General features: G+C 39.5%; 17 protein-coding genes, 2 long non-coding RNA genes and 1 other non-coding gene across 34 annotated transcripts; 10 read left to right on the plus strand and 10 right to left on the minus strand.

Moving 5' to 3' along the window:
* Positions 1-5,019: 5,019 nt before the first annotated feature.
* Positions 5,020-39,803, plus strand: LOC125500150. The gene is made up of 3 exons (XR_007277358.1): positions 5,020-5,229; positions 16,414-16,471; positions 39,602-39,803. It is a non-coding gene; the product is annotated as an uncharacterized LOC125500150 (long non-coding RNA).
* A 1,355-nt stretch (positions 39,804-41,158) lies between these two features.
* On the plus strand, positions 41,159-43,807 carry LOC125500207 (early endosome antigen 1-like). The gene is made up of 8 exons (XM_048652047.1): positions 41,159-41,622; positions 41,686-41,884; positions 41,944-42,293; positions 42,602-42,770; positions 42,856-42,927; positions 42,997-43,122; positions 43,199-43,351; positions 43,432-43,807. The coding sequence occupies exons 1-8, from the start codon at positions 41,561-41,563 to the stop codon at positions 43,525-43,527; spliced, it is 1,227 nt and encodes a 408-aa protein (XP_048508004.1). The 5' UTR covers positions 41,159-41,560; the 3' UTR covers positions 43,528-43,807.
* Positions 43,627-47,625, minus strand: LOC105686791. Its single transcript, XM_012401922.3, has 2 exons — positions 47,521-47,625; positions 43,627-45,488 (listed from the first exon to the last, which is right to left on the minus strand). The coding sequence occupies exon 2, from the start codon at positions 45,485-45,487 to the stop codon at positions 43,964-43,966; it is 1,524 nt and encodes a 507-aa protein (XP_012257345.2). The 5' UTR covers position 45,488; positions 47,521-47,625; the 3' UTR covers positions 43,627-43,963.
* A 6,089-nt stretch (positions 47,626-53,714) lies between these two features.
* LOC105686815 (hemocyte protein-glutamine gamma-glutamyltransferase-like) lies at positions 53,715-59,599 on the minus strand. Its single transcript, XM_012401953.3, has 8 exons — positions 58,209-59,599; positions 57,483-57,954; positions 57,173-57,399; positions 56,470-57,065; positions 56,304-56,401; positions 55,938-56,228; positions 55,680-55,840; positions 53,715-54,150 (listed from the first exon to the last, which is right to left on the minus strand). Exons 2-8 carry the CDS (start codon positions 57,952-57,954, stop codon positions 53,863-53,865), a joined length of 2,133 nt encoding a protein of 710 aa, XP_012257376.2. The 5' UTR covers positions 58,209-59,599; the 3' UTR covers positions 53,715-53,862.
* Positions 59,600-59,771: 172 nt separating this feature from the next.
* LOC105686896 (F-box/LRR-repeat protein 16) lies at positions 59,772-68,522 on the plus strand. The gene is made up of 7 exons (XM_012402132.3): positions 59,772-60,842; positions 61,594-61,946; positions 62,323-62,616; positions 62,797-63,088; positions 64,219-64,414; positions 65,869-66,017; positions 66,286-68,522. Exons 1-7 carry the CDS (start codon positions 60,746-60,748, stop codon positions 66,432-66,434), a joined length of 1,530 nt encoding a protein of 509 aa, XP_012257555.2. The 5' UTR covers positions 59,772-60,745; the 3' UTR covers positions 66,435-68,522.
* LOC105686897 (DNA-directed RNA polymerase III subunit RPC8) lies at positions 68,365-69,676 on the minus strand. Its single transcript, XM_012402134.3, has 5 exons — positions 69,379-69,676; positions 69,125-69,308; positions 68,900-69,040; positions 68,715-68,839; positions 68,365-68,637 (listed from the first exon to the last, which is right to left on the minus strand). Exons 1-5 carry the CDS (start codon positions 69,487-69,489, stop codon positions 68,584-68,586), a joined length of 615 nt encoding a protein of 204 aa, XP_012257557.1. The 5' UTR covers positions 69,490-69,676; the 3' UTR covers positions 68,365-68,583.
* Positions 69,677-69,813: 137 nt separating this feature from the next.
* LOC105686891 (G patch domain-containing protein 1 homolog) lies at positions 69,814-73,589 on the minus strand. Its single transcript, XM_012402127.3, has 4 exons — positions 73,448-73,589; positions 72,851-73,229; positions 72,526-72,759; positions 69,814-72,434 (listed from the first exon to the last, which is right to left on the minus strand). Exons 1-4 carry the CDS (start codon positions 73,512-73,514, stop codon positions 69,893-69,895), a joined length of 3,222 nt encoding a protein of 1,073 aa, XP_012257550.2. The 5' UTR covers positions 73,515-73,589; the 3' UTR covers positions 69,814-69,892.
* Positions 73,590-73,719: 130 nt separating this feature from the next.
* On the plus strand, positions 73,720-77,336 carry LOC105686894 (ubiquinone biosynthesis protein COQ9, mitochondrial). Its single transcript, XM_012402129.3, has 5 exons — positions 73,720-73,925; positions 76,244-76,438; positions 76,502-76,845; positions 76,912-77,127; positions 77,209-77,336. Exons 1-5 carry the CDS (start codon positions 73,865-73,867, stop codon positions 77,242-77,244), a joined length of 852 nt encoding a protein of 283 aa, XP_012257552.1. The 5' UTR covers positions 73,720-73,864; the 3' UTR covers positions 77,245-77,336.
* On the plus strand, positions 73,932-76,138 carry LOC105686893 (glomulin). Its single transcript, XM_012402128.3, has one exon. The coding sequence runs from the start codon at positions 74,104-74,106 to the stop codon at positions 75,931-75,933; it is 1,830 nt and encodes a 609-aa protein (XP_012257551.2). The 5' UTR covers positions 73,932-74,103; the 3' UTR covers positions 75,934-76,138.
* Positions 77,337-78,440: 1,104 nt separating the features above from the next.
* On the minus strand, positions 78,441-80,419 carry LOC105686803 (suppressor of cytokine signaling 4). Its single transcript, XM_012401936.3, has 3 exons — positions 79,877-80,419; positions 79,328-79,788; positions 78,441-78,967 (listed from the first exon to the last, which is right to left on the minus strand). Exons 1-3 carry the CDS (start codon positions 80,222-80,224, stop codon positions 78,604-78,606), a joined length of 1,173 nt encoding a protein of 390 aa, XP_012257359.1. The 5' UTR covers positions 80,225-80,419; the 3' UTR covers positions 78,441-78,603.
* A 282-nt stretch (positions 80,420-80,701) lies between these two features.
* LOC105686876 (F-actin-uncapping protein LRRC16A) lies at positions 80,702-101,484 on the plus strand. 4 transcript variants are annotated; one of them, XM_012402086.3, is made up of 24 exons: positions 80,702-80,890; positions 82,002-82,099; positions 89,346-89,396; positions 89,678-89,871; positions 90,009-90,186; positions 90,360-90,598; positions 90,718-90,812; positions 91,498-91,539; positions 92,013-92,200; positions 92,327-92,404; positions 92,515-92,848; positions 92,943-93,211; positions 93,307-93,434; positions 93,524-93,842; positions 93,917-94,030; positions 94,103-94,308; positions 95,052-95,139; positions 95,377-95,580; positions 95,732-95,752; positions 95,868-96,259; positions 96,325-97,226; positions 97,317-97,556; positions 98,154-98,221; positions 98,487-101,484. In XM_012402086.3, exons 1-24 carry the CDS (start codon positions 80,854-80,856, stop codon positions 98,598-98,600), a joined length of 4,599 nt encoding a protein of 1,532 aa, XP_012257509.2. In that variant the 5' UTR covers positions 80,702-80,853; the 3' UTR covers positions 98,601-101,484. The 4 variants fall into 4 exon arrangements, with proteins under 4 accessions (XP_012257509.2, XP_012257512.2, XP_012257510.2 ...); XM_012402089.3 differs by lacking the exon at positions 98,154-98,221; XM_012402087.4 differs by lacking the exon at positions 95,732-95,752.
* A 4,216-nt stretch (positions 101,485-105,700) lies between these two features.
* LOC105686874 (ATP-binding cassette sub-family C member 4-like) lies at positions 105,701-114,719 on the plus strand. 2 transcript variants are annotated; one of them, XM_012402083.3, is made up of 17 exons: positions 105,701-105,840; positions 108,435-108,551; positions 108,651-108,761; positions 108,846-109,224; positions 109,388-109,519; positions 109,765-109,956; positions 110,037-110,345; positions 110,443-110,895; positions 110,966-111,271; positions 111,340-111,459; positions 111,520-112,114; positions 112,193-112,423; positions 112,496-112,732; positions 112,841-113,103; positions 113,191-113,636; positions 113,725-113,854; positions 113,942-114,719. In XM_012402083.3, the coding sequence occupies exons 2-17, from the start codon at positions 108,478-108,480 to the stop codon at positions 114,098-114,100; spliced, it is 4,137 nt and encodes a 1,378-aa protein (XP_012257506.2). In that variant the 5' UTR covers positions 105,701-105,840; positions 108,435-108,477; the 3' UTR covers positions 114,101-114,719. The 2 variants fall into 2 exon arrangements, with proteins under 2 accessions (XP_012257506.2, XP_048508662.1); XM_048652705.1 differs by lacking the exon at positions 105,701-105,840 and having other exon boundaries at positions 108,476-108,599.
* LOC125500308 lies at positions 107,825-109,468 on the minus strand. Its single transcript, XR_007277627.1, has 2 exons — positions 109,334-109,468; positions 107,825-108,333 (listed from the first exon to the last, which is right to left on the minus strand). It is a non-coding gene; the product is annotated as an uncharacterized LOC125500308 (long non-coding RNA).
* Positions 114,384-133,182, minus strand: LOC105686875 (sphingomyelin phosphodiesterase). Of its 2 annotated transcripts, XM_048652706.1 has the most exons (11): positions 133,131-133,182; positions 118,984-119,112; positions 118,674-118,882; positions 117,966-118,262; positions 117,484-117,876; positions 117,213-117,385; positions 116,754-117,116; positions 116,471-116,663; positions 116,124-116,308; positions 115,853-116,038; positions 114,384-115,367 (listed from the first exon to the last, which is right to left on the minus strand). In XM_048652706.1, the coding sequence occupies exons 1-11, from the start codon at positions 133,171-133,173 to the stop codon at positions 115,298-115,300; spliced, it is 2,241 nt and encodes a 746-aa protein (XP_048508663.1). In that variant the 5' UTR covers positions 133,174-133,182; the 3' UTR covers positions 114,384-115,297. The 2 variants fall into 2 exon arrangements, with proteins under 2 accessions (XP_048508663.1, XP_048508664.1); XM_048652707.1 differs by lacking the exons at positions 114,384-115,367; positions 133,131-133,182 and adding an exon at positions 125,714-126,260 and having other exon boundaries at positions 115,530-116,038.
* LOC105686915 lies at positions 127,206-138,575 on the plus strand. Of its 4 annotated transcripts, none has more exons than XM_020852813.2 (9): positions 127,206-127,606; positions 132,035-133,213; positions 134,793-135,036; positions 135,861-136,335; positions 136,497-136,624; positions 137,285-137,404; positions 137,719-137,736; positions 137,962-138,109; positions 138,215-138,575. In XM_020852813.2, the coding sequence occupies exons 2-9, from the start codon at positions 132,035-132,037 to the stop codon at positions 138,309-138,311; spliced, it is 2,409 nt and encodes an 802-aa protein (XP_020708472.2). In that variant the 5' UTR covers positions 127,206-127,606; the 3' UTR covers positions 138,312-138,575. The 4 variants fall into 4 exon arrangements, with proteins under 4 accessions (XP_020708472.2, XP_012257604.2, XP_012257602.2 ...); XM_012402179.3 differs by lacking the exon at positions 127,206-127,606 and adding an exon at positions 131,462-131,924; XM_012402183.3 differs by lacking the exon at positions 127,206-127,606 and adding an exon at positions 131,471-131,777.
* On the plus strand, positions 128,642-128,713 carry Trnaa-ugc. Its single transcript has one exon. It is a non-coding gene; the product is annotated as a tRNA-Ala (tRNA).
* Positions 138,576-138,797: 222 nt separating the features above from the next.
* Positions 138,798-145,951, plus strand: LOC105686899 (HEAT repeat-containing protein 1). The gene is made up of 9 exons (XM_012402136.3): positions 138,798-138,930; positions 139,151-139,293; positions 139,392-139,686; positions 139,764-144,108; positions 144,182-144,499; positions 144,561-145,006; positions 145,087-145,351; positions 145,430-145,615; positions 145,694-145,951. Exons 2-9 carry the CDS (start codon positions 139,152-139,154, stop codon positions 145,862-145,864), a joined length of 6,168 nt encoding a protein of 2,055 aa, XP_012257559.2. The 5' UTR covers positions 138,798-138,930; position 139,151; the 3' UTR covers positions 145,865-145,951.
* LOC105686790 lies at positions 145,952-156,794 on the minus strand. The gene is made up of 8 exons (XM_048653075.1): positions 156,092-156,794; positions 154,529-154,632; positions 153,486-153,662; positions 153,193-153,375; positions 152,907-153,104; positions 147,813-148,007; positions 147,092-147,176; positions 145,952-146,968 (listed from the first exon to the last, which is right to left on the minus strand). The coding sequence occupies exons 1-8, from the start codon at positions 156,505-156,507 to the stop codon at positions 146,896-146,898; spliced, it is 1,431 nt and encodes a 476-aa protein (XP_048509032.1). The 5' UTR covers positions 156,508-156,794; the 3' UTR covers positions 145,952-146,895.
* A 2,905-nt stretch (positions 156,795-159,699) lies between these two features.
* Positions 159,700-188,470, minus strand: LOC105686905 (whirlin). Of its 7 annotated transcripts, none has more exons than XM_020852784.2 (16): positions 188,120-188,468; positions 180,813-181,172; positions 180,439-180,689; positions 178,600-178,611; positions 177,190-177,320; positions 175,303-175,626; positions 174,968-175,209; positions 173,903-174,200; positions 173,732-173,791; positions 171,742-171,905; positions 170,332-170,413; positions 169,975-170,088; positions 165,692-165,910; positions 163,700-164,011; positions 162,078-162,156; positions 159,700-161,998 (listed from the first exon to the last, which is right to left on the minus strand). In XM_020852784.2, the coding sequence occupies exons 2-16, from the start codon at positions 181,130-181,132 to the stop codon at positions 161,856-161,858; spliced, it is 2,751 nt and encodes a 916-aa protein (XP_020708443.2). In that variant the 5' UTR covers positions 181,133-181,172; positions 188,120-188,468; the 3' UTR covers positions 159,700-161,855. The 7 variants fall into 7 exon arrangements, with proteins under 7 accessions (XP_020708443.2, XP_020708444.2, XP_020708449.2 ...); XM_020852785.2 differs by lacking the exon at positions 188,120-188,468 and adding an exon at positions 182,491-182,707; XM_020852790.2 differs by lacking the exon at positions 165,692-165,910 and having other exon boundaries at positions 188,120-188,469.
* A 2,936-nt stretch (positions 188,471-191,406) lies between these two features.
* Positions 191,407-198,987, minus strand: LOC105686887 (ral guanine nucleotide dissociation stimulator-like 1). The gene is made up of 7 exons (XM_048653248.1): positions 197,258-198,987; positions 196,074-196,178; positions 195,200-195,632; positions 194,494-195,122; positions 194,086-194,403; positions 193,663-193,998; positions 191,407-193,416 (listed from the first exon to the last, which is right to left on the minus strand). The coding sequence occupies exons 1-7, from the start codon at positions 197,489-197,491 to the stop codon at positions 193,096-193,098; spliced, it is 2,376 nt and encodes a 791-aa protein (XP_048509205.1). The 5' UTR covers positions 197,492-198,987; the 3' UTR covers positions 191,407-193,095.
* Between the last annotated feature and the right edge of the window lie 6,117 nt (positions 198,988-205,104).

Consider the following 205,104-nt stretch of genomic DNA (forward strand, 5'->3'; position numbering starts at 1 on the left):
CTTTTTCTTTCATTCTGCCATCCTTTCCTCTCCCGGAGCGAAGCGCAGGTCCTCCAGGCGTTAAGCAATATAAGTAGATCTGCGTTATTTCTATCTTATTATACCTACTAGTGTCACGGGACATAAATCCTCTGGACTTAATCAGCACGTGGAGGTAACGTGGCGTCGAGTTACTTATACTCCTTCATTCTTCGTCTATATTTTAATGTGTGTATATAAATGTAGGTAGTTATCTATAACCAACTGCAGCTGTTGCACACCTCTTACTCTACGATCATCCATACATGCGTGCGTGAAAATATATATACGTAAAAGCATATATGTACTACGTTTACATACCTAGGAGTACATAGAGGTAATAAGGATGCAGGCTCTGCTCGGTAATTTGTAAATACGTCCAAGGAAGAGTTATTAATGAAATGTCATTCCCGCAGGACGTGCAGGAGGTGATCGAACTAATTATCGAAAAATTCCTCGCCTGGCTTCGTTGCGTTCGCTTCGTTATTGGCGTCTAATTTTTTTATCCAACCACGGTGAACTTTCGATTCCGAAAGAATTCGTTTCGCGAACGCTCGACTTTTGTTGTCGAGCAAAACGGAAGTAATCGAGGCGAAATGAAATCGTAATAGCGACGACGAGGAGAAAAAAAAAACGAATAAGAGAAAACAAGGGAACATCGGACAGGTGATATTCGCTGGCATTTGCTAATGTTAAAATTCCGAATACGCGATGCATCCTTTATCTCCGCCTCCCGCGCTTCTTTGTCGGTTTGATTTGACGCCCGGAGGGTCGCTTAAATATGAGGTGCAGGGATACGAATATGGCTATCCGCGAAGCATAAGTAGTGCTGCTCCGCAGCGCTTAGTTTAATACTGAAACACTCAAACTCTTTTTTACACCGCAAGAGTTGGCCGATGCACGCGGGCATCGCATCGCATCGCATCGCATCGCATCGCGTTGCACCGTGCCACCCACCCGCCGTTACCTTTTCCTCCGTACGTACGTACGTACGTACACTCGCGCACCACCTTTACCGCTTCGCCGCATTTCATATATACAAACCTATAACAGAAACCTGCCCCGCACCTAAGAAAAGCGATATATTACAACCTCGCACGTCGTGACATCTCACCTGCGCCACGGTTATCCTTTCCTTACCGCGTGCACGGACCACGTTATAACGCTCGTTTCCTTGTGGGTGGAATCGCCCTGGGGGACGAGGAACGAACGAGAAGTATTGTGAGGATGGTAAAATTCTGAACGATTCACCGTGAAACCTGCAGGCTACCTTTCTCCCCTCCTTCGCTAACGCGCACGGGGCGAGGCTCCGCTCTTCGTACTCAAATCCTACCTATGCACCTACCCACCTATACGAACGATTCTCATTTCCTTCTATCCTCGTTCTTCGAATCGAGATCCGGTAAAATTGGTTCCACTGACCCGTACGAAAACCACGAGGTAACTCTCCGTCGAACTCGTGGACATTTTCGCAAGTTTTTCGGGGCTACCCCTTACAGGGTGTATACCGTATAGGTATGATCCGACGGCGATTGTAGACGGTCGCATGGAAAAAGAAGCGTTCGAACTCGAACGGAAATTATATTCTTCTTCGAATAAGAAACGCCGTGGTACGTGTGCGTATATAAATGTACGTTAGAAAAGCAACGGTATAATAATTTAACCCGCGGTGATATGGATAGTCGCGGTAGAGGTATAGATATAGTCGGATAGGCTTAGTTGCCGCTGCACCTGTGACGTTTAATTACCACAACGCACTCTTTAGAATTAGCGGTGCCCGCGCTGAGAGTATAGTAAGCGGATTCATTAAGTATCCTATAGCTTTTATACTATAAGAGCGAGTATCAAAGCGCCCGAGAATTCCAACTTCATGGTACGTAATGGTGTGCGCGGCGGGCTCGGACGGTAGCGGATAGGCTTCAGTTTGTTGGGGACATTAGTTTACGTCCTGAAACATCGTGGGACACATTCACCATCCAAAGAGATTGCGAGGGAATCGCCGGCTATAACGTTCCCGTCGGCTTTTTCTTTTTCCTTCTTTTCTTTGCTTTTTTTTTTCTTTTTCTTTTCTTTTTCCTTCTCATTTCTATCCAATGATACGGAAGAAAATGTGCGGTACACAGCTAAAATAGAGTTCGCTAACCGTTGTATAATTAACATGGCGAAACGCTGAGGACGCCGATCAAAAGTAGGAAGAAGGTACTCGATATCCCAATCTCTCCGCAACGTATACGACAATCACATATCTTCCGAAGCCCCTTCTTTTTTCTCCCTCTTCATTTACGGGAAAACACGCGTAGATCGAATGAAAAAAAGGAACATGCGATTTTTCATAAACTTCACGTAACACGTGAAAGTCACAAGGATACGAGGTCATCGTCCAGTGCATCCATGAGATTATATGCGCTGATCGTGGGACGAAATTAGGGAGCTGTGTTCGTATATTTGTCTATTTAATTTTTATTTTTTTTCAATTCCATCGCTTCATGGAAGCCAGTAAAAAATATTCCAGCGATAGAGGTATAAAGTGTACCTACTAAATTACGTTCGGTTGAAATTGAAAGAAATAAAAAAAAAAAGTCGTTTGGTTTTTTTTTTTTTTGAAATTTCGTTTTTCTTCGGGGCAATGTATACAACGTTATAAATATGGAATTGTACGATATGTCCAGAGATCATTTCCTGCGTATGTAGCCCAGCAAAGCGAGTATATAATTTATGATCTGGGGGTCGATTAACGTAATTAGCTAATGAACCATTTTGAACCGCTTTCCAAACGTCACGCGACTATACCGCGTACGTACGTACCGCTACCCACCACCTCTCGCGTAACGGACCCATCTCGTACTCTGTCCGGAGAGGAAAAAAAAAAAATAATCATCACAAAAAAGAAGCAAACAAAATAACATTCCTACCCGGTCGTTTTTAGGAGTTTTTCAACTCCTGCACTTACCTTGTACATATACGTTTACGTGCGTATGCCCGTATGCAAAGATTTTATCGATCCTCGAAAGGGGAGCAAGTGGAGTTGAAAAAATTAAAAACAGAAAGAAGAATAAAAAAAAGAAGAAAAAAAAGAAAAAGGAAGTGTATCGAAACTTGGACACACTCGGGATTGCTGCACAAGGGAATAATAATTGAACCGATAAATCCTGACCGTACGATGTGAGATCGTCCGTCCGTCCGTTTGTTCATCTACAGCGAGACGTTGCGCAATGTGGTCGGATCGCCGTATGTACAGTTCTTCGGTTTCGGCGATACTTAAAAGTCGAAACCAATCGGTCAATTAGTCCAAGTTGAATGAAAAAGAAAAATGAAGCAAAGCGACGAAATAACAAAACAATGGGAGGGCCGTCGAATCAAAGTCTGACTATACGTACATATACAATAGTCGTTACGTACGCGTCGATCGTTGGAGTGAAATGAAAATTATAGCGGTCGGTATGGACGGTCGGACCGTAACGTGGTAATTTTTAGATCCGGGATTGCGCGCTGCGATGATGGAAGCGCGGACCGAAGGGTCTCTCCGCTGTATGGGATCGGGGTTATAGGGAATGGGGATAAGATAAAAAGAGGAGTACGTAAACCCGCGGAGACGACGAAGTTGGAAAACTGCAGTCTTCCGACTGCTGACTCTGGTAATTTACAACTCTGGACATCGCGTCCACCTTGGTTTATTACCCGGTTGTTTATTTTACGGTCGAACCTCACCGCACTTCACAACCTCCTGACGGCCACCAGCTCCCTGTGGAGTACAAGCTATATTCTCAACGGAACAGCACCCGACTCCGTGCACTTTGCACGAAACGGGGGCAACTATCGGACCATCCCGCGAGACGTTCCCGCAGGCACCGGGTTATAACAGCCTTTACAACCTTCGATTCGATTCCTACGGGTTGACTTTGACGGACAAGTAAATTAATTTCAACATTCTTCATTTCAATTTTTCATTCATTTATGCATTGCACATTGTCATCCGTTTTTGTTTCATTCGGCGGTTCATTCGTTCCACTCTACACGTTACACTTTAGCGTATGAAATTACACCCGAACATTCCAGAACGTTCCACGTTCTCATCAACGTTCATTAAATTGCATTCCATCCATCCGTATGTAACATAACATGGAATTACACTGACATTTGTAACAATTCATGCATCAACCAACCGCACCTTGATTCTAACAGGTTTGACATTTTCTTTTGCACCTTTTTTTTTTTTTTCCCCCGTGCTGAAACCTTTCGTCGAACAATTTCTGGACTGCAGTTTCGATGTGTCTCAATAATGTCAAAGGAAGATCGATCAACCATCACACGTAGGTAAATGCGCGGTAAGTCAGCTTTACGACCGAAGGAAGAGATGAGTCTCTGAGAGTCCAATGACGGTCGGAGTCCAACGTGGTTCACATAGTGGACGGTGAACGGAATTCCGTGTTTGACGACCGTACGAATTCGGTGGTCAAAGGCCAATCAGAGATCGATGTAATTTGATTACCGGTAGCCATTCAACAAGCGGTATCCAACTTGTGTGTATAATTTTGTGGCCAGTGGCCAAAATGCTTTCTATTCCCGATTTCGAAAATATTGCTTCTCGCGGCGGACGGTCGATGATGGCAATATAACGTTAATTGATCATCGATTTCGACGATTTTTCCAGTTGGAATCGAACGAAATTTATCGTCACTTTCGTCCGGGGAAAAGAAGGAAGAAAAAAAAGGAAACCGCCGCATTATAATAAGGCGGATATGCACTTGCCCGGTCGCTTTGCGAGGTCACTTTCGAGTCAGCTGTGCGGCTTTTTTGCAACACGAAAGATCCGAAGTCACGCGGCTAGCAGTCGGTCTTACATACCCCTATACGTACGTACGTACGTAGGTATACATTAGGTATCGCATAAGCGAACTTGCTCAACTATAGTATATTTCTCGCGTTTCTACGTACAGTTGTGGTTACGAAGTTTAAGAAGGCGCGGTGGGTGCCCATGGTAGTTCGCCGGGCCATTCGCCGCGCGTTGGTCGTTCGAGACCCGTGTGAACGATGTGACATATGCACGGTGTCGTTTTATTCAATGACTGTTACTACGACTACCACTACTACCACTACTACTAACACGACTACTACTATATCGCCGCGTTAATGTAACCCGGACTGCGGGATTACAAACGCAAGGACTCGAAGATCTGCGTGTTCTCCGTGGTGCAGGGGTCGATGACACAGGTGTGTATATATCGTAACACGGTTCTACGTACGTACGTTACATTCGTACGGTCTGTATATCCAACGACACCGACGGCAGCGGTAGCCAGGAGCCAGTGGTCCTGCAGCTAAAGGCCGGGGAGTCCGAGAGATTTTCCGCACCGTTGCGGTTGATCCGCGGGCAACGGCTAGCGGCTAGTAAAGTTCGCTAATTGGCGCAGCGTGGCTCGCGAAAATGCCAACCATTAATCCCGTCTTCCGCAAGGTAGTGGGTAGCAGAGGTATACGGTAACATAGATTGTATATTTCTGGTCCCTCTCTTTTCGAACTCTCTCAGTTTCGTGCGGTATTATATATACATATACGTGTTGTACGTATAAATAAATCTAAAACCAGACGGTGTGTATCCTTGCGAAACTCGACGACGCGTACCAACACCACGTCGAAAGGTCAAGTTTTAATACAAACAATATTCATTATAATTGCAGCGCGCGTGGAAGCACGATTTTACCTGTCTACGATATTGAAAAAAAAGAAACGCACAATTCGATGTCTACGCGATATTGCGAAACATAATTCAGATTAAAATCCCGTCCGCTCGTCACAGACGAGCGGATCTTGGTATCCTATCTAAACGATTGCAAAATGATAGGAAGTTATATTAGCCGGGGAATGCACGTGTCCCGTTTATTTTCATCGTATATTTTAAAATAACGCGAGGATAAAACGATACCGCGATCGACCACTTGATATTCCTCGCGCATCGACGTATTCCACACAGCCATAAGCGATGCACTCACTTAGCGGAGCGTATAATTTCTTAAATATATATAAGTGTGCCCGTAACCTACTCAATTAGTTTCAAAATTAAGAACAATAATCTTAATAATCCGCCATTATTATAATTCACGTGTAACCTTTTGTACGAAGTCTCGAAGGTTTCGGCAGGGAGACACGAGGGGGAAAGGGGGAGGAACCAGGATAAAACCGAGCCGTTGATTCGAAATAAAAATTATGATGATAGCGCACTAATAGATTATTATTAATTTACACGTCGGCCGATCGCATAGTCCTTTAATGTATAATAATAAGCGAATTGTAGAGCTGTTGAAAAAAAAAGGGAAGGAAGACCGTGCACAATATGTCGAGGTGATGGGACGTATACGAGCGGATGAAAAAGGCAGCGCGATCGCACCTGTCCCAAACCCCGTCTCTCTCTCTCTCTCTCTCTCTCTCGAGCTATGTACCGTTGATTATCTTATACATTATGCAAAATATGTTTTTTATCGAGCTTTTATATACGCCTAATAAACGGTTGTCGGTAACGGTTGACATAATGTGCGTTTCGGGCCCATTACGCAAAATTTAAAACTTCAAAAGCGAAAGAAAAAAAAAGAAGGAGAAAACGCCGCATGCCTCCAGCTCATCTTTCGTGTACTCGTATCTCTACGTACGTACCTTCTCTACAAACTCGGAAATTGAATCGAACCAGATTGATCGATAATAATTTTGTCAAATCAAGAATTGAGTCACAAATTTGTTCATTTTTTGTAATTTTTTCTTTCAGAGTTTATCTCCGATGTTGACAATGCGCAGCGAAATAAACTTTCCATCCGCCGATCGCATCGATCGCATACGCTTTTACAAAAAATCTCTCGCGCACGGCTCTTGCCGGTCAAACTTACAATTATGACTCGTACATGGGTAGGTGTACGCGCGGCGTACCTACAATACCCTTTTATTAGAGGCAATGAAGCCCTCGTTTATTGGAGATCACTGTATAAATACCCGTAGGTAACGAAGGTGGACGAGGACGAGTTAGAATCGGAGGAGGTACTCGAGACCTTCGGAGCGACCCCCGCGGTAAACGTGAGCCGATATTTAAATCTATATTATTTAACACGTGTATTCGTACCTATATTTTGTGAACGTTCCATCACACGTGTACGCGGGCGGTAAATGTCGACGGTTGGAATATACAGCGATACGTTCGGTCGTTACGAATTAGGCATAACTTGAACTCGCGTACGCATATTCGGAGGTTCGACGCGGAGTTAGAAAATGATTTGTACATATAATCGACCATCGTACGTACACGTGTACCGCGGCTAGACGATACCCCTCCCCGACTCCGTTGGAATCGGAATTACAGCAGCGTTGGAAGTTATCCGCAGTTATAATTCTCGAGCACCTAACGTCAGCGGCGCTTCATCAGCATGCAAATCGGCACCCGGCATCATATCACGGAGAGCGCGTATAGGGCTGCAGAGTTCAAACTTGAGATTCATATTGTCGAGTGTACGTACGGGCGTGTGTGTGTGTGTGTGTGTGTGTACGCCGCGTGTCCGTACGTAACAGGGGTCAGTTAAAATCGTACAACCACATTTCACGTGCCAACGGATCCCACTACGCATGTCGATCACGTTCGCTCGAATCATTATCATTGATCATCATCGCGTATACGTATACATATGTTGGTCGGCCGGTCCGTTGCTACGTACTGTAATATCCGACCTATACCAGACGTTTTCATACCGCTATACGATCCAATCCTCTAATTGCTCGCGCAGCACAAACAGCTCTTCGATTTCTAGGCTAAAATAATAACCCACCTTGCACACCGTAATATATATATGTATACCCGTACACCTACGTGCACTCTCGGTATATAGAGTGTATTAGGTGCTCCGGCCGTTCATTACGTACATCGTCGATATTGTGTATCCCTTAACTAATATCCGCGCGTACGGGGTACGTAGAAAAAAATGTTTGTTGCTCAATTTTTCACTGCGCAGTTGATTCCGATACGCCGAACGATGATGATCTTCGGATACTCGAGCCTTGCTAACGGGGATAAAAGTTTTGGATTTTTGAGTGGAGGGATTTTTTACGTTTCGGCCACCCTGTAGGTGAAAGAAGTGGATGCATCACATTCGCCTTTGGGTATCCATCCACCTGCCGCGGTCTTTCATTTGTTCGTTTTCCGACCGTTAGCCCTGCAGTCGTCTGGTCGTTGGTCGGACGATCGCCCACGCACGTTACGTTGCACCGTACCGGTATCAGAAATCCGCCGACGTTTATTGGGTACCACGTATATATACCTCGACGATTCTTGACGTTGAACCGAAGCCACCGCCGTAGGCGTATGAATTTATTCAAAACGACCCATGTGTTCGCCGTGCTTTTGAGAATCAAGGGATGATTGTATCGCCTATGATATCGCGGATACATTTCAATAAGGGATTTTTACGACGATTCAAAAATAAGATGTTTTTTTATTTCCCATAGACGTCTCGAGCGATGGTCATCCGGGTGTGGATCGAAAAGGAGATTGTCTCCCGTCGACGATTATAAAATTGAACGCCTGAGAGGTAAAATTTCGATCGTCTTGATATTCGATCGTCGAGTGGGTTGTTTCAATTTTTTACAGGATTCGGCACGGATGGTTTGATGAAAGCTCTCGTATATGTGTATAATAAATACAAACGATAGCGGAATGAAAGTTTTGAGGCAATAAACTATCCTTATAAAAGCAAGATGGTTGCCTCCCGGCTTCTGAGAGTCTCGAAGCGTCCGGGGAGGGTGGTGGGGTTGGTTTGCATACGAGAAACCAATTCCCCCGACGACGACCACCCTGTTTACTGCAACGGAAGAAAAATTCATTCGGTTCCGCGAAGAAATCATAAATTATTTTATTATCTCGTCTATAGATAACGTATAAAGCACGTGAGCGTCGCTTCGCCAAGGAATTCTAGGAGACGAAAGAGGTAGAGGGAGGGAAAAAAAAAAAAAAACAATACGGCGAAAAAATTAATAGGAAAAAACGTTATAATAAACGAAGACGAAAAAAGGGTAATGCGAAAATTGCACAGGGGGATCTCCCGAAGACCTATTAAAATGCATCCGGCGTTTGATGATTTTGTAATAAAACGTACATGCGTATCTCACAGTTGAGAAGAAGCACTGGCATCGCTTACCATCAGCTTTTCGAATACCTTGCGTTATCAATAAGGATTGGCAATGATTCTAATTGTGAGCTTATTACTCAATAACTCGTATAAAGTATAATACCCACCTTCGGACAGCCCTGTAAGATCATGAGGTATATGTATTATATACGATATTATGACAGGCCGCAATTACACATCATGTAATACCGAGGTTGGTATATTTATAGTTCGGTTATAGTACACATTTTAACCTATAATTGGCATGTGGTAATATTATCGTCCCTATTACGACAATCGCAAGTTTATATTGCTTTCGAAATTGCTTCTTATAATTGACTGAAATGTTAGCTCCGATTTCAGCGGACCTCTTGTACCTACATTAACCATATTGTCAATCCCGATGTCCATCCGCACCTGATACCGCTTACGCAACCGTAATCTACCAAACTCGAAACGATTTCGGTTTACAACATTGAAAATACACCGAGTGCGTAAGTTGTGCCCGTAATTGGTTCACGCCGATTCCTGGAAGCCATTTTTCAGTCAACCTTCGATAATAAGACGGATGAATTTCTCCGCATTCTGATTCCCATTCATTCCTCTATGTAACGAACGGGTCCACCGAGGGACGATCGCTGCTCCCGCTGTTGCTGCTGCTGCTGCTGCCGTTGCCCGTTTGATATAATTTATCGACACGCCTACATACGAGTAGGGATTCCATTAGTAACTTATTAATAGCGAGCGGATAGCCGCGGCAAAGAGACCGCCGCATCGATCAAACGTTATTGACGCGCCGGATGCATTCGTATACCTATACGCGTATACGTATATGGGAAGAATTTATTCCGATAGTCGAGTGCGTCGGTTCCAAAGTCGTTCCAAAAGATACTACGAGTAAAGTAGCCAATGGGTACACCACATTCGATGCTCGATTTTCAGACAGAAGGCTCAAACACTCCGGAAGTTTTTTTCTTATATTTTGACTGAGACGAACGTGCGAGACTTGGGAATAAAAAAGCCGGTCACGGCAAGTGGTCAGTCGATGACCAGATCATCCGGTAGCACTCCATTGGCCAAAAAGGATATCTTTTTTCAGCTGGTAAAAATTCGACGACTGCGATACCGACGAGAATATAATTTGACGCAGGCTGGTGACAAGCGTTGACGATAATTTTGCGGCGGTATCGCGATAGGGTGATGAGTGTGCGAGTTGTGTTGCAAAAGTGTTTTTACCGTATAAGTTTCGGAGTGGATGATCGCATGCCGAAAAGCAGCGTAAATATTAATATACGCAGAGCCCGGGGGCCACGTGCGAGAGCGCGAGCCGTTTGCCCGTGTAATGAATGACTTTTTAATGACGGAAAATACGCATGTTTCGAACATCGACGGGGGTTTTTGATCGCGAAATGATAACACGTCGCGGCGTCGTCACGCCACTTACATTCGTAAGACCTTTTAATTTTCATAATCCGGCAAACTGTATCGCCGAGGAGTCTCAACTCGCGCTTGATATTTCATCATCCGTTTCCTTTTGTTCAACAATTTTTTTCGTCGACACGTCCGTCTCATATCCGCCGTAACGATTATAGACACGCGTTAAAGGACGAGACAGTTTTACCCCTACCCGCACTAAATACTAGCCCATGCGAATCGCTGGCTAGGTCTTAAAACGGCTGCTTGCGGTTACCTTAAACGGTGGTTGTTATAAATTCTTCAGTGCAATTCGCAATTACGCTCATGACTTTGCGTGATTCTTTGAAGCGACCGCCATTTGTCTAACCGGGCTTGAAATTGGACAGTTTTTTGCTCGTTAGTAGTAACGAACTAGGTTTATCCACACGTGTGACAATACCATGACAGCATCTGGCTTTCGATTAAAATTCATCCGTTTTGTTCTATTTCACATAGAAAACTCAAACCTCGACGGTTCATACTCTACGCAGATTCGAAAAACCGTAAAGCCCATCGACGCGGCTTATCGCTTCATTCCAACCACGAGAGGACAAACTAATTCCCATGTGAAGAAGAAACATTCTTCCTAGCTTCTCCCCTCCTCCCTCGGCGCAATTCTTCACCCTACTTATATGCGCCGGTATGACGCGATGAGACTTATTTGCATACGCGCTTAATTTACGCTCGCACATCAATGATCCGTGCACGCGATTTTATCCCACGCACGTCGCGAACGCGTCGACTCCTTGGTCGTTGTCGTCGTCGTCGTCGTCGTCGTCGTCGTCGTATGCACATTCGCGACGTCGACTGTATGGCCTAAGGGCATCATTATCGTCATTGAGAGCACAGTGTACAACCAGCCCGTGTATACACTCGGTGTACACATGTAGGTATTGTAGTCGGTGGTATTCGAGTAGAGTACATCGTCGCGAATGCGGTCAGGAGAACCGGGATGAGAGTGCGAGTCGATCTGGGTCGGACTCGCGACGACGACGTTGTCCTCAGGATTGCAGAGGAGTGAAAGTGCCGTTGTCGGTGTGTAAGAACGACCGCAGACACACGCCGCTCCCACACTTCTCGGTATGCCTGTATATCTGCTACTTTATTTCAGCCGCCAACCGATCGGCCATTTCCGATTAGATAAACATTCGCGGTATTCGATTCCGTTTTTTTTTTCTTTTTTTTTTCCTTTTGCCGTGCTTTTTCAGGAGTTTCGAATTTCCAAAGCTCACGGTCGGACGGGGAGAATCGCTGTTGAGCAACGATGCGCGGTGACGCTTGTCGATGCCGAGGGAAATATTCTACCGAGAAATAAAAGCGGAAGAAGAAGAAGAAGCAGAAGTAGAAGTAGAAGTAGAAGTGGAAGTAGGAGTAGGAACGGAGGTGGAAGAGTAACGAGAAGATCCTCGGCTCGAGATTCCTCGGGAATAACAGGAGCAGACCCATGGAGAGTAAGACAAATGTGGGCGAAAGCAATGTCCGCTGTATTATGAGATTGTTTATTATTCTGGGAAAGAGGAAGTGTCATATTTGTTTATGCAAAGCGGGAATTGTTTCACTCTCCTCGTGTACGTGTAACGCATGTATATAAGTAAAACAAACGGCGCGTGACAATCCGACTGATTTATACTATCCGGACGTCTTTATTGCATTGTCTGTAAAAGGAATCGCGCTGCATAGCGAACGAAACGGTCCTAGCGATGTAAAGCAACGCGTCCGAAAGAATCGCGCCTGTGGATAATCGTTCTGGTCACCTTACGCCTGACCATCCCGAGCGCCGAGCTTTCGCGATGAAAAAAAACTTGGCCATCCGCCAGCGGAACAACGTAGAAGCGACCTTGTTTGTGGGGTACGGGCCACCGAATTGTTATTTGCAACCCGCCGCGCACCGCTGAGAGTCTTTATATCGAAGGTCTCACGACCCTGAGGTCTCAGGACGTAGCGGGGCGACACTGTACGCCGAGAAACCACGTTCTATGTAATAACAACCCGACTGCAATTTACTGTTAATAACTTGATAAACGCTTTATACCGAGAATGCGAGACACCTCGCTGACCCCGCGCCCCCGTACATACCGCATACGAAATCGTTCAGCTCGACCACCTTTTAAGTAAACGGCGAATCAAAATTAAATTAACAATTACGTTATATATATATACGAGGAGTATAAAAATTTTCGATTTGCTTTCGAGTCCGTGATGATTTTTTTGCGGCAGGTTGTATCGGTATCCGAGTGGTGCTGGTCTCTCCTGTAGGTAGTTTGCACATAATGAGACGTGATCGTTGGAAATACTACTACTACTGTACGGTTGCCACTACTTTCTAGCGAATTGCGCCGTGGTGATAACTCGAAGAATGCGGAGTAGCTCGGGTTTTTTCCAGTATAAAGTTGACGATTAAAAGTCGAGTTTATAAAGTAGAGGACATGGAAGCGCGGCGAAAGAAGTCGATTGCGTAGCCGGCCGGCCAGGACTGCATGCGATACGCGAACGTTAGAAATTAAACGCCGGTGGTCCGAGACCGCGGAAACGATCGGGCGAGCGAGTCGCGCGATTTTCTCTATAGGCGAGTTTAAGAGATGCGAAGTGGATCTGGAAAGGAGCAAATAATAAAGAGCAGTATATAGTAAAGAGCTGAAGACATCTCATTAGGGCGTCGTAAGATAGCATTACGCCTTACGGCGCTCCGTTATACCGCGCTATCCGCGATACCGACGGGGCCGCAGAGGATATTCGCGAGGTATGCCGCTGCTGCTGCTGCGGTCACGCCGCTCGCCGATCTCTGATCGCTAAATTATGCCGCTTAATTTATATATTATACTTCAATTTCCGGTATTACGCAACTGCAGATATAACCGAACGACTTTCTTATTAATCTATACAGACTGCGATTCGATTTTCCGAGGCGCTCTATCTACCGTAACAATTCAACGATCTCTTCGCGATCCGCGCGAAACTCGACTTTATTTCACCGAGGATACCGAGTCGAACTTATCCTCATCAACAATCGGTGCATGGCTCGATCGCCGAACGAAAATTCCCTGCGCATCGGAGTCTCAGAATTTGTTTCAGACTTCTCTGAAAAAAATCAAGATCGGTATCATTGCAGTCTTTGGGGGTGGGGGGGAGAAAGAAACGAATCAAAGGTGTTCCAGATCAACTCGGTCCGCCGCTGCGGGCGCCGTCTTTTGTACGTATAAATAATTCTACGAAATGGTTGATAATTTGGTGGGATTTGCATAGAACGATATCGTTAGGTACGCCCTAAAGATCGTGGACGGATGTCTGTGAGTAAAAAGCTCGTATAGAGTTTACACGCGCGGTTGTTGGCGAGCGTTGGTCGTCCGTGACAAAATTAAGTTGCGGTTGCGTGTCTCGCCTCGCGCCCCTAATTTTCTCCGATCTTAACTCGGCGATAGTCCCGCTTAAGTATATATACAGGTATAGGAAATTCTACGGTAGAAATTTAGAAAATTGTTGTTAATTGAAGAATATCGTGCGCTGCAACCACCGGACGGTCAGATCGTTGCAGTAGCATATGCGCGTTTCGTTTGACGGGAAGTGGACAATTAATCGGTTATAATTGAGGTTCATTTCACCCCAAGACGTCGTTGAAAACGGGCTCTCAATAATTGCCATAATGTACACTCGCCATTCATTACGCGCGTCAATTCGCGTAAAAGTAACGTTTTCTCTTTTTTTTTTTTTTTCTCTTCTATATTTTAACGTTACAACCACGCGCGATTATCGGGTCTCGATTGACAATGAGTCACGTTTACACCCAGCCGATTATAAATGACATTTTGACACCGAGAGGAACAAAACCGCTATTCGTACTTGATACTTGATTCGCGAACCGCGCTCTCACCACAACACGCGCGGATGACAGGAAGGAAATTAAATTCTCAACAATAACCCGGGTCCAATTAGCGGCCTCGATATCACGTTCTCGTTAGCTTCGCACCGAAGAAGAAGAAAAAAATATTTTTTAAACAAAAAATATAAATTAAATTAACATAAACTATCCTCATGAATTATTCAAAACTCCGCGCAGAATTATCCTAAAAACTTATGACTCGAATAAAGCTGGCCTGCAACTTGACGAACGGATAGACAGCGACCGTCTCATCTCGCATGTAAAAAGTATAAGATCCGTTAAATTCCCGCGGGATTAAATTATACGGTGTACGATTAAAAAGTCCGCGTTACACTTGCCCACACCTCTCGTTAGAATGGAAACGAAAAATGTCTGGCATCGAACTCGTAAACTCTCGTCAGGGATAACAAAAATGGAATTTTCATTGCCGTAGATTTGGATTTTTGAAAATTTTAGTTGTAAGTTCCACGGTTGAATTTAACGTGGATTCAACGCACAGGGAGAACTAAAGTCGATGGATTTTTGGTACGCTATTTTTTCGCTACTCGATATACTCGGATACTCAGCCCTCGTTTGATCCATGACATTGTCTCGTACGGTATATATACGAGTTAATCGCGACTCACTGGAGTTTCGCCGCCTTGTTATTAATCCCTAATTGAATGTTGCCATTCATTATACTCGGGCATTATATATTCCAACTCAACGAGTAGCTAATTGAGGGTCCATTCATATCGGAGCATCGGGATTCGAAACCCCTCGTCGGAATCGGGGAATTTTTCATCGATCGAAATTCGCGACTACTTGTAGCTCACCGAGTGGACGCGACCGTAGAACGCGGAAAATCATTCTGGTCGTTCGAATTCCATTCGAAACTTCGGGACTCCGGATTAGGGTCGATTTAAATTTCGGATGTTTCTTTCCTTTTTGTCACTCTTGGTCGTTGCAATAATTGGAGGACGTGCGGCGAATTTCGTTTCGTAAGGATTATCAGGTGTGAAGTGACCCTTAAGTATCCGGTTTATAAGAAGTTGCACCGGAGGTGTGGGTTATACAAGGTATACGCCATAAGCGATGAATATTCATGACTTTGATACCCGCGGGTAGGTAGATTATACACACATATAACGTACGTACGTACATTTTACACGTATACCTGTATACTTTGGGCTCGTAATACGCGAGCATCGCTCCCAATTTGACGCACACCATGAAATCATCCCATTTTGTTAATAAAGTGATACCATCAGCTCCGGTGAATCGCTACGCGACGGGTGATTAAATTTTTGTTTATTCTTTATTATATTTTATTAATTATTCATACTTTTTTTCTCTTTTTTCTCGAAGAAACATACAACTTCGCGACGTACGCAGATACTTTACCTGCAGCACCTCGCTGTACTTCGGTACATGCGTGCGCGGAAAAACGCGATATCGCTTCTTTCTGTGTACTTATTACGGTATACTATATACCTAAATTATATTCTACCGCTTAATACATACGTAATAATATGTAGTTGCGAATGCGGGTAACGAGACAGAATTTTATTACCATGTTCCTTGTTACCCGGCGCGGCGTACCGTCGTAAAAAGGAAAGCTCACGTCGTGTACTCGCGCGGAAGACCTGAACCTCAATTGCAGCCATCGGTTTTCACTCACAATAATCAACCTTGCATTTCAAATCGAAACGATCTCTCCATCTTCCTTCCTCTTCTCCCCGTTTTTCTTCCAGTTTGTCTATCAGGTACAGTGATAACATTTTTTTTTCCAACCGTCTCGTGGTTCATAGAATCGACCACCCCGTATGGGAAATTTTTGATTCTTTTCTTTGAGCTTTGAACAACGTTGACCTCCTTTCAACGTTCGTTGAACAAAATCTCATCATCACTGATCGAGTTTTGCATTTCCTTCTCTTTTTTTTCCAGGTCTCAATCGACATCGAGGAGCCTTCCGGCAGTGAACAGCATTTTTCTAGAATCTGAGGTGAGTCCAGGCGATTATTATCGGTACTAAAGCAATTTCTGATTTGTAAAGAAAAAAGGAAAATGCTTTTTTCCATTCCATTTATTTTCATGCGCACGTGTCACGCCACGCGATGTCTTTGAGGTAACAAAACAAAAAAAAAAAAAAAGAGAGATAGGAAAAAATTCTACGACAGCGAAGCCTGGGGGTAGAAGAAATCGCGCAGTGCTTATTATGCAGGCCCATCGTATCGCGGGCGCCGCTAGGTCAGAGTGGGTAGCGTTAAAAAATGTTAAGTCCGTGATGGTTGTGCAGTACGAGTGTCTTCCACGGTCCGCTCTCGCCTACGCCGTATCTATCTGTCCCTCAGAGCACTTTGGCGATTCAACAGAAATTATTATCATCGTCAACCGCTCCGAAAAAATGTTGATACCCACGGTCTGAAGAGATTGTTTCAAATCTCTGACACTGTCTGAAAATAATGCATGCACACATCCGTGGTACGCCGTGAGCATTCGTTCAACTCTCTCTCCCCGAGTTTTGTTCTGAATTCTTGAATAATCGTAATCATAATTTAAGCATTCTATCGCCAGTGTTGACATTGACCTTATTTCGTACCGGTAAAATCGGAATCGATTTCTATGCATGCGTACCGTTGATCGTTGAGAATATTTCGAATAGCGTCGGTCACGTGCGAAAGTGACGATTCGGCATAGCTGAGAGATATAATTCTTCTTCGTCCTTTACAAGCGAGATGGTTTTGCAGTCGTGGATCGCGACTATGTGTACCGGTTACGTGTTTCTTCTTTTTCCGATCCTTACCGTTTGAACCGCACACCGGTGGGGTACGTACACGCGTATCTTCTCCATCTACATTCATTGTAGTTTGAGCTTGTGTGCGAATTGCATCAGCTCGGTTACATCACGCGGTATCAAGAGCGACTTTTGCAGCGCGGTTTGAACGCCGACGAGTCGTTCGTCGGGGACGTCGGGAGTCTCGAGAGGGGTACGTGTGTCTGGACACGGCTTGGCCATTAGGTGCACCGGAGTTCCATCAAAGTGCGCACTGCTGTATAAAGAGAAGGAAGGAGAGAGAAAGAGAGAAAAGGGGGAAAAAAGAATTACTGTAAGAGGATAAGAAAAATCGACGTAAAAGTAACCGATCCGCAACAATATCCTCGACGATCTACCGCATACATTGCGGCATTGCAATAGTTTGAAATGCCCTGCGCGGCACCGGTCGGGGGAAGATATCCTACGCTTCCTGGATTCGTGGAATACATACACCAATATATATAATGTACCGTATAAGGATGTATAAATATCTGGGGTGTATACATGTATACGTACAAATCCTTACAGTACGTTATAAGCGTGTTAAACCGCGGACTGTATGATGAGGAAAGGTCGAACAGAATCGCATCATGATCGTAGTTCAATATCACGGATGCTGCGGGAGATTATCTTGCGCGAAGGTCAACCGTGCGGCCGAGGTCGCTATGCGCCAACTCGGGTAGGAATTGCCGCATTAGAAATCGCTTTATAACACTGATCGCTATCAAAGTAGGCGAACTTTACGCGTACGTGTATACGGCCATGTATATTATACGTGCAACGCATGAATTTCCAATGACAATCCGAGCCGGTTTTTTCTTAAACCGAAGCTTTGAAAAGCCTTCTTCTTCGATTCAGCGTAATTTCTTTGCATCGGAATGTTGAATTTTGATTCCAAATATTTTTGACTTTTTCTGAACTCCACGAATAGGATTTATACCTAGCATAAAATTGAAGAGAATATTTCGAACGAGCATCTGCGGATAGCTAAAACGTTCGATCCACGAGGAAGAGAGAAATAAAAAAATTCGTTCGTGTAGGACTTTTTGCCTCGACAAATTAAATCACAAATGAGAAGAAAGAGAAAAATTTGTCCCGTTAAAGTGCTGTGCCGTGCGCAGTCTCGTTGATACCAAAGAGAATACGAGGGTACGGTATGTTGTCACCGTCGAACAAGGTGTTGAGTAAAAAAAAGGAAGAGAAAAAAGGACGAAGTTTCCAGTAGGTAGGTAGCGCCCCGAGTTAATGTTATTAGGTACGTGTCGCGTCGCGGCGTTTGTCCTCCAAGTGCAACCAGCAGGAGCAGATCTTTGGTCGTGACCAGAACCGCTAATGCGGTTTGTCCTACCGCAAAAAGATCCAGCATCAGCTACCGACCGTCTCGATCTTTCCGTCGCTTCGCTTGCTAAGCAGTCGCACGAAACTCGAATAGTAGTTGCCGATGCTGCAGGCATAGTATAATAACCTGGCGTAAAACTCACCTGTAGCCAGGTATGCGAATATATATATCTGTACATTCGGCATGCCTTTATCCACGCAACTGCTGAAAGCAGGCGCGACGACCGGATCAGAAAATTCATTGAAAAAAGCGTGACAACACTTTATATTATACGTGATCACGGAACGTTATGCGACGACGTCCGTCGCGTTCGCTTGTCATTTTCTTGTCCTGGTCGTCGTTGCCGAGGTGGTCGTTTTATCATTTCTTTTACTTTTTCTTCATCTCATTTCACGGCGTCGCCATGATCGAGACGGGAGATGAAAACTCTACACCGTAGACTGGAAGACCAGCTGAAAACTATCTGTGCATTTGAGGAGATAAGTTCATGACTTTTGGGCCAAGCTAAGGTATTTTTGAAATCAATTGCCGGAAACTTTTTCAACTTATCTTGACACTAGGATTGCAAATCCGGCGGTTGAAATGAGCTAAGAACATTTCCCATTGGGATATGCTTAAATTCCCACTTTTTGGAACGATAACTTGGTAGTAACTCGATCAATTTTATAGATAGATTCATTTAGCTTTCAGATTTAGATTCCTGAGCTAATTATACGTGAGATTACTCTTGAAGAACCAAAAAAAAATTCGATTTTTGAGCGAAAAATTATTCATTGTTTCAATTGGGTTTAATATGCTTTTCTTACGTATTTTGACCTCAGGAATTCGAATCTGAAAGAAAAATTGATCTATCTCGAAAATTAACCGAATTATCGCCAATTTTCAGCTTTTTGGGGTCAGAAATAAAAAATTGAATTGTTGGTCTATTTTAATGTAATTTCAGCTCAGGAATCCGAATCCGGAAGAAAAATTGATCTATCTTCAAAAATGACCGAGTTATCCTCATTTTTAGGCATTTTTTTGCATAAATTTGGGGATATCTCGAAGAGAAAAAATCGTAGCTCATTTTGCTTGACGGATTCGTGTTCCTGAGGTCAAAATACATAAGAAAAGTGCCATACGATCAATTTTTAAAAATAAAAAATTTTGGTCAAAATTTGAAAAAATCGTAAGGGGTACCCCTTGGAAAAATCTCAAATTTTGACCAAAAATTTTTATTTTTTAAAATTTATCGTATGGCACTTTTCTTATGTATTTTGACCTCAGGAACACGAATCCGTCAAGCAAATTGAGCTACGAATTTTTCCCATCGAGATATCTCCATTTTTCTGCTCCAAAAAGTGAAAAATTGGCGATAACTCGATCAATTTCACAGATAGACCAATTCAACTTTCAGATTCGAATTTCTGAGCTCAAATTACATAAGAATAACACATAAAATAAAATATTTTTTTTTGGTCCAAAATCGACAAAATTTCAAGGGGTACTCCTTTGAATTTTTTCGATTTTTGGGCCAAGAATGAAGTATTTTCAAAATCGATCGACACTCTTCTTACGTATTTTGAGCCCAGAAACACGAATCCGTTGGTCAAATTGAGCTACGATTTTTTCCCATCGAGATATCTCAATTTTTCTGCTCTAAAAAGTGAAAATTTGGTAATAACTTCATCAATTTGGACCTGAAAATCGAAAAAACTTCAAGATGTGACAGAATTTTTACGTTTACATTAAGCTGAAAGTTTGATTGACAATTCAGATATATAATTCCAGTCGAAGTCGATTCTCTCAGGAGTTACTATACGTATACTGTTGGTATTGGAACACGCGAGGTTATAACCGAAGAACGCGAACTCTTGGTGGCCGCTTGTCAGCGTTATCTTGGGTCGCGACAACGACGTTCGTTTTCTCCGGTTCTTCTGGCTCTTTGCCTTTTAACCGTGCAAACTCAGCTGCGGTGCGATGTGTTTCTGTATTTTAGTTCGCACCGCACGCTGCTCTGCACGCAGCCCTACTATATGCGACTGTATCTCCCGTAGTACCTGCATCGCCATACAGTTAAAGATATATCCAGTTCTCCGGCGTTTCCTTCCTTCAGATTCTCTCTCGGAGCTTGCAGCGCAGCTCTCCTGATCTTTGCCGCTATTTTACCCGAGGTGGTCGATCGGCAGCAGCAGCTCCGGCAAACAGCAGCATGAAAACAACCAGGAGCGCCCGCCCTGTCTTTACAACGTGATGTATATCGAACGCTTGGCGACAATCATCAGTTCACGTGTTCACGGAGCCAATTACAAGGACCATAGTTCCTCTCGGGATAAGGGGAATATACCTGTATATGTATTACACGCATACATTCGCCCGTGGGTAGAGTGTACGCAGAAACCAGAAAAACCACAAGCCGTCGCGAGAGCTGCGGCAAACGTTATCTTACGAAGATATTTACACCCGTATTTACCTTCATTAGGGTCATTCGAATCTTTTCTCGCGTTATACGGTATGTAACGTACCGAAATATACCGCAGACACTCAACCTCTTGCGTGCCGAAAGTAAAGATAAAAGTAAAAAGAAACGAGGAGCAAAAATTGTACGCCCTTTTTTCTCTTCGCCGTACGCTTCGAATCTACAGGGCGGTTCACGAGTGACTGATTTCATTTTCCATGCAGAAAATTCCCGAGGATCCTTGCGACCTTGTCCCGTTTTTCGATATTCGTGACCAGTTCCAAAGATCAACGATCGTGATTTTTTTTTTTTCGTGAGGGAAGGGGGATGAAATTGTAGGTACGTTTTATTTGTCCAGTTTTTCCATTCGTTTATTCTTTTATTATTCGGGGATTCGTCCGGAATTACGGCGTGTGTCCGGGATGGGCAAATCGCACGATAGCCAACCGATGCCCGGAGGCGAGTGTTTCGTTGAGTAGAAGGAGCAGCAGCACCTCGCACTTGATCCGACCGGGAGGTATTTGATATTGACTTCTGGAGGCGCCGCTTTGAACTTCTGGAGGCTGCAGCGCGCCAGACTTTGCGAATCTCCTCATCCTGCGGGGCTTCGAGGGTATCGCGGGACCCGAACCAACCCCTACCCTCGGTTTCCTGTACAGTATGTTTAATTAAAAAGCTTCGCAAAGATATGGTATATATGTATACGTGCACACGCGTAATTATATGTACACAAACGAGTATCCTGCAGGACCTCTCGGACGAGTCGTAAATCCTAATACCCACCCCGTTGCGCGGGACGATCTTCCGGGACCGCGTGTAGGTGTGTACGAAAGGATAAATAGGGAATGGGAGAAGGAACACGTTTGCGGGATCGGTTTGCAAAAGCGTTTGCTATCCGGGATTAGCTGATCGTGAAATTGTATCGCAAAACTATACCCGAATATTTGTGTGTCTATACGGGTATATAAATGCTCCCGGTTAAACCACGAACGTGTAGAATTGTTTCTAGCTCGATATGTTCGAATGTTTATACACGTAATGCCCGTAGATAAGTTTGGTATATGGATGAGGTGGTTCGAGAGTTTCTTTGACGGGTAAAAGGCGCCGCGTCGAGGATTATAAACGCGATTATTTGGTCGTTGCTTTGATCGCGTTGTGCAGCTACTACTCCGTCTGTTGTAAATTAAAATAGTTTTGTAAGTATAACTAATATACCCACGGTTTGTACGTGTGTGTATACGTGTGTAACCGGTGGTTCGGTTGCCAAAGTGAAAAAAGAGAGAGAGAGAGAGAGAGAGATGGAAATCCCACGGTGATGATGATCAGACGAACGTTTTACTGCGTCTTTTTTCCACCCCTTTCCGTTTCACTCACCTATCCCAAAATCCAACATACTTCAAGCGCAACGGATCAAATCACACAACCGATGTACGTACGTACTTGAATATTCCGATGGAGCAAATATTTCAATCGATACACTTTTTACTCGATCTCAAATTTCTCTGTCTACGTACCGATCACTTTTTTGCTCTTTCCGAACGTATAATTTTATACAAAATTTGCCCATTAGTTTTTTACTTTTTTATAAATATTTATTTTTCATTTATTTCCATATTGTTTATACGTTCATTTTTCTCCTTGTTTTAAACAATAATGATAACGATTATAATTAACTGACAAGAGACTTCATTACCTATATTATACGCCATTCGTTTCTGTGCAGCGGCGGCTTCTATAATTCTTTATTTATGGACAAGCTCATTATTTCTGTGCAGGTAAGCATATGAAAAATCCTTCCCTCTTCCCTTCTGCCGCCGCTACTTTTTTTTCTGTATTTTTTGTTATTATTTTCTTTTATTTTACCTCTCCTTTCCGCAATTTTTCCCTCCGCCCTTTTCCCCTCTCTTCCTTTTACTTCTTTTACTCTTTTTTTTTTTACCTCCTCCCGCCGGGACATACCGTCCTGCAAACGCGCGTCTCTCGCGCGCTCACTTTTTAAATTAGCCGGAGCTTCGGGGAGCTTTGGGCACGAAGCGAACTCGCCGTGCCTTTTGCAAAGAGTTTTCTCTACATGTTTTTCTATTTTGTTTTTTTCTTGCTTTCGTTCGTTTTTCATTTTTTTTTTGTTTTGTTTTTTTGTTCTATTTATATTTCTTAATTTTCCTTTTATAATGCGTACTTTTTTCTATTTTATTTCGTGTGCTCTTCTTTCGTTCCTTCTTTTTGTCCACCTTTTTTTGCTCCTTCTGTTTTAACTACTGGATATTCACAAAGGGACGGAAGCTCATCGCTAGCAAATAAACCTGCCAGAGCAGCGAGCAGCGACTCACCTTCGTTCTTTCGTTCTTTCGTTTACCCTCGTTAATATTCACCCCACAACGCCAAGTGGAAAAACTGGCTGCATGCTTTTCTCGCCGGATGAAAAGGTCAAGCTTATAGCTGATTGTAAACCTTTTTTTTTTTTCCCCCGTATTTCTTTTTTATTATTTCATCCCATTATACCCCCATAAAACTCCCGCGTATTTATTTATCATGAGATCCAACGTCACAAAAGTAGTATACTAATCGGATTAATCAACTCACTAATTCGCATGAATTTTTTGCAACGATTTTCGGACGCAAAGAAGAAAAAAAAACCAACACACTTGTAGATTTAATTCTTTTTTGGTTGTGGAACGGTGGTAAAAAAAAAAAAACTACACAGCAAGAGCGGTGGCATAGAGTCACGAATTTCCTCTGCAGATAACGTCTAGGAGGTAGGCGTCTCTCGGAAGCTGCTGACCTGTACTTGACTTTATGAGAATTTGATGCTGATGCTCGACCGCTCTCCCCGCTGCCGCAACGACTGCAGCAGTCCAGTGACAAAGCCCGTCCGTCCTCCGCGCTTATAGTGGTAAATATAATAAGCCAAAAGGAGAGTGGACGAAAAAAAGAGTCACACGGAAAAAAAGTAAAGGGTTGCCGACAGAGCCCCCAACGAGGAGATCACGGGATAGGACGACTCTGAAGATCAGAATCTGCGGATTAAGGGTGCACCGTATAAAGCACGTTACACTAATTTAAAATTCATTTCTGTTTGCTCTTACTGTCTTTTATATTTTGAATCTGTTTTTTTTTTTTACTTTGTCAGCGCAATCCGAGTATTAAGACAGTTGTAAAAATGATAAATCTGCTCTTTTGCCTCGTTTAAAAATGAAACGAGGAACGTGGAACGGCTAACGAGCTATTGTTTCGAAAGCCTGATCAATGACACGTAAAATTGCAAGCCCGATTCGAGCCAGAGGTCAAGGGTCAGAACGAGGTCAAAGTGGTTATGAAATGCCCGAAATATTTTGTATACAACCGAAAAAGATCACCCCTGAGGAGCGCCTTGAGTTTAAGCTGCCGTGGAAGTAGCCCGGCTTCGAAAATTTCTTCCCCTCATCCCCCAGCTACACCGACCGCGCAGCATCCTCCCTTGGAAAAGTCGAGACTGTTCATAATCCGTGCAAACAAAGTAAGCCAACAGCCGGAAGGATGGGGGCGACAGGTTTAAACAAGATTATCAAACGATTAAAAGAATTCCTCCCCCTCTCAACTTTGTCCTCCTTCTTCCTTTTTTTTTTTTTTTCATCATCTCATCCTCGTTCTTCGTTTTCCTCGCTCCGCTTTTCTGCAGTGCAGGGGGAAGCGCGCCGAGAGGGAAGTAACAGATCTGAGATTAGCCCCCGGGTCGCGCTCTCCTTTGTACGCCACAATGAAAAAAGTCAAAGGAAAAATAAAAGATTAAACAGAAAAAAAACGACGGCCATCTCTCAAGGAACGCCGTGAACGCGATAATCCAGAAAAATTGCCGAAGAAATGACAGAATGATTTTTGTCCCAAAATAATAATTACATCAATGATTTTCTCTGTGTAAAATAGTTCAAATTTCTAGCACCTATTCATCTGTTTTCGGGAGCGAAATGCTACGATACAGAGCTATACCATATTCTAGCTCGTACAACGAGGGTCAAAGTAACCGCGGAAAACTAAAATATTTGTTGGTAGAGAATTGTTTCCACATCGTTGGGATTGCGAATGCTAAAATATTATGTCAAATAACTCGAGTGGTCTCTACCCCGTGCGTATTATACGTTACGGGATGAATGCTGTAAAGTAAGTTAAAATTAAGAAGAATAAAAATCATCAAAGTAAACCTCGAGCAACCAGAGTGTAGCGGTAATCTTTTCAGGAATGTCGCGCGCTTTGAAACTATTCGCTTGACAGACGCGCGCGCGCGCGCGCTACGGAAAAACGAACAAATGAAATGATGAACGAGCACATACCTCTGTACCTGTGTATAAGGTACGAGACCTGCTGCGTTCGTAAACGCGTTGAACCACCCCTTAATTATTTCCACAGCTGAACCGCAGCTCGGTAATTTTTTTTTGGACGGCGACAGGAAGAGAAAACAAAAGGGCAAATTAAAGAATGATCCGAAAACAGAAACGGACATATTGTCCATTGCATACAACGGTCTCCACTCCACACATGGAACGAAACGTAATCACTCTTTGTCACTGCGTAGTATATTAGATACCGTGTGTGTCGCATGCAACAGTCACACCCAAACTTTCTTTTTGATCGATATGGTGGTGGTGCCGCTGCTGCCGCTATCTCGTATAATATAGTCTACCCTTATTTGGAGATACGAATACCAAAGAAACAGACGTTTATTTCATCTTTTCCAAAAAGACAAAGCGACATGAATCTAAAGAAAAAAAAAAAAAACAAGTAAGAAACGGAACGGTTATACTGTTTGGAAATAGTTTCCCCCGCGCAAGGAATCCTTGTGATTTGATTTTCTCTTTAAAGACGAAAATTCCTCATCCCCATACCCCCTCTGTGGAAAAATGACATTCCACGCTTTCGTTGTACGTATAACAAGTTGCACGACGAACACTCGTATTATAAATTATTTAATCAAGAGTAAAAGCGGTAGGTAGAGAAGTAGGCAAAAAGAAAATATTTTCTCTTTCCATCGCCGACCCCCACCCGCTATTACAAACAGAGGCGCGGAGGGCAAACGTTGGGTAGCAGGGCGAGAAGGAAGAAGAAGAAGACTCTCGCTGAGGGGGTGGCCTCTGGCAGTAATAAGACGGGTGCGGCGGCATAGTTTTAACTTCTCTTTTATGTCCGCATTTTCCGCGATACTTTACGCTGCTATATGTATACGTACAGCAGCTTTGTGCGAATGAGAGTTAAAATTGCCGGTGCTTCCTCGCAGTGAACGCCTTCGGGGAGACATTGAGACACGATGAAGACGCCCGCCCGATTCACCACCCCCGCCGCTGCCGCGCCAACATCCCCAGTGAACGTAACACATTTCCTTTGACTCGGAGACTCCGATCCTCCTCTTGTACACGCCATTCTTATAACTCTCCAGTTATCCTTGTACATATAATACAAACCTCCCTCGCTCTATTGATTCCCTTCTTCCACCGCCAACGTCACCCTCTCCACCCCTTTCCCATTGCGGACGCGGGAAGTCCCTGCTGTACACACGTACACCTCATGTACAATCCAATGGTTTTCATTAAAGTTTACGTTCTGATAAGACGAACTTGTACGAAATCGAAATCATTTTCTGTATTTTTTTTTTTTCAATTTTTTATGGAGAACCTGCGGTATCGAATCAAAATTGATATCACGCGCTTGACGTTCGTAAAGAAAAATCATATTTTCTTCGTGAAGAATAAAGATAAAATGGGAAAACCTCGGGAATTTTCTACGTTTATGCGAATGTGTGCATTATTACGTAAGTCTAATAATAGTTGGTGCACAACTTCGTGCGTGCGATCCGGTAAATATGTATACAATATACGTATACATATGTAGAATCTAGTGTAGGGTACGGTTTAAGATGCGTTATCGAATGTTTTATTCATAAGCGTATAGAACAAAAGCCCGGTCTTTATCATGAGGACATCTCCAGCTCACCGTAGCTCCTACGCCGTGCAGCGGTGCGCCAGTGTACACGGAACACCGGCAGAGTCACCCAGGAATAATATGAGCCGGCTACCGCTCACCGTTTTATTTTTCTCTTCATTTTTTATTCGTTCGTTTTTGTTTTTTTTTCATTTTTTCCGACAATGAGATGTGTCGAGATATATATATATATATATATTTCTTTTTTTTTCTTTTCTTCTTCTCAAGCGCGCGTCTCGCGTGCGTTGTACGTACGTACACGTCTAAATAAAACTGACGCGAAACTATACAGGTGCGCAAAGTGGCAAGGATAATATTGGGGCGCGTTTCCGTCTAACGTGAGTTTTGTTCGGATCGAGGGTCGGAAAGGATAATACATAACGCGGGATATATCGCGCTCTATACTAACCTCGGCTCTTCACCATGCCAACCACTTGTGGGTCGTCGGAATTGCCCTAATAAAAATGTTCCACCGCTCGTACGTACGTACGAAACGTATATGGCACACGTACACCTAATATCAAGGGAGGAGGGCTACCGACGGGAGCTAGAAGAAAAAAAAAAAATTGCAGAAACAAAAAATAGAGAATAGAAAAAGAAATGTGGAAGGAGGCGCGATAGCCTCTGCAGATCTACGTGAACAGATAACTCGCGTCATCCGTTCAACGTTTCCCGCCATTTTTCTCACCGCGATATAAAAAACTCGATATGCATAGTAGAGTATAAATGGCATCGATTTTTCGCTTCGCGATAAAGTATAGATAATGAAACCCGGCGAAACTGAAATTTTCACACCGTAAACGAGGCGCCCTCGGCTTCGTTAATTGCTGTGTATATGACGTATATACGTATGTATGTACGTATACCGTATACATTGTTCTGGGAGAGGGTGAATTCTGCGGGGTGATTTACGAGAACTCTGCCCGTACTCCAGAGACGTTTTTGCGATAGCGTCTGCGAAACCACATAAGTCATCGCGACTTTTCTCCACCGGCGTCCGGAGGGTGATTTTTATATACCGAAGCGATACGCCGCGGTCTCCGGGACTTTGCTTCTTCCTCTTAACTACACACTATTCGTAATCTTCTTTTCACCCCCATTATCGAAACCCACCCCGTCCAATTATAACCGACGCGATACCGCGGGAATTATAATTGACCTGTGCGCACAGGATTCGCGAGATACAACGAAATATTGTTTCGATTTCCTTTTTTTCTTCATCGTGAAAGAAAAAAAAAAAAACGTGAAAAAAGGAGATTACGCCCGGGCAAAACAAAAATTTGGGGCGAAACGATTCAGAAAAAGTTTAAGTAAACTCCTGAGGACTCGAGGATCGCAGAATTTTGTAGGAGAAAATTGATAATACGTTGCCAAAATTGAATGAATTTTTATTCTATTTCATAAGACCCGTCTTACCCTTCCAACTTTTTTTAGTAGCCGAAAAGAGAGTGAGCTACACTTGAGAGAAAAAGTGACGAAATGCAGAATAGTTTTCATTGCGAGAAAACTGACGAACGGCACGCTCCGATTTTCTAGAGTTATTTTCCGATATCGAACGGAATTTATTTTTTTCATTGGGCCCATTTCGTTCGTCCTACTTTTTTTTTTTACAACCTGTTACACGCAGCGTTTCACGTACGGTAGGTTTGAGCCAGCTGATATCGTTATGTATTATGTATTTTCTGTCCCGCTCGTTGTTAATATCCAGCTCTCGGCGCAGCCCCATTTAGACATCTTGACAATTATCTTTCCAGTTGCTAAGAACCATGTAATATTCATGACAACCTGCAGCGCGGCACACAATACCAGAGATTTCGAGATTGCGCGTTAACCGTGACACCAATGCCGGGAAGGAAACGGTACTAATTGGGACTGAATTAATATCGAGGACCCGCAGGATTATGAAGTCATAATCTCTAAGTAATAACGCCTCTTCAGTCCTCTTCGACTTCCTGATCATCGAACGGTATGGATCGTGGCTCTAACAAATCGATGGGGAGAAATGGGTACCATACAAAAAAAAGCGCATTTAAAATCTAATTCCGTCGCTAATTATACGTTCTTCGATGTTGACGAGAAAACGTTGAAAGTGGGCCTGACCGAACCAAAAATTGTTCGCATATTTTTGTGGGGCCCCTTTTTCAAAAATTGGACATTTTTTTTTTTTTTGTTTTCAACCGATCACTTATAGATTTTCGAAAGATCTTTTCTCTGAAATTCGGAAGTATGCACATTTCAAATTTTCTCGAATCGTAAACGTAAAACTTTTTTTTCTGCTGGGTAGTTTTACCCTCGACCACAGTTTTTTCGAACATAAATCACGATCTGACGTGCGAGGGACGCTCGCCGCGGGTTTGATCTAGCGTTTTTCAGGACGCGTATTAAAGGATAGGACCAGGTATAATTATAGAAAATCGCAGGACAATCACCATTCTGATGAGAGACTCGAAAATTCTCTAGACTACGCCACCTGTGGACCCCAAAAACAGCGACGTACTCGAGAATTGAGAATCGATGGGCCCCTACGGGACCGAGGACTATTTATCCCACCGATCGGGATCGATCACGTGATATTTGGAAAAGTGTAACGATGAGGAAGAAACGGTGAGACGGCCGAGGAGTTTTTTGGGTCCGTAAATCAAGGATGAATTTTTCAAAGGATTTCCAGGCTACGGCTGCGTCCCTGGTCACGTGAACGTTGAGTTAAATGTAAATTTGACGGTTTAAGGTTTGAACCGTAGGATAGGTAAGTTAAGCAACGAATTCTAGCGTCCCGGGTTTGACAGATGGGTGAGTTATGTCCGTTTACAACGTGCGGAGGGTAAGGGGTGGAGGGGGGGGGCCTCGAGACAACCGCTAATTTTGTAAACGACGAGAACGCGACTGCATCTCTCGCCGTGTAGAGACGACGATGAGGAGACCACTGCGATAATAACACCCCGGGTCATCTCTCGCATTAAAATCCACCAATAACAATGCTTAGAAGGTAGACTCTGTGATTATACGCGGATAAATCTTGCCGCGGTAGCTATAGATGATGATGAGGACTACGCCCAAGGTTCACTTAACTCTGCTAGAGGTCCGTTCTATAGCTGTGCATATATACACCTATATATACTATATACACGTCTACTCGAGACCGGAGCAAAAGCTTCTAGAATTTCTCCTTCGAAATATTCATTTACGGTTCAAGGAACCATTTTGGCTGCTTTGCTATAACCTTCCGCTTTCAAAGCATTATGTTCCTACGAAACCGAAGACCTTACCCCTGCAGTTTCTCTTGTCAGTTTCCAAAACTCTAGATCACCTCACGTTTTCACTGTACTATAATAATTAAATCGAGGGGCAAATTAAGACGAAAAATAAAAAAAACGAGTCGAGTCTTTCGTTTTTACACAATCCACGTTGTCGTATTCCTCGAAGACGTCTCTGCGCGGTTCGAATGAAAAATCAATGCCTCCGGGCGCGCGATATTAAAATTTGACGACCGTTGAAAGTGGGTTACGTTCGCACCCTTCTTCTCCCTTTTCTCTCTCTCTCTCTCTCTCTCTCTCCCTCTCTCCCTCTTTCCCCTACTTTTATACGCTCTCCGATTTCTCACCCCCATTTTTTCAGTTGCTCCGGCGTATCGCAACCGTTTCATGTATAAGACGGTCTACGGGGGGATCCTCGCCGTAAGTCGGGGTAGATGCTAAATGGCGATAATATTTCAAACACACCGCCAACGCCCGCTCACCCGCTCTCCCGAATTTTTGAACGCGCGTTCCCATCCCCCGAAAAAAGGGAGAGGGTAAAAATAACGAAGAAATTTTCCGGAATCAAAAATCTACAAATTCAATTCAACCTCGACTCACCTGCAATAATTGGATCTATAATTTTGAATTTCCGAATTTTCCCAAAATCGAATCGTAATCGAATTCAATAAACCAAAAAATAAAAAAATATCCTCGATCCCTGAGAACGTTATCCCTCTTCCGTTTGGTTCCGGAGATAAAATGTATTTGAGTTTCTCGACTAACACGCACGTGCATCTATGATAATTAATAAATCCGGGTAAAAATTCGCTGGGAAATATATACATCGTGTGTAAAAAGTGACCATGAGGTCAGTCGGGGGTCATTCGAAGGATGTGAACCGCGGGTAAGAAGAGTCGTCGTTTGACGTGGGCACCTGGTCTGTTGCAGCGATGGATTACGAGGCCGTAAATATATGATCGTCTGATGGATGATACCACGTTTAAGTTTCCTGTGCTGGAGGGCGCGCACGATCAAAGAAAGCTTGCGCGGTTTCGTGAAAAATCGAGTGAAGAATAGGACGTACAGCCAATAGATGCGGCCAACTATAGCGAACGTGAATTAAGATGGATCTCCGATCGAACCGTTCGAAAAATTTATCGATCGGAAAGAAATGTCCTTCAAAAAGGTTTCGACTCGAAGGTATTCGTATGGGTGTACGTGTATTCGGAGGGTACGAATCGAGGGATGAGTTGGAAATCGAGTTCGTGTTTCGCGTTGAAAACATTATAAGTGAGGGGAAGGGGTGGCGCGGGTTGCGTTGCTTGGTTTATTTTTCGTTGAAACGACAAGTTTAATATCTCCATGGAGGCGGGGGGGAGGGGGGAGGCGGAGGAGGAGGAGGAGTAGTGGCAGCTACGGGGGGGTTGGTGTTTCTCGCGTATAATAACTCGCGCAATTCCGAGTGGCAAAGGTGAAACTTTAATACAATTTCATTTGCTTATACAGTACGACATAGTAGCTGACAAAAACATCCCCTTATATACCTCCGTATACTTCCCCTGCATTCTCAAACTCCTCGCTGCGTTTCGCGAAATACAATTTATAATCAGACGGGTATGACGCGTCCTACGCGGGAAATGTGTTTCATAATTTCTTAACAAGACGAAGAAAACACGGGTCTTTAATTTTTCATTTTTCTCACACCGCCGCGCGTCACTCTTCACGTTTCCCAACATTTTCGAGAAACTAATCGATCGCGCCCACGCTGTACCTACGTACCGCGTATCGAAAAAGAACGAATCATTATCGCTCTCTTGTAGATCACGACGTGAATTTTTAAAACCTCCTCAGAGGGTTCGGATTTTAAGTGCTGCGAAACACGTCAGCGGTTATTTTTAATCCCGAAGAGCCGATGATAAGATTCGAAACGAGATTTCGAATACTTTACACGCCCGAGCGAATCGTCGGCCCGAAAAGTATACCCAAAAATTGAGAGAAGGACAGTTTTCAGCATAATTCAAGGTTGATAACGAATCAGGTGATGTCGTCTATTTTCAACGAGGTAATATCTGGTACATATAGTACGCTAATATGAAATTCGGTGCATTTCTCGGGTGGTGATATATTCCTGTGTACGCGTAGGCGTTGAGTTCTCGTCGTTTCGCTGGTATCCCGGAGGAAATTAGGGAGGCTTTTCCAGTCTCGCGTCTCCCTTTCTCGTTTTCCGCCGCGAATAAGGCGTAGTCACAAATGTAATATTTAGAAAATAATAACTCGGCGTGCTACCAACTCAAGCCCGTGTTTCCCGGGTCGCTTTATATTCTTGCTTATTTGACGTTCCGATCCCGACCCTGAAAACGTTGACTTCGCTAATACATACGTTAGCGCGTACATCTACGCGAGGTTGTTACGCGTGCGTATTTATATATATGTATATAAAATTTTATACGATGCGACTGGCCTCTCTATACCCGCGGAGCTAGTTTATACGGCTACATAGGATAGAAAATTAAAATATTTTAATTAAAACCGCGAATTACTCGCGTGGTCTACGTACCGTACCGTGTCTCCCTGAAGCGCTCTGAATATTTGTTAATTATCACTCGCCTCCTCTATACGAACAAACGAACACCGCTAATTCTACCGCTGTTGCCGCTGCAAGCAGTCATACGTACGCTATCCTTACATCATTATCAACGTTTCTATAGGTAATTAATTACTGTACGGTCGCTAATTAACCAACGAAATTGGACAAACGATGCCAGCGGTATTCTTGATCCCGACAAATAATTCATCGCGGCGTCATATAACGCCATTTTTTTACAAATATCGTTCTATCTCGATTTTTCTTTTTTTCTACAGACGTCGATAAAAATTTTGAAAATTAATAAGATGCGTAACGAACAGAGTAAAGGACTCGCTGTCGGAGGGGTTCGTCCTGCGTATCTTTTGAGAGAGTTGAAATTAATATTTGAAGATCCTGAACTTAAGGTCCGATCGCATGTACGAGGTGAGGTGGTCCGACGTAACAATCTTATCTTTGTTTGAAAAAAATTGAGACGTCAACTTTTGCTTTTGTGAGCTCTTTAGACAGCCTATACAGTTACTACTGTATCAGGTTTTACGCCTTACGCGCGATGGTCGGCTGCAGATTATAGTTGAAAAGAAGAGAAAAAAAAAAAAAAAGAAACGAAAAAGAAAAAGAAAACTTCCCGCGAGGCAAACAGGGTAATCAAAACCCTGCGCGCGGCTGACGCTATACTTTTAGAAATCAAAAAAAAACAACCAAAAAGCAAACAAACAGATAAACAACGTAAGAAAAAAGTTTGTTCAAAAAATGAATGAGAAAAAAAGACGGAGGATTCTTTGGAAAACGAATGCTTGTCACTTTTGTATAGGGTATGAGGCGAGCGGGCAAGGAGGACAAATTGACTCCGAAGAGTTACACTTATCAGATTTTATCGTACGGAGGTGATTTCTCATCGCTTATGTGTACCGGGAAATACTTGACATTAAACAATCAGATCCTTCCACTCCGTACAATAGGCTGCTGGGTATACGCATTCAGCTAGGACTCACCAGATATCACGTAACATATGATACATGAGATTTCAAATATATTTTCAGTGAATATATCTATCAAATAACGAAATTCCGACGCAACTGGGTGCGGCATCGTGAATTCAAAAATCACGATACCGTATTCGAATTTTTTATTTTTGTTCGATCCCGACGATTTTGAAAAATCAACTCACCCGGTACCTTCCGAAGGTGAGAACAAAATTTTGAAAACATGAAATAATGCGGTTCATGGGACGACATGAGTAATAAGGTATTCGATCTGCATGGACTTCCGGAAGTTCGTTGGGGGTGATCGTCGAATGTCAGGATAACGCGAGGCACAATATCCTCATTGGCCAGCCGGTGCGTTTGTTAGATTCGCGGGGTCGTCATTGGTTCGAAAATTTTAATAACCTGACCACCGATAGGTCGACTAACTACGCATGTGCGCGGAGATTGTCATTCGGGGGGGTGTACGAGCGCGACACGCACTCAGTTGGTGACACTCCCGACCCTCATCTCTCCCTCCCTCACTCCCTCTCTCCGTACGGTGGCACCGAACGGGAGGGACGAAACGGACCTCCCCAGTCTTCGACGCATGCGTGTCCTCCGCGAAGAAGACGCCGAAGAAGAGGAAGAAGCTCGAGAGGAAGAAAAAGAAGAGGAGAAGAAGAGGGTCGCCAATAATTCGGGGTCGAGGACCTCCGGGGTCCTGGCGAACTGCGGGATCCGTAGTGGAGCTTGATCTTTTCCGCCCTAGACGACGCGAGAATATACAAGAGTCGAGACGAGTGCAGGCTGAGAGGGGAAAGGCGGAGGTGCACCGCTATACGTGGAACAAGAGCGAGCAGTTTTCATAGCTTAAATAAATCTTGAACAGCTCGCGGATTCAGGGAAGAGTGGGAGGAACCGAAGAGGGATCACCGGGTCACCCGGGCGCACTCTCTCCTCATAGGATCGATACCGACGGCGCGCGCTGTGTCCTCTTCCGCCATTGGTCATCCCCAGAAGCTAGACCTGCCCGGTCCAAACCATTATATCCTTGACGTTCGCTGTACTCTCCTAGAAAATCTTGCTCACTTCGAATTTCTACTTCGTAACGCCCCGAGAAGGTGTAGAAGCAACCCCCGCAGCTGGGGTGATAGAACGGGAGAACGCGATCCGGATCCGAATTTCCCTGGGCACGCCGACGCGAAAAATGTTATTTTTTCTCGCTATCTTTCGCTCGGCTTTCCTTGAGCCGGGAGAGATTTTTATCGGGATTGAGCCGTGGCATCGCGACGGTTACAACGCGCCCGCACCATACCGTGAAGTAGGTAGTGGTAACGTCGTGTCCTGGATATTTTCCTGCAAAGGTCACGTTCTGGGACAAAAGATCCCACGACGCGACTGTCAACGCACCGGTGGATCGGTCTGGGCGACGAGCGGGGTATATGTAGTTGCGGAGTAGGGAATGAGTCGTCGTCTTATGACTATGGCGTGGACGGAAATGACTTCTGAATATGGATGAGTCGAGGATCGGACACACTCTCATGCTCACGACCGCGCGGGGACATAATTGCCTTAATTAACGCTAATATGTTAAATCGCGGATATGGTTTCCTTCTTATACATCAACGCAACTATAACCCGTACGCGCGTTCTCGCTTAGGTTTTTCATATTAAGCACGTATTATACGAAGCTTAGACGCCGACGATATACAATAACGAATATATGGAACGGAAAACGAGACTGAGGCAACAGCCAAGCCTTGATTTTTTTCCATCAATTTTTTTCGCCACTTGTAACACATCAGCGAAATCTGAACTCTAAGTACCCGACTTCGCGAAAAAGCCAAAAAAAATCTATGAATAATTGATCGTTGGCAATTTTTTATCGTAAGGAATTTTTTTTGCGGGACCACTTGAAATCTTGATGCCCGAAGGAATCTTATCAGAAAGAAATCCGCAAGACGAACCGTATATTCTTTGTCCAGAATATCGTGGAGAACGGGATTACCTCAACATTATGCACTTGGTTGCATAAACATAAAAATTTTTCTTCTATATCATTACACTTGACGAACTTCATGATGCCTGAAAAAAAACAATAGAAATTGATCCAGATTGAATTAATTAATTAATCAAAGTCAATTACGAAATGTCGATGATATTTGAGATTCCGAAAATTTTACGGTTAATCGCGGTCACAATTTTGAACGCACACCTTAAAAAAAAAAGCTCCGTTTCTGTGTAAATTTTACAGTTGGTTCACGGTTGCGTTTATCATAGCGTATTATTATCCATATATATAATGCGTGTTATAGTTTTAATTTTTATATCGTATAATATACGTGAATTAAAATATATAATGAAAAGGGGTCAACGTCTCATTGCGGAGCTATGTAAGAAACGTTGTACGTATACATATCTTGGTACATAATAAATATAAAAACAATAAAGAAAAAAAAAAAAAAATTGAAAAAAAAAAAGAAAAAACTACGACGAAGACGCGACGAGGACGAGGACGTTGCAGAATGCAGATACATAAATTCATGAGCAAGTATAACAACCAGTGACGCCATGGTAGGCTTCCGTGCCGCAGGTATATAGCATACAGCTCTCGGCAATCGTATTCATGAACCGACACGGTAATTAGGGACACTAGCTCGCCTCACAACCGGAAGTCGCCTTAAGAATCCTCCCTCCGCAAGAATATTGCCGGAAATACTTATGCATTTCGTTCGTTTCGTATTGTATATATACGTATATAGATCGTACGGTATTCACGTAGGATCCATAAAGTTGAGAGTGTGTCTCGAGTCCGAAAGTCTTCCACTGATTTTATTCTTCGCTTTTTCATCTTTTGTTTCTTGTTTCGTGAAAATTAAATTCTCATACTTGAGAACGATGTAGGTATACATATATCGGAGCCGATCGAAAATCTGAGAAGTGGAAGAGTCCTTCGACGCGATTGCGTATGCGGCGGACTCGAAAACGTGGCGCCCACGGCCCGTGCACGCGTGCAGGTGTATTATATTATATGTGGTATAAGGCAAGCGCGTTTCTTTTTCTTATTATTTTACAGCTTCGGGTTGTTTGGTAGCACCGGGAGTTCACTTTCAGTTCGTAATTCTTATATACCCATGGTGTGCAGGATAATGAAGATATAACCACCTCAACTTGACTCAACTGCTGCCGCTTCGCCATAAGACATCTTTACCATTCGCGGCTTCTCTTCTCACTCTGCACCTTATTCCATCCGCAACTCGCTTTCGGGTCGCCCGAGCTTTTTAAGACTTTATGGACACGTTCGTCTCCTACATCGATCTCTCTGCACTCCGACATCCGGTACATAAACCTGATCTCGCGATTCTTACTTATCCGTAGCATGAAATTATTAGGTAATTAGGATTTTTTGATTTTCGCAGAAGACTGGTCGGATGACAATAATCGCATAAATTATGAGACACCGTTGACATTTTCTATAAATGAGAGCCCTGTTTCCGATTTTGTACTTGGTGGTTTTTTTTGCACATTTATCATGTTTTCGTGGCGGTTATACGGTACACCTACGCGTACACCGTATATGTGGGTATAATATAGAGGATGATAAAACTGGTAAGGATTGATGATGAAGGGGATGAAATATCGCCGGTGTTTATATCAAATCTAGTCTAATTAAACGGTGTTAATATTGACGTGATAAATAATTGTGTTTACCATGCGCAACTGCGAAACGAGCCTGCGGTATTTATCGTTCAATATCATCGGTGAAATGAAATACGAATACAGATTTGTACGCCAAAAACTAATTTCAGTCGAAATATTGTCCTGCGGGTGGGATCCGATCGATGCGGACGGGTAAATAATTTGCTATCTAGTTGAAATGCATATATGCCATCGAAAACTTATTCCAACCACGTGGGTTTTTCTTCTCACAAATGTCAAAGGTCAATGATCAATTCTTATATCAACGAATTTACAAAGCACCTCGTTGGAATTCTAAACTTATTTGAAATTCTAGGTGTCCTTTGAAAAAAATATTGAAGGAAAGAATAAAATGTCACTTGCAAAATACAATTTCTCAGGGATAATTCATCGGAAAAGTCAATATTCTCCTCCGTATCTTTCGTTAAATAAGTCGCGTGGGTTTGTCGGTAATAAATTAGCAGGATAAAGCAATAAATGAATTCATCCCGATCATATCCAACTTATTATGCTCCCAGCACGTGGTATAACATCCCATGCAACTAATGGCTGGTCACGGCATGTACGATCTTTCTTTTTGTATATCCTTATTTTTTACTTGTTATTTTATTTTATTTTTTTTCGTTCTACACCCGCGGGAACCGCGCTCGTTTCAATGCGCGCGCTTTCGTCCGGGAACAGCTGATCGTGGTGCAACCACCACGTCCGCTACATCCTGCGGGACTAAAGGTACCCTCCATACACACGCGCGGGGAGTGAATGATAGATCACCGATCGCTGCGGCCGGCCTTCCATCAACGTATGCTTTAAGTAGATAGATATACACACATATATAGATAATATGTATATATGTATAGTATACACGCCTCTGCATCTCCAGGACTCGCCTCCGATGGAATCCGAAAAAAATAAAAAAATTATGTACGCGTATAAAACTCGGCAGGTTTCTTTTTCACGTGTCAAACGAAATGAAAATCGACTTTTTGGTCCAACGATTTTATCCCCTTTGCACCGCCGTTTTATTACTTTGTCGTACGTTCACTCTCCTACAATTCTTCTTCTGATTATTTGTGAAACTCGATGATTAATTTCTTCCATATGAAATTTGGAGGGTAATTATCATGCGTGGTGAAGTTAAAAAATTCAGACATCACCATCCACTGCATACGAACGTTAATTTTGATTAAATCTATGCCGTTGGAAAACAAAAGGAAGAAAGAAGTAATGATAATAGTAGAAAGCGAGCTGTTGATGTTGCCGCTTTTTCTCAGGGGGTTGTAAATTACTAAGTGCGAATGTCGTTAGGAAAATACCTGCGTACAGCAGAGAAATTAATTCGGTTTTTCTTTTTTCTCCTTCATTTTTATTAGTACTCTTTGTGTCTTTTATTTATTTTTTTTTTCTTCTATTAAAATCATAGTGGTTGAACATCATCGCGTATATAGGAAGTTATATAAGGATATAGCGTCTAAAAGGCGTGCGACCTCCTTGGAAAACAGCCTCTGAGAATATCTACCACCGCAGGAACATCACATAAGCCACACCCCATCCAACGCTGGCTAAAAGGATTTGGCAATAAACAACGGTGAGTCTCAAAATTACGCGCAGGCCGTCCCAATCTGCATAAAAATTCCCCCTCGCCTCGCTAGGACTACCGAACGCGTACCCCCTACCCCCCCTAAACGTAGGGGGTGCCCAATGGATTAACGATGTACCAGCCGACCGCTACGCCGAAACCAGAGAGGAAAAAAAATCAGCGGCCAAGAGAGAAGGAGAAAGAAAGGAGGAAAAAAAGTGGAATGAAATGAGATCGTCGAATTTTTCGTGGGCGCCCAGATGTTGTCGCTTTAATTACAATGTTTTAACCTGCAGCTATACAACGACGCCAGCTTCGCTGGGGATCTTGAGATTAGCCGCTTTTAATGCGTCTTATATATCTTACGCCTTGTATAATAAAAATATTTTTACAATACATCAGCTGTGAAATAATTATACGCGTTGTGTATAGAGCGTAGCGTATATATACAGTAATACGTCACCTGCGAACTATATATACGTCAAAATTATTTTTCACGTTAATTTTTATTATTCGTATGACCCCGCAGAAAACCTCGAAGACAGGTGATCGCGGGGGTGCAGCGGATCTAAAAAATTCGCAAAACGGCGATGCTGACGCGCTGTCCGTTGATGACTTTGGCAAAACGGAGCAACATCGTCGAACTTCGGAGTCTGGTAAGTTTGGTATAACACGCGTATTCGTAATCACGCACATATTTTCCGTGTTACATCTGATTACCTATCGGAGACTCGACGTACGTTTGCGTAAGCGTTTACCTCCGCGGCGGTGATTTACGGTGAAAATTGTAGCGCACTGGCACGGCAGAGCAATCCGACGACCTTCCTTCCCCACCACCGATATTATACGAGTATAGAATCGTAAGCTGAGCACGGACCATGCAAACGGTCGTTCGTGGCTAAAAACTCTGAAATAACATTTGGTCATTTATCATGACGGGCGTCCCGTCGTGCCTCGGGGGGAAAGTTACTATAATCCGACGGACAGACGGATGGGCTAATCGCCGGTTAACTATCGTGTATTATACACAATAATTTCACGTCATAAAACCATTCCAGTCTAGATTCCTATCACCCCCTCCATTTTTTTTGTAACTTTTATTCAACGTCTCGTTTCAATCAGTCCCAAAAACGAGATGAATCAGAAATATCTCCTAGTCGCGAAATTGTTGAGGCGATGCAAAGTTTTTCGTACGACTTTTTTGGTTGCTCTGAAGCGTTTTTTGTCGGGCCGGATGACATGGAAGGGGGGAAAAGATATCGGGACTGATGGGCATTAAACTCGGGACAAACTGCAGTGTCTCGCGCTGGCGCATACATATGCCAAAGGTTATAGCACCGGAGTACCGATCTGCAGAGTCCACCTCCGTGTTAGAGGTCCGGTTTTAACGCCCCAAATTACAGAGTGGCGTTCAGAAAACGGGGTCCATCCATCACCGAGTCCGTAGGACCCGGACTTGGGACCGCCCCGCGTTTAAGTCGTTAGCAATTTCCTGCGCGGGACCATTTTTCGGTCCCAAATTCCATATGGCCCGATAATGCCCGATAGTTGGGGATGAGCACCGACGATTTTCGATGTGTTTTACCAGATAGGCTACCCTTTGGCTCGCGGTATGCGAGGTAATTCCGAAAATCGATCAATTTTTTCCCCTCTTTTCCGTTGTAATTCTCTTTGGCCATTTACAAAGGTTATTAGCGCTGCAGATGAGGAATTAATTCAATTCAAACAGCTGAAGACGTCGACGACGAAGACGGTCGCTTTGCCGCTGGTTCTCTGACGGTCGTACATAAAATTTTCAGGAAAATTATTCCGAGGGATTTTTAAAAACGCTTCTAATCCGATTATAATGAGGCGGTATTAATGGCCCTTCGAGATACTCGAGGATTCGTCTCGCTATTACGAGTGAATTACTTTGAAGTACCAGGTTGAAAAATATTAATACTATAAAACATGGTTTTTCGCGCCTCCGCCACGCGGCAGCAGCTCCCAGAAGTTGAACGAGAATTTACAGAGAATTGTCGGTATAGTTCTCATCGCGCCTCACGATTTTCATTTTATTGCAGAGATTGCTGATCCGGTTCGAATTATCACTGAAACAGTTGCGGAATTCAAATTCCCGGTTGCATCGAACAGCAATGACAAAATATCGAGTAATGCGGATGGCTTAACGGGCCATCCGATGACTGCGGAAGTTAAAATTGCGATAGCTGATGACGAACCTGCGCCTCAATGGCTGATAGAAAAGGCCCTTCGGCAAGAAAAAAAGGTTCAGAGCTTACCAAATGAAAGATGGAATGAAAGAAAAAAAAAATGGGGCCTGATTTACACGGACTGATAGTTTCAATTACTTTTCAAATACTTTCAGTCGAACCTTGTTGACCGGCAAGATCAGGTGAATCGCGTTCCCGAAGGATCCGGCAATGAAATATCTTCTCTCAAAGCTAAATATGAGGGAATTATTTCCGACCTCGAAGGACAGTTGAACGAGATGAAGATCGAGCTCGGAATAGCTCAAAAAAAGCGTAGCAGCCTCAAAGAAAAATTCAAAAGGTTCTAGACTCTTTTTTCTTTCAATTTCGAAACGCTGAAGTTAATTTCTTTTTTAATATAAAGAGCCGTTCAGAATGCAAGAATGGAGGGTGTAAAGGAGAATGAAATTCTGCAAGAAAAAATCGTAGGGATTTGCAGTTCAGTTTTGGAAAAATTTGGGCCTTACGCCTTCGGCGAAAAAAGAGAACACTGTGTTCACGGGGCGAAAAATCGTCGATACTTCAAACACCATAGGAAAACGACTAAAAAACTTCGCCGACAGGTAATCTGATCAGATGACAGATTGAAATGTACGTAAAAAATTTTCGAATAAAATTTCAGCTGAAGTCGACTCTCGTTATGTCGGGTAAATTGAGAGAGGAGTTGAGCAAAACGAAGGAGATCGTTGCCGAAAAAAGCAGAAGATACGATTCGTTGGATAAAAAATTTTCGCGACTAAAGCAGGAATTGGAAACAACGGAGCTAAATTTGAACGATTTGATAAGCGAAAATTCATCGTTGAGAAAAAAATTTCAAGACACCAGAGAGTGGATGGAACTTAAAATCGGAAAAGATCGTCACGAGAGAAATAATCTAATGCAATTAAAGGACATGCAGAAGAGCAGGGAAATCATAAACCTAAAGAAAAAGAGTGATGAAGACTTCGCTACGATTACACAACTCAGGAACAAGTAGGTTGAATTGGTTATAATGAAAGGGTGTAAAACATGAAAAAACATCCGAACGGCGTGAGTCTTCCTCGCTTTATTTAACGACTTACCTTGTGCTCGTATCGCCCGGAGGTTTTCTTCTAGTTTTTCTTTAAGTTTCTCATACGAATTTACATCTCGAACCAGAATTCTTGGAATTTTCATAGCGCGTTTAATAGAAAAAGCTACATGACGTACATCACGTTTTCCCCATCGCAAATACAAGCCCGCGGTAGGGCTCTTCTGTATTCAAGTAAAATTTCTTTCAGTCAGACATTTAATTACCGCAGGTTACTTAGATCCGAGTCCGCCAATGCCAATAAAGGATTTTTGCTGAACAGCTACAAAAGCCAGCTAGCAGATATGATGAAGGAAAGAGATCAGAGTGTGTCCAAGAACAAAGAACTTGAAAATGAATTAGCACAGTTGAGAAACGCAAACGCTCAACTGAAAGCCAAGGTATAAAAAACCTCCTCATGTGGTTTCGGAAAGAAAATTTCACATCAATCTTTCTTTCATATCAATCTCCGTTGACGAACTGCAGATCTCATTGCTGACGAACGACAAGGAAAAATTGATTGCGGGCAAAAAATCTGGGGCAGATTCCAAGGATGAGGTGATTCAATGAAGTTTCCTTCTCGAATCGTCCACAAAAAATTAATTTTGGATCAATTTTGAATCACAGCGCGAACATTCGATGCTCAATGAAATTGAGACCATGAGACTGAAGTGTGACGTGCTTTTGGAAGACATGCGCGATCGGATGACCTCAGCGGAGACCTCTAGCTCAGAATATTCCGCAGCGATTTTGGTAACTCTCTAAAGTAGATTTAACTTTGATGATTCTTTGGCTCTACGACTTCCATTTTTTTTTTTTTATGCTTCAGGAGTTTTTGAGACGATTGACCGATCGCTTTGACGAACCGGAAGACGAACCCGTTCCGATCGATGATGACGAGGCCCACAAAACTGCATGTACAATTTTGAATATGACTCCAAAGGAGCTTTCCGGATTCATGAAAGGCCCGGAAACCGACAAAGTAACCAAATTTGGTTTGACTGCTTTGATCATGGAGATCTAGATCGACATTCGCATCCTTTTTTTTCTTTTATTTTTCAGATAAGCGCCTGTATCGCAGAATTACGAAAAATCACGTCCAGGAAAAGTTTTTCTGCGAGCCTCGCGAACTTTTTGTTCGAGAAGGTCACCAGCTAATCGAACTTTTCGACAACATTTCGAAGAAGATTAGGGCGCTGGTTTATGTGAGCAGAATTTTTGAATTATTTGGGGTGTATAATGAGAAATAATGGAACAGCATTTTTTACTACTTTTAATCGAGTTTACAAATCGTGTTTTATAAATAAAATAATAAATCTATAGAATGACATCCCCCGTTCAAAATATGCGATGGCCTAATTCCATTTTTATTTATGATCAATGATATTTGCAAAATGGAAAGCGGCCAATCTTCACACAAATGAAAACGTAAAATATACCCACACCGTCATGAAAACCATATTTAACTACAACGTATCACGTCTTTAACAGCTATAATCACGATAAGACTTAGGCGCATTTTTTTACCCCTATGAATATTTTTTAAACTACAGTTCTACAGCCTTCTGAAAGAGAAAAAGAAAAGAAAATGATGCTACTGATCGCTCTTTCGCTGATCATCCGAATTTCCAGACTCCGGAGCGGTCTGAAGTTTCGCGCTTACATGGTACCTTTCGTAGTCATCGTCATTCTGTCCGAATATCCTGCGTCCCGGAATTCTTTCGTCATCTTTAACATTGACTTGAGTTCCGACCTGGACTGGCCATGGTAGCCTGGCTTCTGCCCTGTCGGACACCCTGTCGTAACTCTTGTTTTCCATAATCTCCCTTTCACTCTCCTTATCTCTTTCAGTGTCTTCCTTCAGCGCTGCACGATCAGGATAATGGTCTTCATCGGTTCTGGATTGATATAAACCGTCGTAAGGACGCCTGTAAGGGTCGCTACGGTAGGGTCTGTAAGCGTCATATGGATACTGAATCCTGTAACGATAATTATTGGGGTCCCTATTTCCAGGAGTACGACTGTAGGACGTGGAACTAGCAACAGCTACTGGAGGCGATCTGACCATTATGTCGTCGTACGGGTAACCTCGGTAATTTCTGAGGTCAACCGGCTTCCTCGCTACTTCGGGGAGATGAGCGTAGTATATAATTCTTTTTGGTTTTGATGGATTCAACGCTCTGCCGTAGGGCCTTATGTCCTCCTGGTTGTAGCGGTTGTAATAATACGGACTGTCTCCCGGTCGCCGACCGTCGAAATCTCGATCACTCCCGAAGTTGTACCTCCTGGGTATGTGGACGTCGAAATCACGCTCTCTAACTTTCTCTTGAAATAGAGGAACGTAGTCAGGATAGGCCCTGACCAGAGCGGGCATTTCCCTGGATTCTCGACTCTCCGGGAAGTCCCTGCGATGTCCGGTTACGAAGTCCGCCTTTGGCGCCTGATGACTTCCGCGTACCGCTTGATTTTCCTTATCGTAGATATTCAACTGGTCCGAGTTACTGCGGCGACGAAGTTCAATGGAAATTGGTTGCTTCGACCAAGTTTCGGGCGAATTCAAACGCGCCTCCCTCACGCTTTTAGTTCCCGATATCTTTTCCATTTTTGTCGGTTCCGCCTCTCTTCGAACTCGCGGTTTCCTGAGGTTTTCAATATGCGGTATGGTGAAGTGATGCATTGTGGGATTTTCCACCAGTTCTACGTTTCTTTTGAATCTTTCGTAGTCGATCCAGCCGTCGTCCTCAGTCTCCTCGAATTCCTCGACGTCCTTGAGTCCCCGACGGTTGCGAAGAAAGTATTGAAAATTCGGATCCTCGAAATACTCCTGAGGAGTTTCTTCGAAATCTTCGATATCACGTCGACTCCTTTGATTCAAAATTTCTCGCGGAATCGTACTCCTGGGTACCGTTAGATGGCCAACTCCGCTCACACTTCGAATTTCGAAAGCTGATCCGAATCTAGATCCTGATGAATCCTGCGGGCGAAGCCAACTCGGACGATCCGATAAATCAGAAGATGAACTGGGCGAGATGTCCCAAGCTTTACCAACCGCTCCGCAATCGATCTCTGATACCAGGAGTAACGTGCCCCAAATCAGGGGAAGCACGAAAGCTTTCATCCTGCGGAAAAAAGCGGGAGTTATTTTTAGATGACGCTTCTTCCCTTGTGTTACAGGTGGCGGTAGCTTACGGTTATCTGAATTCGGTAAGTCGATCTACTACCAGCGGTAATTACGTCAGATCTAGAACCTTACCTACCGAGCGTGAGGATTTGAAAAAGAAACGCTCGAATTTTAAATCGAAAAAAGTGATCGCCTCATACGATATACCGTTGATTATGATGTGAAATTTTTACCGAAACCTAAACAATGAACGGGATGACAAGAATGGCGCATCCGGTCTGTTCATTTTACCAGATCATATCGACCTCGAGCTCCGCTGCGCTCAGACACGCCACTAGAGAGTTTAGCTATGCTATAATATATGAAACGAAGTTGGTTCATTTTCACTAACAAATATATCATTCTTCCGCGTTTCCGCGCTATTATTTCAAATTTCCGGTCATCCAGAATTATCCGATATGCACCGTGTCCCATTGTCTGCGAGGTTGGTCGTTTTACATCAGTCGTATGGAGAACTTTCTGATCCCCTCTTTCTACTCAATGTTGTTTTTTTTTTTTTTTCACCGTTTCATTGTCTGGACAATTTTCGATTGCTTTCCATGCGCGATTTTCTGAAGATTTTTGAATCGGTAGAAATGAATTGCAGAACTTTCAATTAAAATCGATCGGCCTACTTTTCGGAAATTCTTGACAAAGCTTTGTGGCAATGAATTGCAAGTATTCATTCGCATAGCGTATCTCTTTGTTCCTTTTCACGATCGCTCCGCACATTATATAGTTCTGATAAAGGAACGCTTGACTCAATCGACCAAATTCAATTTCAATTATCTAATTCTATCTTTTATTGTCCGCTCTTCAGATTCTCATGAGGTTATTCAGTAGAGATTTCTATGGCTCGAGCTTAATCAAAAAAGATAAAGCACGATTTTGAAGAATTTAAAAAATGAACGAAAAATTTGATGTTGATATTTGTGTACTTAATTTCTTTCAACGGCAGTTGAAAATGATCGTAAAAAAAATTTCATAACCAATGTGAATTCGAATTCAAAAATTGCGAGCACCCTTGCGGATCAGGTCCGAAGATCACCAGATACAAATAGCTCGAAGATTGACACCGCGCTGTTCGGATTAACTAGCGGAACGAAATTACGCCTGTATAGTTGGGACAAACGGAGGCAGATATTCCTTGGAGATGACGTCGCGGTCTCTTGGACTATTATACCAAAGAGACGTTATGCTACTGGTTTACAGTTACCGGTGGTTCAACGTACCCTCGACATTTGCAGTTACATATAATTCCAGAGCCGGGTGATGATCACATGCGCAGCGACGCGGAAAAATATCAAATTCAAACGGATCCGCGGTGCAAAAATAGATTCAAACTGTACACAATTTTTTTTTTTCTTTTCTCATTACTTCGTCTCCGAATGAGGAGACAAAGAAGGAACATTGACGACAAGCTTCTCCGATCGTTGTGAAATTTTCTTTACATTTGTTTTACTTTTTACGAACGATGGACGAACGGGATAACGCGAGCAGATCGAAAGCGATAGCCATTGATACATGGAGTGAAAATGAAGATGAAAAAATCAATGTGCACAATGTGGGAAAATTTGGAAAACGCTTCGGTTGTGTCCTTTTTACTTTCATCGACTATCGGCAAAAAATATCATTCTTGCGGAAATTTTTGTGAATCTGCTGTGTCTTTTTTTTTCTATTTTTACAATCGTTATATCCTTTGCAAGTATGTCTAAAATGGTAGGTAATTATAGTAAACGTAGAAAACTACGCAAATACCGGAGATTCCTATCTAACCTGCGATTATATTATTACGTGATTTGTGCGAAGATCATAATTAACTTTCCACAAAGTTGTGGTGTACAGTTTTCTATCGTACGAATGAGACGTGGTTTGTCTTCGCGAGAATATGATTTAATTAATGAAAAAAATATTTCAGAAGTGAAAAATTTTATCCAAAAAAAAAAAAAAAAAGAATTATATTGCTAACTCTTATTTGAAACAAAATTCACCTGAGTTGCTTCTGACGACTTTTAACTATAATTCGGTTCCGATGTTGTCGGCACGGTGTGATGATTTTGACTGAAGGAATGAGTCGCCTATACTGGGGGACAAGCGTTTCAGGTGCACTGCGCTCAACCCCTCCACCATGAAGACCATAAAGACTTTTTTTTTTGTTTTTGTCTTTTTTGCTCAACACATGCCCACAGTACCTCGGACGTGTCCATAAGCGAGACGAAAATGAAAATAAAAATTTAGCAAGTTGAATCAACCGCCAGTTTCAATAAGAAGAAATAAATCTTACGCGATAGATGATCGGAGTCGATTGTTGGGAAATCGTCCCCCCACAACGGAGAACGCAACCCTATTTCCACGATGGAATCGTAAAGATTTTATTGTGTTACGATTATTCCATTTTCATTGTGCATTGTCCTGCCGATTTACGTCATTCCAGCACGTAAGAATGGGCCCCATAAATTTAGGTAGCCGTACATAACGGACGTCTGATTATCTTCTCACCGGTATATAGGTAATCATATCCAAAATTTGAATGGATCACCAAATCCATGAGGTGCATAACCGATCTAAGAGAAAATGAATGAGAAAAAGATGTTATACCGTTTTCAAAAGGCAATGTCCTCTCCGATTTCGTGAAGCATGTGTTGAATAAATTTTTAGTTTTTAGTTTACGTTGAAATTCAAATTACCAGCTCGACTCGTTATGCAAATATGAGAATCACGAGTCACACCTGTTACACAAATTCTGTCAATAGATCGATACATTTGGGTGAATTTAATCATCGAAAATTGTATAATTTTCATTTTCAAAAAATAAAGAAGAAATAAATTAAAAAAACATGACGTGCTTTTGTTCCGGCCTTGTCCAGCTGAAAGGAAAGAGAAACAAATGTACTCCGTTACAAGCAGGCAGTCGTAGCTGTCAATTTTCAAAATTATGACATGCAAAATATTTCCCGGTAATCCGCAGTAACGTTTATACGGTTTGTGAAATGAATTCTGAGTGCAAGATTAATTCCGTAATTTTTTCTCCGCAAATTAATCAGTCCCAACCGATCACTCAAAAATCATTCAAAGATGATGGTTCTCACGATAGAATCCGTAGGGATGTACGCGATCCCATTCTACGTACAGAAACGAAGGTCAGCGAGCGACTTTGGAACGATTTTGACCACCCAACGAATGACGCAAGTGATCTGAAAAAAAGTAATCTAGATCCAGTTGTGGGGAATAACCTCAACAGATCTATGGATAACTTGAGGCAAAATAGTTGCTCCACTTTTTTTGACGGAGACAAATCACGAAAAGATCATTTGGCTAAATGTTTAGTAGGTAAAACGGCGATGAAAAATTTTAATGTTAAAAAAGAAAGGGACAGGTTCAACGGCGGACAAGTCGTCGGTTGTGATCAAAGTAAACTATCGATGTTTTCCGCGGAAATTTGGACCGAAAAATTACTACCGGCAGATCCTGCGCTAATTTGTGCCGAGCCCGAACTAGCTGAACTTCATGTCGATGGAAACCAGAAAACGGAAAAACTCGATCACTTCGAAAACTGCAGCAGAGATTCAATGCTATGGAACCAAAATGGTCGCAATTTTAGGGGAAAAAATATATTGGCTAATCCAGTTTCGTCTGTAAATCCAAATAAGACTACATCTTCAGGTCAGAAAACTATCAATTTCAATGACGAAATATGGCCAGTTTGTCCCAAGCTAATTCCCAGTGGAAAGGAACTGGAGATGACCATGCTCGGGGATGGATACAATCCGACAGTTTCGCCGGAAAAATTGATCGAAGATTGTGATAAAATAAAAAATCCTTCCGGAAAAGGAAAGACAGTTGAACCCACCCATGAAATCGAGTCTCCAGATGAGCTGACCGTCATTTCTAAAAATGTCGTGACCTCTGAATTACAAGAGGTAGCGGAGAACGACATCGACAAGATAAAGGAGACAAAGAAAAACCAGAAACCCGTGAAAGTGGTACGGTTTAAAACGTGCGACAAGCGTAGTGGTGTCCGGGAGAACAAAATAGCGTTAGCAGACAGAGATAAAAATTCACAGAGCGTTGAAAGTTTTAAGCAAGAGCTCGACCAGCTAGCAGATGAAATTGCGAGTCAAATTGAGAGGGACTCAGTCTCAAAAGATGCTGTCGAGACCTTGGCAAGGGTCGAGATTATAGTCGAAGCGAATCGTCAAACTGTTGAGAGAATTCAGCAGCTTCAAAAAAACGTCGTACTTCCGAAACTGAGTCCTCCGGATGCGGGAAAATCGATTGCTAGAGCATTGATGAGGTCATTAACGTTTTCATAGACCCGGTTAAATAGTTGAGCTTTCACTGATTATGTACAGTAGAATATGAAGCCCCCTCCCCCTCATAGGCCGATCCTATTTCAATTTTCAAGTAGATCCCTAAAGATATCGAGCTAAAATTACTAAACCTAAGTTTCCATGGATAATTTCAGGTGTAGAAATTATATGCAAAGCAATGGATACAGCTGCGAAGCTACCGATACGATTAATAATCTCCTTTTGAGTACGGTCCGAAATTTAAAGGATGCTGTAGACAGACAGAAGCAGCTTCTGGCAACCCAAGGCAAGAATCTGTTCTTGATGAGTAAGGTGTAACGAGACTGACATCGCAAAAAGTTTTTGAATTTCTTTCATAGAAGAACCTTGCGCGAATCCTTGGGGCAGACAATATCCGCGAAGAGCACGTTTTGGAGTTTCTCAAAATTCTCGAGGGGTTTTAGCTGCAGACGAGATAGGCACAACATTGGTCAAGGATTTATTATCTGATTTGCTTACGCTTAGCGAAAAAATTGAGCTTAAACTGGACAGAAAAAATGGCCAGAAGAAGCTTTCGAGCTTCCCAAGATTATCGGAGAATGACACCAAGGATTCTACCAAAATGTACAAGTATTAGTTGTCGGACACTTTATTTTTAACTTCACGCCAAATACCGCTTCAATTTTTCAGAATGTCTAGTGAACCAGCTCAGTTAAAATTGACGAAAAGCAACGTGAATAAAGTCCAGAAAACTGATTCGGAAAATCTTACTGTGGAACCACAGCATCTTTGGACCGAAAATGTTCAGCAAAATCATGTCCACAAAATTAGCGCGGATCCGATAACATCACATTTGCCCGTTGCTCCTACTAAATACCCTAAGAAACCATTGCCAGGTGAATCTTCTAAGACCTTGAAGAAGCTTTTCAACGAGATCTGGGAAAATCGGGCAAAAATTACACCTCGACATTCGGTAGCCAATGATCCTACGATCAATCTTCGATTGATTGCGGGAGGCCAAAACGGTACCGTGAGCCAAAAACCTCCGGCTTGGAAACCAGGTGGTAACAATCCTGTTCAGTCGAACGTGAGCATCATTGGAAATACGCCGAAGATAAGACTATCCGCGTCCTCGTCTTCTCATAAGAGGAAGAACTTGAGGTATCGTGTGTTCAACTTTGATTCTGGATGCTTCATAAAGTGGCGTTCTTTGCTTGTTTCAGGGAGATGAAGTCACAAAAGCGCTCTAGAATCGCAGCGGGACCGGCAAGAGAATCGCCAAAGGCGCCAGTGAAATCAATTCTCAAACCATGCAACGTTGCGTCGTTGGGGAGAGACGGAAGAGAAACTGGGAAAAGTCATAAAGTGGAAATGAGCTTGATACGTGAAAGCAAACACCAAATGACAGCGGAAAATGATGTGTCTAGGGCGAGAAAACCGAGATCCAAATCGCGGACGAGGATAACAATTCAGAATAGAAATTCAAGGGCCAAGGTCACCGAAATACCCCTTGAATACGTCGAAAAATCGTTGTTGACTCCAAATGACCCTAGGGATTTGAAGTTGAAAAAAAAACCGTCCTCTTCGCCTAAGGACATCATCCAAATGCTTGAAGACCTCATAAAGTCCTCTAGTCGCCATTCTTCGATCCAGAGATTTTCTTCCGAGCGAATTGTGGCGTCAAAGGATTCAAGGAAAGTCGATTCGAGACCTTCGGATGAACGGAGTGATCGCGTGAACAAAGTTCATTCCCAAAATGAGCCCACGCTGCTGAAATCAGGTGAGGAAAACGCGGAAACGAATGAACTTCCTGCTGAAGCAATTCAGAGTCGAGTAATTGATGAACCTGACGGTTTGAAATTTGAGTCATGCTCAAATGACGCAAACGCTGAAGTAATATTTAGAACGGCGAACTGTTTCGCGACAGAAGAAGAGCCGAACACTCCGTCGATACCGAATTTCAACAGTACATCAGAAATAAGTTTCGAGTGTACGTCGAAAAGTTGCCTGTCCTCAAAATGCTGTCAAGCGTCGATGACATCGTTCACGAGTCAAGAAATCTCTACTCAACTGTCAGATATTGACGAGAAGCTTTCATTTTCTGGCGAAAGGATTCAAAGAGAATCCAACGAATCCTGCAACAATTCAGAGGATAGCAAACTATCTACATGCCCCGCAGAAGAAGTGTCCGTTGATCGAACTTTTCAGAAAAAATCCATCAATAGGCACGCCAGATCCTTGGAACTGCTCAGAGAAATTTTAAGCGATCAGGACCTGGACGTTCATCTGCTGAACAGAGCAGAGAACCAAGTGATCCACAAGCGGAAATGCGGGTCGAATAAACAGAAGATTCCGTGTACAAATCCCTTGACTTCAAAGACGTCCAATAAAGTCAACGGATCGTCCACGAAACTGACAACCCTCACCGAGGCGGAAAATGACCACGTGCACGTAGAAGCAGCGACTATGACCACAGTGGATGATTCAGCGATAGTTAGAAACGGTGATAACAATGAAAGAGTGGACAAGGCACTCCTGAGCAAAGCGGACACCGCTGAAAATGCAACACAATTTGACGTGATTTTAAAATCGGATGTCTCGGTGGGTGCATTAGCAATAACCCCTGCGGAAACACATCCATTGCCAACAGACAATTCGCAACAGACTACTTCACCCTATGATAAATTACCGAATGACGTTGTAGAAGCTTTCAAATTGGCTACGATTAGGGCATCGAACTTGTACGGAGCATTTCATATTTTAGAAAAAAATCAGTTGAAGTCCAATGGGCCTGACAAACTTAATGAAAATCAGTGCGATGTCATAGAGACTACTCAAGATCACATACGACGAGTAAGTACGAATGTTGGTCCTCGTGCAGAGGATAAGAAATCGCCGGAAGGATCACGGAGTCCAAAGATTATTTCACCGGCGAAGATAATCCAAAGGGTGAAAGTAGAAGTTGAAAAATCATCAGTCGAACCATCTGGGGATGGCTTGAGAAAGGATGAACAGTTTGTTGAAGTTGATTCGAGGCCTGCTGTCCCCTCGAAGCCGTTTTTGGAGAAGGAAAAATTATTCCAGAGTCGGAAAGCGATTGAAAAAATCGGCGATCAGGGTGATAAGACGTGTAGTAGTTTGGAAGGTAGGGTAGAAGAATCTAAGAATGAAAAATCGATCGAGACGTTGCACTTCGCTCCAAAAAAAGCTTCTCCCGATTTCGGACAAAGAGTCGAGAAAGTTGAAACCAGCCCAAGGTCAAGGTCTCGCATAAAAACGTTACTTGCTGAAAACATGCAACGCTTCAGGACTGATTATGACCTGATAGAAGAAGAAAGGGCTTTCGAGAGCTACGAAATGCCAATTTCGGCTGATTCGAGCGATGACGAAGCGTCGATCGTCTATCAGTCTTTAGAAGAAACAAAAGATATGTTGTCAGGCACAAGTTCGCCCGATTCCGAAATACTTGCAGAGGTGAAAGGCATTGTGAGTCGAGTTTTGAAAGGGTTGGAGGAATCTTGTGAAGCCGAAGTTCACGTGCAGGAAGAACGAGGTTTTCAAACCAGTAAAGAAAAGCGTTCGAGGAAACTCTGCGTGCGGAAGTTAAATTTAGAAGGATCGAAGGGAGTCGTGAAACGTGAGGTCCTTTCGAAATACCGTTGGGATAATTTGAAAAGGATAATTGTTCGCAGAGAACATATTTTGTCTCTTATTTACGCGATTATTTGTTCGTTTGTATTTTGTTGTTTACAGTTTACAGTCTACTGTGAAGTATAGCGTTTTTATCAGTCTGCCGTTTTGTTGCAGCTGTTTTTTTGAACAGTTCGTGTAATCGTCTACTTGTGACGGGTTCAATACATAAAGTTACCAAGGTTTATGAAATATAATAAACTTTATTTCTTTATAAAATGTATAAATAATTTGAGTGTTACATCGGTGTGAGTAAAATTGAGATCATTCAGTTAGAAGATTAAATACAGGAAATGAATCCGACTACGATTTAGAACACGAGCGTTTCAACATTCCCTCCTACTTGAGACTGCATCAGTCTTCTTTATCAAGAACTCTGACAGTTGCCGATCCGGTAACATCGACGAGTTCTTTGGAGGTAAAAGTAGCAACAAGATTCAATTGTCCTGCCTTTTGAGGTACCAGTCTATGTCTCACAGTGACCAGTTCGCCTGGCCGAATATTTTCAAATGGGAGTTTTATGTGCCTTGCCAATCCTATTCCAGCATAGTTGAACTCACATTTGGTGAGATTTCTGGTCAATGGATTTTTGAAGCTGAAGGAAATCGCGGTTGACTTTCCAACGATCAATTTATCTTCGATCTGAAAAAGACGAGAATTGATCCTGTTTTAAAAAGTTGATTTCCAGTATGTCAGCCAAATGGCTTTGATCAATTTTGAAAATACTTCATTTTTGGCCCAAAAATGGGAAAAATCCAAAAAGGTACCCCTTGGATTTTTGTCGATTTTGGACCAAAAAAAAATATTTCATTTTATGTGCTAATCTGATGTAATTTGAGCTCAGGAATTCGAATCTGGAAGTTAAATTGGTCTATCTGTAAAATTGATCGAGTTATCGCCAATTTTTCACTTTTTGGAGCAGAAAAATTGAGATATCTCGAAGGGAAAAAATCGTAGCTCATTTTGGCCAACGGATTCGTGTTCCTGAGGTCAAAATACATAAGAAAAGTGCCATACGATCAATTTTGAAAAATAAAAATTTTTGGCCAAAATTTGAGATTTTTCCAAGGGGTACCCCTTACGATTTTTTCAAATTTTGACCAAAAATTTTTATTTTTTAAAATTGATCGTATGGCACTTTTCTTATGTATTTTGACCTCAGGAACACGAATCCGTTGTCCAAATTGAGCTACGATTTTTTTCCTTCGAGATATCCTTAAATTTGTGCCAAAAAATGCGATAATTCGGCAATAACTCGGTCATTTTTGAAGATAGATCATTTTTTCTTTCGGATTCGCATTCCTGAGCTCAAATTACAATAAGATAGATTATAAAATCGATTTTTTATTTTTGACCCCAAAAAGCTGAAAATTAGCGATAACTCGATCAATTTTAGAGATAGGTCAATTTTTCTTTGAGAATCGGATTCCTGAGGTCAAAATACGTCAGAAAAGCATATTAAACCCAATTAAAACAATGATTTATTTGTTGCTCAAAAAACGATATTTTTTTTGGTTCTTCAAGAGCAATCTCACATATAATTAGCTCAGGAATCCATATCTGGAACTCAAAATCATCTACACATGCAATCGATCGAGTAATCACCAATTATTCGCTGTTGGGAGCAGAGAAATTAAGACATATCGATATGGTTTTAGTCGTCGACCCACTTTAATTTATCGCAATCCATGCATGGGTCGAAATATTCGAATTTCTCAATTCACTAGCAAACTCGAGTTTTGCTGGAGTCAGCGTAGCCGGCAGCGTAGCGCTTTGTTGTGAGACGTCACCTTCAGGGCTGAGCAGAGGTGACGCTCCACAACAAACCGCGCGCCCGTGGCTACCTGACTGACTCCAGATAAGCTTGGGCTTCCTCGTAGACCGAGAAATTCGAATATTTCGACCCATGCATGGATTGCGACGAATCAAAGTGGGTCTACGACTAAAACCAATCGATGTGTCTTATAATTTTGCTGCTCCCAACAGCAAATAATTGATGATCACTCGATCGATTGCATGAGTAGATGATTTTGGCTTTCAGATTTAGATTTTTGAGCTGATTATATAAGATTGCTCTCGAAGAACCAAAAGAAAAAAAAATTACGGGACAACAATTTAAACGAAAACTTGATCAGCGAATATTTTTCTCTAAGATCGTTCAAGACTCATACCTTGATATCGATAGTGGGTTTCAATATTTGAAAATCGTCTTCTCCGGACCATGTTTGCAACGTTTCTTTTACCGTTGCAATTGCTTCGAGCTTCATTATCGCGTATTCCACCAACTTGTCGGTGTAGTCATCGACGGTGACGGTCAGCTTCAGAACTTCACCTAATAATTATCAATAACATTCAGCACCGTAAAAATACACAGTAAACCAAATATGATAGCTTTCGAGAACTGTTGATTACGGTAAAAGTCTACTCACGATCTCCAGGTCCAACGACGAAAGCTCCGGCCTTCGATTTCACCAGATTTGCTTTGATTCCGGTGTAATAAACACTAGAAGCGGTTAAAAGCACCCGGATATTTCTTGGGCTCTTTGACTTGTTCTTTACGTAGAGCGTGATGGTGAATGGTTCTCCAACGTTCACCCTATCGAGGTCAACGAGTTCGAATTCAACATCTTCCTTAGCTTGGTCAGGAATCGAGTAGAATCTCCTTGCGCTGTCAGTGCTTCGCGCCGCTCTGAGCAGAGTCAAACGTTCGGCCTCAGTACCTGAAACGATTCGTCGTGAAGTTTATACAACATTTTCAGATTGGAAAATATTTGAAAAATGAAAACACGACTTACCTTCCAAGTTCTTGTAATTCTGGGTTATAACTTCTCTGTCCCTATCACCGTTTGGATCAAACATGAAAGGAGCTTTCGTGAGAATCAATTTACCGACCCTGTAAAACAATCACTCGTCAAAGCTATTCTTCACCAAAAACTATCACCAGATCAAATGAATACTCACTGATTCGTATCGCTCGTCACTCTTCGCCAACCGTGTGCACTTTTCTTATCTTCTATCCACTGGATAACGTCAGCGTTAACAGTGGCCAGCATGAAGGGAACGTCGTAGTTATATCCAACGGCTCCTTGTTTGATAGCTTCAACAGATGTTGGTCCACATTGGAACATCCCATCGGAAGTTTCCTGAGGTGTGGCGTCGACAGCTTGCCATCCTCCGTATCCATGCGGAAGGTCTCGTCTGGCCATCCAGACTTCGTTCCAGACATGGAAGTTCCAAATGGAATCTTCACCTCGGCTGTTCGGATCGTTGAGTGACTCGAATTTGGAATTATAGTAACGATCTATCGATAAAGATACGTTGGTGTCGTGAGCTGATACGATATTCGACACGACTCTGGAAGGTAGTCCCAATGCTCTGCAAACCGTCGTCAACACTCCTGCGAAAACCCAGCACTGACCCCACTGTACGGAATCTCCGGTTTTCAAAAATTCTTCGAGAATTGGAACGCTCCCTGTCCATGCCGACGGTGACGTTCCGTCGGAATATTCGCCGTCCCAACGACCGGCTAAGACACCTCTGTCGTCGTTGGCGTTTACCTGAAGATAAAAGTGGTCATGATTGATTTTTTCTGTCAGTATTATTACAGTAATCAGCGGTGGTCCGGAACAGCGACGTGAATCGATGAGTGGACACTTGGACTTACGATTCGCGAAATTGCCCTGGACATTTTAATAGGGTCTCCTCGGGACGCTGCTATAATTCCAGATCTTTCGAGTAAAAGTTGACACGCCGGAAGGACACAGTCGTCGAATTGTCCAAAGATCCATTCTCTACCTTTACAGCTTCCCAGAGCACCGACCCAAATCTTTCCAGTATCGTTATTAACGTACTCATCAAGCAGTCTTTGGTTTTCCATGTAAACCGAATCCTCTGTTATCAAAATCCAAAAAAATACAGTTTAGTTTGGAATTTTATCGATCGTCAATATTTTTTTCAAACAATTATTCACTCACCTTTTAGCCATGGATTGAACAAAGAGTAAATATCCTTGTCGAAGTGATAAGTGTTGGTGATTTTTCTGTAGCCCGATTTAGTGGTGGTTTGAATATCCAGATGCCAAAGTCCAACTGGACTGTCTGCAGGGCTTGTGACCTCGACGAAAATACCTTCGGCGTTTGCAGATACAAAACGAACACCCCAAGCTTCTATGTCAGTTGAAGACGTGCTTCGAGTATCGAGTACACCCACTCCTCGAGTACCTCTCATGACATTTGGGTTTGAACCGAAATTGAAAATAAAACTAACGCTATCCACTTCCCGTGTGTAACTCCGGTTGAATTTAACGGCCAATTTAAAGGGCTGTCCGCGTCGAAGAACTGCTGATGATGGAGATTGGTGGACCAGTTCATATTTCGAAGTGTGATGAAGATTTGCGTTCTCCTTCTCGAAGATGTTGACGCTTTCAACGGTCAGAGGGTTACCCATCTAGAAATTTGAATTCCAACTTGCAATTTCCTTCAAAAATATTACTTCAAACTATCAAGGTCTATAAAAACTTAGCACAAGATGAATTAGGAAAATAAGATGCGACAATAAATTTTTCCATTTTAAATTTTATATAAATCAATAAACTACTATTCACTACTTCCACGACTGCAGGAAGAAACAAAAATTTTGGTGCAAAGTTTGACGAAATGGATATGAAGAGAACTTGATGTGATAATTTGGATTGGATTTACCTTTAATAAACACTTTTTTGTTCACTTGAAGAATGAAAATAAAAAATTTCGGAGTGTGTAACTTGAGAATGAATGTCGAACTACAACTGTCCCGCAGATGATCGAATGACTGTCTGGATATCGTGATGTCTGGTCAAGCGCTTTTTATATCGTTTAACATCGTTCCCAAGTTATGAATGCCTCGACACCATAGAAGGAAGTTCCGGTGCTGAGTACGGTGGAAGTACTCATACTGTGAAATTGTATCGGGCAAAAAAATCACCCAGTGTCTAAAGGTCTTGGATAAGGGATTCCCCCAACAGTTAATCAGCTTTAGTCATTCATTCGATAATTTGGAATTCTTAACGAAATCAACGGGGGTGTTTTATGCAAAGATCGCAACTCGAATAAACTTCAATTTACTTTGGGTGAAATGACCACTCAGCCATTCGATTGGATTTACTGGATGATCAGTTGATAATTGAAAATGGGTCAAGCTTAAAACACTGGAACATTCTATAAGATCTCATTCTACTCCTTCACTCTTCCTTGTACGTTGCTTGATTTCTCAACATTTCTCCTGAATTTTAAGTTCGCAGTAGCTTTGGTGTATTTCGTAACCGAGGAAATGTGGTTCACATGAGTTTGCCAGGAAAATTTATCGCGGATATAGTCCTTTGGCATTGCAAAAAAATTGAATTTGGCAATTCGATTGACACACATATTCCATTACGTTCGTAACAAGTTTGTTAATCGGTAAAATTTCGCAATGATTCAGCTACTGAATTTCTAGAATTCTAACAAATAGGACGACAACCTTGTCGACAAGGATTTCTGATTGTTGTTTGTTGCTCTTCCATAACGGGTTCGCAGACGCCGAGTGAACGATTGATAAGTAATTTGTCTTATCGCGTAAATGACTAACGATAAAACCCGGGGAATCTGCAAACTCGCGTAACACACGTAGTACATCTTTCGTATTTTCTGCGGTCTTCTTATCGCTAATTCCACTATTTTTCGGTCTAGTGGTGTGAAAGTTAACCACAGGCATTCTCTCGGTATTCAGCCTCTATTGTAGTTTAAAAATAACGCGTGTCTACGTCATGTCGGGTTTTAAACAGCAAATCCTATTTCTCAGCACAATTACTAATGATCTAATTCAGCACTGAATTATCATCGAAATTCATCTGATGGTAAAAAAGCTCTGCATCTTATCGCAGGAGTAAGCTCATAGCTTTGCACATGGCGCGAAAACCATGGATTCTGAAACGCTATCCAGGGTCGACAGAATTCACCCTCGTGAATTTTTCCATGGAGTTTTCCATAGCAAAAAAATCCCTGATTAGTCAGAGGTATTTAGAACATGTTTGTGTTGGAAAAAAGAAAATACTTCGATGATTTTCTTCTACGCCTCAACAATGATCGGTCAAATGTTGTCTCGTCAATCGAGTTGCCTATTGTTAGGGGTTGATAAAGCAGCGCTGAAATCGCGGCGCGCAACCAAAACGTAGGTTGAACAGTGGGGAGAGGCCTGACAAGTGGAGGAAGGATATCGATTCAGTATAAGTTAAACCACCCCCGTCAATGGCTGAACTCGACGCGTTATTTACAAACTGATAACGTTCAAGTTTTCTAACCGAATAATATCATGTAATATATAACGAATTTAATAAATGAAAATGAAATATTTAACATGAAATAATGTTTCTACGATTCAAATTTTACTTTCGCGCAATCCACTTACTTCCAAATATTATTCAAATACGAAAACGTTCGAATTTTTAACCATCCGTGTCGTATTGCGGTATTGATTTGCTTAGTAAGGTGGTTTTCCATTTTTTACCCTCGCGTGTGTACATGTATTTTAGTACAACCCCTAAACAGTAGTAGAATATTATCATTTTTCAAATAATCTGATCATCCGTCATTGATTATAATTTTTCAACGTTGTCATTGTTCTGAACGTCGTCAGTGTTATTGTTTTCATTCGTCTGAGAAGAAAAAAACTTAGTTTCATTCAATTTTTTTATACGCAATCTGCATTAATCAAAAGCAAAAAACGTATCGTATTCCGCGCCGTATCATCAGAATATTTCGTTGACTAAAAATATCGAAGTCTTCAACGTCGGAATTAATAAATTAAAGAATTGATCAAGTGCTCACAATTTAGCATGCAGATCAAGATATAACCCACGAATATAAAAATTTACAATTCAAAACTTACACGATACGCCATGAAACTCGTCAATTCAAATTAAATTAATCGAGCCTTTTTATTGATAAATTTATTCCGAAAAAACTGATCGAAGGAGATTAAAACAAACGCAACAAATTAAAATAAAAAACAAACAAATTTTGCTAAACTTTCAACTTAGTGTGTATTAACAATAATTTTAATATTAAAAGTAATAATAATAATATCAGTAATAACGCAAGATTCATCGGTAAATTTGAATAAATATGTTAAGCACACTGCACTTGAAGATAACGAATACGAGTTACTCTTGATTATAATCATAAGCGTTATAATTCAAGGGTGCGACACAATTCCTAAAGATATGTCTTCGATATCTGCACAAGGTGTTGTTGAAAGGGCGAGCGCTGAATTGACGAAAAGAATAAACGGCTTGGGGCTACGAGCTTCTAAGCATCATGGTTTGTTTTCTGCAATTCATCCTATTCCACTTTCATCGATATGTTTTTATAGAATATTGGATATATAATGCACATGTGTGTGTTATGTACTATAAAAAGTATGAGGGCCGTGCCCTTTGTACGATTTTCTAGCAGAATTAACCATCGATCGGGTGCATGAGCTTTTTTTCCATCATCAAGTCCGACATGTATACAGGCTGTATGAAAAATGAATTGCGAATTTCAGAGGCGGCTGTGTAGAGCTTTTGTTCGGTTGAAGAATTGCTGAGAGTAGAATGAATTTCACAATATTCTAATGTCTATATCTAAAATTGGAACGAACAATGGACGCTGCAGAGTTTCAAAGCTTTTCGTTCAAGATTATGAATTCCGTTCAATGAACACGTTAACAGCCGTTTCATTTTGATTGGTTTATTGACACGATATTATTAGCGAGATACAAATGCTGCAGTGAAATCAATAGAACTCAATATACTATAGGTTGTAATATGTCGTTCGTTATCAGACTGCGAGATTTTTATTGCTCGTGAATTGTTCGAGTTGATTACCATCCCCGTATTTTTAGATTTTCAACAGTCGGTCAAGTTAGAAAGCAGGAATGATGAGAACTGCCATTTTTAAAGAACAAACGAATCTAAACGAAAGTTGAAACTATACATGATTATAATCAAGAGAAATGCAATAAGTTAATCTACGAAAAAAAAAAGATGAAAAATCTATAATTTCATATGAAAATGGTCTTCTTTTACAGGCGGAGGAAAAACCAGCGTCATGGAACGCGTCACGAACGTATTTTGTGGAGGGGGTGGTGGAACGAACACAAATTTACAAACATCGAACGCAAATGCTACCCCTGATAAACCTAGCAGGGGTATGCCTACGCCTGGAAGTACCCCAGGAGGGGTTAATAACAAGGGGCTGATTAATGGTACTGCGAATAGGGGAAGAGCGCCTAGAAACAGGGCGAAAAATGTCCCCTTAGCTAGCGGTGGTACTGGGGGGTATGCGCCCCCGAACACATGGGAACAGCTTGTACAGGACGATCATTTCCTTGGAAGATTCTTCCTTTACTTCAATGCCGGAGAAAGGAGAGTTTTAGCTCAGGTGGGAAGTGCTTTAATTATTAATAGGTGTAAATACTCGCATATGAACGAATATGTTCACTTCATTTTTGAGTTTATGCTGCTGATCAAAAATGACATTGCAATTCAAATGCAATTTCGCATAGGAGGATTGGTATAATAAATGGGCAACACTATAGGGCACAGATTTCTTGGTCTTTAGTCGGCCATGTTGGATGCATCAGTTCGAATCCCAGAATTCTGACAACAAGTTCATATTCAGCGGTTTCAAAAGACCCCGAGTTTACCAACGCCGTGACATTTTTGCACCTGACAGAAAATCGTGCGATAACAAATATTTTTAATTTCCAGTTCATCTTTCTTTCTTATCTTCAATTCACTCGGGTATTCTTCTCCAGGTCTGTTCGAGATGGAGGGATGTTCTTTACGCCAGACCAAGACTATGGGCAGGTCTAGTTCCTGTAATTCGATGTAGGGAAGCCAGAGTGATGGCTTCCAGTTCTCGGACTCGTCTTTACGCATCCTTAGTAAGAAGAGGATTCCATTCCTTAGTTCTCTTAGGCGCAGCGGACGAAGACGCTTTGGAACTCACGCACAGTTTTCCTTTGGCACAGAGACACGTTCATTCTTTATCTTTAAGATGTTGCGCTGTAACGGATAGAGGACTTGAAGCACTTTTGGATCATCTCCAGGTAATCGTCGAATACGAGAATATTTTTCGATGCTAAAGTCTAGATAATTAAGTGTCCGCATCAAGTGAAAATGTGCGTAACAATTGCCGTCAATCTTTTCATTTGACCAGCTCTCGCTCGAAACGCTTGAAATAACGCGAAATGCTGTAAACTCTGAAAATACGTTTTCTCTTTTTTCAGGCACTTTTTGAACTGGAATTAGCCGGTTGTAATGAGATAACGGAAGCCGGTCTCTGGGCATGTTTAACACCGAGAATAGTTTCCTTGTCGCTCTCGGATTGCATAAATGTTGCGGACGAAGCTGTTGGCGCTGTGGCTCAGCTTTTACCAAGTCTCTACGAATTTTCACTTCAAGCTTATCACGTTACCGATGCTGCGCTCGGATACTTTAGTCCCAAGCAAAGCGGATCTCTCAGCATTTTAAGACTGCAATCTTGCTGGGAGTTGACCAATCATGGAGTTGTGAATATTGGTATGTATTAAGTTTTTATTTCTCCAAAGAAATCATAATGAAGTTTTTTTTGCGAAAATTTCGAAACTGCGACTGTTTGAAAAAGGTGAAGACTTTAATCATCTCGTTTTACGTACAAGGTTTTTATTTCGGGTATTAAAGTGTTTTGGAGCTCCGCAGTTCAAGTTAAATTTTACACTCAAACCACAGTCACATTATTGCTCCTAAGTACTTTGCTCCACACATCCGCGATAATTATCAATGAAGTTGTTGGCTCTGAAACTTAGAGTGCCCACAATATTTGTAGGAAGGTGAACCTCAACGGTTACAGGAGTGATAAGAAATCGGGAGATTGTTTTTTCATTTTTTTTTTTGTTTACTCTGTGTACTAACCAGCTTATTTTCACAATTTATCATCGGTTTATTTTCACTCGCTCGGTGATAAGTTTCATAATATATCCCAGTCTAGACTCAATTTGATATCGCACATGGATTGTACGCAACATAAATATGTGCATGTATAACTGTACGTGTACATGTACATATATTTTTTGTTAATTTACTTTTAGATTCGAAGTTAATTTCTGCGCTTTAGTGAGCTTGAAAGTCTCGTTTCACGTTAGCTATTAGCCGGTGGAAAATTGTTGGCATTCACGTAGTGGGATTTGAGCCGAGTCAATAAAATTATAATTACAGTTGCGTCAGGTGTGGATCACCATTTCAGGGAAAAACCGTTCAATCAAATTGGCTAGATACCTATGTCGATTGGTATTAAATTTAGCAAAGATAGCTTTATATAACTTGAAGCTTTCGACGTACGTATACGCCTCAGGTCAGGCTATGCACTTTGAGGACAACGGCCTGTCTGCGTTATTTATACACCGTATCGTCTTCGCATCAATATATGTACCTGTATTGATCGATTACTCGATTACGTCAACAGTTTCAGAATTTAATTAATCATTGGCACCTGCACAAAGCGCTGAAAGGTGGAGGTACAAAAGGGGAAAAACATGTAAACGTTTTCAACCTGAATTGCAAACACGAAATATACTCAGACTGTATATTTCCGTCTTTTCATGAGAGCCAATATCTTCATTGAGCTTTTACGGTGAAAACGTAAGATTTACTTTTTATTTTTTTGATTTCAGTACATTCCTTGCCGAACCTCACAGTTCTGTCGCTTTCCGGATGCAGTAAAGTTACGGACGATGGTGTGGAACTAATAGCCGAGAATTTGCCAAGACTTCGTTCTTTGGACTTGAGTTGGTGTCCTAGGATAACAGATGCGTCTTTGGAATGTATCGCCTGTGATTTAAACCACTTGGAGGAGCTGACATTAGACAGGTATATGCACCCAAGTAAACAAATTGTAACAAATTATATCAAAACTAAAAAATCATATTTTCGTAAAATTTTCGGCGTTAAAAAAATTTTCGTTGTTTATGGAACAAATTGCGTCGGAATCTGATAAACGTTTCCTGGCACCTACGTATACCAAGCGGATGGATAATATCTCATTTTGTTGACAACCTCAAGTCTTGTTAATAAACACATTCTTGTTGAAAGTCTATTTATAAACGTTCTCATAAGTTGAACTATACAGGTAGCGTGCAAAATATAGGTACATGTACTTATACTTGTCGTCAGTCTGGCAGCTGCAGCAAATTTTTCAATGGCGCTGGCAGTATTATAGAAACTAGCTAAAACTACAATCACGTGTCCGTATTATATAAAATATATTTCAAATGAAAGTATACTTCAATTATTGAAAAGTAATTATTATTTGAAAAAATATGATGTTTACATAAAAAAGAAAAAGAAGAAAGAAAAAAGGATTTTTTCCTTCAAATGACATTCAAAATTTTTCATTCGAAATTCCTCCTGTTTTCGACGCATCACATTTCGAATACTTTGAGCATTTGAGATCTGTTATATGAAAATTTCCTGTTGAATTCTAAACCTTCTAAAGTTTCAACTCTTGGTAAAGCAGCATATGTTAAACCAACAGAAGTTTCTTCATCTCCAATATCAACAGCTTTTGTTGAAGTTAAACCTCGTGATTTATGGATCATACAAATGTGTCTCCTAATACCTGAGTCGCATAGGGTGGATTTTTAAATGCGTCCCTGCATACATTCGTTGTATACGACTTGGAGCTACTTGATGACACCTACAGATAGCGCTACTTACTCTGTATATATAGATATACATGTAATACATTTGAATGATAAGAATACTGTTCTTTTTATTTGCATCTTTTTTTCAGAAAACAATGATTGATAACACATCTAGGCATGAATATGAATAATTACATTCAAGTTAATGTATAAATATTTTGAGATTTTTGAAATGTACCACAAAAAAATTGCATTTTGAAACAAGTAGAGGCTCGCTTCGCTCGCTTATAATGATCTATTTCCTATAATTATAACAATCCTTCTTGTAATGATTATATGCTGCATTCAATTAGATATTCAATCAACGAATCTACTTTATTTTGATGATACTTGATAATCTGCAGATGCAGATTTTTTATGGAATATCCTGCTATTTCGAGACAACTTAGATGCATACCATTTATTATGTGTCTACTAGTTGGCACATTTTATGATTCTGTACAGTATTTTATAACACACGCTTTAATTCACAAATACATAAATGGTTCCGGGAAAATACCCGTGTCAATATTTTCGAATCAATTACTTGAATAATTCAAGAAACAAGAAAAATATCTGTACTTCTTATAATGGAAAAAAAAAAGAAATAAATAATAAATGTGGGATAACATTTTTTTTCAGATGCGTTAACGTGACTGATATTGGTGTTGGGTATATATCCACCATGGGTTCTTTGAGTGCGTTATTTTTGAGGTGGTGTTTGCAGCTGAGAGATTTTGGACTACAGCATTTGTGCAGCATGAGATCTTTGCAAGTGCTTTCTGTCGCAGGTATGTTGTTCGCTTGGTATTTTATTTTCCTTCTTACTTTTAATAATAAAACCGCGCGTAATATTTGTATAACTGTGTCAACATCGGCTGCATGTATTTTCGCGAGTAAATTGCGTAATACTCTTCTAAGCATATTCAGTGGTTCTATGACAAACGAAAAGAAACTTTGAATTCTTCGACAATTTGATAAAATCAAAATTCAAGAATGTATTTCTTCATATGTTAGTTTTTAATAATATAATTAGTTTTTCTTTCCATTTCAAAACAGGATGTCCACTATTAACTAGCAGTGGTTTGTCGAGCCTCATCCAATTGCGACATCTTCACGAATTAGAACTTACAAACTGCCCAGGGACTTCACGTGAGCTATTTGACTATTTGCGGGAGCACCTCCCGCGTTGCCTGATTATTGAATGAACGCGAATAAATTAATTTTTTCTGTATACGTTGATCTACATATAGAACAAAACTAAACGAAATCGAAAAGAAAACATATAAAGTGAGTTCAGCTGGAAATTCATTCAATGTTTACGTTCGAATGTTATACATAAATATTATATACTTTAATTTTAATATAAATATCAGTCATTATAATTATATGAATGTCGCATATTAATCATGGCACTCTATTTAGAAAAAGAAAACAGTGATTTTTAAGTGTCGGTATTTCGACAAAATTGAGGTACGATATAATTATCCGACTCAAATGACTTCTCTCAAAGCAATATATGTAAGAGTTTGAATATGGATAAAGAGTGCTAAATATCTAACGAAAAGAAAACTATGTTATAGAAGAAAATAAAGCAAAGTAGTCTTCTAGTAAAGATCTACAAATAAGAATCTAACAAAATAATTATTCCGAGACTAGCTTGCCCGTTTGATAAAGCTTCTTATTATAATTAACAGTTGCTATAATTTGTTATTGAAAAGTCACGAATGTGAAGTTTAATGATACTCAAATTGTTGTATCTTTTTAAACACAATGAAAATAATGAAAATAAATAAAAGGCACATCGCCAGTACGATGGACGCTCGTACAGAGTGGCAATTGGTTTATATAACTTTGCAGACATCCAGCACTCTTTTTCTACACTCTTACAAATTATACTAATTTAGGTGTCCCTTGGCAGTGCAAAATCTAAAATATTGATGCGAGGTTTATCGCATGATCTTCATCGGACGATATTCACTTCAGTACATAAATTTATGTAACATACATATTTGTTATTGATATTCCTGATCAAATAATTGCCTCGTGTAAGCCGTGTATATTAAGTGAATATTGCGGAAATGAGAGACACAAACAGATACTGTGATAGATGATATAAAAAAAAAACAAATAAATAAATAACAAAAAATGAATCAATAAATAAATAACAATTCGATTGAAATTATTGCGATGCCAAGTTTTACCTGCTCTAATATATATTTATCACATAGAAAGGATATTAAAACCAAAGATGCATCACCTTAGAAAGCTATCTAGCAGGCACAATGTTGAAACAAGAGAAATGAGAAAAAAAATAATTCATTCCAAAAAACGCGTTAATAAATGCCCTTCAACCCAAAAATTGGAAATCAAGTCGTGAAATTGATTCTTATGCATAAAAAGTCATCAAGTGTAGAATTGTTTGTTACAAAGGAAGAATGACCTTTTATGCCTAATATACAACCATAACGTTTACTCTCGTAAATGCATCTTTTAGTTCTAAGGTCTCCCAGCTCACTGTGTTGGGAAAAAATCAACTTTTTAATCAGCATCGATTACTTGATATATTATGTTGTCGATGAAAACTGTTCAGTGTGATAAAGATTGTTAATGATAATTTAACTCTCACATATACACACATTATTGATTCAATAAATTGAATGTTAATTGTAATAAACGGAACTTACGAACGGAGGAAAGTGCTCAGGCAATAGTGATACTAAAGTAACGGGTAATACTCACAAGAGAACAAACTGCGAGAAAATTTTTTCGTGTTATAAATTTATTTTTAAGTGTTTTGTTGAACGTGGTGCAAATGTTGATTGCATTAGTGGATAGGTAATGATTATTTTCACTAAAACTCTCCTATGCGTGTATAAATATACGTGTACTAATAAGTTAAACGGAATTTCTCATTATTGTCACGATCCTCGAGTAAAACGACAATTAATGAGTGAATATTGTTTAATTGAAGGGTTTCATCCATAAAGTGAGTGGAAGCAATTTTGTGAAAAAAATGAGACATAAGTAAATGTAGGATAGGCATTAGAAAATTTAATGTTTGCATACTGAGAATATTTTTCGTGAGGGAATACAGGATTAGGAGGAAAAATGGAACATTGTATATACTATACAAAATATTATTAAATTAGTGATTTATTCGATAAACGGTAACATTGTGTATTGTGTTAATTTTTAATGTTTTGCTGATAGGGTAACTAGACTAAGCATTAATAAAAAATCTCAAAATAATAGAGTGCGATAATAAGTAAAATAAAAGTAATGTACAAATCCTATCGCGTTGTAATATTCATTCAAAGACATTTATTCATTCATCTTGAAATCACTCTTTTGATTTCAGGTATTCTCCCACCAGGTAAGAAGACCAAGTCCGGGTTCATCTATCGCAGCCTGTTGACAAATAATTCTTGCTCAACAAAAAAATACAGGCACAACAGTTCATGCTTTTTGTTCAGCATTATGCTTACGCCTAGAGTGTAAGGAGAGGTGAGAGTTGCTTCAGATTTCTCAATCGCTTCAGTGTTAATAGCTGGGCTAACGGGCGATGTTTCAACAAAAGTTTCGTTCACTACTCTGAAACGTATGCTTTCGCCTGGAAGCAAATTGATATAAAGTGTACCAGTTTTTAGGCATGTAGAAAGATTTAATTTACCAGCATCCATGAATAGATCATGCTTCTCTCCATCTCCAGTATCATATTCCCAAACCCATGCTTGTTCGGTCTGATCAAATCTTGAAGGATGTTGTAATTTGTGAGGTGGGATAATTATGTCTTCAAAGAAGCCTAGAGTGACTGGAAAAAAAGAACATTGCTTAGATAACTCGAGGTATTTTAATAATCTATTTTATTCCACAAAGCAACAGATAGAAAATTTACCATGCACACCATCTGCACTGCAGCTCCGAATTTTTCCAACAATAATTTCTTCCACAAATGGTCTGAAGACAATGAAGCGAAAGACTACTTTTGTGTGGGAGGATCCATCCCCAGGAAATATGTACGAATCCTCTATATTCGTTATGTCATGCAAGGCAATACAAAGACCAACATTGTGGTAAACCTAAAATATAAAATCAAAATCTTGTTCACTTATAACATTGATTTCAGTGTTCACCAAGTTAGGTGTGCACCTTGTTAGCTAGCTTCCTATTCAGCTCATCGGCAATTGCATCGTTTAATTTACGTTGAAACATCCAAGGTCGAATTCGTACGTTGTCTTCGAATTCTGCGAGTACAAACATTTTATCAATCTGAACGACAAAACCACTGTTTTCGTCTCGACATATGCAATCACCGGGTATTTTCACACATGTTAACAGATCGCCATCGGGACGCGCTCTAACGCGCTCGGCGAGTTGCGTGAATTTTTAATCCAATGCAGACCGGTGCATGAACACCCCGCGGCTGTCTAGTGAACTAAACGACATTTCTTACTTTTTCGCGAAACTTTGAATTCTAGAACAATTAACAAGTGACAAACGGCATAACGCGCGGTCGCCTGTTTTCAATAATTCTCGGAGCCAACAGCTTTCGTATCTAATATCTGTTTGAATAATATAACAGAGTTTTGTGGTGTGAGTCAATTTATTCAACGGAAATAAATATAACAGAATAATTTGGACATTCATTCAAAGTGCGTGAATATCATCGCCTGTGTTTTTTGTGTTTGTGTTTTTTGTGATCTTTATGTTTGTGTTTTTTCTTTTCCTTTTTAGTTTTTTTCTCTTTTTTCTTTTCGACCCATTCACCCTGCATAGGAGGAATCGGGTGTGTGACCGGAACTACAATACTTTTGAAGACAGGTTTTTGAGTTTGTGCTTGCTGACCCGTATCCGATGGTACATTCTCAATAGTTTTTTGTGTTTTTGTCGGAAGTACTGGACCATACATATTAGGCAATATTTCCAAATCAGGGTCGGCTTCTAGCCCAAATAATCTTTGAGCTTTGACTGATGATTGGCTTTGAGAGTCACTTGTATTATCCGAGCCATCCTTACTTTGGCTTGGAGCAGCAGTTTTTGATGTATCACCATTTGGATTGGAATTTTTCGTTTCAATGAAATTGATTTTGTTATTTGTCATAGCTACTTGGTTCAAGCTGTCCAAATCTAAATTAGCAAAAATTCCACGTGGTGGCGAAGTATTTCTTTGTGTGTTTAACGCGCCTGGGTTCTGACCAATTAAAACTGACTTCAACTTCTCATCATCCACTTCATCTTCCCTCTCAGAATCAGAATCTTCGCTACTGCTCAAGAATATTGCCTTGAAGAGATCTTTTTTCTCATCAATTTTATTTGCAACAGTCTTGTTTGAATCCACCTGATCGGTCGATGTGCTATAAGGACCTGGTAAGCTTTCACCATGCTCAGAGTTTATAGAGGATTCAATGAATTTTTTGTTATTGTCTACCGTTCCTTTTACATGCAAAACATTGTCGATGGCTTCAGAACCACTTTTTGATGGAATAGTGTTACTGTTCACTTCAGCAGTTACAGGTATTTCCAAGACATTGACATTTTTCCCAAAAATCCTCTCATACTTCACTTCAAAGTTACGTTCCTTTGCTGAAACTTTATCTTTGTCAGCATTGTCGCACAAAAGCATAGCGGATGTACCAGTTAGTTGATTACTCAAAGATTTGTGGGGGTGGGAGGACCCTTTTAATAGCCCTTCTTGAACTGCTGTACCATTCAAATTCTCTGATTTTATCCTCACAGCGACATCAGTTGCACTTTGGAATGTAGAACTATTATGAACCGATTCTTCAAGGTAATCAAATACAGAAAATTTAGTTTTTTTGTCTGTTTCTGGTTGTGCACAGCCAGTTCTGGGCTCAGCAATGTTAAATCTTTTGCATAAAATACTAGCTGGCTGCCATTCAAACTTTTGTCGTGTCAATTTGCCAAACATTTTTTTTGTAGCAGCATCTCTGAGTTGAAAGTCAGCATCTGGAGTTTTTTCTACAACGCTTAATGGGTGTAAATCATCCTGGTTCTTTCCACTAACAAATCTATCGCCCATACTTCCTGTTAAAGGTTTATAGAGCCTTGCAGCTTGTTCAAATTCTACCCTTTCGTGGTCTTGTTCCCACTCGGTCATTGACAAGGGTTGTATACTTTTGAGTTTACTTTTATCACCTGATTTTGAAAATGCCAAAAACTGTTCATATCGCTTCTGTTTGTCTGGATTTGCAATGAATGGTCTGAAGGTTGCATCTCCAGAATCATCATGAGGTACTTCCAATTCTGCATGTGGGACCTTGGTTGTAAGGATTTTTGAACTATCAGGATTTGATGTTTTAATTGAAACATCTTCTGTGGAATTGTTATCCGCTTTTTCAGTTAAACTTAAATTCTCTACACCGCCTTTAACAAAACTTTTGGCGCTTAATTTTTCAAGCCAAGAATGTTTCGGAGCTTTTAAAACATCAGTGTGACTGGAATCAATTAATGACGTTTCTTGGTTTTTAGCTGTCCGTTCTCTACCATGCAAATTCAATGTTTTCGTAATAATGTTCGATATGATAGAAGGTTTTTTAGAAGGTGATTGGATAATCGCATCACTTTCACTATTTGAAACATCTGGAGCAGGCAGAATGGACTTCAAACGGCTATCCCCAACAGGTTTTTTGATATTTGTAGACTCTGTTTTGCTATGGTTGGATAAAATCATTGCAATAGGGTTCGGATCATTGATTATTCGTGCCCTGTCTTCCGCCCTTAGGTCATGCCTAGCAAGCCCTTTTCGTTTCGCAATCTCAAGACTCGTTGATTCAGCAGTTGGTTCAAATCTACTTTTTCTAATTATGTGAACAGGTTCAAAACCTTTTGGTAATTCTGGGGGTTTGAAAATATTTCTAGATTCCACCTGTTTCTTTGCTGCTACAAAACCTTCTATACACTTATTCTGAGATGTTCCAGGCTTTTCATTGGACCATCTGGACTTATGTACAGCTTTTGGTTCTAGACTAAAATCGTATTGGGACATATCATCCCTTGAGTAAATATCTTCGTCTTCTGCTTCGAAAGCACCCACCCCGAACGCCTGTCCACGAATTGAAAGCTTCTTATTTTTCTCCTGCAGTTTAAATGCTGCTGGTTCAAACAAGGTAACATGGTGTGAAAGTATTGGTCTTTTGTCCAATCCGCTGTAGCCGATTCCGAAGAAATTATCCTTTGGGTTGCACCTAATTTCAAAACCAAAAAAATCAATATTGAATAGTATTTCTAAGCATCAATATGTTATAGATTTATTAATTGATTAGGTCAAGGCCATACCTGAATGGTTCATAATCATCAGGGGCAAAAGTAATTTCGCTATCCTCGTTATCTGATTCGGCAGAATCGGTTTCCATAGCTTCTTCATGTTGAGGTGGCAATGGGCAGCCATACACCTTCATTTTATCATTTTGTTGTTTAACCTTGGACTTTTCTTTTTTTGAGAGACGAGGCCCAACACCTTGGCCAGGCTTCCAACCCATTTGTTTCAGCAATTTAATTCCAACCGTGTCTCTAGAACGAGTAATTTCCAAATTGTATCCAATCTTCTACTCAGAGATTGAATCCTGTCAAGAGATTGAATGAATTTAATTATTTTTCTTACCTCACAGGCTTTAAAAGTTCCCGCAAAACTGGAGTTCCAGGTATAGGTCCATCCCCGACATATTTGGCCCTTTCTCTTTTGGCTCCTTTTTTTTCATGATCAGTATAATCTGCAGTTGCTCGGATGGCAGTTGGCGCAATCCCAAACTCTCCCATATCCTCATCATCCATGAAGTCTTGCGGTCTCTGTGCTCTGCTCTCAGCTTTACTGCTTCGCGAAGATTTAAATTGCTGAGGTCTCCAGCCATCGCGAGTACCAACAGAATTGAAATAACCAGCAGAAAATCCTCCTGTAAATGCACCATGAAACCTGCGCCTTCCTTGCTCATCACAGGCATATTGATCTTCAATGGTTACCGGTTTTTTCCGGGGTAAATTATCTATGAAAGTGAATTAGGATAGTTGTATTAAGTGTAATGTTGACCAAGTGTTTTTAAGTGTTTCGGCAATACCCGACAGTGAGAAAATGAGTTATGTGCTTACATATCTACGAAACAGTGAATAACTACAAGGAAAATTTGAGAATATGCATGGTGAATCATATAAATGAATCCAATTCATGTAGCAGACTAGATCGCAATATTTGAGTTCAACACACCTTCGTCCAAGGGATCTAGTGCTGTCCCGAATTTAACGTAATGCTCATCATCTGACTCAGCCATCATGTGAGTATTTATTTAATCAATCAACATCGAGCTCTAAAGAAACTCACGGTATACCATGCAACGCATTACACCACTGAATTGGGGGTTACGTTCTCTTTGTGTATACGCTCCGATACGTCGTGTTTGACGTGTACTTTATAAACTGGATTTTGGCCATTTATCAATTGTTTTATGTAATTTTGTCATGTGTACATATTCTTGAATGATCACTTGCGTCGTAATTGTACTACGCAGTAGTGCGGAAACGCTGAAGCGAATTTCATATGATTATTGATAAAAGTTTCATAGGAGCGAAAATAGAGTTAAGAATTTGAAAACAGTGCTACGTGAAGTGGGCAGTGAAAAAAAAGATGGCACCGTACTCTTCGTTGGTGAATATCTCCAGTCTTCGAAGGATTGTTTCAATACAAAGTAAGTAACAAACTGCAAAGCATATTCGTAGATTTTTTGAAGTGATAGTTATTTTAGCATGGTGGTTTGACGTATCAATATACAGTCAAGGTGTCCCGTGCATAATTGTGTGTGTGACACATTGTTGAGTTTATATTGTTGAAGGCTGGTGCCTGTGTAACATAGCATAACCTCGAATATGTCTGAGGAGGTAGTCGAGAAACCTAATAAAAATGATCTACACAGTGAATTGATCAAAAAATTGACCAGTTTGTTGAACAATGAGAATACAGATGATGCATTGATCCTTATTAACGACGAGCAGTTTTCTGCTTCTCTTGTGGATTGTTCATGGGATCTGATACCAATAGCTTCCGGGTATCTAAACAGTTACAATATTAAAAACAAACCGGACTTATTTCAATGCTGTGTAACTCTGCTCGAAAATATTGCCAGTCGCTGCGATCCAGCAGAAACACTCTTGGAATTCATTGAACAAGCAGAGTGTCTGGATAACGATACAAAGTTCTGCACTATCCTAAGACCAATTGCCACATGTTTGAAAAGGCTGGAAGGATCAAGAGGTAGATCTCTGGAGTGGTGTATCAACACAATAAAGTCTCATGTCAGCGAATTACCAGTTCCTGAAAATCAAAAGCTAGAAGGAGATGAAATTGTTCTTCTAGACACTGATCCAGCTGTGTTTAGAATTGTTAATGTTTATCAGGCAATTCTACCATTTTTGAAGTTATTTATCTCTGAAGTATCTCTCTCACATGGTGAAATTGTTATAGCTAATCAAAGAGAACTCCTTTTGAGTTCTATGATCTCTTTGCTTGGCAAACCATTTTGCTACCTAGAATTCGAAGATAAAAAAAGCCTGAGGAGAATGCTTGCAGATGATATTCTCAAGTGCATAACTCATTTGACTGGAAATCCATTTCGGTTCTTCGAATATGTAGAAAAAAGAATAATGCAAGTATCCAACCCAAAATCATTTAAAGAAGACTATATAGAAAAGGACTATTCTTCCACCAAAGAAGCCAATCATCTCACAGATTTATTCACTCCCACAGACATGATTTCTGATTTAGCATATGCTAATTTTTATTATCTTATCCTTGGAAGTGATTTACAATTACCTTGGGTTCCTTGTGTGTATCATCCACATTATGTACTTCAAAATTGTCTTTATTTGTCATCCTGTTTGTTGAAAAACCCAGAATATTTGTTGATTTTAAAAGGCTTAGCGCTTATAAAGGCAGCTCTTGTTAGGATAGACCCTTTTTCGGTTGATACAGATGCCTTGGAGTTGAAAATCTACTCAAAGTTCATTGAAGATTTGAGTCAAGTTATGATTTACTGTGATGTTCGTGAACAGAGAGAGAGTTCGTTTGAGGTTTTTAAACTTTATTTTAGAATTTTCACTATGGAAGCCAAATATCTACTGATAATACATTTGTATGATGTTTTCAATCACTCAGGACTGCGTAGCTGCCTTACAAGTATTGTAAAAGATTCTGTAATAAAATGTCTAGAATCTGATCCAATAGATCCAAGTTTCACAGGCAAACGTATTTATGCTTTATTGGTCAAAGCCTGTAAGATGCCATTTTTGAGTTCGTCGGACTTGGTAGAGATTTCAGATGAGATAATTGGAAGTTTGAATTTCATCAGATTTCTAGTAATTCGCGATAAAACAAATTTAACTGGCGTTTGGAATTTTACAGCCAAGCTTGAAACAGATTTCATACATCCCCTTCGTGAAGGATTAAATATGTCTCGGGCTCATTACCAACTCAAGATAAAAGATCTTGAAGCACAAGATAAATTTAATAAATCCCAAACCCAGAATGAAGCTAGCAAATCTAATGACAAAATTAGTATTACAGTAGGAGGCAAAACTTTGCCAACTATGCCGACTAGAGAAAAAATCAACTTTTGTTTACAAGCTATGAATGCCTTTGATGTAATGGAAAGCATTTTGATCAGGGTAAATGAATGCATTGAACAGCGTCTATTGAAATAAACATCAACTTTCCGCAATTGTGTTGTTAATAGATGTGAATCTATGTGTATTTCTAAATTTATGTGCATGTGTTTTCTATTCATGCCAACTGTAAGTGATTGGTAACTATTCATTTTCTGCAAGTGATGTACTATCTTCAAGTTATTCCTCAGATATCAATAAACCTGTAAATTTTGTATCTTTCAATAAACTGTATCATATATTATGGAATTTGCATTGAATTAACACCTTATCCAATATTAATTAATGACTGGAATATTTGCAAACAAAACGAAGTTGCTATAGCTCATACTAATTATTAGTTCATTAGGTTTCAGAGGCTTTTGGACTTCGAAAGCCTTGCGAATTGATCAAGCGCAAAAGGTTGCAGCGCATGATGCTGAGTCAGAATCATCAGCCAATGAAAGCGATGGGGAATATGAAAAGAATATTAAAACCAAGATCCTTAGTGCCGCCATGGCTTTTGTACCTGACCTTGGATGGAGCAAGCGGGCTATCAGCGCTGGTAAATTTAAACCATAAAAATGGAAAATTGAAATAGGTGTAGACATGTCCATAATTTTTCAAGGCGCTGAATCCATTGGTTATCCTGGGGTGATTCACGGCATGTTCCCAAATGGCGAAGCAGATTTAGTTCAACATTTTTATTCCACATGCAACCAAAACCTCGCTCAGCAGCTTAAAGCCGAAGCACTAGCTATCAAAGAAGATTCTTCAAAGGCCAAGAAGTCCCCTGACCTATACGTGAAAGATGCTCTGGAAACAAGGCTCAGAATGTTAGTGCCATACAAAAAAATTTGGCCCCAGGCTATGGGTCTAATGGCATTGCCGCCAAATGTTCCAACAGCCTTAGCAAATTTATTGACGCTAGTTGATGATATCTGTTACTATGCTGGAGATAGATCCGTGGATGTAAGTGTTCGACATTACTTACTATTCAAAAAAGTGATACAATTAAATTATATTCTTTTTTTTCAGTTTAACTGGTACACAAGGAGAGTAATTTTAGCTGGAATTTATAAAGCTACAGAACTGTACATGTTGCAAGACAACAGCCCTGATCATCAGCAAACTTGGCAGTTCTTGCAAAGGCGTATTGAAGATGCAGCACAGCTCCATCGAATCCTATCAACCGCACCTGGCCCACCTGATTTGAATCAAGCAACAGAAGCAGCAACTGCTGCATTTGTCACGGTAATTTGAGTGCAATGTTTTTGAAAAAAATATTTTTCGCAGCCTCATAATTTAACAATTTCTGTCTTTTTAAATCACTAGGCACGAAATATACTCGGGCTTAATTGGAACAGATAGGACCTATTCGCATAAGTATTAGTGGAGCTAAAATATGTAATGTACATAAATTATTAAAAACAGTAATTAAAATATTCCTGTTGTCACACAAATGATGAGATATCTTGATTTGATTCCCTTAATATTCCACCCTTTTTGTGATAGAATATCGTGTGCTAACGGTACCTGTTTTCAATAAGTGTACGCGCAGAGTTTGTAAATATTTTTTATTTTACACGCAACAAATATACGGCAATTTTAATATTCCGTACCGTAAAAAATCGAAGACATATCTCAATGTACGGATACAAATAATCACATTTCATATTTGAACATCATTTAGAATATTATGGTGAATTATTGCTTTGGATAACCAGCACTATGTATTTCCTTTGGGAATCATAATTATTGTCGTAGGTCATTATTTCGAAGTTCTATTGATAACATTTATAATTACAGCATATTCACACTTATTTCTCTAAGTATTGCTATTTCTCAACCGGAACTACGCGTCGTGAGAATTAGGAAATTACAATAAATAGGTATGGAATAAACGTAATATAGTAATAACAATGTACAAACATACTTATTCGTTGAGGTGAAAAACCAAAATTTAGCACCAAATTTATATATTCACCGAGACTCCACATCAGATTTAGATCTGCCAATTCTTATAAAAATATACAAGTCCTTAATTTGCTTTTCAATTATTTGAATAACAAATCTTTTCATAACAGTTACATCACTCGTACTACCTCACAATAAATCTTGAATTTACTTATTGAGAATTGGGGATTCACAATAGTTTTCCATACACGCTTTTCCACGACTAGTAGGGTTTCATTTATTACTCCACATTCAACTCATCAACGATTTTCAGTCTTAGATTAAATTAAAAACAAATTTATAGAAATTAATAATAATCAAACTACTTCAAAAATTTTTTTTTTCATCAATGCGCAATATTTGATTGATTTTGAGATTTTATTCAGATTCCTATGAGTAAGTATTTACAATCAACTTTTTCAATTATTGTTGCTGCCTGAGCACAAAAGAATTTTTTTTTAGTATTCCTTCATTTACCGTGAGATTATATGCAATGAGTTTCGTAAAATAGACAAATATTAATCAAAAAAATTCATCCAGCATTAAAATCGTTGCTTTAAATAAAGCATAAATAATTAACACATGAAATTTCCTAACACGTTTCTTTTAAATTTTTCGTTTTCCAGTTTTTTCATCAGGGTATATACATATTGTATGTATATATTATATAAAAGCTAGCTTGGAGAATAATGGAATACAAACATACGGATGGTTGTACTCCAGTTACCAAAGGCACTGTATTGTTTTGCATGCTAAATGATAATATATAATATATTAATAATGAGCCTCTTCTATATATTCTCTAATAGGATCGGGCAAAGGTAGCTTATCGATATTATCAACTCTGGTGTTTTGTCTAATTACAAAACGACAGAGGTATTGTAAACTTCTGACTTGAGTAAATCGACTAACTGGCTTTGTCAATCTAACTGGAAAAGCTGGATGACCAGGATATCTTGGACGAGAATAACAATAAACAGCTGACTGGCTAAAACTCATGGAGTGATTTATCAATGCCACTACCGAAGAAAATCGTTCGCACTCTGGATGATAATATAATGAAAATAAACCACCGCTATGTTCTACTCTTGTGTGAAGCAATTTCCCTGACGATTTGAAACTCAGAGTCAACAGATACCTAGATAAGAAGTAATTGTTAGTTTTTGTTATCATTGTTATCTGATATGTATTGCAAAAAAATCATCTGCCATAAATACCAGATAAAATATGTCTAGTGGAGAATTCATATCAGAGTTAATTGTCGCATAATGACTAATGCCATGACTAACTGTGATACACCCACATATTGCTGTGAGAGGGCAGAGTGATATTTCAAAGAAAACAATAAGATTTGGATGTAAAAGTATCACAAAACAATTGAGAAAAATCAAAGAGGAAAATTGATTGCAACTTTGTTCAAGTAAAACACAATGTAGGACTGAATGTTCCTTGAATCTATATGAAAAACTATAGTATACATATGTTGTAGCATGCTTACTTGTCAGCAGAGGAATCTCGTACTAGAAATGCTCCGTCGGGTTCGTTAGCAAGTTTGGTATCGGCCTCGTCTCTAGAAATTGGTCCCCAATACCATCCGTACTTACTGAGCTTGAGCAGCTCCTCCGTTAAGTTGAACTTTTTTTCATTTTTGCTCTCTGAATCTGGCTTTGTTTCCTCAGATTCTCTTGAACTACTAGCCTGTGCTTGTGGCTCTGCCACATTACCGACACCTGATGATATGTACTCAGGTTCTTGCAGCCTGTTTTCTTCATCGATTGAAGTATTTTGTGAAATATTTTGAGTATGCTGCAAGTAGCCATTCACTGGGCCTGTACCATTTTGAGTAATGTTCGAGTCCAGCTCTTTCTCTTGTAGTAGTACAATTGGCAACTGTGTCGGAGTTAGTTTAAAGGTATCGCTGAGACTGTACGATGGACTGGATGGTTCAATTGCTTTGATCTGCAATAGGTATGGATTAGTGTAATGATATATGGTAAGAGTTATATTGGAACACATGTTTTTGTGTTTGGTTGATGATTGCCTGTACCTTTTGCTTTGATTTACAGAGTGTCAGATCTTTGATGTGTAAGCGCTTTTTAATGTTCCTAAAAAATCCGTTTTGCTTATCCTTGTTGGTTTCATTGTATTTTATGTCTTTGAGGGTTCTCTCTGGCTCACAGGAAGACGAAGACGTCACTCTGTTCGGACCTGATTCGCTCGTAAATTCGCGGTCTTCTAGGCTTATATTTTCTAATATACTATTGCCATCGTTTGATGTAGTTTCGGCGCAAATTGAGCTTCCAGATTTCTTTTGAAAAGTATTTTTCAAATAACTTAGACTCAATTTACGAACTTTCTTTTTCTCATCGCATACACCACTAGTACTAGCAGCCATCGTAGGCGATGATAATAATGTTATCCGAGTTTAAAGATCACTTGATTTTAATACTCTCATTCTTTTGCTAACTGAGCATGGTTAATGTCTGCTAGTTCCTTCTTTCTATCGCATCAGATTACCATTTATTAACAAATCACATTTGCGGTGTCCACCGTATCCCATTACCCAAATAAATATCACGATAAACACAAACCGCAGTCGCAGACGGAATGCTACTAGGAACAACTCTGAAGTTGCAGTAATTTGTTGACTGACCCACCAATCAATTATTTATGCATGCATAGTTAGGCGTCAGAAAGTAATGGGTAGGACACCTAACGGCATTCTGGTAAGATTACGGATGGCAACAATGGTACTTATGAGGAATTTTAAACTCATATGAACGCCGGGAAGGAATGCTCATCGCGATCTATACGGTAAGTCTTCGAACTGAGCACCGATCTTAAGTCTAGGAGAAAACAGTAGACAGTCGGAGTACAACATGGCGGCAGTTCTGTATCACGTTCACGCGACGTTCCTTATTATTTTCTCAAATATTTAGTTTATTTCGAAAGTATTAATGAAATTAAAGTGTGAAAATTATGCTTTATCGTGTTGTGTAAAGTGCTAGTGTAAATCCTGCGAAAATGTCTACCCGTTCGCAGCTAACAAAGGATTTAAATGGTAAGTACTAATTCGCAACATTCGTATGTTTACGTTTAGGAATTTTCGCAAAGTGGGCGAAATCTCAATTTTAAATTTCTCTATTCATTGAGTACTCCAATCTATTTTCGAAATCCAATCGATAAGTATTTAAAAATTACAACTATCGCCTGTCTGAGCTTTACTCGTTACGGTATGTAGAAATTTCCTCAGACGAACACACGAAGAGGTGTCAAATCTGCCAAAATTTGCCTACATTTATTTTTTATTCTGACACAAGGTTTTTTTTTTACCAAATCTTTGAATTACTCTAAGAAAAATCTATAAAACAAAGTGAAAATTATGATTTCAACGACTTATCAATTGCTATCAGATTAAGGTTTATCAATGTCAAACGATCAGGTTTTCATAATCAATTCTGCCATGTACCCATATTATTACACAGTATTTGAATTGAATTGTAATTATTATTTATCGATGAGTGTAAATTTACACCACTTAACGCAAATTAGTGTTTTTTTCATGCGCATGAAAGAATTCATTTGGGACAAGTGACTCATCTGATATTCTCCGTTTCTTTTTCTCTCTCGCCTCTTTTTCTTTAGCTCAGTTTTTTTCTCTTGTTCTTACAAAGAGATTCCCGGTATGCCCCCTTTTCAACGGGCGTATATCGCGTATGTACTTATACGTGTACAGATATAACCACTTCCTCTCTGATGCTTTTTGAAAAAAAAAGAATTTATTGTAAGTCTTGAGCATTGTCTTTAAAATTCTCTTCCCCTATACGAAAATTAGAATCACTTGAGTGATGAAGTAATATTTCCGAAAACAAACAAAAAATTTCTTCCAAGTAACTCTTCAAAGCTTTTAGCGCAGATTTGTTTTCCCTGCACTGTATGATGGTTAACTCGGATGATAATAGCCAGGCTTATATAGTAATCTCTTCACTTGAAATGAAATTGAAGCGTGCTCACTTTTTTCATTCATCAATATTCTGGTACTTTTCAATTCATGAAAAAGTAAAAAAATTGTACATTCGGTCAATTATCTGCGGAATACATTACAGTTGTTGTAAAAGCGAGTGTAAACGTTTTTACATGATTGGTAGATTGATGTCTTTTTTCTTTTGCAGAATCCGTAAAGGCCTTATTGGGCAAACATGTTAAAATATTGTTGAAGAATGTTGTGAGACTAGAAACGAAACAGGATAAACAAGAAAATCGCGTATTGGTGAGTACCAATTATTTTTTTAATCATATTCTCATGATCAGGAAGAAATAGTAATCTGAATAAAATCAATCACAGCACAGAAAAATGAGAAAAGGAACTATCTACAAAGTTTGATAAGGATTGGTAACAAAAATTGTTTCAATCTTGAATTGTCATCGTGAACTGCTGAAACAGACTGAAAAATCATCGTATAACCTGCCATTATATTCCACTTACAAAAGAAATCTACCTGTTTGAAAATACTAAAGAAACGGAACGTGAGGTGGAATACATTCACCGAATTATCCCTCACAGTTAGGGTATATATAATTGTTCACTTATACCATACCAACGAGGCAAATGTAAATGAATAACCAACTAATATCGACCTTGAAGTTTTTCTATAACTACAGGATAACCATGCCGCTTATTATAGTTAGGAATGAGAAATTGGAATTTTCGGCCTAGTCGCAATAGAGAGAAAAGAAAATTGTAGAAGAAGTGACTCGTGTCGTTGAACAGATACGAGAGAATGTCGACTGACGAATTATATCAACATTTTGATTGAAGAAACGACCTTATCAAACTATTTGATTAAGTCGCGTGTAAACGTTGTCGTTAACTAACAACGAAGCTCCCGTTTAGTGGTAAAAGAAATGATTATTCGCAGTTGATTATACAACGCAGGAATCACAAAGTCTATAAATCCAATTGATCACCTTAGAAATCGACGTCACCCTGTTGTCGTAAATATTCTAAGACGTAAATGACTCCAGTTTTCCATACCTTCAGTCAGATGTATGATACGATCGTGTCCTTAGTTCGTTCATATCGAACAAAAATGAATGTTAGTCACTTATGAACGTGACAGGTATTCCAATGAATCCATAAACCACTCTATCAGACGAACAGGATGTATTCCGAGATATAACTTTTGTTGCCCATTTTTTTGTCTCATTCATTTCATTTCTGTTACCTATACCATTTCCATTTCCTTTCTTCCTTCCGCAAATTATACCGTATTAAAAAAAAAAAAACCACAATAATAATAATAATGATGATTGAAAAGAAATGCATGACTTTATCATAATCGTTTAATAAAATACACACAGGTATATGAGGTGTCACAAATGCGGTATAAACTTTCAAAATCGCTGCTCATGATTTTTTTTCGTAACTTCAAACTGTGTATATGATGTACGAGTATCGAGAAACACCGAAATAAGTATAGATGGATCAGCGCCACCTGATTTGGTATGCATCTATATTGGAATTTCATATTCGTTTTAAATGCCACTTCTGCATATGCAGGTTGTGTGTAGTTCTTTTGAAATCTATGGACCACTTTTTCAAGATGCTACACTAATTCCATGACTTTATATTCACACACATGTAGGTATATAAGTATATATGTACGGTAGAGAGCCGCAGCTGGAATTGAATCGATAAGTCCTGCAGAATTTCTCTTACCTTTAGTATAATATCGCTGTAGGTACCGAAGCGATGTCTATTGAAAATATTGAAGAAATGCTTCACGCTGTCTGTTAATATGTGCGTGAGTTTTAAAATAATTCGGTACATCATGCAAATCCTTTTCAGCTATTTGAAGCAAAAAAAATGTAAATTGTTTATCGCCTGAATTTACAAGTTTTCAATTTCGTCTTTAAATTATACGCGATCCAATGCTGATTTATACGTATACGTTGCGTGAAATTTCATTGAAACATCTTGTTCACCTACAGCTAAAAAATACATCTAAATATACATTAGGTATGTATACCCACGATGAATTAATTTGGAACAAAAAGAAAAGAAATAGACTCACTTCGTCGCGCTGCTTTCCCCTTTTGCGTAATTCAACAGCTGTACGCGAGCACAATTGTGATAATATCAGGATTTCTAAATTCTACATATTCTCATTTCCGCGATTGAACGAATGAGACTAGAATGAAGAAAAATATATAATAACGAAAGAAAGAAATTGAGAAGCAAGACCGATTCATTCCCGAAAAAAATTCTGCAATCGATTGCCCTACTTCCGACTGATTCTGGCCCAATTTGCTCTCTGGATTTAGAGCATACCCATACATATGTGATACTGTATAACATATGATCAAAATCTGTGTAAGGTACATACATCAGTACAGAAGTTTTAACTGCAATGGCGGATACAATAATGTAGCGTACATGCATTCCTCTCATTCAAAATTTTATATATTGAATATTACATTTTTTTTACTCATATTTTTCGGATAAGATCTCTGATAAGATAATTCATTATTCCGATATATTCGTCTTATACATATGTATGACGCATTCGCGGATAACGGTCTTGCGTGTATTACATTCATTTGTATTCAATTATCATGCATTAAAAAGAAAATTGATAGTATAGTTTACTTGTTAAATAGAGGAAACTGTGGGTTAGAAAGTACATTACCAAAAAATAACGTGAAAAAGAATATGATAAAAAAAATTAACGTTGTACAATTATATGCAAAAGAAAGAAAAACCGTCCGATAGTGTTCCGTCTATTCGAAGCATTTGCAACTATTTACTCAGCACCAAACATTCCGACTTTAATTAATCTAATTACTTAAATTAAAAGTTGTTGGTTACAGCTATATCAGTAGGTATAATCGTACAGGTATCGTACAGGTATCTGTATCTGCCGCCATGGATCTATAGATCACGGTAACTTGGAGAATTATAGGGTAGTTTATAATACAGTTCGGTGACAGTTCGATGTGACGTTTAGGGTTCGGCGAAGGTTGGTTCTTGCAGCTTCCTATATAGTAAAACTTATAGATACAATAGAGTAGCTCGAGGCGCTTTTGCGATGGTCCAATTGTTCGTTGCTTCCGATGTCTGGTTGTGGAGGACTGCAGGTACAGTATATAATTTGACAATGAAAAATGACACGTTCGCCCTGATTTACGTGACGTGATAGATAACTCTTGTAACATTCAACCGTGTGACAAAATTCATTATCAATTGATTTGTTATACTAACGTGAGTTAGAAAGTTTCTTCAATTTTATTATAACTACTATTTAATCGGTACAAAATAATTTTCTGATATAAATAATAATTAAATATCCCGACTGTCCAGCTGGCCGATAAGGGGTAATCATGCACTCTCGCGTCGAACGGAATTTTTGTTATCAAAATCATTATTAATTATTTTTTGCCTTGTTCAGTTGAAATCCTCTAACAGAAAAATTTTTATTACAGCGTCTACATACAAATACATATATGTATAGTTTAGGTGATAACGATGTTATTTCCCGTTACATATCGTGTACGTGCACATATACGCTGACCCGCATATTGTAAAACGGTCCGGTGCGAACATAGCGTACCTATACGTATGAAAAGCTATTACCTTACACTAATGATGTTGAGTATTTTTTTATGTAACTGTTGCTCTTTTGGGACACCGTTCCCAGGTAGTAATGAACTCGTATATCTTTACATCTGCATCCTACTTTCCTGGGCCTGTTTTCCTTCAAACGCACGCATTTTTTTGTCGGTAGGTAAATAGGTAGGTAGGTAGGTAGGTAGGCGTTACGTACGTTCGTACGTAATACTTGAGTGTATGTCCGGTTATTATATTCGTGTTCAGACTTTATGCGGATTCCGAGGTGGATCCTATTCATTCACTTTATTTGAGCCCGTGGCACACGTGAGTCAGCTTATTACACACATGTATACCTATATGCAGCTGATCGAACGTGAAATGTTTGCTGCAATGCAAGCTCAGAATCATCCGAGAAGAAATGTGAGTTGGGTTTTATCGAAAGAATAATAATGACGAAATCATGAAAAGCAGAGCAACGGTTCTTTCTTTCGGCGAATTAGGGTTTCACGCGGCCTCGTCTTGTTCAGGTGGAAAATCGATCTTCATTTTCCCCGCGGCATTGGTGTTGTTATAGTCATATCACGCTCGACCGCCTGAACCATCGAACCGACCTGTACCGCTGTTTATTGTTTAGTTTCAGCCTTTAACGAACCTGCAGAGCAATGTAATATGGAAATTGATTTTCACGCGAAACGGGATTGCAGGGTATATTACATGCAGGAATAACTTTTGCCTTCGTAAAAGATACAGGAGTTCTCTCTTTTTTCGCTAACAATAAGATTTTTCAGCCTAGGCAAGAATTTCAATAGAAATTCCATTACCGCACAAATAACGCTGAATCAGCGGGTTTTTTTTTTTTTTTTTTTGTTGCGGTAGAAAAACTAAAACTGTATCGCGGCCGCGATTTTCAAAAGCATCCACCATTTGCCGCAATCTGTGCTCTCTTTGTTTGGCTCTGATTGACCAAGACGAGTGCTTTTCCTCACTTCCTGATCGCTTCGCTAGAACTTGAGAACGTTTTATGCAGTTCTTGAAACTTGTGCATTGAAATATATGCAACGTGCGCGTATGTCTTCCATCTACAACACATGCGTGCATTCGAATGGATTTTCGTGCAGAAATGAGAAGTGATCAGTTCAGACTGGAGGAATAATCTGGACAATTTTAATGAGTCTGTTAAACAGCCCAATTGATATATATATTCAGGTATATACCTCTATGTACGTTACAGAAATTCATTTCGCGTAATTCTAATGGTTTTCTAAAATTAATTAACCCTTGCCCCGTCAGCTATGTTCATTACTTTGCTATTAAATTTACCGTGGAAAATTCATTGCTCGCGCGTTTTAATTTATTAACGTGCATAACTATTTTCTTATTCTTTCTAATAATTACGCCCGCGTACGAAGCAAAAAATTTATCTCACATTCCTGCGATACCCATTTTCACCATGTATTAATTTGAAAACTTTTTCCACTTTTTTTTTTGGTTTGAATGAAACTTTTTTTTTTTAAACGTGTTCCCAATTTCATTAATTTTTTTTCTGTTTTTCCTTTTCTGGTCGTTCGACACGCACGTGTATTGTTCCATATTGTACGCGTGTACGAAATGAAGTTTCTATACGTACAGTGACTCCTATCCACCAGTAGGTAGCACACATACGTACAAATACAACAAGAGCGAGTAGATCGATGCTCGTGTCTCTCCCTCTGTCTGTCTTTCCGAGTATATGTCTGCTGTATGTGGAGAGTGTAAAGGGCGCCGTGTTGTCGCGACGCACGACCTGTATTTTCACTATACATCCAAGTACACCGACAACGCCTACATTATGCCGCTGTGCTGATGCGGTATAGGTCAATAAGCAGCCCGGTTAGTCTATGCGAAATGAACGAGTCAGCGATCGCTGACTATCACGCGAGAATGCAAAAAAAGCTGATGCTAATATGCACCGATCCTCGTATTGTCTTTTATAACTCTACCTCCCCCCCAATCTCTGGCCCTGCAAGCTGCACGTGTGCAAACTGCAAAAAATAATCACCTCGTATACGGAACGGAAATATTAACGTATTGCATATCATTAGCCTGATGCATCAATGAAAATTCCTTTCAAAATTATGAATGATCGAAATTTCAATGATTCGAGGGTTTGTACTTGGAAGGGGAAGTTAGAAAACATCGCACGTTGTCAATTGCAGATGAATCATTGTCCCCATCGCTTTACTACCACATGTGTATACTACACGTCTATTCGTACATACGTGAGATCGAAAACGTATCTCAAAAGGGAATCGAACAAGTGAGCCGGTCAGCCAGTGAAGCGCGTTTAATTGCGCCAAGCGGTTTGCAGCCCGGATTCTTTGCCGATATTACGGCGTTCAATCGCCCGAAGCATCTTATGACCCGGTCCGGCTTCCTTATACTTCCATGTGCGGGTTGTACGGGAATCAATGTAATCGATTATATAGCGTCTCGGAAACAATTAGCCATGAAGTCAGCTTCTCGTGACAGTCGGAGGAAGAAGGAGAAGAAAAAAAAAAGAAGAGAAATAAACATTTTTTTACCGCCGTTATCGCATATGGCCTGGAGCGGTTTATTTATAACACCGACATATGACGAGACGTTTTATTAATAACCGTATGCCCTCGTATTCGTTTCCGCAATCGGTTCGTAATTTGTATAACGAAAGCTCGCGATCAATTGCGCCAATGATATGACAGGGAAAATGTGCAAACGTATCTGTGATGTGTACTTGAAATCTGGCGTTGGTCGTTCGCACTTGATCATGACTCACCCTATGCGTGTAATATTACACAGGGTCAGACACATAACTGTACGATACGTACGTGTATAAAAATTCCTACCGATTTCACGTGATCGCTGTGCGCAACTTTCGTTTGACGAAAATGCGTGTCGTAGATGTACTAATAATTAATGGTAAAAGTACAGGTATATTATGCGCACGTGTACTTCGGAGAGTACTTATTAAAGTTTTCAGGGTCCGTGCGCGTCGCCCTCGAGAATCGTATAAAGCTCCTACCCACTCGGTAGACCCCCGTCGTAAACAGCTACACCGCACCACGGAAGCCCTAGGTGTAGGGTATAAGTATAGCTATTTTCCACCGTAAGTACGAACTCCTTCGGCGATGTTTCGTTGTACATACCTATATCACCTGTAGAAATCTGCAAATAAATGTGCAAATGCGGGGGAACGACGGAGAGAGAGAGAGAGAGTGAGAGGGACAGACAGACTGTCAACTGACTCGGATAAGTAGTACCGCCGAGGTGTATATAGGTGTACTGTGCGAAATATGCGATTTACAGTCTGGCTTGAGAATTACGCCTGCGAAACCTTTTTGTGCGAAAGGTACATACTTATACAAAGGGTCGAACAAAGAGTCAGACTTTAAAAAAATCATTTGGATCAATGAAACTAATGAGGGCTCTGATTAAATACACGGTCTGCACTTTTTCACCTGAATACTCTTTGTCGAATTGATTTTTATTTTCTACGCTTTTTACAGTTTCTACACTTTATTATTATTATTATTATTCATTTTCACCATTATCCCTACGTACGGTAGACGGTACGTATAGCATTTAAAAAAATCAGTCAGCCTCTTAGAACTAATCCGTGCATAATGTGCGTTTTGCGCAACGAACAAACAGGCCATTGTTTCATGGTAATTCGAGACGGGGCGTGATCGTGAGAGTAGCTATGCGGGTATTAGTTAAACTGCGGAACATCTTGAAAAGGCGGTTTTTTAATTTTTTTTCCTCTATAATAAACAGTTAGTAAAATCGTTATTATATACGCATGGAGGAATCTCTCCAGAACTAATTATCCATAAAATTAGGATCTCGAAATTATTTATATTCGATGTACATCAATTGCTTCTCCGTTTTACAGGTATTTTCACCATGCCGCCTATTCCTCCTAACAGCCAAAGTGCCAACAAGGGTGAGTTTGTCACGGTCCTTAATCGATAGAAATAATGCAACTCCACCGTACAATGGGTCCACTGCAATATTATAATGAGGAATATCTAAAATTATTTCAATTCTAAGCAAGTACATAATTCGTCAAATTTTCAATCAAGCGTCCGAATGACGTACTCGGAATTAAAATCATTTTGGACATTCGTCATTATTGCAATTGCCTCTTCGTATGTACGTCGCGAGTCTTTAATTGGTGGGTAGAGTAAGGAGCTTGGGATTAAAATAAGTGCCTTTCTCCAATAGATCGACTGCCATTTTCACTATCTAGAGATTACAGCTGTAGAATCGAAAAGAGGAAATCAGTTGAGTTTAACTGTAGGAGACAGAGTTTACAGCTTTACCACTATGGGTGGTGGTGTCGATACCACAGAAGTAGACGCTATGATAGAAGCCTTGCACACTGCGATTCGAAATATTTTTCCAACCGTACCTCTCAAGTAAGTTTACAAACCTCGTTCGCGTATACTTGAGCGAAAAGTACATTTTATCGCGGCCAAGTGTACGCCAATCGTTCATGTAAGGCTTATTCAAGCGGTGTTCTTTCGCTATCCTAAATTTCGCGAATTTTTCGTAGTTACATTATACGAAAAATAGACGTCATACCAGCTAGCAGATTGCAAAGTATAAGAGGGAGCGAGTTAGCGAGAAGTACGGAAGCCACGAGACACACAGGACCGTGTGGTGGATTTTCTACGCAATACGCTTGCATGTGTGATTTACACGGAGTCCCATATAGAGATGAAGTCGCATGGGTGAGTCGATCGGCTGAAATTCCTCACGGACATTCGTTCAACTCGATTCATTCATTCATTCATTCATTCATTGATAACGCATGCGGAAGAAAAATAATTGAAGCGTCGTTTAATTGTAACCTGTCTCATTTTGTTAATTTTTTTAAACGAGCTTCATTTCGCAATAATTACAGGATGTGGACACCATATACTTATCTCACGATACGAGAGAGCTCAATTTAAGAGATTTTGATCATTTGGAACAAAAAGATTTGGTGCCAATTATTTCAGCATTAGAATACAATACGTGGTTCACTAAGTTAAGAGTATCTCATATTAAATTGGGTCACGAACCTTTGGAAAGGCTACTGCATGTGATGCGAAGATCATTGTCAATTCAAGAAATTTATTTAGACAATTTAGGAATTAAATGGTTAGTACATCACGAGAATTCACTAAAAACTTTATACGGTTAAAACTGATTGAAAAATTTCCGTTCTCTTCCTTTCCCCAAATTCGAAAAATTGTTGAACATTATTTTTTCACTTCCAGGGATTTTGCTCACAAGTTATCGATAGCTTTGATATCAAATACCAATACCATGTTGCATACTATCGATTTGTCGAATAATATGATAGAAGATAAAGGTGGGTACCATCTTTTTATCATCATAAATCCAAACGATTTTTAACTTTATTTGCATATGTTCTACGCTGCGCTATCGCCGCTAGTAAAACATCACCGCTTTTTTATTGTAATTTTAACTAATAAACATTTTCAATTCAGTATTTTTTTTTTTTTTTTCAATTATTATTATTCATTCTTTACACGATTAACTGTTCACCATTACTCCAAAGATCGTTATGCAGAGGTATGAATTGGAAATGCACACGAACCGATTTTTCTCTTTATAAATTCACATACCTAGATAGTCATGTGTGCCAATTTATGTATGTTCCTTCACGTACAACTTCTATGTTTAATTATATGCCTACAGAAAGCACAATTTCCTTTTGGTTTCGTTGAATTTTTGTGTTTCTTATTTTTATCAGATTTTTGTTTCCGAATCAGCCCGAAAAATATTTTTCTCAACATCCCAATTATCGATCATGATGGCGACAAATTCTCGTACATATTTTACAAAATTACACGCATATACACGAATCAGAGATGGATCGTCCTAGCATCTATTTTTATTTCAAAACGAACCCCGCATATCATTCACCAGTAATTCACATTAATTTATAACCCTTCGATCCATCTCTAGAAAACGTGACTTTTAATGAAATTCAGACTGCTTATTTTATAAATGCTATGTTCATACTTTTATAGGAGCCTCTAGTTTGTGTGGGATAATAGCCAAATTGATGCAAGGTGTGCACAAAACTTATTCGTAACTAATTATTATTGAAATTACAGTAAAATTTTTAGTTAAAATTATTTATTCATTCTTTTTTGCCAATTTATTTTGTAATTTTCTTTTCGTACATTTTTTCCAATAATGCATGCATTCAAAAAATACCGTGCACGTAGTTTTCACTTGAGTATTTTTTTTTTTTCTGCAGTATTTATCATTATAATTATTATGAATTATTTTATCAATTCACGAGTATAGAGCAGGAATGCCGCTTGTATACTGCTAATGAAATTATTAACAGCAATTTTTTTTTCTTCATAGTAATTACTATTTCTCACATAAAGAGCCAATTTCGCCGAAACAATAACGTAAAATACATGCCTTAATTTCATGAGCACGATATTCTATACTCGAACTTGGAATTACTTTAAGCGTATACATATGTTAAGTATTTCCTATTCGTGTCATACTGAATGAATATTATTTAAAGGTGCTACACACTTAAGCGGTTTAATGGGGAAACTGCCAAAGGGATTACAGAAGTTGAATCTTGCCCATTGTGGGCTGACAGGCAAAGGCATCAATCAAATTGCACATGCTTTGAGTTTGAACAGAAGTATGCCGACTAGTCTTCAATACTTAAATTTATCTGGGAATAACTTGAAGGATGACGTCACCGTAAGTACGAAGCTCGAAGTATTCGCGCGGTTTCGTTAGCACTCTCTTTCACCGGCGTTGCGTTTTCTCTTATCTTTGGTAATTGAATTGGAACAAATAAAAAATGAAAAATATCACGTCTTTCAGAATTTGTGCAATTTCCTAGCGCAACCGAACAGTCTAACTCACTTGGATCTCAGCGGTACAGACACGACGTTAGAATGTGTAAGTCTTCTTTTCTACGTGTGTGAATATTTCGTGAGAAGAATTCTCCCGTTTCTCACGGTAATCCAGAAAAGTGTGAATTTTCTATTATTTTATCTATAAATTTTCAGCTATTCGGCGCGTTGCTACGAGGATGTGCCACGAATCTTGTTCATTTAAATGTTGCTAGGAACTCGTTTACCAGCAAAAAAACCAAAGAAATTCCACCAAGTTTTAAACAATTTTTTACCGCAACCTTATCCTTAAAGTATATGAATATTTCATTTTGTAAATTACCGTTAGAAGGACTGAAACATTTACTGCTCGGATTGGCGTGTAATGAAAGTACGGTTGAATTAGAGTTAGATATGAGTGGAAATAATTTAGGATCAATGGGCGCCCACGTACTGGAATCTTGCATACACGGTGTGAGATGCATATCGTCATTGGATATATCCGACAGCAGTGAGTGTGAAATTTTCAGAATACCCCTCGATTAATTGATCCTTTTTTCTCGTCTTCTTTTTTTCACTCATGACAATATGTGTCGCGTTTTTAGATATGGACGTAGATCTAGCGCAGGTAATTACGGCAGTGAGTAAAAATAAATCGATCAAACAGTTGTACATGGGTAGAAATACAGCTGGTATGAAAACTAAACACATAGCCGTTGTGATGGAAGCATTGGTAACGATGGTCCAGGAAGACGATTGCGTTTTGCAAGCTTTACATCTGCCTGATTCTAGACTAAAAGGTGATTTGTACAATCTAATCAATGCACTCGGGAGTAATACATGCCTGCATACTCTTGACATCAGCGGTAATCAGGTAAGATTCGATATAGGTTTTGAGTAATCAATTCTGGATCGATCATCGTGGATTGTACGTGGGAAATTTATAGTACGTTAAATTTGTATCTTCAGATCGGAGATCCTGGTGCTAGACTTTTAGCTAAAGCGTTGCAAATTAATAATCATTTGAAGAATATTATTTATGATAGAAACAATATAACGTTGCAAGGATACAGCGATATTGCCTATGCATTAGAAAAGTGAGTCGAATGGTCATCAAAATTATCACACTTATTTTTCTTTTATTATTGCGTAACGATTGAAATTTATTACTCGCTTGATTCGACAGCAATTACAGCGTCAGGCATATGCCATTTCCGATATTTGACTTGCAACCCTGCATGAAAACATCCGCAGAGAAGACAGAGTTACTTATGAAAAAAATTCAGGATTTGTTGCAAAGGAATGTTACCCCAAATAAATACAGCCACGGACAAGCATTTAGGCTACAACAAGGATTCCTTCTAAGTTCCACGCAACAAATGGTCGATAGACTAGTGGTGCAAACACAAGATACGATAAAGACATTGGCAGCTGAAAGTTGTGACGCTAATAACGACATCAATTATGCTACAGGGTTGATACAAGATGCTGATAATTCTAAACAGGTGGATTAAAAACTCTGGACACATCGGAATAGTTGAAAATAGGGTGAAATTTTTATCTTAAATTACTTTTACAGCTTTTACCGCGGTTACATGAGGTTGTTACGCGGAGAGATGAGAGTAGTCCTATTGAGATAAAATTAAAAGAAGCATCGGATGAAATTCACAAAGTTGTTTCAGGGTATTTGCAGGTAATAATACATTTTCGTAATGAATGAGACTGTGCATGGCGATCACATATCCTAATCGTGCCGGTTCTTCAGGACTCTCTGGACGGTATGCTTAAATGCGCTAAAGATCAATGTCCAACTGTACTGAACCAAACTGTCATCAGGGGGGATGAAAGCGAACCGATATCGGTAGAATACGATTTGAGAAATAGTTGCAGAGAGAAAAATCAAATTAGCGCTGAGTTTATTCATACTACCGTTTTCGAACAAGCTGGGACTGACATCATCAATAAAGTCAAGTAAGCTGTTTTCCCTCTTCTTTTAATCAAAGAATACATTATGAACTAATTTCTATTTAAACATACTGTATCATTTATCGAACCATCAGACTATGGATCTTTTAGATTAGATTGGATAATTGTATTCTGTGTTTGTTGTATGCCGCGCGGCTCCTCTTTTTCTCTGTTCAGCGAACAATTCGCTAGATAGTTTCAGATATGGAATATAGATAAACGGTATCCGTTATCGGAAGTCGTTTTTTTTACCACGTGATATCTACACTTTAGCGGTTATTGTAAAAAGTAAAACATACCCGCAATAAATTCCAATCAACAGCGAGGAATCTGTGCTGCTATTTTGTATACGGAAGTTTTCCTTCAACAATAAGATAAAACCATTACAAGTATCGTCGCACATGTACACCACATTTCGTAGACGGTCACCGATGCCCTTTTTTGGTGTCATGTCTTTTCCCTGCAAAGTCAATTAAAACTCGTATCTCTGATGGTTTATTTACTGATAATCTATAACTGATAGCTTTCCGACCGTAAATCATGTTCAGACTTCCAAAATTCACTACTGGTACGGTGTCGGTTGATTTTGTTCCTTTATAATTGTGACTTCCTCTACTGCTTTCTGAACCGATCGAATTGATCCATGTGGTTAGCTTGCCAATGCAGTGAGCTGTGATTACAACTTATTCTAAGTATAAATATTATGTGTTCAATTCATTTATAATGATTATTCCGATGTTTTTAAACAGTGAACTCAATTTGGCTGTAGCAGCTCATGTGTCGGATCGAATTACCGACGAAGTTATCGAGTCATTATCCCGGAGTTACAAGACATTGGTGAGTGAATTCGATTTTTCAACTATTAACAATCATTAATCCGCCGTAAATTCGGTAATTGTCATACCGCTGAAAAAGAAAAAAACTTCTCGATGTCATCATCAATTCCGACGATGTCGTTAATGCGATTGACTCGTCATAATTGTTGTCGCGTGCATTCTGAGTAGAACCAACCCCCCGACGAAAGGAGTAGTTATTTTATTTTTTTTCTTAAATATCATCGATCGTTATTGATAGATCGGCGATGCCGGATGCAGAACGAGAAGTAGTACACCTGATGTGCTGAGATCAAGTGGATCTGTTAGCGCTGGAGTCAGCAGCATTAGTGGGGTCATGATTAAACCTGCCGGTAGAACTAGCTTAGATTCTGAAGAAGAAGGCGCAGCTAGTCTTTCCTTTACTGACACCATCAGTCAGCGATCTAGCGATCAATCGCCTATGGTCAGTAGTTTAATAATCGTTACACTATTTTAACGAATATTTAATATATTAGGAAACGTTATAGTTATTTAAGCCGTCTTATCTCTGTACCGATTCAAGTATTCATTCATCATAATATACCAAATTCTTTCGCTTTCCCATTGCTTGCCAGAAATTGGAATATCTCAATTTGGTAAGTCAACATAGAGCACATTGCCCTACGAAAGTATGAGGTGGTATAAAATTTTCTCGTTTGTCGTAAATTGTGCGATGATAACTTTTATTGATGTACCGAATAATCTTTGCAGGCCACTCCACATTTGTCTAACAAACGAAAGAGCTTGCACGGGCGCAAACTCAGGCCAAAATCAGTCGTAGATTCCGTAGAGGGATTGTCCGCTGATGATATACCTGATTTATTGCCGTCTTTGCCTAAATGTCAGACGGAAGTTATATCCGAAAATGAACATTCCCTGACGGAGTCACTAGACTCAGTTTCTGAGTTGCCGAATACAGTTGGCCAACAGTTACAACATTTAGTTAAGTCAAGACCTAGAAGAACAAAAACTAGAGCACCGACGAGGCCGATGTTAAGACCTGATCAGTTGGCCGATGGCTTGGCAATCGGTGAAGGACTTGACACGTTTTTTAGGCCAACAACGCCCACGACGCCCTTAGTATCACCAACGAGCGATGACAGGTAAGCAAAAATAAATTGAGCGCTTGAAAACTTTCGAGTCTTGACACTATTTGTGTCGGTTACAGTTCTATTCACACATTTCCCACGGACGGAGGTCCCAATCTTCCGTTGATGAGTCATAAAACTGCAGTTCCTGATGTTAAAATTGACGTTGATAAAAAACAAGGTCGTAGTTCGCCTATGCTAAAAACGCTTTTGGAACCAACGCCGAGATCTAGATCAACGGATAATTTGGAAAAATTTTCACCGCTGATCGGTAGAAGATCTCAAGGCGATTCGCCACTCACGGCTTCTCCTCTTGCTCGTCGAAATACGACGGAAAGCGCACAGAGTCACGAGAAATATGAAATGAAGAAGGAGATCAGCAGTGGTAGCATAAAAGACGGTTTAGTCGATGTCTCAAAAAGGAGTACCTTACCCATAGCTAATTCGAGCGGTCCTAAGGACGATGCGAAAAGTTTAATACACTCCGGAACAACGGGTAGTTTCAAGGATGGTAGTCTCGATAATGTTAAAAGAAACATAAATAATTTACCTCAAGTTTCAAAAGACGGTGCTTTCGAAAATGGTAAAAAAAAATTATCGGCAAATAGCGTAGTAACCTCGGGTAAAGAGGATGTTAAAAAATCTACAACCACTACGTCAGTAACTACGGTGACCAAAGAAGTAGATGTTAAAAAAAACATAGCGAAGCGAATAGCTATTGACGATAAACCTGTAAGTCCAGTGATACCAGCGGTGAAATTAAGATCAACCGGTTTCGATCTGCGAAGTCCGACGAATGGTGGAGGGCCTAAAAGTCTGGGGGCTGAGGTGTCCAAGTCCCCTATTTTTAAGCCAATCAATAAAGGGGAAGGTTCTTCAGCTGGCGATCTTGCAAAAAGTGGTAGTCAAATGAAAAATAAACCGGCTCCTCCGACCGCACCAAAACCCAGACCATGGAGCATGGCTACCGACCGAAAATCTGGTAAAAAAATCAATACTCTCGTGAAATACATTGCGTTATCTCGTTGATGATTCGAACGTTGTCAACCTTTGAGTCAATTTCTTTTCACAGGAGAATTCAATTTATTAAGTGACGGTTCTAGTCCTAATACATCAGCCGGAAATACCCCAGATTCTGGCGACGCGCTAGACGAATCTACGGATAGTGGCGTCAGTGGTCCAGCATCTTTGCCGCCTACTTTATCTGGTAGCAGCACTACGAGTTCGTTGAGCAATACAAGTACGGAGAAAAGATCTGTGAGGGAGCTTGCGGCTAGTCTTAATAAAGTGCAGATAGATAAAAAAGAAGACGGTAAGTACCTACGATAAGAATCATGCTTCGATTGATTGATTTCTATTTTTGCGGATCCTAGCTGTGTTGAATGTCTGCTTTTTCATATGAACCCTGGAACATTTATCGATTGTTGCATCGTTGTGAAAATTGTAATTGTAAATATAACCGACTCATGTGAATATGAAATCTCATTTTGAATGAATTATGCCAAGTTATGTATATCGGCTCGTTTTTTTGAATAACAAACCCACTGCCTATATCCCCGTATTTATTTGTTATCGTTTTGATCTATGTTGTTTTTTGTTTAAATGTGTCTTAAAACTCTTGTAATTTGCCTTGTGGAAACGTAATAAAACAAAGTTTTTTTTTGAAAACCCTTCGACAGTCTCAGCTTTGCAATATTGTGTCTTTGCCAAACGTGAATGTGTATGTACGTTTTTTTGTCTTTTTACTTCGCAGATCGAAGTCATAATTAATTTATCTGGCTTTATCCTCTATTATACCAGTTCCGATTTTATGTGATTGAATCAGAAAGGTTTTCCGTTAACTTCCAAGACTTATTCCTGTGCATGTTCAAATTAAAACTTACTAGTTTGCCTGTAAATATCATTTTAGAACATACAGTCCCCGCAGCATGGCGATCAGTGCTTCGACGCTCAGTTGACCCACCTCCAAGTATCCAGGTATTTTTTGTTTTCTTTGAATATTTTTTTTTTTATAATTTTAACGCTTGTTCTTTGAAACAAAATTTTTGACGTTATGCTCGATCGATATTTCTACTCGGGCGTTTCTATTTTGTGGGGGTTTGTTCACAATGAAACCCTTGCAATCAAGAAATACGTAATGCTGTCCAATCGAGATACGAATGGTGATCAAAATATGGTCGATATATATATCTGTTTCAAAATTCAATACGATGAACCAATACATTTTTCAATTACATGGCAGGACGTGGAAGTGGAGAAAATGGTTGAAGAAAATCGCACGAACTTCAAGCTTCGTCGTACTTCGTTGTTACGTGACTCGAATTTCAACTATGACAACGATATAGTCGACGTTTAGCATCAACTAATTTAACTTAAATAATTAATAATAAACGAAAGTCGAATTCTCACCTTACTAAAATGATGTAGAAAACGCGGGCATAATTAGTAATTATATTATTGACTAATTATTAGGTACTAATGAATCGGGTACTGGAAGAATTTTTCTAGGCGGGTATGTGGAAGTATCATTTCACTTTTGTTTCACTGTTGAGACGTCGGAAGCTGCAATTATTTCTTTGATCAACTGCAGTGACCCAGGTGTAGAAATAGCTTGCGGTGAAAATTCTTGAAATCGTATCTAGCATTATACCTTTTAATAAAATATCAAACGATTAAACTGATCAATGGTACCGTATCATGTGTAATATATATATAAAGCAAAAAGAAACAAAATAATAAGATGAAAAACACAATCGAGTTCTTTAATCTTAGTTAACGTCGTAACACAAATTAATGTAAATAATATCCAATCTTTTGATTAAGTTTTATTTTTTTATTTTTCTGACAATCTAACGATCTTAGATGAAAAAAAGAAAAAAAAAAGTAACAACGATGACAAATAATATCAGCAACAAATTATATTTGAATTTTAAAACATTCCATTGCTGCATTTTAGCGTGCCATCTATTTTGTTAAAACAAATAACATGCTAACGTAATTTTTGTGATCATTATTTTTTTGTCTTGCTAATAAACTAATTTGTTCTTGAACGAATTTTAAGGCAGGATTTTTTTACCATACAATTTATCTGCGCTCATATGAATCATAATTATTTGAGTAAACTCAAACTTTTTGCGAATCAAAATTTCGAAGACGAGATTAAATCAAACAAACACGCTTTAAGTTGGGACGTGTTCTTTGATCGTAATAAATAGATGTACAAATAATTTTGAATCATACGATGCCGTTGCAATAAGTGAATAGTTACCAAATTAATTTCACCATGGGATGATTACGATAACATTGAAAAAAAAAGAATCACAAAATAAAATAAAATAGATAATGTAGTGAATACGGCAATAGAAATATATTGCACGTATATTACCTACATAAATCGATGGTATTTAATGAGTATAAGATAGATGAAGAAGAAGAAAAAACAAGGCGATCGCTAAGGAATTGCCAGAATATTCTACAGAATTGAAATACAAATGATAACAATAATAATAAAAATGATTGTAAGCGATCTCGTATTACGAATATTATAACAATAGTTATGATAAATTATTTACAAACTTTTAGAGATGCCAAATTTATTGATAGCTATTTAACATCATTAATTAATATTCTAAAAACACGAACTTCATACTTAAACTCTAAAAGATTACACATCTAGATTTTCATTATATGGTTGATAGAATCAGTTAACTATACAAAAAATAAACGGTGCAAATATATTCTAACTAGTTTATTTTCTTTTTCAATGTCATTATCATTGAAATTCATTGCAATTTTTACAAATAAGAACTCACTTCAGCTAGCGTGAGTCTGATATGAAATTAGAGTCAATATTAATTAAATACATATACATATATAATTCATAGTTTTGAACTTCATTTTGTATGTTTGAATGTTTGTACTGTGCGGTTGATATACTTTAAACATTTAAAAATAAATATATAAATAAAAAATAAACTAATGACGGTAATAATATCCAACAGAGTGCCTGTAAGTGATTTTTTTCTGAAAACCAGGACTCTTTTGGATCGTTATTATTAATAATTTATAACTATTACTTGTATAAGATATCGTTAAAATTATCATACGTTTGCAGAATATTTGAAATAAAACTTCGTCAGACGTCAATAAATTTTTTTAAGGAAATTAAGTGACGGCGAAAGTATTCAATAATGTCAAAATTACTAAAATATTAATTATAATTCTGTTTTGTATTCTTACTGAATTAATTATGATGCAAATCACGCGCATACAATTGTAAATATTATAAATGAATTTCCGTTCTTCCGACCTGTAGTATAATTTAAAAATTTAATATTACGTCTTATATTAGTGATAATTATCTCCATCAGTAGATCACTTCAAACTCCATAGACTATTATTCGCTATTATCTTTCCGGTGAGCTTATACAATAATTTTGTCCATATTGTTAGTTTAAGCTGGTTTAAAGATGAATGATTAAGTTTTTTGGCAGTGCGGGAATGTGGAATATATTTGTTTAGAGTAATGTACTATACTTGACACGATTTAATGGTTATTCAACGACTGTCAGTTAACTTTACTAGAAATTAATACAAAGGTACAGAAACTTTTCAAAGGTGGAAAAAAAAGTAAATGAAAAATGAAAAGAATTTCCCATTTTTTTTTTAGCAATCACTGATGGCAAAAAAAAAAATCCGTAATAAATTTCTGGCAGTAAATGAAAAATTCCTGTACATTCCGTAAGCTGTAATATGTGATTTGACTATAGTTTGATCTGTGTACTGAGTCAGGTAATTGTCATAAAGTACGAATCCTTCCGTAATGGTATTAATTGTTTGAATAATTGATACGTATTGAGAGTATCACATTGAAAATAATTAGGCACACAAGAATGTTCAATTTAATTACCGGACGAATGTAACTTTTTTCGCAAAATTATATACAAATACATATAATTTATTTATTACTTGGTCGAGTCAGTATGCTATATATGATGAAGGGTAGTTAGTTGTAAGTGAACATAAGGACGAAAACAAAAGATACAAAATGAAAGAAGACGATAACCACAAAAATTGATAACTCTACACAAATAGTAATTGATTATTGGAAATCTTGTATATAAATCTTATAATTCACTCCAGTACATTCCTTGTATTTACGTCACGCTATATGAAATATTATGAATTAATATAGCAATATAATCAACCAAGAAAATAAAGACTCAAACATAAATAAATAACTGATATTATTTCATTTCCTACGACCTTACAGAATAGAATATGCCGACGAAGAAGCTCCCACAAACAACAAAATTTAATCGTAGGCTAAAATTTTTCACGATTTATTGCAGGACGAATAAAACTCGGTGAATTGTTCGTCCGACTGCAGGGTTCCTACCTATTCTACCTCTTAGGAATCCGAATCCAGTATGCAAATTATCCTTCCTCCAAAGATAAAAAAAAAAACAGCATTTTACGGTTTGACGCCCTGCTAAGCAGAGAAAAATTTTCGGGACTAAAAAACCGATGGCAACTTCACAATTTTCATATACATCGAACAGCTTAAATTTTGCTTCAAATATTTTGAAAAACAGTGAAAAAAAGTCAAAAACCATTGCTGTTGACTTCGGATAAATCGTTTCTGCTTTTGGTTTTTCATATTTGTTTGAAATTGAAAATTCCGAATGATTTATCATCCGAATTTACCCGATATTAAAATTGGTTCTTGGATTTTGGTTTCGAAATTGTATCAGAAAATCGAGATTCTACACTCGTGTTCCTATTTTTTCTCGCATCGTTGTTGGTCCTGTAAGCTAGAATCTACTGGCTGCTACGGTTCGTCTGCGGGTTCTGCCGTTATAGCCACGATTTTTATTTGTCATATCTTCTCATCCGGGTATTCAATCACTCTTATCAATATGGCATCAATAGCGCTGTGGGCAAATTTAGGATTACAAAATGCTGATCAGGATTTACGCACTGAAGCAGAAACTGCGGATCGAAGCGTAGAGATTTCTCGAATACTCCGTACGAAATGAAGTGAGTACCTAGTTACATAATTTCAAGAATTTTAACTCTTAAGACAGTGTTTATTCGAAAGCTGCGTGATTTTGGAAAGTATGTCGGACGGTGAAAGGTCCGGAAAAAAAAATGAAGATAGTGCAAATGTAAAAACTATCGTGATAGACCGACCTTATAGGATATTCTCGCGTCACGCTCTATAGCATTTCGGTTAGAAAAATATCACTCAATTTTTTTCGGACCTTGCAAGCAGAACATTGGATAATTTGGATCTATCACTACTCAAAATGAAAAATAAAAATCGGAAAAAGGAATGAAAATCATCAATCATGGAACTATGGAATGAATATGATTTGAAGCGATGTATAATACGAATGATATTAAAAGTAGTGTGGATACCTGTATTACACCGAATCATAATTTTGTTTATCTGTTTTTTCTGGTCTATCCTCAATTTATCCTCAATATATCCAAGAAACCAAGAATTATTAAAGCAAACCATCGTCGTAATAAAGAGTTCGGAGAAGTGAAAATTAACAATATGCTAGAAAAACATGATTATTCAAATAATTGATCAACGATTCTGATGAAATAATTGTAAATCAATTTTATACAAACTTCACACTTATACGAATTTGTTTGAATAAATAATTTATAACGTTATCAATGAATCAAAGTCGAGTTGAGAATCGATTTTATACATGATTCCAGAAATTGCTAAAATTACAAAGGATATACTACCTACCGAAGGAAGTTTATGATCCATTCATATATTTTTACTTTTATTTCATCGCCCAAAATTTATTTTACAATTTTTTTCTGTTTTTTTTCAGTGCTTCATCTCCACACTTTTTAGTTCCATTACCAATGATTCGCACGTTTCATTTCAGGTATTAAATATTGAGATAATAAAAACAAAATTGACATAATAAATGAATGAACAGAATGAAATTCTCAAATACTGTGAACCTGTTATTCATGTCCAACGAATTATTTCAACAAAAATATATTCCAATAACTTTCCTGGTAGAACCCTGGTCGAAGAGATCAACCATTCGTATGCGATGTTGCTGCAAATACAACGCCGCGCGAATTGCAAATACAATACCTTGTGAATCACCTACTTTTATAAGTCAAATGTGCCGCGTGACGCCGTGTTTTCGAAACCCTCTTTCAATACGGCATTGATTTCATCGGATGGAGGCAGAGAATTCGGATGTTAATTTATCGTTGAGCAACATTATCCCGACGAAAACGTTTTTCCTTGTACAATCACGCATAGGTCTGAATATTGCAGTGCGTACGGCACCATTTTCTCTCTACTCCCAAGGTGGCAATGCCCAACCGAGAGTATCCAACAGTTTGCAAACCGAAGATATCTCGGAGCTACATCACCTCGAATTCGATGTACCTGGACTCATTCCAAAGCTCAACTGTCCTAGTCTGTGAGTTGAGATTTCAATTCGTCGGTTTTAAAACGTATTTCGATCGTGATTATATGACCGAACCAATCCGACTAGATCACTAGGTAGTCTCCTATCTCGTGGCCCATGTGCCATCACTTTTTAAAGATAAAAATGCAAAACAAAACAAGCTGTTGTCGTTATCTGAAAGGGTTTGGCTTACCTGGCTGGGAGTGATCCAGCCGAACACAGGGTGGTCGTATAATTGCGATCGAGCTTCACAGGTAAGTACGTTTGATCATTCAATTATATTTCCCGCCCCGTCCTCCAGAGCACAAGGGGACCGGTTTCAGAGTTTTTGTAAACACTCGAGGCGCCGTAGAAAGACCATTGAAAATTCCTTCCCAGGCTGATTTAAAAAATCTTAATCTAACCGCTGGAACGCTTACGTTTGGTATCACTGTCTCCTTCGAAAAGTGTTCAGCGAATGAGGTGTCTTGGGACTGGCGTGGTAACGTTGGTCCCCCTGTGATTTTAAATTCTTGCAAGCATCCCGGTGGCAAGCAACAACCAGCAACTGATTTGAGATTGTAATGCGGAGAGTCTGACAGGGATGCATTGTCGCTTTTGCTTCCGGAGTCCGCAACGGAGCTTTCGTGAGAGTGCGATCGCTCGGAGCTGGATATTTTTTGACGAGTTCAGTCATTGAGTCTTGAAGAAGACCGTTCTGCAGAATCAATTCCGATCTATACGGGCAATATCTGTATGAACTTCATTGGCTAATATTTTTTCATCGCCAATCTTGCTACCTAGAATATTCAATATTTCAGCACAGAGGGTAGGATTCCCGTTACCAGATGAACGGATCGGCTGTTTCAACGTATCTTCCCTGAGATCCAATATAGATGATTACGTGGAACTTATTTCGGTGTAAATATGATCATTGGAATTGTCGTACGCTCAAAATAAGTTAATAATGATAATCTCAGAATAATTCTTGTTATAAAATATGCAACATAATATGATGTAAGCTAAGACTATTTTCTGAATAAAGATGTATAAATAAAAATTGTACGTAAAAAATACAACTCACAGATTTTTTACAGCAATAAATTGTGTTGTAAACAATATTGAGTTTACCTGCGAAGATCCGGTGAGATTTATATGCCTTCTGTACGCGTTTACAAAGCTTGAATCTCTTTGGCTCGATCCGCACATGGATTCTTTGTAAGTCTTTTCCTTTTTTTTCTAATTATTTTTAACGTATAGTACACGATTAGGAATAAAATCAATAATCATAGTTCAGCCGATGAATTTCCTCGAATGTAATAAAATACGTGTACAACGAGATTAACCGTAACTGTTTGATAAAAAGATTATTCGCCCTGAGGCAAAAATATCGTCACGATAAATTCTGTTTTCCTTATTATAATTAATGTTCTCACATTACCAAACATCCAGCATACGCATACGAGTATGCATATTTTATACAGATATTGTATACATTTGTCAGCTACAAACAAGATACCGCACGGAAATTTGAGATAACAGGCGATTTTATTTGTGTATCCTCTTCTAATTGATACGATCGTGAGAAAAATAGATGTTCAGATAAATAAACGAGCGAGTAAATCGATTGATCAAATAAAATCGACGTACAGAATACTAAATGAGAAAAAAGGAAAAAGGACCAATTACGATATGGACAAGAAACAAAAATGACATTGTAAAAGTTCTTCGAGTAATCGGCACCAACGCGGCCTTCTGCAACCATCTCTTGCTTTATGCTGGTTGGTTGCATCATGCTATGGACGACTTGAGGAAACAAGAATATCGACTGAAGATTCGTGCTTTCTGAGTTCAGAAAGTGGTTCGATGTTAACAGGTACACATCGTCGGGATCGAGTTTGAAGAATAACTTTTTTTCTAAATAAACAATCAAGTTGATAACATAATATAATAAATGGATGAAAAAGTGAATGAAAATATCCGGTGTGCAGTATAAGATTTAATTTTTTATACAGAAGAAAATTCACGATCGTTGTGGTATCGAAGTGTTAAAAAAAAAGTTTGATTTGAAAATATAACGGAAATTTCACATCGGTCCAGCATCGTCGAGTCCTCTCGATTTTTCTTCCGGTCAACTACACATCCAGTTCGATTCAACTCAAGGTACCTGTATACTTTCAATGTGATCCCCTAAAACGAATATCATACATTTTCGATTTGAATCTCGAATTTTCTTGGTTTCTTAATTTCTTTTTTTTTTTTGCTGTGGAAACAGACCGACTTCAAAGGGGTAATATTTCGAAAATTCAGGCAATTCTGATGCTTTGAAAAATTGAAAGAAATTTGAGTGGAGTAATTGAATAGATATAAGGGCGCAGAAATTATGAAAAACATATCCGAGAGCGTATGAAGATTTCTCGCGGAAATGAATAATTATGCTGTTCTTTGGTGTTTGATTAATGCCTTCATTTGCAGAAGTAGAATGATCGTAGGTGCAGGTTCTATTTCTGAGACTGGTTATTATCGACACATTTATCAACGACTGCATCGGCAGCGTACAGTATTGTATTGTTATGCATATTATATTGCCTATATTAATCCTTCCGATTGATTTCCGAAGATGCGACGATTGTACGTATCAGCTTTTCAATGAAAATACCTTGAAGTTTCGTTATAAGTTGTAGTTAATCTTGAAAGAGGTGCAGCTGATCATTATACATTTATGTTGATAAGTATTGTGAATTTATGCAATGACCATTAGGTGATAGCAATGGCAAGAGTTTGCTATTTTTGTAAGGTCGTGACAATAAATTTCTGATAATTGTGTAACAATGTACATACCCCGACTATCAACACCGGAATTTTTTATATATTTTGTTCTATGTATGCACAATTCATGAGAGCCATGTGCGATATCGAGCGCTGCTTATATCACCCATAATCAACACGCGATCGTGCAATAAACGTTAAGATAAAGTATGAACCGTAAATTTGGAAAACGCTTATGAAGTACGAATAATGTAATCTTCAGAACGTCCACCTCTTTGATACGTTATTTTTTACGTTTCTTCACTCATTACGATACGTATAATACTATCGGAAGGTTTTCTAGGAAAATTTTCATGCACAATTCGTAACTAATATCATACGTAAAATTTATGTAATCGTTTTTCTCTCATGTTTTTCCTTATTGGCTCAAACAAACGAAGCACAAATCAGTCACAATTATTATTGACAGAACTATCCATATGATGAGAATAATTGACCGATCTATAATTACGGTTGAATTACAGTACACTTGTGAAACTTTGAATTTATGGATTTTCAATTCTATTTCTGTCCAGCTTACTTATTTTTATCCTAAAACCGCAGGCGATTCCTTCTGTTCAATGCCTTCGCGCCAATTTGATCGAATTGCCCCCGGAATTCGAACGAATTTCCTCTGCAACTTCTTGACTCGAGTTACACACGACGTTGATTAATCGCGCTTGCTTCTGTTTATGTAATAAATTTACTACTTCTATTTTGAATAATTATGCAGAATAATGCATTGACAGGTTCCGTATTCGTGTAATCATATAAATTGAAACATTGATTCGCCAAGTTTGAAAAGCACACTTGTAACTTTTCTTCAATTTCTCTACACCGTAGAACACACGTGTCGTGAATCGAACCCCCCGTAGAAGTTTTAGTTTACAGAATAATGTAGAACTGATAATGGTGATCAATTTAGGGGGTGGAAAAAAAAAAATTTGTCTTTCCAAAATAATTAAGGTATATATATACATATTATATTAACGTTATAATTAAGATAACCGTGTATAAATAATATACGACAACGACGTAAATCTGTACTCGCGAAACGGGGAGATTGGCGAAGGGAAGGAAGAGGGGAGCTACAACCGGTTATGGGAAACCGGTAATGCTATTTTTCACTTTTTTTACGAGGGATTTTAAGTTCAGTTTTACATTCGACTGTTCACCGTCTTTGGTTTTTTTTTTTGTTTTTCTAAGCTATTAATATTTCTTCGTGTATCTTTGGGGCATCGAAGAAACGTCAACCCTCCGGTTTCATTTTGTCACCCCGAAAAAAGAACCCTCGATTACCGAAACGTGTATTATAGGATCGGAGGCGACTTCACATTTATTATTTTATTAATAATTTATTTAACGTCCATATTGAGTGAAAACGCGGAAGAACAAAAGGAAAAACTAGCTTCCCAGAAATCACTGCAACATATACAATAAAAAAGTTGTAACGGAGATTCTACTTCTTTTATTTCAACGTTACGTAGGAGGTAAAACCTCGTACTAGATCCGCAATTTCTTAATAACTAACCAACGATTTCTAATTCTTATTATTTTCTCTGTTATTTCTCAATATTAAAGTTTTTCCTCATACGTTCGATCAACGTCATTAACCCTACAATGAATGACGTATACCGCGAGATAAGTAGTCGCAGAAATCTGATTCGCCAACGACTGAGCCGGAAATTCCAGTCAATTTGCATACTTGTATCAAATTCAAACTGAACCCTTGATTTGGAGCAGCTGTATTAGGGAACGGATTTTTATCCTGTAGCTCTGCAGAAGTGATTTCTTTTCTTTTCCTGGATGTGAGGCCGATCCCGTACGATCCTGACATGTTGTCCTCATCTGTACATGCATGACAAAAATGAAAAACATTTGGAGTCTAATTTTAGCCGACCAAATCTGGTTCAATTTCTTAATTTCTTGTTTCCCCTTTTTCCTTTCAGTCTTTAGATCGCATCAGGGATATAAAATCGTTGCGTGGCTGATATGGAAACCAAGAAAACACTGACTCAAAGGAATCCCGAAGAAAAAGCAAATTTTCTTAGCAAACTCGTCTTCGGGTATGATTCATCTATTCTCCGTTCATGAACCAATGAAATATATCGAAGGTAAAATTATTCGGGAATAACAAAACGCGGATTAATATTCGAAAACTTTAGGTGGACAGTTCCAATTTTTCTTACTGGGGCTAAAAAGGAATTGGATGTTACCGATTTATACGATCCTTTGAAATCCGATGAATCCGAACGTCTCGGTGACCGTCTTGAGCTGTGAGAATATCTCTTACGTATTCGAAAATTCAACACGATATTGAGCGAAAAGATGTTCTTGAATCGAATAATTTTTTTTTTTAGCGAATGGAAAAAGGAATTGGCAAAAGCTGAGCAGGAATTAACGCTCGGTGCCGATGGAAAAAAGGGGAAGTCGAGCAAACCGAGTCTTACGAGGGCGTTAGCGCGGATGTTTTGGGCTCAGTTTATGCTCCAGGGTCTTCTTCTTCTTTGCCAATGTTGCATCGTCTACATTATACAAGTTATAGTACAAGGATGGATAATCACATATTTTTCCCCTGGTCAAAGACATTCGATATCGTACAACGACGTACTGCTTTACGGCGGATATCTCGTCTTCTTTACATTCCTTGTAGTGCTGCTCGGTCACCATACCAGCCTCAGAAATCAACAAATTGGAATGAAAACGAGGATCGCCTGCTGCTCGATGATATACAGAAAGGTGAGCGATAAATAACGTCCGATACGCCACCAGGCGTCGTTTCGTCGGGATATTTCTCGCGGACGAAATTGCTCCATGCTGATATAATATTCGGGCTTTAGGTGCCTACCTGCGATACCGTGACGAAAGAATTTTCAGGATTCTTTTTTATTTCGTTCTTCAGGTTCTGCGCCTCAATCAAGCTGCAGCGAGTGGTACCGCTGCGGGTCAGGTAGCTAACCTTATGAGCAATGACGTTGGTCGTTTCGATTTGGTTTTTATGTATCTTCATCACGTATGGATAATGCCGATACAGGTATGATAAAATTGATTTCACACGAGATACTTGAATATTTTTTTTGTAATTAATTTTGGCCACACTTTGATTCCATATATTTTTCTAAACACATTAAAAAATTTCACACGCCGCGATGATAGATCGACGAGAGATCATTGAAAATCGAAGTGATTTGAAATCATCGAAATTTTTTTAAATCCACCAAAACAATTTCATACACACGTTTTCGGAGACGTCAGCTATGACCATTATAATTCTCGTAGATTTTGGTCATGAGTTTTGTGATGTGGCAATCGGTCGGCGTTGCTACAATCGTCGGATTGGGCGCTATGGTGTTGCAAACGATTCCGATCCAGGGATATTTGAGTCGGATCAGCGGAAGGCTCAGGTCAAAAATCGCTGTGAAAACCGACGAACGAGTTCAACTGATGAGTGAATTGATTTTTGGAATTCAGGTAGATAACGATCCGTGAATAATGAATCATCATTCCGGCACAATAAACACTATTACAATGATTTATCAACGTATGCGCAGGTAGTGAAGATGTACGCGTGGGAAAAACCTTTTGAGTCCATTGTAGCAAAAGTCAGAGCTTTCGAGATAAAGTTGATAAGCTATACTTCATACCTCAGGGGTATTTACTTGAGTATAATCGTATTCTCTGAACGAGTCACGTTATATTTGACGCTGATAACTTTTGTATTGATGGGAAACTCCCTCACCGCTCAAATAACATTTGTATTGGCGAATCTATTCAATATACTACAACATACTTGCGCGACGTGTTTTCCACACGCTGTAATAATGGCAGGTGAAGCCGCCGTATCATTAGAACGATTGTCGGTGAGTTTTTTTTTTTCTACCTCGGTGTTTGCATAATTTACTTGTTTTCCATTGTATAACCGTTTGCCTTGTACTAACTCTCCTCGTATCGTGCTAGGAATTTTTGCTTCTCGAGGAAGTGAAAAAATCCGATTCTACCAAACCAGATCACCGAGATGGTACCGAAAAATCATCTGTGGCGATTGTCTCGTCTAGTCAAAAAAAAGAGGAAGGTATCGGAATCGACATGATAAAAATATCAGCTAATTGGGTCTACGGTCAACTTCCCCCAACTTTGTGTCAAGTCTCAATGACACTTGAAGGCAAATCTCTGTGCGCCGTTGTGGGATCCGTTGGATCGGGTAAATCATCGTTGCTGCATCTTTTGATGGGAGAGCTTCCGATCGGTGCCGGGAGATTAAAGTTTTTCAGCGGAAAGGATCCGAACAGCAGGATAAATTCTGCCGATATTAAAATTTCTTACGCTTGCCAAGATCCTTGGCTCTTCTCCGCTTCGATTCGAGACAATATACTGTTCGGAGAAACTTACGACGAAGATCGATACAAAGAGGTAATGATTCGGCACCTTGATCGAAGAAAAAAAAATCCTCCATCGCTAATCGACGGTCCGTTTGCCTCAGGTTACCAGAGTCTGTGCCCTGCACAGAGATTTTCAACAGTTACCCGACGGTGACATGAGCTTCGTTGGAGAAAGAGGGGCGGTTCTATCCGGAGGGCAAAAGGCGAGGGTTAATCTTGCGAGAGCGGTTTACAGAGACGCGGATCTGTACTTGTTAGATGATCCTCTTAGCGCGGTGGATCCTTGCGTGGGTCGTATACTGTTCGACCAATGCATAAACGGATATCTGAAGGGGAAAACTCGCATTTTAGCCACTCATCAGATTCAATATGTCTCTCAGGCGGATCATATAGTTGTTCTGAACCGGGTGAGCACTGGGAAGTCGAAAAGAAAGAAGAGTCATTCGAATGCGGAGACTGACCTTTTTTATTTCAGGGCAACGTCGAACATCAAGGTCCACCGAAAGGGCTGGAATCTGATTTCAAGATGTTGGAAACCGAGGCGTCCCTCGAGCAGGGAGACGCCGTTTACATTGAAGAGTCGAGCGCGTTAGAGGTACTTATTTTAACGATTCGTTATAACGAATACCAGCGAAACGATCTCGTGCATTTTCAGGCGCGCACGCAGTCTGCGAAAGAAAATATCGACAATCAAGATGCAGTGGTACTGGCGCAGGTGGAAAATACGACGGGTTTGAGAGAAGTAGAAGCTGAAGAGGTCGAAAAGGGCAAAATGTCCAGTAAAGTTTGGACGGGTTATTTCGGAGCTGGAGGAAATATTTGTTCCCTTGGTTTTTTGATCCTGATTTTCATAGGTGCGCAAGCGCTTACGAGTGGTTGCGACTACTGGGTTTCCGTTTGGACCAATTTAGAGACCCTCAGACGCGCTTTTCAATATAACAAAACTCTCGCCACAACCGTTGCGGACAATGACAGCAAAATTATACACCACCGAAAAAATGAAACGTCCGATTGGTACTCGGAAGCTACCTACAACCCCGAATCACTTTTATACGATGAATTCGGTGTACTTCACTCTCACGTGGCCATCTACGTTTACACCTTGTGTGTCGTCGGCTGCATTTTGTTGACCCTGCTGCGAGGCATCTTATTTTTTGCAATTTGCATGAAGGCCAGTCGCCACATTCATGACAAAATATTTCTCAACTTATCCCAAGCCACTATGAGGTTCTTCAACACTCATCCATCAGGTTTGTAGATCGATTCGAGACTCTTTTATTTATAAACGTATCTAAATCCTGATCTATTATTTTTCTTCTTTTTATCAGGAAGAATTCTTAACCGATTTTCGAAGGACGTTGGTGCAATGGACGAGCTTTTACCTAGAGCGTTGCTTGAGGCACTTCGAGCATTTTCTGTAATGATTGGTAACCTGACTGTAGTCGCAATTGTTAATAACTGGATGATATTGGTTCTGACTGTCATGGCCTCGATTTTCTGGTTTATAAGAGTATACTATCTGAAAACTGCTCAGGAGATCAAACGGCTCGAAGGAATAAGTGAGTTGAAAATGCAATGAATGGGAAGAATCGGTCGAAAATGATTATCTACAAATGATATCTCAATCTTAGCAAAGAGTCCGATGTTCTCACACGTCACATCGACGCTGAACGGGCTAACGACTATCAGAAGTCGAGGTGGTCCAGTGGAGGCAATAATGCGAAAAGAATTTGATCAGTATCAAGACATTCATACCGGGGCTGCTTATCTCACGATAGCAACAGCAACGATGTTTGGATTTATTCTCGATCTCCTCACATGCGGTCTGATCGGCTGCGTTTGTTTCTCTTTCATTCTAATGGACGATGGTAAAATATCATCTGATGTCAATTACGCATCTTAATCAGTTTGAAATTCTCTTTTGCCACCAATGATTGAATTTTTACTTTTACTTGAAAAAAAAAAACGAAAAACAGGAACGACTCTCGGGGGCTATGTGGGACTTGCGCTTTCTCAATCTCTAATTTTAACTGGAATGGTTCAGCACGGAATGAGACAAAGTGCAGAAGTTGTGTCGCAAATGACATCGGTAGAAAGGGTCCTTCAGTATTCCTCATTGCCCAAAGAAGGGCCATTCACAACTAAAGATCCTCCCCCAGGATCCTGGCCTTCGAAGGGCGGTATAGTATTCAAAAACGTATCGATGCGATACGCGGAAAACAAACCACCAGTCTTGAAGGTAATGTTAAAAATTTTCACCATCACTCGAAAATCGTAATGGTCAACATCATGGTTGTTTTTTTTTTTTTTTTCTCATTACCATCAGAATATGAACGTGACGATCGAACCCGGTTGGAAGGTGGGAATAGTGGGAAGAACGGGTGCAGGAAAATCATCGTTAATATCTGCGCTGTTCTGTTTGGCGGGTGACGGACTCGAGGGTGAAATATCGGTGGATCGGATCGACACAAAATCGATAGGCCTTCACGAGCTGCGTCCAAAAATTTCCATAATCCCTCAGGAGCCAATCCTGTTCTCAGCTAGCCTTCGCTTCAATTTGGATCCATTCGAACAGTACACCGACGCTGAATTATGGGATAGCCTCCGGGAAGTGGAACTTGGTGACTGCGTACCTTCTCTAGAGTTCAAGGTCGCCGGAGGCGGAGCGAACTTCAGCGTGGGTCAAAGACAGCTCATATGCTTAGCTAGGGCTATTCTTAGAAATAATCGTGTCCTCGTCCTTGACGAAGCGACTGCCAATGTCGACAGAAAGTAAGATCATACTCAAACTGACTGTTTTCTGATATCGTTCGCAATTGATTTTTAGCTGTCTAAAATCATTGAAAATTATTTTCCACAGTACCGATGCCCTCATTCAAAACACCATTAGACGGAAGTTTGCAGATTGCACTGTACTAACGATCGCACATCGTTTGAATACGATAATGGACAGCGATCGGGTTCTTGTCATGAGCGGTGGAAAAATAATGGTAAGAAATGAACCGATTCATTATGAAATTTAGTGTGCGAGTTTACCTGGAGAAATTTTAAAAACCTTTCCCACATTGCCTCCTCAGGAGTTCGGTCATCCCTATTTATTGTTGAAAAATCACGGGTCTTACTTTCACGAAATGGTACAGCAGACGGGCAAAGGAATGTCCGAGAAGCTTACCGATATTGCGGAAGTCGCTTACTCGCAGAAATACGAAATCATCACGGATACTACGTATCTATAAGTTTCTTCAGGAACGTAAACTATGGAGAATTATTCAAATAATCGTCATCGTCATCAGCATAGATTTTAGATATTGCATATCTTTCATGATAATTACATCTCACGACCGCGATCACCGAGAATCTATAGTATTTAAAAAATGTAGCACCGTATAGAGTTCGATGCAATCTATCGATGTAGATTGTCATCGGTTGGTTTTGATATTATTATTTCTTTGAAGCCTTGTTTTCAATTATCGTATATGTTCGGCATATATTTAAGTGCTAACTAAAATGACAGACGTGTATTTTTGTGTAAATTATTATTATTATTATATTTTACACGAGAAATGAGTTTTCGAATGAAATAATATCAGTTAACTTTCAACAAAGACGAGAATGTTGGATTAGCAATAAATTTACTTTTTAAATTTTTCTCTTTTTTCTTTTACTGCAGGTAATAATAGAACATTTGCTTTGGGTATTAAATATAATTATACAAATGAATTATATTTACTTGAAGTATATGAAGAAGAAAAAAAATTTCCTATAAGTAATTAGGGTAATTATCAGCTGAGCTGGTCATCTTAGGATTACATAAATCATAGTAAAATTACATAAATAAATAATAGTTGCAAATCATGATATGTACACTTTTCTTTCCTTTTCTACTTCGTTTTGTTCTTTCATTTTTGTTCTAATAACATTTGAGTTGACGTATCCGATATGCTAATTCATTCATTCGGGTTATACTTGTGCTTTTGCATAACTTATTAGCACCATACGATAATTGATTAATTGATTAAGTAGAGAAACGCTCAGCGAGGTCAGTTTTGCAAACATTGTGCATAACTTAAATGATAATATCAGATACTTGAAATTCTCGTTATACGCGCATGTGTATCATATAACAAATAATATCACTTGAATTGTTAATTATTATAATACAACGAGTATTTCGAGATACAAAAAATGAAAAAAACTAAACAAAAAAAAAAAATCGTTATTCGCTAACAATTCGTTATCGTATAGATTTTAATTTTACAGTTACTTCGGGTGTAACAATTTTCTGAATCTTGTATACCCATTCAAATTTTGATCAAACAACGTCAGCTTCGCGGAGCTACTTATGTCGGTTCGAATACTTAGATTAAAACCACAGTTTGCGTTATTTTTCTGTCGTCTCGAATTCCGTTCAATTTTGTAATTTATTTTTTCGCTTACCCGAGACCTAGGACATATTTCGGTAAGTTGTAAGCAAATCTTGGAATCGCCATGACGACTGATACCCTGAAAATAAAAAAAAAACTATAATATTCAATTTATCATAATTGAACAATTTGTAACTTGAATTTGAGTTTTGTGTACTCACAATTGTGTTAAATTACCGTCTGATACCCGCCAGATGAAAATCCAATCACCATAGTACACATATTTAACGTAATCAGAATGTTTCTTACATGAATTTCCAAATTTATTTACATCAATCCATCACCAACCTCGTGTGAAACCATAATCTTTACAATAATGATGGTATTAATTTTTTTTTCGATTATGAAATGAATGATAATTGTGATAATGGTGAGATAATGAGTGCTATCCAACTTGGTTCCTTCATTTATGTTATATATAATTTGATATACATATAAAAGGAGAGTGGAAAATGAAATAAAATGTGATCAGATAGGGTTTATTAGCGTTATCATCACGTATCAACGTTATTAGTTTCCGCATCACCAGCATGGTTAGGTCTAAACCACCATTGTGGTACGTACGATAGTGCGAGACCGTTGTATATCCAAGCTCTCCATCCAGTTCTAGTTTCTCCGTCTATTCTGGATTCCAAACTCTGACAAAGTGCTTTCCTATCGTGACTCCTACCGCTTCGTAAATCGCAAAGTAAACGCTTGCGACACTCGTCATTACACGCGGGTCTGACCGGAGAATTTTTGTTGTAGTGCCTGGAAAGATTTGCAAGAAAAAAAAAAGGATTTCGTAGATGTTGCATGTTTTTTTAATATTCGGGAATCGCTTGATTTAACTCACTTGTAGTAAAGGTCAAATAGCGACGGTTCGTTAGTCATTTTATCGATCAAAGAGTCCCAATCACGGGGCAAAAGCGATGCCATCTGGTAGGCCTGACGAGCTGTGTACATTTTTTGCCATATTGGATAGTCGTATAGATTTGCTTCTTTCAGATTCATCACCCACGACTCGTGCTCGACGACCATCTAGAATATAGGAAAATCAAATTATCCTGATCCATCACAGCTACAGATTCCATTTCCAAAAAGAACACAGTTAAATATCTTCTCATTGATTGATAAAATATCTTTCAATTCGCGAAGTGGAGAAACTTGCTGCATGTTCGAACGCCATCTTGTTTTACTCACCCTAGTAGTTTTCGCATGATCGCCATCGACGTAGTATATTCGGTATCCGGGGTTCAGATCAATGTAAGGTGAAACTGATGGCCCTATGTATGCGACGCCAAGGGCCCTTCCAAGGTCCGTTGTATCGTAGAATAACTGAAACTCATCATAATGAGTATGTCCAAAGAACTGGGCAGTGATTGTCGACTCGTAACTAGATGAGAGAATGAAAAACCAAATACACAAAGATCAGTTACGCGCTACGAATATCCAACATCTGAATTCTTCACTTAGTCACACTTACCGATTGATTATGTGGTAATAATTCCTGGACCAAACTTTCAAGCAATCTGAATGTCCTGGCGGTATGTGTCCGATTATGTGAACTTTTTCACCGTTTATTTCAGCCCCCTGAAGTTCGTAAATCAACCACTGAAGTTCACTGACCGGATCCGTGCTGTTTATCAGTAACCACCAGTTCTTGTTGTTGCAATAATTCATGTTCACCGACAATATTCTGAACCCTGGTCTGACGAGAACAGAGTAAAAAGCCCCGCGTCTTACAGTATGAGATACTCCCGCAGGTAGCCATCTTCTCCACTCCTTATCAAGCTCGTCATAAAGCCAGGAGATACTGTTGTCTTCAGGTACGAAGGGCGGAGGGAAGCTATCGAAAATATGATTATCAATCGAATGCTAAAATTGCATTTTAATTCAAATTATAGAACTGAATAATGCGATCGAATCGTGAGATAAAGCTCACCTGTTTACGGGAGCACTCTCGTGATTTCCTAAAGCAGGAAATATCGGAATTCCAGGGAACATTTCGATCATTTGGGTAACGGTGTCGCGTAAAATTCGAAGATTCTCTTCTCTAGTTTGGTTCCATACGTCGTGAGGTGGTAAATCACCCGTCCATAAAATGTAGTCTATATCCTAACAGAACGAAAGAGAAGAAAAAAAATAGAATCAACATTCGAACAAAAGCTCTCGCCAACAATTGATAATATTAATTGTTTGAGTTCGTTGTTTACCGAATGTGTGTCTGCTATGTGTTTCAACATATGATCTACAGTTCTCTTGGGTGTATCGCACTTTCTGTAATCCCCCCATCTTCCGGCTGCTGCCGATGCCGTTAACGGTGCGCCGTTCGTTAGTCTACAGCAAAGAGGTTCGTTGCAATCAGCGTTTGTTCCTTCCTGATAATAGGGGTCATAGTGGGTGTCCGATATGTGGAGCACCTTGAAGGTCGGTGCTCCTTCGATAGGAGGAATCGGTGGTTGTATCGGCGGTTTGTTGACCGGAGGAAAAGCAACTTCCCATTCGTGTTGAGGATTATAAGCATCGTCGCAAGCATCGCCGATAACGAAACTACAAATCTGCGATGGCCCCATACTGATTTGCTTCAACACGTAGATGACTTCACCCTTAAACCAGAACACAAGAGTTCAGAAAAAATGCCATCTCAATTAGACTAGAATCTATTTTTCTAATCAGTTCGACCTGAAAAACTTACTCCAAAAAGCAACGTAACGCCCTGGCATACCCGGGGACTTTGTATCTTCAGCGATACACAAAATTGATATATGCTAGCCATTATTTCTTCCTCAGTTTTCCCACTTTTGATATAATGCTGAAGAAGTCCAGCGCCGACTTTGCAAGCTGTGCAAGAGACCTTCGACATTACCGATGTCTCAACTTCCATCATCACTTGCCTCAGATCCAAGAGCTTGAGTGCCTTGTCAACGAATCCCGAAAGATGACCAGACTTTTGAGAGGACTCCAAATCCCAGAGCATCCGGGAGTAATTGAACTGTTTTTTTTTTTTTGTTTTAAAATTTTTTTTCTATTAATTGGATATGATCCTCTTAAACTATGTATGTATTTAAATGTGAGAAAGTGCGCAGATAATTATACAGTGGTTACAGTGTTCAAAGTTGGTCTTGGACATTGCAGGTGAAAGTATTTTGATACTGAAAGTGAGAGTATAAAATATATAAACCGAAGGGGAAGCTTTAGATGCATACTCATATGTGTCTGACGGACGTTCGTGAAAGTTGATTCGCTAGGACGTATGAAGAAAGGGAGTGAAAAAAAAAAAAAAATCAATTTGAATATCAGAAAAAATCGATTGACTGGATACTTTTTCATCATCAAATTTTAATTTTCAACTGCGCAAAAAATTTAGCATGGAAATGAAAATGTGCTAGGCAGAATCTCTTACCCGCGAAAGTTGCTCAGGGTCATTATTTGTACCGTTTACGACAATTTCAACTATTGGAACTTCGTGCGTCGTATTGCTATTTGGGAGTAAAGGGATTCCCATCCTGTTCGCTATCCTTTCCTTTGCCATCAACCATTCATCAGCAAGTCCGGTCCAATTTGTATTCGCAATCTCCGCTTCTCTTTTCGATCTTTCTCTCACGGGAATTCCTAAGAATATGTTAGAAATTTTAGTTGAGGAAAAAATTGGCGATACTTCTTTGGCTTTGTCAAAACCGAAAATGTACTATCACAAGAAATTTTAAACTCACCGCACGTCGGCAGCCACTGCGTGGTGGCTAAGCATAGTAGGATAAGACCGCTGCATTTTTTCAGAGCCCATTTTTGATTTGGCATGCTATTTACGTTTTTTTTTTGTTGAATCTTTGGTATCACGTTAGCTGAAACAATTTCAAAATCGCGTTCAATATGGATGAATGAAATAATCAATTGAAAATTAAAATGATCTTATATTGCTCGCATGTGATACGATTTTATATGCAGGCATTCCACCGACATCGTACCCCCATAATTGTGTCACTGTTACAAGGAGGTAATTTATATTACAAACGGTGTTCGAGCCACGCCTACGGCCGTTTGTCTGTATAATTTCCCTATCTTAATCGTCCACCTTCCGCTACGTCGATTAATGATCCAAAAAAACATATCAAATGATCAACGACGATCTTATTCAATGCTTGCGTTATTTGGAGACAACTCTTTTCTCGTCAAGTCTTTGACAAACGAGATCTCCACGGGGACAAACTGTGCAGAGGGAAACATTCACGTTGAAAAATTGAAGCAACATATTCTCTTTTCTTTTTTTTTCCCTTCTCATACCCTACTTTATCTCACACTGTACGATATACCAAGATCCTCAGAAGAAGAAGAGGCCAGGAAGTGAAAAAAACAAAAAAAATTGATACTCTATAAAGGCGTCGAAAACAGGCGAAACTGAGACGTGGATGGCAAGTGATACACCGTTATTTGACCCATCGCGATACCCCGTTCGCGTTTCCGACTTGTGAATATATACATATATACACATACACTGTACGTGTCTCGTTATATCCTATATCCCTTTCCAAAGAACGCCTCGTACATCTCTTAATATTTCGTATAAAACGCTCGATAAAATCTTGTTTTGAATCTGCGATTGATGTAGATAAAAAAAGGTGCCTCAATGATAAAACCAGAAAGAAAATAATTTTAATACTCGTCTGATACAGTTCGGATGTGAATCATCGAATTACAGTTCTTTTTTCAGCTGATTATTTTTTCATTCTATTTTTTTATTTGACCTACCGATTTCGAATGAAGCTACGGAGGCAACGGATGGACGAATGCGCGATATCTGTGAATTAGAATTTTTCAGAATTTATAACATTCTTGATTGTTCAATGATAATAAAAAAAACGAAAAAAACGCAGCAAAAACTGCGTCATTATTAACGTATTTTTTTTACAGAATTGTTTTTATCTAATCATTTCGATTTAAGCGATACATGTGATGATTGCTACTTTATACCAACATTTATACTCAACGGGAACTGAATTACGATTACGTAATTTACACAAGCTAATTGCTCACTAATTCGAGAGCTCAAGTTCAATATCAGTTTTATTTTTCTTTCTCCTAATATACCTAGATAATTAAAATAAAATGTACAATGAATATGCACCACATTTAAAAGTGGGTTGTATCGTTTTCGATTCTCATTTTTATATTGTTCGGTGCATAAAAATTGTCTCTGACGTATACAGTGAATCAAGGTCCTTTTTGCTGCATAACTCTTTTTTTTCTTGGTATTTATTCAGCCGATATTTTCACTCACGCATTAAATTATATGATGGATAACGTTTATACACACGTCATTTTTCTCCTTTGGAATAGACGCGTTCAAATTACTGTACATTTATTATACATCCGGTGAAAGTGCGTTCAATTGATTTTTGAAAATAGAGAAACAAAAATCTCAGGTACACATCTGTATGTATAAGAGTATCAAACCCGAGATGCGAATTAAATACCTATAGTTATTTTATTTATTAAGAGTTTTTTTCCCCCTTCGTCAAAACCACGTTCTCAGAACCTATTTTGCAGGTGAGGGAAAAAATGAATAAAAATTGTTTTCGAAGATTTCTCAATATTTGTCACATCTTTGGAACACATGAGTTTTCACCTTACCGTAGATTTAGCACAGGTGTTGATCTTACTCAACATTATGACCATACATCGGTTATTTCAAAATCGTATAATATTCGCCCGATTTATACGTGCGGAATTCTTAAACAAATATCTTACGAAATTTTCACTACGGTCATCCAAGTATTTTCTATTTCGTATATTTCCATTGCTATTATCGTTATTATCGTTCATTGTCATCACTATTATTTTTGAGCGTATACGTATTCTGAATTACGGCATCAGCGTACTTCGTATTATTTAAAACGTGATCGTAAGTTGTCATGGTGACAAAAATTAACTCTAAACTAGTTCGTCTGATAAATTTGTTAATATTTTTAATTTCTATTTTCAGCGAAAAAGTGTATCTATTTTTTAAAAACAGTTTTCTTGTATAGGTACATCCATATATATATAAATTAAAGATACGTCGTGAAATTTTGAAGTGTTCTGCCCACACATTAATCGTTCTTATCTTCTCGTCGTCGAACATCTATTATCGGTATAGGTATACATCTATATCTATTTGATATACAATACAATATTATATTTGCTACTTTTATCTTGTGTAGTTTCGCTTCCGACAGTTCAAATGAAGTCAAACCTTATCGTAATATACATTTGTTATTGCGTTGTCAGCGTCAAATTTATTGACGAAAAAATGACGATGATCTAGTTGAATGGATGTAATAAAAATGATCTATGAATTGTTGGTAGGCTGTTTGACTTGTCTCTTTTCGTTCTTTTCTTCTTTTCATTTAGTCATCGACCGTCCTCGAAATCGACTCAAGGTTGGCCGAAAGCATGAAGAGATGAGTCACCTGAGGAAAGAAGTTCGAAAGCAAAGGAGAGAATGAAAAAATAGGAAAAACGTACGAGCGAATTTCAACGAATTTTATAAAATACGAATTTACAGGCGGTACGCATGTAAAACCAAACGGGGATTTGCTAACGCATGGAACAAAGACATGACCCAATTTCAGATTCTCGAATAACGCGAGTCCCAAGTCTAAGCAGCTGTGCAGCTGATACTACGTTGTAAAAACAAAACTAAAATGAAAATAATTCATGAGTAACGTACTATAGAGTTTTAATTATCATTATAAAGTTGCATTGTAATCATGCGATGACGATTGAAATCGACTTCGCTCTTCGACCGCTCCTCCTAACCGCAGTGAACCGTACTGTGCTGAATTTCAGGCTGTGCAGCGGCCCCGAAAATACAGGTATGAGTTTATCTATACAATGTGCAGCGCGGTAGTGAGGAGGAAGTTTGAGAACCTTGGACCTTGAAAGTTTCAGCGGTAGGTGCGTTGACCTTACCGGTAATATGTTACTTTTTGTCTCGCGCGAACTCAGATGAGAAGAAATGAACAAAATGTAAGATAAAGAGAAAAAGGAACGAGAATAAGGAGAGAAAAAATGATTAGAGCCATCGCCGCTGCTGCACCAGCTATTGATGAAAGTAGACAACTTTCTTCTCGTACGGATGGATTGTAGTTGCGATGTAACTACTATACGGTTATACAGGTACGTCGGAATTAACATACCTAAATACATAAAGAGCGTTTATTATACGCAGATACATATTTATACGCAAGGGAAAGTGGGGATGATTGGACCACTTCATGGTAAGTACGAATCGCGTTTGTTCCAACACTTTTTTCATGGAACGATCCAATTTATCTGATGGTCCAATCGTTCCTACTTTTCCTAGTAGATAACCATAGTAATTGTGCGCAGTAGAGCCCGGAATTTCTTCACGCAACTCTCAGAGAATAGGTGAAATAACATTTTTCATATACTCGTGTTGGCATACCGCATAAAAAGAAGACGTGAAATGATGGAAAGAGAAATAAAATAAAATAATGAATGAAAAAATTCTATATCTTTGTGATATCCACCACAAACTTGTCGCGGTTGATACGCGAAAAAAGGACTCAGACAATGCATAGTAAATCGTGCGTAAAAATAGACAACGTGAGTTTGAAAGAAAAAATGTGCAGAAAAACCGGATCAAAGAAATAAATTGTTTCCCCCTTTTGTTCTTCATCGCTCGCGTTATGTGTATTCACTGTACAGGCATTCATGTCTCCTTGTACCCAAGTCTACCGTGATTCGAACCGAACACGCTGCACCCTCCCGTTTATAGCTCTGAACGTCATTGAGCCTTTTGAACGTTCATCGACTTGGATCTTGTTTTTCTGGTCTCATTTCGCTATGATTTTATTACACGGGTGATTGAATGTGTGCGCGTTATGTACATAATCGAGCATGATACCAGGCGCAATATATTCAGATATACGTTAATTAAGGACACTTAAATGGAGAGTCCCAGAGGAGACTGGTCACTCGTAGTACGCCTAACCAGCGGCGACTTAACGTGCGCTCACGACCACACGAGGTTCAGGCACGTGAAAAATTTCGTGATTGCAATTAGTGAGCGCACGTTAAGTCGCTGCTGGTCAGGCGTTAAGAGTGACCAGTTTCCTTTGAAACTCTCTGTATACACGTGTATCGCATGGGTATGATGGAAAAACATCGTGTGCGTTGAATGTTTGAAGTTGAATGATATAATAGTTGGAAACTCGTGTGAAACTGTGTACAGGTATGACAAATGGAAAAATATTTTGCAAAAATATTGGAAAATTGCGATAAGTTTAAAAAAAAATGGATAACGAATTCACTATATTCACGTAGACAAGCGCGGTAAATCCACCGCGTTGTTTATGTGAAATAATTATTTCTGCAAGCCCGCAGAATTATAATATCTGTACATACAATAGCGATGTACGCACCGCGTTCGATACATCGGATAATAATCGCGTTTAATTTCCCATCGACGTTACGAAGTGCGAATTCATATATCGCATGCCGTGATTTGAAGAAAATCCCGCATTTCTTCAACGAACAATAAATCGAATAACGTATAAAATAAAATGAACGAATGAACGAAGATAAGGCGAGGATAGATAAGGTTCATCTTTGACCAGGAAGTGGTGTCGTTGGGTGCAAGCATAATGGGAAGGAGCATCGAGGTTGAATCCGCGGGCTGACCAGTTTGGTAGAATGGTATAGAGGAATGTGGCCTACATGACGAAATCATTAGCTACGGTCAAGGTTTCCTCTCTTTTCTCCAGTGTATCGTACGACTGCTGCACGTGCTGCATATACTTTTCTTCAGCTTTATCTTTTTCATTTTTTGCCTCTTATTTTTTACCCTCGAAAAGATTTACGGAACAGCTTCCGCCGGCTAGCTTGACCCAGATTAGTCAATCACGCACAAAATTTAACTAATTATGTTACCAAACGACTATCGATAACTCGTAACAACGTTTATAATAATACATCGGTACTGGTTTTTTCTATCTCTGCTCAAACTTCTCTCTTTCTCTTTTTTTTTTCTTCCCATTTCTTTACATACTGTATACATTCCTTTTTTTCAACATTTTCTCCATACTTCTTGTTTTCCTATTTCGGTATCTCTGACTACGAACACTCTGGACACTACCAATACTGAATTTACAACATCTTTCTCGTTTAATAATACAAACTTTGATATGAGTGTGTAGAGTATGCGGTCGACTACTATATGGACACCGTCTAACCTACTTACGACCGCTGCTCTCTCCTTGACGTCACACAAGGCTGTTATAAAGGTAAGTTGAAATTTACCAGGAAGAGGATCTCCTACCCCTCCCCGACGATTCGATTCGAGTAACAACAATTTCCCCCGATTGATTAATTTGAAAAAATTGTCGATGCAAGGATTTGAAAGAAAAAAAATTCGGATTCCGCTGAAAACCTCACGCAGATGATGAATATCTGTTTCACATGATGAACTTCAAATTAATAATAACGAGATGAAGACTCCGATCGAAAATATTTGTCGCATACCATAATTCGGTGTTGTCGTTCTCGTTATCGTTTCGTCCGAGTGATTTTAGCTTCAATTTTTTTTTCCGGTTGATGACAATCATCAAGAGAACATAGCGCGAAGCTGTTCAAGTCGTATTACAATGGTATTAAATTTATTCCGTGACCGGAAGCGCAACGGAAAACATCATGCGGTGAACGACGACTCCTCTTCTCGTTGTATTGTTATCTAGGCGGTTGTCGCCAACGGTGTAAAAAAAAACGTAACAAGAAAATCAGTCGATCAAAAATCACGATACGGATCATTGGACTGAATTTTTATTGAAAAGATAAAAATAATGTAAGACAATCAACCCGCGGTGACATAAAGAGTATCTCGGGATAAAAGGAGATAACAACTAGATTTAATTGACGTGGGAGTCGCTTCGATGAAACGAATAGAAATTGAGACAATGAAACTTATGTAGTATCACACGCATGAACAAAATGAAGTAATAGAACGAATGAAACACAATGAACTTACCGTACTATCTGAATTCTTTGTTATGATGAGGAAACCTTCTTGTTTATAGATAATCTTATGTGCTAAGGATAAGTGCGTCTATTAACCTTTACGTAAGATTAGAGGATATTTGAATAGTAATTAAGTGAGTGGTATTATAAATTAAATATTGCGAATTGATGTCAAAATAAACGAAAATAATATGAACTATTGAATGAAGTGAAATAATGTAAAGTGAAATAGAATAGAAAATTTCAAAAAAATTTGATAATTTTATGATTCTATCGAGTTACATGCACATATAATGCATAATTAATTTACACCTCATGTGCGCAAATGATAACCGAGTAAACCATTTCACACGTGTATATATCTAGATAGAATCATATAGTGTAATTACGTACGCATATGAATAGTTATATGCGCTGTTATATACTTACGCTTTTCAAAACAATGTGTCTACTATATATGCAACACAATTATTGTTATCAGCCGCCAAAAAGTTTAATAACTTTTTATAAAGAACTTCACCACCCACTGTATATTTCCCCCTTTACGTTCTTACAGTTATTTTTGTGACTGTAATTTTTTTTTTTTTTTGTTACTTTTTACCGTCAAAATAGACGTGTCGATCATTTATTTATTTAATCGTCTTGTTAGAATTAATTTATTTAATCCATAAATCCCGGATATGAATAGAAACCGAAAATCAAACCAAAGAACAATTTGCAGTGGTTTAATACGTTTCGAAGAACTACAATTCGCGCGAGATTTGAACAGAAATTTTCAGTGAAATAAGCAAATTTCTTATCTCGTTTCTTTCTTTGTTGTAATATGATTCTGCTCGTAATTTTCTTGCGGTTCCAGAAGGAAATGGTCAAAAAAAAAAAACACTTTTCAGCAGAGAGCCTCGGGATCAATGTCTCTCTGTCTTTCCACGTGGACGGCTCAGCCCACACTGAATGATGATAACTTCTCAGTTCTCGCTAGATCCCGCGAAGCAGTTTAATTTCTCCGTGCCTGTCATTGGTCGAATTACCAAGCGTTTGTAAATGTTTGATTACTAAACAAAAAAAAAAATATGCCAATCAGATAGACGAAGTAGATAAAGGAATCAAATTCTTTTTCGAGTCGATCGAAACAAAAAGTTCTCAAGCAACGCGCTATCAACAGTTACTCAACACTCTTTCCTTTACCTTCTATGAAAGAAATTATTGAACGAACCTGCCAAAGTCAAGGTCGTTTTAATTTAATAAATGAGATTATTTTTAAAACTCGATCGAATAATTATTAATAGCAATCTACCTTGTCAATTGTAGGTACAAACTAAATTTATTTTATCGACGGAATTTTTTTGTGTGACAACAAGGCAATGCCATTTTGATTGAATAAATGAGAATATTCACAAAACTCGACCAAATAATTATTTACAGCGTTCTACCTTATCAATTGTGGGTACAAACGAAATTGATTTTATCGACGGAGTTTTTTCAGATAACAACAAGGCAATGCCATATTAATTGAATAAATGAGATCATTCACAAAACTCAATGGAATAATTATTCACAGTGTTCTACCAGATCAATTGTAAGTACAATCGAAATTGATTTTATCGACGGAGTTTTCTTCACGAACAGCCCTCCATGATCACTTTTCATGGCAGATATCTACTCTGCCGACTGCCTGAAGCCGGTAAAGAAGAAAATGATGAAAGGACAACATTAATTGTACTCTGTGCTTGATGCTTGAGTAGATATTGTTTTCCAAAAATTTGCAAAATTTTTACGATCACCTTTTAGACTATTTGTTTGGGTAAAAAGCATTCAATATACAGGGTTATCATACTTTTACGTAACGAATGCATGCGGTTGGTTGCCAAGGGATGTTTACATGACAACGGTGCCGGTACGGTGAGTAGGAGTTCCTATTTAGTCAGGACTTTAGTTTTGAGCTTGAAGGTTTTAAGTACGAAGCCGACCGGCACCGATAGGTGAAGACATCGCACATACGGTTTATATTAAATATTCCTGAATAGTGTGTGTTATGAATTAAAAGTGCAATGATATTAAGGCCTTCAGTGACTCGAATCGTAGGAAATAAATGGACTAACTCACACTTGAGTCAATCATGAATGAATTCTATTTATAGTTATACATAACTACATGATATGGTGCCAATTGAAATTGCGTTTATTATTGACACCCGTAACATGGTGTACGCATATACATACAAGTGTTCCAAAAGATAGAAACAATCAACGTACGAGCATGGTCTGGTACTTTGCAAAGTTGATTATTACACAAAAAATCAAAGAAATAATCAAATAAGCCAAGGTAAGTGAAGAATTTAGAAAATCATGAAAATCGATATAAATACATGTCCAACACCATCGGTGTTGTGATAATAACGTGTGATATGAAATTATTCAATCGTTAAAATTCCCCTCGATCAATTTTACTCGGCTACGCGTACGTGTGTATGTATGAACATATATATCGTCAGTTTTAAATTATAGTTTCACTTTATCAACTATACAGCTCTCGACTACGTGTACCAAGTCAACTTATATCTGGGTCATCATCGGACGTCAGTCATATTAAGTTACGATGCATATGGTCATATGGAATTTAACTATATCTATAGCATAGTTATATCGAACATAGAGAATAAGAATGCTGTACGATACTCGTTGTCTGAGGCGGTGATCAGATCTAATGATCTATGGTTGTGGAAAATTTGATAGATATGCGTAACGTGTACTGTAGCCGAATTCGGTGTGCTTTTCAGAATCGATTAACTATTAATTTGCATGGGAATACCAGGCCGTTATGACCCTCGTGACCTTTTTACTTATTGTTAGTTTCTTGGGTGTATATGTTCGAAACTTTTCTTTCGTTACTTCAGTATTTCGGGACATGCAATCCCGTGTATCTACACCTTAGGAATTGTGTATTCAACATCGCGATTGCAAAGAATCATCGCATACGATATACCGTACACCAAGATCATTAGTCATTGAATCGACGATGCTTTCGGATCGAAAGAAAAAAAAAGGAGGAAAGATACTGCAACGCGCGATGCAATCCTAAGTCATTTCAGTCGGCATTATATCTATGCGGCTGTCGCCGGGCATATGCACGCGTTTCTCCGTAAACCGCGTCGTGAATTTTTTATAAAAAAATAATAACAATAATCCGTAGAGAACAACGGTGAGTTTTATTACACACGTGACTCCGGGCGACCGGACGTTGGGCACCTGCCCAAAGCACTCAACCATCACGTATAGTATGTCGGGCCCCTTCGTAACCTTCGATCATACCCATGTTGATAGAATATGTACGACAATACTCTCAAATCGAAACATGGTAGGGGATGTAGCTCAGTGGTAGAGCGTTCGCTTTGCATGTGAAAGGCCCCGGGTTCGATCCCCGGCATCTCCAAAATTTTTTTATCAGCCCACTCGTTAGAATCTTGTGGGAAAAAATGTCTCGATTTGCCAATGACACGCATTCCAAATGGATATCACTGTTTTGCAATCTATTATTCATACTTGTATGGTATTCGTAATAGTTCATACCGAACCACATCCGCAGTCCACGCGGGTCGGATGAACGCGGATACATCAATTATTTTTTTTATTCGGTGTTCGATCGTTTTTTCCCTTTACTCATAGGCGACAATGAGTATTTTATACTAATGGTTATCTCATTGGTTTGGTGATAAAACGGAAAACAAAATCATGATATATTGTACGCGTGTTACAAATGTCTTGAAGACGTTCCGGTTCTAACATACAAGGAGCTTTTTGTTCCGTTTTATATTCCTCCATTACTGAGAAAAATTTACTGATTATTACGTCTAAGAAATACTTTATGATATTTCTACGCCTGCTTGGAATTCTGGTTATGTGTACATAGGGTCTATGCAAACAAATGTGTGTAATATAACTTGGGCGATAAAAAAAAATGGTCGGAACGTTGGAGAAAGAAAAAATGGAGAAAATTATAAAATCAAAGGAACAACGAAAGAAAGAGTGGATGCATTAAGCTAGTTACACGCACGGTGAAAAGCGAAAGGAATGATATTTCCGAGTGTTCGGAAATGGGAGGCACTTTTTAGTAGTGGTTCGTTTTTTTCTTTTTCATCATCGAACCGGAAGTGGAGAGCCCCGCGATTCTATGCTATAATCGTGTGGGTTTAAATGACGGAATTCCATTTCCGGTGCATTGTAACACCCGTGAAGCGGCTGTATACGTTCTTTCGATTTTTCTCGTATATCGGAAAAATAAAGAGATGCACATGTCTCGGTACATGTATTTATTTTTTACATCGAAGCTGATGCACATGATGAGAATTTGCGCAAGTTAATAACACGGTAATATATAACCTGTGCTGTGAGTCATTGTCAAGTCGCGTTCCACAAGGCAAGACTCACTTGGCACTACGTAGGTATTACGATCCGAGCCGTAGCGACTCAATTCTTTCATCGAGTCACGATCGGGTCTAACAACTTTTACGTTAACTAAACACTGGAGGCTATGTTACCTTGATATATATGTATAAACTGTACAGTGACGCGGCAAACCGCATGCGTACGTTTCTGGATTTTCTGAGTTTGTGAGTTCAGAGTGCGTGAGATAGGTACTCAAATATTTCTCACCGTGTACAATAAAAGCTCGCGCACAAAACGATTCGAATGTAGATTCCCATCGCTCTTCCATGCCGAAATTTCCCCGTAATTTTCGAAAACGAAAATTTCAACCGAACGTTGGAAATCGAATTTGGAATACGCTCGGAGAATTCAACGAGGCGTCGCGTAAGATCGATGGCGGGATAAATTGATTGAATTTGGTAAGCTTGACACTCGGTAAGAAGATACCGTGGCAGCCGTATAAGAAACGAGAGTTAATTACCGCTCGTTACTCAGTTCACTTGACTGATTGACTCCGAATGTTGCATTTGGAATATACACTAGTTCGTTGATCGCGTCGCTCGACGAACGTATACAGACGCCGGAAATTGGAGCTTAGAATTTCAAAAATTATAACGCGGAGTGAACAACAAAAAACGGTAAAGAAAGAATTACGGTCAGAAGAAAGTATGGAGGAAACAAAAGAATTATTACATCGGCATTTCCTAGGTGTGTCTCAAAAATATGACGTCAGACACTCTGTAAATGCACCATACCGTGGTACCCGCAAGAGTTCAATCGGAGAGTCAACTCCCACCAATTGTCGCAATCACGAACAATGCTCGATTGAGACGCGCGACACACAAATTTTCCAACTAACTTATAAATTATTTTAAGGACACAGAAGATTTGTGTACGTTATATTCATCCGTGAATAATATCCAGAGATGAATGAAACGATAATAACGATGATACCTAATAGTAGTAGAAAAATTTGAATCGATGCACTTGATTTTTTTTTTTTCACATCGCAGTTGCCCAGCCAGCCGTGTTATGCGGCTGACCACGATTTTTCAGATAATAAAATTATCCCATCCATATAATAGATCGAGTGTATATACTATACAGATACGTACGTACACCTTAAATGGCTGCGGTTTTTTCGGGGGCATTGAAGCGCGTCATCAACCGCCATAAGAATAAAATTGAAGTAACCGATTTACTCTTGATTCTCGAATCCCGTGGCGAAACTATTCGTCACAATTTTTTAAACTGTACGTTTCTTGTTTTATTTTTCATTTGTCAAACGCTTATCTTCACTTCGAGCAAAGGAATTACCAGACCAATACGTGAAAACATGGCACGGTGATTTCCTTCGCCTCTCACGGTTGCCTTAACCGTTCCAAGACGGAAGTCTAAGGCATTTCTTCGTCCCCGCCAACACCGAGAAGGCTACGTAGGTGCGAATTTCGGATATTTCGTTCGTACGGACCGGAAATCGAAGATTGAAATTCCGAGGTGGAATTTTTCGGGGGTTCAAATGCGGCCATTTTGTTTTATTGAAATTATCAAGATCGGAGAAAGCGAATACCTAATTTCAGTGTTTCTTTTTCTGCCTCCGCTTCTCATGATTCTGAAATTAGATAACCAGGTTGATAAATCCATAAATTAACAAACGAATCGATTGAATTTTGAAATCGTACACTCTATTTCTGAATGCATTGTATAATTTCTAGTGCGCGTGATAAAAACCGGTGAGAGGGAATTCTTCACCATCGTTTGTACAGACGTAGCAAGTAAATCCTATGCGTGTAAGCGGCGTTAAACGTCCGAGGAAGAGTACGTGACAGTCTGTTGGCGTCGCGGGCGCGGAGTAGACGTACGTCACAGTTGAACCTGCTGCTTGCCTGCTGTTGCAGCGGACGCCAGAAGAGCGTCGCGACGTCCTCGTCACGGAATATTATCCATTCATTCAAATATGTCATTACAGTTAATTGCTCGAAGTAGTGTAAACGGGTGTAAAAAATCGAAATCGTTTCGTCGACCGATCAGAATGATGGTTTGTCATTGAAAAGTGCCAAATAAGTGTTGAAGTAAGTCAGTTTGCCAAAGTAAAATTCAATGAATATATATCGTGTGTATTGTTGTCATGGAGTTTGCCGATAGTGCGTTATTTTAAGGTATTTTGGAAAAATCAAAATATGGCTGTTGCTACCGCGGGATGCGATCCAAAAATTCAGGTTCGTTTCGAGGAGAGAATTCTAGCCGATTCGCTACACTTAGCCCCTTCTGTTATCGCCTTTTTTGATCCGGATTTGAAATTTGAAATTCCTTTTTTTTTTTGTTCCAGATGGAGAACCGGGGCTTTGAGGATGAGCTACCGGTGTACAATATCGGTAGTTCTGATTTCTTATCTCCCATGGAGTCTTCCAAAAAATCTGGTCGGGAATTATTTCCTAATGTGTACGGAGCCGTTCAAGAGGCGCATGTGTACGAAGATATTTTACCGGGTACTTCATGCAGTGTACCTTCTCCGTCTTCTGGTCCTTCAAACCTCTTCAGTAGGGACAATCCGTGTTTCAGTCCGATTCCAGAAACCCTGGGAAACAAAACATCGGATGGCGTGTTCAGTATATCGAAGGACGTACCTGCAGACATTTCATTTGAAACTGACAATGAGTGCAGAACGAATGGGGATGTTTTGTCTAAGGACGTGATCGCAAGGCTCCATCGGACCCTGACGTTGCCTCTCAAGAAGAAGAAGAACCAGAAGAGGTCGTCCGATGACAGTACCTTCGACTGTCAATACCGCGGGAATAATCGATCGGTTCGCGTTACGAAAAAAGAAAAAGGAGCTATGAACGAACGTGACGACGCGCTGAGCGAAGAAGAAGGAGAAGAAGAAGACGGGGAAGGGGATCCGGAAGTCTTCGAAGAGGTGAGGACCTCGTCTATCTGCAGAGCGAGACAAGATGCCGATCGTCACCATCTGGGAAGGCGGAGAAGAAAACGTGACTGCAAACACTGCAAAAACCAACAACAACAATTGCAGCAGCAGCAACAGCAAGTTGCTTCAAATGACCCGGAAGAATTAAACGCGTCGAAAAAATCCCGCCGTAAGAAGGAATCCGATGAGAAAATTGCCTCGAGACTTCAACTCCCGATCCTGGCGAGTATCCCTGCGGGAACTGGGAAGCTCCCGAATTTCGGGAAATCGAAAACCCCCGGGAAAGATCACCGTCAAACTCCAGCTTCCGTTTACTCGGTTCAAATGACGACGACGAACAACGCTGGAATTAACTGGAACCAAAATCCCATGAAATCGCTCAACTATGATAAAAACGAAATTCAGGGGAGACTGGAGAACAACCTAAGCACGGATAACAAGGCGCTTATAACTCCTGAAAAAAATCGTGCCACTATGAAAGTAAACTCGATATACTCACAAGAAAATATGCAATGGGGATCGAAGGAAACGCCCATTTTCATCTGTAGTACGGACCTCGATAAGGAACACGAACACTTTCAGGTGAGTCAAATGTTTGTTGTATGGTAATTAATCGTACTTGAAGAGAGAGAGAAAAAAAAAAAAAAAAAAACTACGTAGCGCTTAATAATATCGGATATATCGTTGCTCCGGAATAAGCTCGTCGGCAACTTCTTCCTGCGATAATTTGTCTAGACTGCAGTGTTAGTGGGTTTGCTGGTTGCTTTGGTTGCTTGAGAAACTGAAAGCTCACGCTTTGACGCAAAAATAGAACGTGAATGTGAACTCGGTAAAAAGGGAGCGGGCGACGCCAAGGAAGACGAAGATGAAGACTGGATAACTTCTACCACCTGGCATCCATACGTTTAATGACTGCGACGAAAATAATAACACTACACCCTCTCACTCCCCCCCATGCCTACGTAATTTATGGATTGCACACTGTCTCTTAATTATTAAATTTTTTCCGTGTTTTGACGTTCGGATCATTGATCGAATACAACCAAGTGATTAATCAAACTGAAATGGGGGTAAAAGAAAGCAAAAAATATCTCCAAATCTTGATTGCGGTAGCAGAAAAAAGAAAATGTAATAAATGACGAACTCGACATTTTTCACGATCGCTGACCGCTGTATAAGATAATATCCAATGTTGAAATTATGTCACGTCTAAACATGCGTGCATTTTCTGGACAGCAACACGAACACACAACACAAGTCGACGTTTCTGGCGACTCTGGTCGCCCTGCCAAGTCTAGCTTATTGCCAGCCAACAAGAAGAAGAGGAAGAAGAAGAAGCTTCGGTTTCGAACTCGTCTCACAATATCCTAGTGATCGCAGACTAATCCGTAGCTCTCCGCGTTCGCTCCTAAAAATCATCATTCGATGCACTATTCTGTTTTGTATAATTTCAACGTTCGGTTAATGTGTTTGTTTTTCTTGGGCATTCATCGTCGATCTTCAGATCTTTATGTAACTTCAAATGCCGAAGAGTGACTCAAAAATCGAAAAGAAATCAAACATAATTCTAATAATTAATCTGAATCATAGCCATTCATAAAAATCATAACTAGACTAAATTGATGTGTAATACGAATTTGTCATTTCGCCATTATGCACCACAATTACGCACACACCTAGTTCTTTAATCTTCTTATCTTGAGTCATGAGTATCGCGCAAAAGTTACCGTACATAATAAATCCTTATCATCGACGTGAGTCTAGTTCCGTTTGTCGTACCGTCGTCGGAAGAAGGGAACGAATTTTTTCGTCAAAAGAATATTTCAGTTATAAAATTTCACGTCAATAGATATACCGTAGTGTCCGATGGAAATAGTGAATGTGTTGAAAATGAACGAAAGTTTGCTAGTGAGTATCCACGAAGAAGTGAAATTCTCACAAGATACTCTAACTTCTTGACGTTATTGTTATTTCTTGGATACCTATTTTTTTCATCTCGCATTGTATAGTATCTTGCGCAAAGAATGCCACACCAATGGCTGACTCACAGGTATTCACGAATCGAATAAAAAAGATATAATAAATAAATCATTGAAAAATGAAGAAACGAATGGAAAAGGAAGCACTCTTTTGAACAAACTATAATCGCACGTAATTTCAGCGGGCATATTCTCTGCCGAGCAGAAGCCAGACGCCATCGTCTCAAAACCGAGCAAATCTTCGTCGTAGTGTTAGGGGTGAGCCGCCCCCTCGAGCTGCAAGATTAGACAAACACAGGGGAGGATGGACGCTGCACTTTGCCCGACCTTTGCGATCCGGAGGTTGCACCAAATCTGTTATAATTCTAGTTATGGTCATCATACTCCTTTTGGGAGTTGGATGCGCCGCTCTCTATATTCTATTTGGTGAGTTGTTTTCGACGACGAACTAAATATGGGTGTTGATTAATTGATTAATTGATCATCGCGTACCGCGCCAATCAATTTTTGAGTCAATTAATTGACGGAGTTCTATTTGATAATGACACTTTTTAGATTCACATCGCATGCGTATGTGCGTATCCGAACGGAAGTATTTTTAGAAATATATAATTAAGTTTCAATTCTCTCCAAATTCATATAAGGATATACGTGCTCGCAAAGATTTCTAATCACTCTAATTATGCGCAATTGTTTCAACGAGCTCCTATATATATATTTTTCATTATTTCCCACGGGTGTAACCAATTATAAAATACAATTGAGAAATCTAATTCATTCCTTCGCTGAATTATATTCAACTTGTTAAATATAAGGAGACTGATATATCCTCCATGATTCCTTCGCAAGCATTTCGTTTCTGTTTCCACTGCTACTCTTACTCGAGAGAGCTTGCTGTTGTTGCCGAATCAATTGACATTTGGCACTCGTTTAATTGAATGGTTATTTACTCAATGAAGAGTTAATTAGCATGGCCACATTTGTCCTACGATCTCTCGTCTCCATGCGGATAAATGCTATTGTTGTTAACATCATTCTGATTGATATGTGTATGATTTTTTCTCTTTTTTTTTTCTTCAAATCTTCCGTACATTATCTAATTAAAACGCAGCTGTAACGATACGCATGCAGTAAGCAAATTGCGAGTGACATCAATTGGAAAATTTGTATCATATTAGTATTTCAGATCGTTCTCGTGTTTTCTGATTCAATTCTGATTTTTTTTTTTTCTTTAAAATAATTTTCCTCAGAGCCTCAGAAGCTGCAGGTGATTCAGCAATACTTGATGGCTTCGGCGCCAGAAAACACGACGTCTTCTATCTGCGACTCTTGCGAAACAGTCAAAGTCCTTTTGGACGATTTGAATAACACCGCAAATCCGACAAGCATGCATCTGGACACAACGACAAAATCAACTACGACCACGACAGCTAAAACAACAACTACAACCGTAACATCTACATTTTTCTGGCCCCCCGAATTTATCCCGTCAGAATCAAATGTTCCAGAAACTACGTCGACAACGACGGAAGGAACGAAAACTTCAAATCTCAATACAACTAGGTATTGCGACGATTGCGTTACCGGCGAAGTATGCGTCGCTCTAATAAACGAGGAAGTACCAACCTGCAAGATTGCTCCCGATCCTGAAGATCCCACGGGATGTGCAGGACTCTGTTTAATAAACAAACAACGATGCCATAGGCTCTATCCCGACGCCTTTAGGTATGGGCGCACTGAAACAATTTCAATTCATCTTACCAAGATTAGATATTCATTTCCCTCTCTTTTTTTTTTTGGTGCAATTATATTTCATACGACTGATTAACTATTCATCTATTATTATTATTTTCAAATATTTTACTATGAATTTTTCCAACGCACAGGTGCGTCGAAGTCGAGCACCACTGTCTCGACGGTGAATGGACTTGTTCAAACGGTCTTTGCATACCCGTTGTAAAACGTTGCGACGGACACATGAACTGTTATGATCATACGGACGAGTACGAATGCGGTAAGAATACAACGAATTTTATTATGGGTTTAGTAGACCAAATCAAGGTTGAATTTAAGCACTAGCTTGAGTTTCTCAAGCATCATTTCGGCTATTTTTATCAGCGAGAAGGAAAAAAAACGAACCATAGGTCTTATTGTTAGACTGTCTTAAGAGGAGAACAGTGAGACCCTTTCATTTTCTGTTATTTTGTTCACGTGAATTTCGACAAATTTAAGGCTGACGCGGTGAAGAAATTAAGTTGAATTATACGTACATGTAGTAATTGGAAATACGTTCGTTGAATGTGCAGTAAGAATTCCATAGGAAGAATTATCCAAGAAATGTAACGGATAAAAATCACGTGTTAAAGCTCAAAGCTCGCAGCTTTATTTCCAACGAGATATTTTTCTATTATTGGCTTTTCTATACGCTACGACTGGTTCACGATTTACTTTCTTTGGCTTCACCCTGGTATGCACATTCAATAATAAATGTATATAATAATACACCCCATATAAAGTTTAACACACACCTAATTTCTTCTTGCACTATACATTCGGTATTTTATTTAATTATCTGGTAAAAATCATCGCGGTAGAATGTCATTTTGGAACTGTTTTATATGGATTGAGAATTCTCTTTTTCATTTGATTCTTATTTTTCGTTCTCTATTTTCAGATTGTGACCTCGAGACGCACTTCCGGTGCGGAAATAATACCTCGTGTTTGCCGCTCGAAAGAAGATGCGACGGTGTAATTAACTGTTGGGATGCTACCGACGAAATAAACTGCACCGTAGGTTAGTAGTAAAAAAAAAAATAATTACAATAATAATAATATTACGTTTGATTCACACTTTTTATGAATTAGAAATAAATTATCTTAGACACTGTGTAGAATCGATGTTATAAGCAAAATTAGCATCGTAGTAATGAATATGATTAATGTTCATCAAGATTAGAAATTAGAATTTATAAACCGTAGTGATTGATTTATTAGATGATTAATTTGATCATAATAATGTTATAATTCTATAAAACTACGTGTGAATCTATATATTTCCGTTTTTTTCCTTTTTCAAATTGAAATATGTATTCTCTTCTTTCTGTATAGGTGAAGGTCTTAATATGTGTGAGTACTATGAATAGAATTCTCTTTTCCACGTATCATCCATCGCACGTTATATCATCATTTCAGTAGCTGTCTTATACGATGCAGCAGAGTTGCATGCCTTTTCTACTGCAGTTCCTTAATGCTAGTAGCTTGCGTTTCACATGCAGTAAAAATGAAAAAAAAACTCACAAAAACTCTTCAATCTTTATTCTAATGATATATTCTTCTCTGAAATCGTCTCAGCTTGTCCACTGGAAAACGAATTCACCTGTAGCGATGGTCAATGCATAATGAAAGATCGATTCTGCGACGGTTTCCGAGATTGCACTGACGGATCAGACGAACCCCACGGGTGCCAGGGGCGCTGCAACAAACAGGAATTCACTTGCGGGTAATTTATTATAATCATTTCATTCGTTTTATGCACATCTCGATGATCTCCTTTTTGAAAATCAGAATCTATTCCATATCATTTAATTTTGTTCGTGTCAATTAGAAATGGAAGGTGCATAACAAGAAGTACAAAATGCAACGGGATAGACGATTGCGGTGATGGAACCGACGAGGTGCGCTGCAGAGATAGATTTACTTAAGACTCTAGTATTATAGTGAATTATTCAACAAAGAAAGAATACCAGGTAGACTCGAATCCAATGGTATATCCTATTGATGTTGAAATTTGTAATTTGTATTATAAAAAATGGTATTTTCGAATATAGACGCGTGGAATGCGATTAATATATTATCAGATGTATTGTAATATTAACAAGAAAAAAGAAGAAAAAAAGAAACAGAAAACAAAAAAGTTCACAAAAAACCCCAAAAAAATCAGCAATAAAAATTGAAAATTCCAAATACTTTGAAATTATACATTTTTTACAAGCATCCTTCCATTTCATCTACATATTCCTAAATCGTTGACTGAAGAACGCCTGAAGAATGATGAATGGCAAAGCATAATTTTGAAAAGTTGCCCCCGCTTGTCTCCCTGAATACTACGAGAGTGGCAGGGCCCCGGAATGTGGCGGCACTTACGGAGACGCCAGAAACTGAAAACTAGCATTCTATAAGCGCATGGGCAACGCATGGGGCTCCGAGCTGCACTCGTCAGTCGGCTATTTAGCCACGTGCTTGCAACATCTCGTTTATAATGTGCAGTGAATTTCAGCTATAAGACCTACACAAAAACGTCTGAATTGCAGCGACAACAAAGTACGTATGCCTTTTACGGTTAAAGCGTTTGATGATGAACCTTTCCATCATATGCGTTAAAAAATATAGGTTTTTTTTCTATACTTTTACTTTGAGGTTAATAGCATGAAGAATTAATTTAGGTAATTTTCGTCATCAGACTTTCGTATGTCGAATTTGAGCTAGCGCACGAAAGGCTGATTTTTGTTCCCTTTTTTAAAACATACGTTTACATATGTAGAATGGCGACCTCACTAGCTGCGCAACTTAAAAAACTTGCGGCACCGCAGACATCGCTTTTGTACCAAAGCAAAAAAAAACCGAGTCTTTTATTCGACCCTTCAGAAGCTGCTAATTTGGACAAAGTTACAGTATTTGAAATTGGTGAGATTATGCGCTGAATACGATGTATAAAATTAACATATAACAATGGGATTGTTGAACGAAGAACTAATTTTTCTTGCTAATAAATTTATTACTAGGTCAGAACGGGTTGGATGAATTAATAAAATTATGCGAAAATTTTAATGATTTTAAGAAGAACATTTTTGCGCCGAGCGCTGTTGAGCTGCAAAGATCTGTGCAGAGCGCTGCACTCAATAAACGTCTTGATGAACGTATTAAGCAGTTTCTTATATTACTGTCACCATATTTTCTACTTAATCCTGCTCACAAAGCGTTGGAATGGCTGATACATAGATTTCTTATACATGAATTTAATAAAGATCAATTTCTAATGCTGATACTGCCGTACCATGAGACAAAAATTTTCGTCAGGTAAGCACTGACGACGAATTTCATTTACAAGCGTAATTATTTCTTTCGCGATATAAGCAACCAAGATTTTATTTCAGGGCTCTTCAGCTAGTAAACTTATCAGACCCAGCCGATAATTGGCACTGGTTAAAACCTTTGCAAAAACCGGGTGTTACACTTTCAACAACTACATTGATAAATCGGGTATCATCCGATATTGGTTTGCTTAGATTGCTATGCTCACACGTTTGCGATGCTACGAAAATTCATGGCGCGCGAGCGTCTTCGCTTGGTACCCTATTCGCCTTTTACACGATGGCCCTGATCGGGGCAATAGACGGGCTGAAAAATATCAGCGAGAATCAAATGACTCAGATATTACCAGCCCTTGGAAGGGGGTTGTCCAGTTCAGTGCCAGACTTCGCGGCTAGTAGCTATATGATAACAGCCAAAATTTGCAGTAAAGCTCGCCTGAACAAAGCCACACTCAACTTTATTCTGAACGCGATGCTCTCCGATCCACCTCTCCGACATGAAGCTGTTTTGCTGATGATACATCTTTTTAATTCTCAAGCAAACCAGCTGAATTCGATCTCTGTTAAATTGATCGTTAAATTATCGAAGCTCAAGTGGTTTCCGGAGATGCTCGCGAAGGTCAAATCGTCCGGAGCTAATACTCTTCGATTCTTAGTATTGCTCGTATCTTTCTGTGTCAAAAAAATTCAGTCGGAAAAGCTCGAGGTAACTGAAGGGGTGAATTCAATGGTGAAGGATATAATGAGCAGAATACAATTTACCGATGAAGAAATTGACGAGATTTTGAAGAACACCCTGCAGCTGCCCGTTCAAGTTGAGAATATACCAGAGTCGTCGAAGACTTTCCTTGTTGAATTTTTCCGTGCAATTGAAAGGCAGTATCCCGAAAGATTTGATGCCTATTTGAAAGGAATCGTTAAAAAAGGCGATATTGATTCGGAAGCACAAAAAGTCCTTGGACTTCTGCTATCCTGGCACGATGACATAAATAGCGCCCAAGGCGCCATGCAAGTCCTGGACAGACTTCACCACGTAGACCACATACAACGTATAGCGGGATTGAATCTGATTGCTCAGGGTAAAGTTCAGGTTTCTGAAAACTATCGGGAAATGGTTAACAACGCTCTGCTAGCAAGATTCAGGGATGACAATGAAGAAGTAATCCTCGATCTGCTCACAAAGTTCTCAACGGATAAGCTGAAAAGCATATTTACAGTCGATGTCCTCGTTGACGAACTTCTACGACTTGTTTTAAAAAGCAACCCTTACTCACCGAACTCTTTTGGTGTGCCAGCGCTAAGGATTTTACTTAGTCTGTGCAAGAAGAACGATACTCGTGTATTCATAGCGGTATTGCCGTGGTTATTTCCCAGAAATAACAAGGAAATTAACATTTCACTGGAAGTCCTGGCCTCGGACTACGCACAAGGCAACGATTACATGAAAATGGTTAAAAAGGACACTGACGAGAATCCATCGAGTCCTGAAGCCATTTCCTCAGCCGCCTTCCACAGAGTATTGGACACAAATCTTCTGCCACCGACCTCAAGTATTTTATCTACTTTGAAAGAGCAGGGAATTCAGGGAAACGCGGCTCATATGTTCTTCAGTATGATACTCCTCGGCTCAGTTTGCAGGGTCTCAGTTGGGTCCCTTCCGCACGAAGTTGCTCGCGATATCGTTGAAATCGCGTCAAAGGTCATCAAAAACTATCCGAACGTCCGTCTCCTTCCAAACTGCAATCAATTGAACGGCGACAAAATTGTCGATGCGTTGGAACTCGCGTCCCAAGAAATTCTACCGCTACAAGTGGGAACTTACGTCCTTGAAATGGTTCACCGAAGACTCGACCTCAGCGTGAATCCAACACTGGACTTTGAGGAAGCGTCAGATCGCAGTAACTTGGTACTACATTTTCTGCAGATATTTTTCCAGGGGATAAATAACCTACAGTGGAGTTCGCATTACCTCTGGTGCCTGAAGATATTTCTCAAGCGGCACTATGCTAATGCCGAGAACACCGTGTGCTTCTTATCGCAACTTTTTACGAAACCAGTTTCAGCACAGACTTCGCTACACTGTTTGCAAATAACCTGCTCGCTTCTAGGCTCCGAAAAGTCTCTGCTTTGGGCTTTCCAAGACTGCACATTTATCCCAAATCTGCTCATAGCTCTGGAAAGTGAAAATATTGATTGTAGAAAAAGCGCGGTTAAAATACTCGAGAAACTCTCACATACCTTCAATTTTTCTACCGATGGGTTTTCGACTCTTGTCTACGAACTTGCTGAAAGAAAAGCGGAAATCACGATCGACCCCCATCAGCTATCCCTCATACTTTACTCCCTTCTCTCACCTGATCCCGATGTTCAAGATCAAATACCCGTCAAACAAAGAGTCAAACTCCAAGAGGGACTTGCATTTTTAATGACAACCATCACGAAGGAGGGCACCCCAATTCATATCGTCTCCCAACTCCTCGATGTTCTCTGTCACGTTAACGGACTTACTGTGCTTCAGAGATTAGCACCACTCGGTATAAAGTTGCTGAATAAAATTGGAAAGAAACCAGTCGCCCCCAGGTTTGCTGGTAACGCTTTAAAGAACATACTGAACAGATTTGACGGATCGACTGCAAAATCTTTGGATGATTCAACTGTATGGAAGCTTTTTGAAATGAGCATGAGGGATCATACATCCCGAATCTGTAATAACGGAGAATACCTGCCGCCAAGTGTTCTCCTCATGAAGCAAATCGACGTGACATTCTTCGAGGAAGTTGGAAAGCTTTCGAAGAACCATCAAGCCAAGATTTTAGCGGGGCTTATAGACGCGATTACAGAATGCGAGATAAGCTCAGTTGTTGCAGCAGGAAATAGGGCAGTAAGGAGAATTAAAGTAAATGCACAGCTCATTGTTGACGAACTCAAGCTGATGAGAGAAGCGAAAATGCCGGTTATAGATGACGGCGGATCTACAGAGAAGAGAAGAAGGTCACGGAAGCATCCAGAAGTTGTTCTCAATTCGGGCATCGTCAATACGAGAGCTTGGAAGCGCGGCATCACACTTTTGGAGTTCGTTCAGCGAGCTAACAACGTAGAAAACCAGGAACTTATGGTCCCAGTGCTGTTTGACCTGCTCCGAATGACCCTGCAATTTGAAGAACAAAGTGCCCTCGAGTATACCAAACAGCTTTTGCTGTCATCGATATTCCACCTGACCGGAAACTCGGTGATCATTCCACAGGCTCACCTGCACGTCGATGCGGTGGCCCAATGTATCAGAACCTCGCAAAACCCTCAGACACATCATCACGCGCTGTTGGTCCTCGTTGAACTCTTCAAGGTAGCTGATACCAAAGTCGCACTCCACAATATCATGCCGATATTCACATTTATGGGGTGTACCGTTATCAGACAGGACGACGCTTACTCGATCCAGATAATATCGAAGACTATAGAAACCATAATACCTGTGCTCAATGCCACTGAGGACGAAAGTCACGCCTGCGGAGTCCTCAGAGTGTTTATAAGTTCGCTTCCAGATATACCTGAACACAGACGAGCCCCACTTTTCGTTAAACTTCTTCAGCTTCTGGAAAATTATCTGCATCTATTCTTTTTACTCACCTTCGAGAGCCACGTCCTCACAGAAAGAAAATTCGCTTCTAGCCAGGACACCTGGTCCCAGCAGCTTGAATTCGCATTGAATATTGCCCATGAATTTACGCCTCCTCAGCTTCTCGACGTCTGCATTAAACTTGTTCGGTTTATTCGATCTCTTCCACCAACGGTTGAAGAACGCATCCCGAAGTTCAAAGGCAATCAAATATTTGACCTTGAGAAAAATACCGACCAACAGTTGAGACATTATAAATACACCTTGGTTAGATTTCTTGGCGCACTCTTATCATCCTCTCAATTCGTCAATAAAGTTGCCGAGCTCAACGTCGAAGAAACTAACAACATGACGACGCAATACTACGCGTTGATTGTGGACCTGGTCATGTTCATTCCCGTTGTATCGAAGCGTGCTGATTTCCTGCAGGGTGCGAATGAAGGAAAATATTGGAAAGTGCTCCTTCATCACCTCTACGACATTCTAGATAGCGTGAACAGACTCTTACCTAATGTAACTTTCGTTGAGAGTGTAACCGACCTGATCAACCACGAGGCTATATCCGTGAGAAGAAAGGCACTTGAACTACTCATAGCTAGACTCCAGCAAAAGACCTTCACCGTTGAAGATCGGCAGGCATTTTCCACCCTTGTCAAACCTTTAATGAAAATCGTACGTGTGAAGCAAAAGCCTAAGAACCAAGATTCCGAAGTAGTCGAACAAACTGTTCTGATCAGTCTGAAATTACTTGCCAAAATACTTGCTGCCGACGATCCTGAGACATTCAAACCCGTAAGTCATGTGCTCTCGAAAGATTTGCACCATATTTATCTCGTTTTTGACCAATTTTGGCATAATTTTGTAGACATTGGAGCTGACGATCGGATTGATCAAATCGAGAGAGGGTCCTGTATTGGCTAGCGCAGTTTTATGCCTTGCAGAATTGTGTGCGCTGATGAACCCGCATTCTATTCAGTATTTGAACAAATTTTTCCCAGCAGTTTTGGATCTTCTTCGTGAAAAATGTCACCAGGATAATCCCGACATTGTAGTAGTGAGCGTAATCGCTGCACTCCAAAAAATCGTAGAGTCCTTAGGGAACTTTTTGTCTCTTTATCTTGACCAGTTACTGTTTGAATTAGCCAGATTAAGGTCTCGATACATGGACACTGAGCAACCAAAGGTGAGTTTCTTCGACAGGATGCAATTTTTCAGAATAAAACCACGGTATTACCCTTTCACAGCTTGCGCCAATAATCCAGCGTCTTAAAACAACGATGCAAAAATTATCAGCGTCCATACCATTGCGGGTTTTGTTGCCCACAGTTACAAAGACCTACAAGAAACTAGTGTCGGAGAAATTGTATCGGTCTGTGGACCCGCTTATGAATTTATTGTCGGATTCATTCGCCACCGCGCAACCTGCTGATCTAAACCCAGCGATCCAGGACCTTGCAGACTTCTTTTTGAAGGTTTTACAATTCCGAGAAGACCTTAAATTCGATCGCGAAGATCTGAAAAACGAAGATCTTCAGCAAGATATAGCGATCATTGAACAAAGCGCCAGCAAGTCACTGGTCACCTTGATACTAAAACTAAGCGAAGCTACATTCCGACCGCTCTTTTATCGTCTCTATGACTGGGCTGCGAGAAACCCAGGTCAAAAACTTCGTAATATCACATTCTACAGGTAAAATATTTGAACCAGAAAACCTTCTAGATTGCCCCATGAGATTCGCCATTATTGACGACTTTGTATTCATTCGTCAGGTTATCAGCAAACATAGCTGAGAGTTTAAAATCTCTATTCGTGCTGTTTGCCGGTCACTTTTTGAAGCATGCTGGTTCGTTATTGACCAGTAACAATCAATCATTGATCGATGAGCCGCAACAGCTAACCTTAGACCATGAAGTCCATCAAATAGAGCTGATCGAAGCGATTCTCCTCACTCTGTACAGGGTTTTCATGTACGACCCTCGCAATTTCGTGGACGAAGTGAGGTTCACAACTCTTGCACAGCCTATAATTGACCAGGTGAGTGTTGTGAGTGTGGAGAATTTTTATTCTTAATTAGTTTTTACCTTTTGACATTTTTCTCCCGACCTCGTTAAGCTGGAAAATATTGTCGGTGGTAGAGAGGCGTACGAAAAGAGATCCAAAGAATTAATAGTTCCGTGCATCGCTAATTTCGCCGGTGCTATTCAGGACGATTCCTTGCATAAGCAGCTCGTCTATCAAACCCTCCTAAAAACGAGACACGTAAAATCCTTTGTTAGAGGTAGCGCACTCAACGCAGTGGTGAGTGATTTTTCAATACTTGAAAGTTCATAAAAATCAACAGTGAAGATAAACTGTTGAAAACTTATCGCTCTTCAGGTGGAAATCGCCCGAAAATTGGGAGAAGACTTTATGCCACTTCTACCAGAAACTATTCCGTTTTTGGCCGAGTTACTAGAAGATGAAGACGAAGACACCGAAAAGCTCGCACAAGACGCTGTTCGGACTTTGGAAGAGGTGCTCGACGAACCTTTGCAAAAATATTTTTGAGAATATTGAAAAAGTATATTCTTTACGATGTAGCAAATTTTCAACGATTGGTTGATGAATAAATTCTGATATTTTGAAATGCAAAAATAAATTTGGAACTTCAATTTATTTTCCCCGTATATTTTTTTTTCTCGCATAGTAGTAAACTATATGAGTGCATAGTTGAATAAATTAAAAAGTCTATTCATACGAAACATCAATTTGTTATTTCATCATAATTATATAATAATATTCATTATTTATACATATATATTATATTATCAACTTAGGTATAATTTTGGACGAAATATATTATTCTCCTATAATTAATTATAATACAGCGTTGTAAACTATAATAGTAATAATAATCGTAATAGTAATGGTGACGATGCTAAAATATTCATAAATTTATTTATGGAAATATGCGTGTGCTGTTTAAATCAATACATAAAGTGTAATGAGGCGATATTTTGGCTGACTTCGATGTCTAGACATCTACAATTTTTCATGTCGAACGAAAATCTTATCTCTCGATTAGTAGTCATTTTCTCGTCGGTAAAATGCGATAATATTATAATTTAAGTAAGGCTACGTCTTAATATTCCTGAAATTGAGATACACCATAGGGTATCTCCCTGTACTCCGTCGCGATTTTCACACTTCAAGTTTACGTTTTCTTTCGCTGAATTTTCCGGATTTATCAATCCGGATCTTTGAATTATTTCAACATATCTATTACCAGTATACTTTACACATATTCGTATTGTATGTATATAATTGAAAAAATAATTGTTATCGATATAGTTGCCCGTTTCTATACCCTTCTTTTCTGTCAGTTTTAATATTTCCTTCATTTATTTCTTCTATTTTTTTTTTTTTTATTGTTTTGTCATATTGTTTATTGTTGCTTCCGTTCTTACGGTCTTTTTTTAGGCCTTGTCATCGCTAATAATCAGGCTGTAAGCACACGTTATTAGTTGAGTTTTAATTGTGCGTGTATTACACATGGCATTGTGACGCAGTTTGGATAATCTTTTTGTTTTTTTGGCTTATCATACTTGTGGCAAACCTTGGGGATCGTTCCCTCGCAATGCCATTTCTTCCCCACTAAGTTCTGGTTGTTTTCTGCAAATTAAATACGTGGTACAGAAAAAGGAGAAAAATAACAGAAAATCAGTATAAATATACAGTGAAATCATAGAGCAATGAATAAGATTTCAATGTTTATTTTATCTAAACATATCTTACCTTTTTCTAAATTGAAATATCACGTAGACGATTATTGCATTGCCGATGAACAGCAAGGCGATTAAAACTGTTGGCAGAACCACATCTGTAAAGAAAAAAAAATCAAATTATATTAAATTCACCAATCAGAATTTCAAAGACCTAAAAAACTGGCCAGGTCAAAAAAAAAAATTTGCTTCCAAATTATAGATCTAGGTCTGTGTATACTCTATAGTTCTGAGAAGCAGACGTCTCGTAAGTATCTATTTATACAACTCGAATTTTATACATTTGCAGAACAGATTCTTTCAATCTTCTTTCAACACACTGATCATTCTTATCTCACATGCGGTCTACAAATAGATTACATGAAAGGTTGTGATCTTGCAGCCTTGGTAGAACATGGTTTATAATCGACCAAACGAATCATGCATTAAAATGCTACAGTAAGTAAAAAAGTGGAATGACAAAAAAATCAAGAATCGTTTTACAGAAAGTCTGACCAAGCGAAAACCACGATCGCGATAATTTAGTTACTACACTGGAGTCATCGAAAAATGAATGAATTCCACAGCACGTGGCGATAATGCATGCAGAATCTATGGTTTCAAATAACTCTTATATGAATGAACTTCGATGCATTTTTGTTATAAAAATTACCAGTAAAAATAACGAAGAGAAAAATTGTACAAGTTTCAAACGTAAAAGAAATGATAATTCTTTTTAAAACTATTTTACTCACCCACTACGTAATCTCCCTGTTTCACCATGGCTGATCGTCCTGGATCCATAGTAGTGCCTAAATTCATTGCGACTGCGTCGTCAGACCTTTCGACTACTCCACCAGGCGGGAAAAATCCGGCGCTTCCGGGTTCCTCGGACAAGCTCGTAAATCGGCCATTTTCCCGCTCCGCTTTTAATATCGCCGCTGACGAATCTAGAATTGTAACCAAACTGGTATAAAATAAACTGTCGGCATGGTTGACACTGGGGCTGGGAAACGCTTCGAAAATTTTGTAGAAAACAAGCAAGGTGTCATGGCCGGGTCTCGTTTTTTTTTTAAAACGTTTTCAAAGATGAAATTTCAATGAACAGCGATGTATAAATCGGTCGGAATTCTGAAATGATTGATTTTGGTATATTTTTCGTGCAAAAATTCTCGAAATTATGCAAGTTCTGCTGATGAATGTAGTTAAATATGGCGATTAGCGATGAGTTAATTTACGCGATATTTTTAAGTTTTCAGTCAACGATGTTATTGTTAGTCGAACTGTATTTCATTTTGTGAAATTTTTCAATTCACTTTACAATTATGTACACTTTTAGATAATTCGGATGTCAGTCGGTTTCAAATTGTACATTGAAATATGAATCGTTGTAAACTATTCATTGTCCGCATGAGACCGGAGTTCGCTAGACACGTGCGTATCGAACAATGACAACTTAAACAATTCTTAGATAACATAATGGCGCATCTGAATATAATTATAGTTGATTATAATAATTTCATGATGGTAGTTCATTGTTTCCTGAAATGCTTCGAGCGTCGTTCGACCGCGGGATGAATTCAATTCAAATCAAGCAACTACACATAGCTGTACATATATTACTTTCAAGATAAGACCCCGGTTATCTCACTACCGCAGACCATGAATTCATAAGGATGAACGAAACATCTGAATACTTTTTCTGCTTTGATATTTGGCAAAATTTTATCTCCAAAAGATTAGGCCGTAGAGGTATATGTTCCAGGAGTGTTATCTACACGTCTGATGTCGTTACGATAAAGACGTCAGAGACTTTGCGATATCTGTAACACGAATCGAATTTCATTACGTTTCAATACATCAGATTATACGTAGGACTACCTTGATGGAAAATAGTTCTGACAAAGGACGCGATCGTTACGTTAAGTCATTCTGGAGAGATGAAGAAAAAAAAAACGAACAAAAGTTGCCTCGTTACGTGTTCGCTGCTCTAGACACCCTCATTCAAGATTTAAGTCTGGTCAAACACGTTTCTCCATTGTCTGGCTTCTTCGATTTATCGATCACCCTAGATACTCGTTTATTCGAGTACCACAAAATGCTGATTCCGATCACGGTCCAATTCGTCACCAATTCGATTACTTCTCGTGTTTTATGGTTAAAGTCCGAAAAGCAAAGTATCAAAAATGAATAATTTCGAGCACACGCCGTTGCTGGATATCGGAGAAGAATTCCAGGCCCCAGCAGCTTTATTTCATATTCAACGGCGAATTCGGAATGATCAGTTCAGTTCATTCCTGTTTTGAAATCCGTTTGGCACGCGGCCATCATTAGAAAAAAAAGATTTACGAGTATACGCGATGAATTTGAAGTTTGGTTATCGTGATCGTCACGTGATTCGGTTATTTCCGTCCCGAAATTCATGAGCGTTAGTTACCAGAATTCGGTACATCTACATTCACACCGAACGCGGGAACCGGACGTTTTAAGGTTTTTGACCGGTGCGACAAAGTGAGAAAATGAAATACGGAAAAGAGCCAAGTTATCAAAAATTATTTATCTTGACCACGATGCCTGACAACCGGGTTGCAACTGCGACGGTCATTCAATTAACGCCAGTCACCAGTTAATGCAAGTGCCTAAATTGGTCGCTAACCAACCGAATGTTTCTTCTAATATTGTAAACTAACTGGACGTCGCGGTGCCTACCCTATAGGGCTCAAACAATGTTCAAAAGAACGTCCATAACAATGAGTGTTACCAATTCAAGCTTTTGTAGTGCAATCTGTTCTACAACTGAAGCTTATGGCATATCATCTTTTTGACCTAAAAAAAAAAAAAGAAAACTACAAAAGTTAACAAATATTTCTAGTCTGCGGCCTTGCACTCCTAAGAAATATAGTACAGTAGTTGGATTACACCAACATGATAGCTGTTTATTCTACAGTAGCTGGTTTCACATCTCAATTACGCTTCGTATAATAAAGAAATATAATTTCCATAAATGTTCGTGTCGCTAAAATCTTGAAAACCAATGTCCGAGTATTCGTTTCTATTTCGCGCCACCGGTTTCGCCTCTGGTCTTCGCTTCGAATTTTTCGATTCATTTACATTTCATTTCGCTTCTTTTTTTGCCATGTCCCATCGAATACTAACAATAAGATGATCGGGTGCATTCAGGATGTCATGCCGGTGGCACGTGTAATTCTTCACGTAGCCAACCATCGGGGACTGCGCAGAGCGTGCGTCCTTGTCAAAACAATCCAGTGGTACCGTCGTGGTGCGGTGTGGTGTGGTGTGGTCGGATACACGGCGCAGTGGCGACGGAACGACGAAACGAAACGAAACAAAATGAAATGAAACAAAAAGTGAACGTCGACCCGAGCAGATACGCACGTATTGTATCCTGCCACAGAATATTGTAACTACATATTCACGATATGGAAGTATATATACACGTACATGCATGTATACATAATGATACTACGTGTTATAGATAGATATGTGTGTCTAGCGTAAGACCCCAACGTGCAAATAGAAGTAAACCGTGAAAAACCAACGAGTTCCATGTTGCAAAGGTCGAGTGCGAATTCGCACGTTCGTGGGATGACAATCTACGGTGATAATTTTGAAAACCAAAGAATGATTTTATGAAAAAACAGACGATAGAAAAATGGATTGATTTATCAGAGTTAAGATGAAGATTTGATTTGAGTAATGAACTCACATATAAGATTCGCAAATGTTTCTGAGAATATGCGAATCATTTTGTAGCTTTTCTTTTCTTCCGCCTCAGTGTTGAGTTTCCCCGTGAAATTTTGTCTTTCTTCGATAAAAATCTCCTTTGTCAGCTGCTGCAGAGCAGGATAACCACCATCACGATTTTCTATCCAACAGCAGCAGTAGCCAGCAGTAGAATATAAACTACTTTAAGGTTTGTTCGTTCGTTTCACGTCTTGTTCGCGCGCGCGCGCGCCTTCTTCTAAAACTCTTACGTGTTTGCTATACGTATGTATTTATACCTGTATGCTTTGTTAACCGTTACGAAAACTCTCTTTTTCTTATTTATTATATATTTATATCTTTCTCTCTTTATCTTGAAAGGCTCTTTATGTGTTTCGCCGTTCTGTATAGGTGTACGTGTCGTCTCCACGGTACACACCAAAAATTTCGTCACGACGAGGGCGATGCTCGTTTTTTCAACCAGACAAGTCGATGGCTCGCGCAGAACTGGCGCCTCCGCGTTTCAGACCATCCTAACAGTGCAGTGGATTAAGATATGAATATGCGCTACGGTGGTAAAAAGACGTAGACGCGGGCGTGGGTGAATCACGATAATTGTCAAGCTCGGCTCACTTCGTTCTTATCAATTTTCTCTTATTGTTTTTTTTTTTCAAATTTTGTTCCAAATCCAAAAACAATCGAACGATCGGAACACTTGTCCTCTGATTTCAATTTCCACGAGCGTGTGTCTTTTGTTACTTGTTAATTTTTATTTGTTTAGTTTTATTCCATTCATTCCGCTCAACTGTTATGGATGGAAATTTTATACCGGCTCTAGTTTCTTCCCGGACTGATCACCGAACGTGACTGAATCTGAGGCGCCGGTTCCGGCAGCTTTATTCATCGGCAGTTGATGATGGCGTGACTAGAACGTGTCGCAGCGATTTGCCGACATCAATTACCGTATCAATTCGATACTTGATATTGAGACAACCTTTGACCCGGCTTCCCTCGTTTACCCTGATCAATTATTAAACCAAACCCATGAGAAGCATACGCATTTATCTCATTCGTCTTAGCGTTTCATATCTCATATACGAACGAGGAGGCGGGGAGAAACCAAAGAAACTATCTTAAAATGGAAAAATAAAATACGCGTGGCGTGGTCTTCTCTCGACGAATGGCTGACGACTATATCCAAAGCTATGCGTACGGCAAAAACTCACGATAAGGTTAACGTGAGCTAAAAAAAATAAAAAACTGATGTTCAATAGTCACCCAATGATCGCCTTGTCGGCTCATTGCCTTGGATTTTAATCCATTATGATAATTTTCCGCTTATGTTATGATTTTGCATTTTTACCAGAAATCGTTAGAAATTGTTGTATTGGAAGACGATTTTTGTCAAGCATCGGGTCGTTTGACCCACAGTTCATACGGCGACGCCGAGTCGTCGGCTTCATTGTTCAATACGGCGCGTGATCGTCTCCTCTTTTTTTCCTCACAGAAGTGAATCCCCCTCCGCAAATATTGAACACCGATACTCTTTCGTTATAAGCTCACCTGAACCAAGGATCGTAAAATTTGGACCAATAAATCCACCTGTGCCGCAGCTATGGGTGGTTAAAAACACTACGTTACGGCCGACCTTCCATTTTGTTATTTCGTTAAGGCCGAACTCGAGGTAATACATCGGTATAATCCCATTAAAGGGTGATCGATGAGATGTGGGGATTGTCAATTTGCTAGAGAATTAGTAATCAGCACGAGCTCTTTGGCAGAAAAAAATATATCAGCTCAGCTATAAGATAAGAAAGTGACAGATTCGTAGCTCGGCAGAGGTCAATACGTCGCAATAAATTCCACGAGTATTACATTAGTGTAAGATACATTGGTACATCAATACATCTATGCCAGTATATTTTTTCTGTCGTAACGCGTGAATTATGAGTTTACTGATAAGAAAAACTACGAGTGTAACTAAAGATCATCGTGCTCAATCGGCATTTACGAAACGTTTTATTCATAAAAATTATTGAGCAATCGTGAGCGTCTCGTGTGCGATCGATGATCGATTGGTACGGATTTGATAAGAGCGTAAATGAAATGAAAACTTTCGTCCTTACCTGGAACGCAACTTCGCTCTCTGCCTCCCTTATCCTTCGCCGTGTTCATCCACAGACCATCTTTGCACCTGATAATCTTAGTCCTTTGTCTAGTGTCGGGAAATAACGTTCCCACTCTACAACGAAAGGTCATAACTTCGCCGGTATCGTTCACCACGTAACTACCGTTCGGCGGATCCACTCGAGGACAACCAACAGCTGAAAACCGGAAGAAAGATCAGATGGTACAGCGGTATTTCCTCGTTGCCAGTTTTTACAACTCGAAGCACGCGTCTTTTGTTCTGACCCTTGTATTGGAGCAGGAATCCTCGAGATGGATACAAGTTCCCCAAGGCTATCAGGTCCAGTGTTATTACGTTTGATTCCGACACCACCTGGATACCAGCGGCAGTCCCGCAGGACTCCAACAGCGTCACACCGTTCTCCCTGATTCTTATGATGTCAACGCAACTTCCATCCTGCTCGGCGCCTGTTGACACAAAAGAAAAATGAATGAATGAAAAAAATTGAGAGCAGAGTTCGGATAGGAAGAATGACAGACATCTTATGGGGATAATCGTCATGTATTGTGATACGTACTGCGCAAATTTAGGTCATAGAGGGTCAAGGAAATCCGTTGACCCGGCGGTGATTCAAATGTCCAACCGCACGAGCTGCCACCAGGATAGTAAAGTGGATAACCTGGAGATTTTAGGTAGCTGCCATCTCCTCCCGTTGCCAATAGCCTGCTGTTGCAGTATCTGCCGATCGCAGCGTCTGAAATTTATCAAAGATTATGAATATCAGAGTTTTCATTTTCGAGAATTTTCGTTGGTAGCCTGCAGCTTTGAACAGTTTTGAAACTGGTATGATTTTCCTCGAGAGCGTCGGTTGGTTACCACGACGAGTGGATGTGACGTTGAGTAGTTGTTAATTTCATAATTCATGTGTTTACATTCACAGTTCGGTAAACACGATGTTTTCAGGGTGCGGGTATCTAAAAGTAGGTAATGGCCAGACGTCATCACTGTGTGAGTCCAGAAACGTGGAAACATCAAACTATGAATTCACCCTCGATACGTTCGAATAATTCGCTACTCCCTATCCTGAGCACAATTCAAAGCATGGGGTGCATTGTGCGCATCTGGACCCGTTGCAAATATACTTGGGAACAGTAGCAGCTTCGTCGAATATGGGTTGGATGCATAAAGTAGGGCAAGGGCGAATAGCTCTACCGTTAAATGTGATGGATGGAAAATAAACTCAGCGATTCGGAGACACGTGTGATTTTCGCCTACGTATAAAGCTGCAGCTGTGATAATTCGCGGGAAACGCATAAATACCGGTCGAAAATTCGGAATTACTGGTCATAATTCTTACAATCACACCGTTACTGGTAAAATATCCCATTGTATACCCCGTGTCTAGTTTCGACGTCATTGCAGCTGTTGTATAACCAACACCGATCGTATCGTCGTTCGGTTATCAAGATTTCGTACGCGTGTCTGACGTCCTCGCTACCGTGCATCGAAACATTCAGATAAAATATTATGGGATGGATGTTATCTTCGTCGTATCAGTTTTTTCCCCCCTTTTTATTTTCTTTCGTCTCCCTCCGACTTCCAATATTTTAATACACTTACCTGGTATACAGGCGTACTTTAGTCGGAGATTAGCTGGCGTCCATGAGACGGCTTCGGGGTGGTCTGTGTGGACGTTGAAACGGCAATGTTGAAGTCCGGAGCATCTGGGAATCGAAGGGTTTTGGTACAGTACATGGAACTGAGAAGTTTTGTTTGTTTGGTGAAATAATAATTTGATCAAACGCGATCTTTCGTCATGTATACAGAATTTTGACGGATTATCAAAATTGCGCAGAGATGAGATTGGCGATAATATTATCGCATCAACAGCTGACGCGTGCAATTAAACCGAACAAAATATACCCTCTCTATGTACGCATAGATTAAACCGAAACCAAAATAGTATACGATTATAAAAAATGTTGGAATCGTATACTATCCGAAGGCCGACGAACAAACAATGCCGAGGTCAAAGAATTCAATCGATAGGCGAGCGTATTTTTTCGGGTTTCGTTACATCACGTGTATTCCTTGAAAAATTAAAATAGTTCGAACCGAATAAAACCTCAGAATTATTGATCGAAAGTTATAAAACTCAAATTCGTTTACAATTCGTGAATTGAAGAACGCAACGTAGCGTGAATGTAATTGGTAAGGGTTGATGCACCCCCTCGTTCTTTGCCGTTCGTTTGCTGCTGCGTGAGGGCGTCAAAAGCCTCAACCACCCCCCTGAATTACTACAAAAGGGGAACGAACGTTCGGTTCACGCAGTTTTATCGTTTCTATGCGTATAAAACAAACGCTATAAGGTGCACCGTTAAATCAAACAAAACATTATTAAATCCGCGATATATATTCGAGCAATTGAAGGTAATGGCTGCTCTCGAATTAGCTTCCGAAATATGACGCGATTGCTCATCCGGTGTTTACGAAGCAATGGCAAATTTGCTTCGGAAATCATAACCGGGCGACCATTTTCTCCCTACTCTCCGAGTTACGTAAACTTAACTTGATCGGTAACATCGAATGAGAAAATTCGCGAGCTACAGCACACCCCTGCTGGTAATCCGATACACAGCTGTGCAGGTCGAAGAAAAAGAAAAATGAAAAATTCGTTCGAAGACTCGAAAAAATAAAAAAAAACTGAGTCAAAAGAGCGTATAAGGTATAGCGAATCGTCGAGAAGTAGACAGCTTGGAAATTGCACTCTATGCACAATCCCTAGCCGCGAAGGTTGCTCTATGCGGTACCCACATCGTAACTTAACACGACTTTTAACTCTCTCTCTGACATGTACCGTAGTAGGTGTTTTATGCGAGGTTGAGTTACATCGCGAATAAGAAGAACAAGATTAAGAAAGAAGAAAAAGTTGAAGAGAACAACTGTCTTTGATGTTGCGCAGTCAGTTACGTCTTTTTCACCGTTTCGAAGTGCTTCTCCGTCTTCATTTTTCATAGTAATTTAAACCACCGGAACCTCTACCATGCATCCAGTGGAAAGCTTCCAGGAGAACCGCTCGAAAAATTGGGATCGTAGTGACAATCGAATGAGAAAAATCCTTTCGACATCATAATTACGAAGTGAAACGTAAAAAAATACAGAGAGAGAGAGCAATAGACGCACCTTCTGTTCAAAGTAAGCCTCAAATCAGCGAGTTCCGTTTTAGAATGACCTCGATAATCGTCCATGTAATTTCCCCTCAGTCCAAGGTGTCTAACCATCTTCGCGTGAAAATTCGCCGTGTTCTTTCTTCCGTAATTGGTCTCCGATGTCCTATGTCGACATAGATCCGAGTGGTTTGTTTGGTAGGTTGCTTCAAGGACGAGTAAAGAAGCCCTGAGTGATCTACACGTCAGTCTCGTAACGCCTCTTGAGCACGTTTCTTCTTCGATAATCTCCATGTGACCACCGTTGAGTCTTACTGCCCTCACTCTTTGGAAGGACACATCTCGATTCGAGGTCGCGCCAAATTTTCCCAACACCACGGTAACCACTGCTATCAATGGAAGGACGTTTGTCAGCGAAATTCTCTGCGCCATGGCCGATCATCACCGTAATATTGGCATCGATAACTCACTGGCAATGCAGCCTGAACACTGAGTAGCGGAGATGAGGATATTGAAACCGTCCGTGATGTTCTGCCGGATCAGAGTTGATCGGAACACTTGGGAACCACTTGAAAAGCATAACCAACCGCGAAAGACTCAACCACTTGTGATGTAGCGATTATAACGATGCCTATGCAGGTTCGACTATTTATATGCACAACGTCATACCACGCACCTCTTGAGATATAGTTCACTCTTGGGAGGACGAAAGTTCAAAGGTTACGAAAGGCAAAAGCTTTTTCGACGTCCTCTTCCTCCTCTTCTTCAGATCTTTCAAACTCCTTTTCAAGCATCAGCATTTTGATAGGATGTCGCTTTTGTCATAGCAAGTTAAAAACAGCTCAACCTCTTTTCTTCTACGTCTTCTTCTTCTTCTTCTTCTTCTTATTCTTCTTATTCTTTGTCAGTTTGATGGAATTTGTAGAGTCGTTACGATACCGTTGTTTAAATTCCAATACTCTGTTTATTATGACATTCCGTGATTGATCAACGAAAGTGTTTGCTTATCCATTGGCTTTGCGAATTTGTTATGCCAAGGAAGAGTTTTTTTTCGCACCCCTTACATCACTGTCGAACAACTTGAGACGAAATTAGCCTCTTCGAGATACACTGTCTAAAAATGGTACTTTCGCAACTCTTTTTCTTATTAAGTTTTTTTCCCACTTAGCATTTCACTACTGGTGTCTGGTCGTTAGCTTGCACCTAGCCTGTTCATATTTAAAAACCTGACGAGGTGTGGGTGGTATGGATCTCTGTCTTCATGGATCGACGTCGAGACGCTTTGGTGGTTTGCCGGACACTGAACACCACGAGGCTTCGGACTTTCTGAACCGTGCTCGGGTAGAACGGGAGGAAAACGGGGCGGTTGGTTCAACCTCTCCTAGCATACACCTAGAATGTAATATGCCGAGTGGTAAACTACCAAATCCATGCACCTTTCCCTACCCTTATTCGAACCGATAAACTTTCAACTCGGGACTATAGTTGGCGGTCCTTTTTCCCCTCCAAAAATAGGGGCCCCTCCGGCGAACTCCACTACCCTGAAGAGAGCGAGCGACACGTGTGTCATGGCAGATCAATTCTACCCTCTATGGGGTTTCGGTGAAGGGGGACCGCTACGCCTTTGAGAGAGACATGCTGTCGGAACCCCCGGGGGTTCCCGAGGGTGGGGGAAACCCCCCCTCGTCACGTTCCACGGGGCTTATTATGCCCGATTCCAGGTGCCACGCGTCTCGCGTACTAGGAACCGACACCACGCACTCTTCTACTTTCTCTCTCTTTTGCGATCGCGAGCCAGGAAAAGCCCTCTTTTCTTCAACTTGGACTAAATTCAAGCCAAGATGTTCAGGGTCGGGTTACCGATCGCTTCTTCATCTTCTCGATTCCGACTGGTTTTCGTGCCGTTCTTGACGGTGCTCGGATTCCATTTTTGCTACCTGGGATCCTCCGGATAGCTCACATGCCTTTTTTCGCTTCATTGAGTCGGTTATGCATTGTTACCACAGCACGTGCACGCATCTGCTTCTTCTTTCACCGGAAGTCCTTGGCGAATGGAGTGGCGGACGAACAAAAGTGGGTACCGGTTCTTCGAATTTTATAACCGACCGTATAAGGGTAGCTTCAGGTATCTAACAGGATCAGTGGTACATCAAAGTTTAGGTCCCGAGGTACAAATATATGACGGAGAACTTCATTTCCGAATTGCTTGGTCATGGGGACCACAAAAATCGAGGGAATCGTGGACGGCCATCGGTTTTAATGACAACATAAGTCATTCGACACCGAATCATACGCTCGACGCCTCTGCGCTTCGTGCAGAAAGTTTACACCGCTGCTCATTGTCAAAGGTGAACTCTGACTACTGCTTACCATCATATCTTGTACGGCTGCAAGGTATAATATCAAATTAAGAGAGTTTAAAATTTGTCCTAATTACGTAATCATAGCGAGTCGATGCTACTGCACACTTCACGTTAAACGTACAGTCGCCTAGTCGTAGCGCTAATTGAGTCGAGTCGAAAAACTCTTTTGTCCGTTCTTTTTTTTTTTGTCCATTGCGCGGCAAACTGGTGGATTATATTCTCTCTCGAACTTTTACTAATATTACGGATTCAAAAAAAGTAACTTCCTTTCTTTGCTCAATTTATGATGAACGTCAAATGGATCATATCGTCGTTTTGTTGAAAAAAAATGTCTCGTTCCTTAAACGTTATGTGTCAAAAAATGTACAAGTAATAATTCAAAGTTTTGTTATTAATAATTAATATCATTTTTATTATTATCATATTCAATAATGCAATTATATGTATGTATATATATGTATATAATACTAATTTTACGTTGCCTCGTTGCTGCAAAAAATTATGCTTGCAAAATACGTATACTATATAGTACATTTATGTTACGTAGTAGCATAACATCATCATAGTATATAATATGAATGAATATTTACAAATTTTATATATTAATAAACTATATAGTTTGATTACCATTACGTATTATTTTTTTCACGTTTTTTTTGCATCGTGGTATGTGTAATAACACTTTAATTCAGGTTAATCAATCGATATACCTACGTACGTAATGACTAGATCCGCAACATCGTTATCATCATCATCATCATCAACTACGGTGATTGGAAATCTCTTCAACATTCTACCCAATAAATTCTACCGTCTATTCTACCATAATAATTAACAACTATTCAATAGTACTTATACACAACTAAAAAACAATATCAATATCGCGCAGATATAATTATTAGAATCTCGGCGGAGCGAGGGAATAAGGAGAGGGGAAAGCTGCAGCTTACTGTCGAATCGAATAATGAACATTTTTTTTTTCAAATGTGAAAAACCACACCGCCAGAATTTTTGCTTCTCATTCTCCTTTCCGAATCCTAGCCGTACAAATTACATAACAAATTATTATTTATTAATATTATTATTTTTTTTTTTTTCAATAACAATCGAATTCGATTAATTAAAAAACTAAATTTCGATTAATGTACTAATTAATAAGCAGTAAGGCATTGTCGGATATGTCAGCACTGTTAGACTCTTAATTCCATTGTTATTAATATTCTTAATAACATTATTATTATCATTATTAGTATTAGTTTTATTATTATTAATAATGTTTTTTTTTTTTATCATATCGCGGATGCATTTGCGGAACTCCATTTGTAACGATTATAACTGCAATTAATTGCAGCTGTATCATTATTTATTTTATTATTATCGATAACATAATTGTAGCCGCTTATAAAAATATTTCCATCACATTACATAATTTGCGCATATATTATTATTATTATTATTTTGTTTAATTCATATAGTTGATTTTCTATTTAATACGTATGTTAAATATTAATTAATCAATCAAACGTATGATTTTTGTTTAATTTTTTTTTTCATTTTCTTCACTCCGTTCGCAACGCTTTTGAATATTAACAATTTGAACGTTAATATCCCGATGATTTGATTAATTTAAATTTATATAGGTAATAGATCTATAAGGTGTCTCAGATCTAGATGCAAGAATTGAAGGGGGTAATAGGAGAAAGAGACTGGACTGGCAATGAGTGAATTCCCGTATATTACATGTGGTCTCTGAGGTATCGTTTCCAAAATATGAGCGGTTGAAAAGTTGCGTTTCGCGCCGGAATGTTGTGTCCTACGTGACCTTGCTAAGCTTAGCCCCGAGTATATCAGCCCTTCTAAACTTTTGCATTTAGTTCTGATCGTAAGACCAATGTACAATATTTATATATTATCGTCGCCAGTATTTCTGTAAGTACTTATATTTGTTGATAACTATAAATAATATCGTTTTAGTTGTTCAGTGCATGAAAAGTCACTGTGCCGTACGAATTAATATCGACATGATCATATACATATATATAATTAATAATAATAATAAAAATTCAGTAGAACTCATCTCTTTTTTCCCTATAATCATGACGTCATTAATATAATTATAACATATCGCATGTAATTTGGCACCATATATTATATTTCAACGTATATCCATGTATAGTACTATATTGTACAATTCGCACCGCCATAATTGCGCGCACAGCATAACCATGTTTATCGATTATATTAATTATTAATTAATAATTGTTATTCATCAATTTATTTCTATTTAATTTGTTATAATTGCATTGCTATATCATTATTAGTATTATTCTTATTATTAGTATTATTACGTAGGCTTTTAGCTGCGCAGGTCTTGCTAAAATTTATAAATTATTATATAGTACAATATGTTAATAATAATTATCACCTATTAAATATTGAAGTAAAATACGTATCATACGCGATCCAACTGCAGCAGAAAATTTTTGTCCTAATATGGATACCTATGTATAATTGTTGTTGCTGTCTTTGTTATTATTATATATTTTTATGCACTGCTAATTAGCAATAATAGTATATTGTTGTACATGTTAAGTGTATGTCGTTCGTCTTCTTGTTTCCCGTTTGATTAATAATTCATTCATTTCTTTATTGATTTTTTTCAAACTCTCCAAACATTATTGTTACATACAATAAATTAAGCAGCAACAATTTTGGTTTCTCATTCTTCCTTCGCTTGAACTGATCGTGATGTTTTAATTATGTGTCGATTACAAGTCATCATACATGCACACATGTATGAATGTAATTCTCAGGAATTTTCTTCGTCGCTTTAATAACAATAAACTAGTACAATATAATTTGGCACAGTGCAATTATTATAACCATGTGTAATGTACAATTTCTGCACATCAAACATCTTCTAATACTGAAACAATCTCCAACAATCAACAAGTTTTCTCGTTTTTCTTTTCATTTTGTTTTATTATCAGATATATAGAAATTTTTTCCTATGTAAGCCTTATGTTTAATTTCTTGGTTTTAATTTGTTTTATTATTTCCGCGGTCCCACCATCCGGGCCAGATCCCTTTGAGAAATTATCGAGTGCGATGAATTTGTTTTCTGTTTTTTCTTTTCGTTTATTTTGTTTTCGGTTGTTTTTCTTTATACCAGCGAATCATAGAGCCACATAAATTTAAATTTGACTGATTAAAAAAAAATTAGAAAAAAAATTAATGCATAGAATAATTTTTTTCAGCAAATTATCAGTAGGCGTTGATGAATATTTGCTGTAGGCTCCAATATTGTTATCATTCGTTACGTGGTATGACGATAGAAATAGTTTATCATTTCTTACACTCGTTTCTGAAGATCTAGAGAAGCTATGGAGGCTCCGGCTCAGAGGTGGGGGACTCTTGCTACGCTTCCAAAAATATCAATGCCGTGGGTTTTGGTTCTAAATTGCTCTTCTTTGCCTCGACCACGAGAAATTCTATATCGTTGCGATCTCGACGGGCGAAGGAATCGGCTATCAATCTGGCAACTTCCTGGTGATGGAGTCCTGCGAGGAAATAATAATTTTTTAGTTTTTATATTTTTCTGCGATAAAAATAAAGTTTATTGGATAATTTATAGACAACCTTGCACTTTGTGGCCGTCAACTTCTAGGATCAATTGGCCAACTTCAAGTCCTCCTGCCTCGAACGCAGCGCCGTTATCCTGCGAAGTGGGATAGATTAGTTGGCTCGGTTGTTGATTCGTTCAATTTATTCTGACTAGCATTGCATGACGCTATTCCAACGTAATATGATCCCAAGAACACGAATACGTCAACTAAATTGTGCTACGAATTTTTTCCATCGAGATATCTTTGACTTTTCATTTTTTGGATCGATAAATTGATGGAAACTCGATCAATTTTATAGATAGATCAATTAAGCTTGTGAATTCGGATTTCTATGGTCAAAATACATAGGAATACCAGCGAACCCGAGCTTTGCTGGAGTCAGCGTAGCTACGGGCGCGCGGTTTGTTGTGGGGCGTCACCTCTGCCCAGCCTCGAAGGTGACGTCTCACAACAAAGCGCTACGCTGCTGGCTGCGCTGACTTCAGCAAAGCTCGGGCTCGTTGGTAAATTGAAGAATTCGAATATTTCGACGCATGCATGGATTGCGACGAATCAAAGTGGGTCTACGACTAAAACCAATCAATGTGTCTTAATTTTTCTGCTCCCAACAGCGAATAACCGACGATTACTCGATCGATTGCATGAGTAGATGATTTTGGCTTTCAGATTTGGATTCCTGAGCTGATTATACGTGAGATTACCCTTGAAAAGCCAAAAAAAAATCGATTTCTGGGTCGAAAGTAAAGTAAATTAAAAATTGATTGTATTACACTTTTCCGACGTATTTTGACCCCAGGAATCCAAATCCGAAAGAAAAATTGATCTATTTCTAAAATTGACCGAGTTATCGCCAATTTTCAGCTTTTTCGGGTCAAAAATAAAAAATTGATTTTTTAGTCTTTTTCAATGTAATTTGGGTCTAGGAGTCCGAATCCGAAAGAAAAATTGATCTATCTTAAAAAATGACCGAGTTATCGCCGAATTATCACAATTTTTCGCGATTTTTGGCATAAATTTGAGGATATCACGAAGGGAAAAAATCGTAGCTCAATTTGGACAACGGATTCGTGTTCCTGAGGTCAAAATACATAAGAAAAGTGCCATACGATCAATTTTTAAAAATAAAAATTTTTGGTCAAAATTTGAGATTTTTCCAAGGGGTACCCTTTACGATTTTTTCAAATTTTGGCCAAAAATTTTTATTTTTTAAAATTGATCGTATGGCACTTTTCTGATGTATTTTGACCTCAGGAACACGAATCCGTTGAGAAAATTGAGCTGCGAATTTTTCCCATCGAGATATCTCGATTTTTCTGCTCCAAAAAGCGAGAAATAGACGATAATTTGATCAATTTTATGGATAAATCAGTTTAGCCTGCGAATTCGGATTTCTGAGATCAAAATACATTGGAATAGCAAATAAAAGAGAATATTTTTTTTCGAGCTGCAAATCGAAAAAATTCTTACGTCGCTCAAAGCTGAAAATTTTGTAATCCTTATTTCATCACCACTTACCAACATTCCAATACATGTTGGTTCAATAACCTACTGCCTCAGACTCATCAAAATTATAATTTATGAATAATCCAGTCAAGTTTTCAGAACAGGATGAGAACAGAAGGATCTGTTACTCACGTGAATGTTTATTATCCTTGGTAAAGGATGTTTCGTATTAGCGCCACCTTCGATAGCGATTCCGAGAATGGATTTCGTTTTTCTTACGGTAATTCTCAGGTTACCTTGGTGATCGGGTACCACCAAGGCACCGTCGTCTTCTCTTCCGCCTCCCATGTCACCTCGAGCTAACCTTTGAGCGCTGTGATGTCTTCTGGGAGGACCTCCGGATCCTCCACTTCCGTTAGTACCTCCTCCACTGCCGGAACCAACTTCCTCGAGGAGTTGAGCCTCCTGCATATCGAAACTACGGGATAGTTTGTGCGCTAATTCCTGTAAATATCATGAAAATTGCGCTATAGAGATGACCGATTCTTCATTCAAATTTTCTTTATAGTTGAAAAAAGAAAGAAATGAATCAATAATTGAAAATATCGACTATCAATTTTGCATTGTATCACATGGTAGAAATATTCAGAAATATATATAATATGTATAATATATAAAATATATGAAAGTATCATGCTTGCATATAATTATTATATTTATAGGCTGCAGGTAGTAGTGGTTGGTGGGTGGGGTGTGGTTGTGCTCGGAGAGTGAAGGTGTCACTTATACAAGCATTATCATAATCGTATATGTAATGCGCCACATATTATTCTTTTCTGTTTATTGAGTTGTATCGTTATTTCAACCGTTTTTATCGAAGAATGAAGAGTTCAACGATTTTGTACGAAGTGTAAAGATTACGATATTCGGCATACATTGTGTGTTAACGTTAAAAGATAGTTGACAATGTACGTGCGGTTGTCGTTTCACGTTTAATAGAAAGTTCATCGTGGGAATGCCGAGTTTATCCCGGAATCTGCAGTACAAGCGGAATAGAAAATCAAATGAAAAAAATGTAATTCGGTTGCTTTTCTTGTTCTTTTGTCTTCTTATGTGTATTTGAAAATTTATCTCCTTAGTATTTTACGTAGAGGTTCTTGAATATTTGAAAAATGAATTATAATCAATCTATGCCACGATTTTCGTACGCTATTTCCATAGAATGACATCAGACATAGTGACGTCTTATAAAATTGTGATGGTTCTGATTCAAGTTATGCATGCCAAGACAATTATATCTATATATAGAACCGTGCTTACGAATAATTAGACGCAAATATACTCATATAGTATGGAAAAGTTGTTTTTTTGTCTTTCATATTGCACGAAAATTTAAAGTAGTAAAAAGATATGTAAAACATATATGCGATTTTATATATATATATATATATATGTAGAATATATTGTAGAATAAAAATATTCAAATGTGCAAGACATCTAAGACACAAACACACGCTATTCACTATATTAATATTATGTGTAAATATGTCAAACTATCTCTATGGCACAAGTGTATGTAGAGGAAGAAACAAACAACCAAATATCATTGGAATGAAAGAAAAACGAAAAATTTGCAAAACGATAATTTCTAATTATGTAGATTAATTAATCATGCCAGTGTGGTGAGTTTCTATTATCGTACATGGTTACAATCACGTCGTTGTAGATTGTAGTTTTTCGAATGATCGTTGGTGAATTGGAGTGTTTTCTTTTTTTTTCAGTTTCACGGTGCAATCGATTCCCCATTAAATTCAATGTTTTATTCAGCGTTCGTATAAAAACCGAAACCAAAAAAACATGCCGTCCAAGTCTGCGCCAAATAGACGTGGAGCCTGGAGGGCGAAATCTAATTCTTTCCTCCTTCTCCTCTTCTTTTATTTCCTCAAGAGTGAGCCGAATAACAGTGACAGAAAAACTAATGTGTGAGGGACGCCCTCCAGTTCTCCCAATCCAATGTCGTGGTAATCAGTGTCAGATTGTTTTTTTCGTTCAATCTCATTTAATTGGTGCGATCGTTTTCCCCGGTGTGTGCGTAGTGCATGGAGCGCCCGCTCGGCGAGTTATTTGTTTAATAATTTTTGATTTTTCATTCGTTCGTTTGGTTTTTTGTTTGTTTTAACTTACTAGGGGCCTGGCGCCCCAGTACCAGGACTTGACGCGCTGTGTAAGGCCACCGAGAAGGTGTGTCCGCCACCCACCGAAACCCCCACCGCCACTCTCCGAGCTCCTCTCCTGATCCCTGCCCAGTTCTTCGTCCTCATCATCCTCTTCCCGATCACGTTCGCCTCGTCTCCCATTTCCCATCATCTCGGCGTCGCTACCATCGCAACAGCCGTCGCTCTCCTAGCACAACACAACCCCCAAACACCAGTCTTTAAGTTAGACCGAAATATTCTACGATCATTATTCATCATCATCATCATCATCATCATCATCTGCTGCTAATGTTGAATCTTCACGATTACATGGGGCGCTGCAAGAGGTCAACCAAACACCAGATCGATACGGGTCGTCGATTTGCCGATCCGATCTCCGAAAAGGAAATCGACAACGAAGACTGGCTCGCCAACGACTCGAGTCACCCCGAGGACCAACGATCCCCGCAACACTCGGCTTGGAACCAACAATTTTTTCACTTCCGATTCATCCCCTAGCAGTGCACCGACGTATGTGGCGAGCGAGGATCAACGTATGTGGCGACGATCGAGTGCGATTAGCGAATCTCAAAAGATACGATATAATCAGGCGAAATGTGTTCTCACTTTCTCTGCTTTAGGCTTACAGATCGGTATTGATAGCGATCGGTAATACTTATACTTCGACTTCGTATTAATCTTCGATTTTTCTTTCTTCCAATGGACCGACAACCGGTGAAAATATTATCGATATAAGAGGTCATACTACGGGATTTTTACTCCGTGTCCATAATGACGAGAGTTGAACGCTGCGAGGTCATTTGGTGATAAAAAACCGTTGGACAACTAAGATAATTGACGATCGCCTAGGATTCACGATTCACGGAGTATACATTTCTCGGATATAGAAAACTCGTTGCGATCGACATAGACTTGAACGTACCTAATGACACGGATTTTATACCCGTAATCTGAGAATACCGATCTCTCTCTTCCCGCCAGATCGATCTTGTAATTTAGTCTACCGGTTTTATTACATCGGACTCAAGAAACTATCATCTGCGGTTGTGTCAGTAGGTTATCCTACGCTCGGACGTCTCGGAACTATGATTTGTCATGGGATGAAAATTATTTTTCCACGAACTCGCGCTGATAAATCCAAATGAGTGAAGACAATAAAGAAATGGGTCACTAACCCCCGGATATGTTCTCCTAACTACGTCACAACCCGCGATTCGCACAATCTGTGCTTCGTAGTCTCTTGTAAAGTGACTCATAAAGAAAGTTGGGCCTCGATCCGAGCTACCCCCCCGCACCACAGATCGCGGAAGTAAATCTACGCTTCTCGTTTGTCTGCGATATCTACACCGAAAATCGGTATCCCTTTTGTGGTCGGCCGCTACCCAACGCGCGTTGCAAACGATCGAATCGATTAACCGATCGTGAGCTTACAAAAAAATGTAATTATTTATCGATAGAAATTAATCGCGAAAGAAATATTTTTAAAAAATGACAACGGATGATCGTACTTGAATAGGGCCAACGGAGAGCGATGACAATGAAGATCGGTACTGGCCTGCGTAGAGATTATGACGCGTATTGCCGTGTTTGTTAACTTGGCAACGCTGGCATATGGTCTGCAATACCTGTGCAGCTCTCTTACCTGCCTCCTGTTCCCCTCACTTCCCGTTAACTGAAAACCTCTCTCTTTTTCCGTCCTCGTCGATCGACCGCCCTTCGCTACCGATCTCTCTTTGTTGCCCGCCCGTTCACCAGCGCGCACACACACGTGCCTGATCAGGTAACTCAACCAGCTCGCCATGGACGAAGCCTGGTTACATTGGTACACAAGCTTCTGAATCAGTCGCTTCGCTATCCTCCTGAGGGACGGTCGTGACTTCATGCAAACCAAGGGAATATATACGAGACGGAAATCGCTGACAGCAACCGGATCGGTTTGACGTTGGGAATAACGAGTAACAAGTAAGCCAGGCTTTCATTCATACCGATATTTCTACAACTTAAAGCCTGAAAACGCGTACGGTGAAAAATAAGATCGGTTCGATCATTCGCAAAGTCACTTGTAACCAAAATGAGAAAAAAATTGTCGCTGATCGGTGTTTCCATGAAAATTAATCATACGAACCGTGGTATACCGATCGCGATATGATTCCAAAAAACCGAAAAAGATCGGCAGGAACAAATATTGACGGTGATTTTTTGAATTATAAGTATATATGTGGCGTACAACCGAACGTCTTAGGTCAGTGAAACTGCAGCCGTTATCCAAACATCACGTGTCCAGTTAGTACAAGTATCAGCAGCTGTTTGAATTGAGCGGTATATGTGTGAATACGTTGTGTAACCATTGCACCCAGTAAACGAAAAATAATATTCAAGATTCAAGGATAGAAGCGATGAAATTATTTTGCCGATTTTTAACGCTGCCTTTGCTCAATTTTATAACTGTATAGACACACGTATATGCATATAATGGTAAAATTATTACGGAGGTATAATCATCGTACGTGTAGTCGGCGTTGATGTGTATACATAGAATTAATAATATTCACAACCGGTTTTCTGCCGATTTATCTTCCCCCACCGCGAGTCGGACGCAGCTGGTCTTCCGTTTCGCTACTCGATCGTTACTTACTCACATCAGAGTTGCGTTAATTAACGTTATCGGCCTCGTATTGCCAAATATCGGCAAGGCGCACGGTCTGTTTACCACCGAATATAACTCGCGTGCCGATCCACGGGAAATACTGTTCAAAAAATTTCAGCAAGACAAACCGGACGAACAAAAGTGGAAGCGAATAATGGCCCAACCCAGGGCCCGATTGTCATTCAAACGTTGTTCTCCTTCGGTCACGAACGGAACGTCTTGCCCCAGTGACATCGTCGCGGTCCCGATTATGCCTCCCCACTTTTCTGCTGGGGTCATCGGGCCGCTATTATGATGACGCGTGCACCTCGACCCACATTATTTTCTTCCGATCGGTCTCCACAAAAGCGAGATGATCCGGACAACTGCGACATTTTTCTTTCCTTCTTTCAGGAAGAAAACGAAAGATATGGAGTCCTGGCTCAGTGACGTACAGCGCGTGAGGATTCCCCGTCCGAAATTTGGCACCGGAAATTCCGTCAGACGGTCAAATTCGACGGCGCAACACGTCAGACAGGAAATATCGCACGCGCGTCAAACGCCACAGGACGTTTTAAGGGCAACCGAAGAACTCCGGCAAGCTTTGCAAGAAAAACTATGATCCTCGCGGAGTCGGACTCGTCGTTTCGAACCGCGCGTGTGATCATCACGCGTGGAACGATGTTTGTAACATATGAATATAATAATTAACCGTAGGCACTAACCAATCCACGATTATTTCGAATCGATATTACTATACGTCCCATCCTCGATCTGTACATAGTTCCCCCACCCAACTAATTTCGTTCGTTTCCGGCAAGAGACAGAATAAGAGTAAAAAAAAAGAATTAATCACCTTGTTATCCCAAAAAAATATAAATAAATAAATGAATAAATAAATAAATAACAATAAATTGTTAATTGTTATTGTTAAGAATATTATTATATTAATACGAAAGAAGAAATACATTTAATTATATATTTTCACGCACGCCTCGATCGTCGCCGTTGAATTTCTCTACCCCTTCCCTCCCTTACTTTTTCTCGCTTCTTTTTTCCGTGGGAAATGAAAGTTTCCAACAATTGTAACGTATTATAATATAGTTAGTCCGCACCGACGGTTAGTTCTGATTACGAAAAGTGTCGCCTGAAGTTTTTTCTTTTTTTTCTATTCTTCCTACGATGTCGTTGGATTCGTCCTCTTTCTCTCTTTTTTTTTTATTCTTCTGTGACTGATGTTTCTAAATTCTATGAAATTAGGTCTAATAATCTATATGCGATATTTTCCTAATAGATCTATTACAGCTGGCAGGGTATCTAAATTCTACGTTTCAAAACGTATGTACGTGTCAGATATGTATATTTACTCTAGATAGTAATTTTACGAATAATTTATCTTCATATCTAATATCTGCACAATTTAAGTATACTCTCAATGTTAGAACAAACAATTCTTCAACGTCACACTATAGATAATAACAACGATAATCAACGACCATTTCAGATCTTTCGAAATTGCAACGAAACTAACGAAAGAGATGAGTGAATTAAAATAAATTCGTTAAAATTAAAACACCAAGTGATCATTAGATTTCATTAATCAGGGAAATCGTTAATTCACTCACCAAGTTATCAGCGTGTAAATGATGGTGCCCAAAATCTCTGGCATTCCCTCGGGAACCACCTGGAGAACTATGCCGACGTCCTGATCTGTCGTTTTCACCTTCGTCCTCATAGTCCTGGAAGAAAATTGGGAGAAATAAAATTCATCCCCCGACCAGGATTTCGACAGAATTTTTATTGGAAAAAAACGATAACGATAATGATAAATTTTAGGAAAAATTGTCGTATCTAGTTATCACGGTTAGTTAAAAACCGTCAGATATTATTCTATATTTTACAATTCAATCTAGTACGTCGCAATTACATTTTATTTTTCTTTGGTTTTTTTTTTTTTTTTTTTTTGAAACTGCAATTTGTACCTGATTGTCGCACTCGTCATCGTTGGAGAGGGCGAGATCTGAGGTCGCTACCTGGTGCTGTTGGCTTCGTCTGCAGCCAGCTCTGCAATTCCGAAAATTATTACTCAATTCTCCGTGTCACGCGTTTGCTTAATGAGATAACTAATTTCCTCTACCCCTTTTCGTCACGATTTTTTCAGAAACAGTGACGATGATGAAATTCACCATATTTTGGTTCGCGGAAGTATAAAAAAAAGCATCGAAATCTCCGTACAACAAGTAGTTGATTATAATATCATTCTTACCCGGTGAAATTTGAAATACTTGAAATCGAACACATTGTAAAAAATATCTCCGAGATGGATTACTCAACAACCACCCCTTTTCCCATTCCTCTGAATTTTCTTTTCGTTTTTTGTTACTTTTAATTTTTTATTCGGACAAATGAATCGGAGCGTTTGATTTAGTGCGCGGTGCATTCGATCGTAGTTTTTCAAGCAAAGTGGTCACAGCACCGTTTGCACCTCACGTGTGGTTTAATGTGTACTATATTTATAACATAAACTTCGGAACGTACAGGTGTACCTTACGTATGAACTATTTGTTTTCCCAAGTTACCCAGGTGACCAGAATTCCGGATTCGAGTGTAAGGGGAGCACATACGCCGCACCTTCATTCTAGCCCTACCATCCCCAACCCTCGGTTGCCCAGTGCGATCGATTTAATAAATTTACTTTGGCCCAATTCGTTGAAATAAAATGGACACACCGACACCATCGGCACACCTGATTCTGATTGTATCGAGCAATCCATTTTTTCGCAAAAATTATCAGGCGATCAGGGAATAAGCCGATTCACGCTCCGCCCCTTTCTCCTATGCTGCCCTGATTTCAGCGCACAATTTTCACATTTTGATGGAATTTCCTGACTCAAAATCTTTCGCTATCCGATGCAATTTTTTCACCACCTCATCACTAAAACCGGTATTATGAATTAATTGATCAAGAAGTGAAGTAAGCAGGTAATGATGACTCAAAATTGACTCATGGCTTGTGACTGATTAAAGTGAGAAGCGAAACAATTTCGATTCCGATATAGTTTCGAATGACAAGAGGCGGAAACTTTCAAAATCAGGCTCCGCCTACTTGGGAATTTGAAAGAAAATTACCCTGTATAGCCACGTGTGCGACCGTGTCAAGGTCACAGGTGAACATAAAAAACAAAGGCAGTAAAAAGAAATTAAAAAAAATGTGCTAATGAAGGAAAAGCACTACGCGTGCACTGCGGAGCCTGCCCATTCGGCTAATTGAAATAATTAATAGAGAGGACGACTGAACGAGTGAGTTAATGGAAAGACGAGTGAATGGCCGAATGGACTGGTACTTATGCGGTCGGTGAGTAGGAGTGGGATTTAAAAATTAGGGTGTCGACCTGCTTCTGGGTATGTCTGCTCCTAGCCCGCTGTCCTCACTCGGTGATCTATACTCCCCCTGGCCCTGATCCCTCGGTATAAGAGGCCCCGTTACTCCCAGAGGATCTCCCTCGACGTCCACGAGCCTCGCAGGTCGGCAACAACTTCCGGGGGCCGTACCTCTCTGCGATAAATCATCGTAATTTCCGGTAAAGCGAAATATAGAAGTGGAAGAATCAACCTTTGGAGGGCCGGGGCCTTGTTTTTTAGGTCTCCTTTTCATCTGCTACGAATTTATTCTTCCACTCTTGGAAATTTTGGAAATTCTTTCGTCATTGCTGATTGTCCGATATTCACCTTGAAACAACCTCATCAGGTCCCCATTGACCGTGAATATTGAAATCCCGAGACAATCTTTGGACACGTCAATTTCAATATTCATTCGGTATCAGAATCGATATGAAAATATGAAGAATCGACGCATTATTTCCGGCCCTCCAAAGGTTGAAAGTGAAATAAACGATGAGGCAAACAGCTAAAAAATATGGTTCTCGCGGTATCGCTTTTTTCCTAGTTTCAAAAAATTTCTGACCTGGTGATCAGCACGTGACATCGATAGAGAAAAATAAATGGCGAGCAGGTTGCAGGCTACTGTTACATAGTCCTTCGGATGACCTATGCATGGATAAATGATGACAAGTCATGCGGCTCACAATAAAAGCCGAAAAAATATTGAAGAAGAATAAAATCAAATGAAAGAAAAAAAAAAAAAAAAACTATCAAATTAAAATTGACATTTCAATCAAGGGTCAACGTTGAATATCGGTAGGTTTCAATGGTGAATTCATGTTGCATGAATTCAACCATTTTCAGATGGTAATCATAAGCTCTGTGCAAGATAAAAAAGTAAAAAAAAATGACGTCAATTCAAAAGCATGCAGCGGACATAGGAATAAGCGAACGAACATTGATAAAAAAGAATATCAATAATTGTGATAATAATGATTGAAAAAATATACAAAGCGACAGGCGTGTGTTATTATGATTATTTTTTTTTTATGATTCGTCGATTATTTATGTCGTATATATGATTGGAAAATATTTTCAGTTGTGCAATTCGATGTGTATATATAATGACAATGGAATCGCAATTTCAGCCTTCCAGGCATACTTCATTTAACAATCCATCACATGTATCTATAGACCTTCGCACCTCTCCAAACGACGACAACGAGCTGTGTCTACCAGATTCCGTTCTGGTCATTCTTTTTTTTCTTCTAAAAAATCCAAAATTACTCTCTCCCCCTCTTCCGCGTCTAAATTTTCTTTTTCTTTTAATACTCGTTTTCTCATTCCTTTTCACACAGATTGATATTTTTTGATTTATATTATGTCGTTTTAGCATACAATTATTACAGTATAGTATTATAGGTATAATAAATGGAAAATATCTACTGACAGGGGGTGTAATTTGGCAGTGGAGTGTGAGGGGCGCGTATAACAGGCATAATCATTATCATTTTAATAACCTATCATAAAGTTTCCCTGGGGTTGGGTGTAATTCATATTCATATAGGCATATTTACAGGGTGTCGCGAACAAAAAAGTCAAACATAACTTGAACGGGTTCGGTTTCTTTTTTCTCGTAATTTCTCCGTCAATTTTTGTGATCTTACGGCGAATGTGGAGCGTCGTAAAAATAATGGCCGGACACCCGGTATATATGTGTTCGTGTGTGTGAATTACAATCAGGTAATTTAAGTGCCAGGAAAACATATTTGGGAAAATTTACACTCGAGAAAGAGATAGTGGAAATCTAAAAGTAGCATGGTCAGGTAGTAATCGTATAAATGTAGATCGATAAACAGTGTATAATTTTAATAAAAATGTAAAACTACAGATCGTCATATTCTTAAAAGTTTATGCATCCTCACGGATCAGTTATAATAAATATTGAGAAAATCTAGAAAGATTAAAGAAACAAAAAAAAATTCTCAAAGGATCACTTACCGGAAGATCATGAATAGACGGAGTGACTACTAAGTCCGAATGCGTTCTCTCGCCTTTCCTCTGAAACAATTGTATATGAATTTCAAAATTCTGATTTCATAGGAGAAACAAAAATCTCTCTATATAATGCACACGAGTTTCCGTGCGAATCGCAATACATCGCGAACGTACCCTAGTAAGAGTGGCGCTTCCCCTCGGCCTGTAAACGAGGTCGTCAAAAGACGCCCTGTCTTTTCCGTCGACAAGTTCACGCAACTCGGTTAGAAGGGTAAGTTTTTCATGGGTGTTGAGGAGGTCGGCTAAACTGGCGACCAAGTCTTCGATGTTCAGTCTTCGGCTTTTGTAGTCTCCGAGGAGTTGGGAGAGCGCTGCTCTTTCGCTACGTGCGAGAACCACCCTTGCCTTCTCCTCTACCATCGCCGCGGTTGCCGAATGAAGGGCGCGGTTTCTCCATTCCGTATTCCCGGTTCTGTAGAACATCGAGAAAAAAGAAATACCATGAAATCCGGCGACCCTCGAACGATCCAGCGCTGTGACAATTTGTTCGGTAAATGTGTCCGGTACAGTTGAACCAATCGAACCGGCAACCAATCAATCGGGTTGATTATCATCGATAATTTTGTAACGGTCGTTCTGTCAACTGTTTAAATGGGTATCAAACCAGAAAATTTGTTGACCAATGAACCAGGTTAACCATTTGAAATGGTTAAATTTACCATCAAACATTCGGGTTGACTATTTTCAACGATTGAGCCGGCTAATCTGACTGCAAGTAGACATAAAACTAGGTCACCGTTTTAATCAATTCGATCGGCAACTGATTTCCCAAGTTGTTTCAACCCGTCGTAAACCGTCTGACAATGAGCTGACAACTAATCAACTATAAGTAGTCCGTTCAAACCAGTAGAATCGCTGAACCAGTTTGTCTTTCTGTTGGACTTCGCAAATTGAAAAAAGTAGCGAATTGCCCTGAAAATCTTGACTGAATCAAAAATTGACCGAACAAGTAGCTTGAATGATTTCACGAGTCAATTTCGTCGGATAGTTCAGCACTAGTTTTGTGAGGTATCCGTCACAGTGTCTTATTTCCAATCAAAGTTTACACTCCGCTACCAAAAGGCTTCGTTAGAATCGATTTTTTTTTTTTTTATTGTACAATTTCTGAATAACACACCATGGACTCTGGCAAAGGTTAAAAACCTTCGACTCCTCTCGCATTGCCTCCCCGATACTCACGCAGGGCTAGGTGGTCGATGGTTCCCGTGACTAGCCGGACTTTCCAGAAGCAACGGATCGTGTTCCTGGTACCTAGATGAGGGGACTACGATCGGTTGACTGGTTGTGCACGAATGAGGTACTTTTCCAACGTCTCTGATGACCAGACTCATGCGTTTGTTTGTTTTGAGTATTTGAACAGCTTCGTCATGCGTCGCTTCCTCGAAGCTCTGACCGTTGACTTCGATTATCTGGTCTCCGATCTACGTCGCAGAAGAAAAAAAAACGAAAATAACGAAAAAAACTCAATCCAATTAGTTCAGGTAAATAAAATCGGTAATCCGGGTTTTAATTACCAAAAGTCCAGCCCTATCCGCCACGCTGTCTTTGTCCACTCCGGTCACATAAATACCAAGTCCGTATTCCAAACCTCCTCTTATCATGAGACCGAGGGATTGTCCTGGTTCGATGCAAAGTTCGACCTTCCGCGTTCTGTGGGCGGCGTAACGAGCGTCTCGATTTTGTAACGGCGGCGGAGATGCCGGACGACCCTGACGATCCATCCAACTGCAAGATTGCTGCCTTCCCGAAGACGACCATCCGGGATGACCTCCTCGACATCGAGGATCCAGCGCAGGACCCCGTACCGTCATACTGAGTGTCCGGCAGGATTTCAGCATCTGGATTAGAAATTGAGTTCACCGATCACCGAAAAAAAAAAAGGAGAAATTATATTTTCTGTGATGAATAATTTCTGTATCGAAAGAACTCGACTTGACATAACGTTTGTTTTCCATGAGTAATTGTCTCTAATTTATGCAGAGATTGATTCGAGGAATGAGAGTGAAAGAAAAGAAGAGATGAATGAACAAATATGTGTGTGGAACATAAAAACGAAGTATATGTGGAGCGAAGCACGTTGGTTGGGATGAGCCTTGCTTCGACTTGGGTCAAGGATAAGCAGGATATGACGTAACGTGGAACCTCGACAGATCGATATCTATGCCGCGAACAGGCTAGCTGCTCTGAACTTCTCCCTCCCCCCCTCGAATAAGCCCGAGTACTATACCCATACATACACCCCCCAAATTACCTTCGTTCAGTGGTGTAATTTCAGCTATCCATTGCAGTTCAATTTTCAAAGCTCCACGACCCTTTTCCCAATCCGAATTCCAATCCCGATCCCACCCCTCGTTCGGCTGGATAAATTTTTTTTTTTTTTTTCTTCGATTGTTTTTTTTTTTTTTGCAATAGTTGTGATTCACATTCCATTTCAATTAGACAAATTTCGAACGTACGTTTCATAATCGAATGTCGCCCATTCGGAAGAGGAAAAAATAAGAAAACAAAGACGAATGGGAAATTGAAGAATAAAATCCTAATTTGATACCGTAATAAAATGCAGAGCTTTCAGACTCCAACGTATATATGTATAGTTTATATACCTACATAAAAGTTGTTATCAACATATACATATATACCTACGCATTAATGTCGATCGGTTCGCAGACGAGGCGCCGAGACGCCTGGCGCCGCGATTTATAAGGGAGTCTGTACGACCTGCACCCCACGTCGAAAAACCGTTGTCGCGATTCGCGTTCTCGGATGTGCACAACTTTTCGAAGATAACCACTTTTCTCTGGTTGGAGGAAACGCAGCCGATACACGTACTTTTCCACATCGTCGTACCTAATCGGCGATCCCGCGATTTCGCGGGTGGAAGATAGGAGAAAAAGAAAAAGAGAAAAAGAACAAAAAAAGCGAGAAATTCTCATGTTGCACGCGGATGTCGATCAGTTGTACACGAGAGAGCCTTTTCAAGACAAAGGAACTGCCTGGCGACAATGGGCCATCAGAGGTAGAGGTAGCTGATATGGACCACCGGAAGCCTCGAGGAAGGAAGGGCGGAGGGGGGAGGAGGGCTCCTCGAGGTATCGCCGGTTTTCCCTCCTCACCCTTTCCTTTTACTACTCCTTGGCACTCATCTCGCATCGACCCTAACTAATCTCCAGGCTTCATTCACTTTCTCCAGTTTCTTTTTTTTTTCTTTCTTTCTTTCTTTGCATTTCTTTGTGCACCAGATTCAAAACACGTACGAGATCATACGAACCGGTGGAAAAAAGCATGAAAAAAAAGAGAACGGATGAGACTGACGATGAAAAAAAAAAAAAAAAAACGAAGTAAATTTGGTGGAGATCGTGGTCGATTTTATACGGAGTACCACCAGTACGCATATTTCTCACCTTTAGAGCCTCTTCATGTGTCACTGCACGAAATGGCGTACCATTTACCTCTAGTATCGTATCGCCGGGGCGAAGACCCGCTCTTTCAGCTACCGAACCTTCTTCGACTCTTGAGATATAAACACCGACCCCTGAAAAAAATTAATTCAACGACCAAAAATATTTTTAAGAATTAATAAAAAACTGAAGAGATTTTTTTCTCCGTTTCTCTTCTTTTCCATCAACTATTTGCAATTGTGACTCTGACGTATGTATATATAATTTTCATACCCCTCTATGGCGTCCGATTATTTTCTAGCAATTTTCTAAAGTTATTTCTTTTTTTCTTTTATCTTGGATTTTTCTTTTTAAACGCCATGGAAGGGAATGTTTCTAAACTTTCGATGGTGATAAAATTATTTAATGTTATAAAATTATTTAATAAAGGATGCATATTCTTATGTATATTATATACAGAAATATATATACCTAATAACATCATAAAAATGATTCTGTAGAGTGAGAAATTGAGAAAAAAAAAAAATTGAAAAAAATTTGAAGAAAAACAACTAAAACCGTACACGTGTGTGATCAATGCAGCGCGCTGTGATAGTGAGGTGATTTTTTTTTTTTCTCTTTTTCAAAATAATCCATTACAGCATCTAAAGGTCAAAGCGGATAATATAGGATAGTCTATATGTGCATCGAAAAAGTTTCATATTCAACTGCTGGAAAACTAAATTCATAAAGCGGTAAGCGCGAAGCGCGAAGCGGTTTACAATACTAATGAAGTTTCGTTCGTCATGCATCATGATCGTAAGGTGTAAAATATTCAGTTGATGTAATGAAACGATCTACGACATGCGAATACGTGAAGTCACGTCAATATCGGTGTATGACAATCGGAGTGAATTCATCAATTACATATATTACTATAAAATAATTGTTGTCACAAAAATCGAATTGATTATGTGAAAAAAAATAAGCGATGGATCTAGTTCGTTTTTTTTTACTTTCTCAAATGGATTGATAAATGTAGAAACGAAAAAAAAATTGAGGATCAAATTACGTCGTTGGTAACTTTTCTTTTTCTAAATCTACAAGGTGGTAGAAATATACGTGCATATAATTATATGGGTCATGCAACATCTAATATAGGCAAAAAACCATCAATATTGAAGATCGCAGATGACGGATATCGTATCGTGTCAGTTCAGTTCAGATTAGATGAGATCTGAATAGTCCGGGAAGTTTGAAAATTCGAAATAGGCAAAGAAATGGTATATTCGATTACGATAAGTACATTAAAGTATCTTATTATTCGATCTACGAAAAAAAAATTAAATAAATGAACTAAATAAATCTGTATAATCAGATTACGGGGTATACGATCGGTTCGAAGATTGATGGATTTTGGGCTACGCTGGTTACCTGACTGCACTTCTGGTACAGCGAAACAGACAGAAAGATTCTCCAGTGACACACTTTATTTTTTTGATTGTTTTTTTTTTTTTTTTGTTTTGCATTCGATCACCGAATACTTCCCAAAAAAAGAAATCAGCTTTTGCTTCATTCTCTGATGGTCACGTGAGTATTGGAGTACAACGTGTTCGAGATAAAACCGCTGATGAATATTTTTGCACGTTATTTTATCGTGATCTTTTTTCGTTTAACATTTTTTAGGTCATATATCGCACCGCAGGATATTAAAAAAACTGGCAAAGTGTGCGCAACGTGACTAGCTGGGAAATGAATATGTGCATACATATACGATCTACCTATGTATTATACCGTTTGTTATTTTTATTGATATTGCGTATGCGCCCAACTATATCGCAAATTTGCGAGTGAGAATAAAAAGTTGAGAATGAAAATGAAAGACTGAAAATTTAGCTGATACAACGTACACCAGACTGTGTAGGTATGCCAGTAATTTTCTGGGGAAGTATTCAGCTTTTATTATAAATTTTTCTTTTTTTTTTTATTCGTTATCTTTAACTTTTAATTTATAGAAATTTGAAATTGTTTTGAGCCAACTAATTCGCTAGATAAGCAACATAAAAATAGATAAACGATGCTTTTGCTATCTGTATAATTAGATTAGGATGGAAAATTAAAAAATTTTGCTTCTCTTCCTTTCATTTCTCGGGCCAGCTCTCCCAAAAGTGTGCCGAATTGATAGACAGAAGAATAAATACCACCAAAAAATTGACGTGATCGCAAACTGCTTGTTTTATTTTTTGCCTCAAACCTCATGTCACGTGAGAATTTTTTCGATAAATATTTGCGCACTTGTGACAGGTGCCCCGAGAAATTGACGAAGAACAAAATTTGAAATGGTCCACCCTATACTGTACGTAGACTAGAGAGCAAAATTGAAGCTCTTTTAATTTCAATTTGTTTCTCGAAAGGTATACAAAATCAAAACCTGCGTAACTCCGTGATAAAAATTTCAGCCTTCTACCTTTCAGCGAGAGACTAGTTCGATTATTCGATGGAAAAAAAGCTCAATCGAAAAGCTCAAAAATACCAATCGAGCAGCTGTGGTTGCGTTTTTGCTGAACTTCCTGCGATAATAGAGTTATAGGTCCTGTCAAAGGTTCACCATCGATTTTGGTTACCAATTCAATGACTAACAGTGAAAATAGAAAACTCACCCAGTGATTGGGTTTTCAAAGGAAGAAACAATTTTTTAATCCTTGATGTGGTTCAAAAGCGGTAAAAAAGAGTAATGTATTTTCTATTTGGATCAAATTCTGACCGATCATCGACGAATCTCTGAGATCTCCCCTGACACAGTTGAAATTGTCATCCTCCCAAAGCTCTTCGACAAGCTTGCGTACTACCAAAGTTATTTACCACAGAGTTACGTATGGTTCTGAATTATTGCGAAAGTTGAGCGAAACTCGACATCATACGGAAAAGATTCTTCGATTTTGCTGTCTATCGAAAAATATAATAACTTCAATATATGTATAGAGTTATCGAGCACGTGGTCGAGATGTGATTTTCAGCAGAATATAATATAACAATGCATAATGTACGATTTGTAATGTAATAATGGACACACGCCAGTATACATATAAGAAAAAAGTAGTAAAGAATAGAAAAAACGAAAAAAAAAAAAAAAAAAAAAATTCCATAGAAAATAAAAAGTTGATACAAAGTTGAATCAATTTTCCCGGCTCATCGTTATTCGAATGGTATACATAACTAATTTATTCTATGAGATAATCGATATAATTAAGATGAATAGTTAAGAGAGCTTACCAGCGTCTTTACCTCCCTTCACGCAGATCCCAAAGCCATGATGAGAGTCAGGTGGATCTCTAGCCATCGTTATGGTCCTGACCGTCAATTCTTGAAGGCTTGGGGGCTGCGGAGGAGGGGAGGTTTGCGAATTTTGTTGCCCGGTTGAATTCTGCGACGTGGAATTTCTGAGAGCCGCGACGCTGGCAGGACTCGATGCGGGCGTCCTTCTGTCCGTTTGCCTCCTCTCGTTGACACCGTTTCCGAAAAGTCTGTCGTACCATCGGGCGCGGTCGACGTCGTACCAGAATAAAAACAAAACAAAATAAATACAATCAACATGCGAAAAGACAAACGACCTTTGCACGAACTCTTCGCGAATTTGCACAACCCACCTCAGAACTTGTTCGGGCGAAATAGCGCCACTTCCAGCTGTAGTTCCATGACCTCGTTTTCTGTACGGCGTTGTATGTGTCGAATGATGATGAGGAGCACTCGGAGGTCGTTCTACGATCGTGTAACTCGTACCCGGAGGGCTGTAATACCCTCTGTTTTGACTTCCGGCGTGATGCCTCGTAGACTCGAGGTCTTCCGCTTCGTAACATCCGGTTCTGAGAAAGTGTGAACCGCTTCTCAGAAAATGAGATCCACTCCCGCCGCCTCCCCATTGCAACTCCTGGAGTTCCGAACCGTATTCTTCCGTGCTACTGGCCATGCTGAACTAGCTGATGAACTTTTCACGGACTCCGTCACGCCTGACGAAGAAACGAAATTGACGAAACGGAGACGGAGCAAAAATGAATGAAAATTAAAAATTAATGAATCAGTGATCGTCGGAATGAACTTCTGAACGATTGCGTTGTTGGCACGCCCTCACCACATTATGGCTTCATTCGAGAAGGTTTCTCCGGTCACTGATCCGGTATAATGCATTCAGTACTCGCTGCTGCATAGAGTGAAACAAAAGTAAAAAAGAGAAAAAAGAAAAGAAAAAAAAAAACTGAGCAAAAGACGAAAAAAGGGAACCAAAGAATTAATAGAGCGATGTTTTTCCTACACTTCATGCGCGGGGTTGGTGTGATATCCAACTGATCAATCGGTCAGATACGCCGAAGCGTTTTAAGCGGATTAAATTCCAGTAAGGTCACCTCATCGCGGGAGTGTTCGTTCGTTCGTTTTTTTTTTTCTTCCTTTCTTTTCTTTCCTTTTTTTTCTTCTATTTATTAACGAGGGGTCATAACTGATGGGCGAATTTTGGAATCTTCTCGTTTCTAGGCTATAATATATTCCGATTAGTTCGTCTCACGTATAACCCAACCTTTACCCAATTCTTCTTGAGGGTGAAAGGGCGAAGGCTGTTTCAAGTGCATCGATATCATCAGAAGAGGGTACAGAAACAAGCCAGAAGCTGAAGAGTTCAAAGAATCTATCTCCCAGCGCCGATCTATACGATAACGATCAAACCGTTTGTCTTTTATTTATCGCAAGACAAAGGGAGAGAGATAACGGTATTAAAAAGAAATCTGAAAAAAGGAAAGGGCTTTTGGATCCATTATTTCGTAGCTTCGGGCTTTTGGAAGCAATACGTTATATCTGTGCAAAAAAAAAAAAAAAAAAGAAAATAATGCTTACAATAGAAAGAAAATGAATTTTTCTTTCATTTTTTTTTTCTTTTTTGGCTCCGAGGAAAATCCAGAAAATTTGACGGTGTCGGAAATCCTCTAGGACAGTTGAGTGGAAATATATCGCTGGCATAAAAAATGGGTACAATATAGCGAAATATTTCGAATGCGAGGAGGAGGGGATGGTGGCGATCGAGTGTATAGATCGCTTCGCTAATTCCTTGGCAGAATTTTTCGCGACTCTTCAGACGGTTTTGTTCGGAGGTGGTTGAAAAATTTCTTGAGGATAGTACGACGTATAGTGTACAGTGTAGTGTGCAGTACGGATTTTATGAATTATCGATCATCGGTTCGAGGCGTAATAATTGCGCAATATGTGCTCTGAAGTGGTCTGAAGATAATGAGGAAAAAAATGTACTCTTATGACATCGGGTGTGATTCGAGCACTCACTGAATCTTCGTTCTCTGGTGAGTCGCCAAAAAATATCCACGAATCTATTCCTTCCTCGGCACGCTATACTTGTAATACCTGTTCACACACACACACACACACAAACACACAAGTGTGCAGTTCACCCCGAATTCCTCAAATTCTCGCATAAAACTATACGGACACGAAGCATTCTTTCACATTTCACATCGTACCATTCGAAGGTAAAAAAAAAAAAAAAAAATAGAACAATAAAAAGGAAAACAAACAAAAAAAAAAAAAAAGAATAGAAAAAAAAAGTAAATATCTTTGTAGTTTGATCCGCGGCTGACCCAACCTTGACACTGGAAAGCAGGCTGATTGTTTGCCGTTGGCTGTGAGAATACAGCGGCGTACGCGAACGCTGGAAAGGGAAGCTAAGCGAACGAGGGTTGGTTAGTAGTAGTAGCAGTAGTAGTAGTCGGTAGGGGTAGGGGTGGACGGGGGTTGAAGACGAGAGCACAATATAGCGAGTTCGTAGGTATATATAAGGGTATGAGACCTCGAGGTTAGAGGTAGCCGCTTATATTTCGAGGTATGGGAAGATCAATACTGCAGCCCCCGAAGCCGGCTTCATTCACGAGAGACACCCCCAGGATGTCCTTATCCTCCGACTCATCCCGTATAATATATTCCGAGGCGTCCCGGCGTCACGGAGTTACGACGGCGACAACCTGACGCGGCAGCAAAACCCGAATCAGCACCGACCCCTATGTCTAATTCTCATTACGATCAACCTCCCCCCCTCCCCCCCCCCCCCCCCCCGAATTACGGTGAACACGGGGATGCGTCCCCGTAGATAACGCGAGTATTCAAACATTCCATTTCTTTTTGACCACGTCAGTTTTTAGCGAACCCGACGCCTGTTTTGTCGAGAGAGGAAGAAAAAAAATCCGAGACTTCGAAATAGACGGTGTAAGTACTATTTACGTGTTGGAAAGTTCAAAGAAATCTACCCCTGCACATGATCAATACGAGCTTAATTTAAACCGCTTAATCGTGAAAAGCGGTTTATATAATACCACGTGGATTATTCAAATCGGCGATCGTTTTACCAATTTATACGTACAGTGCAGTATATACAAGCACATGTCAAACAAAGAGCTGTGTGTCGTATCGAGATCGGTCAAGGCAATGATTCGGCTAATTTTCTCGTTTTTTTTTTTTTTTTTTTTTTTCTTTTTTCCATTTCTACGCCAGTTCTAAAAAGCGCCCAGCCACTGTTGGATTATTTAAACGCCGTCAACGGAGAGATCGATAGGAGAACTGGTTTCTATTTTTACGTTCGCGGAAACATCAGACGGAATGGGAAAACGCAACGCGGAATTTTCAAAACGGTTCGGTAAAGTAGCGAAAAATAATTGCTATTTATATAAAATTCGAAATCAAGCGTTCGCAAGAGCATCGCGGCAACGGTACAACGTGTGGAAACATTGACGTTTATCGTGATTCGTCGTACGTATCGAACAAGGGTCCTTTGACACGCGACGTGCACCATTGAAACCAGAAACTATAACGGAATCCGCGTTGTTGTTTCCGTACGAAAGATTGACGGTTGAAAAAATCCATCTCTATGTACATATGTATACCTATAATCATAATCACCATAATGATATACCATGAGGTAAACGAAATATAGGAAAATCTGAACATCTGCGGAGTATCAATGCCGTGTAGTCGCGGTGGGGGATATTTAAAAGCAAACTAGTTGATATATCAGAGAGCACGCAAAAGTTCATCACGCGATATTATTTTTCTACGTGAATTATTTTCGAACGATTTGAAACGTACGGGCGCGCTTGCGGCGGCACTCGCGGCAGTGCGAAAGTTTCGCTATTATATCTCCACGGTTCGCGATAGCGTCCTTTTCATTCGATTTATAGGAATTCGGAGTATCAAGTTTTCACTTATTCCAGCGGGCGATACGTCTGGTATAAAGTTTCGAGGACGTTGAGAAGAATAAGGTAGGAAGTACGCGAGTATCACCGCGAAATGAGGCGCTCCAAGACTGCGGGCGACTGCAGTAGCAATAATTCACGGAATAGGTGGGGAAACTAAAGAGCACGGGTTGCAGGTTACCTCGAGAAACTCAGGTGCGCTTCGTGCGCGGAGTGCTTTCAAAATTAATTGGACATACCTTATATTACACTCTATTTTGAATGGGAATTGTTCGCGCGGGAAGCTTTAAAAAGTCGACGTACGGTTGGAGAGAAAAAAAAAAAACAAAAACACCAAACCAAAAACTTTGCTCGACATTCAATTTTCTGAAAGTTTTTTCTGACCGTCTTGAGCAGAACTATTTTCACCAGATATTATTTGCATCGGTTGTTACGGTTGATCAATCGTTTGTCGATAAGATTCAGTTCTATGTGGATGATACCGCAAGCTCGGCGGTATTTTATCCGAAGAAAGTAGTCGTAAAAAATGAAGAAAAAAATAATTGTGCGGATGGCGGGTAATCACGCGATGTAAATCGCTGCTACCCGTATAAACTGTTCGCCTTCGGTTTCCTTCCTCCGCACATCATACCGACCGTCATCGCCGATCTGTTGTACGGTATAAGTACCATAATGTAGATAGAAATCTTTGAATAAATAAATAAATGAATAACGAAACGGTGTGACGATTGAATTTTAACTCGAACCGTTAACCCGTGTTACGGATACTCCTCCCCCCACCTTGTTTGTTTCTTTTCATCTTCTCTATTTCTGTTCCCTCTTCGTCGTTCGTTTTTCTAATTCCCATGTTCCGTTTTAAAAATTGAAAAAAAACCGACGCGTCCCGACGTCTGGCGACCCGAGTGCGCGCCTATACATATATTCATCTCCTCAGCTTAATTAGAGGGCTCTTGATGTCAAGGAAAATAGGGGAAAAAATGAATTAAAAGGAAAAAAGAATATCATTATCATGATAACAATAAAAGTGTGCAGGATCTACTCCCGAGAATCGGGACTATGAACTCTTGTTTAAAATATTATCATTTCATGGCAAATTCTCTACGCGTTTTCGCAATAAAATAAACCGTACTCTCGACGTTGTTCGCGGATGATTTTTATTTTGTTTCGGTTACTTTTTGTTATTTTATCTTTTGTTCCATTTCTCCTCGTATTTCGTATTTTTATATTCCCATTTTTTTTCTCTCATTCTTCATTGTAACCTTTGTTTCTCTTCTTCGTGTATATAACCAACAAGGGGTAGTTTTTCCCTTTATATATCGTGACCTGCGTGCGGCGATCGATAAAACCAAAAATAAATAAAGGTAAAAAAAGGGAAAAAGAAAAGAGCATCAAAATCAAGATTTCCCACAAACTCTCGTGTTCGTATTTCAACAACAATCGTGTAACAACGGGTTGAAGTTTTCCAAATTCCAAATTATAAATCTGTACAGATATTCGCCCGGCCGTACAGCGCGTTTCAATGGCATTTTTTTACCTCGTCCTAGCCGCAGGAAATTTCTGTTGTACGGATAACGGGTGAGTAACAATCGCACGAGCTAGACGGTGTGCGGTTACCTATACTGAAACGGGGATTGAAAAAGGCTGGTTGTTCAAAACGGAAGAAATGCGGGTTAGACGAACACACAATGCGGATGTCCCGGGCGGGATATACGTCGCCGCGTCGCGTCGTGCAACGGAGCACCCCGTGCTCTGAGGCTGACAGCCTTTTTGTCCGGGGAAATGGGATACTTGATTGGCTCGCCGGCTTTGGACCAGCAAATCTACGCCCGCGAACCACCCCCCCGCCACCCCCCGCCCCTCGCTCTGTACGGACTTTGATACTTTTATATATCAACCCCCAGCACAGCGGCGGCAGGAGCAACGATTCGAAGTCGACCTACCGTGATTAAAACACTTCAACGATCGCTAAAGCGACTGCAAGCCATGCGTAAATAAAATTCCCACATTTTGCATTTAAATAAAAAATATATATATACGCCTGTACATGCCTAGGACTTTTTTATCTGTATGTGTCTTTTTTGTTTTTTTGTTTTTTGTCAATTCGCCAACTTTACTCTTCACCCTAGTTATCATATATAACGTGTTCGTCAATTTCACCGCATTTTTTCATGAAAAATGCATCGTGAATTGTTGTACTGCGCAAACACAAGTGTAACTAATTTATGAATATTATGGTTTATTTGTTGGATAAGCGGCGAGAGAGCAGTGGCGACTGAATCGATAAGATACAAAGGCTTATGGGGGTTTTCCCTTGAGCCGTGAACGTCGTGTCTTCTAATATAGAGCAGAAGTAGCTGCGGGGTTGTATTCGGTATAAACACGTAAAGGAAGGCAAAGCGCGATCTATAAATAAAACCCGGTGGCGCAGAAACGACGACCCTGTATAAATACCGGCATCAGGAGCCATCCCGGAATTCCCGAATTTCCCAGTTTCTGAAAATCTTCCTCTTTCCCCTCATTCCTCTTCTGCTCAACGCTCGCCGCCTCTCACCCTCCGCGATCCTTCTTTCCACCCTCGAGTTATATATAATTCGTCCCCCGAGCGTTTGCTTCTTTAATTTTTTCATTCATATATTCATCCCTTAAAGCAACATACACGCTCGAAACAAAAACAAATATGTGTTTATCCGGTATTCGTTTATCTTTTAGTTTTAGTTATTTAGTTTGCTTTCTCTTGACTCCCCTCCCTCGTCTTTCGTCATATTTGCATGTGCATGTAGCCATGTTGATTAAATACACCTACTAATAACAGTTTTTCACGTACAATGCGATGGAAAAGAAAGAAAAGGAATAACCGAGAATTTACTTACTCGTTAGCCTAATAACGAGTAAATTCACACACGTAAGGGTGGTGTACACGATCGATGAGTCGCGTGAGTGCGTTTTCCGCGAGCCACATGTTGTTGCGGTTCTGTGTCACGAAGTCGTACGGTACGATATAGCGTTATAGTAGAACGTTTTTTTTTTTTTTGTTCATTTCATTTCATATTTATTATTTACCCATTTGCCTTTCTCATCCTGTTCTTCGAGTTTCATTTCAAATTTGCATTTCACCTTGATTTAATTACTATTTACATCATGGTATTTCTTCCTAGTCCTCATTTTATTTTTTTTAACCGCCGTTTTTCGATCGCAATAACCCTGATGCGTTTTTTCTATACCGTCTCGCTTCTTTTTATTCACTTTCGAAGTGAATTTTTTCAAGCTCATTTCGATAACGAAAATTCACCCCTAACACGTTTTTCATGTTACGAAGGAGTTGTCGAAGGGGTGCTTCGTTACCCCCGAGGTGGAATTGAAATAGCTGAATTGTAGAAATAAAGAAGAAAACAAGTATCGTCATTGTGAATGTGGATATCCGGCATCCCTGCATCGTATGTTCTGCTATTTTTTAAACCAGGTACTTTTGAAAAAATCGCAGTTCTCTTTCTACTTGAAGCGTTACACGGTTTTTCGATTTTTCTCAAGTCGTTCTTTCAAATTTTCGATTTATGTACGACTGAGAGGGGTTGACCATTGAGGGTTGAATAACGAATATTTTCGATTTCAAGGTCACACAGAAGCTGAGAACCGACGAGAATCATGGTTTCTGTTTACTGTGCCAAATGAATCCCGAGCACTTTTTGCGACGAAAAAATATCATCTACACTTACTTTTATCATGGTAATTGTTATCCAGTATCCCGTATCAAGGGGTTGTATAATCCGGCGCTTCAATTAAAGCATGGTTTTAAAACTCTACTTGATGATTTCTCTCTCTCTCTCTTTTTTTTTTTTGTTGTTTTTATTCGTCTTGTATATCGCCGATTAAAATATTAACGTATTAATTGACAATATGGAATATTGTTTTGATACATCGTTAATGTTAAAACACGATGACCTTAGAAAGACCCGAATGATAAAAGTAATCGCGCATTTTCACCAGCCAGCCTAGGCTCTACAACTGGCACTGCCAGGGTAGTTTTAACTTAAGGGCTGCTGCTGCGGCTACTGCTGCTGTTGATAGTGGTGGAGGTGGTGGTGGTGGTGGAGGTACCTATCCAACCCCAGGATGAATAAGGGCGGAATAACCAACGCCGCAGACGGATGCCCGGGAAACTATTCACATCGCGCATGCAGGGAATGGCGCAAACTCCAACGATAAAATATATGTACACATTTTGTTTCTTCTTAGCGCTGTAGACGATCATTCGAACCACCCTTACGAAATTACCACCTAGCGCCATCTTTGTTCAACCCTCCCTCTTCCTCCTCCTCACCTCTCTGAAATCGCAGAAAAAACCCACGCACCGATACACGCGCGATGGGCATACGTACATTCGATCGGAATAAAAGTGGACATTTTCATCCATGTACACCCGGCGATGTTCTCCACCCCGAAGAAGTTGCAAAAACCGTGTGAAATTTTTTTAAAACACATCCGAAACTTGGTCCAGTCTTCGGACTTTGAGGTACCATTAAAAAATTTCGGTATTTTCAAGTGGATTCCGAGATATTTCGCGTTAAAGTTCGATCGAAGTTACATCGGACTCTCTAAACGCGACTGGAATTCAAGTGAGGTGTTAAAATTATTTAATACCACAAACGGTGGCCGAGCGATTTTAATCTATTTAGAAAATCTTAAACAGCCAAACAGCAATAAAACTTAAACTAACCCCACGTAGAGTGGGTATAATTTTAGTTGCAACTGCAGGTGAATTGTTATAGGGTTGTGCAGGTGGGCGGCAACCATCTTTCTCTCTCTCTCTCTCTCTCTCTCTTCCTCTCTAACGCGATATAATAACGAGGTTCACGTTCCTGCGGTATCAACAGGTTTGCGTGCCGGAACCTTTAACCAGCGCGCATATAACGGAAGTCCACTCATCAACCGTGTAAAGACTCTAAGGACTGTAAAGACCGTTGCCCATGCTCAACGAGCAACCTTATAAGACGTAGCTCACGTCAGTAAGGGCGATAAGAAACCCGTCGGATTGACTAATGACCGGAATTCGGCTTTCGATAGGAATCGGCTACGATGGATCAACGAATTACGTTTTACTTATGATTATTGCAACCATTATTATTATCACTATTAGTCCACGTTGCGTACATCAACTCGGCGTATCGCTCGGAGTTATCGAATTATTCTTCTTGTTTTATGATATTATTATTACACGCATGGTTGTTATATTTTCAGGGTCGATTTTGGGATCGGATTACGAATATCATCCAATTATCGGTGGGTCTTCTGTGTTTGTATCATTTATTTTAATATTTCTATATACACCTATGTACCTATGTATGTACCTTGATGGATTTGGTTGTTTCGATTGATACATGAACGTATCTTAGATAACTGCTGATCATCGACGATCCACGTCATTTTTTTTCTTGTTTATTCTTCCATCTTCATTATACTTTTCCTAATTATTTGTTGAACAAACCAATCTCATCTCCCGTGTGTCTTTTATAAAGTTCACTACAGAGCCAATTTGCCGCTGCAAAAAGTAGAAAATCAAGGATATCTCGTTGGGAAAAAATCGTAGCTTATTTCGGACAACGGATTCGCGTTCCTGAAGTCTACGAGGGAGTCAGGTAGCCACGGGCGCGCGGTTTGTTGTGGGGCGTGACCTCTGCTCAGCCCCGAAGGTGACGTCTCACAACAAAGCGCTACGCTGCTGGCTACGCTGACTCCAGCAAAGCTCGGGCTCGTTGGTAAATTGGAGAATTCGAATATTTCGACCCATGCATGGATTGCGATGAATAAAAGTGGGTCTACGACTGAATCCAATCGATATGTCTTAATTTTTCTGCTCCCAACAGCGAATAATTGATGATTACTCGATCGATTACATGAGTAGATGATTCTGGCTTTCAGATTTGGATTTCTGAGCTGATTATACGTAAGATTGCCCTTGAGAAGCCACAAAAAAAAATCGATTTTTGGGTCGAAAGTAAAGTACTTTGAAAATTGATTGTATTACACTTTTCCGACGTATTTTGACCTCAGGAATCCAAATCTGGAAGAAAAATTGACCTGTCTCTAAAATTGACCGAGTTATCGCCAATTTTCAGCTTTTCGGGGTCAAAAATAAAAAATTGATTTTTTAGTCTATCTTGATGTAATTTGAGCTCAGGAATCCGAATCCGGAAGAAAAATTGATCTATCTCCAAAAATGACCGAGTTATCGTCGAATTATCGCATTTTTTGGCATAAATTTGAGGATATCTCGAAGGGAAAAAATCGTAGCTCAATTTGGACAACGGATTCGTGTTCCTGAGGTCAAAATACATAAGAAAAGTGCCATACGATCAATTTTAAAAAATAAAAATTTTTGGCCAAAATTTGAGATTTTTCCAAGGGGTACCCCTTACGATTTCTTCAAATTTTGACCAAAAATTTTTATTTTTCAAAATTGATCGTATGGCACTTTTCTTATGTATTTTGACCTCAGGAACACGAATCCGTTGAGAAAATTGAGCTACGATTTTTTCCCTTCGAGATATCTCCATTTTTATGGTAAAAAATGCGAAAAAATGGGTACAATTCGGTCATTTTTGCAGGTACATCAATTTTTCTTCCGGATTCAGATTCCTGAGCTCAAATTACATCAATATCGACTAAAAAATCAATTTTTTATTTTTGACCCGAAAAAGCTGAAAATTGGCGATAACTCGGTCAATTTTCGAGATAGATCAATTTTTCTTTCAGATTCGAATTCCTGGGGTCAAAATATGTCGGAAAAGTGTAATACAATCAATTTTTAAACTACTTTACTTTCGACCCAGAAATCGATTTTTTTTTGGCTTTTCAAGGGTAATCTCACGTATAATCAGCTCAGGAATCTAAATCTGAAAGCCAAAATCATCTATCTATAAGATTGATCGAGTTATCATCAATTTATTGATCCAAAAAGTGAAAAGTCACGAAAATGTAATGATCTAAAATTGAAAAAAAATTCATTTTCAATCCAAATCAGATCGAGAAACACCTTTCATTTCGTCCAGTTCAACTACTTTCAAGGCCATCAATCCAATTCGTTTTTTTATTAATACAATGAAATTGAACTATAGATCGTTTTCTATAGAAACGCAGTTTCCAAATTTGTCGAGTCTCCGATCAGAATTCAGATCACATCTTCAAACTCTCTACCTACACTCGAACATATTTAGACATCCAATTCTACTTCTAAAGTACAATGGTGAAGAGGGGCGAGGGGAAAAGGAGGGAGCAGCTAAGAGATAAGTACAAAATTGCCTAGTGTAATGTATAATTATTTAACAAAACAAATTTTGTTGTAGTATTTTTTTGTTATTCTTCTCGTCTTGTTATTCAATAATAGATTCCCGCGTGCGAATATCATCTTCGCGATATATACTGGGATGATATTCGTCTATCATATGTATATACATTATACTCATGGACAAGTTTTCAATTTTAATTCAATTTTATTCATTTATTCATACTTTTTTTTTAAGCTCAAATTATTTGATTTTCAGTTTTAAATAGTATACGTAGATGATTATATCAGAATCTCTAGGAAAAAAAATAATCACGTGGCCAGGAATATTATTCTCTCCACAAATTAAATCGAGGCAGCAGATTCCTCGGAATCATAATATCTGTATAGTCGAAGGTGTGGTTCATCCGTCCAACCAACGTCAGCGTTACCATTTAGGTTTTGGTTAATGTATCGGAGCTGCTTGCGGGTGGCCGGGATCAATAAATAGTATCTAAATAATTTATTTACTTCCTGATAAGTGTATATATGTATAAAGTGTGTCTAGATACAATGTTAAAGCAATGTTTTTCCACCCATCAATACCCGCGTGCCGAGACGTGATGAGAGAATCACGAAGGCAGCGGGGCCCCCGGTTTCTATTTAATTAAAGAAAAGAGGTGATTTTTAATTTTTACAACATTTTATTTCGACTTTGTTTCCCTTTCTTGTTTTTTGCCGATTGAGTATTGATTAGAGGGCACGGGCAGCTGATTACGCGTTTTTCTTCTCGTATAGGTATACAAAAGTGGGCAGGTACGGAGGCATTTATATTTTATGCACATATATGTATGTATGTATATAACAACGTGTAAGATCGTTACTTTTCTTTTTTCTGCTCGTCGTGCCACTTATTGTGCAAGATCCGAAATGTATCACAGAGTAATATCAACATATCATCGCAGGGTTCCTTTTAAGGGCTGAAAGTTTAGGTTTACTTTTTTTATTTCGATTTTCTTAAATTTAAACTTTAGGTTTAGGTTCATTAGGTAAAAACGTGGTAAAAATGTTTTCATTCACTAGTCTATGCACTGGTAAACATTCGACAGATAATTCAGTTCTCTCCGATCATTATCATTGATTAATGATTATTTATCAATTAATAAATATTATTATTATTATCATCATCATCGTTATCGTTATTATTATTATTATCATTACTTGCAGCACTGGGGTCAGGGATTGCACTTGGAGATCCTGAAGAATGGCCTTTGAATCCCTGCGTGTATATGTCGTGGTAAAGGGACTAGAAACGACGATTCCCTTTGCAAGCTAAATTAAAAGAAAAGAAATAGCTTCTCCAAGGAATATTTTGTTTTCTTCTTTTTCTTCTTTTTCTTTTCATACGAAGAGATTATTTCCTTCTAATTATCATCGCCTGTGGTTGATTGGGTTCCCATTTTTGTTCCTCGGGCTTTCGCCGTTACCGTCAGTAATATCTCTTCGCGGTCTGAGTATGAAATTTAGATTATGAGCTGTATTCACCGCGTAATAAACATTCGCCGAACTTGGAAGAACCATTTCACGATCGGGGAGGACTTGGGCGAGCGTGTAATGCTCCGGACTTCCTTCGACGTTCAACTTCAGCATCGCATTTCTTATAACCTGAGGTGTACGCTCGTTGTTCGAGAGCATTATGGATTTGTATAATACTACACCTTCCGTCTCGACGCTCTCGCTCTCCATGGTGACCTGTTTGGACAGATTTCAAAAAAAAAAAAAACTTTATTCAAAATAACGATTTTTGAAATCCTCGAGCGATAATTTTGGTTTTGGTAAAAATACAACGATTTTCGCTAATTTTAATCCGGCATGGTGAAATTTTACTTTTTCAATCTTTTAATTACTTAGACGTGGAAGTGATACCCGTGACGTCATATCATCTGTCGGATCATCATAACTCTGAATATTGCCGATTATTCGAAAGGGTTCAATTACCTTGATTATGTAAAAATCAGGTGAATTTTTGTGCGAATGGGTCGGACTCATGGGGCTGTTTCCGGAATTCGCTGCGGATCCATTGGATGTATTTATGTTAGGAGGAACCAGTCTGGAATGTTGTCCAGAGCTTGTGCCGCCTCCAGAACTCAGGGATACGTCCAAGGACGGGAGAGACGAGCTCGACGAACTGCTTGACATTTGCGACGGTGATGTACGTCGGTCTAACGAATTGTGCGGCGAACTTGGAAGCGATTCAAGGTCGCAGTAAAATTGCGAACTGCTCGAACTTGACGTCGAAGTGATGGAGTCGTTCTTGCGGTGCCCGGGATTGCCCTGGAATAACGAAAAAGTCTCAAGTTCCGAACATTTTTTTTTTGTCCGAGAAATGGTTTTTCCGCAAATGCTGAAAAGACGTCAAACCTGTTTTTTGTTCTTTCCACGATTGTTCATGGTGTTCCCCGGAGGTGGTGGTTCGATCTGACAAGAAAGTCTGTAAGCCTCTCTATCGTCGAGAACGAGGACTGAGTAAAACCACCTTTCGAAAACGGGATCGGTGCTGATATTGTAAGCGTTAGCAGCGCCTTGGAGAAGTCTAATCCTAGCCAAGACCTCGAATTCTTTTCTACGCTTGTCGAAATTTATCAATCCATCGGAAATGGTATCGGGAATCGCGGTATCTATCATGGTCAGGTCGGTCAAAAATGTTCCGAGGTACGGTATGGTCCCATAACTGATGTTCTGCAAGATTAAGTTTCACGTAAAAAAAAAGTAGGTTCGAGGCCATCGATTCTGCCTTGAAAACTGACCAGAGAAAACACTATCGCTTACCCCTGAATGCGTATTTTGCTTTTGAAAAAGTTTCTGAAGATGTCTATCGCTTCGTCCGGCGGTATCGGCAAATTTCGCGGTACCTTCTTTAATCAGAAGTTCCCTCTGCGTCCAGGCGTTATTCTCTTCGGAAAATATCCTCTCGAGTTCCCTGAATAGTTCGTGTTTTTCCCTCGGCATGGATTGCCAGCATTTCTCCAGCCGATAGACCGGGTTGCTTTGAAGTCCCGAAACGATCGCTTTCAGACTGCTGAAATTTTTCAGTACCCTCAGCTCCTGGGCGATATCGATCCAGGTTTCCAATATCCTCGCCCTCTCCTGAGGCCTGAGACTCGAGTCGATGAGGACCGTGGTTATAACTCGGAGTGAAACAGCGTTGAACTGATTTACGGTAGCTAAAACAGTAGCTGCTTCGTGATTCCGCGATCGATCCCTCCTAGACCAAACCGCACCGAGACATTGGTGAGCGACGAGTTTTTTGAACAATTCAGCGTCTATTCTCGTCAGTTGTTCGGCAAAATGTCGATGCGGTACTTCTGGGAAGGCGAAACTTGGCCATAAATCGCCGATCGGATCGCCTCCGTGAGAGTGTAGGGGTAGACGACCGTTTTCGTACATCATACAGGAGTCTGCAAGTATTTCCAATGAGTCAGAATGAAATTCGATCTTCGAAAGATCGAAGGAATCCTCAATTTTTTTTTTTTACCGATTATTTGGTCCGCTCTCTGGAAACAGTGAAGTCGATGTTTCGCTTTCAACTCCAATTCCGAGGAAGGTAAACGCCGATGCGTAAAATCCAGGAGTCTGTGGAGAAGGGGATGACTCGGTGGGGACTTCCAATCCCCGGGATAAGCGTCCAGCCATACGTGAAGGGCTTGCACCAGCGTTTTTCTGTGCTGTTCCCCGGTACCAGCGGTCGAATTTTCGTCCAGCGCGTCGTACCTGGCGAGTAAAAGTTCCAGGACGTCTCTCGGCGTCGTGAACGCCCGGTAAGTAGCCAGGAATACGTTTATGTAGGTTGATTCCAGTTCCCCGTCGTCGTTCGCCAAACTCTCCACCAAACGCTGAACGGTTCCGGCCTTCAAGAAACGAACCCGTACCGTCTCCCATTCCAGATGAGATATTTCGTCGTCTGAATCCTGCAGGGAATTCAGCGGCTCGTTACATTGAAGTATAAATTGGAGAACTTGTTGCGAAATAATACGAGGAGCGACTGATACTGAGAGTAAAGATTATGGACTTAATACGAATGTTTGTTCGCGAGTTCGATCCGGGTCAAGTGAAATCTATTAAATATATAGCGAGGTCTTTTCACATCGGTTTTTTATCCGTATCGTGCGATACGTACATTCAAGTTTCACCGCCTTGTTTTTCGTTTGAAAATATGAGTGCAACTTGAAACAAATTTTCCCGTACAAGCCGATCGCTATTAAAATAAACACGAACCCCGATGATACGTAGACGATGTAAATGTTCAACCGAATTCAAGGAATTTTCTTCACTCCATTTCGTTTACTTGATTCGTATATTTATTTATCCTAATTCGTTGTTATTTCGAAAGATAATTTTTCGTTCCTTACCGATGCGGATAAACTTCTGGTGGGTCTGTGGTACCTAACTTTCTTCAGATAAACAGTGTAAATGACACCGTCACCTCGTTCCTCGCCCCATAATCGCCACGTGGGCTGAAACGAGAGAACCGAAATGAGGGAAAAAAAAGCTGCGGACATTAAAACAATTAATTTCACGCTACAACTCATCGGCGCATCAGTCCGGTCACACGTGCAACTAGATAATTACGGTCATCCAAACGACTAGATACGTGGAAACAAAAAAATTCAGATTACGAGGGAAACGAAATGTCTGCGAATCAAAAAATTCACGTTGCACTATCACGGACATGATGCAGAGGTAATAATCTGAACGGATAATGAACATACGGAGGATGCGAAAAAAACGAAGAAGAGAAGACCAGATGAGAGGAAGCGGAAATAATGAGCTGGCTGAAAATAAGCGTAGTCTGCATGCGTAAATGATTGAAAAAAAAAAGCGGAGAATTGTTATTTGTACTAAAAACCGAGAACACGAAAGAGGAAATTCGTATCTCCGTTTTCACGGAAGCAGCTTTTGTAGCCGTATCGTACTGCAACATTATATTCCAAAGTATGTATTCATCACGTATTGTTCGTCACGGACGTTGATCGCCATTAGCGGTCGTCCCTGTTTTCTAACGTCTTTTAGAATCGCGGGAACGAATGAATAACTTGCGTAATTTGGTGACGCTCGTGTTATTACTGACCTGCAAATGCGTGTGTACAAAAACAAAAAGACAGAAAAAAAACAAAAAAAAACGCAATTATTTTACACGCAAATTCGCAAGAGTACAAAACCCAAAGTAAGAAAGTTTCAGACCCATCGCGTAGGTAATTACTCGGGACATAAAATTTCACCTATCAACAACGAAAATAAGAAATCTCTTCGCTTACAATTATATGTATATGTTAATAAAAGGAAGACGCAACACACAGACAATAAAACAAAAGACACTCGGGCTCAAGTACAATCTGTGACACAGTTATCAACTTGGTTATATGAATCGTGCAGACAAACGTAACAACTATAGATGTATGCATAACGGTTTGCTTTAATAACAACTCATTTTCGTTACAACAAACATGGTTCATTTTTGTTTATACTTTTTTTTTTTGGATTTGTTTGATAATTATTTATTTTTTGTTTCCTTGGTTGTTTTCGTTATTTTTACCTGCTGCACGTACCACTGCGTTGAATTTTGATTTTTCTTGTGCTGTGGTTTACAAGGTGCGCACAAAAGCAACGGCGCAAATTTCGAGACACCGTGACCTGCTGCGGAACCTTTTCCCGCAGCAGATGCAGCTGCTGCGGAATTTGAACCGCTAATAATTGCAGGTGGCTTTGATACTCCAGATGGTGGTCCCGTAGGCCTCAGCCCATCGTCTCCGAGCACTGGCCACAGCATCCAAGGATCACTGTCACTTCGATTTAACCCACTTGCGATTCTCCTTCTGCACTTACTTCAGTCTATATGGTTTTTCTTTACAAAATGATTGTACGTTTTTCTATTCTCTTCTTCTTTTTTTTCTTTCAATTCATCCTGAGGATACGCATATATTCAATATCAATATTGCCCCGAAATTATTTCAATTGTACGGATATGCACATTCATCACGGACATAAAAAAAAAAACCAAAAAGAGACCGAAATAAATAACAAATATTGAAGGAATAAAAATTATTTCATAGTTTGTAATTCTTGTTTTTTTTTTAGCACGTGCAGATCATGTGTATATATGAATAGTATACAAGGTACTATAGTCTGATGCTTCGTCATCGCGTAACACATAGCAAAGTTACTAACTTCCTGCTAATGTTTCAATACACTACAAGGTAATACCGGTCTTGTTCTTTACTTTATTTTTCTCGTTTCGTTTCATTCCTCTCTTTTTATTATCCGAGGACACTACGAATTATAAAACTGGTATAATTGTGGGAAAAAATAAAAATCAAAAAAAAGAAATTGAAAGAAAAACGCGACTGACGTTTTATTATTACGTTATGTAACGAATAATATAAATCCAAACATCCCAACTATTTAAGTGCGTATTGTAAAAGCGCTGATCGTACAAAGGATATTTTGAAACATCTTTCATATAGATTAGAAATCAAAAGAAAGAAGAATTAAAAAAAAATCGGCTGCGATAAACGAGTGCCTCTGGTATAATTATGTACCTCCATAATTCGAAACCGAAATACGAATCGTGTCAAAATACAAGAGAAAGAAATCAGAGAAGAAAAAAGAAAAAGAAACAAATTATTTCTCTTTGATCTCGTCTTATCCTTAATTCCGATAACCGTACAGTAGATAATGTGTAGAAACAAGAGCTTATGTTTCCTGCTTCTGATTCAGACCGAACTTATGCTGCAATTATAAAAATATAGCCGCGATGACTCAGTGAATAGGAGGTGTATATAATACAATAATAAAGTCTACCGCCGTACGTAATGTATTTCTCTATATTTCTCTCAGTTCTGAATGAGATCTATCGCACTACCATTGATTAGTCAGAAGTAATTCCGCTTATTGCAGCAGGTATGTCATTAAGTACGAATGTTCGTGTATCTGTAGATTACGATATTATGCAACTTTGAATTTTTACCGAGAAAAATTAAATGGGAAACCCATACATCGAAAAATTTCAACTAGATACGGATGAGGATGCATGTGTACATGTAAATATATATATCGGATATATATATATATAAATACAGAAATACGTGTGTATCTGATAAGGGAATAACAGGTATATAAATCCATATCGCGAGGGGCAATTACGGGATACGAGTTTGACCGATAATCAATAACACCGGTACTGTGACTTCGTATAATAAGGTATACCGTAACAAGCTTGGAGAACCAAAGATTGGTTTATTTCTGTCCTTGGGGTTCCCGCAAAAGCTTTTGTTATACATACGTATATATAAAACTTTGATCAGTATTCAACCTCCGTTTGAGGAGCAGAGGATCGAATAATGATGATAATAATCGAAAGCTCGGAGGTGGCTGATCAAGCCGCGTGTACGCTTGTATACAGAAAAAGCAAATATATTTAAAGAATATATATAAATAGGATTATCAAAGAAAGGGGAAATTGAATAGTATTTTTTATTCACCAACCCTTAATCGTTTGGAGAATTGATGAAATTTATTATACGACGGATCATACGCCAGCTCCGAGGCTGACGTTTGACTAGAAATTCGATGGCCCACGATATTTGATCGCACCATCAAATTTTCTGAAACGAAATTACGTGTTCCAGACTACGAAATTTTTCGAAAAATACAACGAGAGATGTGAGAAGACAAACGGAACGAAGAACACTTTTTTAGTGAACAATTTTCGCACTCTTGGAGTCGATTGAATTATCAAAAATCCTGGAGATCTGTTATCGACGTAATTACGTACGATTGATATTAATTACGAACGACTGATTGATCGTCAATAGCCGATTAATTGACGAGCTTTACGGCTCGTAAACGCGCGCAGTTATTCCCGCCACATTCGCGTCTTACCGTGTCTGACATGTACGGACCGTTTCTACTGCTAAACTAGCGAAGCACGCGGCAGGCGACGCGACGCTGAGGCACGAGCGATTCTACGGCCGAACGTTACGGTCCGTTATCACTGCGGTTGCGCAGATCGCCTACGAGATGATCGCTATAAATCGGTCGGTAAAATCGATTTTGCGATCTCTGATTCATCGGTAAAAAGCTTTCGAATGTGTGAGATCTTCGTCGACACTTTTCTGCTTTTTTTCAGGATTGTTTCTAACGCTCGACGTAGAAAAGGAGGCCCTCAAACGCGTCGCACGGTCGAATTTCACCCCTACACAAGAGACCTGAGTCACCGAATCATCCCCCGAATGAGGGGTGCCGGTAAACTCAGCTCCCTTTCCTTTCCTTTTTTTTTTTTTGGCAAATCTAACCCTCCGATAAAAGCGATGAAAATTTTCTGTCCGTCGAACCGCGAAAAATAGATGAAAAAAAAAGGATCTGTACCTGAAAAAATTTGTTAATTTTATTATTTTTTCGCGCGTGAAAGTGAAGCGCGTCCGGGTTCGATAACTTTATCGTTGTACGATTTGTTTGTTTGTTGGTTTACGAAAAATAAATAAGACGTGATGTTTTTATAATTAAATTTATACGTGTTTATTTACACGAACTCTGCAGGTGCTGCACATCGTCAACAGAGAAGTGCAGCAAGGCTTGCGACGTCGCAGCTTTACGAGCTCTGACGTAAATCTACAAACCGCATACATGGCTGTCATCGCGCTTCCGAATACCTCACAGTGAACGCTGTTATGATATGACGTAATTATAACGTATATCGAACGTGATATCACGTGTAATGTCGAGGAATTACATATTGCAATATTTTAATGCACGTGACCGATAACGTTCTTGAACTCGTTGACATATACTTAGGAAGTGTACGAGAACGGAGTTAATTAGCAGATGTAGTAGTCGAGTTTTCAATTCCGTTAAAAATTGTTTGATACCGTACGGAAGTCCGCTTCCTTCGCTCAAGGAAGAAAAAAATTATCTTTGCAATGATGATTGAATTTTTACTTCGAAAAACTAAACAGTCGCAGAATAACCGAGTTATTTTTATCCCGATGGAATGTCCATATTTTTTTTTCGGCATAAAAACAACAAATTTTTCGTCTACTTTTCTGCTACCTCTTTGGATCTATGAAAAAAAATCAAAATTTGAAAATACGTTGATAATCGTTGTTGCAATTGTCCCGCTTCGAAAGAATCATAATTTCGAGAGGGATCGCTACAGGCTAGATTTCCAATGAAAATTTTGAACTGAACCAAAAAAGAACCGTGTAGGAAGAACGAACTGTAATGCTTATACCGAAAAAAAGTCTCTTGGATAAGTTTAGAGGGGTTGAAAAAGTTTAGAGATTTTCTAACTTTCCAAAGTAAAATCTCATATCTTGACTTGACTTATAACTCGAATATCGTTATCTTGCAGTGCGGTGGCTACACGGCGTGAAATATAAAATAACTAAAGCTCTATTTTGCTATTGCGAACACGAAATAATCCGAGTTGAATATCTTTTGAATTTTTGCACAATTTTTCGAAATATCTACACACACGTACGTCTACGTACGTATACGTACACGTGCGGGCAGGTTGGGGTGAAACGTGTACCGGGTAGCTATGAGGTGTATCGATTTTCCGCCTGCACCCTTCCTCAACAAGCTAAAGTAGTTGGCTGGTCGGGTCTACGTTTACATAGGTATGTACGTAGTATATATAGTTGACATATGTATGTATATTCGTCAAGGGCCCTGCATCCTGACGGCAACTACCCGTTGACGTAGGCACCCACATCTCTTGGTGCTCTTAAAGCGACACTCGTGTAACCGTGAGGACGAAGCGCGGAAGAGGAATTCTACTTTAATCCTAGTTATACATCCTGCACGTTTGTCAGGAGCTAAAAACCAGCAGGACGCGATCGATACTTTTTTGACTAACAATAAATTTAACACCATCCACATCCATGTATAATGTATCTTTCAAATTTTCCGTGAGCTTTGGAAATAAAGAATGGAAAAAACTGTTAGGAGCACAGGATCTAGTTGTCCTCGGTTTACCGACCTTTGTTGACCCCTGAATATGATATTGCGGTAGATAATTCGGGCGTAGGTATTAAAGGGGAATCCCCGTGGTTAAAATAGAACGCGCGTTCTTCTTCCATTTTCTCCGCAGTCTAGACGGCCGGACCTAATCCAATGAGGAGAATTAGCGCAAGAGATAACACGGAGGAATTCGGTGGCAAAATAGAGGAGAGAGGAAGAAAGACGAACGCATGAAAAGTAGAGAATCGGAATTCCCGCTGATCGAGGTGCGCGCTAATACGTTGAAAAAAATTCAAAATTTTCCATCCTCTCTGACGAGAAAAATCGTACGTGTGTAGGTATTTATAGTGAACTGTAACGCAGAGTATCGCACAGGTTCAAACCTTCAAAGCTTTTGAAACCGCTAAGTGCCTTTAAGTGAGTCTTAAGTGATCGACGCTTTGCGAGTATATGCAGCTCCCCCGTGATAATATCGCGTATCTAAACTTAGCAATGATAAATCTATCTCCGATATTCGAATGCTCGTGTACGCTCAGTTCCATGTAATTTTATACCGACCAAATTTTCGAACGGTTAGAAAGAGAAGCGAAAAACGAAAAAACAAAAAGAAATTGAATAAGAGATAGTGAAATTGAATCCATTGTTGTACATACTAATTCCAAATGAGAAAGGTTTTTTTGTTACAGATAGTTATAGAAAATAGAAAAAAGGAAAACGAACATATAACATCTATTGTTTCAAGATATAATATAGTTTTGTCCGACCTGATGTAGGTATGTGTTTGTGGCGTACAATTATACGTGGGAACCCATCGAGGGGATTTCTATTCAGAAACTGGTGCCTCAACGTTGAACGTTGAATCCAGCGTTATAAGAGTCGCGAACCCGACATCGGTCTGGTTATACTTGTACGTCAAGAATCCTAGCCATGTTATGTAGATATTCCACTTTGAGAAAGTCAGTCAAGTTGGTTCGATTCATTGAATCCGTCTGTCGAACGAGATCGCAGATATTCGACTCGATGTCCATCAATTTTTCCACGTATTTCATTCCAAATCTCAACAGCTGATGCATTTCGATTCCCGTGAACGGGATATGAAATTAAAACCGTATTTTTCTCTTTCTGTCAAAAATTAAATTTATTACGATTCTTCTATACGAGTTCCTCACAGTCCCAGCTCATTTCAAGCAAAAAACAAGAACGAAACTACAAAAAAAAAAAAAAAAAAACAAGAATAAAAAGTACAACAAAAACTAGATTTACTTTGAATAACTGTACCGGACGTAGGCAGCTTGCCCGCTGGGCGTTCGGTGAACGCGCGGTTCTCTCCGTGTACATAAAAGTATATATATAAAATAATACATGTACATGACTATGTGTATGAAAAGTATGTTGAGACACACGAGGAAAAGAAAAAGAAAAAAAAAGAGAAAAAAAAAGAATTTACCTGACATGGTCTGACTCTAGTCTGGACATGAGGTCGCGACGCTAACCACCAGCTGCTGGTGTGTGAATATTTCGATTCGTGTCCTACTATTCGTATTGTATGTAATAAATTTTTTTTTTCATGTGCACGTATATGCGTATATAAGTATTACGGGTATATGGCTATATGGCTGAACAACGAAAAAAAAGTATACGGTATATACCATAGAGAAGAAGACGACAAACCTAGAAATGCTGCCAAGAACTCGTCGCGATTCTCTTGCCAGCATTCCTCGACGACGCACCTCTTTTATATCACCCGTACCTGACACATTTTAAACCTATCAATTTATTTACAAATTTCTGTATCGGCTTCTGATTTTCTTTTCCGGTTTCTTTTTTTATTTTCCTTTTTTGAGAGAAACCAATTTTTAATCTCTTTCGAGAATAAATGAGGCGGAGTCCTGAAGCCGCCTGTATCTTATGACGGAGAATTGATTCGTCGAATATTTCTTGTTCCATTGTCAAAAATTTGAATGTTTTTTTTCAGTCATAGGGTTAATGATTAGGCAGAACTTATACCTACAGTTACAAACAAAAGCGTGTGTGAATTTGAAAGAGTAAATATTACAATTCGCATAAATGGGTCCGAAAATTAATGTACAAGTTGAATGCGGGATATATGAATAAATATAATGAAAACACAAAATAATTAATGTTTTTTTTTAATGGCAAAGGTATAGTGCATATAGGTATTTGTGTGTGAAATAATAATGATATGCGTGTATGGATGTGCAGCTTTTTCTGAGATCCACGTAAGATAGAAAATATACGAAAGAATGAACGACCTGTGATCACGATACATGATGTTAGTTATGGTTATTGTCGTATAGATATCATTGTTATTGAAAAAAAAAATTCTTTCTTTTTTATTTGCTTTTTTTTTTGTGATTTGTTATTACCAAGGAGTCGTCGGCATTGTCACCACTCATAGCACAGCAGATCGACGATGTAAGTCACGCCTCTTAACTCGTAATTTCAATTTCCATGTATCCAAAGAGTTGTAATTTTTTCTCCAGCTGTCCGCCCCGATACTTTCTCCACTATTCTGCATTATGGCTGTCGTATATATAATCCTTTGTAACGTGAAATAATTTCAAATCATTTGTTCAACTATTTATTTATCTTCCGACCAAGGCATGCATGCGACTATGTGTCGTATCGATCTAAAGACGATCAGCTGCCAATGACAGACGACGATTTCGTCCATTTCCGTGAGAAATAACAAAAACCGAAAACAGATGATTTACAATGAGAGAAGAAGAAGAAACAAGATCACTGACAGTTTTCGCACCTGTCATCCGGCGGAAATATTATCTATACATTGGAAATTATTACAGCCGCACGTCAGAAGGTCGATTCACATTCGTTTTTTATTTTACACTGTACGATTATAAATTGATACAATTATATTCGGTTAATGTATGATTTAAAACTTTTGTTATCTTTATATAGGTATATGGATTGACAACTGATGACAAGATGACACCATTATACTTTCTGATATTTGATAGTGGCGTGTACGTTGGTTTCTTTTTTCCTTCTTTCGTTTTCTTTCCTTTTCTAGTTTTCACGGTTATTGGTAGAGATCATCAAACTTTCTCATATGTAATATCGTCGCGATTTTCACCGTATAAAATATTAAAATATGTGTGAACATGTTGGTATATTTAATATGCACGTTTCACTTATTTTTTTTTTTTTTTTATTACTTTTTGTCAAACAATGTAATTCATATCGCCGGAAAGTATGATCGATGTTACAATTACCGCGAGTCTTGGGTTTTAAGTATAACAGGATAATTTTTGATGGAATACAACTGATTTACCGAGCTTCAAACCTTCCACTTTCGTGGTCTTGGTTATGCTACTAGACGTGATGGTGATGATGGTAGACGCCATTCCCTCCTTCACTCCCTCTCCTCAGTTCTTCCTTTCC

The sequence above is a fragment of the Athalia rosae genome, chromosome 3, assembly GCF_917208135.1.
Source record: "Athalia rosae chromosome 3, iyAthRosa1.1, whole genome shotgun sequence".
Lineage (NCBI taxonomy): Eukaryota > Metazoa > Arthropoda > Insecta > Hymenoptera > Athaliidae > Athalia > Athalia rosae.

Coding starts and splice junctions, on each gene's coding strand:
- LOC105686893 (XM_012402128.3), top strand. CDS start 74,104: ATGTCTGAGGAGGTAGTCGAGAAACCTAATAAAAATGATCTACACAGT.
- LOC105686899 (XM_012402136.3), top strand. CDS start 139,152: ATGGCGACCTCACTAGCTGCGCAACTTAAAAAACTTGCGGCACCGCAG. Junction 144,500..144,560: donor TGGACACTGAGCAACCAAAG/GTGAGTTTCTTC, acceptor ACCCTTTCACAG/CTTGCGCCAATAATCCAGCG. Junction 145,352..145,429: donor CACAGCCTATAATTGACCAG/GTGAGTGTTGTG, acceptor GACCTCGTTAAG/CTGGAAAATATTGTCGGTGG.
- LOC105686876 (XM_012402086.3), top strand. CDS start 80,854: ATGTCTACCCGTTCGCAGCTAACAAAGGATTTAAATG. Junction 94,309..95,051: donor GACATCATCAATAAAGTCAA/GTAAGCTGTTTT, acceptor GTTTTTAAACAG/TGAACTCAATTTGGCTGTAG. Junction 97,227..97,316: donor GGCTACCGACCGAAAATCTG/GTAAAAAAATCA, acceptor TTCTTTTCACAG/GAGAATTCAATTTATTAAGT.
- LOC105686874 (XM_012402083.3), top strand. CDS start 108,478: ATGGAAACCAAGAAAACACTGACTCAAAGGAATCCCGAAGAAAAAGCA. Junction 113,637..113,724: donor ACTGCCAATGTCGACAGAAA/GTAAGATCATAC, acceptor TATTTTCCACAG/TACCGATGCCCTCATTCAAA. Junction 113,855..113,941: donor TGAGCGGTGGAAAAATAATG/GTAAGAAATGAA, acceptor TTGCCTCCTCAG/GAGTTCGGTCATCCCTATTT.
- LOC105686894 (XM_012402129.3), top strand. CDS start 73,865: ATGGCACCGTACTCTTCGTTGGTGAATATCTCCAGTCTTCGAAGGATT. Junction 73,926..76,243: donor AAGGATTGTTTCAATACAAA/GTAAGTAACAAA, acceptor TTAGTTCATTAG/GTTTCAGAGGCTTTTGGACT. Junction 76,439..76,501: donor CAAGCGGGCTATCAGCGCTG/GTAAATTTAAAC, acceptor TAATTTTTCAAG/GCGCTGAATCCATTGGTTAT.
- LOC105686915 (XM_012402179.3), top strand. CDS start 131,886: ATGGCTGTTGCTACCGCGGGATGCGATCCAAAAATTCAG. Junction 135,037..135,860: donor CGCTCTCTATATTCTATTTG/GTGAGTTGTTTT, acceptor AATTTTCCTCAG/AGCCTCAGAAGCTGCAGGTG. Junction 136,336..136,496: donor CTCTATCCCGACGCCTTTAG/GTATGGGCGCAC, acceptor TCCAACGCACAG/GTGCGTCGAAGTCGAGCACC.
- LOC105686896 (XM_012402132.3), top strand. CDS start 60,746: ATGTCTTCGATATCTGCACAAGGTGTTGTTGAAAGGGCGAGCGCTGAA. Junction 61,947..62,322: donor AAAGGAGAGTTTTAGCTCAG/GTGGGAAGTGCT, acceptor ATTCTTCTCCAG/GTCTGTTCGAGATGGAGGGA. Junction 66,018..66,285: donor GCAAGTGCTTTCTGTCGCAG/GTATGTTGTTCG, acceptor ATTTCAAAACAG/GATGTCCACTATTAACTAGC.
- LOC105686803 (XM_012401936.3), bottom strand. CDS start 80,224: ATGGCTGCTAGTACTAGTGGTGTATGCGATGAGAAAAAGAAAGTTCGT. Junction 79,789..79,876: donor TCTGTAAATCAAAGCAAAAG/GTACAGGCAATC, acceptor TACCTATTGCAG/ATCAAAGCAATTGAACCATC. Junction 78,968..79,327: donor CGAGATTCCTCTGCTGACAA/GTAAGCATGCTA, acceptor CTTCTTATCTAG/GTATCTGTTGACTCTGAGTT.
- LOC105686905 (XM_020852784.2), bottom strand. CDS start 181,132: ATGGCCAGTAGCACGGAAGAATACGGTTCGGAACTCCAGGAGTTGCAA. Junction 170,089..170,331: donor ATGACGAGTGCGACAATCAG/GTACAAATTGCA, acceptor ATTTTCTTCCAG/GACTATGAGGACGAAGGTGA. Junction 162,157..163,699: donor CAAGGATAATAAACATTCAC/GTGAGTAACAGA, acceptor CCCACTTCGCAG/GATAACGGCGCTGCGTTCGA.
- LOC105686790 (XM_048653075.1), bottom strand. CDS start 156,507: ATGGCGCAGAGAATTTCGCTGACAAACGTCCTTCCATTGATAGCAGTG. Junction 154,633..156,091: donor AGGCTTACTTTGAACAGAAG/GTGCGTCTATTG, acceptor TTCGATTCCCAG/ATGCTCCGGACTTCAACATT. Junction 146,969..147,091: donor ATATTTCAATTTAGAAAAAG/GTAAGATATGTT, acceptor TTTAATTTGCAG/AAAACAACCAGAACTTAGTG.
- LOC105686887 (XM_048653248.1), bottom strand. CDS start 197,491: ATGCTGTGGCCAGTGCTCGGAGACGATGGGCTGAGGCCTACGGGACCA. Junction 195,123..195,199: donor GAGAGCGGACCAAATAATCG/GTAAAAAAAAAA, acceptor AAATACTTGCAG/ACTCCTGTATGATGTACGAA. Junction 193,417..193,662: donor CTGATTTTTACATAATCAAG/GTAATTGAACCC, acceptor CTGTCCAAACAG/GTCACCATGGAGAGCGAGAG.
- LOC105686875 (XM_048652706.1), bottom strand. CDS start 133,173: ATGAAAATGGGCGTTTCCTTCGATCCCCATTGCATATTTTCTT. Junction 118,883..118,983: donor GCAGTGGCTGCCGACGTGCG/GTGAGTTTAAAA, acceptor ACATATTCTTAG/GAATTCCCGTGAGAGAAAGA. Junction 118,263..118,673: donor ACCCTGAGCAACTTTCGCGG/GTAAGAGATTCT, acceptor AAAAAAAAACAG/TTCAATTACTCCCGGATGCT.
- LOC105686891 (XM_012402127.3), bottom strand. CDS start 73,514: ATGATGGCTGAGTCAGATGATGAGCATTACGTTAAATTCGGGACAGCA. Junction 73,230..73,447: donor ACTAGATCCCTTGGACGAAG/GTGTGTTGAACT, acceptor TCACTTTCATAG/ATAATTTACCCCGGAAAAAA. Junction 72,760..72,850: donor GAACTTTTAAAGCCTGTGAG/GTAAGAAAAATA, acceptor TACTCGTTCTAG/AGACACGGTTGGAATTAAAT.
- LOC105686897 (XM_012402134.3), bottom strand. CDS start 69,489: ATGTTTGTACTCGCAGAATTCGAAGACAACGTACGAATTCGACCTTGG. Junction 69,309..69,378: donor ATAGGAAGCTAGCTAACAAG/GTGCACACCTAA, acceptor TTTATATTTTAG/GTTTACCACAATGTTGGTCT. Junction 69,041..69,124: donor CAGTGCAGATGGTGTGCATG/GTAAATTTTCTA, acceptor CTTTTTTTCCAG/TCACTCTAGGCTTCTTTGAA.
- LOC105686815 (XM_012401953.3), bottom strand. CDS start 57,954: ATGGGTAACCCTCTGACCGTTGAAAGCGTCAACATCTTCGAGAAGGAG. Junction 56,229..56,303: donor GAATTACAAGAACTTGGAAG/GTAAGTCGTGTT, acceptor GAATCGTTTCAG/GTACTGAGGCCGAACGTTTG. Junction 54,151..55,679: donor AACCCACTATCGATATCAAG/GTATGAGTCTTG, acceptor CGTCTTTTTCAG/ATCGAAGATAAATTGATCGT.
- LOC105686791 (XM_012401922.3), bottom strand. CDS start 45,487: ATGAAAGCTTTCGTGCTTCCCCTGATTTGGGGCACGTTACTCCTGGTA.
- LOC125500207 (XM_048652047.1), top strand. CDS start 41,561: ATGAAGATCGAGCTCGGAATAGCTCAAAAAAAGCGTAGCAGCCTCAAA. Junction 42,928..42,996: donor GGGCAGATTCCAAGGATGAG/GTGATTCAATGA, acceptor TTTGAATCACAG/CGCGAACATTCGATGCTCAA. Junction 43,123..43,198: donor AATATTCCGCAGCGATTTTG/GTAACTCTCTAA, acceptor TTTATGCTTCAG/GAGTTTTTGAGACGATTGAC.